The following is a 268,540-nucleotide window of genomic DNA, read 5'->3' as shown; positions in this document are numbered from 1 at the left end:
GTTCTGAGAACGATAAACTGAGACGCTTATAACGCGTCTGTTGACGGTGTTGCGCAATGATTGTCCTTTTGTTTGATTTGTGTGTTTAATATTGGAAGCGTTCTCAGGCTATTTCAAAAGAGCATTGTAACTGAGCAGGTATGTTTTATTGCCAAAAACGAGTATGGCGGCTTCCCACCCTTGACCCGCCGGTTGCGCAATCCGCTCCAGGCCGAAGGTGCGTACAAGGTTAGTGACGCGACATGCAGACGTCTTTTCCTTGCCAAACCGTGTGTTGTAGTTTTTATTTCATTAACATTCTAGTGTCATTACGATCCGAAATACATTGGTGGTGTTTCGAGGTTAAATGCAATAAAAAAATGCTTAGAAATTTAGATTGAGAAGCATGGGCTAGAATAAAGAAATGTATATTTTTTATACATAAGATTAACGATGAGCAAAACTAAGATAAACATTATGGACGGTATTGTGGCTTGAAGGAATTTTTTTCCACAACAACCATCGAATATGTGAAGTGTGCTATCAGAGCTTGAACATTTTAATTCTAAATTAGAAATGAGTAGGTAAACATCTTTAACTCACGTATATTGTATTAGATAATGGGAGGGACTATTCTGATGAATTGTTCGAGATGATACCATCATCTCCTTTTTACCATCGCACCGCCCGCCACCGGAGTAGTAGTTCATTCATAGTACCTGGTGCCACTGCGGTCATCCACAGTGCGTTTCCAGGGGTCTTTTTTGCCACGTATCATCCGGCTATGGAATGAGCTCTCCTCCACGGTGTCCCCCGGGACACCAGGCTAAGTGGCCCCTTGCTGTGTTGTGCTGTACAGTTAGTGTGTGCCCACAGTGCGTGTGTTGTGATCTAGCGGTGCTGCTTCGGGTTGGAGACATTCCGAGCAGCGTAACGCAGGACCCGGGAACAGGTGAGTTGGTTGACACTTTTATTCTTAACATTGGTTAATAGCGGGTAGGTGTCGATCAGCCTGTGAAAGCTGCGTAACCATTTTATTTTTTAATAAAACTGGTGTACGTGAGCGCCATTGAGTCTGGCCGCCCGTGTCTGTTCCCAGTCCTCCCCTACCCCTCGGGGTTAGGAGGGGCTGTTACCAACACCCGAAGGCCAATCCTCCACAGGTCTGCGGCGTCGGAGCCTTACAGGTAGGTCGTATGTTTAAGTTTTTTTCTAGTTATTTCATTATTTCATTATTAATTGTACAATTGATTATTTCCTATGTCTATTCGATTTCATTGCATTACTTTACATTATTAGTTTCTTTATAATTATTAGGTAGAAAGTAGTTAAATTGTTCACATATTGAATTATCTTAAGTATATAGCGAGTTTAAAATTTTTCATATCTACCCTCTTTTGGTGTAATATTTTTTTTTCGAATTCGTAATTTAATTTTTAAACCTAGATTACATTATTATTGGCATACCGATCACCGATCATAAGCCGTCCCCATTGTTTTGTCATTTTTTATAATAGTACTGACGATTGTGGTTGTGCGATCCCGTCGTATAAGTTGTATTGCAGCTAATAACTTGTAAATTTCATAGTATTATTTTATCTTTAGTTATTTTTATTTTTATTATTATTTTTATTTTTATTTGTGTGGTACCGGAGCTAGCCGGGAGGAGGAAGGTGCTAGTGTCTCGGTCGTGGCCCGCTCGGTCGTTGATCGCGGGGTTCCCTGATCTCAAACCTGGTTTTGAGATCTTCTAACCCGGGGGTCCCGGCCTTGTGGACCTGGCCCGTGGTATTGGTGTCCAGAACCCACCGTTTTTAGTTGGATAATATAATTATTTTATTGTTCTGTAGTCACTTAGAACTACATATGTAAATTTTCTTTCTCAAATTAACAACTTTAAAATTAATTGATAATAATTAGCAGTAGTTTTAAATTACATTGGTAGAATTCTCTTCGAATTGATAGTACTTAGTTTACATTAGAATGCCACATGCGACGGGTGACCCCAATCACGTTATCGTGGTAGTTAATAGTGGTAATTAAGGATAGTATTTATTGTTTATTTTGCTTAATTGAAGTTAGTTTGACTTAGTTATTAGTTTTGATTATTGATAGACTCAACTATTAATTATTATTTTCCCTACTTTATTCTTTGTTTCTTCTCCTACAATTTAAATCAATTATATTTATACTTGGGACTGCTACTGACAAGCGTCACTAGTCTCCCCTTCACAGTCAAACTGACCTACACTACATTCTACACTACATTCTTATTCTTCGAAACGAAGGGTCGGCTGACTGGTCGCCCATAGTGTATACATAGCCTTCCTAGTGAGGGCACCAATGTCCGCGTGATCTTCAGGATTACCAAATCATGTCTGGGGATCACTCACCCCCCATAATCAGCACTCCCGGCCCGTCTCGTAAGGGACGCCAGGCTATGGCCGAATTACGGACCCATAGACCTGAACCAATGATTCGTACAGTCCCGATGGGGTTCGGAACTGACAATCGGCCCGGGCCTTCGGCCTCGGCCGGGGGTTCTCCGGGGATCGAACCGAGGGAAGGTGCCCTTCCCTCGTTGACCGATCCCTCGGGGCCCTCTCGGCCGCGGAAGAAGGCCAGGTCCGAGTCAGACCGAGGCTCATCGGACCAAGATAAACGACCAAGAATAGGTCCCTCCTCCAAATCGGAGGGAGAGGATAGCGAGGCCACGTCTTCCGCCCCGTCCTCTTCCAACTCCAACTCCAACTCCAACTCTGTTTCTCCTTCTTCATCAAGGTCTTCATCCCCCACTGGGAGTCCCATCCCAGTAGCTAAACCCATCCCCAAACCGAGGGCCCCCACCAGGACAGGGGTAGCCCCACGCCAACTCAGATCCCCTCCTCGATCCCCTTCCCCGACTATATCCCCTATCCCAGTGGATCCAACTCGAGGTGCCCCCGCCCTAAGCGGCACGGCGGGCAACCTGGATTCAACCAGGTATATGGATCTCGAGTCCACTAAAGCCCAACAGGTCCCTAACCCGTACCAACCCACTCCCTCAACATCTTATGCGACCATAGCCGCATCCCAACCCCCAGTGGGTACTCGCCCCAGACCCACCCAAACCCAAGTTCCTCCTCCCCCGAGGCCGAGGGGTCGGGTCCAGGAGGAGCTCCGCCGGCATCCACCTATCATGGTGGAAGCTCTCCCGAACTGGTCTCGCCATATGGCAGCCATTAGGGAGCGCCTCGGTAGGGCTCCTTCTGCCAGACCCCACGGCGCCGGTTTCCGCTTCCTGCCGTCATCGGCGGAGGAGTACAGGGTGATCCAGGACTATCTTTCGAGGGCCTCCGCCGCAGACAAAACCATTAAGTGGTTCTGTTATGCGTTGTCGGAGGAAATACCCTCGAAGGTGGCCGTCCGGGGTCTCCCTGCCGACACCGATGCGGCGGAAGTTACGAACGCCCTCAAGGAGCTGGGCTTTCCTGCTCGATATGCCCGGTGTATCCGGGCCAAGAGAGGGAGACAGGGCTGCGTTTTCTTCGTGGCCTTGGACCACCTCTCCAAGGGTGACCTCGCCCGGCTGTATTCAGTGAATGAACTGATGTGCTTGCCGGGGGTGACGGTTGAGGGATGGCGTCCAAACCGAGGACCTGCGCAGTGTCACCGCTGCCAGGCCTTCGGTCACGCGTCCACCAATTGTCACCGTGCGGTCCGCTGCGTTCGATGTGCCGGCGAGCACATTGTGGCGGACTGCCCGAGGCCAAGGGATGGCCCATTATCCTGTGCAAATTGCGGGAAGGACCACGCCGCCATCGATCGGCGGTGTGTGGTCTACCGCAAGAGGGCCAGGATGATGGGAGTAACCATCCCCCCTCCTGCACCACCGGTGCCTCGGCCCAGGAATGTCCCGGCTCCAGTCGCTCCAGTCGCACCTGTTCCCATCCCTAAGGGAAAGGGGAAGGGGAAAGGGAAATCTTCCCAAACCCCAGCCCCTCCCCCTCCTAGTACCATTCCGTCTGTCTCGGTAGTGGAGGCAGCGTCGTCAGCGACCACGCTGATGGCGCAGGCCAACCCGCCGCGACAGACCAAAACGTCCAACCCCACTCCTCGTGGCCGAGCCCAAATTATAGCTGTCACCACAGCCCACGACACTCGCCAGACAGCCGGCTCAGCCCCTAAATCAAAAAAAAAATAAAATTAAAAATAAAAAAAAAAAGGAGAGGAAGAAGCTCTTGAAGAAAATGGCGAGAGAGAGCAGCGCCAGAAACATGGAAGTGGACCAACAACCTCATGACCTCATGAGGCCATGGAAGCCAACGAAACTGCCGACCCTTTTTTTTTTTTTTTTTTTTTTTTTTTTTTTTAACCCTCCACAACTGGAGGGACAAACATTGCCTCAAGCTCAACCTGAGCAGTTGGGCAATACTCTGCCCCCTCTTCCCCCCCGCCCTCAGCGCGAGCAGCGCAGCGGTCGGCAGGCCTCACAGCCTGCCGGCTTTGCTGCATGGCTTCTCGCGCTCTGGGAAAAATTGTCCGAGGTGGTCTCCGGAGTGATCCGCGAGATCGCCTCGGGAGCCAGCCCTTTCGGGGCTCTCTTGTCGGGGTTCTACCGAATGATTGCGCAGTTCAATGGCTAGCCAGGAACTGCGCATCATTTATTGGAACCCCGGCGGGGTAAAACCCCGCAAGAACGAGCTCTTGGTTCTCGCCCGGGAGTACAACCCTGAGGTTGTGCTCCTGGGCGAGACCAAGCTACGTCCTCGGGATGTGTTCAGGATTCCAAACTACTTCATGTACCGACGTGACGAGGTGAGTCCTGCCGGGACGCCGTTCAGGGGCACTGCGGCGCTCGTCAGGCGAGACGTGGTGCATGATCAGTTGGATTTGCTGGCCTTCACATCGACAAGGTCGATCGGTGTGAGGATCCACACCTCGGGGGGAGATATGCGGGTTTATGCCGCGTATAGACCCCCGGGGCCTGATTTCCACCCCGGGGACATAAGACGGGTCCTGAATTGCGACAGCCGCCCAGCTCTGCTGGTCGGGGACCTCAACGCGAAGCACGTCGCGTGGGGCTCCCGACTGAACTCAGCAGTGGGCAGGCGGCTGTCAGAAGATGCCGATAGGGGCGACTACTCTGTGGTCGGCCCCGACGAACCCACGCACATTCCGACCGCCGCGCAACTCCAGCCCGACGTGTTGGATGTGTGCGTTCATAAGGGGCTACGGTGCCCCTTAACTATTGAGGCACTGTACGACCTGGGTACCCCCCATCTCCCTATCCTGGTCACACTGGGAATGGGGCTTACCCGGGTTGCGACCTCGCCCCTACGACCTTAAGCTCTTTAAGAGACTCCTAGTCGACCTTCCCGTAATTCAGGACCCCAACACCCCTGAGGGGGTCGACGACGCGGCAGTCCGCCTTGTCGACTCCATCAGGGGAGCGATCGACCAGGCGACGACTCTTGTGCCCAGCGGCGGGCCCAGAGGTATACTCCCGGCCCATCTGAAAGCGATTATTCGCCGGAAGAGGGGCCTGAGGAGGCTCTGGGCGACAACTCGTTGTCCCAGGATCAAGCGCGAGCTTAATGAGCTGGAAGCGGAGTTGGCGGCGAAGATTAGCTCCTATCGGGGCTATGCGTGGGAGGAACGGATCGAGGAGGCCCGTGAGGACCCCTCGTCCGTGTCCCTCCACCGACTTTGCCGCCAGCTCTCAAATCGGCCTGCCCCGACTTGTCCACTCGTGGACGAGAGGGGCAACCGATGCTTCTCGGCTCAGGCCCGCGCCGATGTCCTGGCCGTAATGCTGGAGCGGCAGTTCGCTCCAAATAACTCTGCACCCTCAGAGGCCGCATTCCACCAATCGGTGGAAGAGAGCGTAGCAAGCCTACTCTCCTCCCCGGTGCCACCGTTGGGAGATGGTGATTTCATCACTCCCAGTGAATTGCGCCTCTCCATCAAGCGGATGAAGAGGCGCAAGGCGCCGGGCGAGGACGGTATTCCCTCCCTCGCATTTTTCCACTTCCCCGAAACGGTCGTGTCATTCATGACACGACTGTTCAATTCCATTCTGTCCACAGGACACTTCCCGGGAACTTGGAAATTGGGCAAGGTTATTGCCCTGCCCAAACCCGGCAAGGATAGGAGAAATCCCTCCAGTTATCGTCCGATCACTCTGCTGTCGCATATGGGCAAGTTGTTCGAGCGGCTGCTGCTGAGAAGGGTGTCGCCGCACATCCTTCTCAGACCCGAGCAATTCGGGTTTCGCAGCGGTCACTCGACAACGCTGCAATTGGTCCGCGTTATGCACCACTTGGCGGATCGGTCCAACGCGCGCCAGTACACGGCCGCAGTCTTTCTCGATATCGAGAAGGCCTTCGACCGTGTCTGGCATGCGGGACTGATCTACAAGCTGTTGCAGAACACGGACCTCCAGCACGCCTATGTGCGACTGCTGGGGTCGTACCTGGAGGGAAGATCCTTCCTTGTCGCGGTCGAGGGCGCAAAGTCGTCGGTGCGCCCAGTCACGGCCGGAGTTCCCCAGGGAAGCGTCCTGGCACCAGTCCTCTACGCTCTCTACACCAACGACATTCCCACGCTTGAGGGCAACCTCCAAGCGTGGGAAGCCGACGTGAAGTTGGCGCTGTTTGCCGACGACAGCGCCTACTTCTCGTCCTCTAATTTCCCCTCTGCGGCCATTTCGAGGATGCAGAGGCTGTTGGACCTACTGCCCCAGTGGCTGGACCGATGGAGGGTCGCGGTCAACGTGGGGAAGACCGCGGCTATCCTCTTCGGTCCGGTCCGCACAACAGTCGTCCCGGGACAGCTCAGTCTCCGTGACGCTAATGTCGAGTTTAGATCCAGCGTCCGGTACTTGGGGGTCGATATCGATCGGAGTTTGAGGATGACCGCCCACGCCAATAAGGCGTTGGCGGCCGCTCGCTACGCGAGATTCCTCCTCCGGCCGGTGTTGGCCTCCAGGTTGCCGGTCAGGACTAAGCTCGGCATTTATAAGACGTATGTCCGTTCCCGTATCACGTACGCAGCTGCGGCCTGGTATCACCTCATCCCGCAGGTCATGCGGGTGAAGTTACAGGCCCAGCAGAATCTGGCTCTTCGCACGATAGTAGGAGCAGGGCGATACGTCAGAAATGCCGTAATCGCCCGGGATCTGGATGTGGAGTCGCTCGAGGAGTTCATCCGGAGGCTAGCTCGTAATCTTTACGAGCGGGCTGACGGTGGACCCCACGAGCATCTCCACAATTTAGCTCCCTTGCACGCCAGACCACCTGATGGTCGGGCGCTACCAAGGGAGCTACTGGAACCCCCTTCTATGGTAAGATAGTCGGCTTAACCGGAGTGATATGGGAGTGCTCATAATGAGTGCCCCCATGGGACTGAGCTGTCCACACTCGTCATTTCCCCCCACTTCGTTGGGGTGCCCCCCTTATGGGGACCCATTTCCCACCCCCGTTGGGTGGACCACTCCCCCTTATGGGGAGTGATTATAGGTCGGTCCCTCCCCGCGACGGTCTTCCCCTTCTGGGGAGCCCCTAGCGGGTGAGCGCCAAACCAGTGCCGCGGCTCCCCCTCTGACTTGTAGAGGTGGGGCCGCAGCATGGGGCCGGTGGCGGGCCCCACGGTGCTGACTGTTGTTTTTTGTAGTTGTAAATAGTTAGTATAGTTAGTTAGATTAGTTTTAGTTAGTTTATAGTTTAGTAGTTAGAGGGAAAAAAAAAAAAAAAAAAAAAAAAAAAAAAAAGAAAACCGTAGGAAGCAGACGACAGCAGCCGGCGCCGGGGAGACTCCTCCACGGGCATCACTCCACCCATGACAACAAGCCCATCGTATTATATATAAGTATTTATTATTTTGTCGATGTAGTGCAGCCGTGCACGCTGCGAACAGCGTACCTTCCCCAAGTCCTCCCCGCATCTACTTCACCCCTGCCCTATGTGGTAGGGAGTTTCAGCCCGGGTAGTGGGGTTTGCCCCGAGGCCCGTTCCGTGCCCCCGAAAGGGGGTACGACGACCCTTCTTCTTCTTCTTCTTCTCCACGGTGTTTCCTTCATGTCCTTCTTCAAACGAGGCTTATGGAGAGTACTAAGCAGTAGGCAGACAAATTATTGTAACGTCCTATAAGCGCTTTACATCGATAAAGTCATTGATAGATTACCAAATATTTTAGTATTATACCTACTTTCAATCCTATACCATGACCAACTAAGTCCATGCAGTGCTCAGTGACGGCACATTAACTAACTTAAGACGATATGTGAATGGTGAACCTTGAACAAACAATAATTTCGTAACAAGATGCCTTCTGTTCCGTCTTGTTGATTTAGTTTATAATAATGTTGCCGGGTTCAAACGCCGACCGTGATCGGATTACGTATATTACATAAACTAATTATTATTACGTGGAACTCGAATACAATGTAACCCGTTCGAATGTAAGACAAAAGGCCTTTGACTCGTCTAAACGATTAGTAAGCTTATCGTAACCTGTTGCATCATCATTTTATGTCACCGTCACATTGATAATGAAATATTAGTATAACTAAAGACAATTTCCTAGAAAGTCTGCCTCTTGAATATCTTGACGCAACAGCTCTTTAATAAATTACTAAGAAATGTACATACATGTATTGCGGACAGGACGATTTAGTTCCATTATATGTAGTTCCATTTCCTATAAGAATTTTAATGTTTTTTTTTTTAAGTTTCTATTATTAGTATTTTCATTTAGAGGTTATCGAAATATCCCTTTTTTCTGTTGTCATCGAAGAGAGACGAGCTAGCCCATAGACGATCTGAGTTTCTCGCCTGATCTTCTCGGTAGATCGCGATTCCGATCCGGTGATAGATTAGTGACCGGCTAGTGTTAGCAAGTTCTTTCAGGTTGAGCCCGTGAGTTCACCTACCCGTCCGCGCCTAGCAAGAATAGCTAGTAACTTAATACTTGAGTAGCTAATAAGCTGCTTTCAGACTACGCTATACTATAGTACCATATAGTATAGCAGCGTATACTTAGCCAATAATATATAGTACAGTACAGTGTGAACGTATCTTTAACAATGTATAGTGATGACGCGATATTCTTGTACTAAGAGCCATTACTATATGCTATTATATTATAGCGCAGTCTGAAAGCAGTTTTAGGGAAATAGGGAAAATAGTCAGAGGCACGGCCAAGCTACTGTCCGTAGGAAATAGTTTTTTCATAGTGCTGTGATGGCACTTTATCTACTGTTGATACTATTCAAATATTTTAGGTTATCTATTTGTGTTTACATTTTTTTTTATGTTGTTCGCCAATTAACACTTATGTCAATTAAGTACTATACTTGTAGCTCAGGTACTGCATGAGCCTTTAAAATTCATCAACTAGCACGGCTAAACAGTTATGTTTAGTTAGTTCAAACAAAGTCAAATCAGTAATAACAAACATGTTATCAAACTTTCGCGGCCTTAACATTGAAACATTTACTACACAAGGATTGTTTTTGAAATACTTTTAAGTGAGTATGTCGTAATATCATAAAATTACTGGTGGTATGACCTCTTGTGAGTCCGCACGGGTAGGTACCACCAACCTGCCTATTTCTGCCGTGAAGCAGTAATGCGTTTCGGTTTGAAGGGTGGGGCAGCCGTTGTAACTATACTGAGACCTTAGACTATCTTATATCTCAAGGTGGGTGGCGGCATTTAGTGCTGTCTATGGGCTCCAATAACCACTAAACACCAGGCTGTGAGCTCGTCCACCCATCAAAGCAATAAAAAAATTATTGAGTAATTCGTACGATCGTCACATGAAAAACTCTCATCGACCGGGTGAAGAAGATATTAATTAGCGGGCGACACTCGTGGCGTTTGTTTACACTAAACATTAATATAATATAACAATATTATTGTTCTGGTGTCGCCTCCTCTCATTCCAGAAAATAACTCTGTGTGTAGACTAACCCTAGTTATCGTGTAACTAAAATTATTTAGGTACCATTAAATGAAAATACGCTATTTAGATCTTCCATTTTTTGCATTTTGAAGCGTTTTGTTTTGAAATCCCAAAACCATTGTAAAATACTTCATTGAACTTCTTGTTCCAAAGAGATAGTTGAGTTCACGTTGTGATTCATATGGGCTCGGGTAACCACTTAACAGCAGGCAGGCCGTAGTTACGTTCAGTCATCTGACTATAAAAAAATAGTGAAAAAAATATATAGATTTCAACTACCAGTCATAACCACTTTATCAATTATCCGGTCAACTGTTCTCAAACCCGTATTATGGCAAATATTGTCTTCCGATCACTTTTACTGTGTGATAGAAAACTACATAAAGTTAATCATACTTAATTCTGTTAGATCGAGGATGCAAGCAACTAAAATCTACTGGTTTTTTTTATTTTTTTTATTGCATAGATGGATGGACGAGCTCACAGCCCACCTGGTGTTAAGTGGTTACTGGATCCCATAGACATCTACAACATAAATGCACCACCCACCTCGAGATATAAGTTCTAAGGTCTCAGTATAGTTACAACGGCTACCCCACCCTTCGAACCGAAACGCATTACTGCTTCACGGCGGAAATAGGCGGGGTGGTGGTACCTACCCGTGCGGACTCACAAGAGGTCCTACCAAATTAATGTATGCAACTCTTTAATAAAAGATTTTGCTGCGATACGTGAACCTAACGAATTACCATGACGTAACATATTTACTACGAATACTACACGCTCAAGAATTCCATGAAGATAAAAAAACCAAGTCATAGAACTCAACGATTGACGATGTTCTCGTCTGTTTTATAATTAAAATATTAGAGATACAATGACGCACGTGTTTAATACGAGCTGTTCAAATATTTTGTGGACAAACAAGAAACTCGTGGCTGACAAGATGTGGCCATGAACTCGATCGAGTCCGCTTCCTACCGGCTATTAGAGTCAATTGTCAGTAGATAGTCTGCTTCGTGTAACAGTTCAACGTTAATTTTATTGTTTTTAATGCATTTCCTTATAATATTAGGTACATATATTAACATTACAAAGTGCGAATCTATTAATTTTGACATTTAAAATTTAATTTGCATGCAATAAAAACAGCTAGAGCAACAATCATATTAGCGGAAAAACACATTAAAAGAAGCATATGTATGCAAAAACGCAATTTACAACTAAATCTTTATCGTCATATTGTGCTAAAAAGGATGACCAAATATACCAAACAAAAATGTTAAAATCAAAGCTTACATAAAATAGAAAAATGCAACCTGAGTAATAGTTACTGCCTGTTTGAAAAGACATTACAATATTGAAATTCTTAATTATTCATAAGTTACATTCATTTGGACGACAACTTTTATTTTTGGTACTTTGGTACCTACCCACGCGTAGGTAACACCACCCTGCCTATTTCTGCCGTGTAGCAGTAATGCGTTTCGGTTTGAAGGGTAGGGCAGCCGTTGTAACTATACTTGAGACCTTAGAACTTATATCTCAAGGTGGGTAGCGCATTTACGTTGTAGATGTCTATGGGCTCCAGTAACCACTTAACACCAGGTGGGCTGTGAGCTCGTCTACCCATCTAAGCAATAAAAAAAAAAAATAAAAAAAATTGTCTTTATTGCATTTCCTTATAATATTAGGTACATATATTATAGAGTACGAATCTATTAATATGTAAATTAAAAATTTAATTTGCATGCAATAAAAACAGCTAGAGCAACAATCATATTAGCGGAAAAACACATTAGAATCAAATGTATGCAAAAACGCAATTTACAACTAAATCTTTATCGTCATATTGTGCTAAAAAGGATGACCAAAATTAAATATACCAAACAAAAATGTTAAAATCAAAGCTTACATAAAATAGAAAATACAAATGGAGATTAGTTACTGCTTATTTGAAAATGTTTTACAATATTGAAATTTTTAATTGTTCTTAATTTATATGAATTTTGACGACAACTAGTATTTAAATCACAAATCTTCAATGGCAGCAAATACGTTTCTAGATATAATAAAGATATAATTAAAGTATGTATTTCAGACTTTTACGAGTATAGCAATTGCGACGTACTTTATCGATGCTTTAATGTAAAAAATCGGACTAGTGCGAAAAAAGTCACACCCTGAGAGTTCTTGCTGTAAGTTAAGAGTCTCCTTGTGGTCCGAATGTGAATAAATAATATATATGACTTGTTACAAAAAAAAAAAACTTTAATATTATATTTGAATATGAAACCTGTCACTCTCACGTTTTTTTTTCTTTTTCATTTTCACGCCAATCTTTGATAAATACTTATTATACATTATTGTAATGTTAAAATGATTGAAAAAAAATTTGAATAAGATTATCAACCGAATTAGTGTTAATATTATCTATATATATAAAAGAAAGTCGTGTTAGTTACACTATTTATAACTCAAGAATGGCTGAACTGATTTGGCTGAAAATTGGTGAAGAAGTAGCTTAGAACCAGGAGAAGGACATAGGATACTTTTTATCACGTTCCCGTGGGACGTGACATAAAACGTGATATAACAAGACGCAACTGATATGGAATAACAAAACGCAACTGACAGTGAAACGTAATATATTTTAAGGTTAATTATCGTAGAATTTTGAAGTTGACGTGTTTAATACAAACAGTCTGGCGGAACAAAGTTCGCCGGGCCCGCTAGTATAAAAATAAAAGAAGATTTGGAGACAAATACAAAATTTGTAACTCTTTATCGGCTCGTTAATTTTATTAGTCTGTGTATTGGGCTGCTACTGTTAAATCTAAGAAAACGTCCTTTGTTGGCCATTGAAATAGCACGGGTCATCTACGAATGATTAATTCGAAAAAGATGATCAAAGCAGTCAAGAAGGAAATGCTAAGAAATTATACTTCATGAACGGAAAACCATTTTTTGTAGGGTAAAATCAAAACAACTTCTTAAGCCAAACGGATGGTCACGGAAAAAAATACTAACGAGTTTTAGTTTTGAGCAAAATATTGATGAGCAGATTGAGCAAGTCCATACTTAGAGTTCTATAAATGATTGTCAATTAGTCAGTACCCTACAACGTGGATATTGTCTGCGTTCAATGATGGTTAAGAGGGGTGTCAGCTGCCAAGTAGTGATTAGATATTCACGGTGAAAAAGGTCAAAAGGTTGATTTTTCGGGTATTAAACTTTTTTATCGCTAATTTCCTAATAGCAATATTTATAGTGGGACTAAGCATTTTAGGGGAGAAGTAATTAAGATGCCACTTATGTTATTTTTGAAAAGGACGCATACCTAATGCAATGCGTCATCGCGTGTGTAATGCGTGCGTTAAACAATCACCTAAAGCTTATTGTTCCAGTCAATTGTAGTTTTTGTACGATGCACATTAATAACTGAATGAAATACAATCCGTTGTTTGTGGTCGTCACGTTTTCTCGTTGTTTAAGCAAAAGAATATGAATGATTTTATGACCAAATGACACCGGTTCGTTGCACTCATTACTGTGCAAAGTATTTGTATTTATTGAATTACTTTCATAATTTTAGGATCATTTTACTGTCGCGCAGTCAATGAACTTCGATTACATAACTCGTGGCGAACCAAAATTCCTTTGATAGTGTATAACAATCTACGAGTCAGTCAGTCAGTCAAGATCTTTTTTTTTTTTGTATATTTTTGTATTTTTAAGGCCTTTCCTGATGTTCAATGGTTACCGTGTTACATGAACGTTAACAATCCTAGAGGAACAACCAAATCGCCTATTGCTAAGTACACTTTGCAAGCCTGGTTTGAGTAAGAACGTATCAAGCGCAAAGAAAACACGGTGAAGGGTGCATTCCAGAGCCGCATTTTCTTGGGCAAAAAATCTGAAATTAAACTGTGGATGTACACAGCGGTCCAAATAGCATGAATAAAATCTACTCCGGTGGCGGGAGATGCGACGGTAAAAAGTTACTGGAGAAATCATCTTGAACAATTCCTCAGAGCAATTCCTCTGGTATGTACATACAGTACAAAACACAGATAGAACCGAAGTTCCTCCGTAGATTCACCAAATTCAAATTATACTCATTCATTTTGGTAGCAAAAATGTTATCTTTCATCTTACTGTGAAATCGACTGATCAATTTTTTTTTTTATTGACGATTACTGTTGGCCTGGGCGCCTTTCCAGTTTCACCAGGACAAGTGGGCAAGCAAAGGCTCAGCCAGGAGGGAAGGGATTTGCTAACAGCTGTCCGAGCGCCTCCAAAGTAGACCTAACAACTCCAAGGCAGTTGCTTTGCGAATGAATCTACTATCGAAACAAATCGCGACATGCTTTGAAGATATGGCGAGAAACTCAGCGGGCTGATGCCCCTAGAACGTATTTTGTTTCTCGTTCCTTCTTGAAACACCAACAACTGTCTGTCTACAAACTAGATTTTATTAAAATACTAGCCGACCCGGCAGACTTTGTAGTGCCTCAATCGATACATAAAAGATCTAAACTTTTGTATAAAATAAACATAAAACAAACAAAAGGAATCCGTCCGACGGATTTTTATTTACTTCCGAGCATTTTCATATTTATCTACCTTTTAAACCTTCTCTGGACTTCCACAAATAATTCAAGACCCCAAATTAGCCAAATCGGTTCAGCTGTTCTCGAGTTTTAGCGAGACTAACGAACAGCAATTCATTTTTATATATAGAGATTATAAATAGTTTGCTTCTGAAAACAGAGGTTGTATGTCTCAATATTTATCCCACAAATATAAATATTTTAAATAAAAAAATATTGAAATATCAACATATCAAATCATCGACGGAATTAAAACAAGTATTACTTAGTTTTTATGTATATATATATATCATCCCAGACGATCATATACATGATCGTCTGGGTTCACGTCTGGGGTCAGGGTCACGGTCCAACCGGTGCACAGCATTTATTTCTTTTTTTCTAGCAGTAGTGGTCTGGTATTGGTGCGCTAGTAGCCTAAAGAGCTATTCCGGCTACTCGCAGACGGGTAGGTGATCTCACGAGTCCAACCTGAGAAAATTTGGTAACACTAATCCTAGCAAGAGCAGTGCTTCTCAGAATAGTTGTCTCGAATGGATCGGAATCACAACCCACTAGCAAGATCCGGCGAGAAACTTAATGGATTAGTTTTAGGACTAACAACATTATTCACAAAGGTTTGTAATAATCAACGCGCAAGAAATTTTTTTTTCTCCTACCTACGCCGAAAGTTCGGGTTTCGTGCCGCTGTACAGGGAAGAAAGTGTAACTTTTTCTCCCTGGGTACAAGTGCACATGCGCGTTAGTGTCTACGTCTGCTCTCACGCACCTATAATTCTCCGCCATTGTTGTGCTCGGGTAATTTGCAATATTGTGTTTAGTGTAAAAGTGAAATAAAAAAAATGCAATAAAATTGAATAGTGAAGTATTAAACAAAGATGAGTTCATCAGACAATTCTTATCCAATTAGTAGTAGTTTATTTAAAAATAAAAAAACTGTTAAATTGTTTTTTTATGAGTACGGAGGGGCTCCGCCCCCCTACCCCCAGCCAGAGCTTCGCCCCTGGACCCCGGCTCAGTACTCCACGAACTTTCGGCCTGGTAGGAGAAAAAATAGTATGTGCACCGCGGGAGAAAAGTTGGACATTTCCTCCAGCGTGTTTGCCATTTTATACGCGTGACGAAATGTCCAACTTTTCTCCCTTGGTGCACAATGTACTATTCCGACCGGGGTCCGTGCGTCCTACGTGGTGCCCGCGCCTAGAGGCGTGTGGGGTATGTGGGACGATTGGGCCCAAGGATAATTTTAGGGCCCTACCGCACTAAACGACTCCCCTACACTCTTACACCCGACGTCCAATCTCCGCCTGGGGTCAGAACCCGGTCAGAGTAAGGGGTTCCCGCGGCTAACACTACAACCAGACTCGCGGTGCCACCCCTAGGAAGTCCGACTGATAGGTCGTCGAGGCGATAGTCGACGACTTACGCCGCCAGTCTCCGCGGTACGGTGGCCCGACCAGGTCGCTCGGGCGATGCCGCTGGTGATCCGGGATACCGCACTGGGTAGCCACGACAGTTGGAAGCGACAAGTCGGGCCCTATTTTTGCAAAAAAGGACGCAGCGCTACTCCGCGAAAGCGGGGAAGTACGCAAGTGTGTGCTCCACTGTGTTCTCGTTACATCCACTGCAGTGGTGGCACTTCGGCGTCGGCTCCCTCCGGACAACGAGGTGCAGGTAGCGGCTAAAACAGACGTGCCCCGTGAGCACCTGCGTCGCCAGAAAGATGAGACGGTCGCGATCCACCCAGTCTGAGAAGACCGGGTGGATCACCTCGACGGTCCGTCGCCCGTATGCGGGGTCCGCCCGTCGGCGAGACCACGCCTCGAGCACGGTACGTGCCAGGACGCGACTCCCCCTGGAGCGGAGATCGCATTGCCATACGTAGATAATCCGCAGCGATCGCCTCTGCTTCCAGGTCCCAGTATCCAGGCCAGCACGCACGCGAACCACCCTGATCGCAATCGCGCGTTGCGAACGTTGCAACGGCGCGACGTTATCGTGCGTCAGGGCGTGGCACCACACGGGAGGCCTAATATAACCTAAAGTAAACTAACAGAAATGAGAAAAACCAGTGTGCGAAAATAAAAACATTTATTTATCAGCTCTATCAACATGTGAAATTTTAAATATTAAACATCAAGCCTCTATCTATGAAGAGGATGATGTTATTACCACAATAGGCTCATAAATCATGAATGCTACACATTAATCGCCTAGCATGAGGTGGCCCTTGAGCCTGTCGGTCTACTCAAATAAAAAGGCATACTTTAATACAATTCTTTACAATTTCATAAAAATCTGACTAACTCTGTGGTGCGTAGTTATCGCCCTTAACTACTGGACCGATGGTCGTGGATTCGATTCAGATATTGGGCAAACATTTGAGTGATACACAGGTTTGTTTGCTCTTTGTCTGGGCGTTTAATATCTAGACATTTTATATTTAAACATATATAAGTATGTTTATCACTCTCTCATCCCCATAGTACAGGCAATCCCAGTTTGGCGCTACTTGTCCACGGTCGTTATAATAATTGTTTTTTTTTTATTATACATGTAAAGATCATAATGATTATTGATTAATTTTAACACCCAATAAAGCGTAACCTATTTTTTATAATTATGTGCTTACGATTTACTGATATTAATTTTTTACTTGTTATTCCTGTTTTGATCTGTGATTCTAAAACACATCGCTTACTAGCACATAGACTCTTTCGGAATAGTAATCTTAAGGTCTGTATCTACTTGAGCAGCCTCAGACTGAGCAGCCTCTACTTGAGGCAGACCGAGGCTGTTCAGCTTTAGGCAGAAGGTCGAGATACGTTGCAGATTATAGTAAGGCGATGAGTCCAGTTTAGAGCAAAAGCGCGATAACACCAGATGCGTGTAGAGTAACTGCTGCTTTAGTAGTCATATCTGTGAGATTACTGATCTTTATCTCTAACTTACGAGTAGAAAGAACTAAATAATATCGTTTCAAGCAACCTGCTTAAGATTTTTGTCGTAATACTTTTTATATAATGGATCTTTTATTGATTAGTTGGGTGGACCAGTTCACAGCCCACCTGGTGTTAAGTGGTTACTGGAACCAATAGACATCTACAACGTAAATGCGCCACTCACCTTGAGATATCAGTTTTAAGGTCTCAGTATAGTTACAACGGCTGCCCCACCCTTCAAACCGAAACGCATTACTGCTTCACGGCAGAAATAGGCAGGTTGGTGGTACCTACCCGTGCAGACTCACAAGAAGTCCTACCACCAGTAAGATCGCTAATAAAAATATAATTATAATTTTATATTATTCTAATTTTATCAATTTAACTGCAGTATCATTGTCACTTTCCATTGAGAGTTGCGACCTAAGGCGACAGACTCGTCTTCGCTAAACGCGCGACAGACTCAAGCTCCTTTGAGCGGACCAAAAAACCGACAAACAACTAGGCATGCAGCGACGAATTTTGCTCATGGCTTCTGGCATGCCTTTGATCGAGGGTTCTGTCTCGAGTTGCACTGCCTCAACCTAAAGCTACCTTTAGTGAATACTTAGCACTAGCATTACGAAAACAATAATTATCAATATAAATAGTACTAAAAGTTGTTTTTGGTATCATTCAATTGCTAATTAATGAATTAAATAAGAACCAAGCAAAGGTTAAACAATTTTACCAAAATAATTCGTGTCACTTTGAAACGTACCCTCGATTTTATCTATGATTTATACTTTTGACTTTTGTAAGGTTGTTGTATTGCATGAGCCCGCTGTGTTATCGAGCACGTCACTGTAACGCACAGTTTGTGACTCTTTTGAGACCTTTCCGATAAAAAATTATAATTATTGCACAATTTTATCGCAGAATCGTCGTGTAATCAGAAATTAAAACCATATTATTGTATGCTTCTTTCCAATTCATATTCGTAATTAATTTGTCTGTCGTATTTTTAAAAATATGTAGGTACATATACCTAGTCTTGCCATAAATACTGAGACAAAGGAAAAAAAAGTTTTATGGCAAATAACATTTATTACTTTTACAGTGTGTTAGTTTAATACATAAATATAAAACAATTTAAAGTATAAAAAGCTTATTCGAAGTGGTCTGTATTGCAGCCAATGAAGGATTTCTTCGAATTCTTTCCCTTACTGCTTTGACCACCTTTTTCTTACGAACACTATGTGGACGGCCAGATCTTTTTCTGTCACAAACAGAGGAGGTCTCATTGCACCTATTAATAGCCCGGTACACAAACATTTTACTAATACCAAGCGTATGGAGAGTTTTAAAAATTGTATTTGGCTCCATACCTACTTTGTGTAATGCAATCACAGCGATTCGGTTCTCTTTATCACCCCACTCCATTTTAATATCGCAAAATATTGTACAGTGTATTGGCGCCAAAATGAGAAAACTCTTCTTCTTCTTCTTTATTTTTGGCTCTGGCACGTTTTGTGCATTAGCCAGCGTCAAGTAATAACGTTTTTATAATTCGCCGTTTTATTTATTTACAGTTTATAAATAATAAAAAACGAAGGAAACTTATCGCAACAAAACATAAATGATTTAGAACGAATTGAATTTACAAAAAAAATCAGAATAATTATATAACAGGGAAAATAAATCAAAATTATAGTTTAATGTTATTATTTAAAATAAACCTACTTAAAATACTATATACAAGGGGATTAAAATCTCGAAGAAGTAAAGAAATATTAGTAGGAAGGGGAACAGAGAGAGATACTAAAGAAGTATATAAGGAAGAATGATCATATAAAGAACAAGAAAAGAAAATATGATTCAGGTCACAATAACTCTCGCCACACTCACAGGCGGTACTAGTTACGATACCAAGTTTGTGCAAATGAACTGGAAGGCTGTTATGTCCCAGACGCATACGAATTATAGTAGAAGTGGCGGCTTTACCAAACGACAATTTGGCAAACCATGGCTTCCTGGGAACGGAAGACTGTATAGCATACAAGAAACGACCCTTAATCCGGCCGCTCTCTTCCCAACACATATTCCACGATTTGTGGAGGCATATGCCGGGCAAAGCAGCAAGATCATGGCCAAAATTCTTGTACGGGTATACGTCACCGGTCACAGTAGCACTGTTGGCCAAACTGTCAGCTTTCACATTTCCAGATATGCCACAGTGACTAGGTACCCAACAAAATGATACTAAATAGTTGTGTGATTGGCAGTGCAACAGCTTTCTCTTACATTCAAATATTACATGAAAAAAAGGGTTAAGTTTTAGTGAAAATTTTGCTAAGCTCTGTAATGCACTTAAGGAATCAGTAAATACAACGGTTTTTTTTAGTTTGAAAGACAGCACATATTCAAGAGCTTTTAATAGTCCAAAACATTCACCGGTAAAGACCGATGATTCCGGAGGTAATTTAATTTTCTGAACTATGTTGTACTGTTTGTGATACACTCCAACACCAACACACCCACTGGAGTGTTTAGATGCATCTGTATAAATTTGATGCCAGTTAGGCCATTTACTATTGACATTGCAATTAAAATTTTCATTGGCATTAAAATCAGATTTTTCAATGCCAAGAGAAAAGCAAATCACTGGAGAAAGTAAGAGAGAATCATAAGAAGCGCCAAATAAAGGAAGCACCTGAAAAGAATGAGTTGGGGCTTGTAATTGTTTGAATTTCAGGAAACTTTTTAACAGACAATTTGGCAAACCATGGCTTCCTGGGAACGGAAGACTGTATAGCATACAAGAAACGACCCTTAATCCGGCCGCTCTCTTCCCAACACATATTCCACGATTTGTGGAGGCATATGCCGGGCAAAGCAGCAAGATCATGGCCAAAATTCTTGTACGGGTATACGTCACCGGTCACAGTAGCACTGTTGGCCAAACTGTCAGCTTTCACATTTCCAGATATGCCACAGTGACTAGGTACCCAACAAAATGATACTAAATAGTTGTGTGATTGGCAGTGCAACAGCTTTCTCTTACATTCAAATATTACATGAAAAAAAGGGTTAAGTTTTAGTGAAAATTTTGCTAAGCTCTGTAATGCACTTAAGGAATCAGTAAATACAACGGTTTTTTTTAGTTTGAAAGACAGCACATATTCAAGAGCTTTTAATAGTCCAAAACATTCACCGGTAAAGACCGATGATTCCGGAGGTAATTTAATTTTCTGAACTATGTTGTACTGTTTGTGATACACTCCAACACCAACACACCCACTGGAGTGTTTAGATGCATCTGTATAAATTTGATGCCAGTTAGGCCATTTACTATTGACATTGCAATTAAAATTTTCATTGGCATTAAAATCAGATTTTTCAATGCCAAGAGAAAAGCAAATCACTGGAGAAAGTAAGAGAGAATCATAAGAAGCGCCAAATAAAGGAAGCACCTGAAAAGAATGAGTTGGGGCTTGTAATTGTTTGAATTTCAGGAAACTTTTTAACAGACAAGGTAAAGGTTTATGTGAAGAGGGTACTTTTTTAGAAAGAAACTCTAGTTTCGAAATGAGGGGATGATTATGGAACTGAACAATTCTAAAAATGAATCTATCGGACAGATATTGACGTCTTAAGTTTAAAGGAGGGTCACAACATTCTATTTGCAGAGCATTAACCGGACTCGATTTCATGGCACCAGAAACAATCCTCAAAGCCCTAGACTGTATGAGATCTAGTTTTCTAAAGCCAGCCACATTACCTGGGTCTAAGAAAAAGGTCCCAAAATCCAGTACACTTCTAATGACAGCATTATACACCAACCTCAGTGTAGCCGGGTGAGCACCCCACCAAACCCCACCGAGACATCTCAGCATGTTCAAGTTTCGCTCACATTTACTAACCACAAATTCGCAGTGTGGTTGACCCGTTAGTTTAGAATCAAGAATAGCTCCTAAGAACTTAACTTGATTCCTAATAGGTAATATATCCCCATCATATGTTATATTAAGTGAGCAAGGAGTACGGGATTTGTTGAAAAGTACAACAGTACTTTTTGAGGGAGACAGATCAAGGCCATTTGCATCCATCCAGATTTTTAGCAAAGATAAAGAGGAGGAAACATATCGTTCAGCAGTACTTACAGACATATCAGAGGCATAAATAACCAAGTCATCGGCATACTGTAATAAACTTGCTGAATCTCCGACTGAACCTTCTAGATCATATGTATAAATATTGTACAATAAAGGACTCAGAACAGACCCCTGTGGCAAACCTCTCCATACCAGCCTACTAGGCTTATAAGGGCCGCCAACATCTAAAATAATTTTCCTCTCCGAAAGAAGATTTACAATGGAATTAGTTAAAAAATAGGGAACCTTTAATTTATCTAATTTACTTTTTAGAATATGTAATAGAACGTTATCATAAGCCGAATTAATATCCAAAAAAGCAGCAACTACTGACTTTTTATCTGAGAAAGCATTACGAATATCCGTAACTAATATGCCTAAATTGTCCCCCACACTTTTACCTTTTCGAAATCCAAACTGAGTTTGGGACAGATATTCGTTATTTTCTATATACCATTCAAGCCGATTTTTAATTAAATGTTCAACAACTTTTGTGATCACCGATGACAAAACTATCGGACGATATGATTTGATATCAGATTGTACCTTAGACGGCTTTAAAAATGGCAATACTATTTGACTTCGCCATGACGGTGGAATGTCACCTGTCAGTAAAATTTTATTTATTAAATTTAAAAAGTAATTTAATCCTTTTTCGCCAAGGTGAGACAAAAAGGAATATGGAATCCCATCTTCCCCTGGAGCACTGTCTTTGACGTGATTTAATACACCTTTTAACTCCACTAACGTAAAAGTTAGATTTAGAGAAGAAGGGGCATCAGAGTTATATTGCTTATAAGACAGGATAGGATCGTTGAGTGGAGCAGAAGGAGGAGCCAAACGATCAAGGAATTGATCTGCTAATTCTATAGGCAGCAACAATGCGTTAGAAGGATTGACAGCTGATCTAAATCTTTTGATATTTCGCCATATGACAGTAGCATGTGTTTCAGGTGATATAGTGCTACAAAATTTCCTCCACCCGTCAAATTTCTTTTTTTTAAATAGTTTTCTAACCTCTTTCATTATAGTCATTAATGCCTCGTAGTTTTTCATAGACATATTATTGCGATAATTACGCTCTGCTGCCTTGCGTTTCTTTATAGCATTGGTACATTCTTCATCCCACCACGGTGGAGATGACAACTTATTACTACGCGGCTTTTTCTTTGGAAAAACATTATCAGCCGATTCTAACAAAATAGCTTTGAAATAATTATTATCTATGACATTAACTTCTGAGCAATTATTAATTTTCTCTTCTATTAATAATGTGTATTGACTCCATTTAGAGTCTATGATTTTGTGTTTGAGGCGAGAGTTTTGAATACACATTGTATCCTTTTTTTTACAGGGAAATGAAATGATTATGGGATAGTGATCACTATTATAAGTGGAACACAAAGTAGACCAAGATAGAGAAGATGCTAACTGGGGAGTACAAATGGACAGGTCAATGGCACTAATTACTTCACCAGGCTTTGTGAGGCGAGTAGGAGAACCCGAGTTTAAAATGCACAGGCTATACATGTCTAAGATATCTAATAATTCATAACCATAACTATTAGATACTGAACTACCCCAAGATGTGTGATGAGAGTTGAAATCACCCAGAATCATGAAAGGCCGAGGAAGAACTGAAATTAAGTTTTTAATTTCATTGAAGATTTGCAAGGAGGGATGAGGGACATAGATAGAGACAAAACAGATACCATCAACAATAGCTGCAATGACAGAAAAGCAGTTACTATGTGAAGGGAGAGGGAAGGAAGAAAAGGTGCTAGAGTTTCTGATGAGTAGGCATACACCACCATATCCATCAGCCCTGTCTTCTCTTAAGCACGAATAACCAGGGATTTTGAATACAAAATCTGGCTTTAGCCAGGTTTCAGATAGAGAAAATATAAAAGGATTAAAAGTATTTATAATATGTATAATTTCATGCTTTTTGTTTATAATACTGCGGCAATTCCATTGAACTAACTTGTCCATGTTGGCCATTATTAATATTAGTATAAGTACGAATTAAATTAGCAGCGTGGGACGGTATAGATAAATTGGGTTCAGAAAGTAATTTGATCAATATAGTAATTAACTCTGCTATTGTCTGTTGTGAATTTGCATTAGACGAGGATGGTAATGCACATCCATTAGAAGGCTCTGGCATATTGTAGTCCCTTACAAGAGACTCATGTGCTACATGATCAAAACCTTTACTGTGTTGAGGAGGAGTTCTGGGTTTAGTGAAGACTGTTTTTTTATAAGATATTGTACGTGAGGATGGTGAACCAGGCAATACTGTATTTCCACCAGGAACAGATTTAGTTGGGAGAGAGGATACAATATCAGCAAATGATTTAGAAATGGGGGGATGTAATTTTGACGCTTCAATATAGGATAAGCTATTCTCTGCCATTGTTACTTTAATATCTGTTTGTCTCACGTACTCTGGACACTTTTTGCTCGAAGCAAAGTGCAGCCCAGAACATAAGCAGCAAGATACACAGTCTTCCTCCACATTACAAGTATCTCCAGTGTGGCCCTGACCACACTTGAAGCACCTGGGCTTTGACCTACATTGGACCTTGGTGTGCCCAAAGCGGCAACAATTAAAGCACTGGATGGTTGGGTATATATACAATTTAACAGGCATAGAATTATAACACATAAATACACGTTTGGGCAAAACTTGTCCATCAAATGTAAACACGACTGTTTGCGAAGGTTTCCATGTGGGTGTGTTGTTTATCATGACTTTATAGTTTAGTCTTCTAATTTTCAGAATTTCCCCACACCCAATGGGTACATTAGTGTTCTGCATAATATCTTCAGGGGACCACTCAGTTGGGACTCCCCTAACTAAACCCATCCTCGTAATGTTAAAAGTTGGAATAAAAGCCTTCATGTTGTTTGTAGCTAAGCAGTTTGAAGTGACAAAGCTGTTAGCGTCTGTATAATTATTAAAAGAAAGTGTCATTTTATTTCGGCCAATACGTTTCAAACTTCCATTAACAATATTTTTGAATAAATTTTTTTTTAAAAATCTGCCAAACACAACTGGGTGTAATGTTGTACCATCATCATCAGCAGACTGTATTTTCTGCACGTGTACCACAAACGGGCCGTGGTCATTGGCATCATAACTAGCCCTACCAATTTGTGTGGAGGCTTTATGAGACATATCAGTGGGAGGAACGGGCTTTGAAGATGTATCAGTGCAAGGACCAGGTGCAGGCAAATCAATAGTGCTCTCAGTAAATTCGTCTTTGCATTGACAGTCCGATTGTTTAAATGTTTCTGTATTATTTTTTCTTTTCCTTTTGTTACAATTTTTACAAATTTTGTGGAGCTGGTTACGCTTCAGCTTCCTTTTAGACACCAAAGAGCAGTCAGAATCCATTCCGGATTCGTTGGAGATTGTGACAAATGCAACCGCGGGGGGCGCTGTGCCCCCCGGGTCCGGAGGCTCGTTCATATAAATATAAAAAACTTACCCCAACTCGAAGAAAAAAAGAATAAAATACAAAAAAATTTAAATAATAATAAAAATTACAAATATATACAAGTTTTAACTATTCTGATCACTTAATAGATTAAAAAAAAATATTTTTCAACAAATTCAAACAAAAACCGCGCCCGCCAAATTCAAAGGTTTCCCGCGTTTTCATGAGAAAACTCAATGAGCGATCATATAAAAATGACAGATTCCAAATTCAAATGTAATATTTTGTTTATTTTTAACTGTAACAGTATTTATGGCCAGACTAAGTATAGCGGTGTCTATCGTCCTATCAAAAATACTCCTGAATAACGCTAGCAATAATTTCATTCAAACAACATTTGGACCATCAGTTTGTCCAGTAATCAATGTTCATCATAAGCCATAAGCGATTATTTTTATACAAACTTATATACAATATACATATATTTTGTAAAGTAATTAAATTTAGGTACTGCAAGACTTCGCTTGTTAAATATGTTATCTACCAAGTTTTGGTACGAAAATCTATTTATAGCATAGGTAATTAAATGAAACCAGCCATGATAAAAATATTATTTTTCCACAAAATGCTCAAGAGTGCAATATCACGTTCGATTCTGCTAGATACGTAATTATCCAGATACTTCACAGACACATGATCTGATCGCATCATTATTGCGTCAATGTCGTGACCTGAAATAAATTGTTTTAAATATTTAAGAACGACCTCTATACAAACGTTACGGAAAAACAAATAATCTGCAGTCGTATCGGCGTGCTGAATACGTGAAATAAATAGGTTCTCTAATTTAAATTTAGTTTTGCTAATTAAATGTTCGTTTAGTTAACGAGCTCTGTGTAATACAAAAATTGGGGATTTACATGCTTAGTAGGTTGCAAGTTATTTGAATCGCGATAAAACAACACCTCAGATACGATAATTGATTACAAAAAAAAAATACAAATCCATATTTTTGAAGATATATATTTTCGGGTGTTTGTTTGTGTAAATTGAAATAAATATTTCATTTCTTGATTTAAAAATGGAGTAAAGTTGTAAATCTGACAGGACTTAAAATACATTACTTACAGCAATTTATTGGTAGTATTTTCTTTAACCTTTTCATTATTGTATTTTATAGCGAAGTATATAACTATATCTCAAATATTTGTTAATTTTAATAATAACCAAAATGCAAGGAACATACCTTTTTTTTCAGAAGCATACATTACTTTTATATGTAATTTGAAAAGATAAGGAAGAAAAAAAATATGAGAAAAATAAAAAAAAACGCAAATATGATCATCAAGTTCAATTGGCCATTTTGTCCTAATTAAAAAAGTAAAAACGCAAAGTACATTCACTGGTCATCTAAACCAAATAAATTCTAAATTTTAAACGCAATATCCAAAGTAGGTTATCATTTGACCTATGAGTTTAGTCGTCGATAGTTTTGGCGAAATGACGTCACAAGTCCGAATGAGAGAATAAGGCGGAATGCATAAATATCATAATATGTTTAATAATTTGAAAAACATGTATCCGACATCGGGTTCGGTCCTGAGATTCGCATTTCATTTCCCAACGGCCTTCGCTTCCCATCAGCTCTGCTTCTGATCTAACCACGCTATATATTATTTTACCAAAAAAATAATAATGTTAAACTGTAATAAGCACAAAACTGGGTACAGTGTTCATGAATGAAACGCATTATTGATTTCTTCTAGACAACAATTCATCACAAGCTATCAATCGATTTAGACTCATTAATTAAAACCTTATGATCCCACTATTGGTTTATACCATTGAAAGATTTATATACACCATTTAGTATTAATGTCATAGCATTATTGTCTTATTCACATTCAGAAACACAATGGCCAAATTTTATGATAACGCTTTAGAAGTAGGTCAAGTTTGGTTCTAGATTCTGTTGCATAGCAACATAAGTAAAAAAAAAGGTCGACCGAAAATAGCGCGTGCGACTGTTCTGTGATTATAAGAAACAGCTTACAAAATAAATTATTACCAAAATATTTGTAATCTTAAAAAGCATAAACTGCGCGACAATCAAGCATGTGTTTTAAGATGTTTTTAAATCAGTTTTAAAATGCATTAAAGTATAATTATAAATTATCAGTCCGTTTTCACAAGCCAATTTAATAAAAGTAATATACAGTTTTGTCATATTAACATAAAAATATTATATAGTAAAAGCTCCGAGCATTCTCGTTTAGGGTTATTCACAGATGATCCTCTGCAATGTCTATTGCTTTGTACGGTTGCGATATCAGTTACTTTGTAGGGTGTCTGGTGATCTTGCACAGCTAGGTACCAAGATCCTGCTTATTTCTGCCGCGAAACTGTAATGCGTTCAGCCGTTGTGCTATAAAACTGAGACATACAAGAGAATAGCATCCAAAAACGTTAAATTAAATATAACGATAACACGCTTGTTCATATAGTTACATGTAAGCAATTTCAATTTATAATTACTGTCAAAATATATGGAAAAAGATGATCGACAGTAAAAGAAATCGTAGTAAGAGAATATTCGCGAATGATCTGTCGCTAACACAGCAACTTAATACGCGTGGCAAAATACAAAACGGACTATTCCGAACTTACAAAATGCCCTGAAAAAAGGAAAAGACTGGAATTAGTTTAGTTTACGTAAACAATCAAGCCATTACTGAGACTGGAAAAAACAATGAGACGAATAATAATACATCATTGTTTTATTAAAACATTCGTGGAAAACAAAACGTAGGAAATGCCTTTAGTAATAAAAAAAATAAAAGCTCAGCTGTGATTATATATCAAAATTAACTTTATTAGTATCATTAATTTGTTTTGTTTTAATTATTTAAACCATAATAATCATCGTCGCATGACTATCAGCTACCGAAAGGAAACGTAAAACGGAGGGATAGCAACCAAGTGAAAAATAGGTCAAACATATTTTTTTTATTTGCCAATGTCGTAACAGTTCGATTATTATTATAAATTTGTTACGATGAGTTAAGCATTTGTAAAGTTAATCTATTCAAAAATAGATTTTAAATAAGTGTTTTTTTATTGACTAGGTTTCACCGTCTTGCAAATGCAAGTTTTAAATCTCTAAAATTGCAGTAATCACTTAAGGGATCAAACTTAAATATTAACTTAAAAATACATTTAACGCTCAAACTTGAATAGTTTTCAGCGAAATGTGCATGGCAACCAAATTCTTAGATTGCCCTTGACACATGACGAAGAATAATTTTATCACTTTGACCAAACTTATGAAATAGAACACAACTATTTCTCGTAGTATCTACGTACGATGTTTTCCCAGTTTATTTCTCATTAGTCATAATTTTTGACGTCAAATGTAGCCATTAGCCAATCTATCCTGACAGGGTGTTCTAAGCCTCCGATGTTTCGGCACAAAATTGCTAAGCCTAATATGTACGGCCTGGTCTTTCGCCTACAACTCGTTTAGGGCGTGATACCACTTACAATAGTGGCGTAACAACTTTTCAGCTCCATCGAGATTTACTCATAACATTTTGTGTAAAGTTTATATTCTAACGTAATTACAAAACGCCTTAAACGACTTCAGAGAAATACTCCTTATAGTAAATCCCTTAGGAGGGCGTGCAAAGCGCTTACGCAAGTCCTTATCGATTGGTCGCGCTCGTGTTGCGCTCCACTCTAAACAGGTCGTTAACCTCAGCTGCTCACGCAAATAATTATGTAGATTTGGAAACCTTACCAACGGGCCGCCTGCTGTGTTTCTGTTTAATTAACTTCCCTAATCATTATTATGCAGTTCGTATGCGTATACCGCTACCGAATTTCATCGTAATTATCTCATTCCCTAACTAAGATTCTAATGCTAAATTCTTGTAATATGTGTCCTATATATAAATGATACCTAGTCGCATTAAATTTTAAAGTATACAAAGAAAATTATATGCAATTTATCTACAATTCTCTAAATATTCATTTTAAATATAGGTATAGCTATCGAAGCTTTAAAATTAAAACGTATTTCTGTTAGGAAAAAACATGACAGATTACCTAAATGTTTTAATATCTGAATGTTAACCGAATTATTTATAACAATAATATAATATGGATGATTTAAATATATAAATGATTAAAATTCGAAAACGTGGCCCAAAGAATGGAGACACTCGGTAACTCGTATCGGGCGATGTTATTATGACGGTGTTCAAATGCCGCAGGTAAGAAACCATTTTTCTAATGAAATACGTACTGAACTGGTGTAAGCGAACGACTTCCACGGTAAAGTAAAAATAATGTATAATAAAAATCAACTTGGGAAAAATAAAATATAATTAACTAATTGTGTAATTAACTAATTAATTAATTGTGATATAGACCTCAAGTCAGGGCCACCACCCAGGTAACACCAGGTGGATCATCAGCTCATTCACCCAATAAGTCAAAAAAAACTATTTGATTCATAGCATCCTTTCTTTTTCGTACCTAATCTGATGGTCTAGAGAAACCATATCTGCGTCACCAAGCTAGTAGGTGAGCTCACGGGGCTCAAACCTGATGACTCACTGACCTGAACCTGACAACTCAGTGGACTGTGTCTGTGGGTTAATTTACTCGCCGAGCCCTTCGTCAAGCAAGCGACGGCTTTGACTGGAGCGATGACCGGTGCTTGGGGTACCTCAAAGCACCAATAGCATCCTAATGATACCCTGTAATTATATAATTACTTTTAAAATACACGCTAACTAGCAAACGGAACTAATAAATAATTTCACCTTTATGCATACTAACAAATTAGAGTAAAGTTATAGAATTATGGTACTGTCATCGCTTCTTGATTCGTGAGCAAATTTTCAAGTTAATCTGACATCTTGAAGTCGATAAAAATGACATTCAAAGATTCCGTTACATACAAACAAACACACATTTATAATAATACAAGCTAATAAAAGCGTGTTTAAAAATAAGTTCTCTTCATCTGATCGTATGAGTCGTCGAAATAATATGTATAAAACTGTTGTGTGTATATAAAATGCGGTATGGTATAAGACGTTTGTTTGTAACATGAACAGATTCAAGTTACGTCGCCCTGTGATCCCGGGAAGACATTGCAGTTTCGAAACGACACAACACCGCTTGACTTCCACGTATGATATACGAACCATATGCTTAATATTACGGTATTGTTCATTCCAAAAATGATAACGATGGATATTTAGATGGGTTTTTTTTTAATAGATCGGTAAAATATATCAAGGCCTACCTGGTAATGATTGTTCTTCTTCATTTTATCGCAAAAATGCGTTAACGAGCTCACCTGTTGTTAATCGATTGCCGCGTGGTCGTCGGTGATCACAAAAACTGTAATTAGAAACCTCAGAAATAATATAATGACAAAAAAGTGCATAATTAAACTGTAAAAGTAGTAGTCAATTACGTCTATGAATCGCGAAAACCAAAATAAAATACTATACCGCAGATATCTTGTTATAAGATTGAAGTGTCAATTGTTTAGTAGTTTATTGGCCTATAATGTAGGAATGTTCCATACCAGAAATCGGTGGACGATGGTATATACCATACACAGAGCATACAATACGCACTTTTTTCCTACCTAAGCAAATAGCCTTGAGAGGCTATGTCAGCGTAACCGGGCGAGTAGCTGAGCTCACGGGGCTCATACCGCGAGTGTTGCTAAAATTGGCCCTAGCAAGAGCAGTGCTTCGCAGAATCTACCACCGGATCGAAAACGCCACCCACCGAGAAGATCCGGCGAGAAACTCAGTGGGCTGTGTTTATGGGTTAATTTACTCGTCGAGCCCTTCGTCGGGTTCGGCGAGGACGGTGACCAGTGCTTGAGGTACCAAAAAGCACCGTTAATAGATCGGGAGTATCCGTAATGACGTATTATACGCCCTAATGCCAGTTATTACGCAACTTTGTTAATTCTGCTGATTTAACCTTCAATACGCTACTTGGATTCATAATGATCGTCTGCTTTATTATGATTTCGCTCATGAAGATAATTCAAGACTCATAAACGTTACACAACCGTATGTTCTCTCGAAACGCTACTCGATTTACACAATACGAAATAAATGAATTTGAGAAGATACGACACGTTCGTGTATTCGAATTTAAAGAAATTGAATCGCTGACAGCTTCCCGTCAGCAATTCGAGTCATTAGCAATTAGTGATTGTTTTGTTTAAACAAACAGATCTGGTTTTGTATCGTTCTATTAGATTTTTGATTTTTTTTTGTATCTGTAGCGGTAGTTATAAAAGAACAGAAGAAATACGACAAAAACCTAATTCGCGCCAACGACATTTTCAAATAATATTATCTGTTCGCCAAATGTAATTTTGTATTTTTGAAACACAAGTGGCTTCGATGCGATTTTCTTAATATTGTCATGGATAGATTTGGATTCCAGTATTACTAACAGCCATCATAACCCTCTTTTTTATAGTATAAACGATAGATGTGGTAGTAGGAACGGTAATTGCTCGAAAAGTCTAGATTTGCATAGTCAGCCAAACTTTTATCATGTAATTGAGTTCGTCGAGGCCTAAAGGAGTAAAGTATGGTGTAATCCTATCGAGTGATGTGAACTATGTCGGTGTTCAGCTTATTCACGAGTGACTTCCGCGACGAGCAAATCGTGTAATAAAAAAATAATGAAACTCGCATATTCATAAACTTCTTAAGAATTATGTTTCGTGTAAAATTTCGTTCGAACCCTTTCAGTTATTTTAGGCGTGAGATTTAAAATATTAGTTTCATGTATGTCATTACTTAAGTCAATTTGCACTAGAACTCCAAATATGAAACGAAAAAATATTTTGTAGATACAAAGAACACGTCGGACCTTAGTTTTTTTTTTTTTTTATCATTATTGACATAATGAATGACAAACGCATTTTTAATTTTGTGAGTCAAACCTTAAAACTATTAACCTAGTTTGAAAACAAAATTCCGTCATAAATAATATCAGTTGAAATAAATCCGGCTTTGTTCGATTATGCATAGAACCTACGGGGTCATGTAGGTCGGTCAAATTAATTAAAATATAAATTAAATTTCATTCACTCAAGTGCATTTAAGATAATGATAAAGAATTTCTTAATTAGATTTTAAGCTATTTGGTATTTTTTGATTAGGTTAACCGAATAATTTCACCTTCAGATTTACGAGATTAATGCGGCTGGTGGAAGCTCAGTGCAATATTTCAAATATCTGTGTTTAAATCCAATGTCAGATGCAAAATGAACTAAAAAATAAATATATACTTTAGACATGTTCACGAATGATTTCCACAAAGAAGAAAAATCATCATGTAAAAATAATCGAAATCCTATAGCTTATAATTTGCATCATCACTATACAATTGAGACAAATACCAAAGTCTCAAAGTGACATTCACGTGAGGTCTACGGACCCCGGTATGCACTAAACTACAGACAACCAGGGAGCTTGTTCACTTGTCTATGCAATAAAAAAACTTTATCTAAAGTTCGATGTTGCATAGTTATAATATTAATCACCAACGATACTTAGATATAATGAACCGCTTACGTCCGGATTTTGATATTACGTATTTCATTTGTTACGCCTCCGAGATTACGCCATTTCCATAACAGTGTACATACATAGTATTAGAAGATATTTACCACTGAACGAGTATTACGTTGATTACTGAATAATGATAACACAGTAACGGAATGTTATTTGTTTTACTATTGTAGTCCTCTTATCTATTTCGTAATTGTATACAATAATTCGTTTCAAAAACAAACTCTTTAAGATGGCGTGTCATTTTTGAAATTAAACTTTATTAGTGGTAGAGCTGTTAGTGGTAGACTGTAGTCGTCGTGGCCTAAAGAAGAAGACGTTCGTTCCATTCGTATGTTGCGATGCAACGGTGTTCGAATCCCGCAGGCGGGTACCAATTTTTCTAATGAAATACGTACTTACAAATGTTCACGACTGACTTCCACAATGAAGGAATAACGTAGTGTAATAAAAATCAAACCCGCAAAATTATAATTTGCGTAATTGCCTATTAACTGACAAATCCAAAATAATTTCTGCAAGTGTATGCGTGAATTGTTATTTTTTTTTATTCATGGACTGTCTCCGAGGGCCGTAGGGCTCCCGGTTATCGGGTGCGGTTATCGTTGTGGCCATTTTTATAGGTAGTGCAAAAATGGTGCCACCTACATTCCGCGCATTGAAGGTCGCTGATAATATATTTTTTATAACAACAGTATAACTTAATCGTCGTATGGCTTAGAGCATGATCTTAGTGTCACGGACAAAGCGATAATATAATCATTGTAATCGTCCTCGTAGATAAAAAAATACTTAAAAATTATTGATTTTATTTAAATTTTACATTAAAATTTATGCACATATAGACAAATTTACTAATCCAAAAAAAAAAACATTTAAATAATTTTCACATAAAAGAAAACCAACTTCAATAAAATAAAATGAGAAAATTATGAAACTAAATTGATTAGAAGTCGAAGATAACTAAATATGGATTATAAAGAATGACTTAAAAACTACTACTACTCAGATCTAGGTAAATTGTGACCACATGAGAACTACCAGTTTTCAAATGCAAAGAAATAAATTATAATCGGTTCATATAGAAAAAAGTTCTGACACATAAAATAAAACAGTCGAATTGATAACCATCTCCTTTTTTAAAAGTCGGTCAAAGTTTTACTGTTGTCCTTGACTTTGATTTAATAATATTTAAATAGTCAAAGACGAAACAGCTATGCCATTTTCTTCTCTGTTTGCCCACAGATTGTGTTTGTTTGTTAAGTAGTTAAGTGAGCTTTAGTGTTATCAATGAAATTTTGTAAATAGTCGTTTGTTTTTGTTAAAACATAAATCTAAATCTTGAGACGTTAGTTATTAAGGTCGAATTTCGATAATTGGGCAAGCGCTATACATATATTTTGAGACTGCACGTCACAATAATACTGATCCAATTGGTAAATTAAATTGGAACATTTTCTGAATATAATAGCTAGGAACCCAATCAATTCAATCGAGCACTTAATTATAGACAAGGAATTTCTCTCGGTTTCATCCACGTTAAATTTGTAATTCTAAAGTAACGATGTATATATGTATTTGTTTGGAATATACAACTTTCGAGCCAACACCACGCTAAGCGTGTGCTTACTTCATGCTTCTTCCGCTAAAAAGCCCATTTCGTTACTTCATTGCTTCTTCATGAAAAAAAAAGACAATCAAACAAACAAACGCTCTTTCGCATTTTAATATTGTTATGATAATATAAAATGTATTGTAGTAAAAAGATTAATCCACTATATAAAGTACGAACGCTTCAATAAATAATGATAATTTGATCTACTCAATGCTAAGTATCTCTTTTTCTCTGTATCAGTGTGCTATTAGTAATGACGAAATTCGACAAATAAATCCAAAAGTAATCTCTGGAAAAGGAAGTTTTCTTAACGCCCACGCCGGAATTCGTTTTGTTTTGAGGTTTCTAATCGAAATTGCCCTTATTTTCCCGATAGAACTTTCGCTTAGTCTTTACTGCTTATCTATATGTTATTTGGTTTCTTTTGTAACGATTTTTGTGACTCAACTTCAGAGCTCGTGCCTACAATTGTCTTCATGTTTTTGTTGCTCTTAAACTTGTAATTATGATATGATAAATACTTATTATTTCTTATTTCTTCCTAAAAAGGAGATGATATAATCTGATATAGATGATGATGATATAAAAATAAAAGAGATTAGTAGTTTTCAATGTTAAGAAGACAAGAAAATTTATGTTTTTAGAATATCGACCAAATTGTGCAAGACTACTTTGTATGTCACGTATTGTTTTAGTCAGCGAATCGAGCTTAGAGCATCTCTTTGGTACGTGATTTATTTGCGAGATATATTGTTTTTAAATTTTATTTAGATTGTTTACTAGACAACATACTTTGGACCGCCTCAGAGAATGTTTAATGTGTTTTTTTTATTTGCTTAGATAGGGCGAAGAGCTCACAGCCCACCTGACGTTAAGTGGTTACTGGAGCCCATAGACATCTACAACGTAAATGCGCCATCCACCTTGAGATATAAGTTCTAAGATCTCGGTATAGTTACAACGGCTGCCCCACCCTTCAAGCCGAAACACATTACTTCTTCACGGCAGAAATAGGCAGGGTGGTGGTACCTACCCGCGCGGACTCACAAGAGGTCCTACCACCAGTAACAAATTTTTGATTGTACATAAATCATTAAGGGAGTTAGGTCTCTATTTATAAAAACTCAGTAATAATCAAATACCTTAATTACAAGTGTGTGTGGAATCGATTTTTTTGTACATTCATCTAAGTTCGTAAAAATAGAACTATAGGATACAATTAAAATTATACGACAGCTGAAGCTATATAATTTTTTATCAAATAGTTTATTGAAATAATATTCTAAAACATAACTTTCATTAGAAAGGAATTTGCTACAAACAAAATTGGCTGTTCCCCTGGCATTGCTGACGCCAAGCTTTTTTTTAATTTATTTTTTATTGCCATAGTAGGCAGACGAGCGTACGGTCCACCTGATCGTGAGTGGTTACCGTCGCCCATGGACTTCAGCAATGCCAGGGGCAGAGCCAAACCGCTGCCTACCAAAATGAGTGACGGTAACCGACTCACTACTAGGTGGGTCGTGTGCTGGTCTTCCGATAAAATCAATGAAAAAACATGAACAGCTCTTTTCTAAGATTTAAGTATTTGACTAGAATAAAAAGAGTGAGCTCCACTAAGGATTTTTAACCTAACGATAACTTATCTGATCAGTTGTTCTGAGGTTAAGAATGATGCATTCTTTAGTTTTTGTGATCAATAATGTACGCATCATTTTCAAAGCCAAAGTCAAATGGCAAAAAACTAATGAATGTGACTCAATCAAAACAGCCTAACTTCCTCTAGTTTACAATCAAAACAATTGTTTTGATTTCGCGCGCTCGCCACAACGTCGCCTACAAACAATTAATGATGACAAATCACTTTTTTATAATTGAGATTGTTTACGATCAGTTTTTTTTTTTTTTGTCTGAAATGGTCTGAGATTGTGGCTTTCGTGACTTTGACCACATTTATTAATTGTATAACTTTTGATAACCTGCTTTTATCTTAAATAATAAGCTAACTAGTAATGAATGAATAAATTCAGAAATAATTACTCGTAAAATTCGAATTTACTGCTGTACTTTTGGTGATTTTTTTTTTCTTGGAACGGTCATTGACTATGTATTTTATTTTTTTATTTCATTATCAGAAACGAAGTTTGAAGTGGTCGCCGTGGCCGAAATCGGCTAAGGAGAGTGGTAGTATTTAACTATGTATAATTTAAAAAATATATATAAGCGGTGAAGAGGTCTTTCTCTTACACACAACATTCCCAATTACAAGAGATATTTCATTTAAGACTGAAAAATGAAGAAAACCACAATACTACACACCGGAAAAGATGTTTCACTTCTTTCACATGTACCAAGTTGCACGTGCACTTTTTTATTTTCTTAGTAGGTAAACGAGTACACAGCCCACCTGATGGTGAGTTACTCCCACCATCGCTCATGGACATCAGCAAGGGGAACAGTCAATTCGCTGCCTACTGCAAGCCATGACATTCTTATATATTAACACTTGTTAAGTTATCCGTAATGGACATGCCTACGTCTATAATTTTTATTTTATATTCTATATCTTTTAGAATCCTTGTCTTTATTTCTTTTGACGACATATTTGTGATTGAATTTTATTGACCTAAAGACATATCGTCTTTTCGCATTAAAAGTGTACAATTTCCAAAAAAATTCGAAATTTAGTTAATATGCGAAATCATTTGGTATCACCAATATTTTTCTCATAAATACTGTCAAATTTAAAAGAGCGTAGTTTAGTTTTAGTTTTTTTTTAGTTTACCTATATTTTGACTACTATTAACAAAATTAATACATAATTTTATCTTACTTTAAAAGACAAATAATTACAAAGTACATTTAAAAAAAAAAAAATGTTGCAAAGATGATTAATATTAAAAATATCATATGTTAAACCTTTAAAACACTCTCCCGTAAAATTTAGTAAGTTTTGAGATTATGCAGTTTTAATGCGAGAAGACGATATATACCTTCACATATTAAATACTTTTATCGTTGATGATGATTGGATCTTCCATTGGATTTATCATGAGTTTAGTTTTAGGAGCTTTTGTCGTGAAACCTACCTCTTGTTTTTATTATTTAAGGCGTTGAACATGTACTGAACAAGATTTTTTTTGGGTGCAAATAATATAGTGGAATCCGCAAATTCCGTTTATATTAAAACTATAATGTTTCTTTGTTGCGCTGATAAATTATCCTTTGAAACTTCTTTGAATAATTTTGACTGTAGTCGGTCTCCTGGTCTTCTAATTTGATATTAGCTGTACTATTCCGGTATGTGTTTCTTAATATTCCAATACATATATTTATAGTCAACTTCTTCGTTAAACTTGACCAATATTGTTTTTGAGATCGATTGACACAAATACTTTAAACAATAAAACAGTTATAAAAATAAATTTTATACTCTTTATTCTTCTGGAAGAAACTTCTCATTTTGAAACGATCACGGAACTATGCTAAATTAGTTAATCAACTTCTTTATATACTCGTTCATAGTCAAGAGCGCTTTACGAGTTTAATTTTTCTTCTTGTTTTTTCACATTTTCAGTTTTTCAAATTCCATCCGTCCAACGTACCTGCGCTTCGGCTTGGTTTGATGTTGTACCAACACTTTTTGTTCCAAAATACTACAATTTTGTGCATCTGTTCTCTGAAAAACATGCTATCTGACCTACCTTCCTTCGTTTCGATAGTAACATTCACTGATATAAATATTTCGAATTGACTAATTCTATACACAAAATACAATTTCGACAAATTTCAAACATCTGTTTAATCGATATTACATAAAATATTTGACAACAAAGTCTTCGAAGGCTACGACAAACAAAATTTGCGCTTACATTTATGTCAAGGAATGAATAATCGAGGTAAACTAAATACTCGTACTGCGTACGCATGTGTCCGTTGACGTGCGCAAACCATTGTGAGGGTACTGCGGAGGTGTTTGCAGAAAAAGACATCGACCTAATTGTAAAAACAGTAATTTAATTCTTCTCCATTAAAAAAAACTTCGAAAAACTGATTCAAAAGACTATTGAGATCTATTGTTGTTGTTTTTTTACTTTAGCTCTTAATTACCCTTTCACTTACCTCAATCAATTTTTTTATTATTAATCAAACAGTCAAATTAATGGCTACTGGAAAATTGTCAAACTTGATCATTATTGTAGTAGGTACTGTTATAAAAATCGTTAAAATAACATTGGGTAAGTGTGTCTCATTCATTAGTCCTTAAGGTCGAGCAGCAATATAAAAACGGCGGGCGGCCTTATCACTTAAAAATTACTAACTGCCACAATTTTGCAGATGTTGTGCAGACACGTCCCGACCCGAAAATGTCAAATTACTTCGTATCATGAACCGTGATTGTTCGTTTATCATTTACTGCAGCTTACTGTCATACAACTAGCGCCAACCGCTATCGGGTAGCAACAATGGGTACTAAATAGCAATTTTACTTGTTTTTTTTTGCTGAACCACCGAAAAACTTGTACAAAAAAGCGCCTCACATGCAAACATTTCAAAACTTCAAGGGAAATTTACGTTTGCAACGCCAAGTGAGAGCTGCTAATTTTATTCTGGGTTTTATTCCATGAAATCGCCCATAGATCTAAAAAAGATGTGGACTAGGCTTTTTGTTCTAACTATCATGTCTCTCTAGTCGTTTTGATTCATTACTTTATATTATTAAAACATAAGAATCTCAATTCTACAATAGTATATTTTTAAGTATAAAATGAAAAACAATATGACACCGAATTTAGATATGTAATCGATTGTTTCGAGAACACACAAAAGAAAATGTCTTGTTCTTAGCGTAAACACAAAAATCACTCTAAAATTATTTTAATTCTAGATCCATTCTCCATTGGCAAATCATTTTTCTATTTTATGAAGTCCGCTTTATCGGAGTTAAGAAAAAATGAGAATTGCTATTAGTGAGTTCAAATATGTGCACCTAAGTTTTAATATTTGCGAAAAAGACTGCCCGCCAGCAACTATAAATAGTATTCAACTTCCTCATCAAAATTCGGTCAAATACTTGGGAATGCACTTAGATCACAAGCTTACTTGAAAAAAAACACGTGGAAACAAACGAGATTAAATCAAACTCCAGTAAAAGAGTCTACTGGTTACTGGGTAGAAACTCTATACTGGAAATCGACAAAAATATACTCATATATAATAAAGCCTATTTGGAAGTATGGTACTTAATTTTGGGGCTCAGCATATGGCTCCAATATAATGGTTATACAAAGGGGACATAACTTTATTCTGCGAGAAACATTTCACTAAAACAAAGGAGATCTTGCTCCCGTTACAAATCACGACTTCAAGAACATCCTAATCAGCTTACAGCACAACTTACCATTCCTGAAACAGATTGTCGACTGAAGAAACGACGGGACATATTTGACGAGATTAGTCATCCATAACTGGGTGACTACATAAAAGAATTTGGACTACACTGGGTACACTAACACCCTACACCTCATCTCGTCTACATTTCATCTGCTTGTAGTCCACTCAACTGATTGCATTATAAAGACAGGGAAAAAAATCTATAGCATATATGGAAACTTACTACGCATTAATGTGTACGAAAATATTATTTGTATGCTGCCCTTAATAATAATAATCGGAATCAATAAATTATAAATTCACTCATAACACTTGGATATAAATTAGTCGATTGCACGCAATAACTGTTTGGGGTTAGTTGGGTTAACTAGTCTCCTCCCTTTTGCGTAGTTTTTATGCACGGAGGGATATATTTTAGCCTCATTAAATTACTCATAATCATGTTATTTAAAGAATTCATTATGTTGGCAATTCTGTGCACCAATGATTTAATAAAATGTACGTTTTATTTCCTTTAAAATCATGTATCTCAACGAGATAACGGTTTGGTTAAATCGATTCCTTTACAATAGTTTGTTTTAGTCCCACATCAATACAACTTTTATCCATCGCATGTTTTTTTATTCTAATTTTACAACTGATGAGGCACTGATGCTCGTAGATTCATTAAAACTCGAATCAATCAATTTAGGCCAAAAATTGATTGATTAGGAATTCCTTTTCCGTATCGTTTATTATCTATTTATTATTTAAGCAATATACTTGCTCAGCGTTGACAGTAGATAAGGCTATGTTATTGTTTTTGGTAATCACGAGTTAGTGATGTAAATAATATGACGTTTATATATTTGTTGAGTCAGTCGATTTCAATTGCCCTATCGGAGCTCAATTTTCATGGTGTCTTATGGTAAGCGTTTTTGGAAACAGCTGTAACATCAATCATCAAGCAAGTATGAATTTAATATTCTCAAATAGGTAAAAGGACTCAAGGCCCGCCTAATGTTAAGTGGTTACCTATATCTTGAGACATGAAGTCACTGTCAGAATACTTTCCACCAAAACGCATTGCTGCTTCGAAGTAGAAATAGGTGTGATGGTGGTATCTACCCGTGTGGACTTACAACACACCCTACCACCGGTATTTTATGGAAGAACATTAAACAATAATGCTGTTAAAACTCAATATATTTATTTCAGCTTTGAATTAGAAGCCCAAAGCTCATATTCTCGCAATGTGCGTCAGGTAGTATCCAGGTGCAAATTCGTTTTAAGTTGCTCTTATAGATAATTAACACGTATAATACTTGGTAGATAAATAGAATTATACTCAAGATTTGTGTTCATTGTCAAGTATAGGTTCGAAATGCCATTGAAATTACGTTTTGATCATTTAGAGTATTGCAATCTTACACACCTTAAACATCTTCGAGCCGGGATACTTTCTTAGAAGCTGGTATTTTATTTTGTAAAAAAAACAATAAATTTGTGCAAGAACCAAATCACAGTAATTCGTACAACTTCAATAACATGAACGGCTAAACACCGCGGGACGCCGTTGTGGCCTAAGAATAAGACGACCGGTGCATTCGTATCTAGCGATGCACCAGTATTCGAATCCCACTGGCAAGTACTAATTTTTCTAATAAAGTACGTACTTAACAAATGTTTACGATTGACTTCCACGGCAAAGGAATAAATAACATCGTGTAATGAAAATCAAACCCGCAAAATTAATAATTTGCGTAGTTACTGGCGGTAGGACATCTTGTGAGTCCGCACGGGTAGGTACCACCACCCTGCCTATTTCTGCCGTGAAGCAGTAATGCATTTTTGTTTGAAGGGTGGGGCAGCCGTTGAACTGTAAAAACTGAGACCTAAAAACTCATATCTCAGGGTAGGTGGCGGCATTTACGTTGTAGATGTCTATGGCTCCGGTAACCACTTAATACCAGATGGGCCGTGAGCTCGTCGACCCACCGAAGCAATAAAAAAAAATAAAAAATAAAGGAATCCGCTAAATGCCGGCTGCGCAAGACCGTCATTGTGGCGAACTTTGGGGAAGCAGCGTCTAACAGTGGACGTCTGGGTGATGATGATGTATAAAGAAGCGCTGTAGGACATTTTTTTATCCTGATAAAAGACTAATTTAATATCAGGATGATTACTCCTTCATAAGTAATGAAAAAAGTAAAATGTGCTACATCATAACAATTTTTGTAAATTTTGTATTCTTTATAGTCGGAAATAACGAAAAAAATAGAGACGGTCAATAAACTCGTAAGAGTTTTGGCGATGGTATACTAAATATGTAATTTATTGGAAACAAAATATTTATGACATTCGAAATATTAAAATATATCTGATTAACATTTAAATTTAAATACGATAAAATCATCACAAAAACTACAAATTAAATATTATTAAATATCACTTTTTTCTTCGATTGATCAAATTTGAACGATAAACTAAATCAAGAATTAAAATTTTTAGCCACTTTTCTATGCTTAAAGTTTGACCTAAGTAACTCGTTAACATTAACTTTCAATTTTCCAGAAAAAGTTTTACGCGACCTACTTTTTCATAGATTCTAAGATAAAACAGCCTTCAACATAACATATCTATTTCGAGAGCATATAGGAAGTGAGATAATGACGATTACATTATTGAGGTCAATGAAAAATCTTTATTATCAACTAATTCATAATAAGAATGACATCTTCGACATTATCAATCCATTTCGTCCTTTTTATTATCGTCGTAATTCATTAAAAATTTCGAAACAAGCGGAAACATTTTGTGTAAGTGAATTAACTGAGGCGATAAGGCACGATTACATAAATTGATTCCGAGACATAGAACGCAATGTTCTAATCTAACTCCCGATAGGAAATAACGAAACACGATAGCTAAAGTACCGCTGTAAATCTGCGTTTTAAAGATAAAAGGGACGGTCATTGACCTTTGGTCGGGTGCATTACGTTCGCGGTACGTGATCTGTGGATATATTTTTGTCAGGAGACCTACTGAAATCGTTATCGTAACTGAATATTCATCGGAACATGCCCGCTTTAGTGGAACACTGTGTTCACTAACTGACAGAATACGAATACAGTTGCAGAGCTAAGTAAAGCCAATTCACGGGCTACATATACCAAACAAGAGACGCGATTTCTTTGGCACTCAAACAAACTGTAATACAGAAAGTAATTGATTGAAAATTCAATAGGACGTTTGGAGGATGGAAACGACGTTGATTTTTGAACATTTAATATTTACGTAGTTTTAAATCAGAACATTTCAATATAAAGATTTATAATGAAATTATCTACAATTTAAGTACGATATAAACTAAGCTATAGTGTCCTACTCAAATCCAAGAACTTCCTACTTTGCAATGCATTAAGATGCAGTAAATAACTGTGAGCTACAGTTTCCGTTAACCCATTATTATAACTTAGATCATTCCACTTCTTAATTCATTGTTATCACATTATTTAAGTCGAACGTTCAACTATAGATTATTTCAAGACTTCAGCTACAGACACTATTATAAGCTCGGGTCATTTATTTTTAAATGTATGATAACACAAGCTTGATAATTAATCTCGTGCATTAACCGAATGTAGAAAGGTAAACGAAAAAAACAAATAAATATATTATACATTATCGAACATTTAATAACATTTTAGACTATTTTATGCTAAACGTGCTTATCAAACTATGTACATGTACATTTTACTGGTGGTAGGACCTCTTGTGTAAAAAAAATATATGAATATTATAAACGATTAGGCGTTCGGAAATGTACTCTCACTCGTTCTAATAATCTGTTTATTATGACGAATTGATAAGTTATTTATTAAAACGTGCGTAAGATCCGATAAACAGGAATATTCCAAGAAGATATTGTTACGTGTTTGTTTTAAGATATTCCGGATGTTTTCCTGGCTACTTCTTATTAACACGCGTCTTTATTTGATGTAATTATAGGCTATTCGGTAAATATCTGTATTTTTTTTTATTGCTTAGATGGGTGGACGAGCTCATAGCCCACCTGGTGTTCAGTGGTTACTGGAGCCCATAGACATCTACAACGTAAATGCGCCACACACCTTGAGACATAGTTCTAAGGTCTCAGTATAGTCAGAACGGCTGCCCCACCCTTCAAACCGAAACGCATTACTGCTTCACGGCAGAAATAGGCGGTGCGGTGATACCTACCCGTGCGGACTCACAAGAGGTCCTACCACCAGTAATTACGCAAATTATAATTTTGTGGGTTTGATTTTTATTGCACGATGTTATTCCTTCACCGTGGAAGTCAATCGTGAACATTTGTTGAGTACGTATTTCATTAGAAAAATTGGTACCCGCCAGCGGGATTCGAACACCGGTGCATCGCTCGATGCGAATGTACCGGACGTCTTATCCTTTAGGCCACGACGACTACTTTCCACTATACAGACCTGGAAAGCTTTTTGAATGTCAACAATTGGTTGGGAACTAAAATAAGCTCCGATTGTGAAAACTATGCTTGAAAGGAAATTACTTAGTTTATAATTTTATTAAGTGAATATAAATTTCAAATAAAAAAAATTTATTTAAGATTACATTATAGTTTAACGTCTACAAAATAATTTAATCTCGATATTTGCATATCCAAGGTCAAAGTCAAGTCACAGCTTATCACTGTGGATTTTGTGGAATCACTATCACTATCACTGCCGAAATTTTGACTCATCTTTGAGTAAAAAAACAAATTTTTAACGGGTTTATTATTGAACAAATAAAAATGATATATTTCTATGTTACCGGTAAGCCCTGTGACGACTATCACTAAATGTATATTATGAAAAAGGTCTAGTTTTTAAGACGTGACGTGATAAATGAAAAAATCAGTAAGTACCGTACCGACGCGCGCACGAATGCAACCAACATGAACAAGCGAAAGTTCAAAAAAGTATTTTATATTAAATAAAATGAAAATAAACAAGCGACAGCCACGTGAATAACAATTGGAACGACTTAAAAAGGTTATCATTTACTTTTCAGATATGAAAAAGGTTTCGCTTTTATGTTTATGTGCATAAATGTAGTCTATTTATTTAATATATATTTTGTACACACAGCTGTTAGAAAAGACACGTCAATAAGGATACAGAGTACAAGGGCACTACTTATTTCATGCTGAAATCTCTTCCAGTAGGCCCGCAAAAGGAAAGAAGAATTAGGAACACAAACCTAGTGCATACAGTAAACATTACATATATATATATATATATATATATATATACATATTACAAGAAGTCTATGTTTTTTTTTTTTAAAGCTAATTGTTTTAGTCGATAGTTTTACGTCCTATAAAGTCTTAGAAGAACCCTTATGATTATTTTCAGGACCCCTACTAGAAGGTTTTGTTTTTTCTCTCAATAGAACACGAGAAAAGCTGGATACCTTAGAAAGAAATTTCCTTATTTAATAACATTTTCCTTATAAATTTATACATATAATAACATGTTATATAAAGAGCAAATAGTTGTAACTGCGTAATTTTCACACTTAGCTACCAACTAATTATTGTTTCTTATACGTACCTAACGAAAGTTTTTTATTGTTTTTGTCGCAAAATCAGTAAATTTTCTATTAAATTAATACAGAACAGTAATATTTATAGAGTAAATTTAATATGTAAAAAAATGCGAATCAATCATAAGTTTTGCGTTTTGTAACTCAATTATAGTAAGATTGATTTAAATAATAGTATCAGAGTGTGTGGCGGAGAGTCGAGCGCGTAGAATGTCGTTGACCCGCCCGTCACCTTGCACAATTACGCAATTCGTTAATCTTATCATCTGCGACCTCGCCAATCCCTACCCCTCTCCTAAATTCAACGCTTACAATGCATACATTCAATACATACACGCACGAATTTTAAGGCCATACCCAAAGTCAACTTACATTTAAAATTCGGCATGAGCTTGTTCTTGACATACACAATAATGCCCTTCAAAACCAGACTCGCAAGTAATCAAAATACTAATGTTCTATTATATAAAAGACAAATAATTTGTTTTGTTTTTTTAGTATCTTATTTTTCGAAGTTTTTGAATGCCAAATTTTTAATTAAATGTTATATAAAACATGAATGCATAAAATTATCGAAATAAAGTGGGTACAATCAGTAAGAGCTCTATCTAGCTCTACGAGCGTTCGCTACGCGGCCCGTAGCGCTACTCGGTAGAGTTGGAGCAAGCCGTACGTACTCGCTACCGAGTAATGCGCATAGAACCAAAATCTACATACACACCACACAATTTTTATTCATCTACATTACTGCAACAGTTTATTTTAAACGTTTTAATCTTCTATAATTTTTTAACAATTATAAAAAAAATTAAACATAAATCAATCCAACCCGAATTGAGCCAAAGATACATTTCAAATTAGTAAAATACTTTTATTATGCCTTTAAAATAAACAATGTTGCTTTTCGATTCAATTTTATACACGTTTAAATATAAAGTTTGCAATAATATGTATATTTTATTGTTTCAATCGTTTATTATAATATTATTAAATAACGTGCAAATTTTTTTTATAATTTTTTATTGCCTCTGTTGGCAGGCGAGCATACGGCCCACTTAATGGTAAGTGGTCACCGTCGCTCACGGACGTCAGCAATGCCAGGGGCAGATTCAAGCCGCTGCCTACCATACCAAATGTGGATATCAGCGCTGTAAACTATTGTATTTACAGCGCTTAATAGCAGAAAAGCGATTGAGAGATCCTGTACGCCGGTGGGACGGACTCGCTACTATTTATTCGCAAGGCCACGGCAGCGGCGCGCCAGTGCGCAAACGTTGCTCGCACGCGGTATACAATCACAGTGTTCTGACGTCGCATGCTCGCGATCTACGTTCCGCGCACGCATGTTTCGTTTCGTCTGAACGAAAAGTTAATTTTTATTTAAAAAAAAAAAAAACAAATCAGTAAAAATGATAACTATGCTTACGAATTCGAAAATTCTGTGGGCGCTTTGGCAAGTGATGAACTATTGTGTATCTCGTACGTCGGTGATGCTGATCATTGTAACCTGCACGGCGTTGTTGTTGACTCAATTCCTGAAGCTAGTACGTGACATTCGCAAGTTGCCCCCGGGACCGTGGGGACCACCCGTCGTCGGCTACCTACCTTTTCTCGGAGTCCGGCACAAGACGTTCCTTCAATTGGCCAGAAACTATGGAGCTCTCTTCTCTGCGCGACTCGGAAACCAATTGACCATCGTTATGAGTGACTACAAAATTATCAGAGAAGCCTTCCGACGCGAAGAATTCACCGGTCGTCCCAGCACTCCCTTAATGCATACTTTAGATGGTCTTGGTAAGTGTTTAATTTTCAAACAATTTCACATAAGATTTCAATAAAAAATTCTATAGTAAAAAATTGTATAATAATTTAAAGTAACATAAAACTTTATCCACAAGACTGAAAGTTACACATGTTAAAGTGGGCGTTACCGAGTCGGACCTACCGGTGCGCATGCGCCGCCTACACTCGTAGACCCTACTAAACACCTCCCTCTTATTATGCAGGCATCATCAATAGCGAGGGCCGCCTCTGGAAAAATCAACGACGGTTCTTGCACGAAAAACTACGGGAGTTCGGCATGACTTACATGGGAAACGGCAAAAAACTAATGGAGGATAGAATCAAGGTTTGTAATATACGCTTAATAAATAAACTAAAATAAATGTTGCTATTTATGAACGTACTAAAAAAGCTTCGAAAGAAAACTTAGAACGTATTATTTTTATTGTTTAGAATGAAATCCACGAGCTGATTGTAAGCCTGCATCGAGCGCAAGGCGCACCTATTGACGTAAATCCTCTCCTTGCGCTGTGCGTGTCCAACGTTATCTGCGGTATCACGATGTCGGTCCGTTTTAGTAACGGCGATGTACGCTTCGAGAGACTCAATCATCTTATCGAAGAAGGAATGAGACTTTTCGGAGAAGTTCACTACGGAGAATACATTCCTCTGTATAATGTAAGTTTAAAAGCATACTATTCATTTTAAATTTCAAAACGTAATATACAAATACCTAAAGTCATAAACAGGATTTATTTTTTTATCTTTTTCGATGCTAATCGTCGTATGTACACTAAAGCAATTCGAACGTATTTTTCTTTTTTTTAAACAAGCTTGAACAAGAAACAAGCTTATACTGTGTCACATTTGAATGCGTTTACTGTGTCACATTTAAACAAGTTCGTTAAACAGCATTTCCAAACTCGTCAATAAAATAAATCACACAACCTAAGTACCACGAAAATATAGATAGACATTTTTTATGTTAATTTATTTATTTTGTTTTAGTATCTACCTGGAAAAGCTCTAGCTCAAGAAAAGGTCGCAAAAAATCGCGATGAAATGTTCGCGTTCTATCAAACATTGATAGACGAGCACCGCGAAACTCTGGACATCAATAATGCCAGAGACCTTATCGATGTCTACTTAATTGAAATCGAGAAGGCGAAGAGCGAGGGCAGGGCCGGCGAACTCTTCGAAGGAAGAGATCATGGTAAGTTATAATAGATTAATTATCATTTCATTAGCTCTTTCTTTGGAAGCTTCTTAAACCGATTTAATAACACTCTACTTTCTGTTTTAGAATTACAATTAAAACAAATACTTGGAGATCTTTTCTCTGCTGGTATGGAAACCATAAAGTCGTCGCTTCTGTGGATGATAGTATTCATGTTGCGAAACCCAGACGTGAAAAGGCGTGTACAAGAAGAACTCGATGCGGTCATTGGCCGAGAACGTCTCCCTTCTATTGACGACATATCTAGTCTTCCATACACCGAAACTACAATTTTGGAAACGCTAAGATTATCAAGCATTGTTCCTTTGGCAACCACACATTCTCCGACTAGGTAAGCTTCAAAAAAACTACAAAATAATAACAGCATTATTGTTGTTGCTTTTAAAACAATTTTTATTTATTAATTTATTGTTTTAGGGATGTGCAAATCAACGGCTATAAGATTCCGGCGGGTTCTCAGGTTATACCACTTATTAACTGCGTGCACATGGATCCGAATCTCTGGGATGAACCAAACAAATTCAATCCTAGTAGATTCATCGACGCGACCGGCAAGATAAGACGTCCGGAATATTTCATGCCATTCGGGGTCGGCCGAAGAATGTGTTTGGGCGACGTATTGGCCCGCAAAGAGATGTTCATGTTCTTTTCGTGTATGATGCACCAATTCGACTTGGAAATGGCTGAAGGTGACGCATTACCTTCGCTGGAGGGCATAGTAGGTGCTACAATTGCACCGAAAGCTTTTCGTGTGAAATTTTTGGCTCGTTCACCAGTACCCTTAGTACCGACTACGCTCTCTGCAGATAGCTCTCATCTTCGTCATGTCGGCTCACATTAACTGCGCACCGTGCCTCTCTGCCACACACCCACCAGTATTGAAGTGATCCACTCGTTTTAGAGCGTATCGACGACCATTTATTTTAGTCTTTTATTATATAAGTGTCGACATCGCAGTTGCGATCGTCAAGGCTGTGCATAAAGTGTTCAATTATTAATAAACCAACCGTTTTAGATGTATCATTAATATCCCATCGTTGAGATTTGGATGAAATGTATGCGATTTACAGTATTAGGATATTTTTTTGTAGATTATGAAAAAAGTTGGATTTTGCGAAAATCACACATACCACACGCATTAATTTAAGTAACTACGTGTAAGTTCTAGTACCTATACCAAAATAAAATGTATAATTCTAGGTCATTATTTATTTGTAAGTGTGACTTGTGAGTGTTGTTTGATGAGTGTGTGATCTCATGCGTGTTACGTTATGTTAAGTAAGTTTATATTTAAGATTTACAAGTGTTCATGTATAACAGTTCTAGTAGATACGTACATATTGATGTTTAAGTCACATTCCAGATAAAGTAACAACCAACTACTAGTCTAAAGCTATAATGTCGCTAAACAAATAACTTTAGTGTTCAGTTGACTCTGTGAAATCCATTAGCTCAGCAACCAAGTTGCTCTGAACTGAAATTTGGATGGTTAAGTCACTTCTATAAGCAGCTCACCGTTATTTTATAGGTTCTCTTAGAATTAATTTAGGAATTATCGCCTAGACGATACCGCTTGTAAATATCGCTGGTTTTCCATTTATTATAATGTTTAATTGTGCGTAAAATAATGGTGAAATATTTCATGAAAATAAATTATGATTATGAATTAACTTTGTCTTTTATATTCTAAAGTTTTATCAGTCACGGCACATTATAATTCTCTGTCAATATGTTCTCTATGAAACGGCGACAGATAAATAAATAAATAATTATTTACGAAATAAATAAACCGACAAATGATAAAAGGTATATTCCGTGAAACAAAAGTTACATAAAGATCTACAACTAATGTTATTGAACGCTACTTTAATAAAAAGCGAATTCAAATAAAATTTTAGTCATTAAATTGGTTCGCAATAGTATTTCACCGGAGGAGGTGCCAACGTAACACCGACGGTTCCACGCATCTCTTCTGCTGTCGGTATTTTTGATGCGAGTCGAATACGCTGCTTTCTGAATAGTCTACTTACGAGGCCACACGACAACATACGGGACAGTTCGTCACCCGGACACATCCGCTTACCTGAATGAAATCGAAAACATTTTGATTAAAATCTAATAATAACACATCAAATTTGAAATTAAAAGGTCCCCCTGCCACATAAAAATTTTCGTGAGGTCCTAACTCAACGATCGCCTCATTATTCTAGTAGATATTAACCCTGATTAATGAACAGCGTTGGCCGGGTTAGAATCCCGATCGGAGTCAGTTTCTTCGTTAAACATACCTGATATTTGGATCTAGGAGTGTTTACGTGTTTGATATCATAACACAGTATAATATCTCAGATTAGATTAGATTATTGAAAAACCCGTTAAATTTTTAGATATTTTTGCGTAGAGAACTTAATTAAAGACTTAAAAGTGTTGTTAACTTTAGAAAGCCAAAAACTCAATTAAGTACTGCTTCAAAGTGTTTTCTCCGTCCAAATAAAAGTAGTAATAAATCTCCCCTAAGTTTGAAGTCAAATTTAATAGGCCTAGCTTAGGTACAAAACAAGTCCCATATTTTGTTTTCTAATAGGAATCCCTAAACCATTAGAATCGGAAGTCATAATCTATGTATAATGTATAAAATAAATATCATAAATAAATATTTTTTGGCCGCGGGCCGAACCTCCCTGCACTCTCATCCAATCCCCCCTCGAGGTCAGAACCCGGGCGGGGTAAGGGGTCTACCGCGGTCATTTTTTATTTTTTTATATGATTGAAGGATTACTGGTGGCCCGGAGGCCTTTCCAGTTTCACCAGAACATGTGGGCGAGCAAAGGCTCAGCCAGGAGGGGAGGGATTTGCTAACAGCTACCCGAGCGCCTCCGAAGGAGACCTAACAGCTCAAGAGCAGCTGCTTCGCGAATGAATCTACTACCGGATCGGAATCGCGACCCGCTGAGAAGATCCGGCGAGAAACTCAGCGAGCTGATTCATGGGTTAGGTTACACGGCTAACTCTTTGTCGAGTTCGACGAGTACGGTTACCGGGGTTCCTAAGCCTGCTCCTAGTGTTAGAGCTGAAGGCGTCTAGTGCAAAGGTTATTGGATCTGATGGATCCGTAAGGACGTGTCTAGGGCGTCGACGGTGACTGGCTCCTGCGTGATCAGGATTTGGGGAGTAGTCAGCGGCGGCAACGATAAGGCGATTATCATGACGCATAGCCTTATCGAAGTACCGTTCCGACGCTGACTTCATGTATTTCTGGATAGATTCGAGGCCCAGGTCGTCGTGTAGGTCAACGTTCCTCACGAACCACGGAGCTCCGACGCCTAATCTGCAAAAGCGGGATTGTAGAGATTGGAGGGTGTCTATGTGTGTGCGGGCCGCGTGAGCGAACACCACACTCGCGTAAGTCATGACGGGCCTTATGCAAGTTTTGTAAAGTGTCACCTTGTTTCGAAGGGACATTTTACTCCGCTTACAGATCATGGGGTAAAGTCTACCGAGTATAAACGCGGCACGGTCACGGACTGATTTTATATGCGGGCGGAATGTCATCGATGCATCCAGGGTAACGCCCAGGTACTTGACCTTCCTGGCCCAGGGTATGGATTGTTTCGATCTCTCAGGTCACCCCATGACCTTCAACAGGGGAGGCCGTCAACTACAGGGGCTGGGACGTACTCTCGTACTGTCTCCCGTAACCCAAAGCTCAATGGCGACGGATCGGTGCGGACAAGGAAAAGCTCTTTTCGCTGCCTCCTACTGTAAGAAGGTGGATTTGCAGAATTCAAGAATCGCCTTCCAGGACGCGCGACAGGTTCTCTCCCACGACCGAGACGAGGGCGACGGCTGCCCCCGGAATCCAGAACAGCGCGCTAATGTTTGTTCCGCATTGTCCTCCACGTCGTTGTCGTGGTGGTATTGCACCGTTAGATCCCTCCAGGCGACAAGGTGCAGTTACCGGCCGAAACAACCGTGGCCGGTGAGCACCTACTTCAGTCGGAAGGTGAGCTTTCCTCGGTCCTCGTGGATCGCGCGGCCGCCACACAAAATCAACTATATAATTTCTTTGTTTCTTAATCAAGAAAAAATAAATATAATAAAAGTATAAAATTACCAGTTTGAAACGGAATGAATTCTTGAGGCTTAAGTAGACTACCATCCTGAGCCAAAAATCTACGCGGTTTGAATTTTTCTGGTTCTTCCCAAACATTAGGATCCATGTGAATAGCCCACTGCAATGGGATCACCATGGCATTTTTTGGGATTCTGTAGTTACCCAAGTAAGCGTCCTGTAGAAGAGAAAAAATGGTAATTAAAATAAAATACATTAATTAAAATGTACTTATTAAGATATAAATTTATTTTAATTACATTTTTTTTCTAACAGACAATAAAAATTATGGCTTACAATTAACCTGAAAATAATATTATAATAATAATGTAAATAACAAAATTTGCTTTAAAGGATACCTCATTTTCATAAGGCGAAATGTATTTGGGCAACTTGACATATAAATAACCATTACCTTTCAGTGGCTGCTCATGTCTGCATTGCGCGTAAGAATTTTAATTAAAAATTGCAATAGTCTAAGACTCCACAATGCGACCTACCTCTATACAACCATGGGGTATTCCCACTGGAACAATCGATCGAATCCTCTGAGTTTCACAGATTGCTGCCATAAGAAGAGGTAACCTTGAACTATCAACATCATCGTCATATGGATATACGGATAAGATTTCTTTACGTATTTCTTCCTAGAAACAAACACATATATTACACAAGATGCCCGTCTCAATTTGGCAAGCTGGGGCGCGGGAACGGAAAGAATCGAGAGTTTTTTTTTATTACTTAGATGGGTGGACGAGCTCACAGCCTGGTGTTAAGTGGTTACTGGAGCCCATAGACATCTATAACGTAAATACGCCACCCACCTTGAGATATACGATCTAAGGTCTCAAGTATCTGCTTCACGGCAGAAATAGGCAGGGTGGTGGTACTTACCCGTGCGGACTCACAAGAGGTCCAACCACCAGTAAATGACTTCAAATACACCAAATTTGACCAGACTTCAAATACACTTTGGGAAAACAGTAAACGTTTATGTTCTATTTGGATTTAAAATAGTTTTTTTTTATCTTAAATAGTATTCGTATCTATAATACTCATACAAAGATTTCAATATGAATTCATATATTTAATATAATTCACATAAATAAAATATCATCTAACATTTCTATCGAAAACAACAGTTAGCATTTTATTGTCATACAATTAAGCAAATAACCGACAATTAATTACTAGTTTGCATGTTCGACCTTTTTCAAATTCAGCTAAACGTCAACTATGGCGAAGTCATCGTTTGAAGAAAGCTTTCTCCTACCTTTCTCTTTTAGTTCATTTTTACCTTTTCTTTAAGCAAAATGTACTAACTGGTCGGTATAGAAATAGACATATATTATTAACAGTGTGTAGTCTATATGTTGCTGACTTACATAGGAATAGAACCAACTTTACAATGATCAATTTAGATTTTCGAATCATTAGTAAACAGTTTTTGAATTTCGAACATGTAATTCTTCTTGTGCGATTGCTATCAAACAAGCACTGTAGCAAATAACATAATTCACAAATATCTTATAAAATCGTTCATAAATTAATAACGAGTTGACCGCGGAGAGATACATTTTTTATTTTTTTTTATTGCTTAGATGGATGGACGAGCTCACAGCCCACCTGATGTTAAGTGGTTACTGGAGCCCATAGACATCTACAACGTAAATGCGCCACCCACCTCGAGATATAAGTTCTAAGGTTTCAGTATAGTTACAACGGCTACCCCATCCTTCGAACCGAAACGCATTACTGCTTCACGGCGGAAATAGACGGGGTGGTGGTACCTACCCGTGCGGACTCCTAAGAGGTCCTACCACCAGTGATTACGCAAATTATAATTTTGCGGGTTTGATTTTTATTACACGATGTTATTCCTTCACCGTGGAAGCCAATCGTGAACATTTGTTGAGTACGTATTTCATTAGAAAAATTGGTACCCGCCTGCGGAATTCGAACACCGGTGCATCGCTTCATACGAATGCTCCGGACGTCTTATCCTTTAGGCCACGACGACTTATTATATATTCTCTTCGAACGATCCCCGTGCGATTATTTTATGATATCTAACAATCTATTTTAACAATCTTTATTACTCGTATAAGTTTCCAATAATAATTTGATACAATATTGTAGCGCCATGTTTGAATAAGCATTATTTTTTTTAATTTCTTATGTTGCAAGAACTATGTATTAGAACTATAATTCACTTATAATACCAGTAAATGATTGAAATCTAAATAAAATCTTCTAAAATTTCAAGAGTGTGTCGAAATTTAAGATTGGGCACTTTGGTTATCGGGTTTATTGGTATTAAGATAATAAAATTCGTTAGTAATTAAAGAAATCTCAACAAGTGTATTCAATTCTTAGACTTCATTGTTGATTGGCCACGGGTAACGGGTCGCTTACGATAGGAAGCAACTAGACACGGTACATAGGGATTTAGTCACGGTAGGCAGCATTATATCAGTGCCCCTGGCATTATGATCACAGCCGCGAGTAACGTTCACCAGTGACCGTGAGACGGCCTCTCTATCTTTGCAGTGAATCTGACCAGCAGATACAATTTAACAATTTCGGAGGTTACCACGAATCGTAAACGTCATAAAAACCATTTTGCGGTATCATCTCGGACTCACAACGCAACGAAAACAAAACGTCGGACATTATAAAATTAATAAAGTAAAGGTTAAATTTACAGCTATGTAAATAGAATTAAAAACAAAAACAGACCTGTTCTTCTGGAAACAAAGCCATGTATAGCAAAAACCAAGCTAAAGTCACCGATGTAGTATCCAGTCCGGCACCGAACATATCCGCTAGTAGAAAATGTAACTGTTCATCTCTCATATACAGTGCCGTTGGGTCTCCACTCTCAAATCGTTTCTTTTGCTCCAACAGAAAATTATCCAGTATGCAATCTCCTTCAGTCGGAATAAGAGTATTGGGATCAAAGAAATGCTCGGTGTTCGGAGAGACTTTGCTGTATTTTATGCATTTGATATGGCCATTTGGATATAGTTTTAAAAGGTTTTCGTGAGGAGCATATTCGGCTCCCTTAGGCTTCTCTAAGCCCAACATTTTTCTTCGTCTATCTATCATGCTTGCGTACAAAGTATGCGTCTGTGCCTGTCCACGGACTAGAACTTCAATTGTTTTTCGTGTTGATGGCGAAACATGGCTAAAACATTTCATGTCTATTTAATCCGAAACAAAGTATATTTAATATTAAGAGGATATCGGAGTCCAGAGTACATTAACAAAAATACTATGAGATATTAGGTTTAAGTTTTAGTTGCTATAGAATAATGACTATCCTGCCATGCTGTGATTACGCATAGAATAATAATCCATAAGAACTTACAGCATATCTTACCAATAAGAGATAGTATAAAAGTAAGATAGAAAAAAATTTACGATACTACTTGTTCAGATGGATGATGTTGTAATCATCATTATTATCAGGAGGACCTGGGCAACTTTATGTCATTATGTAAGTTCATATGGTCTGATATTTGCGTAAAAGTGTGGCTGTATACACAAACCCTGCTCTCGAAAAAACGAACACTAGTAACATATTATAATACTCACCGTATAAAGGGCAAGAAGTTTACAACACCTGCGACTCCCATCTCATGGCATCCTTCCTCCTGTATTTGACGAAACCATTGCCATGTTTTATTTTCAGGTGGAAACTTAAAGCCGAATATTATCTCATTGACAACGTTTCCTAAAGAATTCGTCAGCATATGAGGAAGGTCCAAGGCAGCATCAGAAGTTTTTTCGATATTCTAAAAATCATTTATCAGTTAATTTTACTATAGATCTTTATTTTTATCATTGAATCAAAATTCTAAAATTCATGCATGTGTATGGTCATTTAAAAAATAGTAAAGCGCCTGAATGTTTCAAAGAAACATAATTCATAGCTTACTTCCAAAATTTCGTATACTCCTGAAGCGATTCGTTTTTCCAATTTTTCTCGGGAAACACTGTGCTTACTCATTCCAAAACTTTTCAACCACGATGTTATTAATTTCCTTTGGTCCCTCCACAAACCGCCTTCGGCACAAATAATTCCTAAAAAGCCAGAACTTTAAGATATTGTATTCACAGCTATATTAAATGGTATTACCATTGGTAATCATACTATATAATTACCAATAATTACCATCTAAACATGAAAAAATATCTTACCATTTCCATTCATAAGGCCATGTGTTAAGTAAAGAGGTGCTCGTCCAGAAAAACTGTCTTTTGAGAACGTATCTCTTACAAGTTTATGATCAGATAACACTACAGCATATATGCTGCCCATTTTGAGACCGTAAATAGCTCCGTATGTTTTAGACAAATTTGTCAAGGTGATATGTGGATGATAGCGATCAATGAAAGGCAAATAACCGACGATAGGTAACCCCCAAGGTCCGGGGGGCAAATTCTGCCATTCCTTTATTTTTTTGAAAATCCAAAACCCAGCCACGAACGTTACCAGCCAAATAAAATAAAGGTCCATATTACCTTAAATTAAAAATAAATAACAAAGCATTTTTTTTTTAAATAAGCAACTGTATTGAAATAAAAAAAATATATATAAAAATGAAATAAAACTTAATTCGTCTTCAATTTCACAAACCTTATCATCTTTATTAAGCAAACTCTATATTGATAACATTGTGATATCAAAGATTGTGATTTTGATGCCACTAATTTAAAGTACAATTACATCAATTTGTGACAAATTAATTATTACTCTGGCAACACTATTGAAGCAGGACTACCAACTATGCAAAAAATAACATGATTCAGCAAACGTCATGCTACCCATTCCAAACTCTTTTATGAATAATTTTTTAACAATTTTTTTAAGAAGCTGACTGACAATTTTTTGCAAAGTATAGTAATTCTTTAATTTTAATCATACACTCACTTGATAGATACAGTTGATATTAGTTGGGTATCGTTAAAACGAGTAAGCCAAATATGTAGTAGAGACCAATAATCGGTATGAAGTGAGCGCAGCGTCACCACGTTAACTACAACTATTAGATTCGGACGCACCAGCAGTCACGTGCAGTGACGCCTATCGACTGCTCTCTGAATTTGTTTAAAATAGGACATTTCTGATACGAAATATAAATAATTCAATATTCGGGTCCACAAAACAGGGATTTTAAATTGAAATTTGTGTAGATCATCCGAATGACGACAATGACGTTACTGACAAACAAAAGCGGTTTTAGGCAAAAAATTAGCGTAGTGTACGTCGCGGGGCTTCAATTAATTCTAGTTGTTTTTTACAAAATCCGATTTTTGACGAGGTCTTTATGTTTTTGTTGAATAATTTTAAATCTCGCTTCGATCTTAAGAGGCCAGATATATACATTATTCTAAACAGCTCCTTATATAAATAATTGAACCGAAGTGTTATTCTTGTCGTGTTTTTATTGTTATTTTTTGCTTAACCTCTGTAAATGTCAAGGTACCTACTTTTGTTTTTGTTTTAAATCGTTAAGATCGAAACTTTAGTTTCATTTATTGCTTTTAATCAGTAATGCTGTTAGTAAATAAATAAATGACAAATAAAAATTGGACTAATAAAATTACTCCCTGTGGTTTTAAGTGCAAAAGTATAAATTAATTCTAGTCTAATTTAGCATACATAATGATATATATTAATGTACTAGTTTTATACAGTGTATATTTATGTATATATTTAATTGAATGCTTTTGTTTGTTTTTAATGTACTGTGGTTATTAAGTGTTTTCAGTCAATACATTAATAATTATTTATTGCATTGCGCACCTTTACCCTTCATATACATCCAGTTTTTTTCTACTGCTAGTTGCTCTAAGAAAACTCATGAAGCTGGTATCTCCAATAATGTATAAATAAGAAATAATTACATAGACTAATTTAAAACCATGGATTCTATACCTTGTTAGTCTTTTTGGGACTAACATTGGAATCCATAGAATTGTTTTTAAAATTCCATAGATTTATTTATTGCCCTTGTAGGCAGACGAGCATACGGCCCACCTGATGGTTAATGGTTTTTCGTCGCCCATGGACCTCAGCAATGCCAGGGGTAATGTCCTGCTTGATATTGCGGTAGGTAAAGCGCTGCCTACCACGCAATATCATAGCGCTCGGGAAACACCATGGAGGGGAGCTCATTCCAAAGTCGGATGGTACGTGGCAAAAAATACCTCTGGAAACCCACTGTGGATGAACGCAGTTGCTCCATATAGTATGGGTTTGTACGTTAATGTCGGGCGCGTATTTTTCATCCGAGCTAATACCAGTTTTTACATCGCGAAATCCCGCAAACTTGTTGGGTCCATTCACGTCTTCGCTATTTTACCCTGACCAATGTACTCAGGAGCTTGTATTTTTTTCTCATTTCGCTATACGCTTTCGGAGGCAGAGAACTATACGCCCCAACTGATGGGCAGTTATAAAAGGATACCATGGTTCTTTGTAATTCGAGAGACGCAGCCAAACCGGTGCTTCCCGGACAGCTTTCTTAAAGCCTTGTTTGAAGAAGGATGAAGGATAAAGATGACGGTGTTATTTGAATCAGTTCAACAGAACATATGGAATACTAGAACAAAAGAACCACTGGCCGAGTCAACGTTTGTATATTTACTATGTTTTTTCTGCAATAGGTAATTAGATGTGTAGTCACACTGCGACATGAATACCGCCACCCACCATAAGGTGTCAATTCGAGGTTTCAATCTATAACGGTTTTCCTACCGTTTAAAAACCGTAAAATACACCTTTTTCACAACAGAAATAGCTATCTGTGTCCTTTCACAATACATACATATCATCGGTGACTTTCTTTTTAGATTCAATTTTACTTATTAAAAATCTTAAAAATCATATTCCCCCGGTTATGGTACTTTTTGTCCCTACCTATGGCAAAAATGGCGGTATCGGTATAGGCGGATGATTCTTGATCACTTGTTTTGTTGATTTTTCCATCACGTGGTTTTTTGATTACCACACATTGTCAAATTAGAAATCGATATAATTACCAATTGAAACCGAAACTAATAAGGAATATGTAACTATAAAACAGAATGCATAAGAATTTGCGATAACATGCTAAATGCTAAAAAGTCGTTGACTGTCTATGACGCATTCAGTAAGCAAAACACCAAGTTAAATAAATGGAATAAATAATAAAACTTTTAATTGCCTATTTAGCTCTATAAATACATACCACGGGCTTCAGTTTTATTTTCGGTCGGAGTCAGTGTCTATCTGAAAAATTATTACAATCTCATTTATTTATTATTTATTTCTAGCCCAATTACGTCGTAAATTTGGCTAAATTGTTTAAGTACTTTTTACATTTAATTTTAATGGTCCATAAATTGCTCTAATTTAATATTGCTATGTAATATTTCTAAAATCTAATATTGCTCCTGTAAATATTTATTATAGAATTTTAGTATTTAATTTATAACCTACCTATACAGTTGCACTTTGGCTGTAAATAATTTACAATTAAGAAAAACGTTCCATTTGATTTAGAAAGCTGTCACTCTCATATGACATATGCCACATTTTCGCGCCGATCTTTTTGAAATGTGCGTGTGACATTAAAATGGAGTGGGGTAATAATAAAGCCGAAACATACTTTTTTTTTTCAGATAAATACTGTTTTCGATGAAAGAAGATATGGAGCCAGGTGCATTTTTTTTTAAATATTCATCTGCTTCGGATCAATCGAATGTTTGTATAACGGGTTATTGGTATCTTTATAATAAAACCCCTCTCTGTGACAAAAAATATGACTGTTCACTCAGTATACACACTAAAGGGGCAATGGAAGCAGAAAAGGAAATAACCCGAAGACATTCTACCTGAAAGCATAAGGTATCTAGGGAAATACGCACGTATCTAGGGAAATAATTATAGCATCCAGAACCGCATCGCGTATTATAAAATAAAAAAGGAATTCTTTCTTATAAAAGACGTACTTCTTATCACTTAACCGATAATGTTAAAATGTGTTCATTTTGATATTAAGTATTGAACACTTAATAAATTAAGTGATCTTAAGTTGAACTTTGAGGAGTGAACAACACTTTGGTGTTGTTTAGTCCCAAACTCTCTTTTCAATTAGGCTCTCTTTTAAAGAATATGTTACGGTAAGTGTTCCTAAAACATTCCATAAGATTGACAATGTCGATTTTTTAGGAGAAAGTGGGTATTTTAATTCTTAACCGGCACAAGGGGTTGGGATCATTAATGGATCATTTTGAGATCATTATGATTGAGCTTCATACTCTTGAAATTCTACTTTTTCGATGTATAAACTAAGGCAAGCTGTAGTAATAAATTTTTCATATAATATAAAGAAAAAATGAAATATTTTTTTGTAATAAAATTTTTATTATGACCCCATATTGCTACACATCGCAATGGCTATTGGTTATCCTAACAAATATAAAAGCATTCGACAGTTAAAACAACATTATTGTATTACATGACTCACCTCCTGACGACTGTAGCCAGCAGACAGGAAATCGAAGGTCTTATGACGGCATGTATCGGTAGGAAGGTAGCAGTTATTCGGGCGTGTTCCCATATGCCCAATCAGTCCAATCACCAGTAAGTATCATGCTGTTTAATCGTATGGTTGAGTCAGTCAACGATGAATTACATATGAAGTTTCCGTTAATATTGTGTTTCTGATCAACTTACATTATCAACTGTCGCGCGACGTCAACTGTGATGTTAATATCGTGTTGACCCATTTGATTGTAAGCTTTTGTGAGTTACAAGGTGTCAGAGTCTCGTCATCTGCGCTAACTTCGTAATAAATAATGAACATTAAGTGTATTTGTACATATGTTAACGGGACATCACTGGGATACTTGATTCTTGACCGTGAGGGAAAGTGAAAATGAATGGATGGGGCTTAATTAATGTTATATCTGATATATGGTTTTACGTTGACATAACATAAATCTGACTTTTTTTATCGTCTTAATAGGTAGGAGAACACATAGCCCACCTAATGGTGAGTGGTCACCAATGCTAATGGACATCACCAATGAATGTGGAACATTTCTTCCACCTTCGTCTACCCAGTCATTATAGTGAGAAATTAGATTGAGTCTCAAAAACAAATCATTCGTTTTTTTTTTATTGCCCTTGTAGGCAAACGATCGTTTTCAAATTGTAGCGTATTTTGATAATAATTAAATTATAATAAATAAATAAAAAATGTGTGGTGTCGTGGGTCACCGGATAGGAACAAAGTTCCTTATTATAAAAATATTAATTTTAAGTTCTATTCGAGGTCTAAAGAAAATAATTATTCGGGTATACATTTTTTATTGTGATTTTTTTAATGATAAAAATAAAATATAAACTACTTTACAAAGTTTTCAACTTTATTTTATTCACAATGATTTATAAAAAATATGTAATATTAATATACATAGAAACAGCATATCTATAGCCATCATATTAAGACTATACATAAATAATAAAAATCTTACGTTACGGACGTTTCTTCCCAGTTAGGGTACCCCTCCGCATCGTCCCATAAGGAACGTCATTCCAATAATTAATTATTATTCTTATTAGGTTACCTAAGAAAGAAGAAAGAATAATTACAGACTTTATAAAAAATTACAGCTTATATATATTATATAACATACATATATTATGTTATAAGTTAGTCCAAATGCTAATGCATAAATAATAAAAATCAATAAGAATGTGACATTTAGATTGTATGGAAACCGAATCCTATGCAATAATATTAATGCTAACTCACTATGAACGTGAAATTAAATTTACTTTGTTAAGTTAGGCTATTGATATATTTAAATAGCTTGCAAATTTAAGGCAGCTGTCAGTGGGTGCCCTCGCGTCACATGATACTATTGACCTCGCACGTCAGCTGATTTCTATTTGTGTTACACTGCGGGCAAGGATAAAAAAGTGTATGTAGAATAGTACAACATTTGACTTTACTACTAAATTGGCGAAGTTTTTTTTTTATAGCTTAGATTGGTGGACGAGCGCAATGCCCATCTGGTGTGAAGTGGTTAACGGAGCCTATAAATATCTACAACGTAAATGCCGCCACCTATCATGAGATATAAGGTCTCAGTTTTTACAGTATAACGGCTGCCCCACCCTTCAAACCGAAACGCATTACTGGCTCACGACAGAAATAGGCAGGACGGTGGTACCCTTGCGGACCCACAAGAGGTCCTACCACCATTAAGTACGCAAATTAGAATTTTGCCGGTTTGATTTTTATTACACGACGTTATTCCTTCACCATGGAAGTCAATCATGAACATTTGTCAAGTACCTATTTCATTAGAAAAATTGGTACCCTCCTGGGGGATTCGAGCACTGGGATACGAGTGCACCGGACGTCTTATCCTTTAGGCCACGATGACTTCAAAAGATTCAATTTTATATTGTCAAAATTATGTTGTGAACGATTGCCCTACTTTTACACAGAAACCCGAAAAGATGGTTAACTTCACAATAGAATTATAGATAAGACGCTTATATGTAACAACTCGTGTGAGCTTGGAATACCATCAGCGTATAGCATTTGTTTTAGTTAACTACACCCTGTACATCATCATCATCTATACTACATACTACTACATCAAGTAAGATAAAATGTCGTCCAATCTATTTTCCTCCATTATTACGTTTTTGCGTCTTACGGATGTTGACTTGTAATTCGATGTAGATATATCGATTAAAGCCGAAACAAACACGCATCGAATAAGGAAAATAGAGTAATTAGATAGTGTGCATACAATTTTACGATAGCATGCTAAACTGTGATCCAAAAATAGATAGGAAAATATTTTGATGACCGCACTGTTTTATCACATAAACAAACATATTAGTAACATTATTTACATTCGCCGATAATGTCCTAAAACAATTGACGCAAATCACGTCAATCATAATCGATACGATACAAAACAAAAATTCGGTATTTCCAGTTGAATACATTTGGTGACAATTCACAACGTTATAGTGGACTAGAGGTACCCCACCCCGGTAGTCGAAATTCGACAGTAATTAATTCAAATTATAAGTTTCTACACTATTATGATTCTATCGTCAAAGATTATTTATTATACTTCAATAATCACAGATTTCGCCAAAACTACACTTTAGACAAATATTCATATAGACAAACATTATTTAATCTATTCTCAATTTGACTACAGACTATAATATGCATTATGAAAAGTTTGACAGTAAACAAATAATATCCATGCGTGTGTGTGTCAAGTACGTGGTAGTGTGTGTAATATTTTTTTTTATTGATTTAATATAGTTTTTATGCATAATTTAACAAATTATTAACATTCTGCACTCCTTCTCTATAGTCTCTATAATTGTGGGAAATTTCATACTGCTCTGTTCGCACAAATTTCGTAAAAAGTGGTACAAAGTTTTCGCTTCACGTATTAATATATAGATAATAATTTATTTAAAAATTAATAGGATACCACGCATAGAGCTATCTATCTGTACACAAGAGTGAATCTGTAAGCGCGAGACGGGCGGGCGAGGTCGCGCGTAGTCTCAAGCGTGCGGCTGCAACGCTAATTGTGAAGGCCGGTCATCGGCCGAGCTACTCTTATCGAACCAATCACAACGATCGATTCTCTCAATATCCACTATCGACTAATGTAAGCATTGACTTCACCACGTGCCACCGATTTAATTAATTAATAAACGCAATTACGTTCACAGATATGAATACGCACACCCACACTCCTAAACATGTCCAAGAACTATCATTAAAGGCTTTTTGTTTCGATATTTAAGTAGTTTTAAAATAATAGAGAATATAATTTATTATATCCATTTTGTAACATTAAGCCTTGACTTTTGTTAACTAGTAAGGCATTGTTATGAAATAGCGGCGAAGGTACTGCTGCCCACTTACTAACTCATTTCTAAAGTTTAATACTGATTCAAAGATAAGTCTAAATTAGAAATTTAATTTAAAATTTTTATAAATTTCGCATCTCACTATACTATGTATAAGTTAGGAATTGCAATTTAGTAGAACACAGCTAATTTCATTACAGTACTGCTGTCTTTTCCACTGACAGTTCGTACCTAAATGGTTTTGGACATATGATATAGATACAATCACGATGCGATTTAGATTAGCCCTACTTGATGATGTGCCCCAGAATTCACACTTTTTTTAAAAAAATTGTGGGCAAAATCCATAAGATTATTTTCGGAATTATTACTCTCGAACTACAATCTCGCCTAGGGTATTTTATGCCAGACCTTTGCACTACCTCATAATTAACGTCAATGCTTAGAAAAGCCGAAAGCATTTTCTGTTTGAGCCATTCTCATTCGACCACGGTCCAGTTATCCAGCGACCAGTGTTACTGACACAATGCAAGGTTAGCACGAGGTAGACGCCCTCGCAAATGATCGCATAGCATTCAAAAGGACATTTACGTCAAACGACACGAATAAACCGAGAAGGGCAGAAAAACCAAAATCTGTATCCAAGCGACGAAAAAACATAAATGATCCTTTTTTTGTGCAAATGCATTTTTTGTTCGGTGTTCGTATATTTAAAAGCTCTCCTGACCTTAGTCTAGACTAGAAAATAAAAAATCCTTGTAAAACCATTGCAGGCTATTACGAACCGCATTTCCTTATAACTGATGCATCGTTGTAAACTCTTCTATATGTACCTATCGTCTTATAAAGCGTGCGTATATATTATTTCCAATCTTTACAAGAGCAAATCGCACAAACGGGTTCCACGCCCATGTAGCGTTGGAATGCTCGCCACATTACTAACATAATAACGTCGATAATTAAAGTCAATAGCTTCATCGCAGGGAGCGAAACATATTCAACATTAAGTCAATGGATACCTTAACGAGGCCCTCGTGTCAATGAGGACACCGCATCTGATCGCATACGACGTAAATGTCCGTTCTCATTTAAATGTACAAGTTGTTCAGGAATCGACCGCCACCACTGTAGGGTATCCACGTCTCCCCAGGATGCTGGACACGGTTACTTTTATTCCTTTTTATCGCTTACGCCTATAAGTACAGCCTAGAGTGCCTGTTTCCTTGGCAGATGTTTGTATCCTTTTATTTTTAGTTAGCTCGAAAGAGGTAGTTGACCAGCCGGAGGATCCAGGGTCAATGCATGCTAGGTTTTTACCCCGATCGTGGGCAGCTGTTGCACAATAGTCTAGAAATTACTGGACGTCAGAGTTTTGTTATCGTGCTATTTATATATCGAGTAACAAGCTTCCAGGATTGCAGTGCTAAAAATAATCTTGCATTTGCTCAGGACTTACGCTGCCGCTGGTAAATAAATGTGTTTTCCAATAAGTGTGTCGATTCAAGTCTGTGTCTATGTTTTACTAACGCAAACGGGCGCTCATTGCTGTTGGGCAAACTTTTAAATGGTTACTAGTATTCGTAGACATTGCAACTTGAACACCACCATCCTTCTTGAGACGAAAAGTCGAAAATTCAATTGTGTTGTAAATTGGCCGTCCCTGTTTACATACATCCGAAATCGTTCTTTGTGTCAGAAATGGAATTACCATTTTGCCTGTGTGCCTAATATATTCGCCTTATCTATATATTAATACGTGAAGCAAAAACTTTGTATCTCTTTTTACGAAATTTGCGCAAACGGAGAAGTATGAAATTTTCCCCACTTATAGAGAAAATAGAGAAGAAGTGCACAATGCTAATATTTTTTTTAAATAATGCATAAAAGATACATTAAATCAATAAAGAAAACATTACACACACTGCATACCATGTATTTGACGCACACACGCATACATACTACTGTTGTCAAATTGAGATTAAATATTGTTTGTCTTTGTTAATATTTTTTATAGTGTAGTCTTGGCGAGATTTGTGATTATAGAAGTATAAAATACATTCATAATAGTGTACAAACTTACAATTTCAATTAATTATAGTCGAATTTCCAGTAATTGCGACAACCTTTTTTTTTTTTTTTTAACGCTGGGGAATCCATTTACGGATACCCGGTCGAGAGGGGTTTTTTAATAGACCGGGTTATGTCGGACTCCGGCGCCTCCAGAGAAGAAGAGGGAGAAGAGGAGGACCAAAGTCCTCCTCTTCTTCCAATTCCTACCGGGAGACTACGCCTTGAGAAAGGCGCGCGAGGCGCTGCGCGGCGTCTACCACGCAGGACCCGCCCCGCAAAACCGACTACCGACTAAACCCCATCGAGCTCCACCACTCCGACTCCACGAAACCTACGGTACCGCACAATGCGCGCCGCAGGCTCGCCGTCGCCGGTACCCGTCCTGACAATAGGACGGGATCCAATCCTAATTGCGACAACCTAGCGGAATCATTTTATTCTTATATTAATATTATTATATTCTTACTCGTTAGATCAGGGAAGCTTCACTTTTTCAAGATATTGTAATTTTCGTTAATCGCCTTACGGTAACTCATAGTTCGTTCGTACGTGGTAAAAATTTAGTGGTATAACCTCAATTAACTCTTCCTTAGTGATTAATTAAAAAAATACTTGTGGAGTAATTCATTATTGTTTGAACTAATATCGATATATTTATAATAAAAACAAAACAAAAATATCCTATTTTTTATCTTCTCAGAGTCTAGACCATAATATAAAACTCAATAATTCAAATATAGTTTATCCAAAAAATGATCAGATTATCTTCAATGCATAACAACTATTTAAAATTGAAATTATAGATATCCGACCGTGTGCCTCTTATGTTGAGAATTTATCACGCGAATCATTGCATACATGCATACCTACATACATGGTTGCATCCAAACCAACGTCAATGATAATAGTATTTATTACGTCTAGGGCTTTGACTTCTCTTAATTATTGATTCTCACACAAATATATCGTAAGCACAGCTTTAATGTGGATAAGTAAATAGTATCCTTGATTGAGTTCATTACACTCATCGCACAATTTTCCGCACGGAGCGCAATAAAATGAACGTGCATAAATACCGTTTTGCTCCAACGTTTGTAGTCACGAGGCTTAAAAGCATATTTCGAAATTGTTTGTATTTATTTTTAAGTGCAAACAGAAATCGCGCAACGCATGGCCGCTAATTAGCTTTGTGACCGAGTGAGTGAAGCGATGTGCGCTGCTAGGCTAGAGAACCGATTCGGAACAATTCAAGAAACATCATCATCGGCGTCCTTGCATTCTTTAAAGACACAGCGAATGTTTGCCGGTTCAATGACACTTGACAATGTGAAGGGAATATCACTCGCGATTCAAAGGGTGTGGTCCATTTACGTAATGAATCTAATAGTGACGGTCGAGAGAAGCTTACGATCACCAAAGTCGGTTACCTTGCTGTTCAAACTCATGTACTCATTAATAGCCGTGAATATTTTAATTTATTCTAAGCATAAATACTTCAATATTTGTATTCTTGTAATTACTCTATGCTAATTTCGATTAGAAGTAATACGAAGATCATTCAATTCCTACAAAGTACGTCACGTCGGAGCTTTGCCGCTTCGTTCAGTGAATAAATTTTAATATTAGTGTATTGAGGTCAGATCTCAAGTAATGTTTATAAACTCACGTAGTTTTGTGATGCTAAAACAAGAGGTGTAATATTTGGCTAGTAAATTGTAGGACAATTGCAAACAATCACACACGCAAACATTTCATATGGAGACTTGATGGAGCAGGTAAATAATCATTAACCTTTTACTCGTTTACGTGATGCAATTTTTTGTTCTATCTCTTTTTGGTTTCAAGGCTGTATGGGCTTAGATCCCCTTGCCTTTCCTAGTAAGGAAAATTGTACCAAAAAAAATTTTTTGGTTTCCCTGCGTTAAAGAACACAAGCGGCTTAAGCAAAAACGGTACTACTTGTCTTGTATGACAAGGGAAATAAATTGCTAACAGGCTATCAAACTTGAGCACTCGTGAACATCATGCTTCACGATTTACATTATAATTATCAGAGTAATTTTCAGCTTCGAACCAATGGTTTCTTGCAGAACAAACATGTATGACACCACTGGCCTACCAGAGCGTTTTGCATATAGAAATGTTATCTACTTAATAAATGATGTTACTTTTATTAACATAAAACTTGGTCATAACTTTTTTTTATTGCTTATATGTGTGGACGAGCTCACAGCCCACCTGGTGTTAAGTGGTTACTGGAGCCCATAGACATTTACAATGTAAATTCGCCACCCGCCTTGAGATATAAGTTCTAAGATCTCAGTATAGTTACAACGCATTACTGCTTCACGGCAGAAATAGGCAGGGCGGTGGTACCACCCGCGCGGACTCACAAGAGGTCCACCAGTCCTACCACCAGTAATTACGCAAATTATAATTTTGCGGGTTTGATTTTTGGCATATTTTGAACGTTGGCATACGCTTCTTAGAATTGACAACTCTTGCATTATACAACAATGTTATTGTTCTTGGAAAAGTAAATTTACGGACGCGTTGTATCGATAGCCGAACTCAATAAAAGGATAATCTTATGTACGTACTTACATTATCTTTTAATAGATATAAACTTAATCTATTCAACAAGTTCGATGGCAGATACAGATGGCACATATGTAAGAAATTCTACCAAATATATTTAAATTTTGTCCCCAGGATTAACTTGAAATTAACTAACTGGTAATTTTAAAATAACCTTTATCCTAATAGTTACTATTACTGCTACGTTTTTCAGTACTGTTCATACTGTTATCAAACTTTTAATAATCAAAACGAGTGCAAACGTGCGTTTTATGAAAACACTCTATGCAAATTGTTATGACAATACCATTATGACTACGTATGTTTCTAAGCTCGAGTTTGTTGATCGCACGTCTCTCAACGCAGACCTTTTATCATTTATTATTTCATTGTACCCTATTCGGAGGTGATATTACGAGGCTGACTGCGTAATAAAAGTTAGGATCGTACATTGACTTTGGCTGCGATACGGCACGAGTTCACGGATATATTAGATAGTTAGTTCGTGCCAATGTTTTTGACGACCGAACAACGAGAGAGACGTGCACTTCCTACTCATGTTTTGCAGGCTGTATAATATTCTTCATTTAATCTGTTTTGTTTATGATCACCAGAGCGTGGAGCCTCTAGAGTACTGTTAATGCCCACGCCCAGCTTGAGGCAAAACATCGAACTTTCGACCGAATTCGGAAGCAAATGCGTAAGATACAAATACCGATTTCAACTAAATAATAGGGGTTAAAGTATGAAATTGCCGTTCTATTGTAATAGATACTTCGAATTGACATAGAACCTTTATGGTTTGAGATTTTTGAATGAAACTTTTCTCAAATGGTACCTGTGAGGTTGTTCTTTTAAAAAATGTGCAATATTCGATTATCGATTTTCAGTTGTTTTTTTTATTCAGCTTAGACAATAAAGATGGATACTTCGAATAATCGAGTGATTTTTGATTACGAGTTCCGACGCAGAAATAACGCTGCAGAAACATCTCGCAATATCAATGTTGCGTTTGGAGAGGGCACTGCTTATGAACGCACCGTGCGATTTTGGTTTAAGCGCTTTCGTAATGGAAATTTTGATTTGAAGAACGAACCACGTGGAAGACCCCCACACATGTGAATAACAATGAATTGATAGAGATGGTGGAAGCCGATCCAAATTCGAATCCGAAGCCAAATTACCCAGGAATTAGCGGCATGGTTTAACGTTATCTTACCAACAATATTGATTGATTTGCGTCAAATCAATAAAAATATGACAATGGGTGCCGCATGATTTGATTAATCTGCAGAAAGGAACGTGTGTTGAAACTTGTGTTGCCTTGTTGAATCGATATAGAAATGAAGGAATATTGGATCGAGTTGTGACATGTGATGAAAAATAGACTCTTTACGATAACTGTACGCGAAAAATGCGATGGCTGACCCTAGGTCAAACACCGCAACAGTGTCCTAAAGCAAAGCTTACCAATAAAAAGGTAATGGTAACTGTTTGGTGGTATCAGCATGGTGTTATTCACTATAGCTTTCTCCGATCTGGTCAGGCATTAACGGCAGATGTCTACTGTGCCAAACTCCGAACAATAATAGCAAAACTTGCAGTGAAACAGACCCGACTCAAGAATCGATCTTCACCATTATTGCTCCATGATAACGCGAGACCTCATACTGCACGAGAAACCGTTTTAACTCTACAGAAACTGCAATTAGAAACTCTTCATCACCCTCCGTATTCGCCAGACCTTGTTCCAACGGACTACCTTTTTTGTGATTTGGACAATTTTCTACATGACAAAAAGTTTTCTTCCCAGGAGACAGTACAAAATGCTTTCACACAGTTTGTAGAATCTAGATCACCAGAGTTCTATCGCAAAGGCATAAATGACCTACCTATTAGAAGGTAGCAATGTATAGATAATAATGGTAGATATTATGATTAAATAAATAAGTTACATGAAGAAGAAAAAAACGAATTTCAATTTTTCAGTCCAAATTAACACTTTCATACTTTAACATCTAATAAAATGAGAATAGCGTCAGTGTTGTAGTCAAAGTCAATGACATGTGCATTATTAGGGATAACACAAAAACTACTGGTCAGATCTTGATAAAATTTAACTCAAATAAAATCGATTCACCTAGAAAAAAGTTTTAAGGTAACTTAAGTACATTAAAAAAAGCAGTCGAATTAACAATACCCTCCTTTTTTAAGTCGGTTTAAATTAATATCTGAACAGTCAATCCTTATTCAGAACTCTTGACCTAAGATGATAAATAGCTGGTGAACTTTGTCGCCGCAACACTAAATAAAATGCTATAAATACATTGAAAATATTGATAATTCATGTTAGCAAGCCAACGCACCTGATCTTGATAAGAGAAGTAAAACGAAACTCTTACCAGTCAGAAATATAATAATCTGAGCCTCCCCTGAGGAGCTACGTCCCCTGATTTATTGGAAGCAGACCATGACACGAGCCTGCACGGGCCGATAAATGCGTTCTTCTTCTTGCCTATTTCTGCCGTTAAGCACTAATGCGGCTTGAAGGGTGGGGCAGCCGTTGTAACTATACTGAGACCTTAGAACTTATATCTCAAGGTGGGTGGCGCATTTACGTTGTAGATGTCTATGGGCTCCAGTAACCACTTTACAGCAGGTGGGCTGTGAGCTCGTCCACCCATCTAAGCAATAAAAAAAGTTCTGGAACAATTTTTTTTGTCTATGGGCTCCAGTAACCACTTAACACCAGTTAACTTTTTTTTGTAAATAATAATGTTACCGCGTAGCATGTGCTTTTAAGTTCAAAGATTTAGCAAAATGAATACCATCGTCTATCTTAAGATATTTTATTGAAGAATGAAAAATATTCTATTTCATTTAAAGACAAAGAATACTGGCAGGCATAGCCCGTACATTAAATATAGTAATAATATAAAAACCAATAAATACTCTTTTGTTTTTTAAAAATAGAAGTCTTTAGTTTGCGTCTTGTCGGAACGTATTCTTAAAAATGTGCAAATCTGAAGTTCGCGCTGTAATAAAATATCTCTAAACCAAATAATACGTAGTGATCATATAATTCTATCAATTGAACAATGCGTACAAAGTGTATTGACGTTTTAAAAAAAAAGAAATTAAACCAATGCGCATTTTTTCCAAATATTGCTGTTTTCTTTATGACCTGCGGCTGTTGAAAATAGTTAAGAATGTCTTTTGATTTTCTTTTCAAACCCCAAAAAAAGGGTTTATATGTACTACAACAATATTATTTTGATTGAATTTAGACAACAAACAAAGTATTTACAAGAAGAGATCGTAAGTTTTTTGATGTTAATTTTTTTGGGGTGATTCGTCCACAAACTACTATTATTAGGAAATACTAAATTACCTCAGTACCATCAGAACTGAACCTTCTACCAATTTTCATTTAAAACGTAAATTAACGTAAATAAGCTTTGACAAATTATTAACTATAAATTGGTTTTTACGAGTTGCAGTTGATCAAAACGAGGTTTTACAGCTTGCTTATTTTATTCTCTAAACACCAGACCTAGTACTTCCAACGACTTCCACGTTCCTTTCATATTAAATATTTTTCTTAGTTATCACTCACTATCAGATCGTCACCATCAAGATTTAATTAAACTTTGTCAATTTTTTAATATTTTATTGAGTCGTGAATCCGATAGTAGATGTTAAAAGGATTGTTGATCTTGTTTTTGTGATGACATCGAGATGTGAAAGACGATGTTTAAGCGACATTTCGCTTAATACATTTATCTTTATAATTAAAGGTGCGTTTTATTTAGTATTATCATTAACAGCTCGATGCTTTTAATTAAACTTTTATTGAGTTTACTCTATTCAAATAGCTGAAGAAGTTTTTTATGTATGATATTTTACCCTTTCACCCGATCACGACGTGGTAGGACCTCTTGTGAGTCCGCACGGGTAGGTACCACCACCCCGCCTATTTCTGCCGTGAAGCAGTAATGCGTTTCGGTTTGAAGGGTGGGGCAGCCGTTGTAACTATACTGAAACCTTACAACTTATATCTCAAGGTGTGTGGTGCATTTACGTTGTAGATGTCTATGGGCTGCAGTAACCACTTAAAACCAGGTGGGCTGTGAGCTCGTCCACAAATCTAAGCAACAAAAAAATAAAAAAAATGATCTCCAACACGACGGACCGACTTCATAAAATCTGTGACTCACTCCAACATAAACGATTGCCCTCACTCTGCGAAACACCGCGCCACATGTCGTCGCATCGCGAGAGCATCGGTATCGCAGGATCCGACTGATGCATGACCACGACCACTCTGTCAAGAGTGTACGAATAGGAAGAAGAAGAAGCCTTTCACCCCTCGATATGATGTTATGTTTTATTTTAGTAGATGAAGCGATTATCCGGAGCTCTTAGACAACAATTCAAATGAGAACAATTTTTGCAAAGGATATGTTGCAATGCTTAAGAATGCTTAGAGCAGCGGTCTGGATGGTTAAATAAGACAAAGACTGAAAGTTTCGTTTAGACAAGGAAACAATATTAATTGCACTGAATACATCCAAAATTTGACCTACCTATGTTCTTATTGTGTAAGCTCTTTTCGCATCTAGCCATGCGACTGTGCTTTACTCAAAATCCCCGAAGAAACGTTAACAATTCTTTTTTATGAGTTCTATTTTATTATTTGCAATTTTTTCAGTTGAAATAATTGAAAAACATAAATCCACCATAAATTACAAATTTGCATAATAATTAGGTCTGGTCCTATTGGGAGAGCTTTCTGGTAAACACCACGAAACATGCATTCGATCCTCTTTAAAGGGTGATAAAAATATAATTGAGTTTTCAAGCGAATGTCTAAAGGGGAATGGCGGCTTCCTTTTGTGATACCTGTGGACTCCTATTACTACATAAATAAGATCGTAATTCGTCTTTTTTTTTATTGCTTGGATGTGTGGACTATCTCACAGCCCACCTGGTGTTAAGTGGTTACTGGAACCCATAGACATCCACAACGTAAATGCGCCACCCACCTTGAGATATAAGCTCTAAGGTCTCAAGCAATTTTCGTAAAAAGGGATAGATACAAAGTTTTTGCTTCACGTATTAATAATATATAGATTCCACATAATACCTAATTGTAATCCTCATTAAATTGAATTAACTTTTATCAGCCATATTCCCTGAAAACCTGTCACTTTTCTGATTTTAATAGTAATAAAAATTATTAATTCCGATTTCCTTGACCTACCTACCTACGCACATAAAATGTTATTGTTTAAATAATAAGTTAAATTCCTTTATTTTATCTAAAACTATCTTAAACCAATTATATGTAACATTTTCAAAGACGTCACAACATTATTATCTATTCTAATTTGTTATTTTACTGTGGAAAATTTTACTGTGGAAAATTATGTTCGTAGAATTACATTTCATCCCTATAAAATAATATTAATCAGTTTTCCTCAATACTATAAGTAAGTTTCCATTTACATAGACACAAATGTATTGTAATGTATCTAAAGTTTTATTAATATTTTTTTGACAACATGCAATGTAGGTAATGATTTTTTTTTTTGCTTAGTTGGGTGGACGAGCTTACAGCCCACTTGGTGTTAAGTGGTTACTGGGGCCCATGGACGTCTATAACGTAAATGCGCCATCCACCTTGAATCAAATCAAATCACGTACGTGAGTACGTATTTCATTAGAAAAATTGGTACCCGCCTGCGGAATTCGAACACCGGTGCATCGCTCAACACGAATGCACCGGACGTCTTATCCTTTAGGCCACGACGACTTCAAATTGTATTGTATTGTAATATATCTAAAGTTTTATTAATATTTTTTTGACAACACGTAATGTAATGAAATTAAAGAACAGCTAAATCGTACTGCTCGAGGGTACGCGAAGGGAGTTCGCTGGGTGAAAAACCTTTATACTATCTCTAAAACATTAATAAATAGAAAAAGTAATTATGGTTAGCTTAGTAAATTAATTATAATTGTTTGGGCGTTTTCCGTGCCCAGGCGGTAGCGTGTTAAAGCTTCGATCACTGTCTTTAGTTATCTGTTAGTATTTTTACGGTTTCAATCGTTTCGTATAAAACAGATTAACTTACGATTTTCTTCTTCTTCTGATTCTTTTAAATATATTTGTCTCACTCTTTGATGTTAAATAATATTTATTATTGAGATTCAGGTCAAAAGGTTTTCTGAACTCGCTCGTTGAGTATTTTTTTATCAGTTGGACCTCGGTTTTTTATTATTTTTTTATTGGATAAATAGATGGGTGGACGAGCTCACAGCCCACCTGGTGTTAAGTGGTTACTGGAGCCCATAGACATCTACAACGTAAATGCGCCACCCACCTTGAGATATAAGTTCTAAGGTCTCAAGTATAGTTACAACGGCTGCCCCACCCTTCAAACCGAAACGCATTACTGCTTCACGGCAGAAATAGGCAGGGTGGTGGTACCTACCCGCGCAGACTCACAAGAGGTCCTAACACCAGTAGAGATTCAATTCAAAGAGTTGGGTTCACTTTACTTATTAATTTAAGTGTAGGTTAACTTATAAATAGAAATGACAGTGTTGATTACTAATGCAATTGTGGTTGGCTTTGATTTCATTATTGGCTTGAAGATTATTCCGGTTTCGTTCCGAAGGCTTGAGAGATCATAAATTATTAATACTGTGTTTTCTAATTCGAAATGATTGATAATATATTACTAACTTAATCAGATTCGTAAATACGTGTTTGTCTATTGTGAACCTATACCAATAATAGGGCCAAAATAGTGTACGATACCAGATCAGTATACACTAAAATACGTGGAGCTTTTTAACCTTCTCTAAATTAGTGGGCTGTATTGAAATTTTATGTCACAGGCGCGCAAAAAAAATCAGCTTAAAACCAAACTCAGTCATTTAACGATCTCTAAAATAATTTTACAATCAAACGCAATTGATAGTAACGATACGTTAATTACGTACGGAACCGTTGAAGTGCTCGTATACTTATCAAACGCGTTTCATTCATGTTTACAAACAAAAAGATCAACGCACGGTAAGTAGGTTAGTGCAGTGTGGCCGCGTGCGGACGAGTCGCGCCGGCGGATGGTTGCGCGGGTCGTGGTCGCACGATACACAAGCTTGTAAGACTCTCTTTTAGGTGTCGAAAAAAAAAAAAAAACACTAAAATCATCATTAATTTGAACACTAATATGAATCTATAATTAACTCGTAACGTGAAGAAGAAGACAAGAAGTTTAGATTTAAAAAAAGAAAAGAAAAAGAAAAAGAAGTATTCAAAATTATTATCAATTCTTACACAATAACCGAACTACGTAACAAACGCCTCTATCATTAGAGTACAATGATAAGGAGTACTAATAACGTGAAATAGAATAGAAATGATAAGAGAACATGTTTGTAAATCTCATATTATGAAATACAAAAATATCAGAACAAAATAATAAAAATAAAATTGAAGTAAGAATTACGTTGTTTTTAGGAATAATTGTAATCTAAATAGTGTATTATTACATAAGAGATCTTCAATGAAACAAAAGTTATTGTTAAAATGAACTATAAAAATAATTTGAACTATATTTTAGTAGACATCGTTAAAAGATGCTAATATTTTGAAATATAAATGCATGTTGAAATTTCATCGAACGTTTTAAAATCGAGAAAATCTTGTTCGCTTTCAACCTGCGTATAAACGGAAAAAGCACTATCAATGTGAAATTTAGTAGAACGATGGTCGGCAACACACCCGTTAAGAGTTCAATCCACTCATTAAATATTGGATTAACTTAATTTTTAACGTTTAGAAAATACAGTGCTACATTTGACAAAGAGCAGAGAGTCATTCTTCCCATAAACGTCAAAGCCAAAATGCACCGTGAAATCGCAAGACAGATAAAGCTTTGTTAGAATTTAAAAAGTTTCAACTGACAATAGCTTTTTAAATAACGAATATTTCGAGAGAATTATGTTGCTTAAAGGTTAAGAGATTTAAATGAATTTTCAATTACTTAACATTAATATTATTTACATTGAGTTGTTTAATATGAAGTAATTCAATAATTAAATACGGTTCTTCAACAATAGGAACTCACTTTTTTCACTTTTTGTACCATGATAAATAGTTCCTTGCTAATGGCAATTTTCCTTTTTACTAATAACAATTATTAACTGTTAAGCTTTACAGTTTCAATCAAAACATTAATGCACATTAAATGAACTGAAATAGAAGGAAGGCAACAATCGCTCGTTTGCGCAGGAGAAATCGTTACAATGCCCTCTCGCAAACGCGCCGGAAGAAAGTTCCTAACGATTTGCATAGCGCTCAGCGAGCGAATAGTGTCGACAAGCGACCGAACAACGATCCCGCGCTCGCGATGGCCCACATAGACATGCTTCATAGTTTATTGTCGCGGACCTATTTCCGTGGGTGCACGACGCCGACCACCGCCTGGCCCGCGGCCCGACACACTTCGCTCACTCCGAAAGTTTCTCCGATAGAGAAACCTACAATATCTAATAGCACCGACATCCGTGTATGCAGATTTACAGAGCAAACCACCACAGAGATTGTGACCTAAATATGCGAACTTGCCTACAACCAGACTAAACCAATTGTTCTATACGGACTCTGCTTCATATATTTAAATTACGTTATACGATTTTCATTGAAGCTAGCTAAATTAATTCGTCTATAATTAATTAACTTAGCGCGGTTTTTACTGTACTATTAGAATCACAAAGAGGCAATAACCGAAGGAGAATCAATGACAGCATTAACTCGTTTTCATTCTCAATAGTGAACCGCAAGAAAGACTTGCACTATTACGTTAGAAAGCGTAGACCATTTCACCATGGAACCTAGAAAGTGTGCATAGAAAGAAAGTGAAGAAATTGAAAAAAAATAGCAGTAAAACTATGTATATGGCGCGAAAATAGCTCAACGGATAAACAATACGGGCCTAAAGTTTCCAGTTGGTTTGTCATCACTTTTCCCCGAGATGAATCTATTGCATTCGCTTGCACACGTTTCTCGGCTCGCGTTTGCCTAGTTCTTGTATCAATGCACTTATTTTTACTTGACCAGAAGGTCAGCCTTCTCTTTCGCACTATGGGCCAGACTGTCATCGGACTTGCGTAGTGGTGGGAGACTAGACCTGCAAAAGTTACCTTCTGCAGCTTTGGCGAGCGACCAAAAAGCACGGCTCCCAGAGGGATAGCTCTTCAGTCGCTCGCCAATTCTAGCAACGTGCTCCGATTTCGCCCTGGCAATAACCTTCTTGTAGGACCTGGAAGCGGCGTTATATTTCCGCCTTTCCTCTGAGATGTTAGGATCCCGACGTCTCCTAGCATCATCCCATGCAACGTATGCGGACCGCTTGAGGTGTGCAGCATCCCTGCTGGCATTGTTATACCAGGGTCTGCTGCGACCCCCAACGGGCACTTCAGAGGAGGGAATAAACAATTCCATCCCCTGGAGCACCACGTCTTTAAGACGGTCCGCACAGACGTCAGGATCAGCAGAGGAAAAGCAGACCCGCCCCCATGGGTAGGATGCGTAAAACTCTTCGCCTCGAACTCGACTGTGGACGACGGGGGTGCCACACCACCGAACATCCTCCGGTGTGATAGTTCCCTGCCGGAGATCTGCTTTACACAGTGTGCAGTCAGGCGGGAACTCCGACTCCTGGACGTCCATAAGTCGAGCGGGCCAGACGGCATCCCTGCAGTGGTTCTGAAAACGTGCGCCCCTGAGCTGACGCCTGCGCTAACGCGTTTGTATCGCCTCTCTTATTGCGCTAACAGGGTTCCGTCTTCATGGAAGACTGCCCACGTCCACCCTATCCCCAAGAAGGGTGACCGGTCGGACCCATCGAGCTACAGGCCTATCGCGATAACTTCCTTGCTTTCCAAGGTGATGGAGCGAATAATTAATATACAACTCCTGAAGTATCTGGAGGATCGCCAGCTGATCAGTGACCGACAGTATGGTTTCCGTCACGGTCGCTCAGCTGGCGATCTTCTTGTATACCTTACTCACAGGTGGGCTGAAGCCTTGGAGAGCAAGGGCGAGGCTCTTGCTGTGAGCCTTGATATTGCGAAGGCCTTCGACAGGGTCTGGCATAGGGCACTTCTGTCGAAGCTACCATCTTACGGAATCCCCGAGGGTCTCTGCAAGTGGATCGCTAGCTTTTTGGATGGGCGGAGCATCACGGTCGTTGTAGACGGTGACTGTTCTGATACCATGACCATTAACGCTGGCGTTCCACAAGGTTCGGTGCTCTCCCCCACGCTTTTCATCCTGTATATCAATGACATGCTGTCTATTGATGGCATGCATTGCTATGCGGATGACAGCACGGGGGATGCGCGATATATCGGCCATCAGAGTCTCTCTCGGAGCGTGGTGCAAGAGAGACGATCAAAGCTTGTGTCTGAAGTGGAGAACTCTCTGGGGCGAGTCTCCAAATGGGGTGAATTGAACTTGGTTCAATTCAACCCGTTAAAGACACAAGTTTGCGCGTTCACTGCGAAGAAGGACCCCTTTGTCATGGCGCCGCAATTCCAAGGAGTATCCCTGCAACCTTCCGAGAGTATTGGGATACTTGGGGTCGACATTTCGAGCGATGTCCAGTTTCGGAGTCATTTGGAAGGCAAAGCCAAGTTGGCGTCCAAAATGCTGGGAGTCCTCAACAGAGCGAAGCGGTACTTCACGCCTGGACAAAGGCTTTTGCTTTATAAAGCACAAGTCCGGCCTCGCGTGGAGTACTGCTCCCATCTCTGGGCCGGGGCTCCCAAATACCAGCTTCTTCCATTTGACTCCATACAGAGGAGGGCCGTTCGGATTGTCGATAATCCCGGTCTCACGGATCGTTTGGAACCTCTGGGTCTGCGGAGGGACTTCGGTTCCCTCTGTATTTTGTACCGTATGTTCCATGGGGAGTGCTCTGAGGAATTGTTCGAGATGATACCGGCATCTCGTTTTTACCATCGCACCGCCCGCCACCGGAGTAGAGTTCATCCATACTACCTGGAGCCACTGCGGTCATCCACAGTGCGTTTCCAGAGGTCTTTTTTGCCACGTACCATCCGGCTATGGAATGAGCTCCCCTCCACGGTGTTTCCCGAGCGCTATGACATGTCCTTCTTCAAACGAGGCTTGTGGAGAGTATTAAGCGGTAGGCAGCGGCTTGGCTCTGCCCCTGGCATTGCTGAAGTCCATGGGCGACGGTAACCACTCACCATCAGGTGGGCCGTATGCTCGTCTGCCTACAAGGGCAATAAAAAAAAAAAAAAATACTTTCTTTTCCGTTCGCTCTTGTTTGTTTCACCAAGCAGCTCTGTACGTACATAGTAGATATCACACATATTCAAAGTGAAAACAAAAACTGACGCTTTCGTGCGCTATGAGAAATGAAGACGAAAAACTATTCACAACGATGTTTACAACGTTGTGTATAGCTTGTTGCACCAACGTCACGTCAATTCTTAGTATTAATTTAATCAGAATAAGGCATTATATTTTAGACTCCAGTGCCTAAAAAAATATATCTCATTTGTATGACTATTTACGGTGAACTAAACCTTTGAAACAAAACTGTTACTCTATTTATTTCAATACAATTTTTTATTGAATTTATTGATATATAATATATTAGGGAATTAAAATCTACATTTCAAAGTAGGTGTCATTTTGTCTCTTAAAAAAAAATGAGTAGCGCTTGTGGCTGAAAGTGAAAATCTTGTTGCTGTATATAACAAACACACCTACGATAGTCGTAAGCATGGTTCACAGTGCGTGCGACTTACATATGCAACCATGAACTTTTCGCTTATTTTTACACAAATATCCCTACTTATATATTCCAAATACTAATGATTTATTCTGGCCTAAGCTCGTGTATTTGTATGTTCAAAACCCGCTGGCAGGTATCATTTTTTATCAGAAAATACATAATAATATGTACTTAAGACATTTTTACTAAAAATTTCTATAATGAAGGACTACTAACATCGCATAATAACAACTAATGCCGCAAAACTTCATAAACTTAGTAATTACTGGTGTTAAGGTGTATCATCAGCCCTCGTGAGTGACTATGTCTGTGTCTGCCGTGAAGGGGCGGAGAGCCGTCATAAAATTTAATTCAATTGACTTCTTCTTAAAATGGACGGTAACCACTCCATGCCAGATGGGCCGTGAATTCTTTCTCCATCTCTGTAATGCAAGGTTTCTTGAAACACCCTCTATCCGACTGCCAACATACATCGTAGATCTAACTACATAGTTAATATGTATTGGCTAGATTTATGATTGAGAGAAAATATCATAAAATATTTGCGATCCAACTCATTGCGTTGAATGCGCGTGTGTGTACCTCGTTGGTGTAACAAAAGATAGTTTAAGCCTTTTAGTGGCCAAGTTACTTATGTTAATTTTTTTAACGCACTGAGTCATGATTACCCTATCTGGTGGTAGATTCTGCGAAGTACTAGTCTTGGTAGTCTTGGTTGACCACTAACTAGTATAACACAATACTAATATGAGAAGTTATTGGATTTCGGTAAACAAACCTTTTTTTTTGGGCCTGCGCGCGCCCTAAGCTCGGGGACCTCGTAGGAGGATCGGCACACGGCCCAAAAAAAAAGGTACGCGGGGGCGTATGTGGGACTTGACGACCTACAGATGTTGGGAGAAGACCGCGGGCCCAAGGATATTTTAGGGCCCTACCGCACTAAGTGACTCACCTGCACTCTTGTACCCGACGTCCGATCTCCATCCGGGTCAGAACCCGATCAGAGTAGGGGGGAACGGTAACCAAACCATACAGTAACTCTCGTAAGACTACTAAGGAATTCATAGGGAAATGAGCAATAACGCCCCTTTCACCAGACCACACAGCAACCGTCAACAGACATTTTATGGTATCACCATCCCTCTCTTTTCTGGAGTGAATATAACCATGCATTCTGGTTTTACGGCTGTTTTTCTTATGGCGAATGGCGCCATATAAGTGGTGATATTCAGAAGAAGAAAGGGGTCGTCGTACCCTTATATGGAGGCACGGGATGGGCCTCAGGGCGAACCCCTCTGCCCAGGCTTCGGACAATCTATGGGCTTCTTAAATCACCGAGCGACCTGTCAGAGCGTCTACACATCTACAACATTTATAAAAAAATATATATAAATACCCGAAAATTAAATGAATTTTGAAAAAAAAAAAAAATAGTTTGACGTATTCGTATTCGACGCCATTAGTATTCCACCAACGCTAGATCTGCTATTATTGGACAAAACAAGTTTGTGCCCAACAAAATATGGATGAACGCCACCACGAACGTATAAAGCAACGAGCGTGTAAAGCAACGGGAAAGCTGACAGCTGCGGTGTCGAGAGAAACAGTGTGAAGGAGAAAGATGGGCATTTCACCGCGGGGTCAACGCGCTCGGTGTACTGTCGCTGATTATGCCCCAATTGCTGAATGTGGGTCTAGGCCGGCGTTCGTCGACCCGCGTGACACACTTGCGCCCGCGCAACGCGATGCTTTCACGCCCCACGCGAGGGTGGGGGCAAGCTACGGAAAGCTGAAACAGCTTCTCTGCTCTTAACATGGGCGGGGGACCAATCTAATCTTGAATGCAACTTAGGTGCGCTTTGCAGAACTAAATCACACGATTGTTTCTAACCGTCTTCAAAATAGGAGGAAATATCAGTTCAATTATATTTTTTGTATGTTGCTTCATTATTTTTTTCTAAGAGCACCCTTTTTCTTTTTTGTTAAATTTCTGTATTATTTTCGATGTCAAAAGTCAATCTTTGTTAAAAACAGTATATAAGTGAAATATTCATTGTTGACAATTTCATAAACCTTGATATAGCTAGGTCGTGAAAATATGTACATTGTAAGGACTATCAATCGCTCGTTACATAACTCTTTATTACGGCACGATTACTTAGTATATTGGAACGCTTGACGAGTGACAAGGTTAACGTAGGAAGGTGTTCTATGTCACCGCCACTGTTACTATCTATACTAATATTATAAAGAGGAAAGATTTGTTTGTTTGTTTGTTTCGAATAGGCTCCGAAACTACTGGACCGATTTGAAAAATTCTTTTTCCATTAGAAGCCAACATTGTCCCTGATGAACATAGGCTACTTTTTTTAATTTTTTTTTAATTTTTTTTTTTTTTTTTCATGTGTGTTTTAATGTTTCCGAAGCGAAGCGAGGGCGGGTCGCTAGTACAATATAAATTGTATTGCTCATGAGTCTATACAGTAATGTCGACGTAAATATTGGTTTACTAGTACATTCCTGGTAATTTTTTGAAGTCTTATAAATTTTAACATCGAAAAAGATCTTTAAAGAGAAGTTGTATTTTATGTATTATGTGTGTTTATTACACTATTTTATCGCTAACGTTTATTTTTAAATTACTAATTTGGTTTATTATATTTGTAGAAATCATTATCTGATCGGTGCTCTATTATGAAAAGTCATTGTGAACCTTCATAATATAATGTTGTATCTGAGATTCGGCTTAACGTTTATTAGACATTTTCATCTTATTTTCGTTTTACTAATAGTAATATTTCTTTTGATCCTTAATATTCATCCCAAGATTTTCACAAATCATACATTTTATTATATACACTTTATTCACAAACAAGCTTTACAAGTCATATGTTAAAATATACATCTATCTATATGGGGATGCGACTCGTTAACTTGCAGTGGTCCGACAACGTAACTAATGATCTACCATAAATTATGATAGTGCCTGCTAGTTGGAAAGGACAAGGTCAACTGAATTAGAGCAAGGTCAAGTCGAGTGAAGTCTCTGAGTGATAGCGTGACCTTTGTTGTTATTATCGCCTGCTGATGCCAATGCGTCTAAGCTCGGCCGTGTCATTCAGTCATTAGTAAATTGTATCGAGTACGGGCCAAAGCTTGCCTTGCTCTTGCCGGAGATTGTGTTGTTTGTTTTTTGAAAGTTGTTTACGATTCGTTTTTAGTTTCACGCTCCGATTTACCTTGAAAATTAAATAGCATAAGCGTCTGTATGTGTGCGGAACAATGCGTAAGGAAACGTCCTCAAAGCCGAACTCTGGTCTGGTCATATTATCGTATCGGTACAGCTGAAGAAGCCTTAGGGCCAACAGCAATCCCATCAAAGTTAACGTTATTTATTAGCCAAACTGAACATAAATTGTATTTGTCGTCTGAGCAAGTGAAATTGCAATCTAAAGTGTAGGGTCGTTATGAGATGTTCTCCAGCATCATACAAAATCGTTGACCCAAAAAATCAACCGATTTTAAATATTTGGTTTTTATTCTTAGTGTCCATTATCATCAGCCCCCACAACCTCTTGTCATCGCTGTAAAAGGAAATGATAAATTCATTAAGTGAGTAATATGTAGAGGTTACATTAAATTGATATTTTGAGTACTGAACAACTTCTTGACACATTTATTTCTCGCTTACCGATTGGTAGTAAGCCTAAGTGAGTCAGACTTACTACCCACCTCGTTTTGTTGTTTATTCTTTAAAATACAAAGAACTATGAACTGTTTTAAAACATATTTTATAGTCTCAATATATTTAATGTCTGTTTAAAACACAAGGCTGATTTTTTTCTGTAATTCATCGAAGTCCATTATCGATATCGACAAAATAAAAGTGTCTCTCAGAAATAATTGTATACTGAACATTAGGAATGCAGGCAGCAAACCTCTTCTTACATTTAAGGAAAAAACAATCAAAACTCACACAACCCATAAGCTTCTGTTCTGGTTTCCCAGTTTTTAAAACAATTAATGCAGTGCGCAATTATAAAAATGATTTCTAGCATACTGTCATAGCAATTGATGGCTTCGGTGGCGGGTCGAATTGAGCAGGTGCATTAAGAGCTAAGTTCTTGGAAGCTACAGGCCGTTCCAAGAATTCGTTTCGAGCCTCGAGACGATTGCATGCAATTTAAACTGACTAGTCATGATGTCATTCAGGATATGAATATTTTGAAACGTTCTCAGAATTAATTCAAATTGATAATTATTAAATTCAGACGAAAGTTTGGGAAACTTTTAACGTCTTATTTTTACGTAAATTTCCTTTCATTGCACAACTTATTTTAAGAAAGCTTTAATTAGTCACGCATTATGTAATATCAAACAATTATCGTACAAATTTAACTAAAAAACTAAGTTGCGCTGAAATTCAATTACAACTAATATATCTCGTAAACCTCTCGTCAAATAAAAAATTCTAATATATAGAAATCTATATATATAAAAATGAATTGCTGTTCGTTAGTCTCGCTAAAACACAAGAACGGCTGGACCGATTTGGCAAAGTTTGGTCTTGAATTATTTGTGAAAGTCCAGAGAAGGTTTAAAAGGTAAAAAAAATATGAAAATGTTCGGAATAAAAATAAAAATAACAATTTTGTTTGTCCTTTGATGTGTCCCCCATATGACGGATTCCTTTTGTCTTTTATTTATCGATTGAGGCACTACGAAGTCTGCCGAGTCAGCTAGTAATGTAATAAAAACGTGCAATTTTTACATATTAGTAAAAAAATTGCCATTTGATCTTGTAATTAAATGAGTGAATTCATTTATTATAACAAACAAAGTTAACATTATTAACGTAATAAACAAGCTCTTTTGATAATTTACCGCCCTTATATTCATTACAAAACAACTAATTATCAATATTTTCCTATTAATTATAATTAAATTTACAATTACAACAAAACATTAATTTAAATGTGATGCTAAGTTGTATTTATCTATTTTAATGGGAGTTGAAATCTGAATTTTATTTAATTTAAGTCGTAGTGTCCTAAAGGATAAGACGTCCGGTGAATTCGTGTTCTTGCGATGCACCGGTGTTCGGCGGGTACCAATTCTTCTAATGAGATGTTCAACAAATGTTCACGATTAAATTCCACGGTGAAGGAATAACATCGTGTAATAAAAATCAAATCCGCAAAATTATAATTTCCGTAATTACCTTTGTGGTAGGATCTTTTGTGAGTCCGCGCGGGTAGGTACCACCATCCTGCCTATTTCTGCCGTGAAGAAGTAATTCATTTCGGTTTGAAGGGTGAGGCAGCATTAGAACTCAAGGTGGGTGGCGCATTTACGTCGTAGATGTCTATGGGCTCCAGTAACCACATAACACCAGGTGGGCTGTGAGCTCGTCCACCCATCTAAGCAAAAAAAAAAGAATACCAATAAAAAGCATTCACTAAAAGTTTCCTTCCCCTGCATTAGTACAAACTTTGTGTGGACCCGTACTTGTTTTGTACGTGTACGTACACAAGGATAATTGTACTGGGCTTTTACGAAATCCATACACAGTATTTTAACCCCGCAGCTATTTATGGATATGGAATATTCACCGAACGCACTCATGTCTTATACGTATTTGACATCAAGACGTACATAAACAAAGTTTAGTATTCAACGCAAGATGAGGTCTGCGTCATGTAGTAACAGCAAAAAACCCGATAAATTGCTATCATTTTTCATTCAACCCTTCGAACGACGCTACGTCATCGACTAGCGATGCATTACTCACAAGTTTTTTTTAGGAAACTTAAGTTGCAACGCTATAAATAAAATGACCGGTGTGACTACACAATCAGATGTTTTTTTTTTGTATCTGGTCTTATGTGGATAAACTAGGTGTTATGTATGTATTAAAAAAATTACTTCCGTTTTCATTTCATTGCACTACATACACAAGTCATGATCGATGGTGCCGAACAATGACTAGACCTTATAGCGTCACAACGTAAATGTCGCCTTCTCGGGACGTAAGGCCCAAGTCAAATTTTACTGAATAATCAATCCTTCCTACTTACACTACACCATAGAACAATGATCAAAACAGTACAATTACTCCCATAATTATGTGGCCTAAAGCTGAATGGGGCAAAGTATGTTTTTGTATGACATGAATTTGTAGCGCCAATTTATTCAGAATGTATGTTTTGTGCTAAAAATGCGTTAATTTATCAATGATCTTTCAAAAGCTATTACGAAAAAAGTCTAATGTATTGCGCGCTTTCATGCTGCTTAGTTATTGATATCACTCACTGTTCTAATGCTTAATACTGAAAACAATGATTATAGATATTGGCCCTATTAGCATCAGACTACAGAATCAATTGTTTATTGCTTAAATATACATAGGTACGGTGAAAACGAACTTCAATAAGACAGCTTCTGGGAACTTTCTATATGTTTTCACGTTGGAAAAGTCGGAAAAGTTAGAAGCCAGTCTGGGCACCGGCGTCACGTCCATCCGGCCAACATCTGTCATAGTATAATTCATTAATCGAGCATATTTCCAGAGGACGGGTATTGCCGGTAAATTTGTGGTGATGGTTGGAAAGCCCGTAGAGGCGCCGGCCGACGACAGTACGAGATACGAACCGATGTTTCGCGTGGAAACTATGTCATGTTGCGCCTTCTCTGAGTAAAAGTACTTTCTTCAAGCCGCTTTCGGAAACTCGTCTAGAACAAATTTCCTCACTACTGTAGTAACCTTGTGCTGTATGACATAAGGTTTTACTTATCCGTGTGCTTAATATAATTAGAGCTGTCGGTCATTTTACGGCTGCTCCAAGAACTAGCAATCGATACTGCACCAAGCCCCGCCTCGTCACACAATCGTGAGAAACGTTCATGTTCTTAGCCAAGATGTTATTATACTCGCTAGCGAATAGAGATTAGAACACAATGAGCCGCTTAACAATACAGTGTAATAAATATGAAGTACATTCAAAATACGATGCTAATAAGAAATATTATAGACAGTTTGAACTATGTTTATGTTTAACACCAACAATTCTCACCTTCCAGTGTCTATTTATGTTTATCGTACTTCATTGAATTCATACTTGCTTACTTACTTAATATTAAATGAATATATAAAAAATATTATAATTAAATGTTTTTTTCAAGTGTTTTCTATTGTAAGAGGCTCATGACATTACTTTTTTTTTGTACACAAAGAAATAAACTATTTTAAATCGATTAAATAATCCCAAATCAATAACACTGGAGCGAATTGTATCAATCAACCATTGGCGGCGTTCACTACACAGATTGTTAGTCTGTGATAAAGACAAAAGGTCTGTCGAAACTAAAACATGTAAAAAATGCACTCTTAATATTTTAATTTCCCGATGTTTCCCGAGCGCTATGACATGTCCTTCTTCAAACGAGGCTTGTGGAGAGTATTAAGTAGTAGGCAGCGGCTTGGCTCTGCTCCTGGCATTGCTGAAGTCCATGGGCGACGGTAACCACTTACCATCAGGTGGGCCGTACGCTCGTCTGCCTACAAAGGCAATAATTTTTTTTTGTAAATGCGTTGTATTTAAGGTAGCTAGATCGATTTCGATTTGCTTGATTATTGTGTTGTTTAGTTAAACATCGAGATGCGGGCGCAACATCAACTACCCCCAAAACACAATTAATCTTCTCGTTGGTGGAAAGATTAACATATTTTTTTATTGCTTATATGGGTGTACGAGCTCACAGCCCACCTGGTGTTGAGTGGTTACTGCAGCCCATAGACATCTACAACGTAAACGCCGCCACCCACCTTGAGATATGAGTTCTAAAGTCTCAATATAGTTATAACGGCTGCCCCACCCTTCAAACCGAAACGCATTACTGCTTCACCGCAGAAATAGGCAGGGTGATGGTACCTACCCGTGCGGACTCATAAGAGGTCATACCACCAGTAACAGTAACTTTGACTATTGTAACAATTAGTATCTTTGTAATATTCGGCCCTGGGGCTATTTCTTTTTATCTTGAATATGTTTCCAGAATCGATAACATATGAGAAAATTCACAGAGAATAAACTTAGTCTTTTCGACAATTTGAATTGAGCTTTACTACATAACACATTTTATTGTATTGTCTTATCGCGTAGATAGGCAAACAAACTCTCGACCTTGAGACATGAGGCTGGAGTTTTTATTGTATTGTACAGTATGTGATTGTATGAAATGAGTTCGCTGCTCTTAAGTTGTTAGGTCTCCCTTGGAGGCGATCGAGTGGCTGTTAGCAAATCCCACCCCTCCTGGCTGAAGCCTTGCTCGCACACCTATCCTTGTGAAACTGGAAAGGCCTCCGGGCCACCAGTAATCACTCAGTCATAAAAAATCAAACCCGCAAAATTATAATTTGCGTAATTGCTGGTGGTAGGACCTTTTGTGAGTCCGCGCGGGTATTTCTGCCGTAAAGCAGTAATGCGTTTCGGTTTGAAGGGCTGGGCAGCCATTGTAACTATACTGAGACCTTAGAACTGACCTATCTCAAGGTGGGTGGCGCATTTACGTCGTAGATGTCTATGGGCTCCAGTAACCACTTAACACCAGGTGGGCTGTAAGCTCGTCCACAAATCTAAGTAATAAAAAAAAATTATGAGGATATGAATACGAAAAAGTTTTGTTTAGCTTTTAGTAGATTACAGCGCACCCTTATTGATCGTGACAGGGTCCTTCCCGTATCGTTCGAGACAACAGTATCGTCTGCCATGCTGACGACAGTGACAAACTGTCTGAGTCAAACTATAAATAATAGCTGTCCTCTAACAGTGTAGCACTCAGGATCCAAATAATTTAAAAGATTGCTATTACTACTACTACAACTACTACATGTCTACTATTAAAAAAGATTACAGAGCATCGGGAAATTAAATTTAAAAAATTAGCGTACCTTTCCTTAAGCAGCTTTTTATTACTAACTAGTTGACCCGGCAGACTTCGTAATGCCTCTATCGATAAATAAAAAACGTAAAGTTTTGTATAAAATAATCTTAAAACAAACAAAATAATCCGTCCGACGCAACAAACAACAAAGGGAAAACAAAATTGTTATTTTCATTTAATTCCGAGCATTTTCATATTTATCTACCTTTTAAACCTTCTCTGGACTTCCACAAATAATTCAAGACCAAAATTAGCCAAATCGGTCCAGCCGTTTTCGAGTTTTAGCAAGACTAACGAACAGCAATTCATTTTTGTATATATAAATTTGTAATATATAACAATACAGTATATTATAGATACTAATTTTTATTATCAACACGACCAGATGTACGGCTTGATATGATTTTTCCTGTAATACAATAAATTCTGTTTGTGGCCATTGATTCTCTTTCTATAAAGCATCTGCAATACGAATTTAGAAAGTAGATTCAATTACTTGGGTTAGTTACAGTGCGCTTAAAGGTGGAAAGCTCATAAGATGCTTGACATTTGGGTCTCAGCATGAGCATGAGTCTCGCAATCTTCAACAATGCCTAAGCAAATATCCGTAAAAGGCGGAAGGCAAAATGTGTCACAAGAAACCAAAGCTCTGTTAATACGGAACGGAGTATTTATCCCACATAATCTTTATTTCACTTAAATAAAGGTTATGTTTTATTACAATACATAGTTTCTATATTTATATATTTTTATATTTATTTAAATGAAAAATGAAAGCACGGTTTTTGGACTATAAATGTGCTGTGAGTATCAACTAACAATTTGCATTTCGTCTTCTTTGTAAAAACCTTAAGTCTAAAACGCTCCTATTGAAATAAATAAAAAAAACGAACTTCTAAGCATTTTGTAGTTGCATATATTTTCGACACATCGAAATGTAAAACGTTTGATAAAAAACTTACGAATGAGATGAATTTTAGAAGCTTCTAGCACGGTCGTGCCTCGTAAATTGGGTCACAGGCGCATAGTGTGTCAGCTTTTTGCTTAGAATCAGATTCAGCGTCTATAAGAAGCTGTTGCTAAGAGAGCTAGGCCACTGTAGCACTAAGCTCACAATCCGCGCTCAGACTTGACTTTTTTCACAGATCTCTTCACCGTTATCTGACCCGTTACTCAAAATGTCATAAAAGGTTGTCTTGGAAACAAGGAAGTTTTATGTGTCTGGAGTCAGGACAAAGAGCCGTTTAACTGTTTCGAGACAATAAAGAAACTTTCTTTATTTTTTCAAAAACACTGCATAGCTTTCGCAATTTTTATTCGTAAATTAATAGGAGTGCACGTGTTAAAATAGGTCAGTATACAGCTATAATTACCATCCAATGATATTTCAGTGTTCATATTCGGATTTAAAGCAATGTACTGACTTATAAGTCGCATTTCAATCAATCATTCCTATATACAATAATATACATTAATTTATACTTTGAGGAAGCTCAAACGTATGTATATTTAAACAAGCTAATTAATTTTCAGAAAAACACAGAAAGTGGCGTTAATTTTATTTATTAGTAGCATAATAGGCGCTTGGAATGCACATAATACGTGTGAAGTCATGACTGCGTCAACGGTGCGACGCCGCGAACGCAACACCGACGCGAGCGCCGCTGCGATGCGCGTAGACTCGACGGCAAATTTCGCCGCTTTCGCCCACTGATCTACATTTCACCTCCAATATGGGTCAATAACTGCCCACGCTCAGCCCCTCCGAGCACGGCCATTCACCTCGCCACTCCAAATCATTGTTCGCCAAATGTATAGCGCTGTCAGAGGTCGACGACCTCGCTGTTGGTGCGGCTGCTGACAGCACGGATGTTCCTCAAAATGACACTCGACACGAAGCCGTCGATGCAAACAAACATCCTCTGTACACTCATTAGTGCCTAGATATAAATTAGACGTTTCAGCTTTGTTGTGTACTTAGCGGCATAAACAGAGCAATCATTTAGCATTCCCGCCTGTGTTGTTCTCTACGCAAATACCTAACGTGTTGTGACCTGGTTTTATACTTAACCATTATTTGCATAATAATAATGTATTGTTTTAGAACATATTATTCCGAAATTGAAATATATTTTAGGTGTATAAAACAATCGAGAAGAAACAAAAAAACGGCTTTTAATAATGGACGGTGGGAAAGGTAACACGAAATTCTAACAACAAAAATTATACCGCAAGGAAAGTGGCCCGATGAACGAGCTGGCAGCGTCTGAACCACTGCACGAAGTGTCACGTTGAACTCTTACATAAGGACTCTCTTGTGTGCTTTCCAAAATATTATCGAAAAAATTTACCTTTCTTCGTCAAGCAACGTGAATGTTTTCGGTAAAAGAAAGTAGCTCGTTACACGTACAACATAACCATAAATGATTAAGATAAAAAAAAAACTAAATACTGCACGTAAATATTCGTAACGTAGTTTCATAACTAAGTATATAACAATGGAGGGCTTTATGTATAATTTTTTTTTAATAGCCATTACCAAGATTATCGTACATAGAATTACGGTGAGCACTAAACGCAACGATTGATTCTTTGTGAGCTCCGAAGAGAAATCCGAGTTAAGCTTTAGTAATTACTTTTAAAAGCGGAAACTGGCTTTGTGTTCGGCCCGGGGCAGTTATAGTACGCCGTGGACAAGTTGCGTCGTAGCCCAAGGAGAAACATTGTTGCTCCACATTTATCGAGTTCGGTACCGATGACTCCTCGTGACGGTGTCCTCCTTAACGAATGCTGCTTTATCTCACCGAATTTCTCTGTGCTGTTCCGCATCATCACGAACAAAAAGTCGAGACCCGTTCAGTAGAAACGCGGCCTAGTTGTAGCCACTTGCCCACATAGCGACGATCAATAATACCCATTCTCAATACGGAACCCAAAAGCGAGTCAGTACTTTCGCGTCGATTGAAGTGTTAACTGCAGTTAACGAGGTCAGAAATGTATATTTCATATGTGTAAATTTATATTAATATCGAAACAGTAACAATGATTTTACGGTGCTAGTGCTGTAGTAATCGGTAAGCGTGGAAATTTTATTTTATGCGTTAAAGCATGTAGGTATTTTTATTTATTTTCAATTTAACCTAGTAATGTAATTTAGCAAGCCGGCTGCCTCTGATTACTGGTATAACTTCCACATCATCCGTCGGTAATAACTGTATCCTCACTTTAATTTTCTAGTTAACTCTCTCACCGTAATGCCTATCTTCTTAATCCACCGGTTTATAGGTACAATCGTCTTGGTTCTTTCAATCACTTAGCAAGCGTATCCGGTTTGAAATTGAAATAGCCGTTACCAATGTATTTGACAATTAGACCTCATGCTCAAGCCGAGTGACGGAATTCGCATTGTTACTTTAGGTGATACCCTAAAATCGTCAATGAAATTAATAAAAAGTAACAAGTAAGTAGTTGTAGTAATTCCATTCAGTATCGACTTATGTATGAAAAAAAATGTTGACATTCTTGTTGCAAGCCGCGCTGTGTGACCCCACTGAAGCTTCGCCCATATTCCGAACGAGGTTCCGTTTCAATGATACGGATCGCTTGCAGTCACGTGTACCAGCCATGCCTAAAGCCCGCGTGACTACCATTTCTGGGCCACCTTTATTATCTGCTGAAGAGCGTCTGTTTTGGCTAGGCCATAGCCACACTCATTTACGTCATTTGACTCGTGTAAGCACCACAAAATCAAGATTGGCACATAATTCTTTTTACTATGTGAATAAACGTAAGCACAGTATTTATATTATATTATATTATTATAATTAAATTACTAAAATACCTTATCATTTCTTTGCGTTTAAATTTCATGTTTTTTTTTTATTGCTTAGACGGGTGGACGAGTATGATGGACGGACGGGCTCACAGCCCACCCGGTGTTAAGTAGTTACTGAAGCCCATAGACATCTATGACGTAAATGCGCCACCCACCTTGAGATATAAGTTCTAAGGTCTCAGTATAGTTACAACGGCTGCCCCACCCTTCAAACCGAAATGCATTACTGTTTCACGGCTGAAATAGGCGGGGAGGTGGTACCTACCCGTGCGGACTCACAAGAGATCCTACCACCAGTAAAACTCTTGAAGTAATTACCCCAAACTGGTTTGTCCCTTCAATTTTCATTCATTTATGTTTTAAACAGTACCTTTCTTAAAATTCATGAAGTACACAATAAATTTATGTGGTCAAGCTGTATCTACCTGGTGGTAGGATCTCTCGTGAGTTCGCACGTGTAGGTACCACCACCCCGCCTATTTCTGCTGTCAAGCAGTAATGCGTTTCGGTTTGAAGGGTGGGGTAGCCGTTGTAACTATACTGAGACCTTAGAACTTATATCTGAAGGTGGATGGCGCATTTACATTGTAGATGTCTATGGGCTCCAGTAACCATATAACACCAGGTGGGCAGTGAGCTCGTCCAGCCATTCTAAGCAATAAAAATGGTTCTTTCTTCTCGCACGATCATGGGGCAATAGTAATAATGAATAGTTAAGGTCAGATACCCCATTCTTTCTATACAATTATTAATTTTATGTCAGATCCTTTAATGATTTTAACTAAATATCACATAATTATTTTATCGATACGAAAAAATTGCGAACAAAAGTCGCAAATTAATCCCCCTAATACTTTCACCTGTCTTAATAAATAAACAAAGTTTTTTTTTTGTATACAGTCGCCGACGACATGATACAAATTCGAACACACAGTGCAATGACTTATTACATAAGCTTTTGTATTTAATTACAATGATGGCCCAGCTATGTATATTGTTTTATCACCACAAATTTGTAACAATGTTTGTTTACGTTTTTATTTTTATCTTTAGTTTCTAGTTTGATTTTAATATATTTTTTTAAATATTTTGAGTCTGTATCAAAACATACACTCTAAATGTTATCTAGTTAATAAACGAATAATTGCGGATACCGTATTGGCATTGATTTTGCTTCCTTTCATATTATATGAGATTGTACAGGTGTATTTTAATAACGTAGCTTTCACTATATTACCGAGTCAAATCTAAATAAAGGCGAGGACCGGATCTAAATGATTTTTATTGACCGAATAATGAAGACAGCAATGTTCGTTCGGGATTCGCAATCAGATGAATTTGGATGATAAACTTTTATTTGTGACAACGAGATTTCTAAAATCAAAATCGCCGCCGATTTTTTTTTATTGCCCTTTTAGGCAGACGCGCATACGACCCACCTGATGGTGAGTGGTTACCGTCGCCCATGGACTTCAGCAATGCCAGGGGCAGAGCCAAGCCGCTGCCTACCGCTATAAAAACTTTTAAAAACTTTTACTTTTATTTTCCAGAGTAAAAAATGATAATTTATATCGAAGTAACGATGTGCAATGAAACCGCGGGCGCGTCCAATACACCTAAATGTCGCACACACGGCCTCAGCACTCACAAACGGCCTTTGCAGTTCGGCTCGGTCGACGACCTGCCTAGGGTCGATGACCGAACCCACATTTAGTTTTCACTTTCGTTCACTAAGGATAACTGTACCATATACGTCACGTACATGCCCACAATTTCGTTCGCGCCCAACTTTTATTGGGAGCCCGCGAAGCGTACGCAATATTAAAACGTATAATAGTCGTTTTAAGTTTGAATTAGTCATATGCAGAAAACCTTGCGCAGCTTCGCTTTTAACATTCTAGTTGTGACCTATCCGAGGTTCTATTAAGCGCCCAGATGAGCACTTAAGATGACTTTGTGGGTACGTTGACCAAATTTTAGTTATACCCATATTAAAATAAGTTCATTTACATACTAAATGTTAATCGAAACGTGCAATAAACGTTCACCACCTCCATCACCTGCCTAAGCAGAAGGTCGTTGCACTAATAACAGCCAATGTCGTAACTCGGGCGTTGGACCGGTGTCCTTTTGATGCATTTTGGTTACAATTAGGTAATTTTGACAAGATGGTGGGAGCAAGACGACGCCGAGGGGAGGCGCGGCGCGTGGGGTTGCGAGTTTGGCGATGTTTGCGCAAGCGCCGGTCGTCGACTCGGTTATGTCAGCGGTTTACGTAAGCGTCACCTCGCAATGCTCTCGGGGCAGGCGCCAATTGTAGCCCCGCGACCGTTTCGCACCTCTCGCGGACTATTTGCGGACGACCGCGACTTGTTAGCGTTCCGTCCACACCGCGCCTTTCCACCGACTCGCTCAACCGTCTTCCAACCCTCGACTAGACGATAATTAACGCGATAACGAACAAGCGAACATTAATATTGCACACACAAAACCTTAACCAAACAATCCACGTTAATGTACCGGATAGCTATGAAGATCAGCTATTGTGCAAATATAAGGAGCATTCGATAAATTCTAACGTTATAGTGCATAAGGATTATAATTAAGTTTCTTCATTGTTGCTAATATCAGGCTGTGCCCTTAAAGAATAATTATGCGATATGGTTATAGTCAGAGGAGAAGGGGCTGAAGCGGTTGCGTCAGCGCACGGAGAGCGGTCGGGCTCAACGCACAAGGTTGCATAGGTCAATGCTCTAGAAATATGACACCCGACCCAGGGCAAGCGCTCGCACACGTCCGTCTTCCACGCCAGCTTCGTTCGTATTATGCGTAGACCGTAGACAATTCGACTACGCTCGTAGACAATAAACATGCAATACAAAAACATTTTTTCAAAAATGATTTTTTTTAAAACTATTTTATCGGTATCGGTGTTAGAATTCATGACTCCTTAGCTTCGATAAGATCGTTGTCGAGTACAATGGAAAGCGTTACTGTTTCAGTACAGTTATGCCCATTATAAACTATTGTTAAACTAGTTGTCCTAAATGATGACAGTTTATTTTAACGGTACACGCACAGCTTCGTCGAGTAACCTTCAAAAGAGAGAACGTGCCGTCGTAAGCACGTACAATGTGCCAACTCTTTTTTTACGTTGGCGTTTCGCAATTTTTTTTAAATAATTTTGCCTTCGACCTTTGTGTGCCGCCCAATTTATTCCGATTGATATTCCTGCGGCGACGTCTTGTTCTTTTCGTAACTTGTCGTCGAGCGCTATGTGCGTTCGTGACGTGAGGACCATGCCATTAGGCGTTAAAGCACACGCACCGTATACAAATAGTCTTTAAATCGCTAATTAATTATGCGTTTGCTCTATTGACACACCACCGTTTTTTTGTAATATACCGACATGTAACAACAAAAAAAAAAAACGTTTCGTCAAATTCTGTCTCATTGATTTATTTTTAAAGACATTCATGACTGGATACAAGATCAACCTATAGGAGTTTAATACGTTAAAAAAGGAATAGCGGCAAATATAATATGATATTACGTTCAAAGATTTTCTTCTGCTACATTTCAGTGATCATGCGGCGTATTGTATGACCACTGATTAAGTAGCAATAAGTAGCACAATCCTGCCTATTTCAGCCGTAAAGCAGTTATGCATTCCAGTCTGAAGACGGCAACAGACGAGATATAACACAATTAAGACCTGGACCTCATGTCTTGAGCTGGAGGGCGACATTCACATGGGCAACCAAGTGGGCTTTCACGTTATATCTGAAAGAGAAAAAGAGAGAGAATACTTTATTTTACATCAAGATTTAACTGTCACTGAAAATAAGTCAACATGTATTGATTTTGAAAGACAATCTGATGTAACAGAATTTAAAAGCTTATACGACCGTTGGTATTAATTTTTGCCATTTTATCAAACTCGTTACGTGATTTTTTTTCATGGGCCCTTCACCGAGGACCCGCTTGTAAGTCTATTACAAAACTTAGAGGTCCACATTATTACGATCCTTGTGCAACACTATGGAAAGCAACGACGTAGCCCATATAGTGTAACAATTGTTATAAATCATCATTCCCTGACGCAACATCTATCCTTCGAAATAACTGGTGGTAGGGCGTCTTATGAGCCCGCATATGTAGGTACCGTCGCCCTGCTCATTTCGGTCGTGAAGCAGTAATGCATTTCGGTCGGAAGGTCGGAGCAGCCATCCAAGGAAAACAAATACAAAAAAATCGTTTTGTAGTAATTCACATAGGACATAAACTAGTGTCTGACTACAGTACCTATACTGCCCAACACCACGGCAACAACTCGAAAATACGACAACCCTGTATCACGTGGGCAGTCTACTGGACTGGCCCAATACTAGATTACAACATTTATATCTCCCCTCAGCATAGTAAGCCTATAATTGTAAGTCACATAACAAAGCAAAAGAAATTACTTTGATGTTTCGCTTTATAATATTTTTACGGACGTCGCAATCGTTGCCCAAAATACTTTTCGAAATTGAAACAAGCGCCAATTGTTAATCTCTCACTGCTCGGTGATAAATCCGTAGGTATGGACTACTGAAGCTACAAGTTCATACTAATATCTACCAGGAACCTATATTTAATCATAATAATCATGGTTGTTATCCATAAATACATGGATCACACCCGTATACGATAAGGTACCGGAAGACGCAGCACACAAATCAGTATACTAACGAACACACAGTGCATAACAACAATCAAATCAAATCGTGAGCCAAGTCACAGCTGATTTGCGATTTCCACTACTCCAATCTCGGGTCGTCGACCCTGTTAGGCCACACTTTAAAGATGTTCTTCGCAAATATAATGCAACGGTCGTCAATTGAATATTAAATGGTTCAATCACGTAATAAGAATTAACACACATTCACAACAGCTTAAATGTGTAGTAGATTCGGCAGGAAGGGATCATGCAAACACCGGTGCCTGAACCACATTACCGGAACGGCTATACGCAGCCTTTCACGCACTTAATTTGGCAGGACCCCCTTCTCTCCACGTCTGCCTCGCACCTCCTCGCCCCAACATTGAGAGAAAGTAGCTAGCCTACGCAATGACAGGGTCACTGACCGTACTCGAAAATGCTTACTTCTGACAAAAGTGTCACATTAACTTCGTGCATTTCATATTCAGCATGTGTGGTCAGTTTCTTGCACGGATGTTGAATGAGCAATGCAAATAAGTCAAACTGAATATACTACCTAACACATCCAGAGGATCCCTGAATAACCCGATCGCCTAAGCAAGTTTATATTTTGTAAATACCGTTTTGAAATTTATTTTGTTATTAAGATTTAAAAGCCCCCATTTTTGGTTGTGTGGAATAACTGGGTTCAATGATTTAAGTAAAAGTCCAAACACACCTGCGCACTTGCCAAAAATATTTGCACCGGTGAAATCTTTCATTCTAGGTTCAGAGAATTTGTTATAAAATACCGCTTGGCAACAAACTAGTCACACTACTAATTAAAAACCAGTGTTACAAGCTGTTAACAGTCACGAATTGACACTTCAACCTGCTTCTTGCTGACTCAAGCACAAAGAAAATGCACTCGTACTAAAAGTATTCAATCAGATAACGAAGGGTTTGGCCTAAATCTGGGCGTGATCAGGGTCATCAACCAAAAGTAACCGTATTAAAAACATAACAGAATAATGCTCTACTATTCCACTAACTGATGGTAACGCGAACATTACCCGAGGCTACGTTAAAATGAGAGTGATTTAATTGAAATGGCTATGTACCTACGACTCTTTTTACTTTTGCTTCATTGAATTATACGCTTACGTTCAGATGCATCATGGGTACATTGCCTTTCACAAATTACTTCAGAATGAAAATGAAATCTGAATACAATAAATAATATTTCAAGAATCAAATGCATATCCTACAGAATTACTCATATATTGATAAGATTCACATAATTCTATTTGTGTTTAAGTTATCCACAAAAAATCCAGAATCGCCCTACAATATTAAGGTTCAACCAAAAGAATATTTGTATTATGATATGTAAAACAAAAACTAAAATTGAAAACAGTAGGTACTTTAATATGTTAATGGAGCGAGAAATCTTACTTTTGAATTTTCAAATAGCATTCGAAAAACTTTAATTGTCTTTCATAATTATCTTGAATACTGGATCGGAATCAAAATTTTTCTATTATTAGTATCAGATTAGTATGGTATATACGGTTGAAGCAGTGAAATCCAAATTCAACGAGAAATTTTCTACTGAATTCTTCATGCATACCCCGTACCGATACAATGTCATACATTACTAAAAGCTTGAGCATATTTGTATATCTTGCACTTGTTTAAAACGAAAAAAAAAAAACATATTCAATAATTTTTCTATTTTATTCAAACTGCAATATTGTTATAGTACAGTATACTAAACTTAGTTTTATTAAAAATCTGTTAGAATCTATTTCCTTCAGCGATCACGATCAATGGAACATGAAACAAATCAGTCAGTTGATATACTTACTGAGAGACTGTATCAGTAGTTATAAATTTTTAATTGTTTATTATAAAAAAAGAGACTGTATTGAGTTGAAGTCACTTCTTGAATAAAATAAAAGGATTGCTTTTTTAAATTGTCAATTTTGGCAACGAGCATACGTCCTACCTGATAGTGAATGTTTACCGTGGCTCATGGCTTTCGGCAATCCCAAGGGCCCAGACAAGCTGCTGCTGCTGCAAATGTTATTTTAAGTCAATAAAAAAAATCTATAAAAATCTATAAGAGTTAGTGAGGTAGGGGATGGGAAAAACAAAAGGTTTTACTTGTTCTCATTCTATACTACTTATAGAATGACTAAGTAAAGATAAGTCACCTAAGAATGAGTGAACTGTATGTAGGATGCAGCGGCGACACCGGTGACATTTGGGTGAAAAAAAAAAAAATAGGGTCTACATAAGGTTTAGGTCCTCTTGTGAGTCCGCACGGGTCCGCACCATCGCCCTGCCTATTTCTGCCGTGAAGCAGTAATGCGTTTCGGCTTGAAAGGTGGGGCAGCCATTGTAACTATAATAAGACCATAGAACTTATATCTCAAGGTGGGTGGCGCATTTACGTTGGAGATGTCTATGGGCTCCGGTAACCACTTAACAACAGGTGGGCCGGGAACTCGTCCACGCAGTTACGCAATAAAAATATTTTTTTTTAAAACTTGCGATATTGGAAAGTCCTGTTTGGTATTTCCATTATTGTGTTGATATTGCTGTCACTCCTAGGTACTATCCACTTTTTTGTGATCGTCTTCTTTATAATATCGTTGTTCAGTTCAGTTATTCATAACCTCTCGTGTAACTTAATTTTATTATTATTTTAATATTAATAAGTTCATGATATTTTTTCATGCAAGTAGCCATTTTGATTTTAAGCTCAGACTAATATAATAACATATTGTAAAGTAGTTCTCCGAATCGTACGCAATTGTAAATCAATTAATATCTAATGCAGTTGTTTGCATAAAGAATGAGATCTCCGATGGACGCTGTGATAATATTCGAAGTACACCAAGTACCTGCGGCAAGAAGCGGCCGGTCTTAGCACGTGCCATGGAAAATCACAGAAAACAAGGACACAATGCAATGGTTCATTCAACCGGACGTTATTATTCAACGAGCGCACTGTGATGAAACTACGCAGATCTTCATTATTATTAACAAAGACCAAAGTTACGAAACATTTTACAACGTACAGCGTAGGACACGTTTGGCCTACCGGGCCCTTGAGCACTGCCGAAATATTATACCTATGTCACGCAAACCATCTGCCCAATATGTTCAAAAGAAAGCTGCGAATACTAAGCACGTGACTCATGCAACGGTACATGTTTCGAGTACCTAAAGGGATTTTCAGGAAATTCAATCCACACCTATCATTAGAATTAATGTTTTGCAATTTTATATAAATAACTAGCCGTACTCGCCCGCTTCACTGGGCATTTAAAATTAACATTATTTTTTATTGTCATTATTATTAGGGAGTCCAACACTCATATAAAAACCTACCCATTAAGTACATGTATTTTCTACATAGATACTAAGTTTCAAGTCAATCGGATGCATGATTCAATAGTAATAACGGAACATCCGTAAAAACCACTGTAGAAATATACCTATATATTAGTATAGATTATAGGTTCTGAATTTACAGCTAATTTAGTATAAACTTCGAGCATGTAAAAAACGAACAGACTTAAATTAATAATATTCACTGATTTAATCATAATTATTAAGAAGAATATAAAAAAGAAACTAAAAAACATAATTCATTGAAAAATGGTTTGAATATCTTAAAAATCAGATTTACTTTCGTATTCATCATAACAGTGCAAGTCATATACTTACCAATATGGGATTTCCAAATTACTACTATAAATCAAGTCGAAAAGAGTTACCGCAAACTTGGGACAGTGAAATCGAAATTGGTGCTAAAGAACTAATAACATTATGAAATATCTTTTCCTTTACAAACTGATTACATAACCTTAAATTTAACTCAATCGGTCCCTCCTTTAATCGAAAGAAATTGTATAAGCAAACGAAATCCAGCCATTGTATTTAATACTTCAGTATCTTAATTATTCACAAATTGTACAATATAATGTAAATGTAATGAAATGACAGGTGCTTATGAACAATAAATATAATAGAGTACTGGAGGTAGGTTTATCTTGTTTTTAATAAAAATTAAGATATATCATAATATTTGTCAATTTGCATTTTTTTTAATTCCATTTTAACCTGATGAGTATACGGCCCAGCTGACGATGAGTGGTTACCGTTGCTCGTGGACAGTAAAGAGTACTCCGAAAATATAGTTTAAAGAAGGATATATCATAGCGATTGGCAACATCGCGGGGGACAGTTGATTCCAAAGCTGAATGGTGCGATAAAAAAGATCTCTCGAAACGCGCTGTGGATAAACGCAGTGGCTCTTGGTAGTGTGGTTTAGATGAATTCTATTCTGGTAGCAATAGTAAAACAAAACGGCCAGAGCATTTCACCTCACAGGACACCCCATTTCACGTACGGTACAAAACACAGTCGAGACTGAAATCTCTTCGGATACGTTGCAAGCTTTCAAACGTTTCATACTTAAAATTCAATGAGAAGAAAGGATGCTAAGAGTTTTACTGGTAATGTTTTTAAGGTCCCAGGAATCTTTAGCGGTGTTTTTAGAGGCAATAAGGCAGGAACACTAACCGTTTAAGAAATATCCATTAACAAACAAAGACAGCCTACATACAATTACTTTATACTTTCGAACTATTAAATTATTTATTAACCTTAAACTCTTAGATTTTAACATAACTATGAACACAATGTTTTCTTAATTTATCAACCCGTGAATCTTTATTGTGTCTGAGCAATTCTAAGAATAATGAAATAAATTTTATAATTGACAAGGATTGATCAGTAGCTAAAATCAGCAACGCCATTGTCCGCATAATAATAAAATATAACATTGGCATAATTATTCTAAGATTGTCCGTTTTGACATCGAACTGCAACATATGAATACTTGATGTGATGAACATTCAGTTACAGACTGAATGTTAAGTCACCCTGTTGTCGAGCTAGCTTTTCGGAATCAATGGACAGGCTACGTGTTGACAAGAAAAAAATTGAAAATTAATAAACTTTTCAAACGAACTTTAACACCAAGGTCCGATTGTTGTGGAGCAAAAAAAAGCACTAAATTACTTTTAAAGTAACGTAGGTATGTATGGAGAAATCTAAGCGTCACATCCCTAAACAAAAGTCATTAGTATGCATACCGATACGATGAACGCAGCCAAAACCAATTGGAGTGATGGTGTAACCGCGTGAGTGAGGTAGTAATGGACCGGGTTCGTTCGCCGATAAAAGCGAAAGTGCTGCGTTCACTGGGACAACGACCGGCTCCTGACAACCCTGCTGGCTTCCTGCAGCCCATCGTCATCAACGCGTCATCTGACCTTCTATTGGTCAGCGACTCCACGTTGATGATACTTGGCAATCGCAAGGAGTGCTATCGAACGATACTAGTGCAATATTAGCTCACCTATCTGAATACTAACTACGTTCATTACGAACTATAGAGAGGACAATAACACTGCGATGTCAAGGCACGGTTGTCTATTAAATAATAGATTCAAGGATTACATTATTACAATAATCATTGAATAATTTAATTACATCAAATATAATGCAAAAGTGAATTGATCTAGCAAAACAATTAGTGCGTTTGGATGAAGATTTACAACAAATGCTATTATCTCGGAAAAATCATTTTACGTATTAAATTATATATATGCATTTGCTAGTGAAACATAGTGAATGTATAAATTAATCATTAATAACTAATCAATAGTCAACCTTTCAAAATAACATTAGAAATGCAAATTTATATCTCCGAACCTTTATGAACTTTATAATACTAATGCGATAGTGAGTCTGTTCGTTAATTAGTTTATTTCATAGGCTTCAAAGGACAAACTCTCAACTTATTTAGTGCTAACGGGATTACCAAAGTCCAAAGGCATCAAGTTTAACTTATAGATATTAAGTTGATGCTTCCGACGACAAGAAAGTTATCGGCTATTCTAACCAAAAAAGGAAACACATAACAGCTTAATGTAGGACTGTAATTATGGTCCTAGTAAGCTCACACTAAATACGCTACAACCGGTAATAACGCCTAATTAAAATAGTGATATGTAGTTAAAAAATATCGCTTTGTAGTTAAAAAATTTTGATTGAGGAATTTGAAACGATATATTGATTTGAATTTACGACCCTATCCATTTTTTATTATCGGTTTAGTAACGAACAATAACTTCCTTATAAGCTGCGAGCTTAAAATACGCAACATTGTTCTGGGTTTTTTTTTTTTTACACCGGAGAAAATCGCCGGTTCTCTCGGTCGACGGGCCAAGAGCCCGCATTGATGGCGCCGCGCTACACCTTCCCCCGGAGCGGTCGGGGGAACGCGGCTTACCACGCCGCCCCACGCCTAGGCTCCTTCCCGCACAAAACGGGTGGAGCCCGAAGCTCTTAGGGGGCCGGGTTACGGACGAGACCCCGGTCCCGAACCCCTGCTCGGCGGCGGCGGATTTCTGCATAGTGAGGAGAGCTTTGCCTCACTCGCCCCGCCGCCTCCTTCTGCGAGATGGTGCACTCGCAGAAGTTGAGCATAGCCTTCCAGGACTCGTCACCACCAAGCATCGACGCCACGACGCCAGGCAGCGACAAGTCCGGTCCTATCTTTGCGACCAGGACACGGCGCTGCACCTCCCAAGCGTTAGCTAAAAACATTAAAAATTTTTTTCGAACATAAGTTGTTCAAGACGATCAAAACTTGTGTCTGAAGTGGAGAACTCTATGGGGCGAGTCTCCAAATGGGGTGAATCGAACTTAGTTCAATTCAACCCGTTGAAGACACAGGTTTGCGCGTTCACTGCGAAGAAGGACCCCTTTGTCATGGCGCCGCAATTCCAAGGAGTATCCCTGCAACCTTCCGAGAGTATCGGGATACTTGGGGTCGACATTTCGAGCGATGTCCAGTTTCGGAGTCATTTGGAAGGCAAAGCCAAGTTGGCGTCCAAAATGCTGGGAGTCCTCAACAGAGCGAAGCGGTACTTCACGCCTGGACAAAGACTTTTGCTTTATAAAGCACAAGTCCGGCCTCGCGTGGAGTACTGCTCCCATCTCTGGGCCGGGGCTCCCAAATACCAGCTTCTTCCATTTGACTCCATACAGAGGAGGGCCGTTCGGATTGTCGATAATCCCATTCTCTCGGATCGTTTGGAGCCTCTGGGTCTGCGGAGGGACTTCGGTTCCCTCTGTATTTTGTACCGTATGTTCCATGGGGAGTGCTCTGAGGAATTGTTCGAGATGATACCAGCATCTCGTTTTTACCATCGCACCGCCCGCCACCGGAGTAGAGTTCATCCATACTACCTGGAGCCACTGCGGTCATCCACAGTGCGCTTCCAGAGATCTTTTTTGCCACGTACCATCCGGCTATGGAATGAGCTCCCCTCCACGGTGTTTCCCGAGCGCTATGACATGTCCTTCTTCAAACGAGGCTTATGGAGAGTATTAAGCGGTAGGCAGCGGCTTGGCTCTGCCCCTGGCATTGCTGAAGTCCATGGGCGACGGTAACCACTCACCATCAGGTGGGCCGTATGCCCGTCTGCCAACAAAGGCAATAAAAAAAAAAAAAAAAAAAAAAAAAGATCATTTTCTTCACTGCTTTGATCGCCTTTTTAGTATGGTATACAATATATCGCGTGGACGGACAGATCTGTTCCTCTTATAAATACCTAGGTATAGGAATAGAATAGAATATTCATATCAGACATAAAAAATCCAACTTGAAATAAAAATGATGTTGTTCATATTTTATTGTAACAATTTATTTTTGCCTATAGCTACATTAGGGTTTGGTTTATGCACATGTTTATACTAAGTACATATAAAGGGATCGTTCCCAAAAGGCGAACGTGGTAGGAAAAAAAAATACATTATTCTCCTCGTTTAATTTAGTTTATTATAGGTTTTATATGTATATAATATATGTAGCTAGTACAAAATACAAGCTATAATACATGCGACAAACTGAACATATAGAAAATACATCAACGGATTTTTTTAGAGATCATTTTGAAGTCGTCGTGACCTAAAGGATAAGACGTCCAGTGCATTCGTATCTAGATCACTGATGCACCAATGTTTCTTCTTCGCTTTATTGCTATCCTTCTTACAATACAAATATACCTACATTGATTCCTCCCGATGCATTAACGGTGCTTTTAGGTACCTCAAGCTCCGGATACCGCCCTCGCCGAACCCGTCGCTTGCGACGAAGGGCTCGACGAGTAAATTAACCCATAGACACAGCCCACTGAGTTTCTCGGTGGATCCTCTCAGTGGGTCGCGTTTCCGATCCGGTGGTAGATTCTGCGAAGCACTGCTCTTGTTAGGGCCAGTGTTAGCAACACTGCGGTTTAAGCCCAGCGAGCTTACATACACGTCAAGGAGTAGCTGAAATAGCCTCCCAAGGCTATCAGCATAGGTAGGGGAAAAAATACATTAGTTACATGCCATGGATATGCTTTTCTGAAGAATAGGTCTTAGATTGGCAAATCAGTATAAACAACGTTTGTAGACCTAATGTGTTTAATGAGAAATTGTTGGAGATGATACATTAATCTTGATTTCCATATCGTACCGTCCGGTGTTAAATTCCTTACTATTTGGAACGCTTCGACCTGTGAATTTTCAGAAAATCTTTTTGTCACATACTACCCTTCTTTAGAATGGCGTATCCGTATGCTCGCCTACAAGAGCGATTACAAAAATGTTCCTAGCTACGACTTGCTAAAAGGGGCTGACTTTTCATTGAGGTAGTTCATATTTATTTTTGCCTAGACTCCGCTACCATTGCATTTTAGTTTTAATGGGACAAGTAATTATATTCTCAAATTATTCCCATCGACTTCACTTTTGAGGTCAAAAGATCCTACAATGCTATTCACGAGACCCTACCGGAACGACCACGGTCTCTGCTAGTACAAGTAAGATTGATTATAAGCCTGCACAGATGGTACCATCCTCCTATCTATTTATACCGCGATGCATTCGTGTGTTCAGCCTGAAGGGAAGAAGCCTTGTTATAACAATACTCGATGAGATTCTTAATTTTGAACAGTTTTGAATTTAGAGCTTACTCTTGTGTCGTCTCTTTGGAATCTAACGAATCTTCCTTGAAGGCATAGGATTTTCAAAAATAGATTACCAAAGAACGTAGGTAATTTCGAATGTGGAACTAACGCATCTTTTTTACGCGGAACACATAAAATTAATCTAAATTAAATCCACTTGTTTTACTTTTACTTTACGTTACTTATATTAATATTGTGAGTGCTCGCCTTCAGTTCACCGCTGAAAAGAAGATAAGGACTTGGACAACATCAGCTAATTCACAAGTATTTTATTCTCTGACTCATTCACTATGTTTTTCATCTTCACCTAGCCCCCAAAATATCCCTAAAGCCTGCTTGCCTCGCATCGCTGAATTCTGAACCCCTTTCCTACTGCATACACGGTATTCATGTCATGATGTAGGTACATATATGTGCACTCGCAAACTTTTAACCCCAGGCGAGCTCGAGCTAATTTGCGCTCCTAGAGATATAAAACATAAAAATATCATTGCGGAATTTTATTAAATAGTGAGTACCCACCTTATTAAACAGTTATTAAATAATTATACAAACTATCATTCAGATCAACGTTAACGTTATAAGCGACAGACTCTTAGATTCTAAAACGAACATAAGAAGCCTTAAATCTGTTTTCATTGGTAACAAAGAAACAAACAAGGGCTTACAGTTGACGACGACGCAGCCACGTTCGATTTATTGGTGCATTGTTCAAATTTTCCCTCTTGGCTGTGGAGACAGCCAGACGCGCACCTGTCTAGCGGACGCAATCGTTACCACGTCGGTCTGCATCGGGGAGCATGCGCAAACCGAGCGATCTAATGTTCGACCAAGTTCAGTGGGAAGTGAAGAGGAACGACGCTGCACGGTGCTCGCGAATGGTCGCATAGCTGACGTCGCACCGCCCGCACCCACAGTCCTCCCGCCGCGCCGGCTCTGTGCGCTACACACGAACAGCATTATGGTGAGTCATTAATAAAGTGCGAAACTATTCAATTATGACGACCTTTACGTTTGACTGCAAACTGTGTTAAAATGAACTGCTTCATAATAATATACATAAAACTTCAATTGAAACGTGAAATCAGGACTGACCTTGACGCCTCAGAACAGCCGACAAACCAAAATGCGCTAACCTAATTATGTCGTAAATTGTAAGTTATGATAGAAAACAAGAATAATGCGTATCTTCAACGAAGGTCAACTACCTAAAACCTAACAAGCAGTTGATAATTTAAATCTTTCAGGTAATGGATAACCGCACGAGTTATGATTCTGAAAACGAACAGAACTCATCGATTTTCGTAACAAACTTTCAAAATGGAGACAGCGTTAACTATTCTGTTGTTCTTCTTAAAGGAATAATAACACGTTTAAACTGTAATACCCAAGAAAAGTTAATCTGTTCAATCACAAACAACGGGACACAAAGTAAAACGCAATGGGATGTCCATAATGGAGAGTTTAAGGCAATAATTGAATTAAAACATGGAGAAAATGTGATTGAACTTGAGTACACAGAACAACAACGCCGGAAATTTATTTTAGATTACACACCGAGAAAAACGAATCTAAGGGTAACACCTGTCTACATTATTTGCCAAGGCCATGACGGTTGTTTTCAAAGTCCATCCGATATTGACAACTCTATAGAGAGTGCATGTTTACGTATATCTCTTGGCTGTAAACTAATACAAAGTTTAACAGCTGAAAAATTGTTTGAAAGTGGCAATGGCCGAAAAACATTTCAACTCGAACACGAAGTCAACCCAAAGAAACCAGAATGCATAATATTCAAGAGTACGCTAAATGTGAACAAAGCTAGAAAAATGAAACAAGCTGAATTATGGTCTCACTTTGGTAGAGAGCTCATGCTTTCTGATTTAGGAAGCAATGAGAGGAAATTTATAGGTTTTATATCTTGCACAAGGTATAAAGGAACTGATCTCGACAAGCCTATGACACATGAAGAGACAGTTTCTATGACTGAAGCTTACGCGGCTTTGGGTGGTGGAGGATTGGCTTTATTTGGAACAGCATGCTTATACACTTGGCCTACAACTATTGATGAAATAATCCCAAAATTTATGAATTCAACACCCGTAAATCCAAAGAGGTTCATGGACGATAGTGGTTATCGTGGAACACTCGGAGGCTGCTTTGCAACAACTTTGGGGTCTGTATTTCACGAACTTGGACATACTTTTGATCTTGGACACACTAAAGATGGGATAATGGGAAGAGGTTTTGATAATTTAGACAGAGTATTCATTGTTGGAGAAAAAAGGTCATCGTTGTTAAAAGATAGTATGAATAATTTTAATGGAAAACCAGTACAACATTCGACCGTTTCTCTTCAACGTAACATAAATGTAACTATGAATGTGGCAGAGCCGTTAAGAGTGTTAGGGCCAAGAAGTAAAACGACATTAGGAAACTTTGCATCAATGTCAAAATCAGATATTGTAAGGAGAAGTCCAAATATCACTCCAATAACAAGACCATCAAGTGTATACTCAAGTATTACAAACAAGTTAACAGAATCTAAGAAAAATGTAAACCGCAATCATAGCAATGATTCCATATATTGGACCAGAAACTGCGCAGTATTTTTGTCTTATCATAGATGGTTCAATAATGAATACGGCAGAGAGAGACAAGCAATTACTAGATATCTAAAATTTGACAAAAACAAAATGATGATTATCTCTACTGCGGGTATCAGGATAGTTGAAGTCAGAGATGATTCTAATGGAATGGTTTTAGATTCTTATGAATTTACTAACCTCCTACCAGAAAAAAGATTTTTGGTTCCATTCACGTTTTCCCCTAAAACAAAAGTTTTGACAATAGTTGTTGAAGATGACTTAGGAAATGTGTTAAAACAAACGTTTTCATACTAGATTGAACAACACAAATTTTCCTATTGACAATAAAGTGAGCAAATCCGAAGGATAAATAGTATCAACAGATTTGAACGAAACCAAACGTGAAGAGAAACGGAAGCCAAAATTACATACACATAAGTAGATTATTTTTAAATTTTAACGAAATTGGAAGCACTAAAATTATCATGGCAACATTGTTCAAACCTCTGCATTTTGTTCCATGACAACCAGAAACTGACACTGACACATTCTTATCAAGATGACATTTTTGTGTACCTACTTACAATTTCATTTTAGGAACTTTATCATGTTTTTTGTAAATATCACGATAACGAGATAAGTTTTGTAAATGTGTAATAAATTAATTGTAATTATAAAATCCTTGTAAATAAGATATTTAAGATAACTGCTAATAAGTATTTACAATGGCTAGCTCCACACAACACACAATAGTTTGTTTTGAAGATGTGAAGTCTTTCCCGCCTGTTGTAAATGGAAAAATTAATTTGGTGAGCTTCTTGGAAGCTGCAACGGATTTGGTCTACCTTGTTGGTATGTTTAACATCCATTTTTACTAGTTCGTTTCCTGTGCGAAATGTTTTTTTTTTTACAAGAATAAGTTTTTCAGGGAAGATTTCTGAAATAATTCCATTAGAGCGCCACTGCAAGTCATTAAATGGGTATATTTCGTCAATTTAGAAGAAAGCAAAGTCCATTCACAACTATGTTTTATTATCATTTTACATAAAATAGTCAAACCATCACTTATTCAGGTTAAAAACTTAAAAACCAAATTAAATTCCACATTATATTTTGTTGACCAATTTATATCTAATTTATATCTAATCAAATTATATCTAAATTACAGAACGCCTTGGCACAGCTTTTGCACCTGTAAAATTTGATATGCAAGGAAATATTGATGTGAGTTCCGCTTTTTTTCAATATTTATAAACAAAGTATAATTTGGCTGAATTTTAGTTGAAGCTTTATTACTTTCTTCAACATTTTTCTAAATATTTCTATATAAGATTGGTCTTCTAAGTTTTTCCTTGGGTGTCCTTTTCTCTAAACCTCGATAAGACCTTACTTAGGTCATGCACTATAAGGCCATAAGGCTTTTGAATTTCTATGTGGATTTGATATTAATAGTTAGCTTATGCTCTTTGACTTTTTGACATTTTTTGTAAATAAGTATATTAAATAATGGACCTTGAAAAAACTAATAAAAAAACTTACTGTAGTTATTTTTTTTATTTCAAATTATTTGAATGTCATTGCTTTTCAAGATGTCATCAGTGGCATAAAGAAAGCAAAACCATTTTATTTCAGAATTGTTCTCAAGTAATTCCAGTATCTCAGATACTCTCAGATGAGGCTCCCTCCTTATGTCTCTTTATTGTCTTTGTCATTCTCTGACCCAGTATAAAACCCTGTTACCTATCTTCTGACTCCTGTTCAGTGGTTTCTGAAATACCTTAAGGTCCATACAATTGGTTTCTTTTAAATTAACAACATATGTATGTTTTGTTTTTCAGAGAATAAAAAAAAATTACAAATTTGATGAAAATTCCTGTTTACTGATGTTAATGCTTGAAGAAATTAATAATGGTAAAGCTCCTGTTACTGAAGGAGTTTTATGGCTTAACAGGTATGATAACAAGGTTTGAAAGCAGTAATGGGTAATGTTATTTATAAATAATATTCAATATAGTTAACCATTTTTACCTGAATAGAACCCCTTATTTCAATTCTAACTCTTCTTACTCTTTAGAACTTCTGCATTTATCCAGAGTGCGTTTCCAGAGAACCTTTTTTTGCCAGGAACCATCCAGCTCTGGAATGAACTCCCTTACATTGTGTTTCCTGAGCCCCTAGACATGTCCTTCGTCAAACGAGATTTGTAGAAAGTCCTGGGCAGTAGTCAGCAACTTGGCTGAATCCTTGGCATTGTTAATGTCTATGAGAGACAGTGACCACTACTTACCTCAGATGGGCTTTATTTTTATCTGCATATAACGATAAAATAAAAACACAAATTAATTATATATTATTGCAAAATGTTTTGTTTCAGAGCTCTGCTGTTTTTTGAATTAGTATTTGTAGATATACTAGAAAATTTACAGGCAAAAAAGGAGATAAATATGAAATATGTATTCACCAAAGCATATGAAGGTTCTGTAAAGAAGTATCACAGTTGGGTCACACAACAATTATTTATAGTAAGTCTATTATTTCGATGTGAAATGGCTATACGAATAAAACCGATTGCTTGCGTGGCAATGCATCGCCTTAAATGAATATACATGTATACTATATACATGTATAAACATACATACATAATATATATCAGTCTAGGGATGTTCGACGTCGGATAAACATCGATTATGGCATCGATAATGACATTGTTAGCAGGATATCAATATTTTTTGCAAATATTGATCAATTAATAAAACAACCATAAAATCACAACGTTTTTATAATTCAACAAAATGAAAAATAAATTAAAGATATCAGAGCACAGGTACATGTTATAAGTTCCAATACTTTTTGTTAATTGACTAAAAATAATAACTTGAAGTTCAGAACCTATCAACCTATTGTGCTGTTGATATAGGGTTGACCAGCCAACAGAATTTCGATATCGATATCGATGTCCGTGACATCGATGTTACGATGTTTTTTGTTTTAATATCGATGACCATCGAGCATCCCTACATCAGTCTATACATAGTAGTCTGTGTCTGTGTACAATGTGGCGAAGCATCGCCATGCGCAAGCCACTTTTTCTTAATATTTATATTTTATTTTTCACTATGCCTCATTAATTTCCTTTCGTAAACTATCCTTTTATCCATCTATAGCTGTACAAAATAATATCAATATTTCACATTTGCCAACCTTCCTGCAATGACTTTTTTTTTAAGTAAACTATAATAATAAATTACACCACATTCAAGGCGTAAATTGAAAAACATTTGAAAAATAAAATTCTAATTAAAGTCAATACTTATCAGTTTAAAAATAATACTTAAATTTTTTGTATTTCCATTTCAGTTCATCTGCAAGATGTCACCAACTTTTGCACAAATGATCAAATCTTTTGGAGTTGATGGTGATATCAAAAGTTTCGAGACAAAATTGGCGAGTTTCAATATCACATTGCACTTAAATCGCTGCAAGATAGACGACTTTTTTAAAGACAACAACTTATTTAGTGATACAGCTTAACCAACATTAAAATCTAACTGAAACCAAAAATAAATTATAGGATATTTTAAAGTACGTTAACGAGATATATTATACATATGATAATAAAAAAAGTTCAAGCACCAGTTACAATGATTCAATGGTTTGTAAGTTTTGATAGAAGTTAAATTATGTGCTAGCATTAAAACTATAAATATATCTTAAAATAATGAACATGAATAAGTGAAAAAAAGCTACAGAATTAGAGACACAGCAGAGGCATGAAGAGGTTTAATCACTTTTAAAAAGTAGTTTTAGATAATTGAATATTGACTTATTGGTTGTAACGGAATTTGCTAAAAGCAAAAAGTCAGGATGCTAAAATATACTTTTTACAGGAAAGGCAAAATAATGTGTAACCGAACGTAGATTCGAATACACCTAGCTTCTGAATTCCAATTACTTTAACAAATAAAGTCACTGCATTAGATGCAGCCAATACCCTTGTTACTCCACAGCTACTGAGAGCACTTGATTGCGAATTTCTTGCTCTGATAGCCTTTGTTTAGAATTAGAAGAATTAAGACCTGAGTGAGCTGATCATTCATAGTTGGAAAGGGGATTTAGGTAAATGTTAATCGGAATCGGAGAAAAAAATCTTAATGTGGACAAATAAAACTCCTGCAATTCAAGCTGCCTTAAAAGTAAGTACTTTGGCACTGAAAGATTAAAACGATGTCTTACGGTTTACTATGGCAACATTTCAAAGGAGGAGTTAAATGCAGTCTTCATCACAAATACTGAGTTATAGAACATAATTTCCGTTAAAAATTTTGTTCGTGGAAAGTTAACATCACTAGTCAGATTGTTCCAAAATGAATTTGAAAATGTCGAACCTTTACATTTAAACACTGTACTTTGTAGATCCATTCAACTGTGTCAAAATTATATCATTTTTCCCTTGAAGTTTTCCCAGTGTTTCTACAAATAAAAAACCAGTGCCTTGAAGAGTTTAATGGCAAATACAAATATTTAAATATGAATGTTGAAAACCATTTTAATGAAATCTTATATATTTTGATACCAATAATAAATTTAATAAATATGAGTCAGAGTATTGATTTACTTTTATATGAACGGAGAAGTTTTCTGTATTCCATTTTGTTTGAAGTAGTTACTTAAGAAAAAGTGCAATCATTATTTTAAAGTTATGACTAATATTTTTTGTGTGCTTGACGCTATTTTTTAAAGTTGAATGTAATTTATGACAGTATTGTTTAAAAAAAACTTAATTTACTTTTGTAATTAACTATTATATAACAAGCTATGTTAAATAATTATATTTATGTTTATTATGCCAAAGCTTTGCTAAATAAAGCAATTTTTATTAAATATCTTAAGATATGGTTCCAGCATCAAATGTATTATGACAATAAAGTCTTTTCATTTAAAGTATGTTTCATTTAAAAAACTTTGGTCATTATGCCATAATGACTGATCTGTTTTGTCATGGTTAAAATTAGCATGAACGCACATTCATCCTGGTTTTAAGTGGTTATTGTAAGTATATCAACCACATATTAAATGAGAGTGCTTTGAAGATTGAATTTTCATTGCATTGATACAACAGCTGTTCTATCTGTTCAAAAGAGTACATGCAAGAGTAGTTATCATACCCATCAGTGCCCTAAAGCATGAATTAGGCTATTAGGGAAAAAAAATTTTTTTTTTTTTTTATTAAGCATATGGCATGACCCACCTGATGGGCATAAGTAGCCTCTATCACTCATGGATATCAGCAATGACAGGGAAAACAAAGTTGCTGCCTATGTTTTGTTTGTTTTAAAAACTCAACCCATTAAGGTTTATTTTCTAATTTTAATAAATGAAAAATGTATACTGCGTTTACCTTTGTTTCAAATTAAGAAATCTAAAGTTATGAAATATATAGATATCCTAAGTCTCTTTGCAAAAGAAATTTGATTTTCGATAAAAAAAAGGACATAACAAAAAATGCTTTTTCACATTGACAATGCTATTATTTAATGTTTTGTATTTATCATACCATGATTAGTGCTCATACTAATTACAGTCTGATACTATATAAATTATGCTGCATTCTACCATAATATTACTACAATATTACCTTATATTTTTACTACTCTACTAACTCACTGATTCTGAGTTGTGGACAGGTAAATGCTTTTAGCTAGAGAAGAAGCTTGTTTTAATGCTCTAAACCCGTACACAATCTCAATAATAGTAGTCATCCAAAACATAGCATGCAGCGTTATTTCTGTTGGTGTACTCAGCAAATATGGATGAAAAAGGAAGAAGCTAACTAGTGGCATTTGCATTAAAATTGTCAACATGAGGAATACAGCTAATTCTGGAACCTAAAAAAAAATAGTATATTACAAATTATTATTTTGACTAAATTTTCCTTTTGGGTCCGTCGATTTGGAAGTTCACAATATCTTTGTAGCTAGTACTCATAAATAAAAAGCTTTTTACAAAATTGCAAGACTCACGGTTTACGAGATATAATTTTTTAAAGTTCCCATAAATATTAGTATTTTTAAACAATTTTCTTCCTATTACATTCTGTTATTTATACTATTGTTTTTGTAAATCTCTGCCACTAAGGTATTAATTAATATTCAATGACTTAATGTTAAGGACTGGCAAATGTTTTTATTTTGTCACATAATTAGTAGTAATAACTATGGCTAATTACTTACTCTGCAAGACAAATTTCCATATCTACCAAGGTACAATCGTACAATTTCTATTCCAGATAGTAGCAAAAAAACTGTAGCTGATAAGTATTTTGTCAGGTGGCTAAGTTGATCAAACTGCAAAAATAATTTTTAAAACGCTTAATTGTTTAATTTTTTACACAATGCATATTTCTGTTTGGAAAGTTACTTCAATTTAGTTACTTTGTTCCTCACTTTTTGAAAAATAGTAGTGTTTTATTTTATCACCAGATCTGAATTAAAGGAATGCCATTGTATTGCTGATACATCACTGTCAGCAAATTAATTTAAGTCCTATGAGATCAGGGAGCCCCAAATCTTTTAACTGAGATCTCGTATTACGTTTCCTATTCATAATAAATAGGATAATTTCTAAGTACAGTGAACACAGCTTAGATTTTAAAGTATACCTTCATAAACAAGAAAAACCCTGTCACAAAACACCAGAGAACAAATAGATTTATTTTAAAGTACAGACATTTCTGCAAACGTAGCATAGTTTTATACTCCATTGAAATGTTTAAATGTACAAAAGTACAAATCATAAATTTTTAGTCAAAGTTTATTTATTAGTTATCCACATAGGATTTATTGAACTTTAACAAAATGCCGTTTATTCATTTAATACTTTATCAGCTTTACTCATAGATTATACACTTAATATATTTGCTTTACTCTTTGTTATTGTTTTGTTTTGCACATTTTACAGTTTGTTTGCGTTTTTTTAATTCGTTCACTGGATACGCAAATGTATAGCCCATTAAACAAAAATTGAAATAAAGGCTGATAAGTATTTAAAATGTAAAATGAAACGAAATAAAATAAAATACGTCATTACTTTACATGTTTTTATTCTTTTATTGCCTTAGTAGGCCAACGAGCATATAGCTCACCTGATGATAAGTGGTTACCGTCGCTCATGAACGTCAGCAATGCCAGGGGCATAGCCAAGTCGCTATCAATCATTGAATAGGTAGGTGTAGGTCCTCCAGGCCGCGTTTGATGAAGGACATATCGTAGCGCTCGAGAAACACCGTGGAGGAGAGTTCATTCTAGAGCCAGGTGGTACACAGCTGAATGATCTCTGGAAACGCACTATCGATGAACACAGCGGTTCCAGATTGTATGGATGAAATCTGCTCCGGTGGCGGGAAGTTTTTTTTTATTGCTTAGATGGGGGGCCAAGCTCATGGCCCACCTGTTGTTAAGAGGTTTCAAGCGATCCGTGAGAATGAGATTATCGACAATCTGAGTGGTCTGTCTTTGTATGGGGTCAAATGGTACCTACTACCTGGTAGCCTTGGCCCAGTGATGGGCCTCACGTACTCCACGTGAAGCTGGACTTGTGCTTTGTAAAGCGCAAGTCCAGGCGTGAAATTGAGGACTTCGAACATTTTAGAGGCTAATTTGGCTTTATCTTCCAAATGACTCCAATATCGTACACCGCTCGAAATATCGAACCTAAGAATATACTCGCAGAAAGCTGCAGGCAGGGATACTCAGGGAATATACGAAAGTTGTAAGGATGTATGGCGTGACACCTTCGCCTTTCCAGTTGGTTAAATGGAACTATTATTAATACTACCTGACGATAAGGAGAGAGGCGGGAACCTTCAAAAAATTTGGGACGGAACTTGAGAAGAGGGCCAATAAAAAAATTCATATCCTTTTTAATTAATTTAATTTGATATTCTGTAGATATTGTAGCATATTTTAGTTTATAACTGTATATATGTTTAGTTTATAATTGTATATTTTAGTACTTTAGCGTAGATAGTATGGAGTTGGAGGCGGGAACGGATCCCCCGGATCCGAATATTACTGAGGAGACAACTGATACGACTAACTCAAGGTTTAGCCAACCAATATTTTTCTGTGATGAGTTCGACCTTTCCAATGTATCTGAATTTGTCAACGTTAAATCGAAGAAATCCCAAAAAAAGAAACAACTTGTTAATTCTTTTAAACCAAAGATCTCGGACAAACAACTTTCGTTGCGCCCGCTGCAGCAGGCTTTGGCGGGAAATCTTGCAAATAACGTAAATAAGCTTATAGTGCCTCCTCGCCAAATTGTACAGACCTCACCAGAGCCTACTTCAGCGAGTCCTTCTATGACACCATCTGAGACCCCAATGGCCGACTCTGTTTACAGAAAAAAATACACTGAACAGGATCCTGGCCCATATATGGTCCATGTTACTTTAATCTCAGATTCTAATAGTACTACATCACTGCACCCACTTAAATTTGGAAATTTTCTAAAGAAAAGCAATCTTGGTAATATATTACAGGATGGAATTAAACGAGTAGGTCGTAATCGCCTGGCAATAACTTTTAAAACACATAGTGATGCCAATATTTTCATATCCAACATGTCTATGAATCCATTGTATAATGTAGTGATTCCTACATATAATATATGTAAAATGGGTTTGATAAAGGGTATCCCTCAGGAGTGGACTCATGAGGACATTGTAGATAATCTGCAAATCCCAGAAGGCTATGGACAAATTATCAAATCCCGTAGATTAAACAGGAAGTCTGTCAACTCAGATGGAACTTCATGGATTCCTACTCAAACTGTGGTCTTGACTTTTGACGGACAGTCTCTTCCCTCTAGAGTGTATTCCTTTTTTTCAAGTATTCCAGTTGAACAGTATATTTATCCAACGGTACAATGTTTCAATTGTTGTCGCTTTGGACACACTCGTGTTCAATGCAGGAGCAAACCTAGATGTAATAAATGTGGTGGAGAGCACAGCGGACTGGCTTGTAATACTGAGACTTTTTCTTGTGTTAACTGTAGAGGTGAACATATGGCTACAAACAAATCTTGCCCTGAGTTTAGTAGACAAACAAATATTAAAAAACATATGTCTCAAAACCTCATATCATACCAAGAAGCCTCTAAATTGTTTCCTATTGTAAAGAAATCATATTCACAAATAACATCATCTATTCCACTATCTGCCCAAAGTTTAAATGATGTAGATAGTTCAAATTCTGTCTCTTACAAAAAAACTGTTATAAAGAAGCCTAAACAGGCATCTATTTTAAATAAGGGTTATGACAAATCAGAATATAAATCATTGATCCGCAGCATTTCATTTGATGAGTCTCAAGGTAAACTAGGTTCCGCTTTGCAATCCAACAAAGAAAAGGATACACAGTTGCCATCTTCTGACACACTAAATAAATTGTTATCCACACTTATAAATATTATTGCTAATTCAGAACTACCAGAACACGTTGCTCTTTCACTTATAAATAATATTTCACTATCAATTTTCAATATTTTTAAATATGGACAGAGTCCTCCAGTGGAACTGTAAAAGTATAGTTCCTAAAAAACATGAAATTATATCTTTAATTAATTCACATAATATTTTTTTACTAGCCATATCAGAAACTTGGTTAGTTCCAGGTTCCAATTTCCGTATGGCCGGTTTTAATATTCTCAGACATGATAGACATGATGGGTATGGTGGCACAGCCCTTTTAATTCGTAATAATCACAGATTTTCTTCTTTGCCAATCCCAGCTTTTAACTCGGATATTTTACAAGCAGTGGCTGCCCGAGTAGGTGAGGTAACATATCTATCTGTGTACATTTCAGAAAAGGATTTATCTGTTCTGCCTATACTAGACAAAATCATTCAATCATTACCCAAACCAATAGTAGTTCTAGGGGATTTCAACGCTCACCACTTCTTATGGGGAGCACCCAACGATGATGGCATGGGAAATGGCTTAATGGAGATAATAAATGATCATAATCTTTGTGTTCTGAATGATGGGTCCCCCACTCGTCGCCCAGTTCCGGGTCAAGCCCCAAGTTATGTTGATATTACACTTAGTTCAGCCAGTTTGTCTTCACTGTTAAACTGGGAATGTTTAACGCTGTCCTGTGGCAGTGATCATTATCCCTTATTAATTTCCTTGCCCTCTGGTAAAACAGGCACTTTTAATCCACTACCGCCGTTATTTAAGTTCAGATTAAATAACTATGATTGGGAACTGTTTAGTCAAGAAGTCGAATCGAAAATTATGTCCCTTCCAAGTTTATCTACTCTTGATGATTATAACAACATAAACAAGGCGTATGATAACCTTATTACGGCATACTTAGCAGCTGCAGATAAACATATCCCCAAAAAGAATGTTGCCCATATGAAAATATCTTCTCCCCCATGGTGGGACAAAGAATGTACAGAAGCTGTCAATAAAAGAAATGATGCAGAAAAACTTAATAAGCAATGTTTGACCATGCATAGTTATTTATTTTATAAAAATGTTGAAGCGGCCACTAAAAGGCTTCTTCGGAAAAAGAAAAAAGAGGGATGGAAAAGATTTTGTTCCAAGCTTTCGCCTGATTCGCCATCCTCCCTAATCTGGAAAAATATAAGAATGTTTAGATCTTCTTTTATAGCCCCATCTAGAAATTATACATCGCAAGAATGGATTAATCCTTTTTTGGACAATATCGCACCCACTATGGTTCCTAAGTTTGACCAATTGCCTTATACATACTCTTATATATCAGATAACTCTAATATTAATAATAACTTAGCGTGTTCATTTTCTTTGCCGGAACTTCAATTAGTATTGAACCGGTTATCAGACTCCACTCCAGGATGTGATGGTATTCCTTACTCTTTCTTAATTAATTCAAAACCTATAACCCTATCATATTTACTGAATTTAATTAATTCTATAATAGACACTGGTATAATACCTTCTTCCTGGAAACATCAAATTATAATACCTATATTAAAGCCTAACAAAGATTCAAATAATCCTTTATCTTATAGACCTGTAGCGTTATCATCTGTTTTGGTAAAATTAGCAGAACATTTAATTAAACAAAGATTTGAGTGGTACGTAGAACATAACAATCTTTTGCCTTGCTCTCAATATGGGTTCAGAAGAGGTAAAGGTGTGTCCGATAGCCATGCCATTTTTGCAACAGACATTTTTTTGTCTTTTTCGAAATCTGAATCGGTTGTGGGAGCCTTTTTAGATATTCAAAGCGCGTATGATAATGTAAACTTAATTAAATTAAAAGAAAAAATGTCGGATTTAAAATTACCATTAAAATTTATTGATTTCATTTTTAATTTATATACTGGAAGGACTATTTCTTTACATATACCTGGTTTTGAGGACAAAATAAGAAAAGTTTGGAAAGGTATCCCTCAGGGTTCTGTTCTAAGTCCTCTATTATATGACATTTATACTTTCGATCTCCATTTAAATGTTGATCCTTCCTGTTCCATCTTACAATATGCAGATGATGTCTTAGTTTACTCTGCTAACCGTGATATTAAAATAGCAGCGGAAACTCTTAACGATTCATTAAACAAGTTATCATCCTGGCTCTCTGCCCAAAATCTTTCGTTATCTAAATCTAAAAGTCTCATAGTTGTTTTTACGCGGAAAAGAAAAGTTCCCACCGTAAATATTTCTGTTGATGGAGAACGAATACCAGTGGTTAAAGAGGCGAAATTTCTTGGTCGCATTTTTGATTCTAGTATGAACGGTAACGCTCATATCAACGACATTGTAAGAAAATGTGAGAAAAACATAAATATTATGAGAGCTGTAAGTGGCGTTTGGTGGGGGTCTCATCCTGGTGTACTTAGGTTAATGTATAATGCTTTGGTACGTAGTATATTAGACTTTGGCTCCATAACTTTTTGTCTTGAAAACAAAGAACCTCTACATAAATTAGATTTATTACAACATAAAAGTCTCAGGATCGTTATTGGAGCCATGAATAGTACTCCAATAAATGCTTTACAAATAGAATGCTCTGAACCGCCGCTATCTTTGCGTAGACAATACCTTTCTGATAGATTTATATTTAAAATTCAACAATATCATGGACACCCTTTAATTTTAAAACTACAAAATCTTTGTGAAGTTATTAATGGACGAAATGCTTTCTGGCGTAACAGGAAAATCCCTTACTTAGTTTCTAGCTATAGAAGATTTTTAGAACTACGTTGTTCAATTCATAAATTTCAATGCCACTCAACTTTTTCATATGATTACGAGACTTTAATGTTTGTACCCGATATCAAGTTATCAATAGATGATATCCAAAAAGGATCAAGCTCGGCAAACTCAAAATTAGCCTCCTTTATTAAAAACTTAGAACCTAAATCGGAAGATTTCTATACTGACGCGTCTAAATCCGTTTCCTCGGATGAAAAAAGCGTAGGAGCTGCTTTCTTAAGACTCTCGTCAGGTCATTTTCGTCTTTATAAATATCCACATCTTTCTTCAAACTTTGTTGGAGAAGGCATGGCTGTCCTTGAATGTGTCAAATATATAATTTGCAATAAAATAGAGAATTCATATATATTTTCTGATTCATTGAGCTTTCTTCAGTCTCTTTTATCAAATCCATTTAAAAAGAAACCTCCTTGTCCGCTTTCTCTTGAGGTTAAACTTAAATTAAAAGAATGTCATGATTCAAATTTACGAGTCACATTAGCATGGATTCCTGGCCATTCGGGCATCCAAGGAAATGAATTGGTAGATGATTTAGCTGCTATGGCCGCAAGGCAGGGTAATACATATATTGACAAAGTGTATACTCAAGACCTACTAGAAAAGCCTCGGGAGTATCTTTTAAAAGATTGGAACTCCCAGTGGGAAAAGTCTTGTTTATCAAAAGGTGGACGATATCGTCGTCTTCATATCAAAATTAATTTAAAACCTTGGTTTTCTAAGTTTCATTTCCCAAAAAAAGTAACATCTACCATATCGAGATTAAGATTTGGCCATTGTAGTTTACCCAGTCATTTATCGAGAATTGGTGTCGTTGACTCAGATGCTTGTGAACATTGCAATACCAATGGAAACATCGAACATACATTATTTGAATGTGTCAAATACAAATCCAAACCACTTTATGAATTCCTTATAAAATTTCGTGCTCCTCTCCCTTGTGACTCCTACACTATACTTTCCTTTGTTGATTTCAAATATACTAAAGCTCTTATTTCTTTTCTAACCTTCCATAATATTTTATTATAATATCTTTTCTTCTTTACATTACTATATTTTACTATATGTATATATTGCCCTAGTTCCTCCTATACCGCCTATTTCTAAAGTCCCTGCTCCTATCCCTCTACACTGGAATATCATGGCAACTCGACACCTCAAGATGAAGTTACTATGTCGCCTTTGGCTGACTCGACTCTGGCTAAAATAAGCTTCCGAATGAAGTTTGATCGCCATATTGAAGAAAAAAAAAAAAAAAAATACTACCTGACAGATAACCTGAAAAATAACAAAGTTTTAAAAACAGTTTTTAAAAACCAAAGTATTACAAATTATTATGTATTAAGTATTACAAATTATATTAAACTCCTTAACTAATCTAATTTAAAAAAATCCGAATTTTAGTTAACTCCAGTTAAACTGGTTTTAAATAGACGTGATCAGGTTACTAAGTACTTGTCAGATTTTTATTCATTAGTACTTTATTATAAAAAATGTTCTACAGACCATTTCGTAGCTGTTTCGGTAAGGATTTAAAATAAAACTACGAAAAATTTGAAATTAAGAAACTTACTTTAAATGTAGCTTTAAAACGCGGCTTCACTCGCGTTAACATAGAAACTATACCTAGTCAAGAATTATTTTTTTAATGAAAGGAAACTATTATTATTTTATATATACGTAACACTGAAAATTGTAATATCGGTTCAGTAGTTAATGTATGTACGCGTCACGACTTTCACATAGACGATAATAAACTAATGATAGAAATTTCTTTTATAGGTTTATTGCAAGCTGAAAAAGCTCAGCTAACTCTAGTTGCAGGTTTAAAATATTTTCCTCCGCCAAAAAATTATGACCGTAAGTTAACACCGTTTATTTCACTAGTCTAGTTTAAGTACTTCATTATTGAATATACCTATAGTAAATAACATACTAACAAATAAACAAAAAACCCTTTCTTCTGTTGTTGTCATTTTATCAGTATTAAATTCAAATTTCATAAGGGTTTCATTGCAATGTTGAGTGTTTCCTGCAGCTATACCAAGTGTGTTCTGATCTGCATTAGAGCTACGGTTTTATGTGTTGAGGTGTGACTTTCTAATCAAGTGTTGTATGTGTGTGGCTGTCTCATTAATCTCCATACAAAACTTGCATAGAAGACTATCTCTAATAACTTTTGTGAATAAGCATTATATGGCTGTGGTCAGTGATTGCACAAAATAATAAGTTTGGTTGAGTTTGGCACTTAAACAGTACGATCAACATTTTAACTGTCTGTGTTGTATGAATAGTTTAAGGTATTGAATAAGGAACTTTGACAACTGTGTATGGTTCTAGCATAGCCCCCCATATATTTTGATGAGAATTATAAAAGAGATTTATTTACTGAGGATGAATGGGTCATGGGATGAATGGGGAATGATGACACTTTTCTGTCTATTCCTGGAGCACTTTGCCCCTCATTATTCATTCTGAAACTCAGGGGGACAGTTATTGCTTAGGATAGTCACACACAGGTATCCACTTAACATGCAATGCTTTTATGACCTTGTCTGCCCATGTTATTATAGAGAATTAAATAAAAAAGACATTCTATTATAGAGAGATATGGTACAGGAATAATACTACAATAGTTTGCTATTAAGAAAGCCACAACTTTTGAAGCAAATATTTGTTGATATATTTTTATGATAATATTCGCAGGATTCTTAGCCTTTTTTCATATTTGAGGACCCTAAAAATTCTCCTATTTTTTTACGCGCGGACTGCTACTTGAGCTCACAAACTCATCTTGAGAGAATTTGCTAACTATAGCCAAGTAAGAGTAGTGCTTCACAAAATCACCCATCAATTTGAAATCGCGATCTATTGAGAAGATCTGGCGATAAACTCAATGGGCTAGTCCAGCCTTTCTCAAAGTGGGCGATAACGCCCCCTTGTGGGCGCTGCAGGCTTAAAGGGGGGCGGTAAGAGAACCAAAAAAAGGGGGCGTTGTTTAGAGGCTTGGAAGGCGATTTCATCTAGGAGGAGTCTTAGACAGCAACTGAGCTCTCTGAAAAAATGGGGGCGCTAAAAAATAATTTATTCTCAAAGTGGGCAATAGACAAAGTAAGTTTGGGAACCCCTGGGCTAGTCCGTTCGTCGAACTCGTCGATTACGACGAAGCTACGCGAAGAGGAAGGACGGTGACCCATTCTTGAAGAGCCTAAAAGCACTGGGAGTGCATCCTGGAAATCTCACAAGGCATGCTTCGAGCGACGGCGGTTTTGCACTGCCCTATTGCCTGGCTGGGATATGTAATTGGCGGCGGCCACGATAAGTGGTGTAGCGCCGCTTTGTCGAAGTAGCGTTCCGACGCTACCTTAAGATACTTACGTATCGGTTCTTATCGTGACATTTCACGCGTGCCATGGAGCTCCAATGGTTATACTGCAGAAACGGGATTGGATGATCTGGAGAGAGCTTATATATGCGGCCCGCGTCAGCAAATACTACACTTCCATAACTCATGGTGAATAAAATCCTCCAGACCATTATTATCATTAAGAAACATAAAAGTTTTATTTTGCTACAGATATTGAAATACCCGAAAGACAAAGGTTGCGGGTATATGATAAAGTGCCACAGTATCCTCCAAACTTAAAACCACCCAAGATGCAGAAGAGACTCAGATACATGAGAGGACCAGAGGAAGTCCACACAACATTACAGTTGAAACAATATGGTGTCCGTGTAAGTCATGTCCTAGTAATTATTAATCTTAATTGGCTTTTTAATATTTTAATGCCTACTTTATAATTAGCAAATGAGCTTCGATTCTCAAATCTCCAAATTTTGAACATTAAACTTGTTATATAGGAAGATAGTAAAATTGTGTGTCTGTTTGTATCTTGTAATCGATCTGCTTAAGTAATTTTGGCTCTAATTTACTAGAAATGATGTGCACAATTTAATGTAATAGGTGCGTTTGCTAATTTTGCTTAGGTTGCCTGTTTAACAATTATGTTATGGTTAAAAATGAAAATTGTTTGCTATTCAACATGAAATTGAATTGAAGAATATAAATCATAACTCATATAATTGTATCGAATTACGCAACTATAGTGGATTAAAATATGCACATATTAAAATATTATAGACATGTACAAATTTTTTCAAACGACTTTCACAATGAATGAATAACATTATGTAATAAAAAGATAAACCATTTTTTTGTGTTATTATAATATTCGCGTTTCAGTAAAAAGTGACCATAGTATCAATGTACTAGAGAATTATATATAAAATTAACAATAATTAACAGGCCACTGGAGGTGGAAGAATGAAACACGAACATTTTGAAATGGCTCGCTTAGTTGTTGCCAGGAAATTAGACATGAAACGTATGTTTGCCATCTGGAGAATAGATCCTCCATGGCAACCCATAACCAAGAAAGGACAAGGTCAGCGAATGGGTGGTGGAAAAGGAGCTATTGATCATTATGTAACCCCTATAAAATCTGGTAGAATCATTCTTGAAGTTGGTGGCAAATGTGAATATGCTGAGGTATTTGAGTGTTTAATATTATATTTAATCTATTTAAAAAATTCGTTCTATGTGTTACCAACAAATTAAAAGGAAATATTTTTTTAGTGATGGACCTAATGACTTAACTTTAAATGGGTTGTGTATTCATTCAGCCATCTATGCATATCATCTATCATGTTATTATAATCTGTAAAATTTTAATTCGACATATTTTACATACTATCGCGATTATAGTAAAATGCCGTACACAAAATTTTATTTAGTAAACAATATACCACCAGAGAAACAGTACAGTACAGTACGAGCTGAAGTTACCGCACTATGTTATAATATAGTCGCCAGTTTACTATTGTACTATCAAGGATCATGAGTAAACTTGTCGCTCTATACTATACAAAGCCTCATTTCATTGAAGCTTACATAAGCTTAATACAGTCTTGTTCGAATTATGTTAAAGGCTTTATTATATTGAGTTATAGATTACTAGATCTCAGGCATTCGTTTCCACGGACTATGACCTTGATTGACGTTGTGTTTTGAAGTCGTCATGGCCTAACGGACAAGACCTCCAGTGCATTTGTGTTGAGCGATGCGTCGATGTCGAATCTCAGGCTGGTACCAATTTTTCTAATGAAATAGGTACTCAACAAATGTTCACGATTGACTTCCACGACGAAGGAATAACATCGTGTAATAAAAATCAAACCCGCAAAATTATAATTTGCGTAATTACTGGTAGTAGGACCTCTTGTGAGTCCGCGCGGGTAGGTACCACCAGCCTGCCTATTTCTACCGTGAAGCAGTAATGCGTTTTGGTTTGAAGGGTGGGGCAGCCGTTGTAACTATACCTGGGACCTTAGAACTTATATCTCAAGGTAGGTGGTGCATTTACGTTGTGGATGTCTATGGGCTCCAGTAACCACTTAACACCAGGTGGGCTGTGAGCTCGTACACCCATCTAAGCAATAAAAAAAAGCATAAACCGTGGGCTAGACAACTCAACTCATCTCATTCGCTTACGAAATTATTTTTTCGTACTAAAGGCGTAACATTTTGCAGGTACACGACATGTTGAGAATAATATCTGAAAGATTGCCTTTCAAAGCTGAGCCAGTTTCTGAAGAGATTTTAGAGCAGAAAGCAGCTGAAGAAAAATGGTTAGAAGAAAATAACCAAAATGAATACACAATGAAATATATTATACAGAACAATATGGGTGGCTGTCACAAAATGCTGTCTCCATTTGATCACAAATGGTATACGAAATATTTGTAATGTAAATGTTGTACTTCAAAATATAATTTGTAGTATGAATTAGAGATGTTTATTTTTATGTTGGCAACCCGATAAAAACTAACATAAAGCAATATGGTGTATGATTAATATAATTGATGTTTTAAGAGCAGTGTAATCGTCATTTAAAATTAGTTTTGTACCTACTCATGGTACTTAACATAAACTTGAAAATTTAATACCATTTGTGCCAGTGTGCTTTAAATTAAAATAATTTTAGGGACTTTTAGTGTATAAATTGAATTTTAAAATCAATAAAAAAATAAGTTTTTTTATTAGAGCCGTACGATACACGGTGCAGGTGCTTAAACAAGTCTACCCACCGCACAAATAAGTCTTTTGTTTGTATCCGTTAAATTAAGGTTTCATTTAAATGGTTTTTTACTGGTGATAGGACGTCTTGTGAGTCCGCACGGGTAGGTACCGCCGCCCTGCCTATTTCTGCCGTCAAGTAGTAGTGCGTTTCGGTTTGAAGGGTCGGACTGCCGTTGAACTGTTACAACTGAAACCTTACGACAATTTGTCGAAAGATGGGTGGCGGAAGTTACGTTGTAGATGTCTATCGGCTTCGGTAACCACTTAATACCGGGACGGCCGTGCGCTCGTTCACCCATAGAAAAAAAATACATTACAGATACCTACTACCATTTTATTTATTAGTAAAATTGTAAAATAAAACCCAGTGAATGTGTATGTACTTTTAATGGTTTATTAACTTTGACATTTGCCGAAAGGGTTACCGTGACAAGCCTCAATTTGCGTACATTTATATCTCGTAGCAATAATTTTATGTTCCCTTAAAATATGGCAAAAATTCAACAAATACAGACGTCACAGCAAAAATTGCTACAGCAGATAATACTAACACTTTACCAGCCTTACTTACAAACTAATCTGTATTGATCAATATTCGTCACGTAAAAAAAATTATACTTCGAATATTTTAAAGCAAGGCTGTACTTGTCGTCCTTAACCTAAAGACAGAAGCTAAACAGCACGCTATTTTTAATATCAAGACTCAAATGATATAAATTTGAGTTTAATTGCATTAGAATATTTGTTGCCGATTAAAACTTTTTTTAAGATTCACATCAATTCATATTAAATACACAAGATTAGCTAATGTGTACTATTAACAGACACCAAATATAATATCATATTTAATTAGTGATATTCTGTGCACAGCTACCGTCCAATAAATTTTAAGCAACTACCACATTAATTATAATATCTTCTATTCAAGTTGTCATCTCCACATACATATAAATTATATAACTTCATAACAATATTTACAAAGCCTAATTCTATCTTACAAATAAATGCAATTTACATCGACGTTCCACAAATAAATTAAACTGTTGATACTATAATACAAGCTTTACCTTTAATTAGTAGATTTAAAAAAAAACAACCGGAGTTTTTAATAAAAATAAAGTCCGTTTATCACATTATGATTCTGCGGTAGGCAATGTTGGCATAACAAAATTATACTTAAATATAAACAGTCAATATATTAAATACGTAATATAATCTAACGAAAAGATATAATTACGTATGAATTCGGTATTTTAATAACAAAATAAGAATTCCTATTCAGTAGAAGTTACAAATGTGAGCAAATAAATAAGGCCGATACGTAAAAAATACTTGACTAGTCCTGCGTTCCGTTCTACGTTAAAATTTAAAACATAAATAATATGTATCCTAAACACTGGCATTTTGCAGTCTTAATCACTAGGCGTTTTAAAGATTCCAGGGTCATTACATAAACGCACTTATTATTATTCGCGTACACACATATTTAGCTAAGCTACAGTTAAGATAAAGTGAGGTAGCATTTTTATATTCTAGTGGAAAATATATATACAGATCTAGAACGAATGCAGTGTACAGTACACTATGGGGAGTAAAGGAATGGGTTTAGCTTCATTCATTTTTTTTGTTGTTGAAAATATAACGATTGGTACCTATTGTTTTAACAATACAATAAGGTAAAAATACATACAATCTGCATTAGATTGAAACATGTTAAATTATATACCAATAATATTACTAAGAGTATTCATTATTCACTACACACATATTATTAGGTACGTTTTACAGGTATGTGCAATTTGTCGATGACTAGATTATATTAACGATAACATTACATAGTATTATTATAATATTTATAAAACAGTTACATTTTGATTGTATTATTTCGATTTCGATCACTGCAAGGATCCACATTAGACCCGTTTGAGGATAATACCTTGACTGAACAAGTTTATTCATACGCTTCGCTCAGATGTTCTAATAAAAACTTAAGTTGCCTTTTCATAAAATTGTTCTTGTGAGCGATTGAGTCGCATAGCATTTGCGTTGGTGCGACCGCGTTACCGTTGCTAACGTTCTCGTATATATGTTCATTGGAACATATGTTGTTGTTGTGCGTGTCAACAGTACTATCCTCGTGGCCGGCTACCCTGGATATATCGCAGGGAGCATTGTATACGTCGATTGGAGGAGCTTTGATGATATGCTGATATTTAAACGTAGACAATACCTGCCGGATCTTTGCAATGATCTGCTCTACTCAGGCGTTCGATTCCTGCGAAAAAGTTTTAAATACGTGAGACAGACTGCATATCCGTTTACAAAAACAATGATTTCTAAACTAGAAAACGTGACGCTACTTTCTATGCTAGTGATCAAGAAATAGCTGCACGCTACTCGTATGAAGAGTACATGTGTATGTAGAAACAAGTGACGAAGAGTGATGCTGCGTTGAAAATCTATTCGACTGAGACCTACGAGATATTTTGCGGGAGTGCGAAACGTTTATGATGTAAATACCTTATCTATAACTTTAAATAGATCGCGATACATAATAATACTGTTCGGCGTTTACGATAATCTATGTATATATATATTCGTATAAAATTTACAAATTACATTTTATAAAACATTACATACTAAAATCAAAAAGTTTTTTTTTTTTTTTTTAATATATTAAATGCATCAAAATTTCAGGCTGTATTATTCATAAGAGAGTAAACATCGAAGATATAAAATATATTAAATCGTGTTAGAACTGCGCCGTGATTATCGGTGACATCGATGCAAGCGACACAGCAACATCTACACTAGAAGCGTGGAGGGACGGTGTGAGGCTTTTTATACCTTGAGGTTGTGGAAATAGTGCATGATCTGATCGTAATCCATGTGGAGGTCGTCGAGTCCCAGGGCCTCCGCGGGGGGGTCGCGGCGCTCCTCGCGTGAGAACATCGGGTTGCCTACTATAGTGGCGCGTTTCACTTCGGGAGAGCTGCTTGCTAAAATCGAAAAATTTATTCTTCACGTATTGGAAACGATCTACAAAAGAACACGATTCATTTTTAACGTGTTTTTATTAGCCTTCTATGTTTTTATTTAATTATAACGAAATCTTTGAACGTAATTTTCCCTTACTTCAAAACGTTCAATTAACTTGAAAATTTACTCAAGCATTAAGGACCGATGACAAAACATTAATTTTTAAACTACGCTCTAACCGTTTCCTAATTAATATCAACAAGATAAAGAAAACTGGAAATTAATTTTATTAGTTCGATTTGCTATTAAAGCGTGCTTTATTAGTTTAAAATAGTATTTTTATTACGAAAGAAGTTTCTTAACAAAATTTACGGTGGAGGTTGAGTGTTAGAAGTCACGTAAGAACATATTGCTATATCTCTTTCATGCGACTGTCTTTCTCTTTTCATTAAATTAGATTACTTACGTTTGTTTTGGTTTGCAGACTCGACAAAATCTCCTTTGGGTTCCTTGGCTTTGTTCTTATAACGAATCTGCATGTCCGGTAGGCCTGCGATTTAAATGAAATTACAAAATCTTTTTCACTTGTGGTTTTTTTGTTTTCTACCTATTGCTTATAAACTTCTTTTTTTTTCGGGGTTATTCCTCACGCACTACCTCCGCCTGGGGAAAGGCGGAGGGGCGTGCCGGACTCCTACCGGCTGAAACCACCCCGGTGTCTCCCCACACGTGCGCGCAGGGCCGCGGGAATCGAAATTCTTCCGCAGCCCCACACTAGTGCTGGCCCGGTCTATCCAGGCTTCGTCTCCTGCACGGGGTAGTGAGGCGTTCAGCTACCCCGTGCATCGCCTCAGAGGCACGCGCCTCCGTCTCGGGTCCATCGAATAGGGGGCGGGGGCTTTCCCAAGTCCCTCGCCCCTGGACCCATTCATGGGGGGCGGAAAAGGGCGTTGTTCGCCCTTCTCCTGCGCCCGGTGCGCCTTCTGCAGCCGGGGAAGGGAGTCGAGATCTCCCTCTCCGGTTCCGCAGTTTCCTTCTGCGACATCATGTCCTCGCAGAAGGACACCACCGCGTCCCACGACTCTGCGCTTGTAGCCTTATATTGCTTATAACCTCACCTAACGTGTAGGCGAGAGAAAGCTCACGCGACTCAGCCTGGCAGATTTCGCTAACATCTGCTCTAGCAATAGGAGTACTTTGCTGAATCTACCCACCGGATCGGAATCACTCATTAATACAATGAGCTAGCGTAAAGTAAAAAAAGTGTTCTCACCTATTCCAGAGTCGTGCATGTAATCAGGGCTTTCTGGCTTCGCGAATGTTCGTCGGGAATCGTCGGTACCTCTGTTCAGTCCCACTATCTCTCTGTAGTCCTTGTTCTCCATGATCAGAGGAGCGTCGTTGTCAAATTCAAACAGGCGAGCGCAATCGTCCTTGTTCGTGAGTTTCTCAACCGGGTTATCATCAAAGTCATTTAAGTTTTGCATCGGATCCGAATCACGTTTATACTGGCTTATATCTCTGCTCGTTACGTATGGTGCGTCCGTTTTGTTTAGATCAATAATTCTGGGGACAAAAAAAAATTGTTTTTTTACACTACCCTCTTTATTCAATTTTCGCTGGTCATCGACATAATTAAATTAATTTAACGTTTTAATCTCGCGTTTATTATTTTTTTAAGCTATTAAAAATTTTTTTTGAAACGAAAAAAAAAAAACTGAAGTTATGTAAATGAAAAACGAGTTTCAAAAAGTTTTCTTAGGAATTCATCTTGTGCCTAAAGTATTGGAGGCACGAAAAAAACATGAAATAAAGTGGAGATTAATTAATAAACGTATAAATCAACGTAATTAAATTTAATTGTACCGGTCTGAGCGGCGGGCGTTTTCCGGGGATCTCTTCGTGGGTTCGTGTTCGCGTTCGTATTTTTTGTGATTTCTTGAGTGGCTTCGTCTAGCTGGTGGCATAACCGCTTCGGGCAAAATCTATATTAAAAACGATACAGGGTTTTAGAGGTAGCCGAAAGCTATTGCCGTTATTCGTCATAGACATACGAGATATGGCAAACGTGTTATAAAATTAGATGTCCCGTAGTTAGCGACATTTACCACGAAGCAGTAATGCGTTTCGGTTTGAAGGATGGAGCAGCCGTTGTTACTGAGATCTTAGAACCTATATCTCAAGGTGGGTGGCATATTTATGTTGTAAATGCCTGTGGGCTCCAGTGACCACTTAACACCAGGTGGGCTGTGAGCTCTCGTCCACCCATCTAAGCTATAAAAATTTTTTTTTTTCATTAATTGGTTCCATTAAGAGCTTTAGATTTAATTATCCCGTGCGCTGGCTTAAAAGGTTATACGTAGTTTATTCTTAACACGTTAATATAATTAAATGTCTATACCTAATACATATGTATAGAACGTTTTGACATTTGATTAAGTGACATTTATAAATGACATTTTCATTTTAATACTAAATATCATCGCCTAGAACAATCGAAAGATTTCCTAAAAAAATCATCGAAATCGGTCCAGCCGTTTCGGTATCTATATGGAACGTATAATATGCACTCGTCGACTTATTTATATGTACATAGATCAACTTACTTTGTTCGGATTTCGTGGGGGTACGGGCAACTGCGACTGTTGAATGGTAGAGGAGTGTCGGTGTGGCGGCACCGGCGGTCGGTAGTCGTCCGGATTGTTGGGCTCCGACCTGAGGACCGAATGTGTTAAATTATACCTTAACTATTAGAAAGGCACAACACAGTATAGCACAATCATGCAAAGCTGTTTTACTTGTACTGTGTACTTTATAACCACTGAATGAATGAATGATTGAATGATTTATTTTATTTCAGAAAACAACAACAGGTCCATATGTGTACATAGTATCATAGAAACATACTTAAAATTACCAAAACAAATCAAATAAAAAATACATTTATTAAAAACAATTAACAGTTGAACACTACTAGTTTGTCAAAAATATTTATAATAATACGCGGGACAGTTGACAGCGCGAAATTGTTTTTTTTGTTTTTTTCAAATTTGTCGGAAGTATATTTTTTTAAGCATCTAATCCTACAATTGATAAAATTAGTAGAGTAGATAGATCTCTTGGAAATTACATAAAATTATGCTCTCGTTACACCAAAATGTAGATTCGAATTTAATAATTTTAAATTATAACACTAAGGTATTTTTGGTATGCAAATCTTACATTTCATTATTTGTTAGCTATGTTGAATTGCTGACGGGACAAATTTAAAAGGCTCTTCTAAACTATACCAGGTGGATCTATATTGTGCATTTTACATGCGTATTAGTGTTTATAAATATTTAAATGAATACCGTGCTAAATTACTAATTAGCAAGAAATTTATGTAATTGGTTTGACTTATTTGACTTAACTTCATATGTTAATTAGTAAATAAAAACTAAGCAAGCAATATATAGAATTAAGCAATGGATAAAATAACTTACTGCCAATGTCCATCTCCAGACGATTGACGGGTGTGCCGAGCTGGTTTCTTACAGTAAGTCGTGGAATCGATAACTCTCGTGTCGTTTTGCGATGGCAACTCAATTGAGTTTGGATTGTCGAAACTTGTGACCATAACGTTTCCGTTATCTCGTATCGCGTCATCGGGATCAACATAGTTGTAGTTTAGAGGATTAGCCGTGATCCTGATCTCTTGATTGCCGTTGTCCGGAACTTGTGTGGAATTGCGATTGGCTTGATGACGATTGCCGCTTCTCTCCATCGTTGCCCTGCCTGAAATTTAAGATTTTGAAATTTTAAATCTAATTCTGCAATAGTCTTTTACGGTGCAACACATTCGCTTGGAAATCCGATATACAAGAGAGCTATGTAATTAGAATGTATAATCAACTTAGAATCTGTGGTCGGTTCCGTCCAAACTCTATAAAAGTTTAGGGTGTATTGCAAGTTGGACCACATATTCTTAGAAAATTTATAAAATCGTAGAAGACTTAACTATTAATTAAATTGGATGAATTAAAACGAATATACGTATTAGATTTGTAAGAGTATATCTATGAATTCTTGTTTAAGGTCCTAAGGCCCCCAGTTGGAAGGGCTTCAGAAGGGCTTCAGAAGAGGGTTTCAGCAGTTTTCGTTATCACGATTGGTCTTAACCTTCGAGCCTAATTAACCCGGTTTTCTTCATATCCGCTGCGCATCACAGTGCGCTGCTAGTTCTGCTTGGGGCGGCTTATTTTCCGCTTTCCCTGGGGTTCTACTTTAGGGCTTGCCTCGGGATGTTTATGGACTCTCTCCTCAGAGTTTATGACCTCTTCATGTCCGTTTGTAGCGAATGATCTGGTTGTTAATTGGCAATTCCCGACACGCCTCCTACAGGGGTTCGTTGGAGATTTTCTAAGGTCAGAAAATGCTAAATATTTCCCGCAAACCGCGTTTGATCAAAATCAAAATTAGGTACATTACCTTTTTGGTTACCTTCCATATTTCGCGCTTATACAGTAAGACAGATTTTACCGATTTAGGTAGGTATGTATTATATAAATTTCAAATTTATCTATTTTAATGTTTTGTGTATTTACTGAAATTTATATTGTATATATTATCTATTAATTTATTAATTAATGCACCTATTACGTTCATTTCTGCTTCACCCTTTGTTAATTGGTTGAGAATACCTCAGGCACTAAGTCCGCCGATGTTTATTGGCATGGTTATTGATTGGCTTATTGGCGTGCATGTAGTGCTATAAATATGTAATTTGCATATTACAAACGCAGAAAGGATTTAGCTCATAAAATTCAACAAACCACTGACCTAGCCAAACCCAATCATGAGCGTTTGTTGTGGATTCCCTTGTGGGCTTGTCCCTGGCCAGTCCGAGCGTAGTTCCCACTAGTCCTGCGACCTGCAACCGCCCCCCTTCAGCTAGTGCCGGTATCTTGCGGCACATACCCGTGCCTCCTTCTGGTCCGGCCGGCTTCAGACGAGAAGCGTACACCACACATGATACGACGAATACCTTGAATAAAAACATATTCACACGTTATAATTTCAAATTTATGTCATCGTATAAATGGTTTACTGGTGGTAGGACCTCTTGTGAGTCCGCACGGGTAGTTTACCACCACCCTACCTATTTCTGCCGTGAAGCAGTAATGCGTTTCGGTTTGAAGGGTGGGGCAGCCGTTGTAATTATATTGAGACCTTAGAACTCACATCGCAAGGTGGATGGCGGCATTTACGTTGTAAATGTCTATGGGCTCCAGTAACCGCTTAAAAAAAACACCAGGTGAGCTGTGAGCTCGCCCACACATCTATGCAATAAATAAATAAAAAAAGTTTTTCGAAACTTATTACTTTTATTTAGTATTTTATATTTTCATAATATTTGGAACGTTTCGTGTTTATTATACTTACTACTATCGCGAAGCAGAAAGCACCAAGGAGAACGTACATTCCTGAAAAGGAAAGGTTTTATTTATGGTATTAATGTATATAGATGATGTTAACTGTATAATTTTTATCTTTTAATGAGGATTCGCTGACGCTCTGAAATAATATTTAACAATATAAGTTAAGGTAATAGCAGTAAGTTATTATGTTCGGGATTACCAATTCTGCCGTATCTTTCGTAAACAATTCCAATACAAATACACATGGTATATTAACTTCTATCGGTCTTTTTGTCACCGAAATTTTGATTTTCAACCAATATTCCTCTTATATTCATTTATATATCGCCGTGCATCGCCACTTTTGTTTTATTAATTTGTAAATAATCTTTTGATTACTAAAACTTGAAATTGATCCCTTGATAAATGCACCATTACACACATTATTTGATTTTACATTCAAAATAATTATCATAAACATTACACAGTGTGTTACAGGTAAGTAGGTAAGTAAACAACATTTAAACCTATCTTATTCCTTGTGTACCGTCAAATTTTTAAATCCTTAAAAGTGTACCGCGACTAGAAAAAAAGATTGACAATCACTGATCTAGAGTCTAGATCAGTGATTCTCAACCTGTATTGACATTTTAAAATATATTACCTATTTCAACCGGCGTCATGACGGTTGATTGATGTTGTCGGGGGTGCTGCGCGGGGTTGCTTCGGAAGATCGAATTGTAATGTTGCGCCTGCACTGTCGGTTCATGGTTGTTTTCGTCTTTGAACGGCGATATACCTGGAATTGCGTAAACATAGTTTAAGAACTCTCACAATTTTGTATTTATTTTGTTATGGCTCAGATAGGTGGACGCGCTCACAGTTCATCCGGTATTAAGTAGTTACTTTAGTCCATAGACATCAACAACGTAAATACCAACCACTTTAAGACATGAGTTTTAAATCTCAGTTTTATAGTACAACGGTTGCCCCACCCTTCAAACCGAAACGCACCACTTCACGACAGAAATAGACAGTTTGGTGGTAAGTACTCGTGCGGGGGTGAACTACCCCCAACATGCGGGCTCACAAGACCCCTTTTTTCGGGCAGGTAATCGAACCTCATGAGTAGACCGCGATCACAAGGATGTTTTTAGGGCCCTACTCAATCAAACTCCCCTTGCATTCTCATACCCTAATCCGATCTCTTCCTCACAGGGCTGACAAGACACCCTACCCAACCAGTAAACATTCAGTATTTTGCCTAACATTTTAATAAACTAAATCTTTCAATTGTAAGTCAAGTAATGCGTTAACTAACGTGACAAACAAATTTTTGCACGTTTTTTTTTTTTTGTTGCTTAGATGGGTGGACGAGCTCACAGCCCACCTGATTTTAAACGGTTACTGGAGCCCATAGACATCTATAACGTAAATGTGCCACCCACCTTGAGATATAATTTCTAAGGTCTCAGTATAGTTACAACGGCTACCCCGCCTTTCAAACTGAAACGCATTTACTGCTTCACGGCAGAAACAGGCGGGTGGTGGTACCCGTGCGGACTCACAAGAGATCCTACCACCAGTAATTTCGCAAATTATAATTTTGCGGGTTTGATTTTTATTACACGATGTTATTCCTTCACCGTGGAAGTCAATCGTCCTACTCGCCTGCGGGATTCGAACACCATTGCATCGCTAGATACGAACGCACCGGACGTCTTATCCTTTAGGCCACGACGACTTTTGAATGATTGATTAATTGTTAGTATTAATTAAAAAATTTACCCTTCAACACGTCGCTAAGGTCCGACAATCCACTTCGAAGTCCTCCTCTGGCCATAATATCATCGTTCTGCGGCGTATCCGGTCTCTGTGGTGCATCTCCCCCGCTGAAGTCGACATCTACGCTCGCAGCCGCCGTGGCCAATGCCCCAGGAATGTTTTTAATGTTAGCCGGAGTCTTTGCGTCACCTTTCCCGGGAAGCGCAACGCGTCGTATTGGCCCGGAACGACATTGTTCAGGCGTTAACAAAGTCACACGAAGAAGTTCACCGCTGCCTGAAAGTTTTTTTTTTATAAACTACTAACATGGTGTACTCAATAAAATAAAACTATTAATGGCGTAGATAGTCCATTTGCTGTTAGACAGGGCCAATAGTTACTTAAATACTTGTTCGGTTTCTGAACGTAAAAATGTCAGTGGGCGACGTCCGCCATGACACCAAACTCTCTTTCAAATCCAGCCGCCAAAAGCTACGCATCAATTTTATAGTTTTCTTATATTATTTCGTTATTTTGTAAATAAATATTTCATACAAAAATACAGTTCAAGCTTAGTTACCATAACACAACAATATGTACTACAATCTAATTACATTTAAGTAATGTTTAACATTAATAAGGCGTAACTCTTTGCGATACAGACAATTCAGTCATTACATACAGTCACAAAACTAAAGTAATTGGACAAATTACCTTCACCAACAGCAATCACACGTGGGTGCTTGGAAGCCAACATTGGCGCAAAAGCCACAACTTCGGGATCGAGGCTCTCGACTAGTAAAAAGTAGTCAGATACGGCCACATCGCGAAGCGGAGTGTGACTTCCGTCCGAATACTCGATATCAATGTCCAATAGACCTTCCTAAAAAATTTAAATGCAGAATAGAGTATACAATACACTACGAAAAGATAAACAATTATTTCAAATGTGTATTTTAATTGGTACTATAACTTAAGAAACGCTGTCTGGGTAATAATAAAATTTGAATCCTCAAATTTTAAATTTGAATCCTCAAAGGGGATGGCCTATTTTAGGCCCAAAGCGGACAATAGATTATAGAAAAAATACTTAGTGCATTAATTTTGTCATAAATAAATATGCATTTACATTCTTGCAAATAAGCGCCACTATAGTTTACAATAAGTAGTTTAAAAAAAGTAACTCTATTGAAAAAACAAGGATTTTTATTTTTGCGGGAAAAATATAGCCAGCTTCAAATCCTTTTACGTATGAAGTAAATATTTTGAGTATATAAATAAAACATATAAATAAATCATTATAAGTATTATCATTAATCAAACGATTTTAATGGATTTTATGCACATAAAATAACATCGAAGACATACCCATTGGACTTTAACTTGTAACTATACTTGAGACCTTAGAACTTATATCTCAAGGTGGGTGGCGCATTTACGTTGTAGATGTATGTGGGCTCGAGTAACCACTTAGCAACACCAGGGTGGCTGTGAGAGCTCGCCCACCCATCTAAGCAATAAAAAAAACTTTACTAGTATTGTTATTTAAATATGTACACCTAAAACAAAAACATAAAAAATAATGTGTACTCGTAAAAAAAAGATTAAGATATAAATCAATTATCGGTTATTTAAAAAAATAATCGATATATGAATTTCATGTAATTATTTTTCTTTATACTGACAACACTGAATTTAATCTGACTGACTGATACTTCGCTTGCTGCTTGTGGTGTTGTGCTTGCGTACAAAATGGATGTGTTTTGATTTTTCTTCGATTTATTTTACTTTTATCAATAACGTTTCATACTAGGACTAAAAAACATTGTGTGAATTGTGGTTTTACCCTGACCGAGATTCAAAACCGTGTATATGCTCTCCTTTGCTATTTTTAGATGATACTAATTGTGTATGAAGATGAAGAAAATATAGATATTTAAAGAATTAAGTGTGTTTTTATACCCTATTGTATAAAAATACATTAGGAACATCTTAAACATTAAGAAAAGAAAAGTTCTTGAAGTATCTCACAATCCGACACTTATTTATATAGAAAATTAACCTCAAAACGAGTTTTTATTTTTATTATATTTTTTATAATAGTGGCGTCAATTTCAATATATTTTTTAGATATCTAATACATTTAAGAATTTGAATCAGTACATTTTTATAGTAATATTTGATGTCCATCTTGGGCCTAGCACACTATGGAGAGTGGGCAATCCCCTTTTAAAGGATATCGAAGCGCGCGTTGTTTTATTTATTTGAAAATATTATCGCGCTCTTACATTTTTTTTTAAATCGCTCTTTTGTTTTTTCTTCAAGAAAAACATTTCCACACCTCAAGTAAATTTTTTTACAGACCTGATATTGTGCTGTTAATCGTCTCGTGACTGTCGTTTCGGAAACATATCCATTTTCTATAGCCGAGTCCGGAGAGATGTTAAGTTGAAGGCCAGATATCACACGAACAAGTAACCTTGAGATCGATACTTTGTCGTTACCAACACGGACTTCACGGACGCCGATAACACGACCTATTAACACGGGCAGACATAAACTAGTCATTATGTTTAACAGAGTGTATTAAAATGACTAGACGCGTTCTCGACGGCTTCAGGATAAATTTGTAATTTATATTATGAATTAAAACTAAAATTTGTAATTTAAAACGTTTGTAATGTTTTCTAAGATAAAGAGAAGCCTATTCCGCTCTTCAGCCCATAAACTATCTGTGTAAGAATAATTACAATATCGATTTCCACTGTTGCGTGAAATAATGATAAACCAACAAGCTAGCTTTTTTGTGATTATTGAAGAAAATATTACCTAAACATTAATATTTAAAATTGAAACTACTTTTACGGGTTATTCTCGCAAATTTATTGACATTATATTATATTACATTTTTGACGTTTCAAAAACTGACAGTTTTCCATGTCAGTCATTTGTCCGCGAGATTAAGCCGTTTAGATAGTTTTAATTGCATCTACGAGACGCGGAAACAAAAAAATACTATATTAAGATTTGCTACATAATATTTTTCCTTATTTAAACTTTAATATTTATTCTATCACAAAACCTTTGATGTCGCAAAGGAATGTAACTAGGCTTAGGAAAAATGTTTTTTTTATTGCCATCGAAAACATTTGAGTACAACAATGTTACAAAGCAAATCCGCACCAAGGTCTAAGAACTCTTTTTGAGACTCATTAGAGAAGTAACACGGGCATTTGGTGAAACAGCTACTCACCAGTTATAGGGGATAAGACTTGAACCTCTGTTCTGCCGGTACTCCGGCCCTGAAGAAGTTTCCCTCTTAATGTTGCGATGCGCAAGTCGGCGACACGCATCAACGACATCACGAGCTCGGTAACTTTAAGCCAAGTTCGACGAGACACGAAATACGACACCCTTCCAGAGTCGTGATCTTTTGCAAGAAAACGAGCGTACACCTGTAAATTAATCGTTTTTGTATCGGAACTTTCGCTTATTTTGGGTTTATTGAGATAAATTTCTCACTCGTTAAGTGAAATAAAATAAATAAATGCTTCAAGACATACGTAATAACATCCGTTTGTTTGAATTTAAACTGTAGAAACATAATATTTTAGTATTTAGTACAAGTATTTTAGATTTAGATATTACGATTAGAATTAAATGTCAGAACTAAGACTATATAGCGGATAGTGAATAGAGAAATTTATATTTATTATGGGCAGAAAAATTACTAAGCATTGTGGCTGAAATAAAACGAATTACTAGAGGGTGCACGAATTTCGATTGTATAGTAGTATTAAAATATATAAGGCACGAGACAATCAAATTTTTAGATGTCATTCTATGAATCAATAATAATAATAAGAAACTTGGAAGTATAAAAGGACGATAGCTTTTTGCCATATTTGTTAGATTAGGATTTTTTTTTAAATACATCCCAAATATTTTTATATATCACAACATTTAGACATTGTAACAAACAACATTTTATGGCTGTAGATGGCGAGGTATTCCCTGAGCTCATAAAGTTTAGGAACTCATATTGAGATATGAGGTTAAATTTAAATGAATAAGGGAGCAGTCGTCTGCGCCCTAGAAAACGATCGGCTATTCGACGCGACGGAAAAAAAATCTTAAGATTAAGCTATAAACACTTTAACTAAAACTAAAGAAAACGGCTCGTCAAATCCTAAGAAAATAAGTTTCAATGATCCCCACTCAACAGGCTTAAGCTAGGAAATTAATCCGCACTATTTACATACAGACTTTGAATGTGTTTAATAAAGTACTACAGATTAATAAAATCCGATTTCTATTACAAGATATTATTATTTCATAGCGTAAATAGTTTGTGAACACTTTTCAAGTAAGTGCGTATTTAATCAGAAAATTTGTTACTTGAAACAAGCCTTGAAGTCTCAACTCGAATCTGCATACGTTTATATGATAAATAATACAAATAAAAAGCCTTGAGAGACAAAAACCTCACCTGCGGCGTATATCTTACCTCTACGTTGCTCTGCTGATATCTCAATCGACAAGAGCGTTGATCCGTCAAAGAGTTAGTGCCGTCAGATCTAGATCCGCCCCAGCCTCGAGCCGACAATGATCGTCGCTGTCTGTCTTTTGAACTTGCATCGTCAGACACCTTCCAACCTAAGGTATATTTTGTAAATAACAATCCATACAAAAAAAAACGCATAGACAATGAAATATTCAACATAAAAAATTATGTTTTTGACTATACAGACTAACTATTATGGAGGCTTTATTTGAAAGGTGAATCAAAACGTTTTCCGATAAGACTTCCATCAATCATCATTTTATTTTATTTCTTAATTAATTCCAATCAGATTTTCTTCCTTCGAAGATCGAGCTATCCTGATAGTGAATTTAGCATTAAGCTTCAATCACTAAGCTTCTTAATTAAATATGAATAAAAAAATAATATTGAATCCTATTTATCGTCATCCATTATTATTTACGGTACATTTCTTGACATATAACATAATATTTAAAAAAAAACTACATAAAAAAAATTATTGACGCTGATTCCGTTTTATATAATTATTAAATACGTATTTTTAATATTTTTAAATATGAAATACATCTTATGAATTATTATTATTAATTAGTAATACAGGGTAAGACACCGTATTAGAATAATGCTTAAGATATAAATTTACAAAAGACTGGGAGTGTAAACCATAAGGCAGTGCTAAAAAACCTACCTTTAATTTGGGATAATCTGTTGTCATCCACATCAATTTCTAGAGGATTCTCAGGCATCCAAACAGTGAATCTTGCCAGGCCGGTGTACGTTCCGTATTTCACTATCACGGACGCGTTCGATGAGCCACGAATCTCGGAGCCATCTACATAAACGGAGCTGCACGACGATGACACCTGAATTGAAGCAATGGAGAATTTTTATTGAAGCTTACTAAAAAAACATTCTTTTCGCAATAGCGGTTAAGGTGGGTGGCGCATTTACGTTGTAGATGTCTATGGGCTCCAGTAACCACTTAACACCAGGTGGGCTGTAAACTCGTCCACCCATCTAAGCAATAAAAAAAAATCGGTTGTCTGTAAAGTCGGTTTACTGACGATAGTTGAACGTGATAACGTCATAAGAAAATACAGATGGAATGATTTCATTTTTCAAAAAAATTTTTAATTTTATTTGTTTGATAGAGATTTTGTATGGACAATTGACACCACATTCACTTTTTACTGAACTTCATACTTGACGAAAACATGTAAATGTATTATTGTATAGCAGCTGTCCACGTGGATGCATCGCTCACTCAAGTAGGAGAGAGACAGATGTCGAACGCTGCCGAACGCGGAGGCCGATTGTGCCTCTTTGTCGCTCGTTGCGCGCTCTCGCTTGCACTTCAAGCCTTAAATGTAACGCCTCAGAGCGAGGTAACGCCGCATGAGTCATGTTTTTGCGTGCGTGCAGCCGGCTCCATCGAATTATAAGACGTTGTCACGTCAAAAAAAATAGCGTTTTTATTTTATTGACCGTATAATTCAAACTGAAAATTTTCCAAAGTTCATTAAGTTATTAGATTATATTTTGTCGCTAGGAAAATATTTACGAAAGAAATTGCTTGCGTAATTCAACTTACCTTGAGAACGCTCTCGTCTTCCGAATGACAGGAGCTCTGTAATGTGACGTCAGCCACTTGTCCCGCTTGAGAGACTATGAGTACCTTCATTGACTGTGACACTTGACGTCCAGTCAATACGGCTGTATTCAGTACCTCCCAGTTCTGAGGACCAATTCGATTGTTGAACAAAAAATAAATTAGGGCAATTTATATTTATTTATTGCTTAGATGGGTGAACGAGCTCACAGTCCACCTGGTGTAAAGTGGTTACTGGAGCCCATAGACATCTATAACGTAAATGCGCCACCCACCTTGAGATATAAGTTCTAAGATCTCTGTATAGTTACAATTGCTGCCCCACACTTCAGACTGAAACGCATTACTGCTTCACGGCAGAAATAAGCAGGGCGGTGGTATCTACCCGCGCGAACTCACAAGAGGTCCTACCACCAGTAGTTACTCAAATTATAGTTTTTGCGAGTTTGATTTTTATTACACGATGTTGTTCCTTCACCGTGGAAGTCAATCTTTGTTGAGTACGTATTTCATTAGAAAAATTGGCAAAGAATGAAAACCTTGTTTTTTTTTTCAAAGAAATTAATAATCCGGCTTATCGTTTGTTTAGCACACACGATTAAAATGTTGATGAGTCGTTGCTATATTATATTTACATTTTGTCGTATTCATATCATAACTGTCATAGTTGGAGTCACGAGTCAGTGTGCGTTCGTCCTTCAGTAAATAGATATGGAGTCGCTCGGCCTCGCGCGGCACACCGCCCCGGGGCCCGGCTAATGGTCCTACGGTATTATTCAGATAAACTAATTGCTTTATAAATATTATTCCGTAACTTCATTATAGCGGCTGCCTCGGGACCGCACACGTTGCTTGCGCATTTAAATTGCTGGGTTCCTCCCAACAATCGCTTAATCTCGCCGGTTTCACCGTTCGTTTAAAACTGAATTAGGTATCGTGGTGTGTTCGACATACGAATTACACTAATTTCCCTTGTATGGCTATCCTATAACTTTGATATTGTATTATTCACGATAATCATTAGATATTATAAAAAAGCTTTCGGTTTCACAGCTTCGCCTATGTGGAGTGTACTAAGCATTGCGTGGTTGAAGGCCCGTTCTCGATAATGGGATAAAACGTGTATTGTTTTCCGTTGTTCAAAATAAATTCATACCGAATTATGTCAAAAACGGATGAATGATTTGGGCGTGAAAACGTAACGAATACATTGAATTGCCTTTCCATTCATAATAATATAATCAACATTTACTGGTGGTAGGACCTCTTGTGAGTCCGCGCGGGTATGTACCACCACCCCGCCTATTTCTGCTGTGAAGCAGTAATGCGTTTCGGTTTGAAGGGTGGGGCAGCCGTTGTAACTATACTGAGATCTTATATCTCAAGGTGGGTGGCGCATTTACGTTGTAGATGTCCATTGGCTCCAGTAACCACTTAACACCAGGTGGGCTGAGAGCTCGTCCAAACAAACAAACAAAATATTAATACAATTACTTGCTCTGTAACATACAACACAGTTCAAAGTTAAAAAAAATATTGCTTGCTTCAATACGCTTTTAAGCATATCTTGAAATTTGGGATTTTTTTGGATAATTATTTACGTATAATTAAATTAGGCCTTCGTATTTATCTAGATTAAAACTGTTTTTAATAAAACAATTCGGACAAGCAGTATTATTTTTGCAAGTTTTTTCTTGGTGTACTGTTTTGAACAAATGTTTATTCTAAGCCAGAGTGGGTTGCTATTTACTTATACATTAGATCTCATTGATCATTAAAAATATTGTATATAAAAACCTTTGAAAGGTACTTAAATAATAATAAAATATGGAAATGTATTTAAAATATGGCTCAAAACCCTCTTTTTTTGTGCGCTTAAATCTCGGATTAAGGTGATTTAAATATTAATTGAGAAAAGCAAAGGAAGCCGAGGCGTGTTGCGACCGGCCGCGCGACGTAGGCGACTATGATCTTTCCAGCCTCCATTAGCACGCGATAAAGTTCCCATTATAGCACTTCATTCATGCTAAGAGAGCACCATTATGCTTTAATCACGGCGATTTGTTACAATCATGTCTGCACTCGATATTAGAAACGTCCCGATAGAATTAGTTTAGTCGCAGAAAGATGTGATAATTTAAAATTGCCCTTTACCTTTTCACATTCTGATCTCGTAGCAACGGTCAAAATATATTCACATAAAAACAGTAACAGTATAAATATATATTTTTTAATGCTTAGATGGGTGGACGAGCTCACAGCTCACCTGGTATCAAGTGGTTACTGGAGCCAATACGACGTAAATGCGCAGCTCACCTTGAGGTATAAGTTTTAATGTCTCAAGTATAGTTACAACAGCGGCCCCACCCTTCAAACCGAAACGCATTACTGCTTCACGGCAGAAATAGGCAGGGGTGTGTTACCTACCCGCGCGGACTCACAAGAGGTCCTACTACCAGTAAAACTAACTAACTAATAACTATTAAAATGCCAATAATTACTAAGAAGAAATGGTGCTGGTATCTAAATATATTTAATACTATGACCCAATATCCACCACCTCCAAAATATACCGTTGCTACCTTATAAGTTACCATTTATCAAAGAAATAAGCTGGTAGCATTTTTTGCGAGTGTTTTTTTTATCAAAAGTTTTCTTTCCATATCTCTCCAAGTTCTCCAACTCTCAACTTTGACTAAAAGAAACTGTTTGTAAAGCCATCTAGTTATTGTTATATCGTGTTTTTTTTATATACACATATATCGTATAAAACAATTTCGCAACATATAAAATATTATACCTTTGAGATCGGCAAAACAGCTTGTATATCATCTTTTTCAATATCCAAACGTGTATTGACCCGTTCGTGAGGTGGTTCAGCAGTGGTTGAAGACGAAGATATTATTGGAGAAACTTTGGCTGACCAGCTCAAACGTGCTGTACCCCTTCCAGATTCGCCTTCGGACCCCTCAGCGTCACCTTCACCTTCAGGCCCAACTTCCACCAGCCAAGTAAGTACTTCTTCCCAACCAGGACCTCCGGCTCCAATAGTTTCTTCTTCATCACTATTAAATATATTACAAATTGTATTAAAGCACAAAGTCGTTGTCAAACCAAAATCTGCTATGTGCACTTTTTGAGATTTTTACTTTTTGACCTTTTCGTATAGTTCACAGCCCTATCTACCGTATAAAAAAACTGTTATGTGTCTATAGCTTTAATATTTATCTATAGCTTTCATTTGATATAGTTCTTAAAAATTTACTATCATATAAAATTTTATACGAAAATATTTTTACTCGTTAATTCAAAATAGAGTTTTTGGACATAGCAGATTTTCGTTTGACAGCGACGACAAGTTAAATAAGTTAGATTTTATATAAAAGGTTTTCGAAGGAAATAAGTTTCGTAGGTGAACGCAAAGGGTAACTAAGTCGCGTCAAATCGATAGCCACGTACGCTAAGTCACTGTTGAACAACACACAGCGAGAAAACAAATTTTATTCCAGTAAACGTTGAAACTCAAAGTCTAACAATAATGGGTCAAAAGTCGTAACATCGAGTTTCATTAAGCATTACAACCAACCGCTAGATTTATTGCTCAGAAAATGTAAAGTCGTGAACAAATTGTGAACAACCCTAAAAAAGGAAATGGAAGGAGAGTTTATTACAAAAATTAAATTGAATAGGTGCTGTCTTCTACTGTTGAAACTGAATTTGAAGTTTATTGGGACGAAAATTTCAAAAAGTAACATTAAATCTTGTTAATAAATTTCTCGTGCTTCGTGGGAAATTTACATATCATTATTTAGTTGGTAAACACTAGAATTTCATAATCTTGCCCGATTTTATCAAAAGCTTTTTAGACAAATTAGGCTTTTAACTCAAGTTTCAAAGCAAATTCTGTTTGCTTTCCAGATTTGTTTGTTTATTTAAGCCGTCATTGAGACTTGCTGGGTGTGTACATTTTTATTTACTTCTATTGATGTTATCGTTTGAGTTATTTCCTGTAAGTGTATTTTGCTGCTTGACCCAGTTTCTTCGATAGCGTCGTGAATTGGTGAGTAGCTTCGGAAAAATAGAAATGGACTGGGTCCTTTAAATCCGCACTCCATATCTCGACCGGCCAATAGAATTCGCATGCAACGTCTCATTTTACATTTGATTCTTATAGATTAGTTCATTGATTAAATTTTGATGTATATTTTTTTGTTTTAAGCTAGCTCCCTGTAGAAAAGCATACTAATTGCCAATGCGATATGTTGATGGAACCTCGAATGATTACAATGGTTAATTCATGTGGTAGATTTTGCGTCTGATCTTTTTTAAACCCGTATCAAAATAATAAAAAAATAAGCAAATTACCATTTGGGTACACGTTGTCTGTGTCATAAAATTGAGTGTTCAATAGTCAGTAAGTAAGGGCAAGTAAGGTTTCATTGGCAAAGTAAACATACATCCCAACTTGTAGAAAAAGACAAACAATACTTTAATACCATAGATATTCATCGTATCTCGAAAAATGAGCAAAAAACGCAACCGTTTTACAGTTGCGTTATGTCCTATAGATATCACATGAAAAAAGCCCTGACAATAACTAGACACCAGATAGATAAAGAGCTTGTCTGTCTATTTACGCACATGAAGCTATATAGCTTTTTAATAGCAATTAAAATACGTAACGTACTACATATAAACATTCTTAAAGCCTTCGCCTACTAAATATTAAAATTATTATCACTTTAAATAGAACGTAAGACGGATAGCGGCTGAGAAACACCGAAGAGGAGTAACTTTGAAAGTGTAATACGATGGAACTTGGCTAAATTCAATATATAGAAACGCATTAAGTTTGATACTCGTTTATAAAATCGTTTGATTTTTTGACGTTTGATTTTAATCAATGTTTGCGTTGACCTCTTTGTGTCTCTCCCGTTTGATCTAATAACATTAGTACATACAACTTACAAGTCAATATCGTCATCATCCCGCAGTGGCTGCTCCAATCTTGTAGCTGTGACAGTCGCAGAGCGCATCTTTACTTCTGAAGTGACAGCCCAGCGCGAGTTGGCAGCCGTAACACTTAGCAGCCTCAATCCCGACTTGACTTTCATTCTATGTCAATCAAATAATCAACCCAAAAATTGAAAAGTTAAATTGCAGTAAATTTCTTTATAGTATATTTAAAACTTAAGCACTTAAACAGTGCTATCATGGATGGAATGAGAAATGCTGACCACAGTAATATCGATTTGGTAACATTCAAAAGATGATTTAGCAATGTAGAAAAATTTCAGGATTTCTAAGTAGCAGGTTATTATTACTGCCCACCCTGGAGTTCTTATTAGTTCGTAGAATTCCATTTTTACGTCTCTACAGCGATCTATTTTCACGCCCTGACGTACCTACACGCTTAAACATTGTAAAACTAAAAATAGTTCGATAAATTCGTTTTACATAGGGCGGACATTCTTGAAATTCCAGTCGTTGGTAATTGAAAAAGCGCGGGCTGTGATATGGGAGGTAGGATAAACTATGCTACATTTAGGACCATGCTCGCTCGGGTCCTAATTCATATGATGGTTGTTTAAGTTTCGAAGCTGACAGTACTCCTAATGAAATTATGAATAAACATATTTTTCCTTTTATTTAATACCTAAAGATTATATTATAAACCTGCATTGGCTTTAAATCGATATGTGCTTAAATTCGAATTACGGAACATTAGTATTTCACTGCAGCTCTCTATATCTTGGAACTTATTATACAATTTCAGTACGTTCTCAAAAGTCGTCAGAATCCACGGCTCTATATAGTTCGTTGCTTTACTTTTAATATTGTAGTATAGTGTACCAAAATTTCTGCACAAAATTCACTAGATACCTAAATTTTTGAAAATATTTCCTTGTAGAAGCTGTAAATTATGTTCAGTGTACCGACCATAAATGTTCAAGCACGTGAAATACGAACCGCAAGTCTTATTCGCAGATTTTATTGTAGGTTATATAAAAAGGAAATCTTTCCAACATACATATATTTTATGTATATTTAAGAAACTGCTTGATGTTATATTTATGTAGTAAAAAGCCGTTCTAACTGTCTAAATATTCGAAATGTGTTCCAAATGGTTTCAGATTTGAGAGAAACGACTTTTTAAAATGAAGTGTAGAAGAGAGTCGCACTTAAAACACAGCTTTTTAATTCTGAATTAAATATGTGTATTGAATGACTTTAAAACCCTCAGAAAACATATGATAAATCACACACCCTCTCTCTATAAGGTACTTCGCTTCTTGAAAATGAGGCATTAGGAGAAGTGATTCACATTACAAATTAGTTCCTTTGGACCTTAATTCTAAGCAAAGTGTCACAAAAAACGTCAGCTTATTTAAAAATTTCTCTGTCTCTACGTTAATTCTTACTAATTTTATTGAAAGTTCGTTAATGAAACTTTCAATGAAAAGTTTTAAGAAGAAAGTTCTATAAACTCAATTTGTACATAAATGTCAGTAATCAATTTTATAAATTTTTTGACGGTAGTTAAGTGTTAACAACACTAAGATATTCATTTTAGCCTAAATACATCTGTCTTGTCCGTGACCACAAAAACAATAAACTATTTGAAATGTTGGAATCTATATAATGTATAATAAACGTTACGATTAAGACTAAAAATTGTGTGCGACTCGGAAACATTTTGGATTAAACAATATTATATTATTATTGAGGATGAGAAATAGTGAAACTAAGCCTTATTTCATCGACTTGAAATTGTAGCAAAACTTATAATTGGTGCATCCAGGTTGAGAGCACCCGGAGCTCTCGTAATAAAGTTATGAGTGCGGTCGACAGGGTCAACTTGGACATAAATGAGAAAATACCTGGTCGGCGCCTCATTCGTTTTCAACCTTTGAAACTTTGCCAATATTAAATTACGAGTGGCTTTAAAAGAAGAGTCTCTATGCGCTTACGTTAATCAATAGTCGTAATTTTAGGAAAAAGTTTTTGGTGCCAAGTAAATTTTTCGAAACCGTTCGCCCCACGCAAGCCTAAATCAAACATGAACCCAAACATCGACAGACCACGAAATAAATATACAAACATTAGCGTACAACATCTAAACAAGTTTTATATTATGAAGAGACTTTTCGGTGACAGCATTTCTCCTTGAACCGTTAAGTTGGATCTCAACATAACTCACGAAGCGACATGCCACGCTATTGCTTAATAATATATTATTATGACATTTAGACTTAGAAGTTCGACGACTTCTATAAAGTTTTACTTTTACTTAGTGGGCTACTACATTATTTATTATTTTCTTAATTATTGTACTGTTTTTTTTTTTACCTATTCACTAGTAGACTAGGGAGATACGCCCAGACAGATAGGTGAGCTCACGAGCTCAACATGAGAAAATTTGCTAACAGAGCAGTGCTTGGTAGAATCTAGCACTTCGGAATCGCGACCCACTGAGAAGATGCCGCGAGAAACTCAGTAGATTGTGTCTATGGGTTAGTTTGCTTGCCGAAATCTTGTTCGTTGTATTGGATATCTGAATTAATCTATTATATCAGAATTTATAGCATACCTGATGGCAACGTGTCCTATATTGTGAGAACTGTCACGACGAACAACAAAAGGTAAATGTATTCTAGAATGCGGATACAGAGGTGCTCGTGGTAGAAGGAGGGCTGCATCGCCGGCTCTTGCTTCTCTATAACCTGCTCTTGCACCCGCAAGAATCACGGATCCCAATGGCCAGGCTGGTTGTACTGAGACCCGACCGCACGTATCCTCTCCGGATTCACCATTGCCAGCTTCTGTGGCACTGTAAGCTAACCTAACAGTTCTTGGTGGTCTTTTTCCTTTACCGTCAGCTGGCCACCACGCTGCAGGAACTGTTAATTCAGCCAAGCAAGCCCCCTCTTCGCCTTCTGGACCACATGTGGCCGTTAACGATTTCGATCCAAGACTCGCATGCAATGTTATGCAAACACGTCGAGGTCTAGATGCTGCTCTTCGTGCACCTTCCCCCCCTGTGTGAAACAGTACACGTAGTACAGGCGAGTCTCGGGGCAGTTCTCGGAAGACTAAATGAGCCGAAACATCCAGCCTGTGCGCGGTCGCTTCCTGTAATTCAATCAAACTTGCATTCCTTTTCGGTGGCTCCAATGGATCGGGTACTGCATAACGCGCAGGAACAGTTTGTTTTGTGGAAAAAGGACCGTATGTAGCTCGGACTGAAGCCGGCGCTGAGCCTTGTAAAATCGTGAATCGATCTAGAGACAGCAAAGCCCCCGGTAAAGCCGTCCCTATTGGTTCAGGCGGGGGACCGGCACCGTTCCATCTTGGAGTGTGTTTCAAAAAGAACCCGCTGTCTTTATTTTCAAAATGAACTTCGACAGCTAATCCCGTTCCTGAAAAGAAAACAATCGTTAGGTTATTTATTTATTTATTCATCATCATGCACAAGGGTACAATGGCGGACTTAATGCCTGACGCATTCTCTACCACTCAACCAAGGGTGGTGTAGAGAATCCTGTGGTAGGTGCATTACTTAATGCGACAATATTCAAATTGATAATAATATTACATACATATACAAACACATATACGGTATATACATATGTACATATACACATACATATATGTGGGAATAATTAGATGTACCCATTGGCCACACCGACCTGACAGATGACAGATGGCGCATGAAGTAGGTATAAGACGTAAATTTTTATCATTATCATCTCAGAATGCGAATTATTTTGTATATGTATGTTCGAATAGTAAATATAATTATTGTAATAAGGCATTACATGCGCGCTTTATTCATAAAAATTGCTAATTAATGTTTTGTTCAATAAATTACCTAGAGAAACCCGGTCGTGTTTTACGTAGGTATAGCCTGCTATTAACCTGAACGCCAAATAAGTACACAAAGAAAACATGACAGAAATAATGCGCAAATGTATATGCCAATACGCGCAAATATATATATATTCATCTTTTAACTCTCTACCTACTTTTAATAACCTATAAATGAAATTTTTTTCGTTGCGATAAAGTACCAAAATAGTAAAATACGGAACAGGCTTTTTGCAATAAATACAACTTGTAAACATAAAAGTATTTTAACCTACAATATGTAATCGTACATATATCGCGCGTTAACTCCATAATGACACCAACAACGGTTAAATTGTAAAGAGAGTTCTTCAATGTTCCTTAGAAGAAATGACGTGAATGTAAAGGATAAATAACATTATAAGCCGAGGAGTGAACGCTAGAGTGCTTTCGTGTGGTTAGGGATGGCTTACGTCACGACCCCCTCAGACATCTTGTATGAAGTATGAATCGGCATTTACGCCGCTTTTTTATGTAAGAACCTTGCCGAAATAACTAGCTTTTATTGGTAAAATTTTTAAAAAACTACTAGAGAATGTTGTAAAAGCAATAATGCTACCAAAGTAAACACTACTTTATGTGGCCACTGCCTTCCTGACGGAGCGGTAAGTCATTAATTTGCCTGTACCAATTCACCCGTAAGTTAATAATCTACATAGTATAATAATTAAATTAAGCTTTGTATTTACCTAGGCGGAGACAATTAAGCGGTAACTGCCAAATTACCTACGTGCGGAAGGATTGCTTCATTTGCAAGGTAACGCTGGTGTTGAGTCACGTGCTCTTCGTATATATGAGGAAAGGGGAAAAGGGAGGATAATAAAACACATTTGCACGTGACTGCCTCAGAACAAAGAAAAAAACAGCAATATTTTTTTAGGCTTCAACGCCCTAAAAATATGGAATGGCCGAAAAGGAAAACTTATCCAAACGTGTTTATGTTCCTCGTTTTCATAAAACTGTTTATTTTCTGTTAATTAAATGATGACTTAATAAAAATTAAAAATGTTTACCTGAACGGAATATGAAAAGATAAAATAGTTAAGTACCAATTTCTCTTCTGTTTTTATACGGTTTTTCCAAGTATCTATTGTCTTTTCTAAAGTCAAAAACAAAAAAAAAGCTAAAATGTAATACACAAAATGATTCTAAATTTAAATGGTGAGGCGCTTATGGTCTAATTTCGATCATTGGGCGAATACTACTCAGAATTAAATAGCAAAAAACTGACCGTATTGCTTCGAGTCATATTTTTTCTATACTTTAATTTCCTACAGATGAAAGGCTGCCTTAGCAAAAAGAACTTCACGAATTGATATCGCTTTTTCCGATCGCACCCTCGGTGAAGAGGGAGGCGCTTCGAGCTATAATAACTGTCTTTGAACAAAATTTCTTACATATTACGAGAACTTTGGTCAACGTCTGGCCTTTTGTGGAATATAATATACTTAGAAAACTTTATATTTTTTTTTTTTTTTTTTTTTTTTTTTTTATTGCTTAGATGTGTGGACGAGCTCACAGCCCACCTGGTGTTAAGTGGTTACTGGAGCCCATAGACACCTACAACGTAAATGCGCCACACACCTTGAGATATAGTTCTAAGGTCTCAGTATAGTCACAACGGCTGCCCCACCCTTCAAACCGAAACGCATTACTGCTTCACGGCAGAAATAGGCGGGGCGGTGGTACCTACCCGTGCGGACTCACAAGAGGTCCTACCACCAGTAGGACCTTATATGTTTTGTTGGCAACATTCTGATAGGATAGTTGTCAGTAGATACTATCTGTGTGTGCGTTTGTTAAATCTTATATTGATTGTGCTCCATCTTTTTTACGTTTTTGACTCTTATATAGTACTTTAATATTGTGTTCGTTATTGTATTATTATGGAGTTTTAATTATCATTTCAGTGTGTGTAATTATATGATTGTTTTATTCTAATTTATTCCTATAGTATTTATAGCGATTCCTATAGATTCCTGTAGATTTATTCAGATGAAATATTAGGTTTTAACTATGAAATTGCCGCTTAGTATACACTTCATTGATATTATAAGTATTTGTGCGGCAATGCTACTGTGGCGGAACTTGTATTCCATAATTACTCATATTTTCATCGTGTTCATATTGATGTAAAAGATACAAATATTGTAAAAACAAAACACTAATCAGTAAACAAATAACTAGAATAGAAAATAGAATTTCATATTTTAAAATAAAATTCATTTGTATTTAGAATTTATTGCCATCCGCACAAACTATGATACAGTTCAAATGGTCAGTATTGTAAGACGGCTATTTAAAATATGACCTATTTTATATCATATAATGTAAAATATTATAATTTTTTTTTGGAAGAAAGTAATAATTAATCAGGTACATTATTAATTTGGTATACGCGTCAATGCGTAAACATGTAAAACTCACTATGCTGTTCCATTTTATTCGTCAAATTTGTCCCCTCAAATTAAATCATGTCGGGCTTGAGAGCTTTTCAATAAAGAGCAATTATAGTTGAGTAGGATGGGTGTGCCGCAATATGAGCCCACACGAGAACGAAATTTGAAGCATTCATCATCATCGTTTCATATAATACGTCGTCGACCATCATTAATTGAAAAGTTAAACAATAGAAAACATAATATTCGTCAATTAAACACTATTTATAAGGTTTATTTTCCTTTGAAGTTGTTGCGTGGGTTTTTTTTTTTTTAATTGCATTTAGAATAATTGATACACAATTGTGGGATTTAGTTACCTACGTTGTCGTATCGTTTGGTACGTGTACGCCGAGAATCACTTTAGATGATTATAGTATAGACCACGATTAAAGCATCTTCGAATCTTATATACTTCCTTTACATTCTATTTCTTAAAGATGAAACTTGAATTTTCTTTTTTTTTATTTTTTTTTATTTTTTTTTATTACATATATGTGTGGACCCATAATCTCCCAATACGGCCGGTCACTGCGGGAGAGTTCGACCAAAACCCCCCAAGAACAATTGTCAAAATGAAAAATGCCGCATACATTTGCACCCTCAACGTAAGATCATTGTCTTCTGTTGAGCTCAAAGCTGCACTAGAAGATATTAAGCATGATATAATAGGTTTGAGCGAAGTTCGCCGCCTAGGAGAACAGATAATCAAAGACGACGAATATACCTTCTACTACATTGGCCAAATAAAAAGACTCTATGGACAGAACTAAGGACAGAGAAGGATGGCATTCCTTGGGGGAGGCTTTTACCCGAACGGGGTCCATGCATTGAATAATTAGGTAATGGAAAATTAAAACAAATAATAATCAAACACCAAAAATTTATAATTAAGCATTAAAAATTTACCAATTGTTATCGTTTAATGTGTACTATGCATGGAATTAAATAAAGCTTTATTATTATTATATGTGTGGACGAGATTATATTTGTCAGTATAATCTCTTCTTCTTTTTCTGCACCTGATCCCACTAGGTGGGGTCGGCACAGCAAATTTTTCTCTTCTATTCTCTTCTATCAGCCGTCACCTCAACACTCACTCCTCCCTCTCTCATATCGTCATTCACACACTCCATCCATGTCTACAAACAACAATGCAGTAGATTAATTTTAAATTGATGGGAAGAGCAAAAAGCGATAGAGAGCTCTATTTTTTTTATTTTTATTTTTATTTATTAGGCTCACAATACACGTCACAAGCTAAAAAGATACATAAAATACACAAGTAAAAAGGAACAAAATCTGGCTTGCAACATAGCTTATGTTTCAATGAGCGTAACATGCACTAGCTTAAGTGTATTATATTCTATGACACCAGCTGCGTTTGAAAAGTTAGTCAATGCAGACTTTTTTTTTTATTGCTTATATGGGTGGATGAGTTCACAGCCCACCTGGTGTTAAATGGTTACTGGAGCTTATAGACATCTACATCTAATCTAATCGTAAATGCGCCACCCACCTTGAGATATAAGTTCTAAGATCTCAGTATAGTTCGGCTGCCCTACCCTTCCGACCGAAACGCATTACTGCTTCACGGCAGAAATAGGCAGGGCGGTGGTACCTACACGCGCGGACTCACAAGAAGGCCTACCACCAGTAAATTACTCAATACCGTTTTAAAAACATATTTATACGAAGACAAAAAATGATAAAAAGCTTTATACACATAGACGCCTACGGGGATTACTTTCCAAAGATAATAAATTTCCAAATTTAATTTGTATGTTTTTTTTTGGTTCCCTAATTGTTCGTACTTCCCGACTTTGCGTAGATAAACATAAAAACTTTCATAAATTGTTACAGAATAAAGATAATAAATTAATTGATGAAAAGAAAATAAATTAATATACAGTAAAATAAAATGATTTGCTTGACTATTAGAATCAGCAGACTGCTGGAACTGCCTCGAATATCGTATTGTAAAATGGCGTGGGGCGTAGGAGCATTATGGCAAAAGAATAAAAATAAGTCATTACGTTACAATATATTAATTACAAACCTATAGATTGAATAAGTTCTTAGCAAATTGTTTTCTGTTTTTATTAAGCTTTATTAGCATTTTGTTAAGTAATAATTATTGGTACGTTTTTATTGTTGCATTAAAAACGGCTCTTTGACGTCAGCCCTCGCCGCAAATTTACATAACCACACGCTCCGTCATTTCGTGTCCACTGATGTTAGCTGTAAGCTGAATTTTAACGAGATCGGTAATGCATGGCCGCTTTAATAGCTAATGCGTTGTTTGTTAAAACACAGTTAATAAAATCATGAACTGATATCTTATACCTTTAAACGAGCAATTCTTGTATATATATGATCTGAATCTCGGAAACGGCTCCAACGATTTTCATAAAATTTAGTATACAGGGGATTTCGGGGGCGATAAATCGATCTAGCGACGATTTATTTTCAGAAAATGTTGTTTTATTCGTGTTTTCAATAATCAACTATTCCGGACATCTATTGGCGAATAATAATACTATTTTTCTTAATTGAGGGCAGCTAACCGCTTTAAAGACACAACAAGATGGCGTTATCAAAAAAAAAACCGAGCAAGGCTCGGTCATCATCTATAATTTAATTATAAGTGAAATTCAAGCTTGGCGCTGTTTTCGCTGGTTAATTATCCGTCTGAAGTACTACTTTGATTTCCTATATAACTAATTTCTAAGTCTTATTCCCTCATAACTAATCAAGAAACTTGTCATGGCCAGATTATGTCCGCAAGAGAATTTAGTAGATACATAGTTTCTCGGTTCTCCCTCTTTCTGCCTTGAAACGATCCAATCAATTTGCAACACAAGGAAACTATTATCTCAAAGCAATTGAACTATCATCCTTAAGTCTTAAGATAGGCGATGGCGTTCACGTTATATTTGAGCTCCAGCTACTACTTAATAAAAGGTGAGTCACCTATCTCGAAGCACATAGTTGAAGTCTCAATTGTGTTGGATAACGGCTCTGCTGCTGTTTATATCGAAACACGTTATTGCTTAGCGACGGAGATAGGGAGAAATGTGGTGCCTCACTATGCCTCTTAAAATACGCCCCATCTCTAGTACAGACGAATTACCAGAAGCAGTTATCTAGTATAAAATACTCGGAATACACTGCTGCTTTTTCTGCGGTGAGCACCTAAATCGCCTTTACGATACCTACATGACAAGATGAGGTGGTGTTATTAACATTGTTAACATTATTAACACTGTTCAATTAATTTTATAACGGTATTTTTCTTATGTTTTTTATTTTTCAATAGTGGTTAATGAAACACACAATGCTTGTTTTAATAGCTACAATAGTGAAAATCCCAATGAAATTTCCCAATGACAGCCATTGTGATTATTATCAAGCACAATGGCCGAGAAGAACAGACATTTATTTTTACTTTATTAAATTATGTTTATGTTTAATAAGATCATATTATGTAGAACGTGTAATTACAAATGTTTAGAGGAGTTGTTCGAAATCTCCTTCAATATTCCTTCTAAATAAATTCACCCCCTCATTTTTTCATAACTGAAGATGATTTTTCACTTTAAAATTTTGAAATGAACTGAGAACTGAACCTTGTGTAGAACATTTTTCCATCATTATTTCTAAAACCAGTCTCGAATAATCGACAAAATGTTGATCTTTGAACTAGTTAGGAATAAAATAAAGAGAGAGAGAGAGAGAAAACAGTAAACAAGCATTACATTGATACATTTGTACAATACAAATATAAAATTACCTATGTTTTTACACAATAATTACATGTATTAAGCCTTCAGTTCAGATTTCATCTGATGGTATGATGAGTAACTCTACCGGTAATGTTAAAAAGCATGCATTATATGTCCAAATATATAACGTAAAAAAAAGTATGTTTCATATTAATTAAACAATAAGGATTACGTGAAATTCAAAAGGGGAAACTTATTTTTGTTATTTTATGCACATTTTTATGCAAAAGCCGGGAAGAAATTAGGAAACCGTTAGCATATATCTAGACAAGTATGTAGAAATTAAGTTGCTGGCTGTTACGTGGTAACGGGTAATATAATTTTATACAATACGTATCCACAAATAACTTCCACTAAGAAGGAAAAACATAATGAGGGGTGAAAAACTATTTGGTTTAAGTGACATTTTTGCAACGTTATGGAAGATCCATTTTTACTGGTGGTAGGACCTCATGTGAGTTCGCGCGGGTGGGTACCACCACCCTGCCTATTTCTGCCGTGAAGCAGTAATGCATTTCGGATTGAAGGGTGGGGCAGCCGTTGTAACTATACTTGAGACCTTAGAACTTATATCTCAAGGTGGGTGGCGCATTTACGTTGTGAATGTCTATGGGCTCCAGTAACCACTTAACACCAGGTGGGCTGTGAGCTCGTCCACCCACCTAAGCAATAAAAAACAAAAAAAATTTAAAGTTTCAAATTTGGAAAAAAAATCATAACAAAAAAACTTCGTCTGTTATTTCGATGGAATAAACTTAATAACAAACTAAGTACAATTAAGCACATCGAACTGTTGATGCTATTATATTAAAACGCACCTTTAATTACAAAGATAAATGTCGCGTACTAAACGAAATGTCGCTTAAACCAATGCGCTTAAGCCATGCCATGTCGCTTAAGCCTTTCACCCCTCGATAATAATAATGGGGACAAATCACGCTCGGTCATCTAGCCCAAACTAGGATTCCCGGTACCATTTGAACTACAGATTAATGTACACATTTATATACATTTTTCTATATATTAATACGTGAAGCAAAAACTTTGAATCCCTTTTTACGAAAATTGCGAGAACGGAGGAGTATGAAATTTCCCACACTTATAGATAGAGAAGAAGTGCACAATGCTAATATTTTTTTTAAATAATGCATAACAGATACATTAAATCAATAAAGAAAACATTACACACACTACTATGTATTTGACACACACACACACACACATATACTCTTTGTTTATTGCACTGAAGTATTGTCAAACTTTTGTTAATATTGCTTAAAGTCTGTAGTCAAATTGAAAATAGGTTAGTATTGTTTATCTTTAATATTACGAATATTTGTCTATAATGTAGTCTTGGCGAAATCTGTAACAATAGGACCATAATAATGTTGAAACTTATATTTTCAATTAATTATAGTCGAATTTCGACTATTGCGGGACCACTAGTATAAATTAAACAGCCAGACAAAGAGCAAACAAACATGTTAATCACACGAATGTTTGCCCGATGTGGGAATCGAACACACGACCCTCGGTCCAGTAATCAAGGACACTAAATACTACACAACGTCAGTCAAAATCATTAATACATCTATCATCAATTCTAATTATAAAACCGTTGAATTTGTTGAAGAAAAATATAAAACTGAAAGAAGGATGGAGGAAAACTAAAGAATTCCTATCTATTTATATGTCTGTCTGTTTGTTTTGTGTGCATTTTTGGAACAACTGTACAGATTTTATGTAGCTTTAACAAGTAGACAGAATATAATTTCGAGTAAAATAATACGGGCTTTGTTTAATTATAGTCGGATGTTGCGGAAAACATTATAGTAATTTAAAGATTTCTTTTAAATTATTTTTACCCTTTGTAAATTTTTTAGATGTTAGAAATTACGTAGCTTAAAAACGAAAGTAGCTATACGTTTTTTTAGCTTGCTTGTCCAAACCGATAAACCGATTTGCATGAAATCCAGTATGGAAATAGTTTGATGCGAAAGAAAATAGGCTATCTCTCATCCCAATGTTAAGCATAGGTTTTCGTGTACATTATTTAAATTGTAATCCACGTGAATCCACAAAGTCCACAAGTTCAAAAATCAAACACATTAAATGTACTACATCTTTATGTACCTAATTACCAACGGTAAGGGGTACCTTAGACCCACATAAGTAGGCCTAAGAGGACATCGCCAAGCTATACTCCTACGAGTATATGCTGATGCCCATAATCGACTGTGACCATCAGACGGACCGTATTTTTCTAAGAGATCAATAAACCCTTTCATACATTTGTATTGAGACATACAAAAAATAATGGTCAATTATTATTCAGAAAATGTAAAAAGCTAATTCCGATATTAAAAAATAAAACGAATTCAGCCAACAGAGAAAACGCGCCGCAAAAACCTCAACAGATCTGAACATAAAAATAAATATCGGTTTAATATCCGTATCGAATTGCCCCTAAAATTTGTATAACAGGACAATGAAACTGAAAAAAAAAATGAGGTAAAAGAGGAACCCGTAAAAAATAATGGCTCAACCCAATGAAAGAAGGGTGGCTTGCTGAATAAATTGTTTGCTTTTTTCAATTCCGTACATTTCGTACTGACTACAATTTCATACTTACTACAATTCCGATATTAGTGTTTTATGGGTATAAGAAATATACCCAGACCTTAGGCCGATACATGTTTAACTTATAAATGGTATTTAATCCGAATGTGATTTGAATAATGATTGTTAGCTAATATTTAAAATTAGAAAAATAAATAGCTTTCTTAAAAAAAACATAGGCACTTAACGAACGAGCTATATTACGTAACAGAATAAAAGATTCATCAAAAGATATGTAAGAGGAAAAACCCAGGAACAAATGTTCAATACGGTCAGAAAAACACTGCGAACGCTCGCACAAAGACAGGGACGTAAAATTTATATGAGAGTATTGAAAACAAAGTAATTCCTTTTTCCCTTATATAAATGAGAATTTCCGCGTTTGTTTTCGTTGTATTCGGCACAAGAATCATTATGGCCCATCAGTACTGAATTTAGTGGATTTGCACCAATTTCTGTGCCTTAAAATATAGCTGTAGCTTTTATACGTAGCACACAATTATCTTGTTCTTTTTTTTTTTTTTTTTTTTTATTGCTTAGACGTGTGGACGAGCTCACAGCCCACCTGGTGTTAAGTGGTTACTGGAGCCCATAGACATCTACAACGTAAATGCGCCACACACCTTGAGATATAGTTCTAAGGTCTCAGTATAGTCACAACGGCTGCCCCACCCTTCAAACCGAAACGCATTACTGCTTCACGGCAGAAATAGGCGGGGCGGTGGTACCTACCCGTGCGGACTCACAAGAGGTCCTACCACCAGTAATTACGCAAATTATAATTTTGCGGGTTTGATTTTTATTGCACGATGTTATTCCTTCACCGTGGAAGTCAATCGTGAACATTTGTTGAGTACGTATTTCATTAGAAAAATTGGTACCCGCCAGCGAGATTCGAACACCAGTGCATCGCTCGATACGAATGCACCGGACGTCTTATCCTTTAGGCCACGACGACTATCGAAACGAATGTTCAAACGAATTCAAGATTATCACACAAGTTTTATGTGGAACAGAGAAAAAGGTAATCTTCTGCACGTACATCGCTACTGTTATATGATCTTACGCGTAGTTGTACGTTCATTCCAATTTTAAAATGGAATTACGTGTTTTTTTTTTGTTTTGAAATTCTTAACTTTAGATGTTGTTCTCTTTACAAGGCTCTTAATTGAAGTATACCAGTGTTATGAGCAAACGGATGCATGTGATCGACATAGGAATGCGCGACGCCGACGACGATCATAAGTTACCGACAATTCGAAGAACATGTTATATGCCTGACTCATGAAACCAGACAGACGGTTACTCCAATACGAAAATAGCTGACGGCTAATGGAATTTGTCAACTTAAATATATAGTAGTCGTAATAACGACGCGACGCCAAGCTATGACGTATGCGAGATTGTGCGAAATGATGTAAGTGGATAGTATCCATGATTATATTAAAGGAAAATTGATTTATGTAGAATTTCTTAAAGTCGTCGTGGCCTAAAGGATAAAACGTCCGGTGCATTCGTATGTAGCGATGCACTGGTGTTCGCATCCCGCAGGCGAGTACCAATTTTTCTAATGAAATACGTCCTCAACAAAAATGTTCACGATTGTCTTCCACGGTGAAGGAATAACATCGTGTAATAAAAATCAAACCCGCAAAATTATAATTTGCGTAATCACTGGTGGTAGGACCTCTTGGGAGTCCGCACGGGTAGGTACCACCACCCCGCCTATTTCCCCCGTGAAGCAGTAATGCGTTTCGGTTCGAAGGGTGGGGGTAGCCGTTGTAACTATACTGAGACCTTAGAACTTATATCTCAAGATGGGTGGCGCATTTACGTTGTAGATGTCTATGGGCTCCAGTAACCACTTAACATCAAGTGGGCTGTGAGCTCGTCCACCCATCTATGCAAAAAAAAAAAGTTCGTTTGGAGGGTGCTTCTATAACCCTGTATTCTTTAAAAATGTGGGAATTGAACTAACTCGTTAGTTCGCGTTACTGTCGTCGCGATACTCTACGATAACCACTTGACATAACCTAGGGACGACAAGCTCTTCTCTAACACTTGACTTGAGCACACTTATCAATGAGAAAGGCACAGTATGTTTCCTCACAAATTATTTGCGGTTCACTAAGCAATTACTTTTACATATAGATATTTATTTATCTAGACAGAGAGATAATGTTTTCGTTGGTACAGAATTAATGAAAAAATTCATCAAAGAGAACCAAAGTATCCGTTTCAACGAATACCCGTCGATGTTTAGCTGAAGATAAATCGAGGCAGCAAATTTCTAGTTTCAAAATATCCCTAAAGTTTGGAAACCATCACGGAAAATAGATGAGCAGAATTTGCCTTTCCGTTGTTAAGAAAAACGTGTTATGTAGTTTCAAACTGTACTTACAACTACAACGAATGAATAAATTGTCATCGAAATTAACAGTCATACATAGGATTAAGAAACGTAAAAAAAGGGTGCGTTTACTTATGTACGCGCGTAAGAAGTTATACTTTATTTTTATTAAATTTATTTCTTTTTTTTTTATTTAAATTTTAATCAATTTGAAAAAAAAAACGATTAAACAACATCCTCAAACACGCATATTGGACATCCCTTTTCTTGACATCGTATAAATTCGGTAATTCTCGGCACGGTTCGGAAAGTTCACCTGCGGCTATATTCAGACTCGCCAAGTTACGTCGGTCGTATTGTAATGAGCGATTTAGTGGGCAACTTCATTCTGTTAATTTTGTGTCACGGTGCGCGCGCATCGTAAAATTTTACACTCATAATTTTTTCATAACGCGCCTAAAGAAGTATAACTTCAAAAAGTTCAAAACAATATTAGTATAAAGTAAATGCCATTAAAATACAAAACAGCTTTTAGATATTCGTAAATAAATATCGATGAAGTGTACATAGAATTTTAATTAATTCTCTTTCTCGAAAAAAAGGCTCGACAGTTTTACAACTGAATTTATTAAAACTGCAAAGCCTTCTAACTGCCTCGAACAAAAATGACGGCATTCATGTTATCATGTCTATAGAATCCAGAAACCTCTTACCATGAGGGCCGTGAGCTCATTCACCGGTATCCAAATAAAAAAAAAACACTCTACTATTGTACTTATATCATGAAATTTAATTAAGACACCAAACATTAGCTGCGAAGTTAGTTTAAGAATAGAAAAGTTACGATCAGTGATGTTAGAAACGGTGGATGAGAGCTATACCGTAATGTATTCTCAAGTTGAATGTCTAACGGTGTGCCCTTATTGCGTATTTGATGACTGTGATTTACCACTGTAAATACACTTGCTACGACATAACACTGCATCTGTTTTGTTTAAGCACAGCTTTCTAAAACTTACTCGTGCTACTTATATCTATTTCAACTTGTTTCCTGAACACCATCAAAAACAATAAAAACGTAAACAACCACAATCGGACGGATTATTATTCACGTTTTAAACGCTTAAAATTTAATGTTCCGAATCAACTGGCTATAAAAAAGATTCATATTATTGTGGCTAAGCTGTATGAACGTCGTAGTAGCTGTTGGTGTTAAAAAATAAACGCTGTTTGTTTATATGTAATGTAATTACTGTAGTAATGTAGTCCATTGAGCGGTTGGTGGTGCAAGGCAAAGTCGAGGGCAAAAGATCTCGCGAACGATATCCAACACGACGGACCGACCTTATAAAATCTGTGACTGACTGCAACATAAATGTTTGCTCTCACTCTGCGAAACACCGTGCCACATGGCGTCGCATCGCGAGAGCATCGGTATCGCAGGATCCGACTGATGCATGACCACGACCACTCTGTCAAGAGTGTACGACTAGGAAGAAAGTTTATATGTAAATTTTACTACCCAACCTAAAGTGTCATACTCTGTCGCTAGGTAGATACCAAGATGGTAAATTCTGTGAAACACTGCTCTTGTTAGGACTAGTGTTACCAATTTTTTTTATTTTATTGCTTAGATGGTTGGACGAGTTCACAGCCCACCTGGTGTTCAGTGGTTACTGAAGCCCATAGACATCTACAACGTAAATGCGCCACCCACCTTGAGATTAAGATCTCAGTATAGTTACTACGGCTGCCCCACCCTTCAAACCGAAACGCATTACTGCTTCACGGCAGAAATAGGCGGGGTGGTGGTACCTACCCGTGCGGACTCACAAGACGTCCTACCACCAGATTAAAGCATGTAAGATATTAGCAAATTGTCTCAGGCTGAGCTCGTGAGCTCACCTACCGCCCGCTTGTAGCAGGAATAGCTCCTTAGGCTACCAGTGAAAGGTAAGAAAAAAAAACAATTGTGAATGGAATGCAAAAGTAACTATTAATCCAAGATTCCATTTTCATTTTTGGTAGCGGTGGATATATATTAGAGGAACTATGTTATGATGATACGTTAATATATGATTATTGACTAGCGGTCCTTTAATTCTTCTAATAGAAACTAAGTAAATGAGTCGACTAAGGCAAAATATACTAAAGCGAAAGCAAATAAATATAAACAAATCAACTGGGACAATGAACACGCGATCATCTGACCCTAAACTAGAATTTCCTGTACTATGGAAACCAGAGACTGATGTATATACTTATGTATGAATATGCGTTTAAATAAATACACCCAGATAAAGAGCCTAATAAACTTCTGTAACTATTCATTGTACGAATGTTTTCCCGATGTGAGAATCGAACTCGCAATCCTCGGCCCAGCACTCAGGGGCGTTAAGTACTGCGCCACCGAGTCAATCAAAAGTATCTAAATAATATTCCGGTCTATCTAAGTAAAAGTATCTAAATAATAATACTCTCTATACCATAACATGGTACCAAGTAACAGACGGTACATAGTAATTCACATAATAACAGCTAACAACGTCTCTTCTCATTACTTTACCCGGGTAATTAGTGGGCTGTGCGGAACGATAAGAGTTCCAAGAGACATCACTCTCTTTACCCCTGTCTCCCCTGCACACCCTTATACTGCAATAATTTGTTACCCCTTTCGACTATCTAAAATGTAAATGATGCATTTCGGTGATATTTGTACTGGTTGTAACTATCGTATGTATGTAGTATATACACTTATGATCGCTTAAGCAGTTACATAATCAACTATCCTGTCTATTTCTGACGCAAAGCAATCTCGCATTCCGGTTCGAAGAGTGAGACAATCATCAAACAATATTAAAGAGAACACGAAAATTGTAAAGTATTTGATACATTGGAAATAATACGAGTATAATGACTTTAAAAAAAAGCGAGACTCAACTAGTTTCAATTATTCCACGAATCGCGAAAACCGAAGAAAATACAAAACAAATGATATGAAATGATATATCAAAAAGTATAATTAATCTTATGTATGTAAAATTAGTCTGTAACGTCATATTAAAACGATTCAGAACTTGAGTAATATAAAAGTAATAAAATAAAATAAATGCTTGAGCAAACTAACGTTGAAAACGAAAAGTAGCTTAGATTAAGAAATGTAATTTGTAGAAAAAGTACTATAACAATTTTATTATTGGTTTATGAATATTTTGTAGTCTAGTGAAATTATATAATTTCACAATGTACGTTCTTCTTTATAGTTCATATTAAGTCTGAAGCTTAAGGTAAAGTCTCTTGAGTTTAACTATTATTACCTAAAGCTTTTTATATAAAAGAACACAGTCGGCGGTTTAAAGGCAAAATTAACTTTTACGTTTAAATATAAAATATTTCGAAATTAACACATTTAAGAAAATTTTTAAAGCAACTCTTTTTTTTTTTTCGAAATCTACTTTATCTATTAATACAATACAAAAAAAGTAATAAAAGTTAATAGCCCGAACATTAGCTTCACTTGCATGTAAAATTAACTACGTAAATGTACAATTACCAATGCTATTACAGGCTCGAATGGATACTCTCAGACGAGGCGATTGAGGAAATAACTAAGTTCCAAGACGTGGGCACGAGAAAATAAGATTATGAGAATAGGACGTTATTGCCTGCCCAAGACTGAAGCTTTGTGGTAAGAAAATGTAAATTCACTGAAACGGACGGAATACTAAATGGCTTCGATGTTTCTGCATTATTTTTGTATATTATAAAGCTTGAATACAAATTAGATAAGCAGTATGCACTTTATGTTATATAACACCTGTTTGGTAATAATTGCTTTGCAAATTTATTTTTTTATTTAAAAAAATGAAAATATTAATAATTAATTCCTGGTGTATCGTCGTACAAAATACTGTAGATCGGACGAAGAGGCTTTTACTAGCGTGGAATGAGATTTAATGCACCTTGTGAAATACGGATAGCCATAAAATTGAATATTATTTTAAATTGGGGTTTATTCGGTCAGTGAAATTATAATCGTGACCAATTGCTGTAAGTACGGTGGACCCATGCTGCGCTTGCGCCGGTCTCACAGCGGGGTAGCGTCATATAATTGTATACATCATAGGTTACAATAAGACCTGTAACTCAACTACTTATGGGCTTATAGCTGTTCGTATACAATCTTATTATTATTGTATTGTATATGCCAGCATAGTGATTTCCTTTAGTTTTCAATTGTATTTATAGGAGCAAGTAATTAGGTTAAACTAAAAAAATGGGACAACTAAAACTACCACAGTAAAACCAACCCAAACAAAACACAACTTAGTCAAACAAAAACAAACAGTACAATGTTTTTTTTCCACACATACCCGAACGTGCGGTTTGTATAAACTCGACGGATTTAAACGAACGTTGAAAATCCAACAGAATTCTTTTCGACTTAACCCTTTCCCGTGAGTGCTATTATTCGAATTTTCCTTTGAAAGAGGCAAGGACTCTTGGTAATCTTTATCCGTACTAGTGATTGGTTTTTGGAATCGAATTATCTCCTTGGGCTTTATGACCACTGAACAAAAGGCTTCTTTTGATCAACAGCGTTCTCCTCAATCTCGATGCTGGGTTTTTCTGTGACAGTAATTTCAGTGAGTTTTAATCATGGAAATTGTTGCCTTTGTAGCATCCCGACCTGTGGTTGTTCGACACAAAGCCGTGTATCTTGCATAAGGCGTACTCTCGTAGCTTTTAGGAATATTACTAGTTTCGTATCTTTACTCTGTCGTTGAGCTTCCAAACTCAGGACTTACTACAACAAATTGTTCATACTACTTGATAAATTATCTAAATTACAAACTGTTTTGTTTTAACTTCAAAATATTTAAAATCGTGGTGAAAGCCCGTTGAATCTTATCCAATCCATCCAATTAAAGAAAAAAGTGATCCGTATCAGATTCACTCTTTTCTTTAATTGGATGGATTTAGCACGGTACGATTTACATAATAATATGTGATATTTTCATATTCTTACTTCAAATAGACAACCGAATTTGAGATAGGTAATGTCTTACCTAATTTACACTGAGTAATAAAGTTCATTCCAACAAGACAGTGCTGAAAAAGAATTCTGTAACATTGGGTTTCCGATTGAACCATTTGCAACAGACCTGAAATGCCGGTAACTAAGTAAAGATCCTGGTAAGAGCATGTATTACTAATAAATGGTATTAATGATGACCGATATGATATTGATGACCGCGGACATTTCAAAACCATTCGATGTTTAATACTTTGAAATACATATGTACGCGTTCACTTCAATTGAACTTCGTTAATCGATGAACAGATAATGTACTGGAATGAAGCAGTATCGATAAATCAATGAACAATAAATATTGTTATGGGTGGACCAATAAATTTCCATTCGATCGCAAATTAGGTACGATTGAATCAATCGTTTTTCTATTAGGTCAGATGAGCTTAATAATAATAAAAACAGTCCGTCCGATTATTAACCAACAGATACGGGTATGCGATCCTTTTGTTATTATTTTCCTGCCATCCGTCCGTAGCGGTAGAATGTTAAGCTATTTTCTTACCTAATATCATAATTGCTATCTCTGCTCTAAGGCATGTTGCAAGTAAGCACGGATGTGGCTCCTCTCCCATGTTGTCTGTTTCTCCGACAAAACAATCCAGCAATACGATTTGTAGGACTGAACCGTCATTGTAAGTTGCAACTGAAATGTCTATAAACCTCATCGCGGACATAAGAGTTCCTGCTGTGATTTCAGCGGGCTTCCGAAATCGCTTAAGGTTGGGTTTCAAAAAAAGCACAAACAATTAACAATACGTATACATATCTGGGTTGGCTCAAAAACATTACATAATCGTGAAAACGTGAATAATTCTAGATTGTTTGCAAAGTTACCGCTTTTAATAAAATCACTTTGTGACAGCCGCCGGATGAAAACCTATCTTCGTTTACGACATCACAGATGATTACATTCAATTTTGTTTGTTCTCGCGGAGGTTTAGCTTTGTGTGATTGCGAGTGATTTATTCGAAGCCTGATATTCTGCGAAACAAACACGACCGTCGTATATTCAGCGAGATAATGTTTGGGTTTTGTTATCTCCGACTCATTCGAGGCTGATATTCTCATTTGGTTCGAATTTACGTTATTGAATGTTGTCCTTGTTAAACATGGCGTAGTGGGTATAATAAATATTGTACCTATATTATACAATACAATACAATACAACACAAAATAGACGATAGCGATATAATGCTTCAACTTAGGTTTGAGATATTGTAACTAATTTTTAAAGTAAGAACATAATATCTATGAAATATGTGCTTAAACCATACGCATATATAGTCTAGAAAAAAGATAGAAATAGACTGAGAAAGAGCAAAATGTGACGTGACTAATCTTATGTAACTCGGTTAGTGATGTAAAAACTTGCAAGTGAAGTGAGTTCGAAGTCTTTGAAAGTGCTTCTTGCATTTCAGGATTGCAAGTAATCCAATTAAAGGAAGTTCGCATCAGTGATGCTAAAGAGGAGCTTTGCTTTCCACTTTAGTCTATACCCGTGAATTTACTTTGAAGCAGTAGGTATAACCTAAATGTGCAATGTTCTTTTTATGTCCGGTGCTTTTCAGCTGAGACACAGATGAATAGATATGCAGACTATCTCACGATATGACGGTGCTAAGTGCTAATCGGAGACTTGAGTGATTTGAGTGTAAAGGCGTCTGACTAAATGTGACCATAATCGCAATTACAGTGCCAAACATGAATACACGATTGCCTGAATGACGGTTGGCGATTACTATCCATGTGGGTTCACAATACGCCGTGACAATAGATAGGTAGGTTCGCGAATTTATGTACTTTACGGGTGCGATTTTAATAACGATGTTTTCCTTTATAATGAAAGTAATGTATGAATATGTATTGTCTGAAAATCAAGCTTGAAATTTTCAGCAGGCTAATAAAAGCTGGCCGAAAACAAAAGGAATACGTTAATTTTTAAACATATTTGTACACGTTTCTGAATGCATATTCATAACTCGACGAAAAACATTATTACTTCAGGCACCTTTGTGAGTGAATGTGATACGATTTAAACATACCCACTTATTTTAAAAGCATTTGCCTTTGAAAACGTAATAATATAATAATATTACATCATATGCTGTCTGAATTACATTAAAATTTGAAACAGTACACGAATATTCGTGAGGTTTAAATAAACTTTGTTTTAGATCGAATCATTATTTTGTGCTTGTTGAAGTGAAACTTTTTTAGGCGCATGGGGGTAAAATTTTTACAGAACGTCACGCAGGTATGCAACGGAAGTGACATCAAACACCTATTGAAATTAAGTACTTGTCAAATGTCCGTAGTAGTAGTTGTTGTATTTTTCCAACTGGAAAGGCAAATGTATCATACCATACAGCCTAATATTTTATAATTTTTTTGTGAAAAATGCTAATAGGAATTGAAATGAAATGAAAAGAATTTGGAACAATCAAATAGCATGAAATTAAATTAGTCAATTCAATTGGCAAAATATTAGTCATTTACAATTTAGAAATCTAAACATAATGTGACTGTCAACACTGAGGATTGAGATTGACATTTGACAGACTTTTGGCGGGAACATATCTTCCTTTTTCCCTTCCTCTAAGTCTCGAAAATCTAAAGTTTTAGATTTGTATAAATATAAGCAAGACTTATAAATTAGTTCGCCAAAAAAGTTTCACTTCTGTCATATGTACTTTGTACGCACGCACTTTTTTTTAACTACGTTCTAAATTTTACTAGCAGATCTATAAAATCACTTTGCTTTAAAAAGTCATATACCTATTTCGTCAGTTGAAGTACTTCTCATCTACAAATGTTTCGAAACGATAATAAAATGTGTTGTGTATACTTACTTGTTAAAGAGGTGAAGTATTTTCTACAGGTACAGCCTCCAGTGCATATAAAATGAAATGAGGCGACAAGTGTATTACGTATGTTATCTATACCGGTAACAGATAGCGGAGATGAGCGTGCGAACCGACATTCGAGCTCAGTCGGCACGAGACCGATTTGCATTCCCGGACGTGTTCCGAATACTATGTTAATAACCTCAGTGCCTACGGGGAGGCTGCACTTCGACTTGCCAATGACTTATTGTTTCGATATATATTACGATGCAATAAGTCATCGTGGCCTAAAGGATAAGACGTTCGGTGCATTTGTGTTGAGCGATGAACCGGTGTTCGAATCCCGCAGGCGGGTACCAATTTTTCTAATGAAATACGTATTTACCAATTGTTCACGATTGACTTTCACGGTGAAGGAATAACATCGTGTAATAAAAATCAAACCCGCAAATTATAATTTCCGTAATTACTGACGGTAGGACCACTTGTGAATCCGCACGGGTAGATACCACCACCCTGCTATTTCTGCCGTGAAGCAGTAATGCGTAATGCTGTGAGCTCGTACACCTATCTAAGCAATGAAAAAAAAAGTTAAAAGTTATGTGTTCTACGTGAATTTTCAACGGAATTGAAAGCATATCAATAATATTACTGTTTTTTTTTATTCTCATATTGTCATTTGAATTTACGTTCTTCCTTCGTAGAGTCTCGGTGTGCAATTAAAACATATTTACAAGAGAATTTATAGTCAATATAAATATCCTGTGTTTTAAATACGAAACTATTCATCGCAGAAATCAATACACTATAATTTATCAATGCAAAAGTTTTCAAAAACACGAGGTAGCAGTACTGGTACGATAGCTAATACGATAGTAGTGGATAAGTTATTTAATCACTGTGGCTTGAAGATACAGGTTATCTGAATTTAACAAAACGGCATTTTTTTCTCCGGTATAATAAACAAAGGTATTAAATAATATTGTTCTTATTGTCGTTCGGGTAGCTGACGTCTATCGTTACGAATTTAGTTTGGTTTTTGCTACCAATCAATTTAAAATACTTTTTTTTTCGTGTTTTCTTATTTTAATCTTAGATGCTCATCAGATATTCTTCTGTTGATGTTCTTACACCGCATTACGTCATTGAAGTATTTATTTCAAAACAGTAAAAAATTAAACATTTTCCATCATTTTCCATAGGGACGCATGCAAGTTACATGAGTCTGAAACCATAATTTCAATTAATTACGTCTTTCTCTTGTTCTGGTAGATAAATGAGTCTCCGGAGCGTCGTCAGCTTTGAAAACACGAAACTTTGAAACTTACCCGCGTCCTCCAACGGCTCATATCGCTAACGCAACAATTCAGATACGTACTCTTCATTTTTCTTCGCGCCAATCTACATTAATTTAAACTTCAAATTAGTTTTGACAGGTATGCACTGTGCTTAAGTAATATTTATTTTTAATTCAAATTTAGTCAAGTACAGTAGTCTTAACATAAACCTCTAAAGAGTTTTACTGTGGTAAAATGCAGTATTGGTCATGAGAGAAGCATTATGGCGAGAATCATCATCTGATTTAGATCGATAACAAGACAGTTGTTTTTTTTTTAAATATTAATTTTAATTTAGGTTATTTGTACCGTAATTCCATCATAATCTAACTACATGATGAGCTAGGCTAAATAGATAATATCGAATTGCCACAGATACATATAGTTTAAGATAGTTTTATTGAAAGTATTGGCAGTATAAAAAATGCCATCGTCTATTGCGGACGTGAACAATGATTTCAGCCTTCGGTCGAACCAATTTCACGCGTGATTTGTGCACTTTTATTTCATTACTTCTCCCGGAGTGCTGTCAAAGCAAGCTGAGTTGTAGGGGTGGAGATCAATGTTCACTGCAAACCAATAAATTACCTAAATAAAATTAATGCTACATAATTCTATAATCAAAGGTTGCTAATATTTTGTATGCAAAAACAAAACGCCACATTGGTATGTAGGACCCGAGATGGAATAGAGATCAATAAAATCATTATATTTTTATGAGAAACATGACGTACAATCCTGTTACTTTTATGAATACAATTATGTTACTTTTATGAAAAACATGACGGTACATGTGGGTACATATAGGGTTGGCATCTCATAACTTGACAAACATCGATTCATGTAGCAGCAACATCTTGTCTCACGGCATAGCCGACTCGACAACTTGATTTATAGGCCTGCTTTGTAAGGGCGGATGGGTAAACACTACGGTAACCAGTCTTTATGTTTTCGAGAAGATTTGTTTGCTCAATTTATACAAAATTCATACAAATATACAGTGATACCTTAATCAACAGTCACTAGCGTTTTATTTTGCCGGCTCGGCTGGTAGGTACTTCAGCAATCTTAAGATATCAATATTGTAAATACTTTATTTATTTATTAATACGGTCAAAATATATTATTGATTACGTTTCGAAGTTTGAAAATATTGACGAATATTAATTGAATTTTAATACTTTTTATATTAACTCCATAGACTGGTGTACGAGCTTACGGGCCGCTTCCGTCGACTCCCAACGAAGAGCTCGACAGTCGACGTGCAAGCGACACAATCCACTGAGTTTCTCGTCGGATCTTCTCAGTGGGTCGTGATTCCGATCTCCGGTAGTAGATTCAGCGAAGCACTGCTCTTGCTAGGGCTAGTGTTAGCAATTCTCTCAGGTTGAGCCCCTGAGCTCACCTACTAGTCCGCGCGAAGTTTGAATAGCCCCTTAGGCTACTATTGATTAGGTAGGAAAAAATATAGTAATAATTTTTCTCACAGTTATGCTCAACATTCGTTTAAATTAGAGAAGGAGGCCCGATTTAATCAAAAAGATTAAGAAGTACCAGGCCTCTTTGCTTATCAACATTATTTTTAGAACACGACTACAACTTAATGTTTTAATAGCTCAATTAATATTGGACGTATTTGTTTACATTTTTAGAAATACTACATAAACACTAAAACATATTATTATGACAAACAAAAACACATAAGAAAGATATGACTGAATTTGAATTTGATTTTAGTAATTCATTGTTTTGAAATATTAAACATATTTTAATGAATCGATATATTGTTTAATACAATTTCATCAACTCCAACGTATGCTTGAGTTGTTAAAATGTACTACAGTGAAATTAATTTAGAAAATTTTAAGTGTTTTGCAGTAAACACGACTTGAACCGTCGATGCTGTTCTCTATAGCTTCGTATAGAGGTCAAAATGAATATAATAATATGTTTACATACTACGAATAGCACGAAAAGCTTTTGTTATTAAAATTTTATCCTCAAAAAATATTAAGGCCTGCTAGCCCCAGTCAAAACGGGCAACACGAACGCCCCGCGTCAGATAGCATTGTACAACGGGATGAACGGGATACTAAATTATTTTTTATCATCGACTTGCAAAAACTCATATGAGCTTGCAATCTTTTTATTGTGAATTAACTATTTGTCGTCGTTCGTTCTTTTGTTGCCAAAGTAATTATATTATTATTTACCTTAGTATCGAAACTGGTATATGGAGGCGTAAAAAATGCTTCCCACGGGAAACTTGTGTTTAATTAGATCTTGCCACACAACTTGTGCTGTGATAAAATGGCGACCGAGCTCCAAGCTACACTTGAGTTACGATGGAGTTAAACCATTGAGATAATAATAACAGGTGTAGGTTTCTCTATCCGGTCAATTATGAAATATTAAATTATTAAATTAATCTCAAATATTAGAATTTATTTTTTTGGAAAAGTTTATTTTTAGTTTTATACTTTAGGATTAAATTTTTTCTATATTCAAAGATTAATAATAACTATGAGTTCTTGTAAAATTTGAAAATTTTAGAATGTATTGTCAGATTAGTTAGTTTTTGTTCTGATCTATAGCGTAATATTCAAATGCCCGCTTCGAATAACGAATGTCCCGCCCTTGTAGTTGAAGTTAGTTAAAAATTAATTAAGCTCTGTATCTAAATTTCGATATAAAAGAAAACAAAATCAAATATGTTATCAATACAATCGATATATCGTAATTGATGCGTTCTACTTCCAAATCGAACACAAACATTCGTGAATCTGTGAACGAAACGATTCGACCGTTTGAACATTATGAAAAGCGGCAAAATTCCACGGATGAGTAGTCAAGCTGCAGCGTTTCAAACTTTATGACTATCAAACGATGCGTATGTGCGCGCGGTACGTCGATAAAAAGCCCATTGTCGACATCGGGGCCTCGCAAATGATGGGAGGAACTCGAGAGAACGCGATAAAAACGGCGGATTCCCTGTGTCGGTAGGTACCTCAGAAATACATAGAATCGAATCAGTTTTGACGACTTAAGGTGCGGTCATAGAATTTCGTTTTCGGTTTTCTCGAGCCGTAGTCATTATTTAAAACTACTTTTGCGGTTTAATTTCGTGTTTTTTATCTATCCTCTAAACTTAGCTCTAGCTTGCTAAAACTCGAGAACGGCTGGACCAATTTGGCTAATTTTGATCTTAAATTATTTGTCGAAGTCCAGAAAAGGTAGTTAAATATGAAAATTCTCGGAATTAAATAAAGTTTAGCTCTTTTATTTATCGATTGAGGCACTACGAAGTCTGCCGGGTCAGCTAGTTTGTAATATATTCTTACCGACGAACCTATTTTTTTGTCCCCTACCAATTCGCTGTTAGCTTAAGGTGCTATTCCAGCTTAATGAACACTTAATGAATACAGTGTTCGTGGTTGCGGACGAGTCGAAATTTGAATATTGTACTAATAACTTGCTAAGAAAATCAGTCTGTAGTTACAATAAAAATAATAAACGCGAAATTAAACCGTCAAAGTAGGTTTAATTAAGACGCGGTTACAGTTTCCAAACTCGAATAATCTTAACTAAAAGCAATAAATCCGCTTTGAATTCTCATCGGATTGCTAGTAACCAAAATAATAGTTCAATGAAGCAATTAATATCCTAACTTCCCATTTAATTTTATCAATCCATGACGCATGCTTAACTTTATATATCCTTATAATGTAAGTTTTTAAAACAAACGATTAACCCTAATAGATATTTTGGTGGGATATTGCTCGATCAACCTTGGAATTTATCATTTCATTAAGAAATTCTTTACCCCAAGATATTTGTAATACTTCGGCTTATTTCTGAAAGCGACTTTACTGGAAGTAACCGAGGTTTTGGTGATATGAGTAGGTAGGTACTATGTTTCTTTGATGTCTCATTATACCGTTATTCATTTTGTCCCCAATTTATTAATAGAATTCAAGGAACATTGATGACAGAAATAACATTTTTTCATCTCAAAGTTATCACAGCAATTTATTTTAGGAAAATATATATAGGGAATTTAATGAAATGTGGGTACTCCAAAAATAAATTATTCTTAAATTTCGAATTAAAAATAGTTGACGGTGTCGATTATAAAAATAAGAGTACAACGTTATTCCAAAAACGTTCTAAATGTTTGAATATTTTCATGTAAATTAATGTGAAGTCATTCAATTTATCGCGTGACTCGACAAACGATCGCTAGCACGTTTGTAATTCCTTCCCGCCGTTCCTTGCTCTACCCCTGCTCTCCGGTTTTGTTTTCAAAACGTAAATAGTTTCCGATCCAATCTATTCACCCAAAAGCGTTCGATTTGTCGGTCGCTTTTCAGGTCTCTGGATGGGCGTTGTCTCCGTCCATTATGCAAATGGAGTCCCTGGCTTTGTACGTATTTAGCTGGTCTATTCGTAGAGTCCGCGCAGACGTCAGGACGCAAACGTTACAAGCTTAATCACTGTACAGATAGACCGTTGGTAGAATTAAACATAGATTTGATTTTAACTTAATGGAGCCTAAAATGATATTTATGTAGCCTTATAAAAACTAGTTAAAAACTGAACATGCTCTAAATGGATGTAGCGAAAAACGTGGTGCAGTTTCCGAACGCTTTTTAAAATGCCCAATTAATTAGTGCCGCTGGGTGAACATTTTCGATTGCATTCGTTTGTAGACTTAGCTTCCAAAGCCAGAAAACAAATACACAGATTGCAATGGTCTACTTAATTCTGTATTGCTTTATTTGTAACTCCACTTGTACAATCTTTAGATATCTGCTCACTACAGAATACACTTAAGTGTATAATCTATGGAATACACTGCTTTTTCTGCAATTTTTTCAGACTACCGCCTTTTTTATTATGTCACGTCCCCACTACTGCCATTGCTCCCACCAACAGTGTTGCTATTTGGCAATCCGAAAATTGTCCAAATTTTAACATGATAAATTTTATTTTAATTATTTTGACAACAAACCTTACATTCGACCGTCCTGACACCATGTATGTCTCCATACATGACCTTACTCGTTTTAGTTGGATTTAATTTTTAAACGTCACATAAATATTCTTGATTTCAAAATTACCTAATACATTTTATGGCATACTATTTGTACAAAATGGTTTCGGACATACATATATATAAATATATGTTAGTCATGTTAGTCTGTAACATTAAACGTCCTGTTTGCACATAATCATGATCGAGTTTAATGTCATGTGAGGGCGTGTGTTTGTCCTCTGGGGAGTGGCTGATGTTCGTTCCATGCCGAAGAGTGGCAACGTACCCCCGACAAGTATTTTGATGGTATCGCGCTAATGTGTTTCACGATAATCGATGCCTACACACAAAGAAAAAAAATCTTCATTTCGTGAACACAAAGCCCTTTCGTGAGGCTGTCGACCCGCAATAAACCGAGATTTTCTATCGTTGGTAATTTTATTTTCCTGATAACGTCGTTAAAAGTTCGACATTATCGCCAATAATAGGCTTTTATCACAGCAATAACAAAAAAGATAGGTGCGTACAAACAGTTATGGTTTAATGTATTGTAGATATATACCTACATACACAAAAATAACTATTACAAATTATAAAAGTTTTTGTAATTTTGTAAGACATTATTGCTGTATTGAACGTTTATTAGTGTTGATTTCAAGAAAAATACCAAGTAATTTCCATGTTACACTTTAAGTGTCAAAGCTAGTTTACTCGTAAATTATTTTATTGCCTAGCTTTACAACATAAAATAAAACGTTTTTATGCAGCTAAGTTTTATATGAGAATTCCAAAAGCATTAAATTTGTCAATGTAGATCCTATTGTTGCAATTTATTTACTATTCTCGAATCAGGATGATTTCTGTTCTAATTTTTTTTATTTCCCTTGTAGGCAGACGAGCATACAGTCCACCTGATGGTGAGTGGTTACCCTCGCCCGTGGACTCCAGCAATAGCAGTGGCGAAGCCAAGTCGTTGCCTACTGTCCTTCCTCAGTGGTTAAGCTTGAAGTAATATGATGGACAGTTCATTATTATTCTTATATAATATGGTTTTCGTGTGTCATAAGTTTCGTGCGTGACTGTCATTTACTAATTAAGTCGAATGGTTGAGTGAGTGTTTGTACGCTAGACAGTATTGTATTTTTGAATTTATTGTCATTATTATTGCAACTTATGTATTTTTACATGTTCACTCCAAACCCGACGAGGGAATTAAATATTATACTGAAATCTAAAGCCATTTAGGAGACCCTTACCCATCTATCCATTTAAACTGGGTAAGTCATACGTGCATATGAAGGTTGAATTTCAAAAATTCTCTGAGATTCATATTGTTACAAACTTCTATTTTAATCCGTAAAAAAAAACCAAATTTTCTCCAAATAATATATTTACCACCATGGATATGATAGTCAAATGTTGTACATAGAACGTTTCGTTATTGGGTGAAAAAGTATGTAGGTATCAAGTTTTAAAGAAATCAAGTAAATCTTATTCCACATGAATATCTAAAGCGTTAGTCTGAATGTTGGTGAATCAGTCAGTAAATCAAAATTAGTAATAGTCAATAGATACAATGAAGATTCCTTTCAAATCAATCTTAGACTGGACTAAATGTGTATTGAATGAGCGAATAGTCTGATTTGTTCCTGCGCACGTATTGCATTCGGCCATCACGTTGCCCCGTCGCCGAATGCGTCACTAGCGAATCCGAACTTTAATTGGAAAATGCACGAAGCAAGCGCTCCTCGTCATACATTTCATCTGCCAATAGTTATTAAAAATCGTTTTAAGTTTTTTTTTATTCCTTAGGTGGGTGGACGAGCTCAAAACCCACCTGGTGTTAAGTGGTTACCGAAGCCCATAGACATCTACAACGTAAATGCGCCACTCACCTTGAGATATAAGTTCTAAGGTCTCAGTATAGTTATAACGGCTGTCCCACCCTTCAAACCGAAACGCATTACTGCTTCACGGCAGAAATAGGGTGGTTGTACATACCCGTGCGGACTCACAAAAGGTCCTACCACCAGTAAAATGAGTACCAATAAGTAATCATTTCTTATCGCAAATGCTATAAATGGGTCATACACAAAAAGGGTAAAAAAAGTGTTATAGCAATGTATCATCTAAAAGAGCAAATTGGCGAATATTTGAAAGTATCTAAATCGTAAAGGTACTATATTACTACTCATTTTAATCGTATCTTGTAAAATATTACATTTCATAAATTCATTTTGATGGCGTTAAACATCAAAAAATCTCTTCCTGTGGACTGTTACAAGACGAAGGTATAATGTTTGAGCCATGTTTAAAAATAGTTAAAGTACCCTATATATTAAAATTATTTACATGTAACACAAACAATATAATAAAGATGATAATATTGAGAATAAAAAAAATATACCGTTACTATCTGTATACAATAAATCCAATAAACTTATGGTTACATGAAATGGAGTATTTTCTGTGGACGCGATAAAACGACATCAAATTTTAATTTATTCGACCGCATTAAGTTTATGTTTTTAACTGTTGGCATCACTAAATAGCGGCCATTCCGGCGTTTGATATTTTGTTGTTTCGATTCCAGTGCGAGTGAAAATATATTTTTTATTCCAAAACACACATAAACGTAAAAGATCAAGTGTTCTTTCCTGTTCCAATTATAGACATGTAAATATTATCTATAAAAATGTATATTTATTGTTTTTATATGAGCATTTAGTACATGTAAATGAAAAGCATGTTGCTTGATTTCTAACCTCAAAGTTAATTTCTTTACGCAAGAGTTTTTATAATACATCTTTTCTGTGGACATCTTTCCTGTGGTCCCGATGTCCACCGAAAAGATTATGTCCACAGAAAATGTGTAAGAAACATACCATAGTAGGTCTAAGTAAAGAAAGTAGTAAGTAGAAAAATAGTTGAACCGAGGGCCTACTCCTATTTTAAAGTTGGTTAGAAAAAGGTTTGATTTTGGCAACATTTGATATTCTAAGTTAGAGCCTCAAACTTTTTAGTACATTTTATATTCGCATTAAAAAAAATTATAAATTTAATCAATGTTTTTTTAAAAACTTTTTTATTTCTATTGATTTCGTTCAGGGGGTTCAACCCTTGGGTCGTGGGTTGGTCCATATCTTGCTTCGTTTTAAGTTCATGCTTTTTTTCGTATTGTATTTTTTTAAAGTAAATATGCCACGAGCAAGCTGATCTAAAATTCAACTCTAAGAGAACAAAAAAAGCAGAGAATAAGTATTTAATAATGAAAATATCAAACATGGATTCAGGCTTAGTTAGATATCGTATGAAATTATCAAGATTAAACAGAAAACATAAGAACAAGTCGTCAGTTAGAGCAACGTATAAACAGAAAAAATAAAATAGTGAAGAAATACAGCTGATATGCATTGTTTTCATTATCGTCTAGGTCAAATAAATTTGCAAATGAAGACATTGAATTCTTTTCGGGCCTCACATGTTCTAGATTCTGGCTCAAATACTCCTGAAATAGAATATTTATCTGTACCTAATTCTCCTTTTATACCAGTAACATCCGACGCATCTACGCTATCAATATCACCTGATTTCTCAGACAGGTTTACTCCAGATTCTGATATGATCGAGAACCACGTAAACCTATTAAGCGGGCACTGTGTACCTATATTATATTCTGATAGTGAGTCCGATTGCTCCATAAGTTTTTCATCAAAAAAATGATGGCCATTAATTACTTTACAGGATTCAGACGATTCTTATAGTTCTCTGGAAATATTTTGAAATAATCAGTCCTTAAATTTCATTACATTGCATATTAAAATTCATTAGCTATCTAAAAAATTATATACGAGTAATATACCATGGCTGTAAAATTATTATCATTCGAAATTTTGTTTTGTTTCATAAGTCCACCGAAGGGATTTTCCTTTCTGTAGACATTATTATTTTATTTTTTATTTTCCAATTAATGTGATTATTTTGACGTTTTATTTGCGTTTCGGTATTCGTTTATATCAGTGGCTACATGTGTTTGATTATGTTATCTTAATATATTTTAGCTTACGCTGCATCACAGCTTTTCATCTCTCTTGTAGACTAAATCGTCTCTTCTGTGGTCCGCAAAAATATAAAAATTGCGATTATGCCAAAAATAAGACATATTGATCTCGGTTACAGTGATTAAAAGATTGATAATCAATAGTTAAATAATAAATAGTTTGTTTCACACTGATTCTGAGATAATTTTTTTGCTGCACTTTTTTGTTCTCTATTTGTGTATGACCCAAATAGAACTCGTGATCGCATTTCACTGGTATATATAGGCTAACCTATTGAAATATGACGTCAGTGTCCACTTAGATTTGTATAAAATAACCTAAGTAGATTACAAAAATCTTAGACGAATTACGCAGAACTAAACAAAGCTGGCTCATGCGTGCTCACATCCCCGATAGGTTAAGCCCCCATATAATCAGTAAAACATTTTTATAAATAATTTAATTAACAAAACCTTGCACTAAAATAGCCGCATAGTTTGCAAGAATTCAAAACCGTGTCGAACACATTATGAAGACCCCAACCCAAAACAGACAGCGTACATGTAGCGTACGTATTCTCTGGTATAATGCAAACCTTGCCATTAACGAGACTGAATCGAAACCACACGCTAGCACACGCCGTAACTTCCTTCGTTTGCTATGCTAATTGGGCAGATAAGCTGCCAACACACACCCCAACCTAATTAGAAACCCTCAGGAAAATACAGCCAGTGAAAACTAGCAGTATCTACTCAAAGTCCACCGGTACCAATGCGTACTAAGCCATAAAAATCTAATTGATATCTGTGAAAATTGCAAGCTATAGGTCGTAATTTAATTATGTTTTTAATTTAAGTAGAGGTCCCGCAGTAGTCGAAATTCGACTATAATTAATTGGAATTGTAAGTTTGTACACTATTATGATTGTATTTTATACTTCTATAATCACAAATTTCGCCAAGACTACACTATAAAAAATATTAACAAAGGCAAACAATATTTAATCTTTCTCTTTAATTCTCAATTTGATAACAGACTCCAAGAACAAAAGTTTGACAATAAATAGTATGCATGCGTGTGTGCGTCAAATACATGGTATGTAGTGTGTGTAATGTTTTCTTTGTTGATTTAATGTATCTTTTATGCATTATTTAAAAGAAATATTAGCATTGTGCCCTTCTTCTCTATATTCTAAAGGGATACAAAGTTTTTGCTTCACGTATTAATATATAGATAAAGTATTTTGATAAAGTATTGCAATTAGTTGCCTAACACGCCCACATTGAACTAAAAATTAGAATAGTCTTTCCAGAAAAAAATCACAGTCGTGTTTTTTAAGACACCGATAACCGCTTAACAAAAGGCGGGCCGTAAACTCGTCTAACCATATCGCTTAGTAATTTACATTACAAATTAAATCGTAAAGCTTCGTAAACACGTTTAATGTCTCATCCGAAACATTATATTGACACACCGATCTCATCCCGGCGCTAATGAACTTTTCGCGTGACATTATCTTGTTTATCCAATTACTGCGCAACACAACGTTTATTACAACCATTCATTTTAAATGGTAAATTTCATCAATCACAAAAGGACGTAAATGTAATTGCATTATATACTCATATATATGAAATGTGTATATTATGTAGATTAACAATCAATCTTATTAGTTGGGAAATGTGTCACGTTACGATAAAACAACGTTTTTCTTTCAGCATGATTTTTTGCAAAGAAATAGGACGTACGTGAGCTAATTTTTATCCTAAAGAAAAGTGTTAAGTATTCTTGGGTTTTAAATTCAATAATAGACAAAAATATAAAACAGCAAAGCTACGAGTATATTCACCTTTTATAGAGACTAGATCTTCTCTTAGTTACGGTTGGCTAGAATCTTTAACAAAGTTGAAAGTTGGCACAGTTAATGGTGACTAATTGAGTACGTGTTCTATCTTCAGAATCTGTTCGCCTCCGCAATTAGCACATATCCTTCTATTTACTCAAGTTTAACTCAATTACACTGGTCTTGATTGTAGGTGAATTAGAATTACAAAAAGCTAATTATAGGTATACATTAGAACAAAAAAATTCTAATGGAAGGTATATTTCACGGTTATAGGACATTCTGTTGAGACACAACAATTGGACCTCCTAACTCTAATTATATTGAAAGATCAACTGAAAGTAACAGTGCCGTATATTGAACAGCTCTAAGCTGAGCGTTTACTGGGAATAATTGTAGAACATAGACGAATCAATGAATTCTTGCATAGTTTATTATAAAAATATATAAAACAGCAGTGCGACAGAATAACACTGAATTTATTTTTTTTTTTTTTTTTTTTATTGCTTAGATGTGTGGACGAGCTCACAGCCCACCTGGTGTTAAGTGGTTACTGGAGCCCATAGACATCTACAACGTAAATGCGCCACCCACCTTGAGAATATTATTTATTTCCCATAGATTATTTAAGCCATAACACTTTTTGTTCTGCTGAGATTATTGTATATATGGGTATATTAATTTTTACTGGTGGTAGGACCTCTTGTGAGTCCGCGCGGGTGGGTACCACCACCCTGCCTATTTCTACCGTGAAGCAGTAATGCGTTTCGGTTTGAAGGGTGGGGCAGCCGTTGTAACTATACTTGAGACCTTAGAACTTATATCTCAAGGTGGGTGGCGCATTTACGTTGTGGATGTCTATGGGCTCCAGTAACCACTTAACACCAGGTGGGCTGTGAGATAGTCCAACCATCAAAGCAATAAAAAAAAAATTGATTGACCATTCAAAATACAATCTATTTCTATGATAATGAAAACCTTGTTTTTAAAATGGATGAAGCTTAAGCTCAGATGAATTAGAAAAGTATTCCGAATAACAAATGGCAATGGCATTAAAAAGTTAGAATAGTTGATTATTTTGTTGCTATAACGGAAGAATGCTCAGTAAACCTGTTTTAATCCTATGCAATACCTACTTTTAATTAATATTTACATTAATCAGATACGTGGATTTTTTGTGTATGTAATGTATGTAAAAGTATGACTAAGTGATGCAGATTTTTTCTGACAGAATTCCTGCTTTTCTGTTTCATTATTATTCCTAATAAGTAAGGTACCTATTTTCATTCGGTGAAAATCCGTCAAGCCTGCATCCATATCCAAAATATTAAATGTTATTATCTATGGGATCGGAGAAAAATATCGTAATGTGCGCTTGACATTAACGTACCTAAACAATTTACTATGCATTATGCTAATTTAAGTTCGTTGTTACCAACGACTAAAAAAATTGACGGCCATAGGTCCTATGCCATACGACAGGCGGTTTTATTGAGAAAATTATCAATGTATGACATTTATACAAGAAACAGCAGCAGTATAAGTAAAACAATAAATCTACATGTTCACGACGCAGTTAACTAAAAAGCTGTTTCGAAAGTCATAATCGTTAGAACTCAATAGAACAACAACTCGAGTGCATCGGCTATGAGAGGTGCTTTGAAACGCATTAGCATTAGTCGCTCGATGAAACCTATGCATGTTGGATGGCTCGACTTATTTACACTGCGGGCAAAAAGAGAAAACGGAACGTTCTCGGGAGGCTGAGTCCCAACTTACAATACATCAATGTTGATTCTTCACTTCACCAGCACACTAATCAAACAACTGACTGGGAATTCGATTTCAATTTACCATTGAAAGACAGGAGCAGTGCTCAATGTTTATTTTTAGAGTTGCCACTACTAGAGATATGGCGTCGATTGTACCTATATTATAGTAAAGCCGGATCTTGGAATTTAGATCATGTTTTGTATTCTTTTTAATGAAAAGTATTTTCCTACAATGTTGTTTTTTACTTTATTGTGTATCTTGCAGGAATCTTTATTCGAATACCGTGTTTATTGTACATGTGGCTTTGATATTTTCACAGCTCTTGTAAAACTATTATTTTATTTGTGTTTTTAAAATCTACGAACATCTGAAGAAGTGATAAAGTAGAATTATTTGAACCATTCATTTTTAGTTTTCATTGCTAGACATTCATTGGACTAAACAGTAAATTCTTAACAGATAAGGGCATTATTTCGAAACAAAAAAATAAAAAATTGTAGCATCAGTTCCAAAATCTTTATATATTTTAGGCTCTTGTTTGGCTTGTCTCTGTAGACGTGTTTACTGTTCAAACACTATCCTTTAAGTTTCCTCTGATACATTGTTGGTCAAAGCTTTTCCGATAATCATTCTCGATGTAAGTAGGCATGATATTCCACTTCACAATCAGGTTTAGTTTGTTGTTATTTCCATACTGGTACTTAATTGTTAATGACTTTAATTAATTACATCTCTTGCAGTGCTAGCATAAACCAGTTGTTGATACGTATAACATGAAATTAAAATATGATTGGAGCTTAGATTTCTCCAATTTTGCTACAGGTTTAAAAAAAATTTTGCCCTTGTAGGCAGACGAGCAAATGGCCCACCTGATGGTGAGTGGTTACCGTCGCCCTTGGACTTCAGCAATGCCAGGGGCAGAGCCAAGCCGCTGCCTACCGCTTAATACTCTAAACAAGCCTCGCTTGAAGAAGGACATGTCATAATGCATAGTTTCTGCGATAATTAGCGTTTTCTCATTAAATTTGCATTTAGATATATAATCGTCGTGTAATTAGCTAAGCGTAAAATAAACATATGTATATCAATGATGATATCTTGAAAATTTTGTTTGCAAATATGTATCTGGATACTTGCAGTTGAACTTATCGAATCATACACTGAATGATTTTTTTGTTTTTTTTTTTCTATACACGCTTTTTAGCCAGAGAAATGCTGACATAGATTAATTGCAAGTGATACGCGCAAGTAGGGTGCGTAGGTCGCATACCAATCCGTGGATAAGTTTTATTACATTCCCGACACAAGAAAAGGAATTACGGTATACGTGCGCGGTCAAATATTGGTTTTCTTGTTCATTCCACGACAATACCCTATTAGGGAGACAATGTAACATTTCGAACGTTCCAGCCCATTATTCTGTGGTATACTCATTTCGACAAAGAATATTCTGTCATTTTATAGAGATACGTTATTAAACCAAAGTTTTAATGCCTTATGTTTATTCTAAGTAGTAATGTCAGACTGACTAAATTTATTTGTAATAAGTACCTACGACCGATTGTAGTATTATTCTTCATGGCATTTGTTTTCAATGTTTCATGTTTAAATGTATTTGCAGTAAGTACACTTCTTAATACTTACGATTTAGATTACCTCAATTATTATTTTTCTCCTACCTATGCTGATAACCTTGAGAAGCTATTTCAGCTTCTCCTTGACGCGTAGGTGAGCTCACGTGGCTCTAACCGGGAGTGTTGCTAACACTGGCCCTAGTAAGAGCAGTGCTTCGCAGAATATACCCCCGGATCGGAGCCACGACCCACTGATAAGATCCGGCGAGAAACTCAGTGGGCTGTGTCTATGGGTTAAGAACATTTATGTTATTAACTTTATGTACTGTACTGTCTCCACTATATTTGTCAAGTCCGGGTAGGGACTAGTATTTCATGTATCACTCTATTTTTCGACTTGGATCATTTCCAAAACTAGACAGCGGCAGTCCATTCCGATGGAAGGACTCTTTTGTACATATAATAATTAGTTGTGTATTGAAAGTACCTAAAGATTTTTTTTAGCCACCAATACAATTTTTAGATCTTTGACTCTTCTGAATTTTCAAAGGTCATGACCGGTTATTTGAAGTATTTGCTTACGGTATTTGCTCTCTTTGTATTCGTACCCGTCTTGATATTCTGAAGAAATGCTGTCGTATAAATTTTATGATTTTACGGATTCTTTATATTCTTAAGGTATAAAATTATGGATATATGTACTGTACTAACTGAGGGACGAAAATGTATTTAAAAAAAAAACGGTTGTCTGTAAAGTCGGCTTACTGACGATAGTTGAACGTGACAACGTCATAAGAAAATACTGATGGAATGGTTTCATCTTTTCAAAAGAAAATTTTAATTTTATTTGTTTCATAGATAGATATTTTGTATGAATATAGAGAAGGAGGTAAATGGAAATCACTATTGAATTGATCAAGTTACATTTATTTGTACGCGTAAATACAATTATGTTTTTATTTACAATGTACATAGTTTTTTTACAAGTATGAATGTGCTTTGAATTATATTATTGTATAGCAGCTGTCCACGCGGATGCATCGCTCACTCAAGTAGGAGAGAGACAGATTTCGAACGCTGCCGAACGCGGAGGCCGATTGTGCCTCTTTTTCGCTCGTTGCGCGATCACGCTTGCACTTCAAACCTTAAATGGAACGCCTCAGAGCGAGACAACGCCGCATGAGTCATATTTTTTCGTGCGTGCAGCCGGCTCCATCGAATTATAAGACGTTGTCACGTCAAAATAAAATAAAAAGTCGTTTTGAATTAATGGATTACGTATTTAAAGTGTATGTATGCTGTATTTATATCCACAGTACATATTACAACTCGCAATGTATTTTCGTTTTAAGGAATGTTATGTAGAAAACTTATGATATTTCGCAGAAATAATGTTTTATAATAATAAAACAAGAGTAGTAAGTCTTGTTTAGTTATTAGTTTGTAAAAATACGTTAGCGTTATAAAGCAGCTTCTTAACGAACGTATGATGAATAGGTGTTTTGATTAATGTTGTATGCCTCCCTGTGCGGGGCACGCAATCTTCGGAACGTAATTTTGTTCCTTATTATTTATCGTACGTGATACATGTTCTAATAAATTAGTGTTTTAAAAAACACAACATCCAAGATTTTAAAAAGCCGAAATTATGTTCGATGCGTGATAGCGCACGCGTTGTACATTCTCGGCTCGACATGCCTTGTCGTAAAAGATCGCTCGAGCTCCGATACGAGTATACAATTTTCATTAATATTTATGATCGGAACATAATCATTAAAATACGGCTTATCATCCCTCATTGTTATCATCACCCATTGGTCCGTCTCAGAAGTTCGCGCAAGACATGTGATTTTACTTTTTTTAGAATGAATGAAAACCTGATTGTAAATACAAAAAAATATGCATCGATTAACATAAAAAACTGACTGCGGCACAAATGAATAAATATTATTCAATACTTAATTCTGCAAACAGTAGCTGGTTGTTTTGTTCGATACTACACAAACGTGTTCCGCACTCGACTCGCGGAAGCTGTTCGACAAGTAGACAATATTTACTCTTTCGACCCAGAAACTGTACCATAAACAGCGGCCGGTACTACGGCTCCCAAAGCGGCTATAATCAATTTGCTGAGCACATGTATCAAGTGTTGAATTCAAATATTTATCGTTGGTTCCCAGGCGCACGCGCATGCGACCGTTGACCCTGCACGCCCGCGCGCCTTGTCGCCCGAGAATGCGTCTGCTTTCTGTACATTGCAGGCTGCATAAGCGCAGCCGTCGCCCTTGCAAGCGCGTCAAACCACATCGAGTTCCCATAGGAACGCAGATCAACAACTTCTTAATGTAGCTTTGCGTTAGCAAATATACCCACTGAACATTTACACACAATACGAATTAGCCTTAGTTTTTATTGCTTTAAGTGAGTAGAACAGTTCACGCCTACATGATGTTAAATGGTTACCAGAGCCCTTAGACATAACCACTTGAATACCAGCCCTGTGAGGTCGTTTCAAGGAAGTTTCAATTGTATAGCTAAATGATATAATCCAGTCTTTAACCTGTAACACGTGAGTGCTTCGCAATCGATGGTGCCTTACGACCAATAAAAAAAAATTCATTTTTTAGAATAGAATACGACATACGATTTTGTATTTACGTTTTACTGTTTAAACTCGCGTTATTTAATGTGATGACCCGAACAAGTCGTCCGTGGCCACGAAATAATATAGAAACAAAAAAAAACGCGAGAGTAAATCGTAAAAAGAGATATAAAAATTATTTTTTCATTCAAGTTTTAAACAAAAAGTTTTTAATGTAAACAATTTACGTTTCGTCTCGTAAGCCTAAAGCTCCCCAAATACGGATAACAATATCGACTTGTCAGCGGTTACATAACCAACCCACTGGCACACTAGGTTCTCTTGTTTCAACACTTAATAGGAAGCAGTGTGCCAAGAAAATAATAGCGTTTGTATTATTTTTATTAGCGGATATTTATTCATTTTCTTGCGTAACAAATAGGTCGGCTACGCAATTATATCCGTATGTAATATATTAAGATGATATGAATGTATATTTTGCCAAGTAAGCACGGTCTGTGAATTCACATTGTGCAAACTTTAGTGTCTGAGTAACCTAACGAGCTATGTTTATTATGGTTCGTTTTTTTTTCAGTATCTTATGTAGTATACTAGCAGAGAGCTGATTTGGTGATTGTTACATAAGGTTCATGGGTCCACAGTACCTACAACGTATATGCAGTTTTTGAGCTTGGGACATAAGGTCGAAGTTTCAGTGTATCCTAATAACGTCAGATTTTAAATCTAAACGTGACAAAGCGCCACCGGTATTACATATTTAAAAAAAAAAGTCTTTGATCCTGAAGGCCGTACACGTGTTTATCAATGGATCGAACTACAGCAAAATCGCAAAATTATTTAGGACTTGTTTCATCTGCAAACATTTTTACATCACACATGTTTTAAAGCTAAGAAAAACGAACATTAATATAAATAGTCCTTACCACGTACGTTATTAAGTTGAAAACTGACTGAGACAGATCACGTGCAGAAATATCGTATTTTTCTTTTTGATTAGTGTCAAAACTCGAGGGACTGCCGTTATAAAATACAATTGAGACTACGACCTCACGTTGGTGATCTCTTGAAGGCAGTGGCGGCATTTATTCTATTAGAATATAAGCTTCGGTAACATCTTATTGTCTAATCGTCGCCATGCGCTTTCGTCTTCTATCTAAAGCTGAAAAAATATAGCCCACGATCAAATAAACACAAGGTGATAGATACGCTTTTAAGTGATAACCTTTTAAGGTAAAATATATATTTGATCGTGTGATTCTAATCACGAATTGTGTAAAGAATTCGGAACGATAACAGTCGTGTGGTCTAATTTAACATGGAAGAATTTAAAATTAAAAACCTCGCTCGTACCAATGTCTTTTTCTTCTTATGCCCCACAATATGTAGGCCCGGCAAAGCATTTTCCTATTGTCATGTTGCACAGATATTTGGCATGAGTTTTACGACCGGCCACCTGCCTGAAATCAATAGTATTTCTAATGTAATGCGCTAAGGGAAGCGAATTTTGCTGCTTCTTTTTCATTCGGTGTTTCTTTTACATTACCCGTATTTAGTTTTATAATTTTCATTTTATATTTACAGCAAAATCTAGATTTTTAAATACTAAAAGTTTAAAAATATCTTTTTCTTTTTCGTTTCTTAGTATTTTTCACAAAAATGTCAAATAAAGCTCATGCCTTCATCACTGTCATTAATTTATTTTATATTAAAGAAGCCCAGTCTCTCCGCTGATATTATCGAAATCACACAAATGTAGTTACACTATGTTCCCGTTCTCGAACGCATAACCCACCGAGTTCCTCGCCGGATCTTTTCAGTGGGTCGCGAATCCAGTCCGGTGGTAGATTTTAAAAAGCACTGCTCTTGTTATGGCTAGAGTTAGCAAGTCGTTCCAGACTGAGTCCTATGAGCTTACCTACCAAACCGTGCGTAAATGGAGTAGTTCCTTAGACTACCAGTGACAATGTAGGGAAAAAAATTACTGAATCTATACACTGTGACACACACGTATTTTTCTCTTGAACTACTAATTGAAAATATAATACGTCTCCTTTTTTCAGTACGATAATCGGCTTCTTATGTTCCAATATTTCGGGTGCCGAGTTTATAATACAATTAAGTGGAACATCAGACTAATTCGCAAAACATAATTTAAATGAACGTATACGATGTTATTTTTTGCCATAGACAACACAACGTGAATGTCGTCACCCACATTGAAACATGATGTCCAAGTCAACAATTGTATTTATATGACTCTCCCAGCTTTCAAATCATAACAGATGACTGCTTCGTAGCAGTATATGCAGGATCAAGATACCTACACTAAAAATTTATTATGTAGCCTCATTTATCTCTCACAACATAATTATTAGCCGACTCATATCATATTTTTTTTATGACAACCCTCGCAATAAAACCTCTTTGAGTGTTGGCAACGTAATTTAAAAGAATATTTTTGTAATCAGAACACAATTTTTAACCAAAAAAACAGAAATGTTTCAAAGTTCATTAATTTTTACTCAATATTCAACAGCGGCTTTCTGATCCCAAATTAGGATTCTGTAAAAACGTCCGTTTTACTTTAAATTTCATGAGACGTTTTCTGAACAATACTTTCCGGTTTAGCGAAATTTTAACGCAAATTTTGTAGCTGCTTTTAAGACACATACTTAAATTTATATTGCAAAACCATTGTGGGAAAAAGGTTCACGAAATTGTGTATTAATTATTTAGTTTATAGAAAATAACAAATTAGGTAGTGTTAGTGTTTTTTTCCTAGATCCATATCCTGGATCCACAGATTGAATTTGGAACATCAAATAATGATTTGGAAACATTTTAAAAATTGTATTAAGCTGCTTGATGCGGACCGTAATCATAATTAATTATGATTAGTAATTTTATTTTAAATGAAAATGTATTCTATCATTTTTTAAGAAAACGCTTGTAATAAAGTATTCATGTAATAAAACAAAAATATCTATCGCTCCAACAGCACCGTGCAAGATAAATTGCACCAAATGACATGCAAAAGATTAAACTCGACGGCTATTAATCCACGCGTAGGTACATTCATATTCATACGAAGCGCTCGGATCGAATTTGCTGCATCGTATAAAACAATGTGTCTGTCAGGAAACTACATCACGTGTTACGAAATATTTAAAATTATTTACAACGATGACTCATCTAATTCCACATTATCGAACAGAATTATTCCCAAACTAATACCATTAACAACAATACAACACTAATGAAAGTACGGAACCTTAGTACCTGAATCACGAAGGATATTAATTTAAGATTTTTTTTATTGCTTAGTTGGGTAGAGCTTACAGCCCAAGTGGTTACTGGGCCCATAGATATCTACAACGTAAATGCGCCACCCACCTTGAGATATAGTTCTAAGGTCTCAGTATAGTCACAACGGCTGTCCCACCCTTCAAACCGAAACGCATTACTGCTTCACGGCGGAAATGGGCAAGGTGGTGGTACCTACCCGGGCGGACTCACAAGATGTCCTACTAGCAGTTAAAAAAAATTTGTCAGTAAGTGACACAATTGTAAATAATAGTGAAATATGTAAGTAACACATTACGTCTGTCCAATTAACTTTGTATGAATATAGCGGCACGTTTTAATGAAATTTTCTTGAAGTAAAAATTTTTGCACGATCACTAATCATGGCGAAAATTGTGTATAAAATAACCCTAACTTAATTCCTCATGACGAGACTAAGCAAGAAATTATTTGTAAACAAAAACTAGAAAAAAATCAGAGCACTACATGCTTTCCTCTTCTTTTCGTTCTTAATTTTTACAAGCTTCGAAGGCAAATAACTATACTTGATATCTTAGAACTTATATCTCAAGGTGGGTGGCGCATTTACGTTGTAGATGTCTATGGGCTCCAGTAACCACTTAACACCAGGTGGGCTGTGAGCTCGTCCACCCATCTAAGCAATAAAAATAAAAAGACTGGAAGTTATATTTTATCGGACTTTAGCTTTCTTGAAAACTGTGATTCAGTAGGTAAATGGATGAGAGCGGTTTTTTTAGCAAGGCATACTTCACTTTATATTTACATTCTCTATAGGACAAGTTTACGTTTAAAACAAGGCGTACCCGTGATTTTGTATTCTCATCCACTAATAAAGAATATGATTTTAGATTGTCTTAGTACGTATACGGACTAACAATGTTCTAATTAACTCTTTGTTCGTAAAACAATATTATGCGTAATAAATTGTTCTATTTTGCATTATGACATCAACAATCTTGATTGACATTAAGTTCTATCTATGTAAATAATAATTATAATAATGGTATATTTGTATAAAGAATAGTGTTTATAATAAATATTATTATTTCATAAAGTGCATCTTTTGACTCCATACAGAATAGGGCCGTTAGGATTGTAGACAATCCCATTCTCACGGACGTTTGGAACCTCCGAGTCTGCGGAGGGACTTCGCTTCTCTCTGTATTTTTTACCGTACGGTCCATCGGCGATGGTAACCACTCACCATCAGGTTAGCCGTATGCGAGTCGGCCTACAAAGGCAATAAAAAAAACTTAATTTAAAATAAAATATAGTTATCAAAACCAAACAGTATACAGTATTTGCAAAAATATCGCAACTACCTTACTATTAGAAACGTCCGCTCCAGTGTTTCTTGAATGCTGTGACATATCCTGATTGTGGCAATGATTGCCAATTTGTTGCTCTCAATGACAGTACCATTAAATATTTGAAAACTATAAAAAAACACTCAGTTTTTTTATTTTTTATTGCAGTTCCGTACAAAACAGTGAAACATACGTATTTTGACGTGCTTAAGGAGATTCCGTCTAAAATCTAAATTATTCTCTAACTAGTTCCAAAGTGCCAACTAGTTGAGAACGTTCACTATTGTTCACCCGAGTCGAGGGACTTATTACCTTGTCATGAATATTTAAATCTTATCACTTCACAAAATTAGCACCTCGCTTGCTTCAGTTGAAGTTAATGTCCAAGGGATTTTATGGAATAAAAATGGTCGTTGCTCTGTTGTTGTTGCTTGCTATTTTGTTTTTGCTTTTTGGATGAACAACTTCTAAGAAAATTTAAATTTATTTACTTGTGCTTTATGATGTAGACAATTCACAGATCGAAATGTAAATACAATGCAAAACTTTTTAAAGTTTTTTAGTGTCCACTTGAATAAAGATGTTGGGATACATCAATGTTATTTGATATTTTAAGAGCACCTAATATGACCAGAAAAAAGATTGATACAATTAATTTACTTTATTAAGTCGCAGCATAAATTTCGACGTATCCAAAAATATATATGTATGTACTAGTGGAAAGGTATATTGGCAAAATTAACCTTTGCACGTGTGACGAACGCAACGGTATATAATAGATATGTACTCTAGTTTGATAACAAATGGTGTGATGCTAGTAGGAAATGACAGGGACATCTGAATAAAGACCTCGGAATGTCAGTACATTTGAGACTGCCACTCACGTTTCAAGGTGAGTAAGAAAATCGATGTTGTGATGTCTACGAACTCCAGTAACAGCTTAATATCAATATCAAAGGACAAAAAATTACGATAAATTACATTTATCGCATGACTTGATCAAACTAAGTTGAAATTATGAAAAATATTATTTGACTTCAAGATCAATTGATTTTACTCGTCATTATTAAGAGCAACAACTTTATATAAACGAACAGTATATTTTTTTCCACAAACATAATTCTTTATGTTTGTGAAAGAAAAAAAACATACGTAAGTTGACTATCATTTGGTTATTAAATGTAGTTAATTAAGTTGAAATTGTTCACTTAAAAATGCTGATAAAATATTATTATCTTCGAGCAAGCCTTGATTCTTTATCACTTGTAATTACTTCTGCGGCTGCACCATTAATACTAAGAATACCTTAATAAAATTTTCTTTGGAACATTTTATGCGCCATTATGGCCTCGTAAATCTTCTCAAATAATCCTTACTTTTAACATTAAATTGAATTAAAAATGAAGTTGTTTAGAAGATTTTTCAACGAATTAATGTAACATTTGTTAAAGGGATTTTGGTTAGTTCAGTATTTTGTGCCGTATGTTCCATGCTCTGAAGAATTGTTTCAGAAGATCTTCTTTTTACCTTCGTACAGCAAATCAATGGAGCAGAGTCCATGCCTACTAGATGGAATCATTGCGCACTGTATGCTTGCATGAGATAATTTCTGTTTCGTACCGAAAGAGCTCCCTCCTTGGGGCTTTTTAAGCGCTACGACATCTCTCCTTATTAGGTTGTGCTGACATAGCCTTGAGAGGCTATCAAGCTTAGGTAGGAAGTTTTTTTACTTAAAAAAAAAGACATCTCTTTAAAAAAAAGGACATCTCTTTTTTTTCAAATAGGGCTTAGTGTCACCGCAGTATGCAGCAGCTTGCAAACGTCTCTCATATTGCTGATGTCCACGATGATCACTTACCTTCAGCACGATCATCTATCTTTCTTCTAAGAAATGAAAAAGTTCCAAATTTATTTTTAATTTACATATCGAAATTAAACACTACAAATGTTCCGAAAAAAAATACATAACGGTGTACAGTAATACATAACCAATTACAAAAGAGACCGACTGAAAGATTTTATTCATATATGTATTAGTTTTTGGGCGTTTTATTGTGAGCCCGCGCGGGTAGGTACCACCGCTTCGCCTATTTCTACCGTGAAGCAGTAATACATTTCGGTCTGAAGGGTGGGGTAGCCGTTGTACTATATAACTGAGACTTAAAATTTATATATCAAGGTGGGTGGCGGTATTTACGATGACATCTAACTTGACATCTATGGAATCCCTATAACAACTTAACACCAGGTGGGTCGTGAGCTCCTCCATCCATAAAAGCTATAAAAATGACAATGTGGAATTGATTTTTTGGGTTTGACTGATAATGCTAAACTTGGATATTAGGCATGAAATTTTCATGCACGGAACCATTCACAAAGGGTAGCCATAGTGTCTATTTTATTATTGCGTTTAAATACGAGAAAGCTGTTTCGATAACAGTAAAATAAGCAATAAAATTCTCAAAGTGGGTCTTAACGTTAATTATCAAGTATTAATGGAAGATCCCTTTCACGCAGGCGGCTTCTGTGGGCAAAGCATGGTTTCCAATTGATTAAGCACTCGTCCAATCGAGCTCCTTAGGGCCCGGTCAAAACGCCACAGCGCCGGCGCCGTGCTTTAGTGATGTGTCTGAGCTGAACCTTTAATCAGGCGCGCGGTACGTTAACTCATTACTAGCACCACTAAAATTGACAAATTACTTTGGAATAATTATGTCTAATACATCATTTTATCTCCGGAATACACAAGATAATATTTTTTTTTTTTATTGCCTAGATATGTGGACGAGCTCACAGCCCCCCTGGTGTTAAGTGGTTACTGGAACCCATAGACATCTACAACGTAAATGCACCACACACCTTGAGATATAAGTTCTAAGGTCTCAGTATAGTTACAACGGCTGCCCCACCCTTCAAACCGAAACGCATTACTGCTTCACGGCAGAAATAGGCGGGGCGGTGGTACCTACCCGTGCGGACTCACAAGAGTTCCTACCACCAGTAATTACGCAAATTATAATTTTGCGGGTTTGATTTTTATTACACGATGTTATTCCTTCACCGTGGAAGTCAATCGTGAACAATTATTAAGTACGTATTTCATTAGAAAAATTGGTACCCGCCTGCGGGATTCGAACACCGTTGCATCGCTATATACGAATGCACCGGACGTCTTATCCTTTAGGCCACGACGACTTCGTTCGATATTGTTTTTGTGGCATCAATCTTTATCTAAAGATTTATTCATTCATATTTTACAATGAATACCCATCTAAAAGATAATTTAAATGTTGACTTTGTCGTCGCATTAAAGTCATACATTCAGATAGACGTGATAGTGTTCGTTATATATAAATATTTAGGTAACTAGAGATTCGTTATATTTTAAATATCACTAATCTGTATTTAAATTGATATTAAGAATATGACTAAACCTTTTAGAATAAAAACTGTACCAGAATATTGACTTGAGAACAGCTTATTCTAGCTATTCACAAAATAAATATTGTTAAAAGAATTTTTTTTTCACCAATATTGTTAAGTAAAAGAATATTTTTTTTCACCAAAAGATTTTTGGTTACTTAATCTCCTTGTTCCAGAATCAGAACAGCGGCTAATTAACCTGTTGTATTATTTTGACCTAAAAACATTTTTTTTACATTACGCGTTAATACCGTACGAAATTTCCATGATATTTATTAAATATACTCAAATGTTTTAAAAACCTCTTCCGATATAAATATAGAAAAATATGTAGACAAATATGCGTTTGATCTTGTAATGCAATACAATTAATTTTTAAATGCCACATTTCAGAACTTTATAATTTTCCAACAGTATCTTGAGGCCTGGCAGTTTGTTTGACTTAGGTTTTCATCTTCACAATAGAAGAACCACCGGCGAATTTTAGTTTTAATTGTATCTACGACACGCAAAAACGGAAGAGAACACAATTTGCATATTATGTATCATAATGTTTACAGCTTGTTAAAATGGAATTTTGGCTATGTATGTAATTCCAATAATGCCAAGTCCTATTAGATTGTGGTACAGTTAGATAAGATGAAACATACATATATATAAGAACATAGAAGTACATTAAGACACCCGACGGTTTTACCAAAAGGTCGACTTTTCGTTGCCTTCACTGTAAAGGTGCCGAGACTTCAAAGTGTTCGTACTTAATAAGAACAAAGTTAACAGAAAATGGTGTCAGAACTTTTGCAACGACGACACCGGCTCTACTCTCAACAACGCCGGAGACTTGAAACGTTTTCTACCGATTTGCCAACTTCAAAGTGATTCTCAACTACTTGGGTAATTAAATCAGTCCTTTACAATGGATTCTCTTATACGGAGGAAATATTTTTGGGTGTCCAATTTGTGGAATCAGTGTGCTTAGCGCGAAAAAGTTAATTCAAATTTGTATGCAGTCGGTACAGCGCCCCCATCGGCAAACGAATGCAAACGTTCCAACTCCATACAAATTTTAGTTAACTTTTACGCTATCGAGAACGTTAAAAAAAACTCGCATTGAGCACACAGATCATAAACAGAAAATTCACCGAGTATATTTGAATAGAATAGAAAAACTTTATTTAGTGTGAAATTCAAGGTTCGCCGTATTTAAAATAATAAATGAACGAGTAATTTATGACGTAATTAAAAGTTTGCTCGTCCGTTACGGTAAACCCGATTCCGGCTCAACATGATGCCGGTTGCGCGGTTGTTTTCAGCGAGACCGTGCGGCTATCGATATAATCAAGCACGACTCGGTACTAACCGTCTAAATATCTTTAGTGCAAGGTTTTTTTTGGAACGAAATTCCTTATCGGACGATGCGGAGGGCACCCTAACCGGAGAAAAAACGTCCGTAACGTAAGATTTTTATTATTTATGTATAGTCTTAGTATGATGGCTATACAGTGTCTAATGTATAGTCTACGTGATGACGGTTATTATTATTATTCATATAAATAGCTGTTTCTTTATATATTATAATTATATATTTTTTATAAATCATTGTGAATAAAATAAAGTTGATAACTTTATAAAGTAGTTTTATTTTATTTTATCAATAAAAAAATCATAATAAAAAATGTATACCCGAATAATTATTTTCTTTATACTTCGAATAGAACTTAAAATTAATATTTTTATAATAAGGAACTTCGTTCCTATCCGGTGTCGCACGACACCACACATCTTTTTTATTGCTTATATGGGTGGACGAGCTCACAGCCCACCTGGTTTTAAGTGGTTACTGTAGCCCGTAGACATCTATAACGTAAATGCGCCACTCACCTTGAGATATAAGTTCTATGGTCTCAAGTATAGTTACAAAGGCTGCCCCGCCCTTCAAACCGAAACGCAATCCTGCTTCACGGCAGAAATAGGCAGGGTGGTGGTACCTACGTGTGCCTACTCACAAGAGGTCCTACCACCAGTAAAGATATTCATGCATTCTGGAAAGCTTACTTAATACCATCAGGTTTTCAGCCTTTTATGATTTGCGGTATCTATAACTTCCGTACAAAATTCGTTTATTTCAGTTACGGTTCCTAGATACAAAATCTTTATGAACAAAAAAGAAGATTAAATAAAATAAAGCCTAACTGCATTGAAAAAATAATTAAATAGTGAAGAATACCTGAAAAAAACCTTTGAAAAAAATTATTCCTTCGGCAGTCGAATAAAAACAATTTATCGTCATTACAATATACATACTCATCCACTATCTAGTTAAAGGTATTAAATATTCTGTAACAAAATCACTTTTTAAGACTAAGAAAATGATATTGATTTAATTTTGTATTAACACACACATGTATTCAGCTTTAATATAAAAACCATAAAGAAAGCCTAAAAGTTTAAAATAGCCACGTTTTGATATTAAACTTATCAATCTACACTGTTCGATTGAAGCAAAATATTTACCGTTAAATAGGGCTATTATCTTTCTTAAAATTCATTTGAAGTCATCGTGGCCTAAGGAATAAGACGTCCGGTGCACTCGTGTTGAGCGATGCACCGGTGTTCGAATTCAAGGCCCCAAAGGGTATCAATTCTTCTAATGAAATACGTACTTAACAAATGTTCACGATTGACTTCCACGGTGAAGGAATAACATCGTATAATAAAAATCAAACCCGCAAAATTATAATTTCTATAATTACTGGTGGTAGGACCTCTTGTGAGTCCGCGAGGGAAGGTACCACCGCGCTGCCTATTGCTGCCGTGTAGCAGTAATGCGTTTCAGTTTGAAGGGTGAGGCAGCCGTTGTAACTATACTTGAGACCTTAAAACTTATATCTCGGGATGGGTGGCGCATTTACGTCGTAGATGTCTATGGGCTCCAGTAACCACCTAACACCAGGTGGGCTATGAGCTCGTCGAACAATCTTAGCAATTTTTTTTTTTTTAAATAGCCCCTGTACTTTTACATAAACATAGCACATAGAGTAAGTGATCTGATGCGCGTGAAATATACGAAATTCCAACGAATAAGGATGTGATATATACATGTGCTACATTTCTAGTACGTCTAATTTACGACTACCCTCGCCGTGTCCTGAGTCCTACGTTCGCGTCTCGCCGGCGTCACTGAATGGCGAACGGCGAGACGGCGCGGCTCCAAGCCGACGTGCCACAATGAAGCTTTGTTACGCAAACGAGTTCCACACGATATATCAAGTATCTCTGATATGCACCATCATCCGAACTAATAATTCCCCTGAAAATTGCAGTGCAAGTAAAAATAATAGTATCTAATCTGTGAATTTAACTAAAATGCACGTAAATAATGTACAGTCATCTAATTAAGGACAACAATAGTCAAACAGCAATGTTGGAACCAACTGTTTATCATCTCATAAATGATATTTAGGGTTAATAAAGTATACTTAATCCTATTCAGTATTTTGCTTCGTGATACAACTTTGTCTCTAGTTTGCTGCTAAATGTATAAATGTAGATTTAGATCTGTCATAATTTCCAATAATCTCATTTACAATAAGCCAATCTTTCACGTCTTAATAATAATATAAAATTTTGACCGACCTATTGAATCTAAGACCGAAATAATTACAAAACTTTTGCTGAACTTGATTTGACTTTGCGGTAATAATATTATTAGCCTCCGACATTAACAGAACAAATCTTATTGCAAACTAAGGCACTTTAGTTAAGCCGGGGCTTGATTAAATAAGCCTACTCTATTCATAAAGTAATACAAGCTCAGTCAAGTAATGCATGAAATGTAGGTAACACAAAACGCTGAGTCAGAAAATTTTAACGCTTTCAACTTTTAATTGTTAGGCGATTGACTCAGTACCTATTTACCTATCTAAGAGTTTTTGCTGGAAATTGAATTAAACTTCTATACTGAATGAACAGCTAAAGATTATTTTGTTTTATTAATTACTTAGTTCTATAAGTTTTTTTTTCTACCTAATCGTTGGTAGCTTCTTTCTTCTTGGTAAAGCTAAAGAGCTATTATCCCAACTACGCGCGGCCGGGTAGATGAGCTCACGGGGCTCAACCTTAGAGAACTTACTAAAACCAGCCCTAGCAAGATCAATGCTTCACTGAATCTACTACTGGATCGGAATCGCGACCCACTGAGAAGATCCGGCGGGAAACTCAATGGGCTGTGTCTATGGGTTAGTTCGCTCATCGAACTCTTCGACAAGTTCAACGAGAATGTTGACCAGTGCTAAGAGAGCCTAAGAACACCGATAATGGTTTAGGAAGAACCAGTAAATTGGAAGGACCTGTTATGACACGTTTAGGGCGACAGCGACTTTGCGTTGCCTCGTTGCCTGGATTGGAAATACAATTAGAGGCAGCCACAAAAAGTGGGTAATCGTGACGCATCGCTTTTTCGAAGAAGACTATAGATAAACAAAGTATATCCATAACGTTATAAAGAGTCATTTCGCCCCCTTTAATTCTGAATTTTCAATTGAAGGGCACTACTGATTTGTGTGCCGCGCGAATGTGTGTCAGAATTCTACATTTGCACACCGAAGCAGCAAAGCTTTACTATTTCACGGATAGAATGGCTACTTTACAATATAATTGAGACTTAAATCTCATATGTCAAGTTTGGGGGTGACATTTAAGATATAATGTCGACCACTACTACTGTCTATACCTAGTACCACATAGACCAAATGGGCCACGAGGGTATCAATTATCCAGAGTGTTAATGTTAGTTTTGTTTACAAATGTATAATGCAAATTTCGAATTGTAAGGAAGCCATAACTTGAGGGCCTTATACTCTTTAAAACACATAATGGCATTACTAACGATTGCCAGGTTTTTCTCATAAAAGAAACTATTTAATGTTTCGGCACGAACGACTTACGTCGTTTGCCATTCGATATGCTTTATGATGTTTCTTATAACATGAGTTACTAATCCTAAAGGGAATGACGGCTCAATGAAGAGATTTTATATGGCTTTGCAATTCAAACCTTACAAAAAATATGTACAAGAAATTCACGCATTAATTAAAAAGGTCGGTGGTACGTAGGCAGTGTTTTTTTTTATTTTTTTAACCCCGCGTAAATCTTATTCGCTGTTAGCGAGTCGCAGAGATAATTAATGCTACTTTTACGGCACAATCTCATGTTTATTACATCCCATGTTTCAAAAGATTTACAGTTTTTGTGAAGACGGGCGACTAAGGTGTCGATTAAAACGTGAAAGTAGTTTTAATCACATACGTAAATCACTTTTCAGTTTTAATCTTAGTGCAACAATAGCATGAATACAACATACAACATCGTTAAGTAGAATTTCGCATCTCGAACATTACTTATTCGACGCCGAGAGAACGAATTTCGTGGGTCATAAAACTTTTACTATTATGACTCACGGGCTATATTTAAGGTAATCAGCCATTACAATCAGTCATAAGTTCTTATGCTTTGACTAGTCGTATATCAAACGAAGAACGAGCTCATGCAAGGTTTGGGTTTACGCTAAACTTTTTTTTGCTTATAGACGAGAATCGGAAAGAACATTAATTATCCTGTTGATTCTTAACGACTACAAATAAACTAAGTTTATTAAATGACTGTCGAAAGGAAATTAAAGACGTGACTTCGTAATCATGGAGATTTTCGGCGTCTCAAATTCAAATTATTTTCAAAACAAACCGTGAACGTGTTTTGAATGGCCGTTTTAATCGTTTAGTTTGGCGAGGTCATAAATTTAATGTAGGCTGAGTTTTATCGGCACTTACTGGACAAACTGACGCCTCAAAACGATATCAAAACTCTTAATTGTTCGCCAGACAGACATTTACGAACACTTTGAGAAATTTAATCTGCAATTTTTGTATATGTAGAGTTCTTGAGGATAAGCTATTTTAAATTCATGTCTTCAATATTTCAATAAGCTAAGGTTTATAGAAAAAGCCGTGCCTATTGTAACTTAGATATAATTACTCTTCATACTATTCAATAACAATAAGAGGCAATACAAAAATGTTCAAAGTAGAAACCTCTTTTAAAATTCACAACATCTCTTCCTATAATTCTAAGAATTCACTTCATTTGCTTAACCATCATGAAGTTTTACTCTTAAGCAACGCAGGCACATTTAAACGAACAAAAAAACAAGTTAGAAAAGATTAATGGGCTTAAAGTTGCATAGCTTTCATGAAGTACAACACAAAAAACGCCGAGTGCGGATAGCAAATGCAAGGTAGAACTGGAGAATACAGAGCAGCCGTTGGAATTAAAAGCGAATGAATTATTAAGATTGCTCTGTTGACCCATTTTCAGTAAAACGTTGTCTATTTAAAGGGGTTGAAATGTTGAATTTATTTGCTTGCATTTAACTATTATAATTAGAGCGAACGAGCTCACGTCTCGTCTCGGATTAAGCGAACCAATAGTTGTCATAATATGAATACCAAACTTGAAACATTTGGTCGAAATCTCGTAAGAGCTACCCTGAATTCAGAACAGTATTTTTTTCAATTTCTAACATCTCTCCGTATTGATTTTAACGATTCTAGGTTCTAATTAAAAAGACTGACACGAAAACTTTGTAAAAAATAATTCTAATTAAGTTCTGGTGTTTGAGATGGTGTCTTCTGTGTCTTTCGGATAATTGAAATTCTCGATGGTACTTAATGCAAAACAGTTAGTTATGAAACGTAATTTGTAAGTATTGTGTAATTTTCTAATTAATATATTTAGAACACGTACTCTGCAATTAATGTAATAGTTTATATTCTACGCACGAAGCTATTGGGTGACTAAAGTGCAGGAGTCCTAATTAATTTGATAACTAAGTATCCTTTTAATGAAATAAAAAATTGACATTTAGATTATATATGTAGGTCAATAGCGAGTAGTATTACACGTTAGTTTTAGAAACTCCGGTAACCATACTCGTCGAACTCGACAAAGAGTTCGCCGTGCAACCTAACCCATGAATCAGCTCGCTGAGTTTCTCGCCGGATCTTCTCAGCGGGTCGCGATTCCGATCCGGTAGTAGATTCATTCACGAAGCAGCTGCTCTTGAGCTGTTAGGTCTCCTTCGGAGGCGCTCGGGTAGCTGTTAACAAATCCCACCCCTCCTGGCTGAGCCTTTGCTCGCCCACCTGTCCTGGTGAAACTGGAAAGGCCTCCGGGCCACAAGTAAATATTCAATCATAAAAAAAAAGTTTTAGAAAAGTAATATTTTAAACTTAAGATCAAAATAATAACATATTGTATTAATGACTACAGAATCTTAAATCTTCAACGATAATAGCCTTTGCAGCTGTTAACTTCAGAATAGTGGCTTATCTACTGACTCGTTTATCCGCAAACTTCAAATACTTTGTGAGTTCATATAGGGGCATTCTTCTCTTTTTCTTCTACTAATTCTGTCCCTGATTTTGAATTCTCATGGTAGCGTATTTGCATTATAGCTGTTGTATGTGTGCTTCGAAGCCAGGGGAATTAATAACAAATTTCTGAATTGCTGTCGCGAAGCAAACTTAATTTCTAATTTAAAGAGAGAAATTACCATTGATCTTTAACAATGAAGAATTTGACCTCTTATCTCCTGGTAAGTGGTGGCGTTCACCTTATGTTTTTTTAACTTAGTAATTATTTAAAAGAAAGTTCATTTAAAAAAAAAATACAAGTATGATATAAGAAACCTAGCTATGTATTTTTGTTTAACCAAAAATCATTGGTAGATTGTAATTGTTATGAAAACAACTTCATTAGGGCTTCAGAGGTACAATATCGCTTAACATTTTGTTGATTGAAATTCTAAAGCCATTAAGCGGTCGGTACCGATATAAAATTATATGTAGACGATAATTGTTGTACACTTATGTTTCAAATGAAATAATGTTTAGAGAATTCACCAATGTTATATAGCGATATTATTTTTGTATTCCTAAACAGTTTTAATATTAAATTTAAAATCTTAAATAATTTACGACCAAAGCTTCGTCGCCTTTTATAAAAAGTAATGTGCTATGTAATGTGTTTTTTTAATGATATTTAAGAACATTATTTGAGACACACCCTTTTAGTCCCCCGCCGTATTTGGAGAGAGCCACCCTATACTAATTTAAATTTTAATCTACATACTTATACAGTACGATACGTTTTACAGACAGGAAAATATGGGTATTTTTTTTAGATTTTATTTATTTGGGTATGGAATATAAAAAAAGGGAAGACCTTCCACCGAGCGAACGTTTGGGCTTGGCAGACAGACTCTAATTCAAATAATTTATTTCAACTTAAATGTTATAACATACTTGTTGAATTTCAAAATATGTTCCACTATATCTAAATAAAACTTGCAATTTAGATGGAGAGTATACGACGATTTAAATTTCTCTATGATAATTCAATAAGGATTCAGGTTTTTCCGAATATCTTCTAGTAGCATATGGACGGCGCTAGATCAGTTGGAAAATTGATTATTCAATATTGATCAGTATCAGTTTGGTTGGGAAATACTTGGTTTAGTTCCTGACGTAGCGACAAAATATACAAAAAAAGTATTTCCGTGTAGCAAATAGGAAATTTTATTTACTTCCTCAATTTTTTATAAATACTTCCTCTTGGAATTATTGGCTAAACAAACTAATACCTCTTAAATTTCTATAAATTTTCAACAAATGCATTTCGGAATGAGTCGGTGATTGGTTGATTACAAAGATGGCGCAACAGTGACGTCAATAGGTTATCGATCCGGGGTGACGATTTACAAACTTACACGTTTTTGAAACTAGGCTAAAAAATAATATTGCCAGCTCAGTGGGCATAGTTAAAACATCAATGAAAGCTAAATCAAATTTCTTCATTAAAACGACAGACGAAGCCAAAGGTTAAAACTCTTGGGTAATAAGATAATCTCAAACAAATTTACGCTATAAGATGATTTAAATACATGACTTCCATTTATCTGACACTCGGACTCGGAGGATTTATAATCCCGAAAAATTCAATCTTTTGAATTGGCTTAGATGCGCAGATGGGCGGGTCATCAACGCGACAAAAGAGCTTGTTCACTCTTCTATGCAATAATAAAATTCAACAACGACTATCCTACCTACAAACTAAAGCACACCATTGCTTCACGGCAAATATGGTCAGGACCGTCACGATAGGCAGTTAAAAATAAATTTGTAATTCCCATGACTCCTAGGTACACCGGGCTTTTCATCTATTAGGCCACAGATTCTTCAACATATTATCAATTCAATATACTATTATTTTTCCATTTTAGCACACAAACTGTCATTTCATAATACTCACTTGATTATGACGTAAGAACCTATTATGTTCTGTAGACATTTAATGGACATTTGGCTTTAGATGTCTTTTCCCTATTACAGAATTTGTATTGTTTTAAGCCTTTGTTTATCATTTTACTTTTAAACATTTTTATTTTATCGTAAAACGAAAACACCATTAGCCTCGAAAGTAATTTAATGTAAGCGAATGATTCTTGCAAATCGATAAGTAGATAAATAGCATGAGATAGGGTGGCGACCCCTTGGTACTCTTGAGGACACAGATGCATATAGCCGAAGTAGTACGACATTTAGACGGTTTAATCTCATCCCGGCGAGACAGGCCGGCCCGGAGGTTTTTATTTATGGACGAGGCTTACGTATTTTGAGTCACACGAGGCACAATAAAAGGAAATTGGAGCACAACTGGAGGAATATATGTCACGATTGTATAACGAAAAATATTCTTGAAATAATAACGAAATAATTCACACGATAATAAGTCATCGATTAATCCTCTTCAATTAGTAACGTATTTATAAGAATGTTATTTCTTTCGTAAGACTATACTCGTTTCCTTAACCTAAAATTTTTGTTTATAAAATTGAATTGAAACAACTTAAGTAAAATATTCATATTGATTAACCTAATAGCCGAGAAAAATCCAGACAATCCTTTGATTGCTCATCAAACTAAAGTGCTCGTCTTGCCTAAACTGAATTTCCAGATTTAGACTGGCGATTATCTACCTCTGCAGGCTACACGCGTAATTCATTTATATCGACAAAAAGAATGCCAATCTCGAGAAGCTCACGGTTTGCAAGGAAGATTTAGCGAGATTAGGAAAGATCCTCAGAGTTCGAAAGACAATATAAAGGACCGATGAAATACGCATTACATTATAGTCAACTGTCTATAGTGCACTTTATGCAGCAACAGATAAGTACTGATAGTGCACTTTGCTAAAAGTACCAGGTGCAAGGTACCAAAGATGCTCATCTGCCAACATGGGCAGTAGAAATTAAACAATTCATTTCAGGACGGCATTAATCCTCAGAGTTGAGGAAAGGCCGAAGCCGAATTTAAAAGCTGTTGTTCTTTATTTTTATTTATTTCCTAAATGTAACGACTCCGTTCTGCGATGTGACAAGGAAGCATAATTAAGTATCTACGGCAGAGGAGATTATACGACACACATAGAAATGATGATAAAAAATCGGTAATACGATGACATATATATTAGTTAAGAGTTCATAACCATTCTAGCAATCGTAGATATTTGTCTTACTATATCACAGAATTATCACTTTCTAAATGTGTTCAGCATATTACATGAGAACATAACGCTGAATATATTACCTACTCTATAAGATTACAAAAATCCTGTTTTCAAGAAATACGTATAAGTAAAATATGGTATGTCGCTGTGATAAAATCTCATTCACACTTGTGTGTAATACTTATGTAGATCTAGTTACTTCATAAAACAAAGAATATATTAGGGTATCTTTTGATGTTATGAAATATAAAAATGTCTCAGTAGATTTCGTATACGTACTCGTACCTCGAATGTCTATGAGGAGATTATTGATTTCGCGTTAAGTTTGCGAAGGGTCCGATTGCTTTGTTGGTATTGAAAGAATCTTATACATTGTGTGGCTTCGTGAATCCACCACAAACTCCAAGTAATGTTTTTTTTTTTATTACCTTTGTAGGCAGACGTGATTTCAGGCCACCTGATGGTGAGTGGTTACCGTCGCCCATGGGCTTCAGCAATGCCAGGGGCAGAGCCAAGCCGCTGCCTACTGCAACTGTACACATTTTATTCGAAAATTCTACAAAGAACGAATTCCAAATTTAAAAAAATGGTATATTATAACATGTCACGCTGGGTATCATTTAAAAAACATCGTGCATAAAACAAAGAATCAATAAGTCGTGCTCGAAATAAATGTTACAAATAACAATAGACTGGGTCATGCTATTAAGCGACCGCTTAAAATGCTTTCCATGTTTCGCTTCATCCGGCGATGACCGCTGCCCCGTCGGCCCGGAAGTAAGACACGGGACCGTAATCAGCTCGGCTTTATCTCATACGCGACGTTTCACAATGGAAATATAGAAAACGACCAGTCAAATGACCATTAATTTTAGTTGTATGCATGTGGGCTCTGACTATTAAGATTGCTCGGCGATAACTAGCAAACAAATGTTTAAAATTTTGTTTGGCCTGCACATTTTAATCCAAATGCCTTTCTTAATCGAATTTCTTCGTTCGAAATACGTATACGTACCATGATCTATGTATGTATCTATAAAGAATGTTTGTCCTCATAATATGTTCCCAAGATATTCGTCCCGTTGTGATGAAGCCTGTTACAAACAATGTTGGCGCCACAGAAAAGGTTTCTGACATAATGCGTGCGAGTAGTTTCAAGAAAACGTCTTTTTTATACTTATTCATACTTATCAGTACAAAAAATATATAAAATCCGGTTTCGCTGAGGAAAATATTAATTCACTTCTCCTCGATAACATAAGCAAAAAATCATGATATTGAAATTACTTTATCGAAATAAATGTATCCATATCGCGGAGTTGGCACTAAAATGATGCGCCCTCAAAAGCCAGCATGACAGGGCAGATTGTAACTAATGGATCTTCCAACGAATGACTCATGAGTCCCACATGTCACTGTAAGTGAGCTACATTCAGATTTCATAGACTAAGGAGCAACTATTTTTGGAACGCCCGACACGAAGTTTTGGGACAACGTGAACAAAAACGTACCCTAACAAAAGTGTCTCATTTTAACTATGTAGTTCATTCCTTTACTACATTAACATTACTGACAGCCGGTTCAATTAGCCATTACAATTGTTCCAGTTCGAAACACGAGACCGTCTGAGTTTTAATTAGTTCCATGCGAAATAAAAGACAATTGAGGAATATTTTAATTGATCAGACCGGCCTACTTTAGTTGAGCCAACAAACTACACGAGCAAATTCTTGGAATGTAAATTGAGCCTCTGTATATTTGTTTATGTTCATAATAAAACCATGTACCATTGTGTATTAATTTATAGTCCCAAACACACATGAGGACTTCATAATCTCATGTCAGATGAGAATTAAGTCGAACACATTATTATGGAGGAAAGATGTATGTCAAAATATGGGGGATTTAAGCAAATGCCCTCTCGAAGCAGACAGGTCAGGGGATACTCGGGGGAAGGAATAAAAAAATAGATTTATGTTCAAATGTAATCAAATATTATCACCGCCTCTGCGACCCCTTGCTCTAGCCATATCGATTTTAGTTCACTGTGTTACATGACGTCACTCGCTCAATTTTATGCAACACACAATAAACATAATGCTATAGTTATGTGTATATATCTTTTATATCAATGCGACGTATAATAGCTAGAAAAATAGAATAGATAGGCAAGTTTGCTTAAGGCAAAGGGTCGCTCGTAATTAATATTTCCATAAATTTCCAATACTAAGTGTAGTATTATATGTACTAGGGTTAATGAATTTGAGGGAGTTTATATAGAGTCCCTTCTTTATTTCGCCGTAAAGTCGTGTTTTATGTAATTAACACCACAGTTGAAACAATATACATTTTATTGTTGTAGCTGCATAAACAATTCTAAGTTATTATATTATATTAGTTATTAAACACATTTAGAAATTATTTTTACGTTTCAAATTTTCGGCGGTAAAAAGGTCCCGTGTCACAGACTATATTCTTTTTTCCACCTCTCGTGCGTTCCAACTTACGCATCATAAAAATATGCGTTCTTAAACGCCACAAAGTGTTATAATTACTGGTCGTCTTATGGGTTGTAACAATTTTTTTTGACCCACCATTCACCATCTCTACCCTGGCTCGTTTGTGTAAAGCAAATCATGCCTTTTAGAAGAAAAATAAATGCACTTAACATAGACCCTGAACTTAAGTATCGTTTAATCCAATTTAAAAGAACGCACGCAAGTCGGCTACTGCACTCATTAAGGAAGGCAAGACACCTATAAATACTATCTCGATGAGAGTGTAAAGAGCAATGTTTATTATAAGGATTGCGATATCTTAACGGTAAATTTAAAGGTCATAAGGTCAATTTGTTTCTTATAAGATTGAATAAAAGAAATCGTCAGGGTATAATTATTGGTAAAATATTATTCTAAACCGCTGCGGAAGGAGGAGCTTTGCACTAACAAAAAATTGTCCATAGGCCTACTGAAGGCACCAACATTCCGAATGAGACATTTTATCGATTTGTCATTTAGTACAATATCATAATTATATAAATACGTCAATAAAACAAGTCTCATACAATATTCAGTTTCATAAACTAGCGCAAGGTAACCTTTCGACATTTAACATTAATTAACCTTTCATAACATCAAGTTATTCTTCTGTTTGTTTACTGTTCCCTCGGGCAACTGGCATAATTCAACTTGAAATGGAACGCTCAATAAAGATTCTAGCACTAAAATTTTCACAAATATTTGTTATGATTAAAATTATGTAGTGAAAATAAAAAAGATCAATATTTGAGGTTTTTTCTCGGATATCACCATCCACTTGGAGACACGAGGTCGGAATTACAATTATGTTGTGTAACAGCCGTCCCACTCTTCAAATCGGAACTCTTGCCAGAAACCGATATGATGGCGGTACCTTCCCGTGCGACTTCACAATTCATTGAAAATCTGTATCGTAATATTTATGTATTTGATTTTCAAAAGCCCTTTTATAAAGATTTTTTTACTCGAGAGAAAAAATGGTAGAAATAAAAGGCGTATTGTACAAAGTAAAGCGCAATGACTTGAATTAGTTATTCAGTTGATTATACCCCCCCTGGCCACTCTATGATTATCATTTCAGTGCACGCACGTGCCGGCATGCGCAGGCCAGCCCTCGTGCTCTTCAAGGTCGATAATACATTCTATGGAGTCTTTTGTTCCTTACTTATTGGCTCTCAGTTATTGTTAGCTTACCGATAAATTACTGTCATAATGCAATTATTTTCAAATATTGGTATTTAACGAAACGGATGTTTTGTTGAAATATGTAGTTCAATGCGCAATATTTCTTAGTTTTTGTTTTAATTGTTTCATTTTCAATAGATGCCAAAAATCATTAACTTGTAAATAAATCGAAAAATTATAATATTAGCTAAATAAAATAAAAACAGTTGTTCTTCTTTTCTTTTTTCCTATCTAAGCTTGTAGCCTTTCGAAGCTACGCCATCGTAACCGAGCGAATTGGTGAGCTCACGAGGCTCTAATCTGAGGACGTTGCTAACACTAGCCCCAGAAAGAGCAGTGCTTCGCAGAATCTACCACTGGATCGGAAACGCGACCCACTAATAAGATCCGGCGAGAAATTCAGTTGTTTGTTTCTGTGGGTTAATTTACGGTGATCGGTGCTTGAGGTACCTAAAAGCAGGATAATGGATCTGGAGAATCACGTGCTTTCCTTCGGTGGCGGAAGGTGTGATGTTAAAAAAGAGACGGATGGAAAGGAGTTTAGGAAGGAAGTCGTCGTGGCCTAATGGATAAGACGTCCGGTAAATTCGTATCTAGCGATGCACCGGTGATCGAATCCCGCCGGCGAGTAGCAATTTACGTACTTAACAAATGTTCCCGATTGACTTCCACGGTGAAGGAATAACATCGTGTAATAAAAACCAAACTCGCAAAATTATATTTTGCATAATAACTAGTGGTAGGACCTCTTGTGAGTTCGCACGGGTAGGGACCACCACCCTGCCTATTTCTGCCGTGAAGCAGTAATGCGTTTTGGTTTGAATGGTGGGGCAGCCGTTGTAACTATACTGACACCTTAGAACTCTTATCTCAAGGTGGGTGCGGCATTTACGTTGTAGATGTCTATGGGCTCCGGTAACCACTCAACACCAGGTGGGCCGTGAGCTAGTCCATCCATAGCACAAAAAAGTGCACTAAATTCATATGGAGCATTAAGTCAACTGGTAGAGCTTAATTACGAATTCTGCTTGGAATAGTAATCACAGTTACTTTAACGCCCCGCTCTCATGTCTCCAGGGAAATAACTGGCATATCTACTATTTCTATTGTAGTCTTCACAATAAATCTAATGAAACAATTTAATGATCCTCTTGTGAAATTATCATAAACTATAATATTTAAAGTAATATTTTGTAATTTGTACTGTAAGTAATATATATTTATTTCTTATGGCAACTAAACCAGTTGGGATTAATGTTATTCCAGAAAAACTCTTATGAACGTAAGCAATTCTACAGTTTCATAGAATTTATGAAGTAATTTGTGTACGAGCTCGTGATTTGTAAATGCGTGCAAGAAACATAATCTTGTCAGTTTCAGTCGACATAACAGCGAATGAAGAAACTTTTGCTACACCTTTATAAAACAAGGAATGTTTAACTCTGCTGGGAAATTTCAAAGTGGCCAAAACACATCTGGGAAATCTTGTACTGAATTAACCTAAATTTTCGAACGTAACAATATTTTCCCTATGGATTCTTTAAATTTTGTTCTTTCAAGTTGTAATAAAGATTTTCAAGAGAAATAAAGGTCGTTTTTTTTATTGCTTCATAGTTACGTTGGATTGTCATAGGTAATCTTGGTCATGTGGTGCCGCCCTAGAATAGCACTAACCAATTTCTTCCCCTTGTCGTTGTAAAAGACAACCAAGCGATTCACAGGAGAAAGGAAAACAGCTTTAATTGAGTTACTATATACCAGCATGCCGCGATCACTACCCGGCATTTACTGTTACGTGTTACTGTGTTGGTAGGCCATATTGTAAGCTCTTATGCCACCATCCTACTTAATTCTGCCGCGAAGAAATCTTGTGTTCAGATTTGAAGTTTAGGATAGCCGTTGTACAAATCAGTTAATGCTTCGACAATGTGTATGGACTGGACCATTTTACACCAGTTAGACCGTGAGCTCGTTTACCCAATTAATAAACCTCTCTAAATACTGGCATCAATTAATTGGTAATTCAATTATACATTTAAATTTAAATTGTTCTCTTCTGTGGAATATCAAGGAAAAAATTTCAAGTACAAAATTACTCAGTTAATTGACGATAGCAATAGGCTCAAATTTGAAGTGACAGTTAAGAAGTGCATTTAAATGTCAATGTATTTATTAAAACGTTTAAAAAAAAAAGATAAAAACCCAAGATCGAAAACAGGGCCGCAATCAGAAAAGCCATAAATAAAACTCACACAAAAGTCGAATTGCAGTGTGAAGATGCGCCTACGCACACCGCTGTACATCGGGTGTAAACACACACATAACAGAGATGAAAGCCGGCGCCCGACCACTTATCGACTCCTTGCACCCGTTTTGATTATGCCTTCTCTGTCAACACCCTAAAATAGACATAAACCAAGTTTTCTTGGAACCATAATACGATCTATGTTACGCAATCGAAATGACTGTTTAAAATGCTAAGATTTTTGTTGTGTGAATATTGTATAAGCATGTAGCATAATGATTTTGTAATTTATGAACATTATTGTCATTGTTTCTATCTTTTTGCGTGATCAAAGCATGGTACGAACGCATGTCATGAGGTCCAGTTAATCTATACAAATAACTATTTGTGCAAAAAGGGTGCGCGAGAGTAATTTTTTAAAGAATTTAACAGAAATATAGCTATGATTATATTAATATTATGATTATAGTGAAAAGGGTGGATTCTTCGAATAAATTTAAACAATAAGATCAATAGTGGTATTATACGCGTTTCGGTTTGAAGGGTGGGGCAGCCGTTGTAACTATACTGAGACCTTAGAACTTATATCTCAAGGCGGGTGGCGCATTTACGTTGTGGATGTCTATGGGCTCCAGTAACCACTTAACACCAGGTGGGCCGTGAACTCGTCCACCCATCAAAGCAATAAAAAATAAATAAAGAAAACTCATATTTTCTGTGAGTTCCCTCGCATTAATTCTGATCCTTGTCAAAAATATTGATTTACAAACATCAATATGATGGATACATGTTGTACCAGGGCAAGAAAGAGAAAAGTACTAAAACATTATCCTTATAGTGTGTTTAAGCTTCTTCGGTTTATGTAACTGAAACGTTTTTTGGAACAATAATAGAGAATTTCAAGATGCTATCCAGACAACAAGGTAACGTGGCATACTTAAAATAAAGGAGAAAAAACACAAGCCAGGTGCAAGCCACATCCGCTAAACTGGAGCAAAAAATATTTATCGAACGCGAAACAATTTTATGTAGAACTCTAAAACGTTAAAACAGATGCGTTCTTCTAGTATTTACTGAACTCCTTTATAGTTTTTAAAATGTATATTATTTTACTTATTATTATTTTATTTATTAAAGCACAGCGAATTCTACAGAAAATTTTAGGTCGTTTTTCTTTGAACAAACCTGTTTTGTTCCATTCAATAAACACCTTTTTTTGAGATTGATGTGGGTATTGAGACCTAAACTTTTGGTAACTCCTCCGAGGGCAAAACTTTGTGATTTATAAAGGCGTGTTTGGGACAGGGCTATCTGCGACAGATAGCTTCAAAGCAAAAGTTCCTGATGACTTTTTGCGTTGAAACGTGAATACGCCAGAAAATTAATAAAACGTATTTTCAAAGTATAAACGCTGGGTTTTTTTTCTTTCTCAAACTTTTAGAAAATTTTAATAAAGCATTGGAATATAGGTGGATATTATATTTAAAATATATGTATGGATATCAAATGAGTGAAACTTGAGAGATAAAATAAATGGATTCTTGAAAATCATTGAAAAGAAAACCAACGAATTTCTATATGGGTTTTACATGTGCAAAGATTTTTCATTATAAGAGTAATCTCGTCCCAGCCACGGGTCGGGTCCATTCCGGTCGTCTACCTGTATTGAACACCTGTCGGCCCGCTGCTATAAATAAAGACCCCAAGTTCCTTATTCTAATCGTAAGCCCTGCCATTTTTCGGAGATATCAAAAAGGATTTGAATGAATAGGAATGCTTTAAATTTATTCAATGTTTGCGAAGCAGCTGTCATTCATACTCCTAAATTTGAAGTACTTAGGTAAGTTCTCCTCGTTATTCCTGGACTTTAAATGTTTGTAGGCAGCGGCTTGGCTCTGCCCCTGGCATTGCTGAAGTCCATGGGCGATGGTAACCACTCACCATCAGGTGGGCCGTATGCTCGTCTGCCTACAAGGGCAATAAAAAAAAATTTAGGTATAATTATACTTTCATAGATGCGCTGTGTTTTATTTATACCGTCCAGTTTGTGAGCTGATAGTAATTGATGGCAAACCATAATGATATAAATTCTAGGTTCCACTCTATTAAAAACTTATATTAAATACATGATTTTGAAAAGGTACTTGAACTAACACGTTTTACCGATTTCAAAAAAAGTCGAATAAGTGCAACAATTCTTCGTGTGCTTGTTTGCATTGAATCTCATTCAACGAAATGTGACATTAGCATAGTAGTTTCAGTTAACATAGTACTTTCATTATTACTTTTCAATTATTAGCGAAACACGAAGATTAACGAATGTTCCCGTTTTGCTGCATCACGATTAATTTAATCCGACGGAACCAATACCCTTCGTTCATGCCGACAGATGGATATTGTACAATACACTCTTACAATAACGACGCTATCGAACACCAGATATTTCTTAAATCCTTGAACAAAACGCTGCCCTGCCATACAAATGCATGTGTAACAACACACTATACAACATTACTTGGTTATTATCATGTTTTCGAATCAAATAGAAGAAATATAACAATAAAGTTAACAAATAATTAATTTTGCGAATTAAGTAGTTTATCTTATTTGATCCCGTTTATTCGGTTTTTTTTAAATAACTTTGGCAGCAAATTTTATACTTATTGTCATATTTGTGCCAAAAAATCATGCTCAATTTATTTTATACAATTTTAAAGTAATCTAATGAGGGTCTCGGAAGTTTCAATTTATATAATAAGCATATCAGTAACTAAATTAATGAATTATACTAGTTCTAAATACAATATTTACAGATACATATTACAGTTACAAATCTATTTACCTGTAAGTAGGAACAGGAGCAATAAACGCCGCATGTTTGAAGTCTTGCAGGACCGGTATTTATGTGCTTCGGTACATCTAGTCTATGACATCGTTAATTGTCTAATTAAAAATGTTTACGCGACTCAGCTGATCTCTTCGTTTATTATGTTCGCTAATCACACACTCACGCACTGCGGGATCCGCACGCTGCAATGTCAACGGCCACGAGCTTACCAGAAAAGTAGACACTAGGCGAAAGCTGTCCCCCTATACAGTCAGCTAAACGACTCGTCAGAATATATTATTTGCAAAATTTATTCATTCATACAAATAAATGTCGCGGACGAAACCTAGACGAAAGTCACCCTCTGCGATGAAAACATCACACATGGCTCGAGTTAGTTCAAAGGGTCTCTGGTACACGCGATCGCAGCGCACGGCGGCTGACTCGCGAGTTGCGTGAGTGGGCCGGTAGCAGCGGGGGACAGGGGACGGGGGGCCACGCCTGCGCACCGCTCCCGCACCGCACCACCTCCAGTATTGACCGACGACGCCTCCTTCCTATATTTCACATCCTTTACTGCCTACTACGAACGGCTCTTTGAAAAAAAATATCTTAATTCCACCTTCTCCATTGAAATAAAATGACCAGGTCTATGATGCAATATAATTAAGCATGTTAAATAATTACGTTCGAGCAAGTCGGGCTTGCAAAGTAACAACGTCTCATAATTAATTTTGTAATAAATCTTACACTTTTATCGTCAGTCTTATTTTTTAATTCAATACTCAACAAAAATTCCAATAGCTACAGGTATGTGATAGCTCAAGTAATTGTCCAGATATACTCATAGCTATAATTGCTCTTGTTGGGCTTCAGCCTACATTTGCGACCGATGACGTCACTTTAAGTTGGGAGCGAAGAGATCCGCAAACCGAATTAACTTGGAACAAGGACATACTGCAGATTGCTATAAAACTTTTGTTATGTGGGTCGGTTACTTACAGCCTGAAAGTGTGACACATATTGCTTAACGCAATATATAAGGTACCGTACACAATGTCTGATTTACACTATACTCGTATATGATTTGCGAAATAATTAATCATTTGACGATGGCGAATACAGGAGAATTTGGAATATGTATTTCCCATTTGTGTTTCATATTTCCTAGTATAATAACCCAGTTTTTTGTGTAATAAAATTCAAAATTCGATTAAAATTACTGACAACTCTCAAACTGGATCTATTATATTTTCTCTTTTGTTTTATTATTGATCAGAAACTGATTGAGCGTTTCCATTATAACCATAATATTTGAGTGGTAATAGCAAATCTCGCAATAGCGACAACTAAATAGAAAATTAATTTACTAACAGATGGAAATATTGAACTGCATTTTGATATTTTTATTTTTTTCCATACCTATTCGCCGGTAACTTATGAGGCTATTCCAGCTCGCCTCGCCTACGCTTGGACGGGTAGGTGAGTTCACAGGCTCAACCTGAGAGAATTTGCTAACACTAATCTTAGTAAGACACGTATTCGTAGAATCTACCACCGAATCGGAATTGCGACCCACTGAAAAAATCCGGCGAGAAAATCAGTTAATTAATTAATAAGTTGATTTACTTTTAAAATTAGGACAATATGTGTAGCTAATACTAAAATACTTAATGATGATATTAAGTTTTGTATGATATACGAAAATTGTATTTTAAGATATTCAAAAGCTTTTGTGCTTACATTGGAAAAGGCATTTAAGGGTAAGACACAAGCTCAAATTAAAACTGGAAAACTGCCCAATATTAACACTGCCTGAATTTTCTTTAAAAAAGATTATGAAGTAAATTACATCAAGAAGCTTCTTTCCAAACTCTATTACGTAACTGATGACTCATGTATTGCCCTTTTGTGTTTTACGTAATACTTTAATGAACATGATACATTGATGAGATTTCAACAACCAACGATATCCAATAATACCCGCCCGGTATCGTCACCGCTCCATAGACCATCCCAAGGCCCAGGCCAACCCAAGTTCGAAGTTTACGGTCCTAAAATCGTTTCGGACTAACATATTATATTTGTAAAAACGCTTTCTCAGTAGGTATACGACACACAATTATATAAGCCTGTATTTATGACTTATTATTATTACCTACATTCAGCTTAACGCCAAACATAAAAATTATTAACTTAACAGAAACCACATAGATAGTAATTACCTACATTAGAATTTGATTAGAAGACTTTTACATAGAATTCTTTGTCTTTATTTGGCAAGAAATTTTTTGTTTTATTATTTTACTACACAACAACATTTCAGAACCTTTGTTTGATTGCAAAAATCTTATTTAAACGTACTTAATTAAAATAGGAATCGTCAGTAGACCATCAAAAATGTCTGAAACATCCGTTTGGCCTGACTATTCAAAAGTTAATAAGTCTTCAAAGAGACCCATGAATGCTACCCGCCGTCAGACGAAGTCGAAATCTTCATAATAGGTATTTTAAAGCGCTCATCCCAACCCATGAACCAGAGCGTATGATGACTTCGCGTAAGAGGATAGTTCCAATGGAATTTATTTAATCAGGAAGAATCCAAAAAGTCAACTTTTTTATTGAATAGACGGATGAACTAGCTCACGGTCGAACTGGTGTTAGTTGTTCAACGGAGCCCATAGACACATTGAGACTTAAGGTCTCTGTGGTATAATTTATAACGGCAGTCGCAACCTTCGTGAACATGTGTTAAATACATATACGTATACATGATCGCATCCACGCACCAATTTTTTTAAACGTATTTCAAAAAATTGCTGCGTGGATGCGAACACTGGCATCGTGCGATTAGAGTATTGCGGGCGTCTTATCCTTTAGGACTTGACGACTTCAAGATCTTAAAGATATATGAGCTATTTATATTAATATTTCCGTTGGTTTTGTAGTTAGTGACTTTAACTTCCACACCTCAATTCCCAGGTTCCATAATATGCCATGGGGCCTATTCAAAATCAGATATCATCTTTGTGAGAAAATCATAGTTTGGAACTGTGAACTCTGTTTTTTATGACACAGATAGATGAACGAGGCCTCGGCCCAGCTAATATTAAACGGATACTGGAACTCGTAAACATTAAAACATGAATATCAAGCCCCCGCATTTTTGTTTTTTTGCTAGCTAATCGCTGGTAGCTTATGGGGCTATTTCAACTACGCGCGATTTAGTTGGTGAGCTCACGGTACAAAACTTGCTAACACCAGCAGTGCTTCGTTGAATCTGTTACCAGATCAGAATCGCGACCCATTGAGAAGGTTCGATGTGACACTGGTGGTGTTTATGGGAAACTAAGAGCACCGAAAGTGTATTGGGTGAATCCGATAAGATGTGTTTAAGATAACGGCTACTTTTCGTTGCCCCGGCGTCGTCTGTGTCGGTTAGTAAGTACATAGCTCGTGGCCCACGATGAGAGAGCTATCGTATCGTAATTCGAACCAGTGACATAACCAGATCGGAGAAAGACCCTTGATAAGCCACGTGTGTAAAAAATACATATAAAGGACATAGCACTCAGGAAATACCAAAGAGAAAGGAATTCATTTCATTGTTGCATGGTTTAGACAAGAATCATCTCTGGAAACACATATTCCCGTAGTACCGAAAAACGGGGTGATTAGGGATTGAGAGGTGAATGGAGAAAAAACCAGGAAAATCTTTCGACGCTCAATATTAGTTTTATTATTATTATTATTATTAATTCTTTATTTCAGTTTTGTTTTTTAAAACCATAACATTTTGTTAGTAGTAATTACTTATATCTATGTTAGTGACTTAAAAAATCTAACACATAACTCTCATTATATATATACATTTTATACCATTACATTTTTTATTTTATTTTTTTCTCCTTCCAAGTGCCTACTGCAAAGGCTATTGATCAGCAGTCCCTCGATCTTGCTCGATATGATTCTCAAAAGACTGTTGCCACTGTCACGAACTCGACGCAATAACGATGCACTTCTCTTCCGCATTATTGCAAAGAAGTCATCGGTGTGAGATGTCGCAAACATTGTGGATGCACTACAAAAGCGCGGCAGTGACAACATCATCCTAAACGCATTATTATATTGAACGCGTAGGGCATTGTAAGCTCTCCGCGTGTATGTGGTCCACAGACTACTGGCGTAAAAATTCTGGCAATAAGCTTTAAAAATTGTAAGTTTGACATAGCTATCGCAACCAGTAAATCTGCGGGCCAGCATATTGCATCTTACTATCAACGCCCTACGCTCCCTATCTATATCACAATCATCCGTACCATCCTCTGTTACCCAGTGACCGAGGTACTTGAAGCGCTTGACTTGTGTAAGCGTTATATATTCGTTGCAAAATCTTCCATTTTTTGTAGTCTAATATGTAAAATGTTGTAAGTTCACAAAGCAACTCTGAATAAGCATGATAATAGCTGCTAACTTTAAAAAAATCATATTTCCGGGTAAATAAGGATATCCCCTATTTTTGCTTTTTTTGTTTAAACTGGAATGCTAATTACATAGTTTTAAATTGGATAACAAAGATACCCCCAAAACTCAATAATTTTGATCCTGATATAGCATTATATACATCAACAACTACCTTGTTCATCAAGTAGGAACTTGTCCCTAATCACCCCGTCTTACCGGTACCATGTTATTATTATTTTCTTCATTGATTTGTGCGTTAGACAAGCAAAAATAACGTAGCACATACTGGGCTGTAACAAAATCCGCTGAAACAAAATCAAAACCATGTAGGCTATGTGAAAAATAGAATAAAACAAATTTTGGTAAAATTTTATGAAATACAAATTTCAGAACAGACGGAAACGGAAAATATAATTTATTGGCGTGCGATAAAACAGCACAGTAAGTGTTGGAGGAAAATAAATTAACTCACCTTCAGTAAAATGATAAGATTTTAGTGAATGTTTAATGCACTCTTTGGGAGTATCTGAGAATCCACGTTCACCGATTTTGTTTCATTTTTCCAATGTAACCATAACTACATTGATAAGCACTAAGAAACGCTAAGCACCATATGTACTACACATCATTAAAATAAAATTAAAACATAAAACATAATTTCAAATAACTTGAATCCTCGCGTTCCCGCCAAAAATTTGTATCATAATCATTTAGACACATAGATGTCATACGTCAGACGTCAAAACTGAATCATAAAAATAAGGTAACTTTCGACTTCGAGTTCATGAGTAGATTGATTTAAAATTTTTAGAAAATAATTTTGTTGTGCACCAAAAGTACTAAAGCTTAAACTTTTCTTTAAGGCTGCAACAAAATACATTTGTCGTTACTATACCGCCGTCCACTAATAAGATCTGTATCTAAACTGTCTAATTTAAAAACATTCCATAAAAATAAGTACAAATTCTTCAATAGCAGTTAATTAATAGACACGGAAGCATTGTTGCAACATAGACGTGAGTATTACTGAAATAATAACTACAATTTTAAACTTCTTATAATATTAAAAGTGATACTTATAATGTTTTAATTATACACATCCTTACATGATGACTTTATTTTCATACAATATACAGTAGCCTGTTGCAGCAAAACTATTTTATAATATGCAAATCTCAACTAAAACGCTTCATTTTGATTTTTTTACTGTAATATGTATGGCAATGGAGCAGGACTATAAAATTGGAATACTGATATAAGGTCAAAAATAAAATTGGATCCATGAAAAGAAAAGTTACAGATTTACTTCTTAGAGTTGGATTGTATTTCGCTCCTTTAGATTTATTTATTGCTTATTTGGGTGGACAAGCTCACGGTCCACCTGGTGTGTTTATGGTTACTGTTGCTCATGGACTTCAACAATGCGTGGGCAGAGCCAAGCTCTAGCCTACCGTTAATAATTAAATACCGATTAAATTTTAGTGGTTATTCTGTTTGGGCCGTGTGGCTCACCATTGACCACACGACAGGCTTGTGTTGGCCAAGTATACAAAATGTGATTTTAATAAAAAATAATGATTTTGATCAGGGTTTTTGACTATTTAGAATAATATAAGCCAATTAAATATAATAAGTAAAATTGATGGCAAACACAAATCGGTGTCACATTAAGAAACTATAGCGGTGGTCACCGGTGACCATTATGGTGTTCAATGTGTTAATATATAATTTTGCCATATTGATTATTATAAGGATAGTATGTAGTAGCTGGGGCATCTTGTGAGCCTTCATGAATAAATACCACTCCTCTGCCTATTTCTACAAACAGTACTGTAGTTTGAAGTATGAGTGATATCATTTTACAATTGAGACTTAAACTTCATGTTTCAAGGTGAACAGTGGCATTCACATTCTGATGTATATTGGATCCAGTAACCACTTTAAAAAAACCAGTGCAATAAATAAAAGTGAATTTGAAAAAAAAAAAACACATTTTTTTATTGCTTGGAGTAGAATTTTTTATTGCTTGCTTATTGGGTGGACGAGCTCACAGCCCACCTGGTGCTAAGTGGTTACTGGAGCCGAGTGGAGGCTATAGACATCTACCACGTAACTGTGCCATCCACCTTGAGATATAAGTGTGGCGGGTAGCCATCATACAACGCAAGATAATTGACAGATGCCTGAATCTCGCTTACGACATTTTCAAGATAAAGCGCATATATACAAGTTCCGAACAACAACATTCGGACCGTCGGTCTACCGAGCAATATCATCCGCTCTGTCGCTTCTAAGGTCTCAAGTATAGTTAGAACGGCTGCCCCACCCTTCAAACCGAAACACATTACTTGACGGCAAAAATAGGCAGGGCGGTGGTACCCGCGCGGATTTACAAGAGATCTTACCACCAGTGATAAAATTGAATATGGTCACTGAAATTTTTCAGCAAGGTATCATTATCATGTTAGTACCTCCTAAGATTACACTACCTTAGTTGTTGTTAGTTTAGCTTCTGTAGGCTTGCTTTTGTTGCTTTTCGTGAATAATAAGATTTTGTCTATATTGGATATACAAAATCTCGTCAAAATAATAATTATTTTTCTTCCTTCCTACCTCAAAATTTAGTTAAGCTTACATTTGAAATCTGCATATGTGTGATTATTTCTTATTCATTTTACGAAACAGGAAGACGACTAGACTGACTATCCATACTTTATTATATTGTAAATGAGAAAGTATGTTTGTTTGTCCTTATTTCACGTCAAAATGAAGCAATCCATTAACATGATTTTTTAAGGTGATTGTATTCGGTCAGGACAGTGACTTAAGCTACCTTTTATTCCAAAATAATCTCATTCCGACGAAGACCTACACTAACACTTGTCTTATACTGCGTGTGCCAAGCCGCGAATAACAGCTAATCTATATAAAAATAATGTATGTGTGTGTGTATGTTCGTCTAAAACTCGAGAAAAGTTAGCCCAATATATGTGAAACTGCACACAACTAAAGGACGACGTAAATGAGAGTGTATGTGTGTATGTATGTTCACCTAAACGTATCTTACGTTTACGGCTTTTATTTGTAATTGTTAACCAGGACAGGTGGGCGAGCAAAGGCTCAGCCAAGAGGGGTGGGATTTGCTAACAGCTACCAGAGCGCCTCCGAAGGAGACCTAACAGCTCAAGAGTAGCTGCTTCGCGAATGAATCTACTACCGGATCGGAATCGCGACCCGCTGAGAAGATCCGGCGATCAGGTTGCACGTCGAACTGTTTGTCGAGTTCGACGAGTACGATTACCGCGGTCCCTAAGCCTGCTCCTAGTATTAGAGCTGAAGGCGTCTAATGCAAAGGTTATTGGATCTGATGGATCCGTAAGAACGTGTCGTGAAATGATCTGGTTGGACGACTGATAGCTATTTGTTTTTATTCATTGCCTATCTCAACTTACATTGATTACAAGTTTAAGCAGGTTCAAATTATTAGGGTATTTTTTTATTTAGTAAAACAATAGTTAGAAGCATAAAGTACCTTTATAAATATAATTTAAAACAGCCAAAATTATAATAATGAACAACTGAAACTTTTACAGATTTAGCGAGACACTACAAATGGCCTACAATGTAAGTACGCTTTCTGAAACTATTAAAATTTCCTTAAAAATCTGTCCATATCTGTCTAATAGAAAATAGCCTACTTCTTAATTACCGCTGAACATATTAATTTATGATGAATGTTTAGTATTAATTTGGGATAAATCTTTCATTTAAGTAGATTTTCCGCAGTTTCATAAATTAGGTTAAATACCACGATTTTCACCTATTAGTCTGTCTTACCATCAATTAACCTTTAAATATGGAACATGCCAAACAGACCTATCACTCGCAAACCTCCAACTACCGAAAATAGGAAGGAAGTTAGTACGCCCAATTCACAGTCTTAAAAAACGTTTATCAGTCAATCAACCCATGGACGCCGTACGCAGCTAAACTGTAAATTATAATTACCTTTATTCTTGCCTAGCTATCTGCCAGTAGGTTCTACGGACTATTCAAGCTCACGGGGTTCAGCCTGAATGGATTTTATTCGTTAGTCTAGTGCATAATGTAATATATTAATAACTGGCCTGGCCATAAATACTGTTACATATTTTTTTTTACTTTTTAATTATTTTGAGTATGTATGGAACACGCATATTATTTTAAAAACTTCTTTCGATTTTACGCCATATCACCTACGAATAAATAGACTTATAATTTATTCGTAGCATATCACAAATTTTTCGTGTTCATTATCAAATTACCATATGGAATGGAGTGTTGTGCCTTGAACAAAGTGGGTATGGAGCCATCGGTCATATTCCAGACACTTCAAAAGCTTGGTATCAGCCGTATGTTCGTATATCGTACTATCAACAGATACAACAACACTTCCTCTGCCGAAGACCAGAAATGATAGGGGCAGCCGCGTGATGCTAGAACTACAAAGGTTGTTAATGCTGTTAAAGCCAGAATTGGTCGAAACCCCATTAGGAAGCAAAAAATCTTATCGCGAGAAATGAAGATTCCCGCTAGGACTCTGTCGCGTGTTACAAAACAAGACCTGAAGCTCGGTGCTTATCGTCGGATATGCCTTAAATAATTCTTTACAATTAAAGAGAGTGGATCGATCAAAACGCCTTCTATCGCGATACGCAGGCGAAAGGCAAAGAAGTATCCTCTTTACTGATGAAAAAAATTTCACGATTGAAGAACACTACAATAAGCAAAATGATAACGTGCTCACAGTTCTAAAGAAGCTGCTTGGTCGGAAAGGTACAAAGTGGTCAACATCCTGCGTCAATGATGATTTGGTGGGGCGTGTCTTATCAAGGATTCACAAAACTAATTTTTTGTGAAAAAGAAGTGAAAACTTCAGCCAAAGTGTATCAAGATACCGTCTTGGATCATGTTGCGAAACCTCTCAGCAATACACTTTTTAAAAATATACCGTGGACTTTCCAGCAGGGCTCTGCACATAGTCACAAGGCACGAACTACCCAAACCTGCCTAGAAACCAATATTCCCGTTTTATAAGAGCTGAAGACTAGCCTTCGTCTAGCACAGACCTCAGACCTCAAACTTCAGATTATGGTCAGTTTTAGGGGCCATGGCCTGCTCTAAACGATTCGCTTAAAAAATCATTGGAGCAAACAGTGGCGAAATTTCCCTTGGAAACAGTGTGTACATTCGTGTATTCGTGGTCAAACAGGCCTGTAGAAAGGTCAAAGGTGGCTATTTAGTATAGAATATTTTTTTGTTTATTGCTGAGACCTTAATAAATATGTAGGTATAAAAGGAGATTGCCCATTTTTCTATGAGCCGCCGTTGCGCTTTTTTTTTTTGTATGATAGCATAAATTCTATATAAGAGAAGGGAAATATCGTACTTTCAATGAAAATAAAAATTATCCATTTCTTTTTTGGGGTTTTTTGTTGTTCTTTGAGTTTTGTTTGTTTTGTAACAAACCTTCTACCAAAAAACAACCACTCCTTACAACGATTATGATTTGAATTCTCATATGACAACAGAAAATAATTATTAAATTTTAGATTAGAAAATAATTATTTAATTATTAAATTAGTCCCGGGGGGAGAGTGTAAACGCTTCTCTTCCCCCCTTTGCCTTTTCATAAGTTCTGTCTCATGCGAGGTTTGGAAGTTGTTTGTTGAGCGACAGGAGGTTTTAGTCAGTTCGACTCTGACATGCCCATGCGCCCGCTGGGGATGGAGGGTGGCAGAACGGCGATTTCCTCCTGACCAAAAAAAAACCAGTACAGATTCCTTAAATACTCAACCTTTTTCAGTTTTTTTCTTTGTCGGTTTTGAATGTTTAACAACAAGAAATGGGATTGTGTCATTGGGATTGGGATTGTTCTTTAGTAATTTTTTATTTATCTAAGTCGCTACTGCAACGAGCCACTATAATTTTATCCATATAACGACAGACCGAATTTACAACTCCGGATAATTTAATAGCGTCCCTTAAAAATGCAGTATAATCGAAAGCAAGTAAACCGTAACTTGTAACCGTTCTAATTTTGAAAAAAACATTAAAAAAATGATCAAAATGCAACGCATAACGGCTATTGCGCTTGCTATTTTTTGCGCAAAGATTATGAATGTGATAAAAGGGGTTTTTGTTTTCGTAAATAGCTCAATAGAAACAAAAGATGACGAAATCACTGAGAGACTGTGTGCCCAAAAGCGAAAGACTGTAATTACTTACGCTGGAATATAATCACGTATTAAACGAATCGTCTTATAATAAAGATTATAGAATACCATGGAAATGCACAAGCTACCGCTCGATACATAAAGTGAACCACCCATCTCGAGAAATACAATAATTGAACACAAGTAGGGACCAACGAAATGAAACGAATGACAAAATACTGAACTGTACATAACTATTAAATTCTTTCCCAAGGGTCGAAGTATCGGGAACTTTTGGTAGGCAGCGACTTGGCTCTGCCCCTGGCATTGCTGAAGTCCATGAGCGACGGTAACCACTCACCATCAGGCGGGCCGTATGCTCGTCTATCTCAAGCAATAAATAATAAAAAAGTGTTCATTCCCGAAAACAAAAACATTTGGTACGCAACGCAATCAAAATGTAATTGTAAATAAATGTAATTAACTCTCTACGTTTTTATAAAATACTAGCTGACCCGGCAAACGTTGTGTTGCCTTAAATAAGATTTCTAGGGAAATTCTACTGTAGAAAAAAATACCTCATTTAACCACATAATACCTCATTATAACCAAAAAAAATAATCCAAAAAATTAAAATAAAAAATAAATGTTTCGGGTGGACAACCCTTATCACATAGGGGTATGAAAAATAGATAGTAGCCGATTCTCAGACCTACTGAACATACTATTGATACACAAATAAAACAAAAAAAAACACGGCTGAAAAATGTATAGTATTGTATAGCTCTCAAATATATTAAGTGCATAATCTATGATATATAGTGAGTAAGTAAGACAGGAGGCCGGCTTCGTCCTCATCCCTACTACGTGATTTTTGCTGGATGAGTGGTGACACCTGGCGGGGATAACTGATCGATTGAAAGTTGACCAGTAGTCGACCGGCGAGGGCGGGAGATCAAATTGAATTTAAAAAAAATCATAATTAAACGGACTTGAAATTATAAACTCTCAGAGTTTCTTCAAGTTTATTAGTTTCTTCAATTTAGTATTTAAGAAACTTCGAAAATCGGTCGAGCCGTTTCGGAGGAGTTCAATCACGCACCCCGTGACACGAGAATTTTATATATTAGATATAGATACTTATGTACAATTAAAAATCAAACAACAGTAGTAAAAAAAAATGAAATTTATTTTAAAAAAGTAATTATCCACAAAAGGCATATTATAATGTTTAGAAATATATTTTTTTATTGCTTAGATGAGTTCACAGCCCTTACTGGAACCCATAGACATCTACGATGTAAATGCGCCACCCACCTTGAGATGTAAGTTCTAAGGTCTCAGTATAGTTACAACGGCTGCCCCACCCTTCAAACCGAAACGCATTACTGCTTTACGGCAGAAATAGGCAGGGTGGCGGTGCCTACCCGTGCGGACTAGTGCTACACTTACTTATCATTGTGTACGTTTAGAATATTAATGAAATTAGAAACGATCCAACTCCACCACTTTGCCGGTGTAAGAATCGCTCGGCTGCTTGTTTTGCCCTTGTTGCCCGCATCAAATTTAATAAATATTTTTTTAATCATTAATATAATTATTATTATTGTTATATACCTACTTGCTAAATGTACTAAGATACACTTTATATGAAACATAGAGTGGATTGACCCAGGTGATTTATCTGAAACTAAAATTGGGATGAAATTGAATGAAATGAAGTGAAATGGGATGAGATGAAAGGAAATAAGGTTCCAGTAAAATCCCCATCATCGTGATCAGTCAAATCATCGACTTTTTGGGAGAACCCGAAAAGCCATGGCTAGCTAGAAGCAAAGCTAAACGTACACCTGAAGAACCACTAGAAACAAAAACAATTTAAACGACAATACAAAAAAAATACAACAATTCACGTTCTTCATCTATTCTATTAGCCCACAGACGTCCACTGCTGAACATAGACATCTTTTAAGCCTTGCCACAAAGTTCGGTCATGAACTCATGACATAAAAAATTAATACGCAGATAGAGAAAAGAAATGATGTGTCGTGCATACACTTATGTTGTAATTATACTTGAGAACTTAGAACTTATATCTCAAGGATGTCTATGGGCACCAGTAACCACTTAACACCAGGTGGGCTGTGAGCTTGTCCACTCATCTAAGCAATAAAAAAAAACTTAATCTAATACATTCGGTTTCTTTTAATCTCAATATAAAATTACCTACAAAGTGTTCATTTTCTATTGTCTAATTTTTCAGTGCTTTCCAATAAATTAATTTAAAAACCTTTAAAACTAGCAACCCTGATCAAAACCACAAAGAATATAGAACTGCGGCAGCAAAGAAAATGGCTGCTAAGTTTCATGTCGTAACGTTAAAATCGATGCGTTGTTTTTTGAGTGTAACTTCGTTTATGAATCTAAAATGCAAATATTTTATGTCCAACAAATAAGTGAAGTGATCTTTGCGTGGAATTCTCTAATTAGTTTACCTACGGCTTGAATTATGTAAGCAGGAACCGTTAAACAACGATAGCATCGACGAAAATGGGAGACTCTCGATTGTTATTGTTTATAACAATGAGCTTGTTCCTTAGTTCATCGACTCTGGGGGAAATTTACTTTTGCCCATTAGAATGCGCCTGTCTGCATTTATATGTCGATTGTTCAAAGAAGAATTTGGTGTCTGTGCCAAAAATTCCTGAGTGGGCGGAGCAATTGGACCTCAGTCATAATAAACTAAATAATGTCACGAATGAATTGAATACGCTATCGAATTTAAAAGTATTAAAACTCGACAAGAATAATATGAACAATATACCGAACCTCCAGTTGGACGAAATACTAGAACTAAACCTCAATAGAAATAACATTGTATCAATAGACACGAATCATTTTCCGGAAAATAGCTCTTTGAAAATATTAAATCTCAACAGTAATCACATAATGACGATACATGAAGGAGCTATTGATAATTTATCCAACTTGGAAGTATTGAAATTAAACAGAAATGAGATTAAATCTCTCCCAAATCATTTATTCAAGTATCAAACAAATTTGAGAATTCTAGAACTGAATCACAATAAATTGCATGTTATCAATGCACTGCTTTTTCAAGGATTATCAAATTTGACTACTTTGAAACTTAGATTTAACAACATAGATAAAATAATGGATGGTGCCTTTTTCGGATTTAAATCAATGAACCTATTGCAATTGGATCATAATAAAATCAGAGGTATATCAAAAGGGTGGATGTATGGCCTTGAATCTTTGACAACATTATCTATGTCCAACAACTTGATATCTAATATTGATCTAGGAAGCTGGGAACTGTGTGCAAATTTAGAGGTTCTTGATTTATCACACAATCATTTGATAGAAATAGAGGGGCGTACCTTTCAACACCTAATAAACCTTGAAACATTAAATCTTAGTAACAATAATATATCATCTATTTCACAAGAGTCCTTCAGTTATATGGCTCATCTTAAAGCACTTTATTTGAATAACAACAAAATTTCTTGGACTGTAGAAGACATGTCTGGGCCTTTCTCAAAATTACAAAATTTACACTTCTTTAACTTAGCAAGTAATCATATAAAGTCTATAAACTCCAGGGCATTTGATGGTCTTTCCAATCTATTGGAGTTAAATTTGGCTGGAAATAACATAACATCTATTCAGCAGCATGCATTTAATTCTATGACAAACCTGAAAAAACTACACATGAACTCGTCATCGCTACTCTGTGACTGTAATTTGTTATGGATTGTTAAATGGATAAAAGAAAAAGCTGAGCAAAAATTTATCACTGCTACTTGTGCATACCCCTCTGAAGTCAGAGGTGTGTCAATTACAAAACTGAAAGAGGAAAACTGTGGAGATTCGCCAAAACCAAAAATTGTAGAGCATCCTAAAACACAGCTTGCAATTAAAGGGCGTTCTGCTAGTCTAGTTTGTTCTGCAACAGCAAATCCATTTAATAATATGTCATTCCTGTGGAGGAAAAATAATGGGAATGTCAGCAATCCCACTGTATATGCAAATGTGACATTATCACAGAGTGGTCAACCTCGTGCAACATCTACCCTAATTATACCTAACATCTCACAAGGAGATTCTGGTAAATACCAATGTGTTGTAACAAATAATTTTGGAACTACATATTCTTCAAAAGCAAAAATGAATATTGTCACATTCCCTAGGTTTATAAAAACACCAACAAATGTGACTGTTAAAACTGGTGAAACTGTCACACTGAACTGTGCAGCTACTGGAGACCCTACTCCAGAGATATCATGGAAAAAAGATGGGGGGAATGACTTCCCTGCAGCTAGAGAAAGAAGAATGAATGTTATGCCGGATGATCATTTATTTTTTATTGTTAATGTAAAGACAACAGATATTGGTGTTTACAGTTGCGCTGCAAAAAATCCTGCCGGCACTATTGTGGCTAATGCTACATTGACAGTATTACAAGAACCTTCATTTGCTAAGGTAATGGAAAACAAAGAAGTCATCAGTGGAGACTCAGTTGTTTTACAATGTATGATTTCGGGATCACCTAAGCCAGTTTTGAAATGGCTAAAAGATGATACTCCAGTTGTCCCTGGCGAAAGACATTTCTTAGTTAATGATGACCAACTATTGATCATAACAGGAGTACAATCTGACGATGCTGGTAAATATGATTGTGAGATCACAAATGAACTGGGAACTAAGAAACATATGACTCAGCTACAAGTATTGCCACCTGTAGCAATTATGGTTAATGAGGAAGATATGACTGGCATCATAATTATAACTGTAGTGTGTTGTGCTGTTGGAACTTCAATAATATGGGTAGTAATTATATATCATACCCGTAGGCGTATGGCAACTGCAGTGCGTATTCCTACAGAAAGTTTGAAAAGAACACATATAGTGCACAGTGACAGTGATTCTCCACAAATGTTTTCAGACAATGTTTCAGAACATTCATCATGTAAGGATAGTGGGACTGGTGATTCTGCTAAACAAACGAGCTTTGATGGTGTTCCTATGGAAAGGATTGAACAAGTACACTTTGAGCCTCCTGCCACCAACCGGAGCTATTCTCCTGTGCCTGAGGCTCATAAACTTCTTCCATCTTCCTTTAAACCATCAATTCAAGTATGCGTTAACACGTCTGTAACGCCAGCTACTTATAGTTTTTCTAGTCAGAGTAGTAATGTTTAGATAAGTAAATATTTATAGACAGCATGGCAGATAGTGATGAACAATCAATGCACTTTCACTAATTAACTATGGGGTCAATAAAAAAAAAACTACTCTTTTTAAACGCACAAAAAACTGGGTGTAATTTTAAAAGGCAAATTGAATCTACTCAAGATAATTGATATTTTGTATAATAGTAATGGTAAAATAAAAATTGTATTTAGATAATTTAAACCAATAATTAGTGAAAATGCACTGACAACAGGCATGCGTAATGTTTGAGAATTTGATTGCTTAGTACAAAACAAACTTGCCAGTATTGGTTTTCATAAATAAGACTGAAGGTCATTTAATTCTTAAGTGCATACTATAGAAACTATTATATTATTTAAAAATGATGAATGAGCATTGTTTGTGTTAATATTTTTTTTAGTAGTAATTATATAATTATTTTTTTTATTAATTCATAAATACCTGATGTATTTCTGTTCACAAATGAACAATCCCAAAAACTTTGTATAGTTGTTCAGGGGGCCTAGCCAAAGTACAATTTATTAGTGTTAATGCTAAAGTAGACAAAAAATAAAGATTGAGAGAAGTCTAAAATATCATGCTAGTAAATGGCACTTTTTCTAGGTCTTCTGCATGAACAAAAGTAAAGCTAAAGTAAACCAACTCCAATATTTGCAATGCCATTGAAACTGAAAGATTTATTTTAATAGAAGGATACCTATATTGATTATGTTGGAACAATAAGTAACGATTAAATTTTATAATAAAAGCAAATGCAAAAGTTATAATCCAACAAAAAAAAAACTGTTTTCACTAGTGGGTATTAATTAGACTACATTAAGAACCAATAACCAGCTTGCCTTACTGTGTAGACTGAATAAAAGTTATTTTTTTTTCAGTAAGTCATGTGACATTTAAAGGAAAGTAGAATAATATGGCAACAATTATAAACATTCTTTCACTCTAATTTCTTACAAAAATATTACATTGACTATTTAGGTTTATTAAATGAGAAAATGTGACTTTAAGTCTGTGGTTTCGATTTGAGAAATCAACATTTGTTGTCAATGTATTCCATTTTTTAAAACTTCTATTTACTGTCATATTATTAATATTAAGTACTAAAAGTTGATAGGTGATAAGACAAGTATACAAAATGAAAACCTATGAAGTTGGCAACTTAAAATAATATTGAATACTGATGTCACAACAAGCTATCTCAATACAAAAATATATAAAATCATAAATCATCCTTGCTGTGCTTGGTGTTTACTACTGTAAATATTATATGTGTAATATTAATGTGCTTTGGTTAAAAATATTAGTGTATTTTGATTGTTTCATTAAATAGCATATAAATAAAAAATTACAGTTTTCAAAATAAATGTAAACCCATGCTCGAAAGCTCTTTTGGTATCAAATAATATGCTACATTCTTATTATTATAACTTAATTACAAATTTATATGTAAATATAATATTTACATATAAATATTATATTTACATGTAAATCAAAAATATGTTAATGATACAGCTGACATATACACAGATAACTGTCTGTACCACAATCAATCCTACACAAATAATACCACCTTACTTAGCTTTGTTAATTAAACAAAAACAGTAATATATAAATTAATTCAAAGTAGACAAATGCACAGTAAATGCAAAACTCAAAGTATTATACTTTTATTTGTACATATTATTATATAAATGATTGGCAGCTAATTAGTGTATTATGCACTATGTACTATGTACCTGTACTACAAACTGCTACTTATTTTTTAATTGTTATAAGTTTGTTTTGTAGTTAATTTTCTGGATAAGTATTCTGTAACATTGTAACATTTTTTGTCTTTTAAATGTTTTGAAGATTCTATTTGAAAATTTATTAAGTAACATGCATACTCCTGGAAGCTGATAAATATTTATCATGTATTAATGTTACGAAAATTGTTAAAATTGGAAAAAAAGATGTTGATTTGTTTTTGTTAATTAATATTTTGTCATTTCATGCAAATAAATTTAAGCTTCCCCATCAAATCAAAAATTAGTATAATAGATCCAGAACATTTTTAAACTCCTTCCAGTGCTCCTGAATGAACATAAAATTGTAATAGCTTTACTACTTACAACTGAAACGAAAGCTTGAGCTTATGATTAGTGGTCTTTGTGATGTGATGGAGTGATGATTATTGTAAGAATTAATCGCCTTGAATTTTCAAGGTTTTGTATTGTTTACACTTAGGTACTATGTACATATAACAGTAATTATTTATACCGTATAAAATAAATATATTAACGCAATAAAAACGTTTTACTTAAACTTATTCAAACTTAAACATCATCCAATATAATGCTATAAAATCTGTTATTGACGTAACTTCGACCGAAAGAGTTCACTTTTGAAATTATAAGGTGGGACAAATAAAGGAACCTTGCAGAGGTGTGCTTTATGTATGAGAAATTATGGTCGATATTATGTGAAGGGCCGAAAATCGAGCTCGTCTGCACGTATTTGGAAAAGCCTACATCCAGCGATAGACGACTTTCGGCTGTTGATGATGGTAATCGAGTGACAGCAGTTACCTAGTTCTTGATTTTAGGCTAACTAGAAAAATTGTCACGATATTACTGGTGGAACTCTAACAATACGAAGACTTGACGTTGACCGTTTTCTAGTACGCTTTGGTAGCCTTAAAGAATTTACTTTAAATTCACAACTTGATTTGTAATGTGTACAAAAATTTAACTCATTTCAGTCCGGATATCCAGGACAGGCAGCTTACGGTGGAATGCCACCAGGCCAATTAGAAATTGGACATGGACCGTACCCTTCCATTGGAGTTGGGGGTACTATTACGCCCCAAGTACAGCAGTGGTTCCGAGCTGTAGATAAAGATCAATCTGGATTCATTACTTCGACAGAACTAAGATCAGCGTTGGTGAACGCTCAAGGTCAAACTTTTTCCGAAACTGCTTGCAATCTGATGATTGGTAAGACTTCTGCGGCTCTCCCGTTTTCTCTGTCAAATGGATTTAGTCAGTAACTTTTTTCACACTGCTTTTATACCTACAGGTATGTTCGACAAAGACCGCAACGGGCAGATTAATCTCGATGAATTTGATAAGCTTTATACTTACGTGAATCAATGGTTAGCTGTATTCAAAACCTACGATACGGATCAATCTGGTTTCATAGATGAAGGCGAACTTTCTAAAGGTGCCTAAATTACTAGTCTTTTTTATAACGTGAAGTTCATTGATAACCAACAATTTAGAAAAAATATGTAACCTTACCTTCTATCTCGTTTCAGCTCTGACACAAATGGGATTCCGGTTCTCACCAGAGTTTATAAATATTTTAACGAAACGGAGTAACACAAATGATGGAAAAATTTCCGTGGACCAGTTTATTGTGATGTGCGTTCAGATACAACGTTTCACTGAAGCATTTCGAGTACGCGATACCGAACAAAATGGGACGGTTACCATAGCCTTTGAAGACTTCCTTACTATTGCCCTGAGCTGTTCTATTTGAAATTAACTTATATCTTAAACATGTTTATTCATTTAAACGCGAGCTTAAGATATAAGCAGACTATCAAGCATGTAGTTTATAAACAAGAACAAACAAACTTTCAATTCAAAACAAATGAAATAAATAAAAATATTATTTCAAGAATTCACAGCTCTAAGACTAAAAGATTCATAATATAAAGTATTTCCGAGCCCACCAATATTGTCACGACTACTATTAATAAAGATGCTAAATTCTAAACTACTACAAAATAATCGTACTACTAGTTACGTATGTTTTTATTTTTTTACTTTGTTTTAATTGATATTAAAACTTTTAGTTACTTTTATACCAATACTATCTACGTTGGGCATTTACTTGACCACTTACTTACCATCATATTACAGGCCAGCTCGCCTATCAACAAATAATCTCGCCAATGTTTTTGTAATGGGTGTTACACATGCTAACTCAATCTTATTGTAAAAGTTACGAAATGTTTAAGTAATGTTGTATTATGTATTATTATTCGATGTAGGGTCTGGAAATATATCTGCTATATTTATAATTACTGTTTGTTTAATTTTATGTCGGCTAATAAGAATTTTTTGGTCTTTAGTCCAGTGATTCTCAAAATTTTTTTTGTTGCGGCACGTATTTAACGATTCCAAAATTTGGCGGCACACAAAAAAAAAAGATAAAAATTATTTACTTACTACAACACACTGCATAAATAGTTTATCAAAAAATTTTAATATACGAAATAAACTAAAATATATTATACTATAAATTTTTTTTGTAGATTTAAATATATATTCATGTTTAAAATATTTTTCTTTTAAAATGATATAATTTAATAATATTAACATTATTATAAATATTCGCAAAATTTGGCGGCACACAAAAGTGCCGCGGAACAGTGTTTGAGAATCACTGCTTTAGTCCATCCTACTCGGTAATAGGCTTATTACACTTGGCTGAATTCAGACGACTGAATTCAGTCAAATGTAATAGCATTAAGTAAGTCTACTGAATTCAGTAGCAAGGATGGTTTCTGACTGACTAAATCATTTAGAAGCCTAATTAGAAACGCATTTAGGAAGGTGTAATCGCATTTAGTTACTTAATGATTTCAGTCGTCCCATAGCTCTCCGTGCGTAAGGACGTTTTAGTTTGTTTTTTGCTTCCGAATAAAAAGTATTAATTTAGGTCGCCTTTATTTAATGTGCCAAACATTTATAAATAGCGACATGTTTCAGGGATATTTTTCGTCATCAGGGGTTGGGATATTGAAGAACTAAATTTTAAATTTTGATACGAATTTCCTGTTGCAAAATATCTTAATTTTACAACCAATCTTTCTTTTGGACTTATACTATCGTAGGATTAGATATGTAATAATTATATAATAGACTATCGTAGGATAGTATCCAAGGGCGGATCCAGCTTTGGTGCCAGGAGGGGGTCACATAGTCATAGTCAAGTCAAGTACTTCTAATTTAATTTTGATAACAATAGATACAAGTAAAAAGTAGGTTTTTTATTAATGTACGTAAGTACTGTACTTAAAACTTTTATTTATTACTTTTATTCTTTATTGTTCACTTGAAAAACTTAACACATAATAACTTGTACATATTTAAAAGCTTTTATTTTTAAAAGCATTAAAATCAATGTGGTCACGACGATACACTTGATTTCATTGTGTGAATTTATCTAAGATTTTATTAGGTTGGGTTAGAAACCTTATGCTCTTCAATCTCTCTCGTCTAAAAAATATATATAAGTAGGTACATAAGTCACGCAGGACTCTTTCAGTAAGTAGGTACCTTTTTTTTTTTTTAACGCTGGGGAATCCATTTACGGATACCCGGTCGAGGGGGGTAAGAGACCGGGTTATGTCGGACTCCGGCGCCTCCACAGAAGAACAGGGAGAAGAAGAAGACAGGGGTCCTCCTCTTCTCCCAATTCACGCCGGGAGACTACGCCTTGAGAAAGGCGCACGAGGCACTGCACGGCGTCAGCCACCAAGAGCTACCCCGCAAAACCGACTACCGACTAAACCCCATCGAGCCCCACCATTCCGACTCCACGAAACCCACGGTACCACACAGTGCGCGCCGAAGGCTCGCCGTCGCCGGTACCCATCCTGTTAATAGGACGGCACTCCATTCCCGGGAAAATCCCACAGGACGTCGTCTCGGACACACCGTGAGCGGTGCACAGGAGCCACCTTGCGCCGCCTCACCACCGGACCAACAGCCGAGTACCGGGCACCCCCGCACCCGGCACCCGACAGCCCCTACGGGAGATGAACGGGAGCTTCGCGCCCGTGCCGCCCATTCCGCCTTCTTCGCTGAGAAGCCGAAGAGGGATCCCACTCCCTTTCGCGCTCCTCAGCCTCACGGAACGCCATGACCAGGTCGCAAAACCTGGTCATGGCCTCCCAAGAATTCTGGTCCTCTAGCATGCGGGCGATGACAGCCCGCAAGGAGAGGTCTCTCCCCAGCACCGCGATGAGGTCTCGCCGCGAGCGCTCCCAACGCGGGCACCCTTCGAGTGCGTGCTGAGCGTCATCATCCGGATGCCCACACTGGTGGCAACCCGGATGTGGCTCTCTCCTGCAAACCTTCCACAGGTACCTCTCGAAGCAACCATGCCCCGAGAGGACCTGCGTTAGGTGGAAGGAGAGCACGCCGTGTCGTCTATCTAACCATGCCTCCAGCACGGGCACCAGGGCCTCGAGGGTGCGTCGGCGAGTGAGTGAAGTTTGGCCAAGCTCCTCCAGCAACCGCTCCCTCCACTTGGCGTACGCCAGATGACGCGCAGCACGCCTCCACCGACCGACAGCCGAAGGGCCGGGCGTCCGTCCCCGACTCAGGGACTGTGTTCTCCGCCGGTATACCGCAGCTGCTACCTCGGCCTCGAGATCCCAAGGAAGGGAACCGGCGAGGGCGCAGGCGACCTCCCGGGAGATCGTACGGTACCCCCTGATGACCCTCACCGCGAGCACCCGCTGCGCTCGTAGCAGCAAAGCTGCATTGCGCGCAGAGAGTGTGGGCGACCACACGGGAGCGCCGTACAAAGCCATACTGCGCACGAACCCCAGGTACAGACGCCGGACGCCGGCGCTGCAACCACCGACATTGGGGAGAAGACGGGCTAGTGCACCCGCCATCCCCAGCAGCTTCGGGACTAACTCACCAAAGTTGTGGTCGAAGCGCCATCGACTGTCCAGCACAAGGCCCAAATATTTGAGCTTCGGCTGGACAGCGATCGATACTCCGCCAACTATGAAATTCGCTCCCGGAGGAGGTCCCCTCCGGACTGGGTGAAAGCACATCGCTTCGGACTTGCGGAGGGCCACCTCAAGACCTAATCTCCGAATGCGACTAACGACGGTGGAGACCGCCGCCGTCGCAAGGATCGCTGCGGCTCTGTAGTCAGCTCCGCGGGCCGTCACCAGCGTGTCGTCGGCATAGCACACTACGTCGACGCCACGCAGGCTAGCACCGCGCAATACCCAGTCGAAACCGATGTCCCACAGGAGTGGTCCAAGTACCGACCCCTGCGGGACCCCGCACGACACCGCTTTCCGTCCCCACCCCCTCCTCTCGGGGAAGACCACATTTCGCCCTGAGAGGTAATCCTCTATCAGGGTGCGGAGACTAGGGGGGACGCGGTGAAACCGGAGCGATTCCACAATCGTGTTCCAAGGGATCGTGTTGAAGGCGTTGGCGATATCAATCGACACAGCCAATAACACGCTCCCCTCGGAGCACGCACGATCGGAGAGGTGTTGGACGCGCAAGACCGCGTCCATGGTGGAGCGACCTCTCCGGAAACCATATTGGTTAGGAGCCAGGTCAGGCCCAACGCTTTCGAGGTGCTGGACGAGGCGACTGGCGACGATGCGCTCGAGGAGCTTACCAGGCTCGTCCAGCACGACGATTGGGTGGTACCCGCTTGGCTCGTCACGTGGCCGGCCTTCCTTAGGAATAAGGACAAGCCGACCAGTCAGTAAGTAGGTACCTACATATCTACCTATGAGGTACTTTATGAGCATTAACAACAATAACATTTAAGTTAAAACACACACACTGGGATAATGAGAAACTGATTACTTGCCATTTCTTGTAATTAATGAATTTACAGTAACAATTTTTAAGAATACTCATAAAGGTACAATTTTAACACATTAAAGCTAGAAATAAATTTTAGTTTTTTAACTTAGAACTATGTTATGATGTGTTGAAGTTTAGTCGTTCCGATTCCGATTGAGGTTAGGATTCAATTTGAGGTTAGGCCTAGAGCTAGACGTTACGTAGTCGACAAGCGCGCGCGAGTGTGGCGCGGTAAAATTAAAAATTTTCGATGCGTTCGTTCCCAAACAATTGCCACCATACAAAGTTATTTTAATATATTAAATTAATTAAGGAGCAACAATATATTGTGTCCTAAAATCATTATGTTCAATATGCGGTCCACCTAGGTCCTGGAACCAGCTCAGGGGGGGGTCATGACCCCCATGACCCCCCCCCTGGATCCGCCCTTGATAGTATCCTGCTTTTGAATAAACGGTGTCACAAGGCTTAATATTAAGTCAAACGAGATCGAATCCATTTATAGATAATTTTTGAAGTCTGCTGGTTCTAAATCACTCATAATGTACATATTTGCTAACATTCCGCACAGAAATAAATATTTCTTCACTGATATTCTTGTTTTTTTTTTTTTGAGAAATTGAAACAAAAAAAAACAATAATTTTGTTGTTGTCTAGACAATACTGGGGCCATCCTCTTACGCACACGACACGTCTTACTTCGTCGCGCTTAAACTGACAATTGATTCAGTAACTGAATTTAGAACAGTGTAATCAGAAGCTTCTAAATTTGCTTCTGATTTCAGTCGACTAAATTCAGCCAAATGTAATAAGCCTTTAATATAAAGATCCGGCGGTAGATTTTGCGAAACGCTGCTCTTGCTAGGGGGCTAGTGCTAACAAATTTTCTCAGGTTGAACCCGTGAGCTCACCTTTCCGGGCGTAGCTGAAATAACCTCTAAGTAGGAGTGGGCGATATAAATCGTATCTAGATTCAATATCTATATATCGCAGCAATATCGTTGAATCCGATATCGCCCCGCACGAAATCTATATATCGATATCGGCCGATACACGATATTGCTCGATGTGATGCAGGTGAATGAAGTTAGCCCCTCAAAAAAAAATTTTTTTCCTGTTTTCTACTTATTTTCTATTAATTCGTTTGTTCATCATTTGTTCTTGATTGTTCACTGTTAATAATTGTTTGTTCCCCATTTATTTATTTAAAAAAAAAAAATTAAAAATATATCTAAAAGTTAGCCCCTCGATTGCAATTTTTAAAATTTTTTCGTCCTTAATTACTCGTAAATATTCATTTTCGATTGTTCTTATATAAAATACGTTTGTTCTCTTTCGAAATTACTCATTTTTTGTTTAATTAACTATTTGTATTAGTTGAATAAATGTATACAAAATATGTGTACTGCGCATGCCATAAGCATAAGTGTATAATCTATGGCGCATGCGTCAACGCCGTCAACTATAATGCCTAAACTTTCTACGCGGTTTTAATCGTGAAAAAAAAACAATTATAAATCCTGAAGGATCAATTAATTGGTATACACTTTAATTAAAAAAATTAAAAAATAAATAAATAAAATAATGTGCATTCGCGTAAAGTTAGCCCAAATACATTTTTTCCATCCTCCTATATATATACCTATCGCTATGAAGGTATAAAAAAGATAGGTTAAGAGTTCACATAGGTAATATAAACAAATAAGTAAATATGTTCATTATTTATCTTTCAAGAGATAATGTAGGTATACATTATAATAACATTTTGACACAGTCGAAATTATGTTCCTAACATTAGTAAAATAACATTTTAATATTTTTTTTATAGGTTATGTATTGAAATTGTTGGAAAATTATTTCATGTTTTAGCTAGAAAACGACATGGAGAATTATATGCAATACAAGATAATGAGCTCCATCAAATGAATTCGAATGAAACCAAACTGTTTACCATCCAAATTCGATTGTCGGGCAGATAGAAAACGAAAATTCACTCATAGTGAACCTCGGCCTGCATTTGTGAAACGGCAAAGACTCACTATTATCAAGGAAATTGAAGAGACGACTAAAAATGAGATGTGTCGTATTATTATACCTTTGCCATCTTGTAGTCAAGGTAGGTGTAACTGTCAATAATTAGTTACACTCACAGATCTCCTAATCAAATAACAATATCAGAAAAAATGAGAATAGTTAGTTAGTTAGTGGAAGTAGCCAAAATGGGCAAGTGGATCTCAGTTCCTATTACATAAGGTACTAGGAAGTTTGTGAAAATGAAAATTTATCACAGTGTAATATCACTTACTTACTTTAACAGTGAAGGAAAACATTGTGATGAAACCTGCACACCTAAATGTTCTTAGGATTTTCTTAGGTGTGTAATCCACCAACCAGCACTAGGCCAGCGTGGTGGATTAAGGCCTAAAAACCCTCTCAATGGTAGTGAAGGCCAGTGTCCAGCAAGGGGACATATTATATGGGCTGATGATGATGACTAGGAAGTTAAATACTACTACCACTACTACGACAGTACACATATAATCCTATTTGTTTACAAACTATACGTTTGTTGGAAATTGCTAATATTATTTCATATTTCCAGATGTCCAGCCACTTGAAAATAGGTGTAGTAATGACAAAGCTATCCAAGTAGCTCCAGCACAGGAACACAAAGGCAAGGCAAGTGTGTATTGCCACATCACCCCTTAATATATCTGAAGCAAGTATAAGTAAACAATCAGAACCAGCAAAAAAAAAACTGTTGTTCCTGAGGACAAATTTGACAGTGATGAGTCAAATGCACCAGCAACAGAAGGATCAACTGTTGACTATGAGTTATCACTCTATATCTCCACTCCATCAAAGACTTGTGCACTTCAGACTATAGCTCTCAAGAAGACTAAAAAGTTGAAAAAATGAATGTGTTAACAACTTTATCTAAAGTGAAAAATAAACAACGTTTATATATTGGTCTTGGCTTGATTGAGAAACATACAAATGTTTCTGAACAAAATATTATATTATGTCTGATGAGAATAACATTAAATAGAACATTCTCTCAATTGGCTGATGATTTCGATTTATCTGTAAGTCAAGCAAGCAATATATTTTTCAACAAACTCCAAGAAATTGCAAATGTAATATCACCCCTTGTTAGACTATAAAAAAAACAATACAATAAATATATATGCAGGAAGGATAATTGATGTCAACTTGGTGGAAAATAGAAAGTTTTTAGATAGTTTGCCACTTACAAAACTCTTTAATTAAATAAGTAATCCTTACTTATAAATAGGAAGTTTTGTAAGTATTTTCACTCTTCATTCAAAAACTACTGAACAGATTTTAATAAGACTTTTATGCTGGTCTTCTATGGCTAGCAACTCATTATTATTTTGATTCTGTTTTCCACAAATGTGCTAAATATGGGCTTATATATATGAAAAGGAATAAATATTAATGTTATGTAACCTTTGTACCTGTATGTTAAGAATAATTTTTAATAAAACAATTTAAATTGAAATATTATTTTTATTAAATCACATTCACTTTGTACACATCAATATTTTGTACTCCCTAAAAGGAAAATAGGTATAAAGTTTTTTTTAAATATTTAACATTACATTTTTGTGTAAGATTAGAAAATTGTTATTCTTCCAAAAAGAAACTACATTATCTAACAACTGTGCAACTTACTCGGAATCAAAATCAATACCTACTAATTATAGTGACCTGATTATTTTTTTCAAAGTTGCTGGATGCTACACAAAAGTAGCAAGTTTTACTTTTAGCCTTCGATCAACAATCTTTTAGCACAATACATATGCATTTGAACTTGTGCATAATATCTTTCTTTAATTTTTTTTTGCCTTTTTATTTATGGAAACATAGCATTACTCACTTGCTTGTTTGTAGATCTATCAAAAAAACATAATTTATGTTTTTTTTAGCACAGTGGGCAATACCCTATTATTCATATTAATTATATACGGCGCGGCGATGCGAAAATTCATTACTGAATTATTTAAGAATGATAGGCATAATATAATATTTTAATTCGCGATCTGTTTATAATTTTTAATATATGATTTAAAAATAAACTATCTTTAATATTTTTAATTTTGTGATTTATGGGGTCACAGTCATTATTATAAAAATAGAAATTTTGAGGAAATATAAATGTTTAATACAAATTATTTTGATAATCGAAATAAATTCATATCAATCCAAATTCATATTTGAACTATGAAAATTGTATGGTATGTAAACAGAAATATATTTTATAATTATAATGACTATTTATTCCATGCAGTATCAGTTAGAGAAGCTTGCACAGCTTCTCTAACCGACACTGCAACTAGAATAAAGTCTAATAAAGAATAAGAATAAACTTTTCTTCGAAGCTCAATTCTACAAGGGTATTCAATCAGATAGCTATCTATCTGTCGTTCCTGTATGAAATTTTGGTATGTCGAAATCTTGGATAAATCCAGCAAAGCTAAATAAAGTATTTACCTAAAAATATGTTTATGCTTAAAGTCACGTGTTTATGTTATTCGAAAGTATTAAGCTCCAAGCAGCATTTAGCTCCAACTAAATTCATTAAGAACCAATTTTTCAATCGATGACTAAAACAACATTAATACTGAGAATGAATATTTATTTATAAAATACACATATGTTTTGACCACGAATTTTGCACGATAATTTAAATTAATATTCATTAATATTAATTTAAATAAATATGAATTAATCTTCTTCTTCTATAACCCATAGTCAACAGTTGATCCTTCTGTTGCTGGTGCATTTGACTCATCACTGTCAAATTTGTCCTCAGGAACAACAGTTTTTTTTTTTGCTGGTTCTGATTGTTTACTTATACTTGCTTCAGATATATTAAGGGGTGATGTGGCAATACACACTTGCCTTGCCTTTGTGTTCCTGTGCTGGAGCTACTTGGATAGCTTTGTCATTACTACACCTATTTTCAAGTGGCTGGACATCTGGAAATATGAAATAATGTTAGCAATTTCCAACAAATGTATAGTTTGTAAATATATAGGATTATATGTGTACTGTCGTAGTAGTAGTAGTAGTATTTAACTTCCTAGTCATCACCATCAGCCCATATAATATATCCCCTTGCTGGACACTGGCCTTCACTACCATTGAGAGGGTTTTTAGGCCTTAGTCCACCACGCTGGCCTAGTGCTGGTTGGTGGATTACACACCTAAGAAAATCCTAAGAACATTTAGGTGTGCAGGTTTCATCACAATGTTTTCCTTCACTGTTAAAGTAAGTAAGTGATATTACACTGTGATAAATTTTCATTTTCACAAACTTCCTAGTACCTTATGTAATAGGAACTGAGATCCACTTGCCCATTTTGGCTACTTCCACTAACTAACTAACTATTCTCATTTTTTCTGATATTGTTATTTGATTAGGAGATCTGTGAGTGTAACTAATTATTGACAGTTACACCTACCTTGACTACAAGATGGCAAAGGTATAATAATACGACACATCTCATTTTTAGTCGTCTCTTCAATTTCCTTGATAATAGTGAGTCTTTGCCGTTTCACAAATGCAGGCCGAGGTTCACTATGAGTGAATTTTCGTTTTCTATCTGCCCGACAATCGAATTTGGATGGTAAACAGTTTGGTTTCATTCGAATTCATTTGATGGAGCTCATTATCTTGTATTGCATATAATTCTCCATGTCGTTTTCTAGCTAAAACATGAAATAATTTTCCAACAATTTCAATACATAACCTATAAAAAAAATATTAAAATGTTATTTTACTAATGTTAGGAACATAATTTCGACTGTGTCAAAATGTTATTATAATGTATACCTACATTATCTCTTGAAAGATAAATAATGAACATATTTACTTATTTGTTTATATTACCTATGTGAACTCTTAACCTATCTTTTTTATACCTTCATAGCGATAGGTATATATATAGGAGGATGGAAAAAATGTATTTGGGCTAACTTTACGCGAATGCACATTATTTTATTTATTTATTTTTTAATTTTTTTAATTAAAGTGTATACCAATTAATTGATCCTTCAGGATTTATAATTGTTTTTTTTTCACGATTAAAACCGCGTAGAAAGTTTAGGCATTATAGTTGACGGCGTTGACGCATGCGCCATAGATTATACACTTATGCTTATGGCATGCGCAGTACACATATTTTGTATACATTTATTCAACTAATACAAATAGTTAATTAAACAAAAAATGAGTAATTTCGAAAGAGAACAAACGTATTTTATATAAGAACAATCGAAAATGAATATTTACGAGTAATTAAGGACGAAAAAATATTAAAAATTGCAATCGAGGGGCTAACTTTTAGATATATTTTTAATATTTTTTTTTTAAATAAATAAATGGGGAACAAACAATTATTAACAGTGAACAATCAAGAACAAATGATGAACAAACGAATTAATAGAAAATAAGTAGAAAACAGGAAAAAAAAATTTTTTTGAGGGGCTAACTTCATTCACCTATGTGATGCGCATCGGCATATCGTACAGATTCGTGAATCGAAATCTATATAACGATATCAGCCGATACACGATATTACTCGATGTGATGCGCATCGACATATCGTACCGATTCGTGAATATCAGCAATATTCGTTTGGTTCGTATCGAATCGGCCAGAGTGAGTGAGCGCACGATAGGGATATCATGTGATGAATGAAACAGAAACAGGCATTATCCATACAATTGTAGACCTTATATTTAAGTCCATATGTCTGTAGATTATTCTTAGCGTATCAGCAGGATACAATTTAGGAAAGAAGTTTCAATTTTCGACCCTAACTTGAATGCAGTATAGCCTATTTGCATCGTTGAATTTAATTTCACGCGCTTTGACCTTGAACTACAATTTTTGGACAAGTGTTTATAAATACTTAAAAGTTTTTTGTGTTTGATTTTTAAAGTACACATTTTTCTATTTTTAGTTGAATCCAAATAATTGAGTTTATTTCTTGTGTTTGTATTAAACTTTTGAAATCTACACTCTTTTGGTATATTTTGTAATTTTAAATTAAGATACAAAATACTAAAAACTGAAAATAATGTAGCCAGTCCTAAGCCTGATAAAAGCATGAAGAAAAGTTTTTTTTATATTTTTATTTTCATGTTCTTTTTATTACTTTAAAATCATATTATAAATTGATATCAGAAAACCAACCGAATAACGTTGACTTAAATCTACATATATCTATTACGATATTATATCAGCGTATCGTTTCAAATCTCAAATATCATGAATCGAGAAAATCTACTAGCATCCATCAATATATAGATTCAGAAAATATATAGATTCAATATCCGATATTGATCCTCGATATATAGATACGATTCGATACGCGGCAAAACCGATATTACCCACTCCTACCTCTAAGGCTACCAGCGAATATGTGGGGGAAAAAAAGTACGATTCCCGTCCGTTGGACATTGGCGCTCTTCCACCTACATACATATTTGAGCTAACTTTTACGTTAAAGAGAACGTTAAAAAACTCGCACTAAGCACCCTGGTTGGTGCATTAGTTTGAACGTCCCCAATAGATGGGTTTAGTTTTTTAATTATAGATAGTTATTCGTTCACATTCGTATCTGTAAATCATGCAACGTGGTAAAATATTTTACGGTCCGTTTTATTTAAAGTATACGCAACATTTACGCAATTACGCGTTTAAGAAAATTTGGCATTGAAATTATCCACGATTTAACGTTTTAATTATTAGTAAGCTAACCGTTAAGATTTTCAAATCGATTCGATTATGAACATCCTCTTGCGTGTACGGATTTCAATTCATCCAATCTTAATTCAATAAAAATCCAAGAACATTCAGCACACAAAATTCAAATACTTATTTTTAACAATATTTGACCAAACAAACAATTGACCAAAGATATTCCCAATAAAAAAAAATAAAGTTATTTGTCAATTTTTATTTTATCTACATTTGAACACTACTATCTAATATTATAATTACAAATTTATGTGTTAAGTTCTGCTTCAACCTTTTCATTTTTCATTTTGCTCCACGCTTGAACGAATTGTTTTTTTATTTCGCATGCAATTACAGCTGTCGCCATACCAGTGTTCAGACTGTCTACGCCTTCTATAAGGGGAATATTCAGTCTCAGTCCATTTCGACTAGAAGCAAACCTGAAATTGTTTTAATAGAACATTTATGTATTGACTATATGCTTTGATTTCTCTAAAAATGTAAGTACATAATAATATATATAAAGTGGCAAAGAAAAAAGATCCACTTTCTACAGTTTACGGAGCCATTTTCCTCCTTATTTATTTTATTTTTGAACACTATTGATATCACCAACTTAATAAAAACAAATAACTGGGAACAAATCATGCAAGGTCATCCGATCCCAAATTGGGATTCCTTGTGAGTACTAGAGACTGATTTAAATACTTATATATATACATACATATATAGATAACTAGCTTTTGCCCGCGACTTTGTCCGCGTGGCATAACGCTAAATTTTACCCGCCTCTTCATTTACGTAGAAAGTGAAAATATTTTTGAATAATAGAGAATGTTAAGGAGCTACTTAAGGTACCAAAATCACGCTTTCTAACCGACTTTAAAAGAGGAAGGTACCAAAATCACGCTTTCTAACCGACTTTAAAAGAGGAAGTTATCAATTCGACCATCATTTTTTATCTATGTATGTTCATACGATTTCTCGAGAATGCTTGAACCATTTCTGATAATTATTTTTTCTTTTTTTTGTTCGAAAGGGTAGACTTCCCGAATGGTTCTATAATCATCAAGATCTGATGATGGGTTCCTGGAGAAATCCAGCAAAATCTACAATTGTCAAAGCCTATCTTGAAGTGATTTGGGTGTTTCAATGTTGTAATGAATAACGTATTTGTTTGGATAGGGATTAATATAATCTTTATAAAAACACCTTCACAAACAATGCTTTATTTTAGAAAAAATTTGGTTAGCAAAAAAAACGTTATAGTGAGCCCACCTTTAATTATAGACATGCTGTCGCGGACTTTTTTTTTTAAACCTTTAAAGTGGAACAATTTTGTTATACATTATTTTAGCGTAACTTTAACCTCTCAAAAGGGAGAAATACCCCGATTTTGAACCATTCTTTATTGGTGCTCCGCGTGCTTTTGTCTTGGTACGATGTTATATAACCTATAGCCTTCCTCAATAAATGAGCTATTTGACACTGAAAGAATTTTTCAAATCGGACCAGTAGTTCCTGAGGTTAGCGCGTTCAAAAAAACAAACTGTTCATCTTTATAATATTATAGTATACATAAACACCTAGACAAAGAGCAAACACATCTGCTTATCACAAGAATGTTTGCCCGATATGGGAATCGAACCCACGACCCTCGGCACAACAGTCAGGGGCGCTAACTGCTGTACCACCGAATAATCTACTTTACAAAAATGTTTCCAATTGGTCTTTTAAAAAAAAAAACCTCAAAAACGTGGACCAATTAAAAAGCCTAATTTTAGGATTGTACTGAAAACTGTTACTTTTTTTAAATCAAGTTAATAATTAATAGGTAATATAAAATCTGATGGCGGTCTTTATTGTTTTATGTGGCGTTGTTAAGATCTAGTAGGTGGTCCAATACAATCAATGAAGTGTCCTTAGTTCTCGTTGTTACTGATGGTAATTAGTAATAAACGCTAAAATTGTTTTAACAATAACATAAATGACATATAGACTCGCGAAAATTAATAATATAATCATGTATATTTAATAAACTTACTTATAACTATCCTCACTAATACCTTCCGTTTCACCTCCTATAATTAAAGTGCTATGGCTAAAAGTAGAATAATCAACACCATAGTATGGCAAAACAGGTATAGTTGAAGCCAGAGAATCATGGCTATCTTCAACTGTATTCTTTGGATTACTGTCAGCTATGAAAATCGCTGATTCTGGTCTTGTATGTTCAGGCATTTCATTCCATTCTATTGATGGATAGATGGGTACTCGAAAATGTGCCCCTGCAGCGCTCCTTATAACTTTTGGATCCCATAAGTCTACGCAACCTGTAATCAATGCAATAGCCAACATTATATGAGTCGACTATTATCAAAGCCGGCAATGTGACTTTTGGACAATTATTGGTAAATCAGAAAAACGAATTATTGACTTTGTATTCCATTGGCAGTCACAAAACTCTTCTGAACGACATCTTAAATAAATAACAGGTTAAGTATTAACCTTTATTTAATGCAGGTTTTGAACCGTATTCTTTGAAGGAAACGATTATATTCAAATCAATCTGTATTGACATATCAATAACATTTTTTTGTCCAAATGCACAGATTGCCACCTTTGATAATAGACGACTCATATATTCAATTTTAATTTTGCGAGGGGGTCTCCAGGGGCAATTCTGAACATGAAAACAATTTTATATTTTTGTACTTTTGTACACAGTGAGTTTTTAAGGTAAGTATTCAATTCTGCAATTTCTAAAAATGTACCGCCCTGTAATACAGCTAAAGATACATAAGAGTTCAGACACCACTGTAACCATTGTTCGGACTTCTTCCACAAAATCTAAGATGTATCTGATAAATTTGTTTTGAATGTCTACATCTACAGGAACCTTGCAAAAATTGTGTTGCATACAAATCCTGAGTGCAATATCCTAACTAATTTACTTTCACGGTACATTGAGCTGTTTCTGTCTGTAAGCTTTCATATAGTTATGCAAACAGTGCCAAATGACTATTGAAGTAATTAATTTCTTTTAAATTAACTTACGATCAACATAATTTACAAAAATTTTATTGTTTTTAAATGTCAATAAAAGTCTGTAGTCCAATTATACCTTTAGTCAGTAGTACTTTTTCACACCCAACACCCATAGCAGCACGCAATATAGCACCTAAATTACCAGGAACACGAATATTATCACAGATAAAATTCAATGGTATTGTATTAGATTTTTTTTTAATATTCCCAGGAGTTGGTGTTTCAAATATACCTGAAAACATTGTAAGTTTTATTGAACACTTGGCAATAATAAATTAATAATTCATTAATTTATTATGTACAAAAGTTGTTTGCAAAGTACCTAGTATTCACACAGGAACACTAACATGCTTAAAACTAGACAAACACTAAATTGGAGAAAATTATAATCTGAAGAAAATCTTGAAAACAGTCACAAAGTGACAAAATCAAGCCCTGTAAATAATACATAATTTTTTTACCAAATTTATTAAATGTATGTTACCAACAAGTAGCAGGTTTTTTTTACATAGAAAGAATAATAGTGTAATCTTATACAAGTACCTTGATGGTTATTGAAAGTATTGAGAGTACTTGAGGAACAGAAGCTAGCACTTATTCTAATAATTTTACCATGACAATTACTAGCCTTGGAAAATTGGCAACTATCACCATCAAGAGAGGCTCAGGCACAAGCAATAGGCCCTGAACCTCTTAATTTAATAAGAGCATTGCTTAGACAATTATATACAAAGCACTGAACTACTATTCCAAAAAATTAATTATTCAATGACTTTGGTCATCAAAGTGTCTAAATGAAACAGACAACTAAAGTCCAGAATCTGCCTACTTAGTGCCCTAATAGGAAACTAGCACTAAGAACACCTTTATAAAATCGAACATTGGTGATGATTGGACTTGCCGATTCAGAAAGAAAAAAACAAAAATAATGTACCACATTTTCTATGATTACAATGACTTAATAGAGATTTGAATGGATAATAAATATGTATCCACAAATAATGACTAACTCTAGTTAACTGTTTGAATATTGTAGTGAGTGTTTGAGACTTGAAGTAGAGGTCTATAGGATAATATGTCGAGTGCAATCATATCTAGCGATGCATCGTTGTTTGAATCCCACTGGCGGGTACTGGTTTTTCTAGTGAAATACGTACTTAACAAATGTTCACAATTGACTTCCACAGTGAAGGAATAAATCAAATTTTCAATTAATAAGATATTCTCACTCAAAGAGAACTTAAAATATTAATATTCATAAACTATTAAGTAGGAGCCATACCAATAATTACCAAATACATACCAAAAATTCCAGGTGAAGTTTCAACATCTGACCACATTTCTATATCTTTATATGGTATTTTATAAATTTTCACTCCAACAGTTGGTAAGAATGGCCGTATCTTATATAAATCATCAAGCCGGCTGAATATGATGTATTTAAGTTTACAATCAGCTTGAAGACCATCAGCAATCAATCTCCAGCCTTCAACTAATGACAATCCAGAGCGAGCTCTATCTTTTTTAGACTTTGATTTTACTAAAAGTGTGCTGAAAGTTTTGGTTTTTCAAATATTTAGCATAATGTAATATTAAATTGATTATAATGATTCAAATAATGACAAAATTACTATTCAAATCGGACAGTAAAGATAATTAAATAATGATCTGTTAGATAGTCTTTCCAAGAAATACAGCTATGCTCTAATTCAAATTCTGCAGTCTGGTACCAATATATTTTGGAACAGCTTCCAAAACTATAAATAACATTGTTAACTAATTAATAATTTGTAAGCCTGCAGGGACAGTTACCACTATCCTGCCAAGCAATAAGGTATTCCAGTTGAAAGGTCACTACAGCCATTGTACAATTAAATATTTCACCTCACATCTCAGTGAGTAGCAAAATTTACATTTTGATGTTTATGTGCTACGGTAACAGCTTGACTCCTGAGCCGTGAGCCTGATCACACATCAAACGAATAAATAAAAATTACAGCTACAGGCCATATCATCCATGACCACAAAATTAATTAATTACCTTTCACTGGTGGTAGGACCTCTTGGGAGTCTGCACAGGTAGGTACCACCACCCCGCCTATTTCCGGCCGGAGCCGGAAGCAGTAATGCATTCCGGTTCGAAGGGTGGGGTAGCCGTTGTAACTATACTGAGATCTTAGAACTTATATATCGAGGTGGGTGGCGCATTTACGTTGTAGATGTCTATGGGCTCCAGTAACCACTTAACACCAAGTGGGCTGTGAGCTCGTCCATCCATCTAAGCAATAAAAAAAAAACTAAAAAGTATATATGTTTCATACACAAAAAAATTAAATTGCATGCCTACCTAACGCGACCATCATTTCCCTTCAACTTTTCATACATTATTTCATTATTTTCATTAAAAACTTTCTGCTGGTTCAAATAGAATTCGCGTCTTTTAATTTTATCTTGTCTTTGCTCTGTTATTTCTTTACATTTTTCTTTTGAAAATTTAGGCGAGGGTTCTTTCAGTTCTGAATTTATAACGGAAGACTTCGGGAATCCTTCAGTTTGATTATTTTTCATTGTACTTGGATCCAAATCAATGATCTTCTCCTTCTTTAAATCTACTTTTGTATTTTCGTAAGGAAGTAACACTTTGGCCGGTTTTCTGTGAACCCATCTAGCGTACGATCTGTTGCACATAGCAGTAGATGATCGTATAATGATTTGAGAAAAACTTTGAAATAACTTTTTCTGAGACATCTCTTACTACACGTTATTTTTTCCTTCTTCTTTCAGACCTCTAATCTCAGTATTTTCAAATAAGTTTCAGTGAAAAGTCAGTCATAACCATTAAAAAAACATAACCTATAATCTACATCATAGATTATACACTTAATAATTAAATGAAATGATATGACATGTTATGGGATGAATCTCAGTAAAATGGTGGTCATTTACTGAAACTTTTTCAGTGGATTTTTTGGAGGATCCCGAGAAGTTACGTTCAGCGGCTTTGTTTCATTTTCTCACATTTGTGCATTTTCACAGATACTAAATAGTTAATAAACAACCGTTATTACGCATTTAAGCCTGAAGAAACATGAATACACGAAATAAAACAAATCACCTAACTTCACTCCTGGCGTTCCTACCATACGTAATAAGTGTGCCCTAAATATTAAGCATATGCGTGTCTTAAATTAATTATTAAGTGTATTATTAATTAATATTAAGTGTAAAATTATCAGTAGTTCATAACTTATCTTGTAGTATGGTCGGAAAATATCGATAATTCAGTCTAACTTTCGATATTTTATGTGATTTTTATTGTTTCCATCGAACATTTCACAATTAGTAGATTTAAAATTTTAAGTATTTTCAATATTTTTCCAAATAGAATAGACAAATAGAATATTTAAAAGTACCGTAGATTTGATTATAATACATAGGTAATTAAATATCTCTAACGTTGTTTTTGCTTTTATATAGTTCATTTTTGATTTATTAGAAAAAACATTTGTTATTTACGATTTTTTCAGGAATATTATGTTTTTGAGCTAAATTAGATTAAATTTATTAAGCTTTAGAACATCAGTTTTTGTTTTCAAATTAGACTCATGTTTAAATTTTTTTTTAAAGATACTAACTTACTATTAATATAGCTTATCGATGTAATCAGAGTTAGATATTGTATATTGATGCTATTTCAATGCTCTTTATTATTATTATTTTCCATGTTACACACTAGAGTATAATACAATAACACATAAATGATACACACAAAAGAGAAAACTAATTTATTTATAAGCCCCAGGACAGGAGTTAACAATGGTATAAAACCTGATCTGAGGATAAATAGACGGCTCTGAGTTATGTACATAATAAATATAGATTCTTTACGAATTATTAGGTAGTGTTTTAGTTTTTGTTGGGGTCTTAGATTCGGCTTCGATTTATTTTCAGCTACAATGTCTGACAAAATGTTTTTAACTTCTTCAAATCAATGGAACAATATAATCAACAGCATTTTAAAATTTTCGACTGGAAATCTCACATTCAAAACTTAAATCTTGATAGTTGTCGAGATAAAAGTAGACCGAAAATCTAAAATCGTCAATCGCGTCGTGATACAGTGTATTAAAGATTTAATATGTACCTTGATTTTTTAACTTGCAACATTTTTGTATCACGATCGGACGGACGTCAGCTGGAAAATTTATTGTGGGTGCGTAGAAATATTGGTGTTTATTTATATACCAAGCAAGTTACAGCGTAATCACAATGGCAACGGGAGTAAAACCTCGTGATGAAGACACACAATTTTCTAGATCGGATCTAGAAGCTATACAAGACGCATTGAAAAATAAGAAATTTCGAGAGCTTCTCACCGAGTACTGTGAAGAAGTACGTGACCCGGCGAACCAAGCTCTTTACCAGAAAGAAATGACACAATTCGAGAAGGAACGTGGATACGATGTAACATTCATAAATCCAAAGGGAGGTTATGTTATCAAAACAAGTGTGGCCGGCGACAGAAAAGCTTTTATTAATATTTGTAGTAATGATAACATCGGCAAACCTTCGCACAACATTCAAGAAGTTAACGGAAAAAGGGGTATGAACTGGCAAATCCCATATTCATTATTGCCACCCCGGGAAGATTATGATCAAAATAAGAAACGTTGCGTGATTTACGATGTCGTTTTCCATCCCAATACACTTCGGATGGCAGAGGTTAACAAACAGTTTCGAGAATTAGTTAATAATACAGCATTTGAGGGGTTACAAAAAACTTATAATATTCATTTGGACGTCAATAATTTTCGGCTTCCAAAATCATCTTACAAGGGTATGGCTGTACCAGCGGTGATACGAAAAGAAGACCCTAACTATAAGCCCCCCGATGAAGAAGAAAGCCAGGAATTATCGCCAGAGATAATGGAAAAATTGTATCCTCAACATTCATACTCTGATCAAAATACTGAGGTATTCAAAGCAAGTAAACCTGTAATAGATCAATGGAAAAAACCCAGAAAAGTACTTTCAGAATTTAATCACATAACTGATAATGGATATACCATACCTAAATATGTCATAAAACAGCAAAAGAATATAGATCTTCAAGAATTTACATACCACAGAGAGAGCAAACAATACTGTGCTATACCAAGTCAAATTGTCATTGAAGTAAACTTGCCACTTTTATCTTCTACTAAAGAATGCACTTTAGATGTGAAAGAACAATCTTTATATTTGATATCTGAAAAACCAGCCAAATATAAATTAAACATCTCTCTTCCCTATCCAGTAAATGAAGAATGTGGTAATGCTAAGTTTGACAAAAGTTTACATAAGCTCATAGTAACCCTACCAGTGGTTAAGAAGAATTTAGTTCAAACAAATAAAGACAGCCACAAAATAGATAGTGGTCTTGAAAGTGAATCAAATGCTTCCCAAAGTGATGAGGAGAATAATAATTTCTCAAATTTAGTAACGGAACTTTCATCAACTGAGAGCAAGATTCAGGAAATAATTGAACCCTGTACTCAAAATAGAATAAATAATTTTTTTGAAGAATCTCTTGCCTACACCCTACCTAAATACACATACAACATCCTCGATGATGTAGTTGCCTTAACATTCCATGTGAAAAACACCGAACCTGATTCAGTTGAAGTTAAAACTGATGGTTCCAAAATTAATATTAAATTTACTTCTACAGGCTCTGGTTTTGTGCCTATTCACTATGCTGCAACTATTGTGTTCAATGATAACGTTGTATTTGAAAATGTTGTTGGAGAAGCTTGGGACAACAATGTCATTTTACAAATTGAGCTTAATAGTAATGTTCCACAAAAATTTCTAATTGGTCTAGGTGATTCTTTGACTGAAGAACATTTAGACAATTCCCAGCTTAAAAAAAATGACTCTTCATCTGAAGAAAATCCTAGCACAGCGGTAACAGAATTAGTTACTCCAGTTGTTGAAGTAACAAACTTAGGTTCTGAGACTAACATTGTTGTATCTACCAATGTTGATGACTGCGATGATGATATTGATTCATACACACTAGAAGACAGAAAAATTGTGTGGACTGAGACATACAGGAGTGAGACTGGAGCCAAGAGTATACTCCGTAAATCCAGCTCTCGCAGTTATTCTGAATCAAGCATTGGAGATATTGCATCATCTATGGATTACATTAGCTCTGACTGCATACCTGAAGAGTCTAGTTTTAAAAAGACTGTTAGGTTTAATAATGTTATCGCTAGACAGTTTTACAGGTAAATATTTATGATATTGAATATCTTTATCAATTTGGGTGAAACATAATCTTTTGAATTTTTTTACAGTAGAAAGATAAACCAGTGTTCATTTGGAGTTTAAAATAATTTGAGGCCCCATACTTATTTAAAGGAATATAAAACTGCCAATGTTTTGCTCAAACGAATACCCAATGCAACCCAAATCCAATTATTGCGAATAATTTGCATACAGTTTGATTTATTTACTCATTGAAACTTACTTAGCTTACTCATGGAAATGCCTTGAATAAATCAAACCATTGAGTAATGATTTCAATACGTGTTTATCAATATTTATTTCACTATCTATATATCAATCTTTCTTATCTGCGTTTGTTATTTTCAAGAAATGATAATAGTGGATTTCATAAGTTTATGTTGTCTAATGTATATTACATTATTTTTTCAGGTACAATTCTTCTATTGAAGGTCAGAAAAAGAAAAATCAACGCAAGAAGAGTAAAAAGAGAAATCTGGAGAGAAGGAAAAGTGAAAGTGAAGCAGAAGAAGAATGTGGAAATACTCTTCAGGTACGTTAGCTTCTTACTTACTACTACTGGTGGTTTCAAGGGTGGGGCAACCGTTATAACAATACTGAGATCTTAGAACTTATATCACAAGGTGGGTGGTGCATTTACGTTGTAGATGTCCATGGGCTCCAGTAACGGTGCAAGTAAGTGGGCTGTGAGCTCGTGCACCCATCTAAGCAATAAAAAAAATTGCTATAAGCTTGTTGATGAAGCGAATAAAAAATAAACACGTTTCATACGGTCTCGCATACGTCACTTTTGCTTAGTTATCACCTTAAGGAATACCCCAGCGACTCTGCAAGTAGTTTGCTATCTATTTGGATAAGCGGAGAATTACAGTCGTAGACGACTGCTGCTCCTATAGCATGACCGTTAGTTCTGGCGTTCCACAAGGATCAGTGCTCTCCCCCACGGTTTTCATCCTGTAAATCAATGCCATTCTATCTATTGATGGCTTGCGTCGTTATGCAGATGACAAACACCGGGATGTGCGATATGTCAGGCATCAGAGTGTCTCGAAGCATAGTGCAGGAGAGACGATCAAATCATGGGTCTGAAGTGAAGAAAACTCTGAACACTTCAATTCAACCCATTGAACCCAGGGTTGCGCGTTCACTCCGAAAAAGGACTCTTGTCATGGTGCCGCAAGTCCAAAGAGTATCCTTGCAACCTTTCACGAGTATTGGGATACTAGGGGTCGATGTTTCGATGTATGTCCAATTTTGGAGTCATTTCAAGGGCAAGTTGACGTCCAAAATACTGGGAATTCTCTATATAGCGAAGCGGTATTTCACGCATGGACAAAGACTTGCTTTACAAAACACAAGTTTGTCATCGCGTGGAGTACTGGTCCCACCTCTAGGCCGGGGCTCCCAAATACCAGCTACTTCCCTTTGACTCTGTAAAGAAGAGGGCCGTTCGGATTATCGATGATCCCATTCTCGTGGAGTCTTTTGGCCCAAATTCTATTTATAAACGTATATTTGTCAATAAAATATCATTATCAAGTTTATAATAACATACATAAAACAATTGTTCAGTTTAGTAATACATATTTTGTTTTTTAAGAATGAATCAAAACGTGACATTATTTTCTCGTATTTCTACAAACTTTCTTCGTTCTCGTGTGAACGGACACTAATAACGCAGACCGTTCGAGTTACAAAAACAACTTATTTAGCAGAAGCGTTGTTTCATGTTTGTAATTTACATAGGAGTTTCTACAAAATAACGCAACAAAATCGTCAGCGTTTTTTTTCTCCGTTTTATAGGTCAAAAAACGAAAACAAGTATGTTCTTAAGTATGTTAAAGATACTGAGATATATCATTTTAAACGTCTTTATGAATATTATGTTCGCAGAGTTCCAAACAAAGGTCGAAGTCAGCATTGAAACAGCGACGCGACAGCGGTCTAGCGGACACGTCCGACGCCGAAGAATGCAAAACATCGGATTCGTACAACAATCACGAATTCAACATAAACGCTAAACCGACAAAATACGTAAACAAGGCTGGAATCGTTGACGCGAAATCAGAATTTCGGGATTCCGGAAAGCATTCGAAGAAACTCGAAGGAGATTCTATTAATTGCGAAAATATTAAACACAAAACGGACCTCTACGATCCCGAAAGGTTAAACAAAGGAAAATATTTAGAAGTTTCCTTTAAAAACGATCTCATATTTGATTTGGACATGTAAGCTCAGCCATGTTCGCTACTAAGCAACTTAAAGTTAATGTAAGGCGCGTAACGCCTTCTACTACGATTTTACAATATATTGAGGACACCCCAGTTTTAATTTAAAATTTTATTCATAGATTTAGTATTATAACATTTCAGAGTTATGTTCCTTTCATTGATTTGAGTACTATTTATAGACTGTAGAATGTTGTTTCTAGGTTTATGGCAACGGACTATTCGATCCGCATAATACATTCGGTCAATTAATAATTTTATAAGTTAAGTAATTTTAGAGTATATAGTTTTCAGAAGTTGTCTTACTTTAAATAATTTTTGCTCACACCAGACAATATTTCAAATGTGAACGAGTGGTACAAACTAGTGATTATTATATATACACATGGCTTGATGTCCAGTGTAAGTTTTTAAAAGCACTGCACAGTGATCAATTAGATTAATACACGTTTATACACATTTTATTATATATACAAATAATAAATAATTAAATAATCAAACATCCGATCCAGTCTTGCATATGAAAATTGTTTATTTGTAGATTTTTTTGAATCTTGATTAACGATTAATGGTTAATTTATATTTGGTCTTGATCTAAACAATATGGTAGTGAGTGAGTGGTTTAATAAAGGAGAGTCAAGTGTGTATCGGCTACCGTCTGGATGAGTTACAGCTGTAGCTAGGGTTGACACTAACTAGCCAATAGTAGTGTAGTATGTATATGCTACTTACAATACAGAAAATAGAATGCACTACTAACCTTTATTTATTTATTTTATTAACCTTTATTTTTGTTTAAAAATTCACTAACCATACAAAAACTATTAAATTTATATGCGAGTTAATGACCCTAGCTCATAACTTTATGCGAGTAAAACGAACAGCTTGTCTTAAAATTAATCCCAAACTGTTGTCATAAACAATGCATTTAGTTAATTTAGAAACGAATGATTTGTAATAATTAATTATAGTTATTTAACGTATGAATGTGATTCAGTGTTTTTGGGAGTATACAAAATAAAAAATGTGAAATTATGTTATTTTGTTTCCTTGGTCACATATAGATACGATGATATAGGTATCTTAGGAAATGTCGAATTGTAACGGTAATCATTGGTAGTTTTACTTAATACAAATGTTCATGATTGATTTCCACGGTGAAGGCATAACATCCTGTAATAAAAAAAAAACAAATGTGTGCAATTCACACGTGGTAGAAGTGAAACCTTCCAAAATTAAAATACAATTATCCTAAACGTCTCAAGTATATGTAAAATTTTGTCATTAGTAAATAATTGTAAGGTAGCGCCCTCTGTGAATTGATATTTTAATTTCACGTATAATCCTAAATTAAAATTCACTACAAGAGCTTTCATACACACGTTAGTATTAAAAAATTTCACAGATGGCGCTGTATTAAATAGTATGTATATTTCTGTCTCATTCTTTGCTGGCTTCATCCTACACATTTTTGTATTTGTGTCTCTTACCTATCGTTTTTTCCGTTGCATCCGGTTTGAAATCACAACGATTCTAAAGAAGTTTTCACTTCAAAATCAAACCCGCAAAATTATAATTTATGTTTTTACTAGTGGTAGGTTTGAAGGGTGGGGCAGCCGTTGTAACTATACCTATTGGGAACTTAGAACTTATATCTCAAGGTGGGTGGCGCATTTACGTTGTAGATGTCTATGGGCTCCAGTAACCACTAAACACCAGGTGGGCTGTGAGTTCATCCACTCATCTAAGCAATAATAAAAAATAAATAAAACGAAACTTACGAATACCTTCGAGTAAAAAAGAACTGTTGTAGAACATTTTGTTAACGATCCCGCACGGGTAGATACCACCAACCCACCCATTTCGGCCGCGAAGCGCTAATGCGTTCCCGTTGGAAGGGCGGGGCAGCGGTTGTGATATAATACTCATTCTTAGAACTCATCTCTCAAAATGGGTGACTATATTTACGTTCTTAATGTCTACGGTGACCTAGTGATCTAGTCTAAAAAGATAAACTAAACAAAACAAACTTCTCCGTTAGGCTCTACAATATCTTAACATCCTATATTTGATTTTAATATTTTTCATTGGTTTTAAAGACAAACGAGCATACTTACTGACGCTTGAAAGGCAAACGTGACTAAGCGACAATGCGTAAACTTTACAGTAGACTAATTTAAAGTTGAAATATACCTAAAAAAATCTATTTTAACGAATCTAGCTGTAGGATTGAAATAATTTTAATAGACCTAGAAATATATTTTTTTTGCGCATTGAATATGGTTATTGCCTATCATTTAGCAGTTATTGGCGCTTAGTCACGTTTGCCTTTCAAGCGTCGATACGTTCCCCCTAGTAGTCAATGGTGGTTATGCAAGACGGTAATGCCTAGCACAGCCATGCCGCTGAAGACATGTCGCACCGCTGTCATTCGGAAATTGCATAGTACGTGGCAAAATTATATGTGGAAAAGAACTGAATGATGAATTAGTAGGAATGATTCGACCCAGGTCGTCAGAGTTACGACGGTAGAATAATAACAAAGTCAAACAATTCCTCAGAACATTTCACATGGAACATAGGATACAAGAGAGTAGTTAGACATTGTGGTGAAGGATAGGTTGATAGGTATTTGATAAGATTTTACGGATTAGAATTGAGACATCCGTGCCTTATCAGGAAAATAGTGTATCTATATAGTTATGCGAATATGATGATATAACGATGTGATCTCAGGGCAGGTAGATATCAACTTTCTTGAGAATATGCGTAGTGTATAAAATACTTATATAACCTGTTCACGAAAGACTTCAAATAATTATTAAGTAATGAGTTGAAGCCCGATCGTGTAATCAATTTATTAAATGGCGTATTCAGTAGTCGTAGGGTGGTGGATTGTGAGCACGTAAAATCCTGAGTATTCCTTGAAATAGTCTTGGAAAAAATCATGTTCATGGTGCCTGTCCCACACCAAAGCGAGAGGCTGATTTCGTCTTATAGTCGGATTTTTAATTAGACGAAGCCAGCTGACAGTAGCTAATGTCACTTTGTGAAATAATGTTGCTATATTTAAAGTAATAGTGATGCGTTCAGTTCTCGTTCAATCACATGAATGAACAATGAGTGTGAAGAGTTAATCATTAATTTCAAACTATAAAAGAATATTATTTATATTTTACAATAAAATTGTATTAAAGTGCTCCAATATATGTTACTAGTACTACTCCAATATATGTTAGTAGTATGTAACTACAATCAGTTTTTTTATTTTCATTACCTACCTATAATTGTTATATTTTATACGTCTATAATTACAACTATATGATGTATTAGAAATAGGACAGTCTTACAAGCTTCATCGCAATGTTTTTCTTAATGTTTAAAACACTCGGTATTCAGTACAGGTAGATACTATAGGAACATAATATTTCGTCGAAAACTCGTTGGTATGTACAAAGCACCTCTAAAATTCGAACCCCGTACCCGATATCGGCAATTCGGCACACCAACTATTCACTAGACAATCGAGGCAATTTCATTAATTCAGGAGTTTTTTCAATCGTTCACTTTGTCACAACGCTATTTTTATTTCATCAAAAACTGACAACACAGTAAACGTCAGTTGACTTCGTCTAATAAAAAATCCGTCTATAGATATGATTACAAGCAATAAAAATCCTTGACCTATTTGCGATACTTACTTTGATAAGCGACTTTTTACTGTATTGCCCAATGCAATTTTATTCTCTGTATCATGTCAGTACTTATTGATCTTTAGTATGTTTTATCTTTCCTAAAATAAAAAGTACACATCAGTAGATATAAAATAAACTTCTCATTTCTGTGTGCGTATAAAAACAATGATAAATTAACTTCACTAAAGCTCTCTCTCCACTCTAATTAAGTTAATTATACAAAACTCACTTAAATAAAAAAAAAAGTATTCTCCATTTAAAAACATTTGCCGTATTTTGCGTAACAAAATTTACCCCAACGGACTAATTAACGGTTCACAGAAAGACAAATAACAATTTTGTTTCGTCAATTTCTTTATGATTAAAAGTAATTCTGTACTTTTGAAGAACAGTCACAAAGAAAATCTGAATGACGAATATTTACAAAAAAACTTTTCCACACGAGGCCGCGAGGGTGGGAAATCTCTCTGGAAAAGCGATAGTACTGATTAGTACCTACTGATTATGAGACAATTCACTAGACACATCTGCTGTTCGTGCCTTATTTATGTTAAACAAAAATGTCATTAATACGTAGGAGTAAAATGAAATGTTTTTATCATTATAATTTAATCTTATCAAATATTAATAGGTATTTCTTTTAATTTTATACCTGAATTATCCTATTTCATTGTAAATTCGACAATTATGTTGTTTATCTTCTGTTAGTCTCTAACGTAACTGTTTTATTATTAGAATGATTTGAAATATCCAAAGATAGGCAAGCCATTTTGGTTTCTACAACACCTAAAAAAAACTAACGCTTTATAAAGCACGATTTCACCTCTCCTTTCTGACGGATCGTTTGAAACCAAATAAATCAATTTAATAATAAATAATTATTACCGTTATTATTATATATTTTATAACGAAATTATTTGGTGCGTTTCTACAGTTAACATTATAGTAATGAGACATGTTAGAACTTCAACATGCTTGGATTGTAGAACTTAGAGTTACAACAAGACCTGGGCCTCAAATCGATCCGCAAACACTTTTTTTTATGATTGAAATTTTACTGGTAGCCCAAAGGCCTTTTCAGTTTCACCAAGACAGGTGGGCGAGCAAAGGCTCAGCCAGGAGGGGTGGGATTTGCTAACAACTGCCCGAGCGCCTCCAAAGGAGACCTAACAACTCAAGAGCAATTGCTTCGCGAATGGATCTACTACCGGACCGGAATCGCGACCCGCTGAGAAGATCCGGCGAGAAACTCAGCGGGCTGATGCATGGGTAAGCTTACACGTCGACCTCTTTGTCGAGTTCGACGAGTACGGTTAGCGGGGTCTCTAAGCCTGCTCCTAGTATTAGAGCTGAAGGCGTCTAATGCAAAGGTATTGGATCTGATACATCCGTAAGGACGTGTCTAGGGCGTCGACGGTGACTGGCTCTTGCATGATTAGGAGTCGGGGAGTAGTCAGCGGCGGCAACGGTACTTCGATAAGGCTATGCGTCATGATAATCACCTTACAGTCCCAGATTAGAATTAAGAACCTTTCTTACAGTCCCAGATCCCAGACCTCAATATGTGAAAAAGGGGGTGAAGTTCACGCTATAACTTCTATTTGCTGCGGTAACTGTTTATCATCAAGGACTTTAATGAACTTGAAATTTCCATATTGCATTCGAATCAATATCCGAAATTAATCGAGAGTTGAAAACCACAAAACCACTTTGTGAATTGTTAAATTTTCATTGAAATACTATAGGATTATTAATTAACTAACTAATTACTATTACTACTAACCATAATTAACGTATACCTAAGTTTTGAACTGGTGAGGTATGAATAAATTCTATATGATCTAAAGAAGACACTCGTAGAAAAAAAAAAAATTTCAAAAACTCCGGTTTTAAATTTATGACAACACTTCTACTTAAATTCAAATTATTTAAGAGAACAAAAGTGAGGTGAGGTAAATCAGAATACAAATAACAAATGAACTTGGATGTCTCTGGGTCTATTATTGCCAGCGTGCTCTTTTCTCAGGATGAAATGAGACAACGGAATTACGCACACCTCGGAGGACAAAGAGCCATATTTTTTGTTAATTTGTCAAGTTTTATTAACCTACTTTTATACTTTCTTTATTTAGTCCAGTCAGCTTGTAATTTGTATTCTTTTTTGTAAATAACGATGCTTATGTGCTGCATATGTGGTAGCGGTGATTGCACCAAGTATTTATAATGATTTGCAATCATCGTTCATTCCAATAACATACTGTCAAACAGGCCAACAGCGGTGAGCAGTCGTGAATAGTTCCGTTTCGTACAAACTGCTTACAGTACAACACAAAGTGTGTTCAGTGTGCTTAGTGCGTTTAACGTTCTCGATAGCGTAGGTAGGTAGGTGGTACCTACCTACCTACGCCCTGCCTATTTCTGCCGTGAAGCAGTAATTGTGGCGGCATATATACAAGTTCCGAACAACAATATCTGGACCGTCGGTCTACCGAGCAATATCACCCGCTCGGTGGAAGATCTTCCCTTTGTCGTATATTCCTACAACTGGTGACCCCGACGTGATGTGAACAAGCAACCTTCTGATTCCTCATCAGCGCATCAAGAACTTCGGATACCACAATCCCCGCATTCTCGCAGATAAAAGTAAGTCATCGACAGTCGTCCCACAGTAAGCCACCATCGCAGCCGGCTCATCGCGCTTCCTGGTCCTTTTTTTTTTTATGATTGAGAGATTACTGGTGGCCCGGAGGCCTTTCCAGCTTCACCAGTACAGGTGGGCGAGCAATGGCTCAGCCAGGAGGGGTGGGATTTGCTAACAACTGCCCGAGCGCCTCCGAAGGAGACCTAACAACTCAAGAGCAATTGCTTCGCGAATGAATCTACTACCGGATCGGAATCGCGACCCACTGAGAAGAACCGGCGAGAAACTCAGCGGGCTGATGCATGGGTTAGGCTGCACGTCGACCTCTTTGTCGCGTTCGACGAGTACGGTTACCGAGGTTCCTCAGCCTGCTCCTAGTATTAGAGCTGAAGGTATCTAATGCAAGAGTTATTGGATCTGATGGATCCGTAAGGACGTCTCTAGGGCGACGACGGTGACTTGCTCCTGCGTGATCAGGATTCGGGGAGTAGTCAGCGGCGGCAACGATAAGGCGATTATCATGACGCATAGCCTTATCGAAGTAACGTTCCGACACTGACTTCATGTGTTTGCAGATCGATTCGAGGCCCAGGTCGTCGTGTAGGTCGACATTCCTCACGAACCACGGAGCCCCGACGGCTAACCTGCAAAAACGGGATTGTAGGGATTGGAGGGTGTCTATGTGTGTGCGGGCCGCGTGAGCGAACACCACACTCGCGTAAGTCATGACGGGCCTTATGCAAGTTTTGTAAAGTGTCACCTTGTTCCGAAGGGACATTTTACTCCGCTTACAGATCATGAGATAGAGTCTGCCGAGAATAAATGCAGCACGATCGCGGACTGTTTTTATATGCGGGCGGAATGTCATGGATGCATCCAGGGTGAATCCCAGGTACTTGACCTTCCTAGCCCAGGGTATAGGTTGGCCGAAGAGGGTGATCGGGGGTGTGATATTTCTCCTCCTAATGCGGGAGGAA

The 268,540-nt window shown here is 36.3% G+C and overlaps 10 protein-coding genes and 4 long non-coding RNA genes across 26 annotated transcripts; 7 read left to right on the top strand and 7 right to left on the bottom strand.

Annotated features, from left to right (window-relative positions):
- Positions 1–46,573: 46,573 nt before the first annotated feature.
- Positions 46,574–49,135, top strand: Cyp18a1 (cytochrome P450 18a1). Its single transcript, NM_001083609.2, is given in 6 exon segments — positions 46,574–47,069; positions 47,282–47,403; positions 47,511–47,735; positions 48,066–48,270; positions 48,361–48,625; positions 48,712–49,135. Coding segments are annotated over 6 exon segments (1,626 nt in total). The 5' UTR covers positions 46,574–46,684.
- Positions 49,136–50,089: 954 nt separating this feature from the next.
- Positions 50,090–57,505, bottom strand: Cyp306a1 (cytochrome P450 monooxygenase). Its single transcript, NM_001112751.2, is given in 8 exon segments — positions 50,090–50,377; positions 52,409–52,583; positions 52,906–53,052; positions 55,145–55,592; positions 56,003–56,202; positions 56,346–56,491; positions 56,609–56,932; positions 57,342–57,505. Coding segments are annotated over 7 exon segments (1,617 nt in total). The 5' UTR covers positions 56,928–56,932; positions 57,342–57,505; the 3' UTR covers positions 50,090–50,195.
- A 50,707-nt stretch (positions 57,506–108,212) lies between these two features.
- On the top strand, positions 108,213–110,675 carry LOC134199536 (uncharacterized). 2 transcript variants are annotated; one of them, XM_062670664.1, is made up of 2 exons: positions 108,213–108,342; positions 108,626–110,675. In XM_062670664.1, the coding sequence occupies exons 1-2, from the start codon at positions 108,340–108,342 to the stop codon at positions 110,279–110,281; spliced, it is 1,659 nt and encodes a 552-aa protein (XP_062526648.1). In that variant the 5' UTR covers positions 108,213–108,339; the 3' UTR covers positions 110,282–110,675. The 2 variants fall into 2 exon arrangements, with proteins under 2 accessions (XP_062526648.1, XP_062526649.1); XM_062670665.1 differs by lacking the exon at positions 108,213–108,342 and adding an exon at positions 108,396–108,532.
- LOC692943 (glycolipid transfer protein) lies at positions 110,553–114,607 on the top strand. Its single transcript, NM_001046783.1, is given in 5 exon segments — positions 110,553–110,818; positions 111,135–111,190; positions 111,805–111,917; positions 112,341–112,488; positions 113,324–114,607. Coding segments are annotated over 5 exon segments (618 nt in total). The 5' UTR covers positions 110,553–110,691; the 3' UTR covers positions 113,498–114,607.
- LOC101740715 (transmembrane protein 17) lies at positions 110,978–123,630 on the bottom strand. Of its 7 annotated transcripts, none has more exons than XR_009974074.1 (8): positions 123,496–123,630; positions 116,625–117,799; positions 116,197–116,310; positions 115,602–115,851; positions 114,352–114,436; positions 111,995–113,442; positions 111,506–111,743; positions 110,978–111,158 (listed from the first exon to the last, which is right to left on the bottom strand). XR_009974074.1 is itself a non-coding variant. In XM_062670668.1 (5 exons), the coding sequence occupies exons 1-4, from the start codon at positions 116,757–116,759 to the stop codon at positions 113,424–113,426; spliced, it is 489 nt and encodes a 162-aa protein (XP_062526652.1). In that variant the 5' UTR covers positions 116,760–116,990; the 3' UTR covers positions 110,978–111,734; positions 111,995–113,423. The 7 variants fall into 7 exon arrangements, 3 of the variants coding, with proteins under 3 accessions (XP_062526652.1, XP_062526650.1, XP_062526651.1); XR_009974073.1 differs by having other exon boundaries at positions 111,506–111,734; XR_009974076.1 differs by having other exon boundaries at positions 110,978–111,734; positions 116,410–117,799.
- Positions 123,403–128,074, top strand: LOC101740486 (large ribosomal subunit protein uL16m). Of its 2 annotated transcripts, none has more exons than XM_021353469.3 (5): positions 123,403–123,550; positions 124,012–124,089; positions 125,807–125,964; positions 126,536–126,778; positions 127,820–128,074. In XM_021353469.3, exons 1-5 carry the CDS (start codon positions 123,403–123,405, stop codon positions 128,033–128,035), a joined length of 843 nt encoding a protein of 280 aa, XP_021209144.1. In that variant the 3' UTR covers positions 128,036–128,074. The 2 variants fall into 2 exon arrangements, with proteins under 2 accessions (XP_021209144.1, XP_012552995.1); XM_012697541.4 differs by having other exon boundaries at positions 123,496–123,753.
- Positions 128,075–128,740: 666 nt separating this feature from the next.
- LOC101740355 (transmembrane protein 132E) lies at positions 128,741–218,827 on the bottom strand. The gene is made up of 21 exons (XM_004923156.5): positions 218,390–218,827; positions 152,254–153,082; positions 149,631–149,777; positions 147,463–147,727; positions 144,645–144,788; positions 143,742–143,916; positions 143,018–143,166; positions 141,764–141,965; positions 140,875–141,047; positions 139,225–139,393; positions 138,535–138,807; positions 137,411–137,545; positions 136,772–136,812; positions 136,169–136,373; positions 134,833–135,124; positions 133,954–134,062; positions 133,214–133,332; positions 132,621–132,913; positions 131,814–131,897; positions 131,216–131,367; positions 128,741–130,643 (listed from the first exon to the last, which is right to left on the bottom strand). Exons 1-21 carry the CDS (start codon positions 218,421–218,423, stop codon positions 130,629–130,631), a joined length of 4,005 nt encoding a protein of 1,334 aa, XP_004923213.1. The 5' UTR covers positions 218,424–218,827; the 3' UTR covers positions 128,741–130,628.
- LOC134199537 (uncharacterized) lies at positions 173,345–174,215 on the bottom strand. Its single transcript, XR_009974077.1, has 2 exons — positions 174,028–174,215; positions 173,345–173,924 (listed from the first exon to the last, which is right to left on the bottom strand). It is a non-coding gene; the product is annotated as an uncharacterized LOC134199537 (long non-coding RNA).
- Positions 218,828–222,108: 3,281 nt separating the features above from the next.
- LOC134199585 (uncharacterized) lies at positions 222,109–222,748 on the bottom strand. The gene is made up of 2 exons (XR_009974140.1): positions 222,694–222,748; positions 222,109–222,455 (listed from the first exon to the last, which is right to left on the bottom strand). It is a non-coding gene; the product is annotated as an uncharacterized LOC134199585 (long non-coding RNA).
- Positions 222,749–223,573: 825 nt separating this feature from the next.
- On the top strand, positions 223,574–238,333 carry LOC101739947 (peflin). 3 transcript variants are annotated; one of them, XM_062670620.1, is made up of 5 exons: positions 223,574–223,854; positions 226,432–226,462; positions 237,008–237,242; positions 237,325–237,468; positions 237,563–238,333. In XM_062670620.1, the coding sequence occupies exons 2-5, from the start codon at positions 226,451–226,453 to the stop codon at positions 237,784–237,786; spliced, it is 615 nt and encodes a 204-aa protein (XP_062526604.1). In that variant the 5' UTR covers positions 223,574–223,854; positions 226,432–226,450; the 3' UTR covers positions 237,787–238,333. The 3 variants fall into 3 exon arrangements, with proteins under 3 accessions (XP_062526604.1, XP_062526603.1, XP_037869180.1); XM_038013252.2 differs by lacking the exon at positions 226,432–226,462 and having other exon boundaries at positions 223,584–223,854; XM_062670619.1 differs by lacking the exons at positions 237,008–237,242; positions 237,325–237,468; positions 237,563–238,333 and having other exon boundaries at positions 223,583–223,854; positions 226,432–236,558.
- Positions 238,334–243,584: 5,251 nt separating this feature from the next.
- Positions 243,585–245,412, top strand: LOC134199526 (uncharacterized). Its single transcript, XR_009974061.1, has 2 exons — positions 243,585–244,005; positions 244,492–245,412. It is a non-coding gene; the product is annotated as an uncharacterized LOC134199526 (long non-coding RNA).
- A 1,120-nt stretch (positions 245,413–246,532) lies between these two features.
- On the bottom strand, positions 246,533–248,050 carry LOC134199525 (uncharacterized). Of its 3 annotated transcripts, none has more exons than XR_009974059.1 (3): positions 247,807–248,050; positions 247,379–247,625; positions 246,533–246,892 (listed from the first exon to the last, which is right to left on the bottom strand). It is a non-coding gene; the product is annotated as an uncharacterized LOC134199525 (long non-coding RNA). The 3 variants fall into 3 exon arrangements; XR_009974060.1 differs by having other exon boundaries at positions 247,956–248,050; XR_009974058.1 differs by lacking the exon at positions 247,807–248,050 and having other exon boundaries at positions 247,379–247,798.
- A 1,815-nt stretch (positions 248,051–249,865) lies between these two features.
- On the bottom strand, positions 249,866–252,002 carry LOC778475 (RNA methyltransferase-like; the record flags this gene model as incomplete). The annotated part of the gene is given in 2 exon segments (NM_001098300.1): positions 249,866–250,100; positions 251,705–252,002. Coding segments are annotated over 2 exon segments (369 nt in total). The 3' UTR covers positions 249,866–249,928.
- Positions 252,003–256,121: 4,119 nt separating this feature from the next.
- On the top strand, positions 256,122–262,262 carry LOC101747107 (protein kintoun). The gene is made up of 3 exons (XM_038013363.2): positions 256,122–258,980; positions 259,411–259,531; positions 260,893–262,262. The coding sequence occupies exons 1-3, from the start codon at positions 256,978–256,980 to the stop codon at positions 261,229–261,231; spliced, it is 2,463 nt and encodes an 820-aa protein (XP_037869291.1). The 5' UTR covers positions 256,122–256,977; the 3' UTR covers positions 261,232–262,262.
- Positions 262,263–268,540: the final 6,278 nt, after the last annotated feature.

The sequence above is a fragment of the Bombyx mori genome, chromosome 10 (genome assembly GCF_030269925.1).
Source record: "Bombyx mori chromosome 10, ASM3026992v2".
Taxonomy (NCBI): Eukaryota; Metazoa; Arthropoda; class Insecta; order Lepidoptera; family Bombycidae; genus Bombyx; species Bombyx mori.
Note: the sequence above shows the minus strand (reverse complement) of the source record. Positions and strands in the feature narration are given on the sequence as shown.

Bases quoted from the DNA above. Each gene is read 5' to 3' on its own strand.
- LOC101740355 (XM_004923156.5), bottom strand. From the start codon at position 218,423: ATGCGGCGTTTATTGCTCCTGTTCCTACTTACAG. The intron at 153,083-218,389 runs GTAAATAGATTT...TTTTCTTTTCAG, and splicing joins GCTCCTGTTCCTACTTACAG to GAACGGGATTAGCTGTCGAA. The intron at 136,813-137,410 runs GTAATATATTTT...TTTCCTTTTCAG, and splicing joins CATGACGCCGGTTGAAATAG to GAATGTACGTTCTCCTTGGT.
- LOC101747107 (XM_038013363.2), top strand. From the start codon at position 256,978: ATGGCAACGGGAGTAAAACCTCGTGATGAAGACACACAATTTTCTAGA. The intron at 258,981-259,410 runs GTAAATATTTAT...TTATTTTTTCAG, and splicing joins ATCGCTAGACAGTTTTACAG to GTACAATTCTTCTATTGAAG. The intron at 259,532-260,892 runs GTACGTTAGCTT...TTATGTTCGCAG, and splicing joins AATGTGGAAATACTCTTCAG to AGTTCCAAACAAAGGTCGAA.
- LOC101740715 (XM_062670666.1), bottom strand. From the start codon at position 116,759: ATGATTTGTACTTTTGTACATTTAAACATTTCAATGGAGTATAAAACT. The intron at 116,311-116,624 runs GTATACTTTAAA...TTATTTTTGCAG, and splicing joins GGTTTTTCTTGTTTATGAAG to TTTGATCAACTTAGCCACCT. The intron at 114,437-115,630 runs GTGAGTTAGTAG...TTTTATTTGTAG, and splicing joins CTGTCCACAACTCAGAATCA to AAACACTGGGAAAACTTCAA.
- LOC101740486 (XM_021353469.3), top strand. From the start codon at position 123,403: ATGTCGCCTTTGGCTGACTCGACTCTGGCTAAAATAAGCTTCCGAATG. The intron at 123,551-124,011 runs GTATTACAAATT...TTTCTTTTATAG, and splicing joins AACAGTTTTTAAAAACCAAA to GTTTATTGCAAGCTGAAAAA. The intron at 124,090-125,806 runs GTAAGTTAACAC...ATTTTGCTACAG, and splicing joins TCCGCCAAAAAATTATGACC to ATATTGAAATACCCGAAAGA.
- LOC101739947 (XM_062670619.1), top strand. From the start codon at position 231,583: ATGGGAGACTCTCGATTGTTATTGTTTATAACAATGAGCTTGTTCCTT.